This window comes from Armigeres subalbatus, chromosome 3, assembly GCF_024139115.2.
Source record: "Armigeres subalbatus isolate Guangzhou_Male chromosome 3, GZ_Asu_2, whole genome shotgun sequence".
Lineage (NCBI taxonomy): Eukaryota > Metazoa > Arthropoda > Insecta > Diptera > Culicidae > Armigeres > Armigeres subalbatus.
The window spans coordinates 129,747,635-129,988,557 of NC_085141.1; the positions used below are offsets into that span (position 1 = coordinate 129,747,635).

At 39.8% G+C, this 240,923-nt stretch overlaps 1 protein-coding gene and 1 long non-coding RNA gene across 5 annotated transcripts; both read left to right on the top strand.

Moving 5' to 3' along the window:
* The first annotated feature begins 52,705 nt into the window (after window positions 1-52,705).
* On the top strand, window positions 52,706-223,360 carry LOC134220179 (protein obstructor-E-like). 4 transcript variants are annotated; one of them, XM_062699164.1, is made up of 6 exons: window positions 52,706-52,832; window positions 72,118-72,250; window positions 221,077-221,301; window positions 221,936-222,124; window positions 222,211-222,422; window positions 222,786-223,360. In XM_062699164.1, exons 2-6 carry the CDS (start codon window positions 72,205-72,207, stop codon window positions 222,855-222,857), a joined length of 744 nt encoding a protein of 247 aa, XP_062555148.1. In that variant the 5' UTR covers window positions 52,706-52,832; window positions 72,118-72,204; the 3' UTR covers window positions 222,858-223,360. The 4 variants fall into 4 exon arrangements, with proteins under 4 accessions (XP_062555148.1, XP_062555150.1, XP_062555147.1 ...); XM_062699166.1 differs by having other exon boundaries at window positions 52,735-52,786; XM_062699163.1 differs by having other exon boundaries at window positions 52,754-52,931.
* Window positions 218,236-218,762, top strand: LOC134220317 (uncharacterized). The gene is made up of 2 exons (XR_009981858.1): window positions 218,236-218,537; window positions 218,639-218,762. It is a non-coding gene; the product is annotated as an uncharacterized LOC134220317 (long non-coding RNA).
* Window positions 223,361-240,923: the final 17,563 nt, after the last annotated feature.

Below are 240,923 nucleotides of genomic sequence, written 5' to 3' on the forward strand. Positions count from 1 at the left end.
AATCGCTAACGTATTCTTTTCAGAATCCTAAATAAATTCTGTTCAGAAAACCATTCGTTTTTTTTCAGAATCGCAAACAGATTCTGTTAGGAACCTTCAACGAATTCTATTCAGAATCTCAAACGGATTGGGATCCGAATTCCAAACAAATTATGTTCCGAATCTCAAACAGATTCTTTTCTGAATCCTAAACGGACTCTGTTCAGAATTCTGCACAAATTCCGAAAGAATTCGTCTCCAAATCTCAACCGAAATTATGTTCAGAATTACGAACGGATTCTCTTTAGAACTCCAATCCAAACGGATTCTGTTTGAAATTTTGAATCCCGAACAGATTCGTTTCGGAATCTCAAATAGAGTCTGTTTAGAATTCCAGACGGATTTAGTCTAACGAATCCTGAGTGGATGCTTCTTAGAATCTCGAGCCGATGCTGATCAGGATCCCAATAGGGCTTTTCTCAGAACTTCACCCTAATTTTTTACGACACGTTATTGTTCACTAAGCCTCGAGTATAAAAAAACATAAGATCGAAATTACAGAATCGGCCGAAAGGTGCTATGGCGAAAAAACAATTTCTCGTGTCAAGTCCGCTACTGCAAAAAATGTACTATAGACCTGGGTGCTGCTGATAGAGCCGTTTTTTTGCTCTCAAGTGAAGGGGTATTTTGAAAATATTCCCATGAGCCAAAATATTTTGCAGTTACTTAGTTGTCAAAAATTTCCCGCTCTTAAGATTTATCTTTTCATGCTGCATGAGGGCGCACAAATGCGCGATAATTATGTTTTATTTCTGAGACTGCTGTTGGTAGCGAGGACTAAATACGATATATCGTAAACCGTAACACACTACGTCTAAGTGATTACCGTGTTAAGGGAAAAAAATATATGCCATCATTATTTTCCATAAACTTTCACACAGTTCTGTTTTTTCTTGAATATCTGAAACATCATAATTCTGCTCCTCAGATTCCCCAGTATGTCCTGGTTGAAAGTTTACTTTTCCTCCGACTTCAAGACAGTATCACTAGTTCTTTAAACTATTTCTTTGTGTGCACATTTAGATTACTCCGAGGCTACTGCAAGTAGCGAAGGGCAAGTAGGATATCGTAAGAGACAATATACGGAATATAAGGTAGATATGACAGAATGCTTCATTACTTATTCAAAACTCCCATTGCTTGTAAGTATGAAACAATCAGCTTTTGGCTTTGATTTTACTCTAAACATTCTAACGAATACCGTAGTTCTACTTGCTTTCATATATGTTCACGATGTCAAGCGTGAATAATAGCGAAGACTGTTTTTATTTGTTCCTCTTTTGACTGGTGCCGCATCAAAATCAATGACTGGCATCGTCAAAATTCTTGGAATTCTATAATCCCATTGTATTATATTATGCGGGCATCGATGAAACACAAGGTATTCGGCGATACATCATTTACAGCCTTTTGCAATATATTTATGTAATGAGGCAATGTTTTTCTTGAGTGCGATGAACTTATTTGGCTCTGATGGCAACCAAGCCTTGTAATGGCAACCAAGCCTTTTGCAAATAGAAGCCGGTTGCGACAGTATATAGATGCAAAAAGAGCTTGTTTTTATCTGAATTTTAAATCTTACTTTTCTTCGTATCGATAAAATTTTCAAATCCAGTTGTCAAGTCACATTGAGATTGACCTGTTGTGAAAATGGAGAGCTCATCGGAGTCGGATCTAGTCAACGTGAATTCTGATGTCGACGAATTCGTCTGTGATCTGAACAGCGACGAAGAGCTTTTGAAGAGCATCCGTTTGCATACGAAAAGGATGAAACGACATTTTTAACAAATAAGCAGATTTTAAGTGGTCAACAAAACGACCTTTCAAAGTTCGTAAAAACAATGCAAAACTTGAAAATGACAAAAGTTTCAATCTAAGTTAAATTAAAATAAGTTCAACTAAAAAAGCATTTATGGAGTTTTTCGACGAGGAGATGATGGACAGGTTAGTGCTGTACACAAATACGGAAGCTGCTGCAAGGGGTGATACCAATTATCGTCCAATCATGAAAAATTTTGAAGAAAGAGCCGTCGCACGACATATTTCGGGGCAAAATCGAAATTGTCCCCTTAACAGCTTCCCTGGGGGCATTCTGGGCGTCACAAGAGTGGCCAAACTGACCATAGACCACTTTTATAACAATAGCGAGTATATTCATGAAAAATTGTGAAGAAAGAGCCGTCGCCCGACATGTTTCGGAGCAAAAACGAAATTGTCCCCTTTACAGGTTCCCTGGGGGCATTCCGGGCGTCACAAGAGTGGCCAAACTGACCATAGACCACTTTTATAACAATAGCGAGTATATTCATGAAAAATATGAAGAAAGAGCCGTCGCACGACATGTTTCGGAGCAAAATCGAAATTGTCCCCTTTACAGGTTCCCTGGGGCCATTCCGAGTGTCACAAGAGTGGCCAAACTGACCATAGACCACTTTTATAACAATAGCGAGTATATTCATGAAAAATTGTGAAGAAAGAGCCGTCGCACGACATGTTTCGGAGCAAAATCGAAATTGTCCCCTTTACAGGTTCCCTGGGGGCATTCCGGGCGTCACAAGAGTGGCCAAACTGACCATAGACCACTTTTATAACAATAGCGAGTATATTCATGAAAAATTATGAAGAAAGAGCCGTCGCACGACATGTTTCGGAGCAAAAACGAAATTGTCCCCTTTACAGGTTCCCTGGGGGCATTCCGGGCGTCACAAGAGTGGCCAAACTGACCATAGACCACTTTTATAACAATAGCGAGTATATTCATGAAAAATTGTGAAGAAAGAGCCGTCGCACGACATGTTTCAGAGCAAAATCGAAATTGTCCCCTTTACAGGTTCCCTGGGGGCATTCCGGGCGTCACAAGAGTGGCCAAACTGACCATAGACCACTTTTATAACAATAGCGAGTATATTCATGAAAAATTATGAAGGAAGAGCCGTCGCACGACATGTTTCGGAGCAAAATCGAAATTGTCCCCTTTACAGTTTCCCTGGGGGCATTCCGGGTGTCACAAGAGTGACCAAACTGACCATAGACCACTTTTATAACAATAGCGAGTATATTCATGAAAAATTATGAAGGAAGAGCCGTCGCACGACATGTTTCGGAGCAAAATCGAAATTGTCCCCTTTACAGGTTCCCTGGGGGCATTCCGGGTGTCACAAGAGTGGCCAAACTGACAATAGACCACTTTTATAACAATAGCGAGTATATTCATGAAAAATTGTGAAGAAAGAGCCGTCGCCCGACATGTTTCGGAGCAAAAACGAAATTGTCCCCTTTACAGGTTCCCTGGGGGCATTCCGGGCGTCACAAGAGTGACCAAACTGACCATAGACCACTTTTATAACAATAGCGAGTATATTCATGAAAAATTATGAAGGAAGAGCCGTCGGACGACATGTTTCAGACCAAAATCGAAATTGTCCCCTTTACAGGTTCCCTGGGGGCATTCCGGGCGTCACAAGAGTGGCCAAACTGACCATAGACCACTTTTATAACAATAGCGAGTATATTCATGAAAAATTGTGAAGAAAGAGCCGTCGCCCGACATGTTTCGGAGCAAAAACGAAATTGTCCCCTTTACAGGTTCCCTGGGGGCATTCCGGGTGTCACAAGAGTGGCCAAACTGACCATAGACCACTTTTATAACAACAGCGAGTATATTCATTAAAAATTATGAAGAAAGAGCCGTCGCACAACATGTTTCGGAGCAAAATCGAAATTGTCCCCTTTACAGGTTCTCTGGGGGGCATTCCGGGCGTCACAAGAATGGCCAAACTGACCATAGACCACTTTTATAACAATAGCGAGTATATTCATGAAAAATTGTGAAGAAAGAGCCGTCGCACGACATGTTTCGGAGCAAAATCGAAATTGTCCCCTTTACAGGTTCCCTGGGGGTATTCCGGGTGTCACAAGAGTGGCCAAACTGACCATAGACCACTTTTATAACAATAGCGAGTATATTCATGAAAAATTGTGAAGAAAGAGCCGTCGCACGACATGTTTCGGAGCAAAATCGAAATTGTCCCCTTTACAGGTTCCCTGGGGGCATTCCGGGCGTCACAAGAGTGGCCAAACTGACCATAGACCACTTTTATAACAATAGCGAGTATATTCATGAAAAATTGTGAAGAAAGAGCCGTCGCACGACATGTTTCGGAGCAAAATCGAAATTGTCCCTTTACAGGTTCCCTGGGGGCATTCCGGGCGTCACAAGAGTGGCCAAACTGACCATAGACCACTTTTTATAACAACAGCGAGTATATTCATGAAAATTGTGAAGAAAGAGCCGTCGCACGACATGTTTCGGAGCAAAATCGAAATTGTCCCCTTTACAGGTTCCCTGGGGGCATTCCGGGCGTCACAAGAGTGACCAAACTGACCATAGACCACTTTTATAACAATAGCGAGTATATTCATGAAAAATTGTGAAGAAAGAGCCGTCGCACGACATGTTTTGGAGCAAAATCGAAATTGTCCCCTTTACAGGTTCCCTGGGAGCATTCCGGGCGTCACAAGAGTGGCCAAACTGACCATAGACCACTTTTATAACAATAGCAAGTATATTCATGAAAAATTGTGAAGAAAGAGCCGTCGCACGACATGTTTCTGAGCAAAATCGAAATTGTTCCCTCTACAGGTTCCCTGGGGGCATTCCGGGCGTCACAAGAGTAGCCAAACTGACCATAGACCACTTTTATAACAATAGCGAGTATATTCATGAAAAATTATGAAGAAAGAGCCGTCGCACGACATGTTTTGGAGCAAAATCGAAATTGTCCCTTTACAGGTTCCCTGGGGCATTCCGGGAGGCACAAGAGTGGCCAAACTGACCATAGACCACTTTTATAACAATAGCGAGTATATTCATGAAAAATTATGAAGAAAGAGCCGTCGCACGACATGTTTCGGAGCAAAATCGAAATTGTCCCCTTTACAGGTTCCCAGGGGGCATTCCGGGTGTCACAAGAGTGGCCAAACTGACCATAGACCACTTTTATAACAATAGCGAGTATATTCATGAAAAATTATGAAGGAAGAGCCGTCGGACGACATGTTTCAGAGCAAAATCGAAATTGTCCCCTTTACAGGTTCCCTGGGGGCATTCCGGGCGTCACAAGAGTGGCCAAACTGACCATAGACCACTTTTATAACAATAGCGAGTATATTCATGAAAAATTATGAAGAAAGAGCCGTCGCACGACATGTTTCGGAGCAAAATCGAAATTGTCCCCTTTACAGGTTCCCTGGGGGCATTCCGGGTGTCACAAGAGTGGCCAAACTGACCATAGACCACTTTTATAACAATAGCGAGTATATTCATGAAAAATTGTGAAGAAAGAGCCGTCGCACGACATGTTTTGGAGCAAAAACGAAATTGTCCCCTTTACAGGTTCCCTGGGGGCATTCCGGGCGTCACAAGAGTGGTTAAACTGACCATAGACCACTTTTATAACAATAGCGAGTATATTCATGAAAAATTATGAAGAAAGAGCCGTCGCACGACATGTTTCGGAGCAAAATCGAAATTGTCCCCTTTACAGGTTCCCTGGGGGCATTCCGGGCGTCACAAGAGTGACCAAACTGACCATAGACCACTTTTATAACAATAGCGAGTATATTCATGAAAAATTATGAAGGAAGAGCCGTCGCACGACATGTTTCAGAGCAAAATCGAAATTGTCCCCTTTACAGGTTCCCTGGGGGCATTCCGGGCGTCACAAGAGTGGCCAAACTGACCATAGACCACTTTTATAACAATAGCGAGTATATTCATGAAAAATTGTGAAGAAAGAGCCGTCGCACGACATGTTTCGGAGCAAAATCGAAAAGGTTCCCTGGGGACATTTGGAAGCTTCCTGGGAATGTCCGTATGGAAGACTAACTTTCGGAAAAATCGCTATGAGACTCGTTATTTGTGTGGCAATATTGTTTTATACTGTTTGATATAAGTTCCATGGAGAAAAATTGAATAACTGGCGAAATACCCCAAACACCAGTTTGCTGGTACCCCAAAGGAATCTGGAATAATTCCGGAACCATCCAGAATTCCCGAAAAACTCAATGCGCAGCCATAACTAGAATAAAAATTGGACCTTGTGTCAAAATTTCATCAAGATTGGACAAAAAATAAAAAAGTTATGATTTTTTCAAAATCAAAAATCGCTTTCTCAAAGAGCTTGGCCTTTTGGGTGTTAAGTCATTTCAACGACCGGCTTACGCTGAGCCCTTCGGTTTATACAGTCCACTTGACTCTTGGAGCTACAATATACGTTTATTATCTTGAATGAGAGAGATGAATTAACCAACAGCAACAAATGGTAATTTTTTTTTCCAACAGCAACAAATGGTACTATATTCTATGGATTCAACTGTACCATCGTTTTAAGCTAAAGATTTAAACTCTTCTTTCGGACTTAAAAAAAGTACATCAATTATGACGAACCGCTTGACTTGAGATACCCGCGTAAGATTAGGAAAAAATCAGTCTCTGCCGGACCCTCGGCCGCACCATTTCATGTAGTACTCGGGCCGATTAACGAACAAAACTCTATCCGACCATCATATCCTCATCAAAGGTATGTTATTCCTATAGAAATTTAATGCTCTTGTTAATCCCTCCAATAATATGTATCTTGTTTCAGATCCGATGAACGAACCCAGAAAACGACTCATTCTTCTTATGGAAAACTACCTCATGATTGTCTCAAGCCTCGCATTTCTTCCGTAAGATCCCCTACCGCTGGTGATGTCAAATCGTTCCATGTTAAAAACGATCTGACAGGTGATTATGCCGGCAATTATCATCAACGTATGCCCCTGGGCTTTGGATTATAATTCTCCACAAATATTGATATATTCTAGGAGAATTGTAATCTGTGCTGGTAGGAGTCTACGAACTGGGGGTTGGAATCTATTTGAATACACATGAAGAAAGTGGTGTAGATTATGGGAATTGAATTGTAAGTTCGTATACTCCTATTCGGTTTCCTCAATGACCGACAGGGTGCGTGCTACATGTCGCGGATAGAAGCTAAGGGAGGTGTGGTATAATTCGACTGAATTTATTGAATAAAGAGCCTTTTAATAGTCAGTCAATTGTGCTTAGCCTCCTATTGTGTTGTAACTGAATAATGTCAATATAGATAATCGATACAGACACCTCCTTTCACAACAATCTATAATTCATTTGAATGTATTCAACATTGGCTCCGTAGCTTAATGTCCTATGCGACATAGTTTTGAAGATACTATTTAGCTGATCCAAGTCTAGCATCCTGTACTAGAGAGTTACTTTAGAAGAGACTTCACATAATGTTATCGTAGTCAACGTTTATGTTAAAAATAAGTTATAAAATGGAGTGCTCATTATTATCTGCTAGATCAGTTACAAGACAACGTGGACCACATTGAGGAAAAATTATTCAATAAATCGATATTATCGTCGAAAGGCCCAGCTATGCTGTAACCAAATTAATCACTTATTATATAAATCTCTAACTGAAATTAGAAAAAACAAGCTACCTAATTAAATCCGACTGATATTAAATATAACACCACACTAATTTGAGAATCCCATTTAAAAGAACCTCATAAATAATAAAATGATATTTACTAATATCCATTCTTTTCATTATTTTCCTCACTATCTAACCCGATCTCAACTATAATAAATTATGATGGAGCTTCGAAATTAAGAAGACTCCGAGCCAACACCAAATGCAGCATGATCCTACTAATATCGTCAGGAATCGGAAGAATCTGAAATCTGGTAAACACTTATTAAAGCTAATAAGTGGTAAGTAGATAGAAAGAATACATACATGGTAAGTGCAAATAAATTATAAATTTATCATATTTTTATTCCATTGCGTAAATGTATATATCATATGTGTTTAGTTTGTAAATGATAACCGTACTTTGCTTATATATATATATGCACATTTGTGAAAAACGTATATATGTTTCTGTGAGTGTGTGTGTATATTATATCAAAACAATAACCAATTGATTTAGGAAATAGGTGGAAAGTTATGCTGAAGTGTTGTTTAGGATGGTTACTGAGAAGTGCAAAATATAGTTGATGTAAAAATTGATGTAGCGGTGTTGGCAGTCATGGGTGAAGTGAATTAAGTGAATCGGCTCATCATTAAACACACGACTGCAATATATGTTCAACAAAATCGTAAGCAGTGACTTATATACTTATTAATACTATGTTTGCATTACGGCCTGAATAACATGTTATTCAAATTATCGACAAAAGAAAGCTCATCAAGATAGCCGAATAACATGTTACAAGGCCCTAGTGTGAACATAGTATAAGTCGTGACGTGAATTTGGAAAGGTTGAACGGAATTATGAACAAAGATGGTGCCGACGATTTAGTAATTTGGTTTTGACCGTTTGGTGATTTTTCGGTGACTTGTTTCTGAGGCTGGTTTCCTGCTTAAGGGAGTTAAGATAGTGGAGAAGTTGTGAATGTGAAGAAAGAACGATACGGTGATAGTGACCGCAATAATTTTCGGTGATCATGATGACTATGTTAACATTAACGTAATGATAGTAGGTGAATATGATGCGTGATTTCATTGCTTATACTGAGTGAAATGATTCGTAGTGGCAGAAAAACTTATATACTTTTGTAAAGGTAAAGAAGAAGAAAAGAGTGATGTTGATATTAGTGATGGTAGTTTGACAATACTAAGTGCTTATAATGATGGGGGTGGGCTGTTATACAAATCCTTGTTTTCATCAACACGGCCCATAACAGTGACCACATGAGCAACATCGCTTAGGAACGTCTGTGTGATGATGAAAAACGGGAGGCTCATAGAAGCCAATATGGGCGGGGTACAGTGTAGATTAATAGCAAGGGACAGCTGCCATTGTGACCACCACAAAAAAAAAAAAAAAAAAATATCATCAACGTATGTTTTCTTCGTCCGCTTTCGTCGAAGCGAACACCCGTGACAAGTCACTTCGATCGTTGAGTCACAATATCGAAAAATGATAACCACAAACTTTACAGCAGCGCTGAGTACAGTATTCGACCGTACAGTATTAGGAAAGATCGTTTTAACCAGACAGTACGAAACGTCAGCAACAAATCCAAATCGACTGTAGATGAACTATGTACTATTGAACAATTTTCTCAAAACGTGTCTCCCGTACCTAAAACCTCATGTTTACCGAAATATGCTAGCATGACGCGAATAACGAGACCAAATATCTCGATTCGGAAAATGATCGTCGATCTTGCAACGTCGATTTGGCTTGTGACAGACAGGGCTCCGAAGTTCACACCGTTATAAAATGATGAAATCGCAAAGGATTATGATGAATTGAATTTATTCAGTAGTCATCCAGATATAACGGGTGGCAACTAAAAAATTGGAATGTTTTCAATACTATTCTATCAGAATAATAATCCTTCCACAGAAATATGACTTTAATATGTAAATGAATCATTAGAATGAATCATTAGAATTGTCGCACACACACTTCCACTCTAGCTACCCTATAACCAGAGACCGGCGGAGTGAAAAACTGTCGAAGTGGCAACGTATGAAAATGCATGAAATCGTGATAATGATACTGGCAGCACTTGAACTTTTTGCTTGCTTCTTATGGATGCAAAAAGTAAACAAGTCGAAATGGAACCGCTTATGACGGTTTGATTGGAATTAAGATGGCGTCTTCGCCGATCTCTTATTCTAGTATTTCTATTCCACTCAAACATCGCTTTAATCATGCGGTCGAAACAGGAAGTACTGCGGCGCGCATTGTAAATTTTTCAAGCAAATAAAGATCATGGGAAAAGTACACGGTCGAACATTTTAGGCTTGAAAATGTTTCGAAAACTGTCATAGCATTGTTTGGTCTACTGAGCTCCATTGTATACAAAGGTGATTGTAAGGCCAAAGACACGGAGCAACTCATAAGCAGGATCAGAAGCAGCATTCGATATCGCAGCTCCGTACAGCGATCATGTCATACCAGCAAGACTAAGCTGCGCTGCACGGCGAACCACGGACCATATGCTAATATTCATTAGTCTAAATTTGAAAACTAAGGACAAGTCTGTACATAACATATATCAGATTGAACTGCACTTCTTTGTAGTTTGTTACCCGAGCCATTCTTTTCATTCCAATTTTTCAGATGCCACCCGTTACCTTCCAATATTTCCAACTCAACGGACGTGCTGATATCGCGTATCGAGACAAAGTCAGTCCACGTCTTCAGTTTACAGGAGTCAAGAAAAACTCATACGTACTAGCTCTCATGATTTCGTACCACATTAGGCTAATAACAGTGCAAATGGCAAGGCTGAGCATAACAACCCCATTGAAAAATTGGATTCTTAATCTGAGGGCGGAGACATCAACGACGAAGATCAAGAAGTGCGTATTGGAGATTTAACGTTTTTTAACGAGTTCATAGTTGAAGAATATTTCGAGAAGTACCATAACTTAACGCTAATGATTGAAGATACTGAGCAAAATAACATGGAAGAAAATCGTGGTAAGTAATTTAACGATCTTCTCAAACATAAACATAAAACCCATTATATTTTCAGTGACTTATTATTTTTTGGGAGCTAAACTAAATTACTTTATTGTAGGCAGGGTTGTAAATATTCGGCAGCACTGGATGAAGGTGATGTTTTTTTATTTCATTTTTTTATTTTCTTCCTGCTTTGAAATCAACCTCACATTCCCGGAGAGGCAGAAAAGTAAACAACAGAACTCACATCACCCACTGCGCCTCGAAGATGAAATTTACCACAGCAAAATGTACACATTCACCCACCAAATTGAAAAAATTCACCACGCGTTTAAATGGGGCACTCACAGTCATACGGTAAGGCGCGAACTGAGCAGCATGTCAGAGAGATTTGTGAGTGGCTGAATGCGAAATTGAATGGTCGGTGTTGGAAATGATTTTTCGGCTGCACCCAGTCGCACTCACCACGGCGGCGATGAAGGCGACTGCAGATTATACTGAGATCCATGTTTTTCACTGCATTGACTGTGAAATATTTCTACCCTGATTGTAGGTAAACAACAACCTTTAGCTATCGCAAATCGTGGAGATTTGATGATTTGAGAGATTTGAAGGAATTGACACATCTTGCGTACCATCTAAGAAGCCTAAAACCAATCAACAGAAAATCTTGCAAAACGCGTGGATGCGAGGTCTTGAATATAGACAACCAAATGGTGTTATAGTACCTGCTCGCAGTATCAAACAACCATGTACTGGTGCAAAACTCGAGTGCCATAAAGAAATACGAAGATAGCACTCGATAGAAATTATTGGAGAATCTATTGAAACTTTCAATCTCCGGACAAAATCAGTTCTTGAGTAACCATATAGCTATCCGGACGACTGCAAGACCAAAGGTAAATATAACAACATGTTCTAATATGAAAGCCAGACTACGAATATTACTAAGAAGTGTATGTTCCCACCGATAATAACGTGTATGACGTTCCAAAAGGACGACTGTTAGCCTTGCGAGCAAAGGCATAGGGTTGTAAATGCAGAGATGGCGAGTTCAATTCTCAGTCCGGCCTAGGATATTTTCGGGTGGGAAACATTCTAGGCTCCCTGAACACTGTTCTTGCGACACAATATGCATATTCGTGCAATTGGCGGTATAAAAAAGATTTCTATTAATACTTACTATTCATAGTTTTCCGCGAGCGGTAATGGCCGCCAGCTTGCCTGCGGGCTTGTCTCTGATTTGACGTTTATGGAGGTCAACTGCACCCATCAATTATTATATACCACATTGGTCATAATGCTCGGAACGGTGGGTGTAATTGACCTCCCCAAACGTCAAATCAGAGACTAACCCGCAGGCAAGCTGGCCGCCATTACCGCTCGCGGAAAACTGGATAAAATGATAATAGATCACGAAGTCAACATATGTAATAATATGTTGAAACTTACACACACCCACATTCAAGTTCATAAACATTCAAATCAAAGACTAACCTGCAGAAAAGCGTATATCATGAGGCTAACAAGATAATACTGTTGTGCCCTGGGAACTCGTGACAATTTCTTAACTAAAAAATGGCCGTCGGCGAAGAGTGCTATGATAGAGTGCTATGAAGAGTGCCGTGATAGTTGCTGCAGCCATATTTTCTATGTATAATGGTGGTCCTAACAAAGGACTGATTGATTTTAATTGTACCACGACCGTCATCCGATGATTCGTTGCTACGGACGTCGGCTAGTTCACGCTTCGTAAAATCTCTACCGTAAATGACGCGCTGCTGCCACGATTGCCACAGACACCACTGAGCTGTTGTTACTAGACCGCTCTAGCCCAGCGAAGCGGTCCGCTCGCCGTGAAATCTCGAACGAAAATAACGCGCGTGCGCAAGACACGACTTTTTTATGCACAGAGAATATGAAGTGGTGGGCCAAAAGGTGCGTTCTTTACATCAATCTGATGTCCGTGTTGGGGGTGCATGAACAGAATTGATTGGTTCTGAAATTTTTACCAGACGTGAAAGAACTAAAATTTTCAATAGTTTGACGTTGATAATTAATAGTTTTAATACCAGTTTGTGGAAAGTTATATATAAATCTTAAAATCCATCGAAAGATAAAGTCGCTTTTAACGTTTGAAATCTTACATGATTTCGTGACCTGCGCTGAATACTCCCCTGAACTGACACTTATTCGCTGATCTCGTCTCCATCTACGCTGCAGCTCCGACAGTATTTGCGTGACAACTCTGCTTACCGCATTCCACGTGTCTTCCTCGTGACACATTTGCTCTGCGATATCTTCGGCCCTTATGACAGGCATTCCGCTAGGTATTTCCACAAACCGTGGGCAATCGAATACAACGTGCTCCGGCGTCTCTGCAACATTCTTACATTCTGGACATAACGGTGAATTAGTATGCCCGAACCGATGTAAGTATGTACTTTCAAAAGCATCCGTGGCCGGACAGGAACTGCGTCAGGTGAAAGTTTACTTCACCATGCTTTCTGTTCATCCGCACCGACAGGTCCACTTCCCTTTTTCCGTACTGTCCTACTCCTGTTGCCATCTCGCTATCGAACGGATTCTCAGCTCCTTCCGTCCGTATCTGGCGTCTCTTCGCCGATAACACTTGATGTCTTCCTCCAGGGTGATGCAGATGGGTAGCACCAATAACGCATACTGTCTCCGACGATATCGTTCTATATGCACGGGTTGCTCGAATGGCCATTAGCCGTAACACACTTTTCCCGGTTTCGCTTGGTTTGCAGTGCATTGCCCCAAGCAGGAAACTCATACCTCAGTATCGATGACGAGACACTTGGCAGCAGACGCCTCTCTCTCCCGCTCTGTTGCTGATAGGAATATACACCATGCAAGGCTACCAGAACTCAATATCCTTATTCGAAACACGGTCTAAGCTGGGGCTCAGTTTGACAGATCTTACTCCGTAACACACTTCGAAAAAGTGATCTATCCTGTGTTACGGCACCTGGAGACCCATTGTGTTTTATATGTAGCGCGCAATCACATTGCTGAAAGCCGTCTACAGAGTATTCTATTAATGTTTAAGCCATCGACATCAATTGCAAAAGAGTTCATGATATTGTGGAAATGACGTTAGTCCAACGTTCCCAAAGTACTTTGAAACCTCATATGATAATCGTTTGAGATTAGTCTCTACCTTGTGAGGTCAAAATCATGTAATTTTTTGTCGGTTTTATAAAAGGTACGTAGGTAGTTGAGATGAAATGGCGACCCATCGACAGTAAAAGGGAATACGTAGGAGTCACACGGGGGCGCGCAGCAAATTCACCGACACGAAGTTTTTTCAAACAATTTTTTTCGTATTTTTTTCCAGAATACGTATTTTGGACGAGGGTTCTGAATGTATAAAAATCTCATTTTGGCTAAAAATTCTCTAAGAAACGGTTCAATTATGAGGTGGCTGAATGAATAAGTTACAAGTTTTATTGCAAAAGTTTTCGCGTGTGAAGATCTTATTATTTTTTAATTAATATTTTCTCCCATGATCTTCATGACGCCAAGCGCAGAAAACCTCACCATCATGCTGCTGGTAGTTGCAGAAAGAAATAATATAACCAACAATGAAGCGTTGCATTTACCCAGTGCGAACTCGCGCTTCGCGAGGCATACATTCACTACTGCGTTACAGAAGAAATTATCTATTTGACTGACTGTGTGTTCTAGCATAATTTTCCGAAATACCGTTGGTTCAATGATAAAATTCTCTTTCAATGTCATCTTTTTTGTCAAATAGGAACATCATTTTAAATTTTTATAAGGTTTACAGATACAGTACAGAACGAAATCTGATTGTTTTGGTATGGACGTGAAGTTGTGTCCGAACTCTCCCATTGTTGTTTAGGTCCTTTTGAAATGCTACTCATATGTTGCTGTTTCCTCTGGCAAAACTTTTTCAATTAAACATTTCTTCGGCCCCCCTAAATAAACCTGGATGGATGAATGTGGCTTCAAGTTTTTAGATCATGTACTGATTCTTTAGCTATGGCAAATCGTTGTTATCATGGCGAGAATGTGCCTTAATTGAAACAGTTTATACGCATTGTTTTTATTTAGATTGTGTAGCAAATAAAAAAATGTATCTTCTTGGTTTAGTGGTTCCCAATCTTTTTAGACCTATTGTTGCGTTTTAGCATATCATCACACTTAAATCTTTTCACAGATTTCGGTGAATTTTGCTTCAATTCACCGAAATCTCAACAGCAGAACTGTTCGGTAATTATTTCACAAAATTTTCTGCGATTTTTCCTTTGTTCAACTGTCAAAAACACCGAAAATCTTTAAAATTATTCACTGAACAGTTCTGCTGTTGAGATTTCGGTGAAATTTCACAGAAATCTGCGATTTATTTTAAGTGTGATAGCACAGTTTTGATGTATTTCGTAGATTGGACACTAGCGATACTCATGTTTTTAGATTACAATCAGAAATCAAGGTGGGCGTTGTCCTTGATTTCAATCTAGCTTGCGCTTAAGCTTGATTGACTGCTCGTAGTTGCTACTCCATTATGACCAGATCAGCTGTTCTTGCACAGGGAACCAACAGATGTTTGCTTGGGACTAGCACACATTTTCAATGTACAAGTACTAGTGATCTCATTTGTAAGGTCATACTGGCGCCTGCCACGTCAGAATGCAAGTCAATGTAGGGAAGGGGAATGTTGATGCAATCATTCGCCCATTGCAAGCCGAATATACCTCTGCACTTGCCACGAGTTCATGCGGAATCAGTTGGAATTTTTGGGTTAGGTTCGAGAGGCAAAGGTCCGTCTTGGTTAACGAGCTGCCAATGTGATAGATAGGAGAAAGCAATTGATGGATTTTCTTATTGGATGTAGGAAACGAGCTTTTTTTAAAGTTCATTTCCTATTCTAGATTACTGCTAGAATACTCAAGTTGAAGGTTTAGGAATAGCAATGGAAACGGTATGGAAGTCCATTTCCAGTTCTAGCGAGTGCTAGAACATGAGAAATATAGAGAAAGATACAAAGTAGGAGAATGGAACGGACCTGGGATTGAACCCACGACCTCCTGCGTATGAGGCAGAAGCAGTAGCCATATGACTACCAAGCCCGTTTGTTGTCCTTGATTTCAATCTAGAATAAAAATTACAAAAACATGAGGATTACTACACCTGGCCATGCCCATCTTCACCGTAACGTGGGAGTACTTGTACTTGGGAGATGCAGTACTTACTTAATGAGATACCTTCGACTCAGCGACACCCTCATAAGTACCACGGAGTTGGATATTGCGAGCAAAGGCGTAGAATTGCCAATCCGGATGGCCATTTCGATTCTCGGTCCGGTCTACGATGTTTCCGGGTTAAAAACATTCTCAACTCTCTGGGCATAGTGTATCCATTGTACTTGCCACACAAGATACATACTCATGCAATGGCGGGCAATTCCAATTAATAACTGAGAAAGTTGAAAAGCACATGTTGCTAGAATCGGAAATGTCCCCATGATCGTAGTTATTCCGGAGGGACTTTGTTAAATGCCAATCCAATCGGCATTTTTTTTGGGGACCACAATGAGATTTGTCGATTGAACGAAATAAATTTTCCTCAATTTCACACAAAATGATTGTCACTATTTCCAGGCATCTTGTATTAGAGCAGAAGAGTGCTTCGGAAGGTTCGGATTGTGGCCAACTGATTGATTACGGATGAAGCTGCCGAGAGAAGTGGCCAACAATGGAACCATTCTGATTCAGTCAATATCAAACTTCATGTATTTCCTTTCACGTCAACTGGCCACTGAACAGCTACCGGAGGAGTGGAATGAAGGGGTCATATGCCCCATGTACAAGACGAGCTTTCGAGCGAGCACTATCCTTAATGCTGCCTGCAAAGTGATATCCCAGATCATCTTCTGGCGTCTGTCACATTAGTGAATGAGTTCGTGGGAAGCTATCAAGCCGGCTTCGTTGACGGCCGCTCGGCAATGGACCAGATCTTTACTGTAATTCCGTGAATAGCAGGTCCCAACGCACCATCTGTTCATTGATTTCATGGCGGCATACGACAATATAGACCGCGTAAAGCTATGGAAAATTATGGACGAAAACAGCTTCCCTGGGAAGCTTACCAGACTGATCAAAGCAACGCGGTGGATGGTGTGCAAAACTACGTGGAGATTTCGGGAGAACACTCTAGTTCGTTCGAATCGCACTGGGAACTAAGACAAGGTGATGAACTTTCGTGTATGTTGTTCAACATTGAGCTAGAAGGTCTCATGCGGAGAGCCGGGTGTAACTGCCGGGGTACGATTTTCAACAGATCCAGTCAATTTATTTGTTCTCGGATAACGGAGCTATAGCTGAACATTTGCAAAGGTGGCAGAACTGTACACCCGCCTGAAACGTGAAGCAACGAAAGTTGTACTGGTGGAGAATTCATCGAAGACAAAGTACATGCTTGTGGGCGGAACCGAACGCGACCGTGCCTGTCTGGGAAGCAGTGTTACGATAGACGGGGATACCTTCGACGTGGTCGAGGAATTCGTCTACCTTGGATCCTTGCTAACGGCTGATAACAATGTTAGTCGTGAAATACGAAGGCGCATCATCTGTGGAAGTCGGGCCTACTACGGGCTCCAGCAGAAATTGCCGTCAGAAAAGATTCACCACCGCACCAAATGTGTCATGTACATACAGAACGCTGATAAGATCGTAGAGGTCTCTCTACGGACATGAAATATGGACAATGCTCGATGAAGACTTGCAAGCAGGGATGCCAGGGGATATTTTCAAATGTCTTCACAGTCGAGTAAAAATGTCTTCAAATGTCTTCAATATCAAAATTATGATTATCAGTGAAAAAAATTCAAAATCCAATAGGTTTATAATTTCAATCATCTCCTTGTTTATCGTTTATTTTTTAACACTCAAATTGTTAGAATTCAAAAGAATATTTTTTATTCTTCATGAGTAAGGGCAATCACTTTCCCTTGGATTTTTTCTAATGAGTCTTTAAATATAATTCCAACGGATTTTTCTAACTGAATTTCTTTGAGGAATTCTTCTGAATTTATTTTTAAAGAATTGGCTGTAGGGATTCGGAATATACATATATACCTAAAGAAGCTTCCACAAGATTTTCTGAAGAAATTTTTGGAGAAACTTCAGGATAAATTCCTGATGAATTTTTCGGAGGAATTGCTGTTGGAATGGAACATCCAGAAGATTTTCTGAAGGAACTGTCAGATAAATTTCTGGAGGAACTTCCAGGTGAAATGCTTATGGAACTTCCGGAGGAATTACAGGAGGAATTCCTGAGGGACGTTCTGAAGGATTTTCCTGAAGAATTCCTGGAGGGTTTCCTGAGCAATTACTGAAAGAGTTTGCAGTGAAGTTCCTGAAGAAATTTCTAAAGGAACTTCCGAAGGAACTTCTGGATAACTTTTTGGAGGAACTTCCTGAGGTATTGCTGCAGGAATTTCCGAAAGAATTCCTGGAGGAAATATCAGAGAAATTCCAGAGTATAATTCCAGTATAATTGGAGAATCTTTCGGCAACATTCTTGGAGCATCATCAAGAGGAATTCCTTCTCGGAGACGAGCCAGCCTCGGGCTGAAAGTCTCTTTAATAACGACACAAAAAAAAGAGGAATTCCTGGAGAAACTTCCGAAGGGATTCTTGGAGGAAATTCCGAACGAATGCCTGCAGGAGCTTCGAGAGGAATTTCTGGAAGAACTACTGGAGAAAGTCGTGTAAGAAACAAACTTAGGAATTTCTGGAGGAATGACTGGAGGACTTTCCGACGGAAATCTTGAAGGATCCTACGGAGAAATTTCTGGACGAACTTATGGAGGAGCTCCTTGATGTACTTCTAAAGGAAATTCTGGAGAAATTTTTTGAAAAATCTCTGAGGGAATTGCTGGACGAATTCCTGGAGGAACTTCAAGAGGAATTTCAAAAAGAATTCCAGAATAGATTTACTGGAGAAATTCATAAAAGAATTTCCAGTTAAAAAATTGGAAGAGTGCCCAAAGATATTTCTTGAAAAAATACCAAAGAAATTCAAGGAAGAATTCAACAAGAACGTGTAACGAATTTCTACTGAGTCTTAAATAAAAACTCTGGCGGATTTGTTTATGAAACTCTTCTATTTTTTTTCAAAAGATTTTCCTGTACAAATTAAAAATAATTTACCGTGGCTATTATAGAAAATATCCATTTAAAACAATTTCAATTTCTTGTCGACATTCGTAAGAATTTTCTATGGAAACTTAAGAAAATTTTCTGAGAAAATTGAAAATAATTTCCTGTGGAAATTTAGAACTTTCCGTAAAAATGTAGTAGGGTAGAATACGGCTTTGGCAGGGTGCGACATTTGTTGGCACTCTCAATAATATTTGCGTTTTCCAGCAAACATACACTATTTATGAACATAAATTTGATTCAATCACACAATTTCAAGTCTAGGCTTTCATTTGAATAAGTTGTTTGTGTAAAAGTAGCAAGATTTGACGAATTAATCACCGAAACAAATTTGCACCTACGAAATCCTTGCCATTATTGCATCGCCCAAGAAAGCAGCAGACGAAAAGCAAACTGTTACTTACTTTTTTGGATCGCCTGTTTCTTCTCTTTATCGCGTATGATACGACAAATTAGGTACGTAAACTACTTTTTACACTTTATTACCACTTGATTATCACCACAAATAGCAAATTTATCCAATATTTACTCTATGTTTCACTAAATAAAATTGGGACTGTTTGTTTTCTTTGGCAGCAGCACTTCGGAATAGAGCGAGAGAATGTGTTTGTGAGCATATCAAACACACGCTAAAATACCACGCACAATTCCATGTGATTTGATTTCAGCAAAACTACGAACAAAATATCCGGCGTTGGCATTTATCTTAAAAAAGTGTTAGAATACAAATGCTTCCATTCAGATTTTTACTCAGACCATGAATTATATCAAAAGTGATAGCCACACCGTAGTATTTTAAGCCTTATGTGGCTGACAGAACCGTTTTCCTTTTGCAACTTTAATACTTTCCAAGCTCATAAAAAAAATTAAAACCATTCCCGTTCCTACATAGCGCATTTCAACCATAAATAATTGCCTACTTTTAGGGTATTATCAATTATTCAACTGTGAAACGTAGTGTACGAATGAGGTGGCTCCAGCTCAATCTTATGTGTTTAGATTTAGTTTTACATATAGTTTACATCGTTGTACACGACCCCCATGATTATTTTGATGAAACAAACATATCATGTAAGGACCTTCAAATCTGAGGACCGTAAAGAGCAAGTTGTATATTTGAAACTGATTGATAGACTTTTGCTTACGCGTGAAGACTCTAAGGCATTACAAAAGACAAAAGATGTAAATCTTGGCAGTGGACGAAAAGTATGTAAGTTCCCTTCTCCAAAATGGCCAACATTATTCAAATAGGTTAAAAATGGTAAAAGTTAAGAAATTGCCAATATCTGGGTACACGGGTACCCTATCTGCCATTCACGTCTGTTTTTTATTGGCCGCATAAGGGGTAAAATTTGTTTTACAATGTGTTTAAATGTTTTTGCCTATCTTCCACGTGACATAAAATTGATGCCAAAACTAAAATTCATTTTTTGTTTTAAGCCAGTTTTGATAATTAATAAAATTTCTTCCAAAATTGAGTGAAGCGAGATGAGCGTGCGGCCGATTATTATGAATGAATTTTACTACTAGAGGATATAAACAACCAGCATCTGGCACCAATACATTACTAGTTTTCTACTTCATGTCTAGTTGCTGAAAGGAGCAAAATCATTGCTGATAATAGAAATTGCTATGCCAATAGAAGAAACGTTGACCTGTTACTTTATATTAAATTTACTAAGTTTGTGGTAAAAGATATTATATTAAGTGAACACCAATCATCAAAGGAAGAGCATACGAATGTATACCAGTTGAACTATACCTGTGTTTTAGTGTCATTATTCATTATTTTTATCATTCAATTTGGCGAATGTCTTAGACTGCCAAGAATAGGTATTTTCCCCTACATGGAAATTCCGAAGAGACTTCCCTAAAATTTCAAATACAAATCCGGAGTACATCGCACGAAAATTCAAGACAAATTTCTTGTGGAAATGAAAATGAATTCTTTGTGGGAGTTCAGATGATTTTCCCGCAAGAACTTAGAAATTTGTTTGTGGAAATAAAGATGAATTTCCCGTTTCAATTTTGGGGGAACCCCTTTATTTGCCCATACTGAAATTGTTATAAATTGCCAAGACAATTTTAGAAGAATTTTCAATTTCAATTATCTTGAATTTTCATGAAAAATTCCTCAGAATTTTCATGGTTAATTCTCCTTTTTTTACATGAAACGAATTTTCACTGAAAATTATTTCTAATATCCACGGAAAATTTGTCGAGTTCTTCAGAATTGATTCTCATTCTCGACGGATATTCTGGAAATACCGAAAAGATCAGATGAATTATAAAGAAATTTAAAAAAATTGGTTCTAGCCAAAAAAGTCATAATAGAATTCTGTTTTTTTTTTGCCGTTTGAAATAAATTAGATCGGTCATTGCGTTCTGATACAATGATCGAAATACCTTTTAACCAGACACTTCGAAAACACCATGCTACCAAGGAAAATTTAAACGAATGCTGCCATCGGGAATTTTTTAAGCAGCACATAACTAAAAATGTACGTTTGACGTCTAAAATGTGTTGCAATTAATAACCTTATCAACCGGCTAGTGTAAATGTGATTTTACGTTAGAAATTTTAAGCCCGAAACATTAGTCTATTATGTATAACTTTTGTAATATTTATATTATCTGCATTTAGAAGTCGCAACATTTATAAGTTAGTAATCAAATTATATTTTCTATTCGCTGGCTTATTGATTGTCTTCAAGTATCTTTAAATAAGAAGGTAAGTCTTCAAATATTTTGAAAAGTCTTCAAAATGTCTTCATGAAATAAATGTCTTCACAGAGATTCAAATGTCTTCAAATTGAAGACATGTCTTCAAATCTGGCATCCCTGCTTGCAAGCACTCGGAGTATTCGAGAGACGGGTGCTTAGGACCATCTTTGGCGGTGTACAAGAAAATGGAGTGGGGCGGCGAAGAATAAACCACGAGATCGCCCAGCTCTACGCCGAACCCAGTATCCAGAAGGTAGCTAAAGTCGGAAGGGTACGATGGGCAGGGCATGTTGCAAGAGTACTGGATAGCAACCCGGCAAAGATGGTGTTCGCTTCCGTTCCGGCAGGTACGACACGGCGTGGAGACCAGCGAGCGAGGTGGGCTAACCAGGTACAGAATGACTAGGCGTGCGTGGGGCGCATTCTAAGATGGAGAGATGCGGCCTCGAACCGTGTATTGTGGCGTCAAATTGTTGATTCAGTGTTATATGTTTAAATGTAAGCTAAATAAATTGAATAAACATTAACTCTAAGCACCGCTTAACCCATGTATTTAAACTTGGTTTAAGCACTAAGCGGGGGTGAAGAAATTGGCCCTTAGTGTTCTGCTTAAATTATAATATTGGTATTTAGTATCATTCATGTTTGCTAATCGTTATTCAATTGGACTTAAGCTATCTAATGTGATTGCGCGCCTTAACGGTTCCCAAGCAAATCCTCTATGACACATAACTGTTCAATTGACGACGCTAACTGTGTGTATTAACTCTAGTTAAGCTGTGACCATTGGCTCCGGTGTGGACTATAGCTTAGTTAGTAACCTGCGATGGACCAACCAACTAAGACCAATTGGGTTGGCGAAGATCACCCTGAAAGGTATCACAGTAAACGAACGGTCGGCAGAGAAGGCAAATGCCGTATACATCCACTCACTTTCGTTTGATTTTCCCATCCATACTGATCGCTGCTGGTGGCATATCGGCTTGTTGGCTCCGTACGTAACACGCACGCGGGCGGCCGGTGCGGTGTAGATCATTATTTAATAATTTATTTAACGGTAGATTACTCTGGCGGTTGTATAATAATCACCTCAATGAGGAAGCCTGATTATCATTTTCTATTACATATCGCGTTCAGATTAACTTTGGGTCTCTTCTATTGTGTGTGGCGAAAATTATTACTCTCAGGTGATGTCGCTTCGGGAGTCAAGGGTTTTATAAATGCCAACTAATGTTTATGGCAATTCAAGTGGCTGACCGTTACAAAAGTTTCTTTTAGAACTTACAGTTCTTCTAAATACTTTAAAGCCTTGGCGCTCCATAGGTTGTTCTGGAGACGACGTGGGCTGTCATGACTGCAAGGATGTTCTCGATCATTTAGTAGTTTGTCAGTAACCCATTCCAAAAGCTGAATTTCAAAATGTGTTGTATGGTGGACTTCTAGGGCTAAGGTTTTTCTACAACTCTGCCTAATGGCTCGTTGTTAGATTTCAACTAAGAACGGAGTGTTAGCGCTAGTTGCAGTAACTTATCATTTATTTTAAGTTACTGAAACTATAGCTTTAACTCCGTTCTTAGTTGAAATCTAACAACGAACCATTAGGCAGAGTTGTAGAAAAACCTTAGCACTAGAAGTCCACCATACAACACATTTGGAAATTCAGCTTTTGGAATGAGTTACTGACAAACTACTAAATGATCGAACGCAAATTACTAAATGATCGAAAATATCCTTGCATGAGCATGACTGACTTCGACGGTGGTATCCTGGTGGCGTCGTGTTACCGTAGGGTTGACAGTGAGCGATTGTTGGCCTACGACGTGGAACATAGAATAGATAGAAGTATCTTTACTGAAAGTTCTCCAGCAATAGAAGATGATGACAAGCCACCTCCCCTTCCCAGTCAGTGTACGACCATAATTCCCACCGGGTTCCCGATCTTTCCTAAGGTTACTTGTATTCTGGTCGACTATACGAGGAGGTAGGGATAGGAGTTGCTGGGTAAGAGACTAAGAACCGCGAGATGGGGTCTATTTTATTCCACGCATTACCCAGCATCTGCCATGCCGTGTTTTTTATATACTTAGGACAATTATAAGTCCACAAGCAGTATATTTATCTTTTTCTTCTTCTATCTATCTATCTTTATCTTCTTCTTCTTCTCTATATAATAAAAATGAAATGGTCTGTGTTCGTATCCGCATAACTCGAAAACGGCTGGATGGGATTCCTTCATTCCTACAGCAGTTATGTTCGTTATAGTTTCCGACGGGTTTATATGATATTTTCTCATGCGAAAATCACGAGGGGGTTGAGTAAATCGTGAAAAACTAAAATAAAGATTCGTATGGAAATTTCGCAGTCCACAACGCGCATTTTCGCCTACGAGAACGTCTGCCGGGTCGACTAGTCTTTATATATAAACATGAGTTTGCATCCCCTTTGAGGCAAGAAAAGTCGGACAGGGATACTTTTGAGGTGGTCAATAAACCCGTCTACCTTTGATCCGTACTAACTGCTGATAAATAATGTTAGTCGTGGAATATGAAGGCGCATCATTTGTGGAAGTTGTGCCCATTACGGGCTCCAGAAGAAACTACGATCAAAAAATGTACAAAACGCTCATAAAACTGGTAGAGTGGTGGTCCTCTACGGACATGAAACTTGGACCATGGGCGAGGAGGACTTGCAAGCATTCGGTGTATTCGAGATACGGGTGTTTAGGACCATCTTTAGCAGTGTGCAAAAAGATGGTCTGTGGCGGCGAACGATGAACCATGACCTCGCCTAGCTCTACGGCAAACCCTGTATCCAGAAGGTAGTTTGAGCCGGAAGGGTTCGATGGGCAGAGAATGTTGCAAGAATGCCAGACAGCAACCCTGGTGTTCGCTTCCGACCCGGAAGGTACGGTTCAGAACGACTTGGCGGGCGTATTCAATACGATCAATCTTCTGGTCAAGTTTGAGCGAATTACCGTTTAGATTTATATTACGAGCACTCAAACAAATTTTCGGCCTCGAAGGTTGAACAGATAAACATATTTCGATAAATAAATTGTTCCATCTTAAACCGCAAACGAAGATTTTTTAGAAGAGCGCTCGATGGTTGTATATACTCCAATGATCGTATCTATAAATTGAATTACTTTTTCGGCCAAATTTTGTCACATTTTCAGAACAGCACCAAAATACATCAAATTGCATAAGGTCTTTAATGTGAGTTCATTACGCTGCAATTATTGTAATGACCTAACATTTAAGACCTAAAATTTGTTTACTTCTAGACACTAGTTTGTCTTGAATTGAATACTAATCCAACATGGAATCAAAGTAGAATGTCTAAAAAAACATTCTGACAAATATAGGACATGCCTACCAAAGCCGTCGCTGCCCTTACTTAAATATTTGCGATCTATCAAAAATGTAGCTCTATATAAACAAGTAACTGTGTTCTTACAAATAATGAAGACGCTAGTTTTTAATTCGATTATGCAATGTGTGCTGGTGCGAAGAGAGAAGTAGAACGAATAAGTTTCTTTTTTAATTGTTCGTTCTTTTAATAGGTTCAAATTAAAAGAACGAACAATTAAAAAAGAAACTTATTCGTTCCACTTCTCTCTAACAGGCAATGTATTGCATCGTACAATTCTGTATTTTCTTCAGATATCATTTCATTTCTCAATAATATGGGGTGTAATCTATCTCTAAAGCGAATTATGCTCTTGAAAAAAAGTTTTTAAGGGACCGATGAGAAGATGTTATTAAAAAAATATTATTGATTCGCCACCATAAGTTCAGTTCAGTCATCATAATATTTGAAGAAATAAAAAAAGGCAAAATAATTTAGTTTGCTAATTTTCCGAGAAAATCGGGAAACTTATGTATATTTCCCGGGAATCAGGAAATTTTATTTCCCGGGAAATCATTTCCCGGAATGGAAGCCATATTTGGAATCTTTTCTAGAATTTTGGATTATTCTACAGAAATGCTCCAGGTGCGAGAATCTGTCATTTAAGCCTTGAGCACCATGACTTCTGTCATGGTGTATAAAAACATAGTGTTTTTTTGGGATACCCTAATACTCATGCCCTCCTTAGCCGTGCGGTAAGACGTGCGACTACAAAGCAAGACCATGCTGCGGGTTCGATTCCCGGTCCCGGTCTAGGCAATTTTTGGATTGGAAATTGCCTCGACTTCCCTGGGCATAAAAGTATCAACGTGTTAGCCTCATGATATACGAATGCTAAAATGGTAACTTGGCTTAGGAGCCTTGCAGTTAATAACTGTGGAAGTGCTTAATGAACACTAAGCTGCGAAGCGGCTCTGTGCCAGTTTGGGGATGTGATGCCAATAAAAAAAAGAAGAAGAATACTCATGCAATGGCGGGCATAGAAAGCTATCAATTATTAACCCGTTAATGCCCAGGACGAACTTTCAATTTTAAAAACCGTATATCTCTGAGGTCACTAAAATCAAGGGGAATAGTTGTACTTTTAGGCACTTGCTAACCCTCCCCTCCGGACCCTCTCCCCCTTTTATGGTTGAGGAAACTAGGTGGCCCAAAGGCGTAATTTTAGGCAGTGATATATGAAACTGGTCATATCTGAAGATTTAATAGTTTGTTTAACAGCCCGTATGCACAGAGCTATTCAATATGATTCAATTGTATGAGATTTGTGAAAATAATGTAACAAAAACTTTTTTAAGGCTTCCAATACATCTGGTAGATTGTGGTGAAGTTGGTCTGAATGAATGAAAATTTTATGTGCCTGAAGCATGAACTTATAGTGATCCAACAAGTCCATATAAGTCCTAAGAGCCTATGTGAATCCTTCATCATTCAAATACGTACAACACAGATTTTCTAGGTTCTCCAAATTGTCCGGGAATTGAGTTTAATTGGTGTACCAGGTCAATTACAACTGGTATCAAACCGATATCAACCCAGCGTGCCCATATAGGTCATTAGAGGTCAGGCAAATGCATCACCAGTTAAATGAGTCCAACGCAGATGTTCTAGGTTCTCCAAATTATCCAGGAGTTGAGTTCATTTGGTCTACCAGGTCAACTACGCCTGATCTCAAACCGACAGAAACCCAGCGTGTCCATATCAGTCATAAGAGCCCACGCAAATGCTTCATCATTTTAAAAAGTACAACGCAGATGTTCTAGGTACTCCAAATTGTCCGGGAGTTGAGTTCAATTTGTCTACCAGGTCAACTGCGCCTGGTATCAAACCAACAACAACCCATCGTGTCCACGTAAGTCCTAAGAGCCCATACGAACGCTTCATCATTCAAATAAGTACAACGCAGATGTTCTAGATTCTCCAAATTGTCCGGTAGTTGAGTTCAATTGGTCTACCAGGTCAATTACGCCCAGTGTGTCCATATAAGTCCTAAGAGCCCATGCGAACACTTTATCATTCAAATAAGTCCAATTCAGATGTTCTAGGTTCTCCAAATTGTTCTGGAGTTGAGGTCAATTGGTCTACCAGATCAACTACACCTGATACCAAACCGACAGCGTGTCCATATCAGTCCTATGAGCTCGTGCGAATACTTCACCACCCAAGTAACAATTCAAGTTTTTTTCCGCTCTAGGAATGGTTTTCAAGATCGAATTACAAGAACTGACAATAAAACCCATTTCTACAGGATTACCTTCTGATGACCACTATAAGAGTAGGATATGTCTAAATGGCCCTCTCTAGATTACCGCTATAAACCTCTTAAAAGAGTATATAAAAATCCGTTTCGAGCCGGCCGCAAAAAAGGGAATTTGGCTGCGGCAGCTGTCAAAAATTTGCTTTGAAAAAAAAAAAACAAAATCTTGGAAACAAATAATAACAAACTAGTGTTGATGAAAATCATGATGAGACTGACTACAAAATAATACTTTTTCAAGTTTTTTTTCCAATGTACTTCCATGGAAATGAGGTGCGCGCTCGATTTCATGGTGAAAGCTAGTGCAAAAATGAAATTAAGCACTACGCGCCCGCAAAATAATATATTTTTGGGCAATGAATTTAAAATTATTATAACATCAATAACGTAAATTTTCACTAAGTTAATTGATATTACACCCAAATATGTTTGTTTTTTTGTATCTTTTACCAAAAACAAGCCTTTTGCGGCGAAACCACCATCTAATCATAAATTTCAGTGATGAATTTCACTGACTTGAAGATGGTTCTCCATTTCCAATATGGCCATCATAGATTTCGATCAGAAAAATGTTGCTCTTTTTAAACACCGTTATAAACCCTTTGCAATGTAAATATTCTTATTGGGGTTATTCATTTGACCACATTACGACCAAAAATTATGGCTTTGATCAAGCTTTGAAAATTTGACTTATGCTCTTCATTACAACCGTAGAGCTGCTAATAAGACCAGTCGGCATTTGACGTTTGAAGCTTTTCTAGCAGATTTATTAGAGGTTTATTGATAGCAATAAGATCGCCCATAAATCTGAGCAACTAGTCATGGTGACTGCTGTCATAAATCCGCTATAAGAATTAAATAAAGCTAACAACCATGAAAATTGTTACTTGGGCATTGACATATGTTCAACTCAGATGTTCTAGGTTCTCCATGTTATCCGGGAGTTCAGTTCAATTGGTGTACAATGTCAACTACGCCTGATATCAAACCGACACCAACCCAACGTGTCCTAAGAGCCCATGCGAATGGTTCATCATTCAAATAAGGCCAACGCAGATGTTCTAAATTCTCCAAATTGTCCGGGAGTTGAATTCAATTAGTCTACCAAGTCAACTACGCCTTGTATCGAACCTATAGCAACCCAGCGAGTCCATATAAATTCAAGAATCCCAGCACGTCTTAGTCTGGTACCAGGCGTGAATCATTCGCCAAGGCTCTGAGATGTAGACATGATGGGTTGTTTTCGAATTAGAACCAGTCTTGATTGAGCAGGTAGACCAGATGATCTAAACTCCAGAATCTGCAATTGACTATAATGTAACCTACTATAATAAAATTAAAGGTGGTGTCGACGTAGGCGACCAACAAACCAGGTCAACCACAGTGTTCCGAAGATCGAGAGTCTGGTTGAAAAATATTTTTCTGGAACAATTGACGTATCTGCATGGGATGACTACATGGTTTTCGTATCGAAATTCCCCGAATGGAACGCAAAAAAGCAGTCACGCCGATCTGAATTTTTACGAATTCTTGCTGAACAGCTATCGGTAGATCACATGAAAGATCGTATAGCATCTGGTCATCTTCCGAAGGATCTATCCACAGGAATCCAAACATTTTTGAAAAACTTCTATGATCAAAAAAAAAAAAACTGCACCAGATGCGCAGGAAGTACTAACATTGATTGTATGGTTCGCAGTAAATGTTATTGCAAAAATCACAGTTTCTCGCAAACATTTATCGTTTGTAAGAAATGTGATATGCTTAAAGCTTGTAATGTGCAAAAACTTACAATATTAAACCCGTATCGAAGATGTGAAAGAGCATGAAAGCGAAAAGTGTCGAAAACAAACACTAGATGTGCTAGTTGCAACTGCTTTGTATGTCTGGAATGCTCCACGGAGGAACAATTTCATGTTCGTCAATCATGTCACTGAATACACATTATAAATTTGTTATGATGGAATGAAAAATAAAGCAATAAAGTTCTGAATACTTAATGTGTGTTTTGTAAAAATCTTGAAAATCCTCCTTGTAAGCCTGATATTCGGCATATTACGCTACCTTACGTGTATTTTGGCCTTATTTGACTAATAAGGCTCTAGGAACATGCTGGATTCCTATAAATTTGGCACCAGGCCTAATTGACCTAGTGGATCAAATGATCTGAGCTTCAGGACATCTTGAGGAACTTAGAACATCTACTTGGTCGCTAAGAGCTTCAGAGACTTTTATGGACATGTTGGGCTGCTTTCGAATTGGTACCAGGTGTGGTTGACGTGGTAGACCAATTGACCTTAATTCCAGAACAATTTGGAGGATATATATACACGTTACAAGTTCCATCGTTCACCTTTTTAACAGTGCGGTGGATTCATTTTTTTGTAGGTGGTCATAAAATTGATAATAAATACCTCTAAGTTGATGTACCAAATGCGTACCTCCGGGGATTTTGAACGTACCTCAGAATTTCCTAGAAAAACGGTGGCCTGCTGAATAGACTGCTTCCCAATTTTGTCGCTAATGTACCAAGTACGTACCTTCCGGAACTATATTTGTTTTTCAACGTACCTCAAAATTTCCCATACTTTCTTATACTAAACTTTTCAAAACGCTTTATATGTTAGTTAACTCTACGGAATAGGATTTTTTGATTTTTTTTAAAGACGGAAACATATATAAAACCTTATACTCAAGTTGAATAATGGCAGTTTTATACTAAAAAGTGAGCTTTCGGGCTAAAAAATATATAAATACATTAGAAAACTTCTGAATACACACCCAAAGATAAACAAGAGCTTACGCCTAAAAGTAGGTAATATAAAAAACGCGCAGATATTGTATAAAATGCATCTGCAACAGTTTTTAAATCAAAACGAAATAAAAAACCAATAAGATATGCAAATGATCCCGTGACTTATCGCGGATTCATAAAAAAAACTTTATTCACTTATTAAACACTTTTAATTTCTTCAACCTTCAACGTTACCACAAAGACTAACTTAAAATTCCTATCGCTATCCAATTCAATTGCTAAAACTATCTATTAAGCAAAAACCAATATCGTGCGATCTGTCGTACACGATGCTCTACCGGGCTGTTGCTACGTCAGGTTCTTCCTGTCTCATCAATTTTGTGTTGCATCGGTTGATGCAGTGCGTTGCCCTTGGTATAATTGAATTTTACCACACCTGAGTTTCGACCATATTGATTCATAGGGTAAAAAATTATCGCGGTAATACCAAAACGTTTTTTTTGGCAGAAAATTGATTTTATAATATCTTGAAACTACAACTCTTAGTGTACAAGTATATTCCTCAAACTTTTTTGAATTGTCAAAATACGCGTTTTTGCTGAATAAGTCATCAGTTTACAACCTATAGAATTCAAGATATTTAAAAAATAAATTTTTGCCAAAAAAAAATCATTTTGGTATTACCGCAATAATTTTTTACCCTATGAATCAATATCGAAACTCAGGTGTGGTAAAATTCATGTTATATCCGAGCTCTGGTCAAATTTCAGCAAAATTGGTTTACACGTAATCGAGATCTAGTTGAAGATCTAGTTGACAATTTTGTATGAAAAACGGCGAATGGGCTTTTTATTATGCCGGTCACTGTACGTACTTGGTACATTACATTAGCGATAGAATTGGGAAGTTTTACGGAGATTTTCGAAACATCGACCGTCTATTCAGCAGGCTACCAATTTTCTAGGAAATATTGAGGTACGTTCAGAATCCCCGGAGGTACGCATAGGTACGCATTTGGTACACCAACTATTTTTTTTTCAATTTTATGGCCACCTACAAAAAAATGAATCCACCGGTGCGGTTAAAAAGGTGAACGATGAAAAATACATTAAGTGTGACGTCTGTTTCTCTGTGGCCAGAGATTTCCAAAAAAATAAAACACGTAAAAAGCAATCTCCATGTACTAGTACCAAGTAAATCTTTCTGTTCAGCGATATTCTTTCCTTGTGTTTTACTTTTCATTCAAATCGCAAAAAAATTAACTACATACCCACCCTCCCCCTGGTAACACTTTTTGTATGGAAGATTTAATTTTTTGGTATAGATCGTAACGCTCGGCTTGATCCCCTACCTCCCCCTTCAGCGTTACGTAATTTGTGAAAGGCCCCTTAGGTAAAAATGGTTATCAATAGCGATCCGACAAGCACAAAAAGGCGAGGTGTGCAGCGAGCATGATTGGCGGAGCCTCTTTAGGCTGCCACTAAGGATCAAGCGGAATTGGGCATTCAACCACCCATCAGTTATTAAGAGTTACGAATTTAATTCGGCTCAACAAATCTGAAGGATATTCGACTGGAGTTGCTCTTCTTGATATAGAGAAAGCATTCGACAGTGTTTGGCATGAAGCTTTGATTGTAAAATTCATGAATTTTAATTTTCCTCTTCACATTATTAAACTGTTCCAAAATTATTTATCAGATCACTCACTGCAGGTAAACTATCAGAATTCTAAATCTGATAGATGACGTGTAAGAGCTGGTGTTCCCCAAGGCAGCATACTGGGGCCCATATTGTATAACATTTTTACTTCTGACTTACCTGATTTACCATCAGGGTGTCAAAAATCTTTGTTTGCAGATGACACGGGCCTCTCAGCCAAAGGGCGAAGCCTTCGTGTCATTTGTAGTAGATTGCAAAAAAAAATATTTGCAAAATGGAAAATTTCCCCGAATGCTTCCAAAACTCAGCTTATAATTTTCCCACATAAGCCGAGAGCTTCTTATTTGAAACCTTCTAGCAGACATATTGTCACTATGAATGAGGTTCCAATTAATTGGTCTAGCGAAGCCAAATATTTAGGACTTCTGCTAGACCAAAAATTATCTTTTAAAAATCACATTGAACGCCTTCAAGCCAAATGTAACAAATATATTAAGTGTTTATATCCACTTATAAATAGAAAATCAAAACTTTGTCTTAAGAACAAACTTTTGATTTACAAACAAATTTTCAGACCAGCCATGTTGTATGCTGTGCCAATATGGACTAGTTGCTGCAATACCAGAAAGAAGGCACTTCAGAGGATTGAAAATAAAATTTTGAAAATGATTCTGAAGTTGCCTCCGTGGTATAGTACCAATGAACTTCATAGAATTTTTAATATTGAAACATTGCAACAAATGTCCAACAAAATAATTAAGGTACCCCGGGGCAAGTGGGACCTAAAAAAACGCTAGTTCAGCAAAATTGTTAACGCATACTTATAAAACACGATATTTCAGAACATTAACCACGCATACATCATTATATGCTTCCGTTGTTGAAGTGTAGACGTGTTGTAAGCCATTTATTCAATTACAAAAAATATTGGTAGTGAAAGAAATAAGTTCACCTGTATGACCCACTTACCCCTTCAAACGGGGCAAGTGGGACCTATTCTGTTTTATACTGTCGAACTAAACTAATTAAAGGAATCTACAATGTTAATGTTACTTCTGAGTCGTAGTATTTTCAGATCATGGATGGAGGTTTGTTGCTTGTCGGATTTTTGTTTTTGCTACAAGGAAGGGATTATAATTTTAGCAAATATGAACACCAGACAACAGCTGATTTACTGTTTAATTGGCTCTTGTTTTGCTCTTCACTGGGTTACTTTTGTACCAAATGTTTCAGATGGAAAGGATAAGCAATTCTTTATTCACCATTCGAGTGAATGATTCTGTGTTTAAAGCACAGATTATTACATAAATCAGTACTTCAAAAGAAACGTTTTTATTTAGGCAATGCGCACTGCCATAAATTTGTAATAGAACGAAATTGCCAATTTATGTGTTGAGCACTTTATTTATCTGAAAATCTGTAAATTTGATGCGCAATTTGAAAATAACAAAACACAAGACAAATTTTGTTGACCTATCGTTGAACAAATAGATTATTTGCACTGTAAATGGAAAAATATCGCATTGTTATAACTATTGCGGGAGATAATTTTTAGAATGAATTTTGTATTATTGTTAATCAACTGTACAATACTATTTAACAGCGAAACCAACAATAAGCAAACTACATCTGATTCAGATCCATATGATATATGAGTGTCGAAGTTATTTTTCACTAGACAACGATTTAAAAACAATTAAAAGGGCTCTATCGAAATTGTTGTTCAAATATGTCCCACTTGCCCCATGTATGTTAAAACTAAAGGGTAAGTGAAAATTGCAAATTTTGGCTTAAATTAAAACTTATAAATCATTTTCGATAACACACAATTATTTGATTGCTCAAATTATTCACCTTCCACATCAATGATAAATTTAAAAACGACTATTATGGTGGAAATCCATTGAATTAAAATATAAGTAATAGATTTTCCCGGTAGTCTAAAGTCATGATCGAGCAATAGCATTAGCATGGTGCCACAAATGGTTTTGATTCCAACTATTTTTGTGTGGGCTGTATTCGTTGACAGTCCTGCTTCATCTTTCTAGAAGATTGTTACCACTAAAAACGTTTATCGATTGATCAGCAGCCATAGTACCCACTTACCCCGTATTTTCACTTGCCCCGGAGTACCTTAACAATTTTAGACAAAAATCGTTGCAATCTTCTATTGTAACGATTAGCTCCTTGTACCTTTAGTATAAATTAGGTTAAGTTTAGTTTAAGTTGAAAGCATTGTGATTCCTACATGGTTCAATTCTACCAGAGGAAAAATCCTAACTGCCAGAGGCAATTGAAATATATTAATAATAACTAAAAATATAACATAGCAAATAAGGATGATAGTGTGAAACAAACACCTATTCTAAGAGATGAATGCAAGTATTAGATAATTATCAATTAAAATTGGTTAAAAAAAAGGATCAAGCGGAATGACAACTGCAATGTACTGCACAGCCTACTCTTGCTTTAGTTTATAAATAAAAAAACAATTCTTTAAAATTGCAACTTAACGATGAACAAATATTTCCCCCATTTCTCTGCATGTTAAGAAATAGCGACTGCTCATTAGCGATGGCATTGCAATGGTAGAATAATCGATACGACCCGATCAAAGGTAACGCATTTTGCACTTCATTGTAGCAGCGTATAAACGGAACAATGTTGAAATACTCATTGGAAGTAATAACTGTAATTGATTTTTAACAGGCCTTCGAGGAAAGTGGAATTGCATTGAAGAGGCATTTTTTGCTTTACGCAATGGAATTGGCTGTTATACATACGTTTTGGAAATTAACGCATCATCGTTTTATCTTACATGACGTGAAGGTGCCCCTGAATGTTTTATAAGGACGATAGCATATGAAACCAGCAACACATTGTTAAAACGAGATATCTTTTTTTTTATCACTGCTGATACGTACATATATTGAGATTTGTACAAGAAATTATGTTCAGTGTTTGATTGTGAGAACCAATGCATATTATTCAGATTCGTCGCCCGTCTAGTTCCAACAATATGTTTTTACTCTGTTATGGCGAAGCTTGGCAGTCTGGTAGCAAATCCAGATATGTACTAACCGGTTGAACCAGTAAAATATACTAAATATCAAGGACAACCTTTCGGTTCACTCTGCGTATGTCCCTATATTGTGCGCATTCTGGTCACATGCATCTTCAAGTGTAACCGGTATAACTATAACACTTGCATGGACAATGACGTAATCAGTGAGTTGGCCCAGCACTTAGAATTCAGCCAAATATCCAAACTTTGAAATTTATAAATTGTCGAAATTAGCCATGTATCAAATATCATTAAAAACTTCATAAGAGAATTTATCGATTTTTTGGTGAAAAGTGAAATAAACAAAACCAAACCATTTGTATCAATACATGGAATTCAGAATAATAATGAAATTATGTCAAAATTTTAACGTCATGGTGAAGCATGAACATTCATCAAATCATCATAATTTCTATCACGGTGTGAATCTTTTCTCCTATAACAGATATGAATCGTCCATCAATAATCAATCATCATTTCTCATAAGCCATAACCATGCTGTTTTATATAATATTCTCATTAAAATTTTCAAATGACATTAACGATCATGATCGAATTGATTAAATATATATAATATCCATCGAATAAAACTTGTTGCGCTAAAAACTGTAGTTAACACAAGGCAAGAAAGACAATTGGATTATTTGACGAGATGATTCGAAAGGTACAAATTACTTCATGATACGAGCTTTCGGTACAACATAGTTACAGCTGGAAAGGCAAAAATTCCCAACTACGCCAACGTGAATGACGGCCGAACGCTGCACCGGCTTGGACGTCGAGTGCATATTACGGGCGACCTTGAGAATAAAAGAGGCTCGCTCGAGATCGAACGAATTGGATCTGATGGCTACTACTATATAGGTGCATACGATCATCCATCACCGACAGAGGAAGGTGATCTGATGGAACATGATGAAGACTATAATCGTTGTTGTTGGGGTTGGTGGCTTGCTCCGTCCCCGTCGTCGTCTTTCATGTACAAAATAAGGTGGCGAGAAAATGCGGCTTGGCTTGGACGATGTGTATGATCTTGATTTATGGGGTCGTTGTTTTTCGTTCGCACAGCAAACATCTTCCCACAATGTGCCGGTGTGAAATGTTCACTATTCATATTTCAGCATTTATGAGATGAAATCTGATTTGTACGCAATATTGTTATTAAATGCGAGAGCGGATTGAGCGGCAAAGATACAGCGGATGCTGCGGTAACCAGCGTTTTTTCTTTGTATAAAAACATAATTAAAGTTCACATGGTCTTTCAAAAAAAATGGAATTTGATTTGACATGATATGCAGTACACTTGAAGGTAGACGGGGAGTTAACACGATCACTGACTCCCTTCTCCTCACAACAGATCATTCGTTTGATTTTATTTTTTCATGGGGGAAGTTTGAATTTCAAAATCGTGTGCTCTATCAGTTAATTGCAACGTTGTAATCTGCAGACAGACAGGGCAATATCCTTCCTTGACGTATAATGAAAGAAATTTTGAAAGCAGTTTAAATCAGATGTACCTATATAGCCAACTTTGTTTCGACTAAAATTGATTTGTTCTTTTATTAGTTCTCGAGTTATGTCGAAATTTCTGTTTCATTTGTATGAAAGCCCCCCTTTCCAGAAGGTGGAGAAGTTTTGATCCACCACAGAAACATATCTTCCCTTCCAAAACCTCCACATCCCAGATTCGGTTCCATTTGTTTGATTAATTTTCGAGTTATGAAGAAATTGGTGTTCTATTTTTATGGGAGCCCCCGTTTTCAAATGGGGGAGGGGTCTCGAACCATCTTAAGAACGTTCCCCGGACCCAAAAACCTCTGCATACACATTTTCACGTCGATCGGCTCAGTAGTTTCCGAGTCTATAAGGGTTAGACACACAGAAATTCATTTTTATGTATATAGAAGAAGAAGATAAACGAAAAAAGAAAGAACGTTTCACTGGAAAAGCTAAACAAATGTAAAAGTACTACGTTTTTATGAGTTCCTAATGGGGGTAGTAGGGATCATGTCCAAGGGCTTGACGATCTCTCCCTAGGCCACTGCATCATGGGGGTAGTAGGGATCATGTCCAAGGGCTTGACGATCCCTCCCTAGGCCACTGCAAGTTAAAGAGCTTACCTTACCTAGGAGATAGTGGAGTTTAACAGTGGGCTCTGTTGAACTTCTATAAAAAGCTGCGTGTATTTGCAAGCAGGCTTTGCCAAAGCGATCGTGTGGCGCTCAAAGCGCACTAGCCCTGGTGTTTGGTAGGACACTTAACAGACCTGATACTACGGCTCTCCGGAGAGTTAGGAGGTTTGCGCAGTCCCATTAACCCGCCTATAAAACCAAAAATTACGAGAGACAAAAGAGATAATACGGCTGGATAAAATCGGCAAAGACCTAGGCGACTTATAAAGAATTACAATTGGAAGCTTGGAACATGGAACTGCTAGTCGCTAGATTTTGCAGGTTGCGACAGGATAATCTACGAGGAATTATATCCCCGTAACTTCGACTAAATGTCCTATTTGACCTATTCGGTCAAATGACGTATTCGTACAAATGACCTATTCGGCCAAATTTCACTTTCGGGCAAATGACCTTTTCAGCCAAATGACCTATTCGGCCGGATGACCCGTTCGGGCAAATTAATTTAGGCCTAATGGTTTGTTCGGCCTAGTGACATTCGGCCAAATGGATTTCGACCCTTCTCCGCCAGAGCCACAGGAGCGAAAATACACTGGAGTGTATTTTCAGTGCCCGCGCACGCGGCTCCGGCTTGCATTTTTTTTACAGCTGGACATGACATTTTGGAAATTTAACTATCCCTCCTAGTTGCACTTACTCGGTTAATATTATATAATCGATCAGATGGTGTAAAATCAAAGAGCAGCATTTTTTGCACAAAGTGCTGTTTAAATACGATGATGACGCACTGGAAAGAGTGCTGCACTGGGTAATTACCAAGATTTGGGAGGATGAGGTTCTGCCGTAGGGATGTATGTAAGGTGTCGTGCCTACAAAGTACTCTCCCAGTAAGTCTCCCAAAGAGAGTCCCATCTATTGATCGATTTCCAAGCCACACATGATACAATCAATCGAGATTAGCTATGGCAGGTAATGCACGAACACGGATTTCCGGAGAAACTGATAAGGTTGATCATGGCGACGATGGATCGGGGATGTGGGCATTCTCGAGTTTTTCGGAAACGCGCAGAGGGTTCCGGCAAGGTGATGGTCTTCCGTGCCTGGTACTCAATAGCGCTTTGGAAGGAGCGTTGCATTGCGTTGCGTTGCGTTGTAACAGAGTATTTCGTAGATTGCATACTGATAGCTGTCATGTATTTTCTTTAACTTTCTTACCTCAACTGCTTATGGATTACTATTTGGGATTTAATAGCAACCCAATTGGGGGTCAAAAATGATAAAGCATGAAAGCTACCATTGCCGGCCACGCCCATCTTCTCTGTTACTAAGGAAGGGAAGGAAATGATGATATGACATCTACTTAACGAGAGGCCAGCGACTCACCGACGCCCTCATAGATGTCAAGGAGTTGGATGGTTGGTAGGTATAGTTAGGAATATCATCATAAGAAAATGCTATAATGCGTTTAAACAGACGTTGGGAGTGACCATGCTAAGAAATTTTGTCACTCCATTGTTAATTGTCCTGGGATGGGGCGAAGCTATTAAACTTGCCCTGGCTACCCAAGTAGCACACATGTCCCACATAGATTACTGCAACGGATATGCGACTAGATTTGGTCACTATCAAGTTGCTGCAACCATTTTAGTCTGACTTGTGCTGCTCGGGTAATTAGCCTAGGTTTAAGCGCCATTGTTCGCTCTCTGAAACGAGAAAGAATATAAAATATATTAATTTTCCCTTCCCCTTATGCGATCCCAATTGAAATTATGTACTCATATTAATATATTCCCTTAGTGATAAGCGATACATATACACACATTAACATATACCCATATACCTACATAAACTCATGTTCAGCCCTGGAATTTAGATACTATTGTAAGTCGTTGTTCTGTGTTGGAAACATAATCACTATTGATTTGCATTTGCTCTATAACCGAGAGGACAGTGGCGATAAACCGATGCACTCCGTATGTACTTGTTGTCTTCACTGTTCTAATAATAATTAAAAATACACAATTTAATAGTGTAAATGAAAAGAACATAACAGCCAAAATTGAATAAATAAAGCTATGTATGCGGAAGGATTACTAAAAGTTTGTTTCTGACAGTAAAATGAAGAAAAACTTATTGCAGACATCTGTGTTCAGTAAGCAAATCAAAAACCAACATACCTGGACCGCAGAATACCTCTGATAACATCTCCGTTCGTAAAAAATACCACAAAAAATACCTCGTCCTCTCTGGAATTCGATGGCAACACTTTCCTGTAGAATTCCTTACTTTAGCCGGTTAACGTTTTGGATGCAGATTGTCCACCCGATTCTTGAACTGCTGGCCATGTATCCTCTTGGTATTGATGATCTGCTTTCTTAGGGAACCTGTTTTGATGGTCGCACTAGCCATAGTTTCAGCCAAATTTTAATCTTCGGTGCAAACAAAAGAATTCCACACGAGTAATTGGGCAGAAAAATGCAACAATCCTTCAGGCGTCAACTTGAAAATCTTCTACAGCTCCCAGGAAAAATTGAAAAATTTTCCTCAATAGCGCTTTGGAAGGAGTAACACGAAGTGCAGGTTTTTGACACGAGTGGTAGGATTTTCACGAGGTCCTTTCAGCTATTTGGTTTCGTTGACAACAATGGCATTATGACACGTAATTTTAAGAAAAGAGGAAGTCTACATCAGACTGAAAAAGGAAGCTAAGCGGATCGAACTAGTCATCAATACGTCGAAGACGAAGTACATACATGGTAGGTAGAGGCTTAAGAGAGGAATCGTTAGCCACTCACCACGAGTTTTGTCGAAAGTACTGCCATGATACATCTCCGAATTTCTCTGCTGGAATCGTCACCAGTGAGCCCAAGTACACGAATTCTTCAACCACCTCAATTTTGTCACCACCGATACAAACTTTTGGTTGAAGATCGAAGTAAGCCCTGCGCGCAATCAGCTGTGTTTGTTTTTCTGACAGCGACTTTTTGTCTTCGATATCGTAAAGTTTTTATTTCGGCGGGTACAACTCCTAGGATTTTTTCCGGTTTTAGGTTTCCTAAACTTCAGGATAGGTACACCGTAGAGTGCGCGAGTGTTCTGATGAAAAAAGTGCGGTTTTGTGGTTTATTCTAAGAAATATACGTAAAAAATGTATATAATGTGGAAGCTTCATGGGAGCTAAAAGTCTCTCCCATTTTTTGGAAATGGATTAATTTGCTGAGATTGTTTTATTATGTTCTTGCTATATGTTTCCTATCCAGCTTTTTACTCTAGTTATAATCTTGATTTGAGGCTGTACAGCTTTCATCAGCAACATCAAAGTTGCCTTGAATCTAAATTTGTTTTTTTGTCTGTCATAAATTGTTATTCAATTGTTGATAAATGCTTTCATATCTTGGTAAATTATTATCTAACTTTTTTTTCTAGATTATTTAGATGCACTTAAAATTGGATAAATATCAACCGCTGCTGATCTACTACCATCATAGCTGATCTACTACCAAACCGGCCATCAACTACTATTACTTATTACTTGGATTTCCCCTGAATTTAAATTTCGGGGATGGCTACCTTAACCAAAATCCTTACACCAGAATGAGTAGATCTGTCAAAACCTCATGCATAAATTGCCTGACGACAGTCAAACAGAAGGACTTCTAAGGTGTTCTAGGGAGGTGAAAAGTTTGCGAATCTTAGTCGCTGTTTAAGAATTACTTATAATTACTTGAAAGATGGAATACCAAATATTCTACCATTTGTTTCGATGGTAATCGAGTTGCAACAGCTGTTGGGAGAACCATCCATCGTTCACACCGCGAAAATTGGAAGACTGCGGGTAGATTGTGGGCCGGGCACGTAGCCAGAATGCCGGACAGTTACCTGGTGAAAATGATTCTCGACAACGATCCGATGGGCACAGGAAGGCGATGTGCGCAGCGAGCAAGTGGATCGATCAGGTTGAAGGCGATTTGCGGAGCATTCGTCTACTGCGTGGTTGGCGACTGCGCAGTCATGGATGAGCTGAGTGGAGGCGACTTTTATGTACAGCACAGGCCACTTCGTCCTCAGTCTGACAATAAATAGGGGAACTGCTCCTGGAATTCCCATGACAACGATATTCATCCCATCAAAAACAAAGCAATGGAAAGCAATTTGATTTGTTTCTTATTTTTGTGATTTTGTTTCCAAAAGAAGCATGAAATTGGTGCTGTATTGCTTTGTTTCACTATAAGCCGTGCGGTAAAACGCGCGGCTACAAAGCAAGACCATGCTGAGGGTGGCTGGGTTCGATTCCCGGTGCCGCTTTAGGTAATTTTCGGATTGGAAATTGTCTCGACTTCCCTGGGCATAAAAGTATCATCGTATTAGCCTCATGATATACGAATGGAAAAATGGTAACTTGGCTTAGAAACCTCGCAGGTCATAACTGTGGAAGTGCTTAATGAACACTAAGCTGCGCGGCGGCTCTGTCCCAGTGTGGGGATGTAATGCCAATAAGAGAAAAAAAGAAGAAGAAAAGATAGAGATCGGAACAGTTCCCCTAAATAAATACACGAGAAAGGCATCAACACTGCTAGGTGGATGATTCTGCGTTTTAATCACTTTTTACACTAGTGATAAGACGAGGTTGTACTATCCCATTAGATTACCATAACTACCTGCTATATGCAGACCAATGACTATTTTAGGAAGGTTGCCTATAGTTTGTCCATGGTATCAAGTAAGGATTCGTTATATCGATTTTGCGGAATACCAATCAACAAGAGATCAAATTGTGAAAGATATGGTTGATTACGACATCGGTAAATTTGCTAATATCTCGCAACAAATTGAAGGACCAGTCCAACGACGAACTGGTACATAGTTGAAATATTTCTCACATGATCAACACGTCTCTTCACGATCGACCTAACCATCAGCATCATGCTAGCAGTTCAGTTAGCAGCCACTTCTGCGACTAACCAGCTGGCGTGATGGCTCGGAGGTGCACTATATTCTCGCACACCATAGTACTTACTGGGGGATTAACTTCGCAGACCATTACCATCAGGTTCGCAAGTAGGAGCACTCACTTTGGCGTGATCTTTTTAGCCATTATTCAAACAGCGAACGCTGGCTCTGTCAGTGAGAGTGTTTACTGATCAACAGTTTTTTTTGTTCTCCCGCGGTGATGTGAAGTGTGTGTTTTTGCTCTTCTTGTAGAGGTTCATAATCGTCGACGTTCTGTCGAATAGATTTATTTTATAACTTTCTTGATAATAAACTGAAAGATTTCTATGATTTTTCTTGATTCTAAAACAAAGTACATGATCAGGAAGCACAACCATGCTGGACCCGTGTTACAATAAACAAAAGAAAAAAAATGCGTGTTTTCACAATTGATAATTGACCCGATCGGTTATTACCTTTCGGTGTTATGGACAACACGTTGTTTATACCAAGAGTTTCCTCTTGAAATCATTACAGAAATTATTGCAGCAAATAAGTGTAAATTAATGGAAATAATGAAATCTATCTCCCAAAGTATTATTCTGACCTGCGTTAAAAAAAACATATAGAAAACATAAAGGAAGGAACCATCGCCACTAGCTAGGTGGATTAATATGGGTTTTTATGAATATCTTTACCCACTAGAAATGTTTGGGAAACTGTTTCATCTTAAAAGCTCAAGTATTTGATCACCGCTTGTCTGGGATGGTGACTAAACTACCAGCAGCTATGATAGATCGCAAATGCAATAGCATGAATAGTATGTTATAAAATGCACAACCAAAATGGAATACAAACACTCTTAGCATTAAACAATAGCATAAAAAATCAGATCGCTGTGAGAAGCTTGGCTGGCAGGCGCGTGACGGCAGAAGCACAGAAGTAGCGAAAAGTAGATTCGCAAGGCTCGTTTGCCATTCAGAGACAGGTATATCTCGATGTTGCATACGCGCCAATCTTTATTGTAAACTTATTTACATTTCGAGGTGAAATTGTACTTACAGAATTTGGAAATCCTTTTTTTGTGTGCTCATCTTATTTTACAGTAAATTGTTCAAAATAATAAAAGTTCCAGTTAAAAAACGTAGACGCTCCTTTTTCTCAAAAGAACAAATCTGGTTCAATAGGCAAATAAAGAAGGCAGCCCTTACTTTGCACCGTTCAATGTGGAAAAACGATCCATTAAAAAATGAAAAACGATCCATAAATAACATCTGAATGTTCCATAAAACGCTACCATAAATCCATAAAATAGTTCGAGAGATTCCACAAAGAATATTTTTATGATCCATAAAACTTTGAAAAATGGTCCATAAAAACTATATATTGATCCATGAAATATCAAATTTGCGCAATTAATATCCTAATGATGATCCATAATTTCAGCCATATGATCCATAATTTTGGTCATATGATCCATAATATTGATAATGTGATCCATAATGCTTGGAAAGAAGGCCAATGAAACTATATTAATTGATCCACACATTTTATAAAATCTATGGATCATTTATCAAAATTTATGGATCATATCACCAAAACTATGAATCATTTGAACAAAGTTATGGACCAAATGGCCAGAATTATGGATCATATGACTAAAATTATGGATCATATTACTGAAATTATGGATCATCATCACGATAAAAAAATGCGCAAATTTGAAGTTTTATGGATCAAAATATAGTTTTTTATGGATCATTTGTCATATTTTCATGGGAAAATAGCAAGAATTGTAATGTTTTTCTTGACCATGTTTATGGAACATATTTCCTAATTAATTGCTAAATTTTAGCTTAGTTATGGATCGAAAAATTATTCTTTATGGAATCTCATTAACTGTTTTATGGATTTATGGTAGCATTTTAAGGAACATTCAGATTCTCTCTCTCTCTCTCTCTCTCTCTCTTCTTTTGACCCACTGACACACCCCCCCCCCTTCACAAACCCGAACTGTTATAGACTTCTTGTACATATATAGGCTACTTACAGGCTAATTACTCAAGCGTGGTATATTTTGTTAGTAAAATACCAGACACATAACAATTTTATTCCGGTGCGTTATGCTCATTCAATCTCAGGAGCACAGGATGCAGGTGTGATCGCTTTTCGGGAAAGAAAACCAACCTGGAGAGTGACAACCATTGTTCGCTCACTTCGACTGCCGCCAAACGTTGGTTTGCTCTTTTTCTTTCATATTCGAGTCTTATCGTGGCGCCAAGAATGTAAATGGTAGTAGCTTATGTGGACCAAATATGTTGCTTGAGGCTTTCGTACAGATAGCGTGGTGGTGAGTGAGAGGTAAAAGTGATGAAACGAAAAAGGATTTTCATCTAATAGGCAAGATTTTCGTTTATCTTCCCAGGCTATTTCTGGAGAAAGATTGATGGGTGAAAGATGATCCTCAACATAAACAACGAAAAAAAGTTCTCCCTTGGTCCGAAAAACGCTTGCTTTGGTCTCATTGAAACGAAAAGTCGAAACCCTGAATTATTCGTTTAACATTGAAATATCTGAACATACACCCCCGGAAATAATTATAAGGGATTCGATGATTTTCATATAAAATGGTCATGTTTGAGAACTAAAATCTCGATTTCTAGTTATTAGATTGAGGACATATCTGGGATCCCAGAAAATGACCTAAATTTTCAATTAATGATGGTTTTTTATATGCATGTTTACCCAAAAGGCACGTTTCATTTAGAAATAAATATAAAACCACCACTTTTATATGGAGGTCTATACAAGTGGATTGGATTTATAATTATTTCCAGCTCAAACGTGCCTTTTGAGAAATCATGCATACAAAAAACCATCATTAATTGAATATTTAAGTCATTTAGGCTGCCAAATATGTCCTCAATCTAGATGGAAATGTTAGAAATCGAGATTTTTGCCTCAAACATGATTTATTTGAATGAAAATCACCGAATATTTAATAATTTTCGGGGACATATTATCCGTGAAGTATTTTGCATATACATTTTTGAAATTAGTTTTTTTCATATTAACTTTTTACCTTTACGTTTATTTTTATCCAATTCGAACCATACCATTTTCCATGTCACGAAGAAGCCACGGAAAAAGCTTAACACATAAAAATAGCAAAAATTGGTTGAAAATGTAAAAAAAATAATAATTTTCTAATGCATTAGTATGAAGTTAATTTGAACTTTCCCCTTGGTTCATATAAACGAAAACAAAGTATGAAAGTAGTAGAAAAAGTCCGGGGAAACAGATTAAAAATGTTTGCGCCAATCATAGATACAGCCATTTGGAAAAAAACGTTTTTTTTTCCGAAAAAAACCCTCAATAACTTTTGTTCCACAGGAGATATCGAGAAGATATGGTCACGGAAAGTTGCACCTTGCAAAGTTATAAAAGTGGACTGAACACCACATTGCTGAGAAATTTTAAACGAAAAAGCAAAAAAAAAAAAAACTGTTTTTAGGGTCACCCTAAGTATATTAAAAAAAATGCTCTAATTCGGTCAATTTAGGACCTAGAGAAACATTTTTTAAGCAAAAATTTTGGAAACTAGCTGATCTACAACAATGAATTCTTGTATCTCTGTACATTATTATTTATTTATTCAGACTAAGGCCGAAGTGGCCTGTGCGGTATATAAGAGTCTTCTCCTTTCGGCTCGGTCCATGGCTACACGTCGCCAACCACGCAGTCTACGGAGGGTCCGCAAGTCATCTTCCGCCTGATCAATCCACCTTGCCCGCTGCGCCTGTCGGATCGTTGTCGAGAACCATTTTCACCGGGTTATTGTCAGGGATTGAACTTATCATTTCATTATCATTTAGTATTCAGCAAATAACTCACTCCAGAGATGGAACTCCGGCGGACTTCTAGCTCTTTTTCCCCTCTACAACTTTGTCTAAGGGTACATTGCTCTATGTCTAATACTTACAGCGTGAAACGCTAATGGCACTTATTATACTAAATGATAATAAGTGTTATTATTATTTAGTATGTTAAATGATACTAGCGTTTCACGCTGTAAGTATTAGACATAGAGCAATGTACCCTTAGACAAAGTTGTAAAGGGGAAATAGCGCCAGAAGTCCGCCATTCAACACTTTTCGGAATTCCGCCTCTGAAATAAGTTATTAGCTGAATACTAAATGATAATGAAATGATAAGTTCAATCCCTGGTTATTGTCCGACATTCTGGCTACGTGCCCGGCCCACCGCAGTCTTCAGATTTTCGCGGTGTGAACGATGGATGGTTCTCCCTACAACTGATGCAACTCGTGGTTCATTCGCCTCCTCCACATACCGTCCGCCATCTGCATAGATGGTACGCAGCACTTTCCTTTCGAAAACTCCGAGTGCGCGTTGGTCCTCCACGAGCATCGTCCAGGTCTCGTGTCCGTAGAGGACTACCGGTCTAATGAGCGTTTTGTAGATGGTCAGTTTGGTACGGCGGTGAACTCTATTCGATCGGAGCGTCTTGCGGAGTCCAAAGTATGTACGATTTCCAGCCATTATGCGTCTCCGAATTTCTCTGCTGGTATCATTTTCGGCAGTCACCAGTGAGCCCAAGTACACAAATTCTTCTACCACCTAAATTTCGTCACCACCGATGCCAACTCGCGGTGGGTGGCTCACATTGTCTCACAACCTCTTCCTATCATGTACTTCGTCTTCGACGTGTTGATGACTAGTCCGATCCCCTTGGCTTCCCTCTTCAGTCTGATGTAGGCTTCCTCCATCTTCTCAAAGTTACGTGCCATAATATCTATGTCGTCGGCGAAGCCAAATAGCTGGACGGACTTATTGAAAATTGTACCACTCGTGTTAATCCTTGCTCTTCGTATTACCCCTTCCAAAGCAATGTTGAATAGCAGACACGAAAGACCATCACCTTGCCGTAACCCTCTGCGGGTTTCGAAGGGACTCGAGAATGCCCCTGAAACTCGAACTACGCACATCACCCGATCCATCGTCGCTTTGATCAACCGTGTCAGTTTATCCGGAAATCCGTTTTCGTACGTTAGCTGCCATAGCTGGTCCCGATCGATTGTATCATACGCGGCTTTGAAGTCGATGAATAGATGATGTGTGGGCACGTTGTATTCGCGGCATTTCTGCAGTACTTGACGAATGGCGAATACCTGGTCCGTGGTGGAGCGTTCGCCCATAAAACCCACCTGGTACTGCCCCACGAACTCCCTTGCAATTGGTGCTAGTCTACGGCATAACATTTGGGAGAGTACTTTGTAGGCGGCGTTCAGCAATGTGATTGCGCGGTAGTTGCTACAGTCCAGCTTATCGCCCTTTTTGTAGATGGGACACACGACACCTTCCATCCACTCCTGCGGCAAAACTTCCTCCTCCCAAATCTTGGTAATGGCCCAGTGCAGCGCTCTAGCCAGTGCCTCACCACCGTGTTTAAATAGCTCTCCTGGTAGTTGGTCAACCCCAGGGGCTTTGTTGTTCTTCGGCCGGCCAATCTCCTCCTGGATTTCCTGGAGATCAGGAGCCGGTAGAATTATGTCCTGCGCATGTTCCCCCAGGTCCATCACCATACCGCCATCTTCGTCTGCCACATCGCCATTCAGGTGCTCTTCGTAGTGCTGCCACCACCTTTGGATCACCTCACGCTCGTTCGTAAGAAGGTTCCCGTTTATGTCCTTACACATATCAGGCTGTGGCACGTGGCCCTTACGTGAACGGTTCAACTTCTCATAGAACTTCCGTGTGCTATTAGCGCGGTATAGTTGCTCCGTCTCTTCACGGTATCGATCTTCCTGCTGACGCTTTTTCCTCCGGAAAATCGAGTTTTGTGCGTGCGGTGTTGCAGCAATCTCGCCCATGCTGCATTCTTCTCTTCTACTCCGTACATAAAAAACAATATTTTATTTTTTTTAATGTGGTCCATTCACAATAAAGCCCCAGCTATTGGGATCAACTTTTTAGAACATCTAACAATCCAGCTTGTCCTTTACTTGGAAATTTTCACCACCTCACTTATGATCGTCATCACCCGTTTTAAAACCCAAAAGAATGCGTATTGTCCTCGTCTTTCGGGAAAGTCTCCGGCCGGAATGTTGCATGAACATAAAGAAACACTCCTCGGCTATGTGATCTTTTCGGGATCGGTGAGCTTACGCCTTCAGGCAGGCCTCTTTGTGATAATAATGCGAGATACTTTGTTTCTGCAATACTTTTCTGATACATTCCCTGGTGACAATAAGTCGCATTAATCTAGCTAGATAGTTATATATCGGAAACAAATGTTATCAAGTTTATTGACAATAACAGGGAATTGACTGTGGAATTTACTGAGTAGAAGTTTTATCAAAACTGGGTATCGAAAAGTGATTCCTACTGCTGACTATGACTTATACAATTATAGTTATGCTATGCTTGCTTGTAAGGATTTAATACTTTTAGACAACTTAGGGACTTTTTTAAACCGGTGCTTGATACTTATATGCTTGAACTACTCTCAAAAAACAAATCCTACAGTTCAATCAAAGTTAATTGCCTATTTCCGGCGATTAAACCACCCGACTTGGACGGTCATTTACAATGTTATGAAAACTCATATGTGAATATGTACGTGGACATCCACATAACGTACATATTCACATATGAGTTTTCATAACATTGTAAACAAATCCTACAATTATTGTATAAAATCATGGCATATACAATTCTGCATGAAAATTTAAAATAATACAAAAACGTAACTTTTCAATACTTCAATACATAAGGTTTTTTTACAGAATTGAGATGGTGTCTGTATGTGTGTATGTGTTTTTTTCTTCCTAAGCAATGTCAATGTCAATGAGGGGAAATCAACAGTTTTTTTTTATTTCTTTATTATCGTGATTTTTTATATTATTTATAAGTTCATCACGTACTCTGCTCAACAGACATCATGGGTTGTCCAGGAAGTGCGAGGTTAGGGACCACCTCCAACAGCAAACGAGGGAGGCAGGACTACATCCCCGACCCGCTAAACCGTTTCCATTGCCGTCAAGTCCATCGTCCCTTCGGTACAACCAGAAAGTAATGCTTCAAAGGGGGGCCAGCGCACAACGCACCCTCGAGGTTAGCTGCGTGTCCTTGCAGCATCGAACACCGTGACTCGCTTTTTAGAAGAACACCATGGTATCGTGCCAGCGCATTGCCGGCTTTCCAGGTAGCCTTACCACGCCCTATGTCCTCGGAAGGTGGGAAGGGTCGACTTCGCGCCTGCTTCCCTCTGCACGACTGATATCAAGAATGATGATGCCGCGTGCACCCCAAATTAACCTCTCTGCGATAGGGCCTATTCGCCAACGCACAGAGGGACTTGACGACGCGGTGCCTACGCCTGCCCCAGCCTTGACGAGGACCCCTTTCCGTCCTCGGGTTCGGAACCCACCCGGTTGACCGACGCCGCGAAAGCGACGATACCATGTTGTTCTTCGCGCGGCCACTTGTTCGATAAAAGGGTCGAGTTCGACCACAGGGCACCAGTATGACCCATGAAGCCGACTCCGATCCCTTGGACCACCTCTTATTTGCGCCTGAACTAGCCATTCCTCGAGTCCACCACCTGCCACCTTCTGTGTAGCTTCGAGACGATTTGGACGATAGCCGATAAAACGGCTTTCCAGCCAACTTTATCTTTACACATCCTCTGGACTAGGTTGTGCGGGGTAGTGCCCAGACCACATGTGGTCACGCATTGTGCGAAAACGCGGGCACACGAACAACACTCGTTCCGCCATTTCCTCTAAACCATCGCACACCGGACACTCGGGCGAGGCCGAGTGTCCGAACCGGTGTAGATACTGTCTGAAACAACCATGGCCTGTAAAGACCTGGGTCAGGTGGAAAGTGATTTCTATATGGCGCCTCTTGACCCACGTATCTATCTCCGGTATCAACCTATGTGTTCATCTACCCTTAGTGGAACTGTCCCACGCCCGCCGCCATTTGACCATTGAGGCCAACCTGACATTCCTACGGATGCCTCTTGTGCCGCACATTTAGAATCACTTTATGTCTTCACCGAGAACGATGTCAATAGGCATCATACCGGTGATGACGCAAAGTACGGTTCGCGCTCGCAACTCTTAGGCATATGAGCCTATACGTACTTTCTAACTTCGTTCTGTAGCACTTGTGGGCCGTGCCCCAAACTGGCCCCCCATACCTCAGTATAGACAGAGTGACACTTGCCAGAAGCTTGCGCTTGCTGGCATAAACCGCAGAGCTATCGGACATCATCCGGGACAATGTCACTATAGCTGTGGAGGCACGCTTGCAGGCGTAATTGACGTGGCTACCAAAGGTGAGCTTATCGTCGATCATTACCCTCAAGAGTTTGATGGAGCGTTCAGAGGTGACCGCGCAGTTGCCTGTCCTTATCACCGCTTGTTGCTCCGACTTTCGGTTGTTAACAACAACGACCTCAGTCTTGTGGTGAGCCAGTTCTAACTTCCTGGAACTCATCCACTCCTCGACAATTGCGATCGAGTAGGCTGCAGTCAACTCCACCTCTTCGATCGATTCGCCGTAGACCTCCAGCGTAATATCGTCAGCGAAGCCGACGATTACCACGCCCACCGGGAACTTCAACCTCAAGACACCGTCGTACATGACCTTCCATAACATCGGACCCAGTATAGAAACTTGCGGAACCCCTGAGGCTATGTCAACGCACTTCCGCCCCTCCTCCGTGTCGTATACCAGTACTCGATTCTGGAAGTAGCTTCCGAGAATCTTAAACAGGTACTCGGGAATTCCAAGACGCAGAAGCGCATCTGCAATAGCTGCCCAACTGGTACTATTTAATGCATTCATCACGTCGAGAGTCACTACTGCACAATAGCGAACTCTCCTCCTCTTACGCTGGATAGCTATCTCCGCGGATTTGGTAACCGACAAGATAGCGTCTACGGTCGATTTACCCTTTCGGAAGCCAAACTGGTTACTCGATAGACCATCCGCACCATCCGTGCGCATCAACAACTTGCTGAGTATGATCTTCTCGAGCACCTTCCCCGCAGTATCAAGCAGGTATATTGGTCTATATGCCGACGGATCCCCCGGTGGTTTTCCCGCCTTTGGCAATAAGACCAAGCTCTGCCTTTTCCATGCTGCAGGGAAGATTCCCTCGTCCAGGCATCTCTGCATGACAGATCTGAACATCTCGGGAGCCTCAGCAATGGCTGCTTTGATGGCTAGGTTCGGAATACCATCCGGTCCTGGCGCCTTACCTACACTAAGGGACTGTGCAATCCCCGCAAGTTCCGCCACAGTTACTCTTCCCTCGTCGGCCAACCTGGTCCCTGGCTGCTCCACAAAGTGAGACCAGGGACTTGTGTCAGGACGTGGGAAGAGCCCCGCGATGATCCTCTCCAGCATCTCTGGAGACCGCTCTGTAGGGGCCATCGCACTTCGTGCCTCGGCCATTACGACCCTATAGGCGTCACCCCATGGATTCGCGTTGGCACTTTGACACAGGCCCTCGAAGCTGGCTTGTTTGCTTGATCTAATCTCAGTCTTCAGAGCGGCTTGTTGTTTCCTATTGAAAATTGACCCGATGAAAATACATTGTTTTTTGCCAAAGGCTCCTCTTTCACCCCCTCCCCCACCCTAAAGGAAAAAAATTCTTCTACTGCACTGCCGTAATCTGAAAAAGTGACGTATACGCCATTTTCCAAAAATTGGGTTAACGAATACTACTCATCGAGCTCTTTAACGCAAAATTGGGAAACAAGCATGTTGTAAAATGGCTGTTACGTCACTTTCCAGATTACGGCAGCTGCAGCAATGCATTCAAATGACTGCATATAGAGATAAAATGATGGAAAAAGTAAAATCTATGTGCTAATTTGATCTGTCTTACATGTTTTTCTCAATTTCATAATGCGCGAGAAAGGCACAACCAACGCTAGGTGGATTAATCTGGGTTTTTATTAGAGTTTTCTTCTTCATCATAAACATAATTGTATAAAGAATTAAGTATTCTTGCGAATCAACTACTAAACGACCTGTTGCGAGCAAATCGGATAATGCTAAGTACCAAAAAGTGTGGCTCACAGTTTTGTACACATACAGACATCACATCAATTCGTCGAGATGAGTCGATTGGTATATAGCACTATGGGACCCCGAGCCTTCTATTTAAAGTTCGGTTTTGGTGTGATCCTATGCCTTTACGTATACTTTGTAACGAGAAAGACAAAACGGCGTTGGTAATAAAACGAGTTTAGTACTATTCCATTAAATTTCATCACGTTTTGTAATCTTTACAGATACGTATTTCGACCTCAACTGTGAGGCCGTCTTCAGTGTGTCATTCATGACTTGATTTTCTCAATTAAAAACGGTGTATGAAGTGTGATGCCACAAAATAATATTTAAAATTGAGATGATATGTTTATTTTACTGTAAGTAATAGAAAGTCCAACTCCGTACTGCAATAATTATTTTTAACTAAATGTTTTTTTGATTTTTTGAGTATGCTTTCTGCCTGAGGTATTCTTTTTGATATCATCTTTTCTGTTTCTTCTTCTTTGTGTGACATTTAATCACCTATAGCCTTTAAGCATATATACTGGTACATATGCAAGCACGCAAACGGTTATTATCAAAGAAAGTGGAAAAGTGAACGGAACTAGATAGTCAGCTTTCCACCAGCTGCTCCATTCAGGGTATGTAAAATAGAACTTTACCTGTACCTACCAATCCGACACGCGGATCGTCTCGACGGTAACAAACGACGCTGAACGTACGGTTGCCTGCGCCGCGCCGTCATCGTTGCACTTCATGGGTAGGTACCAGATGACCCCCCCGCTGTTACTGCAGCCAGCACCGTCGCCGCATTCGCATCAATTGACTAGCAGGCAGGCGGCGGGATTTGTATGATCGTCTTTCGTGGTGGATTTTCTCGCGCAGAGCGTTTAGCAACGGAGCCAACTAACATGATCGCAAGGCAAAAACTTGTTTCTCTTTCACTTGAAGCAGTCAGTTTGCGCCAGCGCTTTGCCAGACTAACATCTTCGCGGTTTTACTTGGGTCGGTCTATGTTGCGGCTGTTCATTAAGAAGATATTGGAGTTTCGGTTTGTTCGGGGTTCTGTGATTGTTGCAAAGTGTTGGATTTTGTACAACCGTCAATTTAGTGCAACCACTAAGTGGGGTTCGTCTAGATTCTGTGAAAGGTCGTTAAAAGTTGCGTGACCCAGGGTCAAAGAATAGTCCTGTCACCTGATAAAGACATGTCGAGGATTAAATGAGAGCTCCTTTTTGATGAGGGGTTCGTCGCCTTTTGTCAAGGAGGGTGCCCACCTCATTAAAAGACATGCAGCTATCTTGAATGTCGATGCTAGTAAAACCAACGATGGTGACGATGCCGATGATGAGGACAGTGGAAGTTGGTCCCGTAGTAATTGGGTCCAGTAGTCGTTGCGGTTAAGCTGTAAAGTTCAACGCTTGGACATCACGAACGCGGCAGAGTGGGAGGAAAACTGTCTGTGTCGAGTGATAGAGGAAAAAGCTTTTCAAACGAAGACGGTTGAGCTGGTAGTGTTGTATGGAGTGGTGTCCCGAGGATTTTTTTTTCTGTTTCGTTTTTGCTAGCTGATGGAAAAGTGTTTTGCTACCTCTTATGGACTTAAACTGATTCTTTGTTGCCGCCGTAGAAGTTGACGACGATGATGATGCCGTTGGTGGGGTTGGCTTTGGGTTGATTTGCTCGTTTGTGAAACTTTCTAATGATCATGGAAGTTGGAAGCTGAAAATGCTGTTGTTGCTGGTTTGGTTGCCTTAAGTAACCGGAGAAAAGTGTGGAAACTCAAACAATGCTGCTATCTTGGATGGACGGTAGTATGACGAAATGCAGTAAATGATGATTATGGATGGGATGTGTGGGAAAGTTTATATTACGTGCATATTTTTGAACATTCGAATCTAATTATGTATTTGCAACTTCGTAATGGGATTGTAATCATTAAAGCATCGACTTGTATCAAATAAATGGTTGAAATTGATAAACGCACCTATCCTTCATTGCTCCGGACAGCAAATCTAGTATTGACATTCAAAAGCGGAAAGCAATTTGTAATTTAAAAAATTGCAATTAGATTTTTTGACTCTTGCAAATGAAGATGAAAAGCAAATTTATGTGACTTATTCGTGTGGAATGTGAAAATTATGAGCTCTTCGTAATAACGGCTAGTTAACCGTTAGTTACTGGATTGTTGTGTAATTTTTTTTCTAATGAAGATTGTTCATTCAAGATATTCTGAAAAAATGAACGAATTTTTTGGGTGGGGAAAGTGTCGATTGAAACCATGGGAAAATGTCAAGTTTGGAAGATTGAAAAGCTGAAGTAATTTAAAATTTTAAAAAATAATGTAGAGAGCTTACAGAAGATAATTAAGAGGGAATAACTAGTGGAGTTAAAGTGATAACCCGTGGAATGAATAAATGTTAAAAGTATGAGGAATGCGGAAAATTTAAAATTCGGGTTGTTGTTTATAGTGCAAGTCGTGGAGCAATTTCTGGTTAATCATGTGAAACAATTTTCATAGAAAATACATAATATATGCTCCAAATACAGCATGCATAAAATAGCAAACAACCATATTTCTAGTAATAATGTTGTTTATTTTCTAATCATTACAAGGTATAGAGAATAAAAACCACAATTGTTAAGAAAACTTTGACGGCAGTGTTCTCGTAAAAGCGCAAACATGCGCAAGCAAATCACTCAGTAAATGATGGTACAGGCATACCTCGATGGTACGTACCCTCGATAGTGAGTACCCTCGATAGTACGTACCCTCGATTGTACGTACATTTTACCTCGATAGTACGTACACAAAAAAAAATATTTTTTTTCGTTTTATTTTCTGCACGATTTTAGTTAAAATTTTAAAATGTTTTGATCATGGCACATGCGTAGTGTCCTTCATATGCTACGTAATAATTTTACAACTGATTTAAACACCATCGTGAGCTTATAACGAATTTAGTTGCAGAACTTTAGAAAAGCAGCGTTCCATAAATGCTTGTCAGTCTTACGGTGTGCTATTATTCTATGATTTTAAACCATTGAAGGAACATCTGAAACAGTTGATTACAATCTCTAAAAATATTATCAGTAATTATTGAAATTGTATGAGTATGGATGCATAGATGATTTTCTAGAATAGCTATCCACTTAATTGACTGATTATTATGTTTATGAATAATTTTATCTATCAAGCAAGTTAATTCCAGTTCTAGAACCCGTCCCCATGTCCCCATTCTTAAAATTGAATTTGCGACAAGATTTTTAATTGTTTAATTCAGTTTACAGTAAGTTTAGTTCCAATCTATCCATTTGACGTTGACAAAATTTTTCTTGAGTAACAAATTAGCAGCGTTACTAAAATGAGGACAATTTTTTTATTAGTTATTTTAATTTTATTTATTTTGTTATGTTTTTCAGTTATTTATTTTATATAATAATTAGGGTCAATTCCAAAAGTTCCTAAAAAATCATCCTTGGATTTCACTAGATCAGAAGTTCCTTTTGAAATTCCTCTAAGACGTATTACTGCACGGGTAAAATTCCATTCTCGAAAATCATAAATATGACTCATGATTTCATGAATATAGTGCGTTTTCATGTTATGAAAATACACCATGATTATGACTCATGAATTCATGATTTGTTTTTTGATGTTTTCCCGTAACGCATTGATGCGTTACAGTTTTTCTACCGATGGCCAATCATAATTTGGTTCATGAAATCATGAGTCATATTATCTGAAATCATGAGTCATTCGACCGGAATCATGAGTTCAATTCATGAAAATGAGAGCTTCTCTTATGAATGCGGGTTCCATCCCTCATCGAGTCGTGAGTCGATTCATGATTTAGTTCATGAAACCATGAGTCATCTTACCTGAAACCATGAGTCATTGGACCTGAAATCATGATTCAAGCTCATGAAAATGGGAGGATAGTTTATAAATGTGGACTCAGCCGATCATCGAATCGTAAGTCGGGTCATTAGCATCATGAATCGTTTAACCTGAAATTATGAATTGAATTTACGAAAATGGGACAATTTACCTGAATAAGAGCTCGACCCATATTTAGGATTAATGAAATACGTTCATAAATTGAAATCAGCAGTTATAAATCCACCAGATGTGCATTGCTGTTACATGTCATACATAGGATATTGTTATGTTTTGCATGCTCTGCATCTCAGTATTAACCTACACAGGGACATAAGGTATATTTTAATACTGAACTCGCGTTCTTTTGAATTTAAAACAAAACCTAATTCACAATAAAAAGATTTTTCAAATTTGTCAACACCATCTCTTCAACTTAAAAAAACGCCACCGCCGATCGATAGAAGCAAATATTAATGATCACAATTCAACGCAAACTTAGCCAGAGTCTTGCAGCGAAGCCGCCAGGGTGCTGTAAATTTACAAGTAATAGATTATTATTGAAATACAGTTGTTGATGAAACCCCATTACTTACAGAATATGTTTTAAATTAGAAAAACGTCGCCACCGAAGATTATGGACGCCGCAAATTTATGTCCCCAGTTTGACAGATAAAGGTAACGCTTGTCCAAGCGCTTGTCCCATTGATTTCATATTTTCATGATTCACATTCATGGCACCGGTAGCTTTGATTCATGATTTCGGTGAATTGAATCATGAAATCATGAGTCAAATTTATGATTTCATGAAATAAGATAGATCATGAATTCATGATTTTAAAATCATGAAATCAGTAACCGATTTGTTTCCGTGTGGAATTCCAGAATAAGTTTATCCTGGAACAGCAGTTTCTCCCAAAGGTTCTTCCATACAGGATTTCACTCGATATTCAATCAAGACCTGTGCGCCGATTGACATTATTTCGGCAGAGACGTGCCAGATCATTTTCAGCCAGCGACGATAGCGTGGCGGCGTCATGCCGCTGGTGATTTGCGGCGGCATGAATCAATTCCGTGCATTAGAAATTTTCCGGAATTTATCCGAATGTTTCTCCAGGAATTCCTTCGAAAGTTCCTCTAAAAATTCCTCTGGAAGTTTCTCCAAGAATTTCTCCTCAAGTTCCTCCAGGAATTCCTCTGCAAGTTCCTCCAAGAATCTCTCTGGAAGTTCCTCCAGGAATTCCTTCGGAAGTACCTCCGGAAGTTCCTCCAAGAATTCCTCCAGAAGTTCCTTCAAGAATTCCACCAGCCGTTTTTCCGCAAGTTTCTCCGCAAGTTCCTCCAGGCATTCCTCCACAAGTTTCATCTGGAATTCCTTCGGAAGTTCCTTCAGAAGTTCCTCTGGAAGTTCCTTTGGAAGTTCTTCCAGAAGTTCATCCGGAAATTCCTCCAGGAATTTCTCCGGAAGTTTTTCCAAGAATTCGACTAGGACTCATAGAAATTACTTCAGAAATTTATCCGTGAATCCTATCAAAAATCTTTCAAAATTTAAATTTAAATTGATGCCTTAGAAATTTGCACGATTCCTTTCCCAGAACTTCCACCCGAAAATTATTCAGAAATTCCCACTTAAACTCCTCCTGGTATTCTCTCTGAAGTTACTTCAGAAATTCCACCAAGATCTATTCATCAATTACCCTATGAAGTTCTTCATAAACTCGCCCGGGACTTTTTCCAAAAAATGCTTCAAGAACTGTCCAAAAAATTGTTCATATTTTTTTTCTTTCCGAACTCTTCAGGAAATTCCTTGAGAAATTCGTCAAAAATTTTGTTAAATTTAGGGATGATTCCCCAAAAATTCCCCATGAAATTCCTCTGGAAGTTATTAAAGGATTTCTCCCGGAGGTACCAGCCGGAATTCTCAAAATTTCTGCGGGTACTTCCTCCAAAATGTCTACAAACAATCATCCCTAAATTCTTTAATGATTTTCCGAGATTTTTATTTTCCAGGAATTAGCAGCAATATCTTAAAACCATAACAACGGACATTCTTCTAGAAACTCTCCCCAATTTTCTTTCAGAAATTCCTCCATGAATTCTTCCAAAAATTCCGTTAAGATTTTCCCCGGAAATTACTTCAAGAATTTCTCCAAAGATCCCTTTACAAGTTCCCAAGAAAATTTCTTCATGAATTCTCAGGTAATTCGTTTCGGAATCCCCACAGAAATTCATCAAGCTATTCTGCATAGAATTTCTTTAAGAATTGCTCCTGGAGTTTCTTTTTTAGAAAGAATTTTTGAAGGAATTCTTGTGGGAGTATTCGAAGGAGTTCCCAAAGCATTTCCTAGTGAATTTCCTATAGTATGTTCGGGAGGAGGAGATAACAAATGGATTTTTTGATGAATGAATTCTAAATTCTTCGGTGGATTTCCTGGAGAAATTTTCATAGAATTCCCAGAAGAGTATCGGAAACAAATCCAGGAGAAATTCCAAAATAAGAAGTTTCATTTAAATTAAGTTCATAAGGAATTTTCATAGGTAAATATTTTTAAATTTCCAAACAATTTTAAATAAAGTTAAAAAATAATTTCAGACTGAAATTCGAAAGAAATTCTGGTAAGAATTTCAGGGGGCGTTTTAAGAGCAATTCTTTAGTTTCCTGAAGAACAATTGCCACATTTTCAGAAAAAGTATCTCTATGTTTGGCCAAGAATATGTTGAATAACAAGGGATCTTAGTGGTCAGGTTGCCAAAAATAGTTTCCAGCGTCTCACTTTTTGGTCAGATATCAGCTCCACGCTAGCTGCAGTTGTGAGTAGATCGCCATCCAATGATTTATATTTAAAAACTTTATCGACAGTCATCATCTCAATTCGTCGAGCTGAGTTGTTCGATATATGGAAGTGAACACTTCGTTCTTTGGAGTAAACATATAGCATTTTCGTTACACCTTGGTGTACGAGAAACGTAAACACGATTCTAAAGTTGAGAATATTAAAATAACTTAGAATGTTATCCTTTCTTCACATCTCCGAAATTGTTCTTATTGGTTTTATACTCGCCTCAGTGTTAAGTACTCATATCATTATGAATCATAATAAACGTTCCTCCAAACCAACGTGATTCGATTGTTGCTATAGTTGGTAGTTTGTCGCTTTGGTAAGGAAGCGTCGATGGAGTCAATATAGTCACAACGACAGTGATAGTTCAGGGCAACCTCAAAGCATTTCATTCCTATAAAACTCTAGAGGAAATACATAAAATACGTTACGTAAAAACGTAGCGATCTATTAACCAGCCCTAATCGTCGCTTTTTGAAGTGACATGCATAATCATTTACGATGTGTAACATATCTTTGAAACATTACTATTTACTACTGCAAATGTCACGTAACTTATGGATGTTCTGAAGCAATAAAATACAGTATTTCGTGAAAAAAGCCTTACATGTACAAAGGCGATGATTTTGCTCAATGCTACATACCTACATGCATTTCAAGAAAAATCTGGATCCTGTTGGTACCTGTTGAATGCAGAGATATTCGGAACTGTATAATAAGATACACTTATTCAATCGACACTTCTTTTATTGACACTTGCCGGTAGTCACGCCTCAAACTAACTGACTCCTTTCCCAACGCCTACTATCTTTCTTTCTTCCAATTTATCCCTGTGCTCAACTCACGTGTTCGACCCTACAATCCCCCCCAGCTTTTATTACATTAGTGAGGTATATAATCTTTGTACTTGGCAGGTTCATTTCTTACACGCTTTTCTCGACGGTCTACATCCTCTGCACTCTTAGTCGCCATTGAAGCATCAGCTGTTTCAATTTTCTTCAAATGGGTCACGTTTCTTCGATATTCTTTTCCGGATTCGTATGACCGGATCGTAGTATCGCCTCCCACTTTTCGAACTACTTCAAACTCTTCTAGTCCAACATCTGCGTCTAGCTTGTTACTTGTTACTAGCTAAAACTCGATCGCCCACATCAACGTCACTCTCCTTTGCATTTTTTTTTCTTGTCCACATAGATCTTACCTTTTTCTTTAACAACTTTATCGCGGTCGCGTACTTCCCCATCATCTAGTATCATTGGTGGTACCACTGGTAGCTTACTCCGAATTCTTCTTCCAAACATAAGTTCTGCTGGTGATTTCCCGGTAGTGCTGTGGCTTGTTGCATGATACGTCAGGAGGTATTTCCGCAATTCCATCTTCCAGTCCTTTCCAAGTTCTTGGGCGATCCTTAATCTTTTTAATAAAGATCGGTTTTGCCTTTCGACTTCTCCATTCATTGCAGGCCAAAAAGGTATAGTGTTGATAAGTTTGATACCACTATTCTCACAGAAGTCTCGAAATTCGTCACATTTTTTACTGAATTGGGGTCCATTGTCCGTCCTCAAGGTTGTTGGAAGGCCATAACGACTAAATATTGTTGCCAACTGTCTTATAGTTTCTAGTGCCGTTATGTCACTCATTTCACATACTTCCATAAATCTACTGTAGTAGTCAACCACCACTAACAAGTATTGTCCCTCCGGAAGCGGGCCAAGAAAATCAGCTGCTAAATCTTCCCATGGTTGAGTTGGCAATTCCCGTCTGATCATCGGTTCCGGTGCATTAGGTGCCGATACTAGCGTACATCCCTTGCATTGTTTGACGAACTTCTCAATTTCTTGGTCCATTTTGGGCCACCAAACATTCGTTCTCAGATGACTTTTCATCATCCTCATTCCCGGATGCCCTTCATGTCCAATCTGTAGTACGCGCTCACGTAAACTGCGTGGTACTACGATCCTATCAACCCTCAAAAGAACAGTGTCAATTATAGATAATTCATTCACGATTACTTTGTAAACCAATGGTAAACCATCTTCGTCGCCGCTTTTAAGGATTTGTATTACATTCGAAATTTCTTCATCATTTTCACTTTCTTCTTCAATTTCACTCCATTTCAAAGCCACTGCAGTACTTGCCAATGCTGCTATTTCTCTTATTACCAACTCTTCCTCTGGATCAAATGGGTGTGACGGTATAGTTGCCAAACGAGATAGACAGTCTGCGATGTTCTGAGGTCCTGGAATATGCACCACTTGATACTCAAAGGATTGAAGGCGTAATACCCATCGTTCAATTCGTGCACATGGTCGTGATCGCGGGGTGAACAAATACTGTAAAACTTTGCAGTCGGTCATCAAATCAAAATATCTTCCGTATAAGTACATACTAAAACGTTCCACACTCCAAACTAATGCGAGGGCTTCCCTCTCAGTCTGGCAATATCGACGTTCTGTATCTGTTAACGATTTGGAGGCGAAACAGATTACGCGAGGCTCGCCTATGCTATTCGATTGAAGTAGCACCGCTCCCAAACCAGACGGACTAGCATCTGCCATTACCATTGTTTTGTCTGATACGCTGAAAAATCCGAGTTCAGCAGCTGAAGCCAACTTATTCTTAATTTCTTCAAACGCTTCATTGTGCCTAATACTCCATTCGAATTTTACATCCTTCTTCGTGAGTTCTCGCAACGGTTCCGCAAGAGTAGCCAGATCTGGTATAAACTTATTCATATAGTTTGCCAAACCGAGAAAACTGCGTACTTCAGATTCCGTAGAGGGAGAACGAAAAGATAATACTGCCTTAACCTTTGATTCCGATGGACTTATCCCTTTCTCAGAAATTCGGTGCCCTAGAAAATCTAGTCTGCTGACTCCGAACTCACATTTATCCCAATTCAGCTCAACACCTCTTTCTTTAAGTTTTTTCAAGAACCTAAAATTTTAGTCTCTAGTTCATTTACGATATATTTTCGGTTTATTACTACGTTTTAATCTAAAACAATAGAAACTAAAATACCTTTTTCAAATTCCTGTCATGAATCTCCTTCGTTTCTCCCTCAATTATAACATCATCCAGGTACCAATATGTCCCCTCACATCCGGAAAATATTTCCTCCATTATACGCTGGAAAATTTCTGGTGCCGTTACTAATCCGAATGGAAGCCGCTTAAACCTGAACAAACCACGATTGGTAATAAACGTCGTGAAGTCCCTAGAATCTTCCGCAAGCTCTACTTGGTGAAATGCTTCTCGAATGTCAAGCTTACTCCACATATTTCCTACTCCCAGTCGTGCCAAGTATTCGTCCACAACTGGCATAGGGAAATGCTCCCTCACTACCAGTGATGGGAAATGTCGAAAAAATGTCATGGCAATACTATTACTAATTTTCTAATAACTTTTTCCAAAAGTAATTTACAGTTCGGATTTTTGATTGACATGAAGTATTTAAAGAGTCCTAGAACTTTGTCAAACAGATCATTGTTCTAAATACAAAGTGTGAGCCATGAGTGCGAGATTAAAAAAATGTCACGCAATGTCATGACATTAATGTCATTTGACACTAATTTGGCTCTCACATCGCCAATATCATATTTAGAGAAATTACCTGTTAGAAAAAGTTTTCGGGTACTTTGAGGGCTACATGTTTACATGTAAAACATAATTGTAAATGACCTGTGAAAAAAGTTATTAGCAAATTAGTCTCATGACATCGAAATGACATTTCCCGTCACTGCTCACTACAGCCTCATTCACACGACGCAAATCCAAACATATTCTCGGCTCACCAGAAGCTTTTCCTACAATAACTAACGGCGATACCCATGTGGCTGGTCCTTGCTTTACCTCTATAATATCACGCCACAACAGTTGATCCGGCTTCCTGTTCACAGCTTCCTCCATAGGTATGGGTACTCGGCGGAGAGGTTGAAATACTGGCCGAGCGTCTGGAGTAATCCTGATATGAGCCTGAACACCCTTTATTTTACTAAAAGGTTTCGTTTCAGAGTCAACCTCATTGACTTCAATACCCACTTTCAACACTCCCAGCATTTTGGCCGTCAAATCTCCTAGGAGATCCTTTTGTCCACCTTTGACGACAAAGAACTCGGCAACAGTAGACTTCCGCCCGATTGAAACTTCCGCTTCGAACGTGCCAATAACGGAAAGTGGTACATTGCTGCCATAACCTCTTAAAACTCGTGTACATCCTTTCGTCGACTTCAGCACGCGAATCTTCGCATTTTCATCATTTCCCATGTCTCGTGCCGAATCAGGTTAGCGTCTGCTCCGGAGTCAATCAACACATTCAGAGAGAATCCTCTATTGTGCAATCCAGAGTGTTACTTTCATTACCCCCGTAGAACGCATAGTACACCTTTTCTGGCATTTCCAAGCCATCGTTTTGCTCCTCTTCGACATGGCGCTTAGATTCCTGCAAGTTATCTACGTTGAACACTCTCTTCGACTTGAGCGCTGCATCCGGAACATGTTGGCGTTTTCTGCACATTGCTTCAAAGTGATCTAGACCCCGACAACGCCGACAAGTACGTCCTTTTGCTGGGCAACTCAATGATCTTGAACTGTGCCCTTGTTTACCACATGAATAGCAAGTCAACTGCTCATTCCGTTTACCGTGTGTACCTTGTGATGACCCATGGAACACCGTCCGTTGCGTCATAGATTTCTGGGGTCGATCATTTCCTAAAGTGCGATAAATCAACTAATTATAATATCCAAAATTATATTTATATATAATACAAAAATCCTTGTAAGGAATTTAAACATACATTACCAAATAAATATTTCAAGATTTAATTTTATTTTAACTGTTAGTCTTTTTTTTTTTTACCCCTGTTCTGGTAGGCATGCTTAGCACCAACTGTGAATCCACGGGCACTTCCGATTCCATATATTGGTGTATCGCATGAAACACTTCCATTCTCCTTTAAATCCTTCAACTGCTGATCTGTATCCTCTATTGTAGCCGCAATCTCTTCGATTTCTCTCAACGAACGATCACGTTTTAGGATACTCTTCCGGAGCTCGTCACTTCGACAATTTTCGACCACGATATCAATCAAATAAATTTCCTTCAAAATTTCTCCAACCTCTGCTGAGTATTTATCAAAACCACAGTTTAACGCTTGCTGACGGAGACGGATTACATAATGACCGAATTTTTCGTTTTGCCCTTGTTTCATTTTGCGCAGCTTGCGTCTCTCGATAACATCCTGGCGACCAGTTTGAAAATATGAATCGAGGAGTTCGATAGCCAAATCGTAAACTTTTGGATCCAAAGTTACCAACGGGATTTTGTTGTGATCTGGCAAACTGCGAAAAATCCTTTGTAGTTCCGCTCCTCCCAAATGAAGTAGCTTAGCGCGTTTAATTTTTTGGTCGGAAATACCATATGCGTCAAAATAACATTCCAATGACCATTTCCAAGTCTCCCACTCACGAGAAATCTTGCCTTTTTCAATAATTTCGCAACGGAATGGTGGAATCTGGCGAATTTCCTCCATCTGTAATATTTTTTTTATGAGCATTTATTAATGAATTTTGAAAACTATGTCAACACAAAATGAGAAATATCGGATGAAGGCAATTCGAATTCTTAAAAATAATGTAAATGTAATAAGTTAACCAAACACTGTTTTTTTTTCTTTACGCATCAAAAATATATTTATTGTGTAGGATATAGATATTCAGTAAATGTGATAATGATAACTACTGCTTTATTAAAATTCATGGACGCAACTAGTTCAACACATTCTAATAACGCATGAACGCTACTGGTTTAATGCAATTCTTGAACGCTACTGGTTCATTGCAAAAAATGAACCCCATTGGTTCATCACAACCCATGAACCCCTATTAGTTCTTGGTAATCCTTGAACGCTACTGGTTCATTACAGTCCAAGAACGCTACTGGTTCATTGTAATCCATGAACGCTACTGGTTCATTGTAATCCATGAACGCTACTGGTTCATTACAGTCCAAGAACGCTACTGATTCATTGTAATCCATGAACGCTACTGGTTTAATGCAATTCTTGAACGCTACTGGTTCATTGCAATCCATGAACCCCATTGGTTCATCACAACCCATGAACCGCTATTGGTTCTTGGTAATCCTTGAACGCTACTGGTTCATTGCAGTCCAAGAACGCTACTGGTTCATTGTAATCCATGAACGCTACTGGTTCATTGTAATCCATGAACGCTACTGGTTCATTACAGTCCAAGAACGCTACTGATTCATTGTAATCCATGAACGCTACTGGTTTAATGCAATTCTTGAACGCTACTGGTTCATTGCAATCCATGAACTCCATTGGTTCATCACAATCCATGAACCGCTATTGGATCTTGGTAATCCTTGAACGCTACTGGTTCATTGCAGTCCAAGAACGCTACTGGTTCATTGTAATCCATGAACGCTACTGGTTCATTGTAATCCATGAACGCTACTGGTTCATTACAGTCCAAGAACGCTACTGATTCATTGTAATCCATGAACGCTACTGGTTTAATGCAATTCTTGAACGCTACTGGTTCATTGCAATCCATGAACCCCATTGGTTCATCACAACCCATGAACCGCTATTGGTTCTTGGTAATCCTTGAACGCTACTGGTTCATTGCAGTCCAAGAACGCTACTGGTTCATTGTAATCCATGAACGCTACTGGTTCATTGTAATCCATGAACGCTACTGGTTCATTGCAGTCCAAGAACGCTACTGGTTCATTGTAATCCATGAACGCTACTGGTTCATTGTAATCCATGAACGCTACTGGTTCATCACATCCCGTGAACGCAACTAGTTCACTGTAATCCTTGAACACTACTTGAACTCTACTACACTACGAACGATGACACGAAAAAAAATCGAAAATTGGCAATCTTCCCATTTTTTAACCAGATAACAAATAGTTTGGACATCACTGAAATAATAAATGTTCTGTTTTTTTTCATTCCCCTATCGATGTTTGTTTTATACAATATCGATTCAAATGTCGGTGCTATGTGTTCCATTATTCCCAGTTTAACTTAAATAATATTTATTCATTACCTATTTTTTTTATAATGCTCAATAACATAGGTATACGATGATTGAGATGTAATAATCATATGAGAAAATGCATTCTGGTTGTTTCACAAAAAAAAACTGTCTTCTTTTTGTTTTGTGTGTTTTGTACGCAGCCATTCAAAATTCAAGGTAGGCGTAATTGAACGAATGACTTTAAGCCTCTCCTCCGTAGTAAATAAACAAGAAAGAAGATACAATGCATCATTCATAAAATATCCATTCAGTTTGTATTTCTTTTTGTGATCTAGTTAGATTTTTTTTTTTGTTTTACATATTAATATTTTGAAAATAACTATACGTATACGTGTAGTGAAAATTGCTACTTCGTCAATGATGTTGCGGTAAGTGGAATTAATGCTCGTTCTTATATGGCAAAAGCAAGAATGTTACCTGGCGGAACGGCTAGACAGTTTGCACACGCACACACAAAACCTACGCAGCACACAGGTAAGAGGCAACCATCGGTTAAGACATGTACTGTTATGTGTTAGGTGGTATGACTGTGGAGCCGTACCGAGTACCGTTACCAAGGCAACAGCTGTTTTTTTCACTGGAGCGGCCTGGATTCAACCAAAAGTTACTTACGGAACAAAATCAAATTTCGGTTTTTCGACGCAAACTAAAACGAAGACACGTTTTTTATTTTATTATTATTATTATTTTTAAACTTTACAAGAAAGACAAGATCAATCTAAAGCAAATTCCGATTCAACACTTCATCCGATATCTCATGTTTAAACATCACATAACATTCATTAATTGACATTTCAATTTTGTCAAACTCTTTAACATTTCTTTTAAATAATTTTATTCGCTCTTACCTTTTAATCCTCGTCGCCAATTGTTGAATGCAGAGATATTCGGAACTGTATAATAAGATACACTTATTCAATCGACACTTCTTTTATTGACACTTGCCGGTAGTCACGCCTCAAACTAACTGACTCCTTTCCCAACGCCTACTATCTTTCTTTCTTCCAATTTATCCCTGTGCTCAACTCACGTGTTCGACCCTACAGTACCGTGTGTACTATCTTCTTCTTCTATCTTCTATATAATAAAAATGAGTTGAGATTTCCTTCCTGACGATTTAACTCGCGAACGGGTTGACCGATTTGCAAGATCATTTCCCTAATCGATTCGTTTTGAGATCCGCATGGTTTGTATATATAACAAGTTGGTGAATTAAACGGGGAAATGTAGAAAAATCATTAGAATATAATTTTGGGTCAGCTGTTAAGGAAAACAAAACAAATGCACGGAAATTGATCTAGAGTGCGGTGCCGCAAATAGTTCATTGTGACATTTGCAACACCCGGGCAAAGCTGGGTTTGTTTCGCTAGTATCAAATAAAAAGTATGCTTAGAGTACAGAGCCTTCTATCGAAATTTCGACTTTCGGATGGTTTCATGAATATTATGATATTCCCAAATAAACAAAAAGACAATTTTTTTTTGTTCGGATTCTTTTTTGCTTTGATAGTACGTACACTAAAATTACGAAGGTGTACGTACTATCGAGGTATGCCTGTAGTTTTGTTTTCATGGCTTGTTATGATTCTAAGAGGTTTTTGCCTCTCTTTTATCGTTGTTCGTTTTCTATTGAGAGCGATTTCTGCAAACCCTGTCAAAATGTCGAATAGACAAAACGTCGAAAGGGACAAAAGGTCGAAACGACAAAAAGTCGAAAGAACAAAAGGTCAAAAGGGAAAAATGGTCGAAAGGGACAATAGTCGAAAATCACAAAAGGTAGATCAAGAACAAATTGATAACAAGTTGGATGTATTCCAAAGGAATTTGTGAAATTCATTTAACTTCAAGCAGAAGTAATACACTTATATCAATAATCAAAGTTAGAGAGAGTAAATTTTCAAAGAAAGAGAAATTACTATGAAACAATCTTATGAAAAACTAAATAGTTCTTTTAGAGATAAAAAGATTCTTGATTTAAGAAATAAATTAAACTTGTATTGTGCGAGATTGATTCTCTCCGTTTCAGCTTCTTGTCTATTTCGACCTTTTGTCACGTTCGACGTTCTGTCCTTCGACCTTTTGTCCCGTTCGACGTTTTGTTCTTTCGACCTTTTGTCCTTTTCGACCATTTGTCTTTCGACCTTTTGTCTTTCGACCTTTTGTCCTTTCGACCCTTTGTCACTGACCCGTGCCAAGAAAGTTTCCAATCCGAAAACATCCTAGACCTGACTGAGAATCGAACTCGCCATTTCCGGATTGTCAATCCTACGCCTTTGCTAGCAAGGCCACTTGTGACCCCAGCATCATGATATACGAATGCAAAAACGGTAACTTGGTTTAGAAACCTCACAATTTATAACTGTGGAAGTGGTGAAGAAACACTAAGCTGCGAGGCGGCAATGTTCCTGTGGAAAATGTAATGCCAATAAGAAGAAGAAAGTTACAATCAAGTGGTGGAGTTAAATGGGATAGTACTAACTCATCTAATGACAAGTGCAATAATTTTCGTTAAGATAGATACAGACTTTTGGAAAAAAATCGATCGATTGTAATATGTTTTGTTATAAAATGACTATATACTTTTATTATCATTTCCATCAAATCAAATGACTATATACTTTTATTATCAAAGCTCTCATAGATGTGCAAAATGTATCCAAATATGTAGCACGCGTGCTACCAAAGAATTCATCGTCTTACTTCACCAAGTGGTAGTTGAAAAATATCCAAAGCGGTACTAGTTATCGGTTTAACTTAAGCGACTTTCTGATGCTGATTTTTGGGTAAAACTTTTCGATTGTTCTTGTATGTACTCATCTCTAGTGTTAATTTCTGATATGCTACACTATTTTGAGTTCTGTGAAGAACAGCTCCTGTCAAATTATAGCTTCCACCCTAATTTATGTATTGCCATATTTTCAATTTCCCATGGAGAGTTTATTTTGCTTTCTCGGGCTTGTTACTTGATAGCTTCTACACTTTATTCCATGTGCTCTGCCTTTTCACACATGACATATTTTTTACAACTTAATTGCATGATTGTCGGGAATTGTGCAATAAAAATTCTCGGGTACTTATTCAAAAGGACGTGTGTGATTTTGTAAACAAAGATCCAAACATCGATTTGTCCAATCTGGTGGCACTCCCACGCAAACCATCACCACAGACAGGTAGGGGAAGCCTGCGGCTATATATTGGTGGTGTTGGTTTGCGTGGGAGTGCCACCAGATTGGACAAATCGACGTTTGGATCTTTGTTTACAAAATCGCATACGTCCTTTTGAATAAGTACCCGAGAATTGCATTTGATTTTGACTCTATGCAATTAAACATTTATACTGCTTTTCATACGAACGTCATTTTGAGTCAGTTGGTTTTTTTTTTACGATGACGCGCTTCATTATGTACACATTATACTTCGATGCCGTCATATGAGTATAGTAAAAATCGATTAAATTCGTATGCATTCAGTTTGTCATCTCTTTTCGCAAGCATCGTTTGCTGCATTTCGTTGGGTTAGCTTTCCTGTCTCACTAACAAGCAATTTCCTGCAGAAAACCAAAATCTGCACCAAAAAAGCGACATTACATTTTTTTTTCGTTTTCTATTTTTTACCAAAGTTGTGCGGACATACTGACCTCGGTGTGCTTGCTTTTTCTACAGAATTAAATTTGCGTTCTCTTCCACAAGTTAATCTGCTTAGCAGCTAAATAGCGTTTCTGTGTACATTGTACGGGTCATTGAAGTGAATGAAGTAGACATTTAGGTGTTTGGCTACACGAGATACAAATCAAAGGGACATTTTTAAAACGCTGATCTGTTTTCATGACCGATGATTCAATCGTTCATTTGTCGAATATGATAGCACACATACGGTCTACGATTGTGGTATTATTTAAGCATTAAAAATTCTGTTTTTTACCCAAGTAAGTACGGCACAGTAGCGCCTGGTTTTGATGTGACGAGTGCAAATTGAGTTACAATTGATCCGCTATTTTCCCAAAATCATATTTTTGACAACTGGGGATCGAATCGGATACTATTCAATGCTTCAGTAAACTCACTGTTTTGAAGTTCGCTTAAATCACCGGCTCTTGACGAGCTTTGTTTCCTCAAACGTTTTTGATTTCACAGAGCCGTTAATTATTCACGCTGTCATTCATACGTTGTCAAGAACATTCTGACCACCATTATGGTTCGTGTAGGAACGAATGGTGCAATACGCATTTGTTGTTAAAAGTACTAAACCAGTAAAAAGACACGCTTGTGCATTGTAACGTTTGCTGTGTTATAGTCAAAAACAAAAACTCATATGAGTTCGAATTGGATCCTTATTAAATGTCATGATGTTCCGATTATTGTTTGAATACTATCATAGTTTTAAAACTTCAAATATCAGTATTTTGACCGTTCCAGGACTCTGTTTAAAAAAAATAAATCATGAACTGAACAATTTATTGAAATGATTGAATTTCAGGGGAAATCAAGACCTTTTCTCAATCAGTCTATTACAACTTGATAATGAATAACTGGTACTGAATTGTAGTTACTGAAATAAGGTACACCGGGGCAAGTTGAAACGGTTTTTTCAAAGTTGAACTTTGAAGGGCTGTAAAAAAATCACCCTTTGATAAATTTTGAATCCGTTTGCGGTGTTTGCTAGTTCGGCCCAAAGATTATGCATAAAAAATAAGATACCTTACCAAAGTTTTTTATAAATATTTTGTATACTGAAATTATTTTTTATATGCATTGTTTCAACTTGCCCCACACATCGGGGCAAGTTGAAACACACCTCTATATACAGATATTAGCTGATTTTGCCGTATTAACAACGAAATATATGTACTCAGTGAGACTCAAGATGCACGAGGTTGTAAAGGTGACTATATTGCCAAGATTCGCAAGAGTCCTATGGGAATTTTTGATGGTTTTGATTTTCTTTCAGAAATTATCTCAAAACTGTCTCCCAACACTAAAAATTTATCAGACTGGTTTCCTCCTACCAGTGACCACTAGGATTACTTTTCAGGATGGTTCATTATTTGGTTCAATTGAATTGTACGTTTGATAATTCGGTTGGAGCTCTTCATAAATTCACATTAATCAACCAGTGTATCTATCATGAACTCTTCGATTCGAGAAAGAGGGTGCTAAAAGTGAAAGGTGTAGGTAACGAAATGTTTATAATCGTCATGTTTTATTTTTTGAAACAAGGTGCACATGTCGAGAAAAAGTAGAATAAGAATCTCAATACTAGACCGTGTAGTTTAACCATGACCCCTTTACATTATATTCTTTAGTAAAGATTGTAGGAGGGTTGTTTTCATGACGGAATGGGCGGAAATTTATTGAATTTATTTTCAGAAGTTTGGACCATTTTATTAATTTATGTTCTCCGAATGTATTTACGGATCATGTTGAATTCTTTTAAAAATATTAGTTTTTACTTCGAGGTTACGTTTTAACTCATTGTTTCAACTTGCCCCGCAGCATGCATTTCTATTTGCCCCGATGGGTTAAATATGCGGAGCAATTCCAAACGACCACATTCCAAAAATTAAAACCGTTCTTCCATTGGATTTCCATAATCATTATGCTTATTCGCTATTGAATGATTACCTGCCATGCAAATTTGATGAAAAAACTCTTCCCATCATCATCTCGAGGCCTGTTTCATTGGCACGTCAAAAAGTTGGTTTGGATTTTGCAAAGTGCTAAAAATGAACAATGACATGGATTGCTTTTAGTAGCTGCAATCTTCCGAGAATGGCAGTCGGAAGGTCCGTCAAGGGGAGTAGTTTGTTGAAAAAAATAATCAGGGCATTTGGTCATTTCCGATATAAATTACAGCTTCCGTTTCAACTTACCCCGCATTTCAACTTGCCCCGGTGTACCTTATTCGCTAAGAAATGTATCTACTATGAACGATCTCAGCAGTGACTTTTATTTTGCACATTTTGCACTATTGGTGCGCATTTTACACCATTCTTTCCTATATAACATAGAACGTAAATTACGCGCCCCCAAAATTGCGCTGAAGCTCTCTGAATGGGCCGGTAACCATGGCGGGAAGTACAAAGAACTGGTAATTGAATGCGATCGTTTCCGAAATCGGTTGAATTGGGCGGGCATCGTTTGCGACGACCCGTTCATGGTGATGACGTACCTACCGGAATTCGAAGAAGTCGCACCTCAAACTCTGAACGGAAACGCAAAAGAGAGAAGTCCAACAAATTTATACAGTTCGGAAATAAAATAATATAATAAAGAAATAAATTCCATTTTTTCTGCAAACGAGCGCTATGGAGGCGAAGAACGGAAAATCAACCCAAGTCAACCAACCTCGAATCGTCACGGTTAGAGAGAGGGTGGTGACGAAAAACGTCTGAAAAGGAAAAACAGACACCTTTGAATGCTTTACCGGACGATCGAACGGCGTAGAGAGTGAAAGGGGGCAGACGGTGTCGACTTCGATAGCATAAACATAAAAATAAAGCACCCGGACAAAAGCGACAAACATCTTTTCTATGCGGTTTTGCAGGGAAGACCAACAGCAACGACGACAGCAGCAACAGCAACAGCAGTTCTGATATCAAAGCTACGATAAGTGACAAACAGCTGCGGGAAAATGGCAACGAAAACAACAGTAATCGTTTTAGTGTCGCTATTGATTGGTAAGTAAAAGAAACATTTTTTTAATAGCTGTAATGCTTCACCTGGTGTGTTGAGAGTTCCTTGGAAATCTGTTTGGAAAACAGCATAGTTTTTGCGGATTTTTTTCCTTACATTAGATCGATTATTTTGTTTGTAAGGGACTGTATTTCTTCACGTGTTTATTTAGTTGTAAAGTTGTAAAAACTACATTCCGAAGAAAGGATAATAATAATCATTAAATTTTGACTAAACTGTTTTCATTCATATTTTCAAACATGCTTTTTATGAAAACTCAGGATTGATGAAATAGAAATGCAACCCTTAGATCAATTAGTGCGGTCATCTGCACGAGGTGTCTATTATGCCCCCGATATATATTTCACATATGATTCATATCATAAAAAATGTCTTCTTAGTACGACGAAGGTCAAGTCTGCACCAGGACTTCAATTTGTTTAAACCGTCTGAATAGTTCAGTGTTTCGAGTGAGTTATAAATGATTGCATCACATCGACAAATCTGGGTCAGCTGTGATTTCATGTAGCTTGTTTCTATTGGATCACTCTGGGGGCTTACCTTTCGCCGTGAAACAACCACTACCTAAATATAACAGAGAAACATCGGTCAGGATACCCTCTGGCTATTATAGCTGGAATCAGCTAACCAACCAACCAGCCAACCAACAAACCGACCGGGATCCCCCGACGTTCGTTCATTCACGTAACCATTTCCATCGGTCCGTGATATGGTTGGTATCGTGTTAGAATGGCACAACTCGTTTTTCGGTGTGGATGGCAAAAATAGCCTCATTCTACTACCTAATCAAAATGAATGACCATTTCAAACCATTTTTAATTTATTGATCAGTAAAATAAAAATAATATAAACTTTTAGACGTATGCTAATTGACATTTGAAATCGCCGTTTCTAGAATCTTACAAAATTCGGGTTGTGCCAGTATTGCACAAAACGACGGTATTCGCCCTTTGGGGGCCAACCGAAGTAAATCTCATCAAGTGCTTCGATTTACCCGTCTCGGTGGCCAATCGTCTTCTGTTGACGGCCTTTTCCAAACCGATGTGCAGGTTTACTGAAAACGTTTCCTTCACCTGTGCGCGATTGGGCTGCGGTCAAACGGCGGTGTACACTTCTTGCCTCGTTTGTTTGATTGCAGCCGAAGGTGTTCAAATCGTCGACACAACCTGCGCTAACAATAGAATTAAGTTGGGGGAGCAGGGATTTTGAAGCATAAGGATGTAATGCTTAACGTGGAAATCAAATGTAAAGACAATTATATAGCAAGGATCCTTAATCTTCTAATAATAAATTCAGACAGATTTCAAAATATATTCTATTCAAATATTTATTACTTGATACTACGTGAAGTCTGTTCAATACAAAATTCCATGCATAAAAGATGCAAGAAATTCTTGCCCAGAATAAAACAAAATGCTGCTAATCACCATTCTCTCTTATATTAACGAAGAGAAATTCTAAAACATATTATTAATCTTTGTTATTGTTTCATTCGAACTTGTTTACTATTTTGGAATATTTACTATTTCAATGGTGACGGCATTTACATCTTAATCAAACACTTAAACAATTTAAGAAGGATCACTTTTCTGATTGTGTAAGAACTGGTGGGAAACGCTTGGTTTCTCGTTTAAATAATTTATGTTTCAACAAGCAGTACCAACTTCGGGTGCAAAAGCATGCGTTAAATAGCAACAAACATTAATTAGTGAACAAGAAAACAAGGGAAGTAACAGCCAATTGAACGCCTCATGGCTATTGGTTGACATTGTAAGCATAAACAGAATACGAATCTTGAAGAAGTATAGCATTATCTGATTAATATATTTTTCTATAAGCATGCTGAAGCCCAGGCCTTTCGTAGCTAATGGAAATTTTCAAGAAAATTTCTCTGGGTGTGTTTGATCGTGGCTTATCGCTAGACTACACTATGGCCACCGGAATTATGGATGTTGAATAATTTGTACTTGTTTCCGTTGACTTGGCAGACCTTGACACTTGTCCGGCGTGTTTAGCACGTCATAAGTTCTAGGGCTGCGTGGAGATGATTCGATCGTTGATTTTTTTCTGGCCAACCGGTATAGGTCGACTCTAAATCATCGACGATCGATTGCCAATGGCTTTTGACAGGGTGATCAGTGTATCTTTCGTCCCGGCAAACTTGTGTTGTTGTGAAAACTCATGTGAATATGTACATTATGTGGAAGATATTGATTTGAAAAATGTATTGGAGGTAACCACTTTCCCTTCGATGGGACTCGAAACTACGACCCTCAGTACGCTAGACTGGTGCTTTAACCAACTAAGCTACGAAGGACCTCCGTCGGCCTTCGGAACTTAGTGGCTACTGAATAAGCTCGAGATTTCCAAATTGGACGCATAGTCAAATCACTCGCAATCCATTTTCACATGTGTGGTTACCTCCAATACATTTTTCAAATAAATATCTTCCACATAATGTACATATTCACATATGAGTTTTCACAACATTGTAAATTAATGTCCTAGTCGGGTGGTTTAATTCCCGGTAATAAGTAATTAACTTTGGGGCCCTCCTTAGCCGTGCGGTAAGACGCGTGGTTACAAAGCAAGACCATGCTGAGGGTGGCTGGGTTCGGTTCCCGGTGCCGGTCTAGACAATTTTCGGATTGAAAATTTCCTGACTTCCCTGGGCATAAAAGTATCATCGTGTTAGCCTCATGATGTACGAATGCAAAAATGGTAACTTGGCTTAGAAACCTCGCAGTTAATTGTGGAAGTACTTAATGAACACTTAGCTGCGAGACGGCTCTGTCAGAGTGTGGGGATGCAATGCCAATAAGAAGAAGAAGAAGAAGAAGAAGAAGACAAAGAAGAAGAAGAAGAAGAAGAAGAAGAAGAAGAAGAAGAAGAAGAAGGCAATTAACTTTGATTGAACCAAAATTGTGTTGACGAAATGTCCTAAGGTCAAATCTTGCGTAATAATAGTTGTACAGTGCTAAAATTACAGTGGATTGTTCCACATAAGTAAGCAAATGATATTCCATTGCTTCAGTATTATGCAGCTCTTTCAGCTACTGCTCTTGAAAAGCTACTGGAAATGCACGTGGCATCCAAGATGGCCGATTTGTGACCGTATCACCTTAAACGAAATATTTCGCTATCGTGATCCGGATTTGGCTGTTGTCAATCTTGCCTGGAGGCAAGAACGCGTTCGTAGAGAAAACGATACTATTGTTCGCAAAACCAGACCAGGAAAAAAGCTACGTGGTGTGACTGAGCCACACAAAGATCCGAAAACCTGACTCACTACGGTAGAGCTTTCCTCTCAAACTTGCGATGCATCAAACTTATTTATTTTGAAAGTCATGTTCAAATGATGAATTTTTGAGAGTTTTTGAAAACAGTGACAAGGTCCGGAAGTTCTCCTGGGAAAGTGATAACATCGGGGAGTCGCCAGGTTTCGATTTGGTCTGAAACCCACCTTGCAACATCTTAAACTCCATGTTTTCACAAATGATGATGATGATGATGATGATGATTATGATCATGATCGCCAGTTTCAGATTAGCTCTGAAACTCATTCTGCGTAGTACTTATCCTCATGATTCTACAAATTGAACTCAACAGAGGACTTTTTATTAGAATTTTCGATTATCTCCGAAACCGATTTCACAACATTTTGAGCGCTTTTGGTGGCCTCCTCTGGAGATCCTCCCTGAGTCAAGTTTTTCTGGAAGATTACTTCTAAAATTCACCTCGCGACCACTTCCTGATTTTTTTTAATACTTTAGTTTCGTGAATTCGGATACAGGGATCAGTTTTTCACTCTAGTGGAATCAAGTCGTAGTGGGCACTTGGCGAAAAGGAGGGGGCTTAAAAAGGAGCCACTCTCAAGCCTGCTCTAAGGACTTTCCCAATGCAAGGTTTATTATTATGAATTAAATTGAATAAACACAAGTCGCTGGACAAAACGTGATAGGGTTACCATCTATCCGAAAACCAGTCCTCTTCTTCCGATTGTCCTACCTACAGTATGTGTAACACACTATCTGCCGATGAAGGTGTGGTAAGTGGCGTTTTAAGCTCTTATTAATCGGGTTTCAATGACCGGAAAGTAAACTAAGTGCGCGACTGATTGTGTGCTGAGTTCTGGAGGTGAAGAAACGCCAATTTAGGTGAGACCTATCGTTAGACTATAGTGCTCGAAGCTCTATGTTGGTTGACCATCAAATTTTATTAGAAAAACGCAGAACATTCTGGATTAAGCTTCGGACCATAGGACAGATTAAATCACCTTTGAAAATTCGAGTACATGTTTGCGAAAGCGTGAATCAAATGAAACAATTAATGTGGACGGGGAATACCTACGAGCAAATAGAAGGAGATTGTAGCTGGAGACGAATACCCCTTGCTGCTGGCCCTGAAGGGCTTTGAAAGCGTTTCGATTAAGTTGACTTTCCGGTATATCAGATGACTTTACGGAACGGAAATGGAGACGCGGAATACTTTAACATTTTTGTGATTGGAGATGGTGCGTTCCCTCAACTTGATGCACGGTTCTGAAAGTTGATGCATCCATAGACAGACGAGGCATTGTACGCATTTGCTGGCGGTCAAGCTAACTTCTACCGAGGCTGCCCAACGAAGGACGGAAATTGTGGCGGATTGTGCTTTAATACACATGCGTCCGAGTGTGTGGTGTCTCCGACGACGACCAATAGGATCTCGAGGAGCACACTTGTCATACACAAGTTTCTTTGTCTCATATGTGACCAAATCGAGTCACATTGGAGTTGCGGCAACCAAATTAGTCAGAACTGTGCTAACTGTGTAAACGTTGGGTGGTAGGAAGCGAAAGACCCCGTTCATGGTGACCACAAATAAGGTGACCGCCTAGACCCTTGGGGGCTCGCCAGTTTCCTCCTAGTAGATTCCGGAAGACCTTTTTCCGATGAAAATTTGAAATGATCGCTCCATAAGAATTTCCAAGAAATAAATCGCTTGTTTCACGATAATGCCTTTTCGCTGCAATACTGGTGGTGTCCAGGTACTATTGAACGTCTTCGAGCTGTCAGGGGATACCAAATCAACGTGTTTACCTTTCCCGAAGGTGTTCCGAAGGACGTTTAACAAATCCTGGGAAGGGGCTTATGCGGGAAGGAGAACCTTTTTGATCATCTCAATTCCATTTGGGCTTCCCGGTTCTCCTGGCGAGAGCAAATGACAACTCGGCGGAAGAGAAAGGTTGTTGAACGGGAAGTTCGACCATTCCAGCTGGATTTGGAAGTTCTCGAGTGAAAAGATCTGGTGGGAATGAACCTCTGGAATAGCCACTTACCGTGATAAGCAAGGCATTCAGGGAGTACTTTGGAAACATCCGGAGGGTGGGATATGGTGCGGCCTTCAATGTCAACGTGTGAGAAAACATGGGCGTAGCCAGGATTTCGAGAAGGGGAGGGGGCAACTTTTTTGGTCTTCTAAATCGTAGATTTATAGTAGTTTTATAAAAACACATGAATATTAATACATGAAACCAAATCCAAACCAAATCGAAACAATAATGATTAAAACAATAATGGATTTAAAAATGCGTGATTTATTGCTCATCAGATATTTTTAAATAAAGTGAGAAAAATATTAACGAACTTAGTATTCAGAAAGAATATTAAATCGGCTTTAACAATTATTATAAAAATCCTGCATTCTTTCATAAGTTTAAGAAAACTAGAACCATACATCTGAATTTCTAAACAAGTCCTCTCTGGAATAATATTTATTATAAAATAGGCAGAAAAATCAATATGCAAGCTTTCTCCAGGAATTCCTTCGACAATTGCTCCTGGCATTCTATCCGAAATTCTATCAGGGATTCTTTAGGAATGCCTCCAGCAACTTCTTCAACAGTGTCTGCAGGAATTCCACCATAAATTTTGCCGGTAATTGATCCGAAAATTCCACCATTATTTACTCCAAGGAAATCTTCACGAACTTCTTTATAAGTTCTGCAGAATTCCCTGTAATAATTCAAATAATTTCGTGCTGTTTCCCATAATTTTTAGGAATAAGAATATTCCGTGGAAATTCCGCAGAATTGCCAGTAAACATTCCTGAGAATTTCACGAAAACTTTTCGAATTTCTTGTGTAAATTCCATAAAATTTTCCGTGAATTGTTTCGAATAATTTCTTGTGAAAATTTCAAAGAATTTCTTCAGGAATACCACCGGGAATTTATACAGAAATTATACCGAAAATGAAATCAACAATGGAATTTTCGGAGGAATTTCTAGATTAATTCGCAATGAAATCCTGAAAGAATTCCGGTGGAAACTTCAAGATTTCCACTGGAAGATCCTCCAGGAGTTTCTCCGAAAATTCCTCCTGGAATTCTTACAGGATTTTCACCGGCATTTCCACCAAGAATTTCTCTAGGATTTCCTTCGAGAATTATTCCGGTAGTTCTATCGGCAGTTTCGGAATTTCGGCAGAATTGGGGAATTTCGGCAGCATTGGAATTTATTTAGGCTTCTTTAGGAATTTCTATAGATTTTCCACCAGAAGCTCCTCCGAGAATTTCTCTGCGAGCTCCTCAGGGAATTCTCCGGGAGGTTCTCTGGTGATGATGATGGTCCAGCTACAAACCCCAACAAAGGTTTCAGCTAGACGAGATTTGTCTATAAGATGAATTCTCTTGTTTCCGAGAATGCTTCTGGTAGTTTCCCCGGGGTTCCTTTGATAATTCTCCCGGGAGTTTCTTCAGAAATTCTTCCAGAAAATTCCTTCGAGAGTTCCTCCGGGAATTCCACCAGCAATTCATCCGGGAGTTTCTCCGGAAATTCCTTCCAGAAGCTATTCCAGGAAATTATTCAGGATTTTTTCAGGAAATCATTTAGGTTTTCTTTAGAAATTAAGCTGGAAATTCCTCCCGAAGTTCTTCCGATAGTTTCTCTGGGAGCTCATCCGGGAGGTCCTCTAGGAATTCTTCTAGGAGTTCCTTCTGAAATTCCTCCTGGAGTTCTTATGGGAGATCTTACAGGAGCTCCTCCGGCAGTTCCTTTGGGAATTCTTCCGGGAGATCCACCAGCAGTTTCTACGAGAATCTCTCCTGGAGTTTCACCTACAGTTCCTCCGGGTGTTTTTCTGAAAAGGAACTCCCGGAGGAACTCCCAGAGTAATTTCCGGAGGAACTCCCGGGGGATTTTCTATAGGAATTTCCGGAGAAATTATCAGAGGAATTATCGGAGGAACTGCCGGTGGAACTTGTGGAGGAATTTATTGAAAAACTACAGGAAGAATTTCCGGAAGAAATCCTGGAGGAACTATCGTAAGAATTCTAGGATGAACTTCCAAAGGAACTTCCGTAAGAATTCCAGGAGGAACTCCTGGAAGAATTCTTAAAAGAACCTCCTGGAGGAATTCCCGTAAGAACTCCCAGAGAAATTCTCCGAGGAACTTCTGGAGGAATTTGTAGATAAATGCCTAAAAAAAATTCTAAATGAATTCCTGGAAGAAAGCCTGATTGAATTCCCGAAGAAACTACTGGAACTTCAGATGAACATCCGGTGGAATACCCTAGAGGAAGAGAAAAAATATTTCTGAAGGAACTTACAAAATCCTATTTCCCGCGAAATTTCTGCCAAATATCGTCCAGGAATTCCCTGTAAAGTTCCTGGAGGTATTACCGGAGAATTTCTTGGAAAACTCCTGGAAGAACTCCCGGAGAAATTTCTGGAAGAACTCTTGGCAGATGTCCGAGTAAATTCCGAGTGAAGTCCGGAAGGAATTCTAGTACACCTCCGCGGAAAATCTCCCGAAGAAATTCCTGAAGGAATTCCTGGAGAAGTACCTGAAGAAACTCCCGAAAAAATACCTGTAAGAATTTCTGGGGAAATTCATGAAGATATTTCTAGAGGATTTCTTGAAGGATATTCTGAAGTAATTGCGAAAAGAATTCCAGATTGGAACGCTAGATATGATTTCGCTATTGAATGTTTGGAGGTAATCCCGGAAAATTTCCTGGAAGTAATCCCGTAGGAATTAAAGGAAGAGTTCCGAGAGGAATGCTCGGAGAAGTTCCTAGAAGAATTTCCGAAGGAATTTCTTATAGATTTACAAGTGAAATTATGGAGCTAAGTCGGAGGATTTCCGTCATAAATTTTTGATGAAACTTCTGGTAGAATTTTGGGAAGAAATTCCGTATGTATTCTTGACGGAACTCTCGAATGCATGCCTGAAGGAAATGCCGGATTCTTCCTGAAGAGAGAATAGCCGAAGAAATATCTAGAAGTAAATCTTGGAGAGAAGAAAAGATATTTTCAAGGAATTTCCTCGTGAATTTCCTAAAAAAAATTAGTGGGGGGTTTCTAGATAAGGAGGAATTAAAATTACATGAGAAGGATTTTCGAACGACTTTCAGAGGAATTTAGAAGTTCCCAGGGGAGCTTCTAGAAGGATTTCAAGGAGAATTTTTGAGCCCGAAATGTTTCGAGTTGTTTTGAACTTTCATATATTATGGATCCTGGATGCCCTAATAAGTTTTGGGAATTTTTTGAATTTCAACCACCTATTTCTGTATATGATTGGTTCGTAAATTTACAATTTAGGGGGGGGGGGGCGACGGCCACCCCCCTGCCCCCCCTTGGCTACGCCTTTGAGCGAAAAACTACGATTGCCATTGAGTATTTACTTTCCCCCACAGTTTGGCGGTGGGTTGGATCGAGTTGACGGAGTTGAGAAAGTCCTCCAATTGCTTTCTCTTGGATTTTTGGATGACGGCACGGCAAACATAATGTTTTTCCTCTATATGTTTGCAATCCATTTACGTCTCTTTCACTGCCGGAGATCTAGTTCCGTAACAAAAGTGTTTAGTTTTTATTTTATTTTGAATTTTATCCAGAAACGCTTCTAAAGCTAGTACTGCTCAAGATGGGTTCCGAAGTTAATCAAGAAATGGTCACTTTTCTGTGAAACTCTTTGGTTACAGGAAGGCTTCTGTACGCAACTAATATTACCAAAAGCACTAAAAAATCCCTTCGATGTGATTGATTACTGGAGTCATGAAATTTGATTTGCTACAGAATAGGTTTAAAAACTCTTTGAAAATTGATACGTCGTGAAACCCCCGCCATCGTCAAAAGCCCTGTTTTAGGGTTTTGTCAACTGATCCTGAAATAACCCAACTTTTTCTCATAGGGAACCACGCATATCGTTCCTACCAAACGGGTGTACTTTCCTAAACGGGAAACGATTGCACTTCAAGGGTAGGTCCTGGCGGTCACGCTTCTTCTAATCAACATGAACCGGCCTTTTCATTTTCTGCCGCTAGAATTGGTTAAGTTGTGTAGAGCTCAGCTGGTGATTGATTCACAGTCGAGACTTTATACGTGCGTATGAATCGAACTGGGAAAAGCTTGATCGGTAAGGATAGACATTTTTTCCGGTCGCGTTTGCTTTGGATTTGTTTATTATGAAGGTGTATGTCAGTCCTAAGTTGGGTAACTTTGGTGGGCTTCTCCATTATAACCAGCAAATGCGTTTGCGACCATGCCTGTCTCCACCAATTATCAGGACCGAACATCAAGTTAGATGAGCACTCTATCGCAAAACAGGAAGATCATTAAAGTTTTTAGGGCGTCGATCGATCGGGGATTAACTTTCCTAACAAAGATCAGCGGTCGAACAAGGGTAAACTTGTCCAAACTCCACAGCACCAAAATCGAGCGTTCCGTTTACGGATTGGCATTTCTATAATGATAGCAGACTTCCTTACAGCTTGGAGCTGCCTTGCCAACTGGAGCCTGAGCGACATCCTATCGCCAAACTTTAGCCAGTACGTGAAAGTTGCATCTAATCTACTAAACTCTGCCTGTGCAGTGGTAGGCATCTTGCCTGGCTATGACAAAACCGCCTCCTTCATAGGGAAAACAAATAGACTTCATCCAATTCTGCACAACTACGCAAGGTCAAAGAAACCATCGATCTATGAATTAATATGGTCGAATCTTCGGTATGGTAAAAATTTAAAAACCGCTAGTCAGTTCGGGGTTTGGACTTGTGCTACTTTAAACTAACAATGCTACGGTAACAGCTCAGTTCGAGAAGTAGATGGATTGGTCTAGAGTCTCCAGCAAAGAAAAAGGAAAGTTGAGTGGATTAACCTCCGGTTGAGTAAATTGGACTTGACAGTAGATACCGTTTGGTATGGGAGTAGAGCGCAGCAAATGGCATTCAACCCATACATTGCATTGTCTGTCAAATTCTACCGCTTCCAGTCGCCACCGTTCCGTTGCATTGCATTCTTGGCTCAAGGACAAGCTATTTCGCCTCCATTTATTTAAAATTAATTGCACCAAGCAATCTATTTTCTGGGATTTTTTGGTAGCACTGTGTGAGAGCATAAACTTAAAACAATCAAAAACGATGAAGACATAACAAGGACAATAAGATTAATCATTTGAAACATGGTTAAGATATTTGTTTCCAACAAAAAGTCAAAAGTGTATTTTGAGAAACATTTATGTGGTATGTATGTATATTGGTTATGTATTTTTACTGACACCGAATCCCTCAGCTGGAACATTGCTGCCTCAGCACTCAGCATCAAGCACTTCTTTTTACATCTACGAAATGTCATATCCAGTTTGCCAATTGAGATAGTTTCTCTATGTCCCTGGAAAGTGGTCTGTTTTATTGCCATAGTCTGTTTTATTGCCATGCGTTTGTCTCACCTAAAAAAATCATAGCAAGTAATTTCAGTATTCAAGATTTTTTGTAAATTTTTATTATTAACCGGATATTTTATCTACACATGTGGTGTAGAAAAAGTAGTGCGGTGTCATATATTAATCTACATTAAATATTGAAATTTGACCATTTTGAAAATATTCTACGCATTACTTGAACATCCTTCATATTTTCTAAGTTGGGTCATATGAGGTCTAACAGAGCCCTCACTTACATCAATGGTTTTTCTACGTACGACGTGTTATTAAGAGACCTGGTTTTCTATAATGGGCTTCAGGTCTGCTACATGTATAATATGCCACACCAGAGGGTTCTCCGCCAGCAGGAGCATGCTTTTCAAGTGAACAACACACTGGCTGAGAAAACTACTCGAGCGTGAAAAGGTTCGGCCGAGGGGGCTCGCACGAGTATCGTAATTCATTTTAACGATCCTTGTGTGTTAAGACACATGTCGGTCAGCGGGAAAAGAAATTGAAGTTGGAGCGATTATAAAGAGCGATCTTCCACAAAGAGCCGTACCTCATCTGTAATAAGTTAGTTATTATTTAAAAGAACCATATAAACATGATGGTACAAAGTAGATTTTATCGTGGTTATACCATCACTTTTTATGCAATTTCATGGTAACCAAAAATTGTTGCCGGAATGAATTGTGTATGCGGGTCACAGATTTACCTTTTACACAACAGAATTATGGCTGGATAAAAATAGAACTGAGGAAACCAATCAGAAACCGTCAGATAATAAATGGAATTTGGGGCATGTTTTTTTTATATTCTTAATTTTTTATACCTATCCGTTTGGGTGACCCGTTTTTCCATTCAGCATTCCATTTGAGTGCTGGTCATAAATTTGTTTAAAGGTACGAAGTTGTTATCTTTGAATCTTGAATTTAGATAGAGTCTGGGTATCTCGTATCGGTATCCAAATGTGCATAATGCTAGAGATAGGATTGGTTTGTGTAGTATAGAAATTCTTGTTTCTAACCTTTACTACTCAGCCCCATTTCAATTAAATCACTTCTCTCTGTTTATATGCAGTAGCGTGAGACGAATTGAATTCGATGCGGTGGTCACAAAATCTCGCGGATATATGTAACTCAGAGACGTCGATTACCTCTTTCAAGTGTCTGAGCTGAGTTCTTATTTTTGGTTTTAAATTTATTTTTTAAATTCATGAATATTGCAAAATATTCGACCCACTCGACTGGATCGGGAATCTAACCGGAAGACTTGGTGGCCATCGCAAAGAAATTCTTGTTTCTAACGCTACTGCAAGCATCCACCAATTTTTTTTTATCTAAAACAGCTATCCAATCCACAACCCTTGCATCTAATAGGAAGAAAATTTAAAAACTAATTTAACATTCTGGTCTCACTGTAGTATACTTATTTCGTATTTCATTATCAGAAGATATAATTACACATATTTGAAATTCTTACGAATTGTGATTAACACAATTCACCTAAATTATTATTAACTGACATGTTTCAATGAATTATCCTCAGATATAGAACACCAACCCTTATTTGTGTATAAACCCTCGAAAGAACATTGCGCCAATCCGTATAATAAGCCCTCCAACGCCAACGGAGGGATTTATTGTCCTTGTTAATCGGTTTTTCTACTTAACACGCCAAGAACCTTGAGACGTTTCCGCTCCAGCCATCTCGCTGTGAATAACACTCTTAAATGCTTATTCCTGAGACGTCCCCCAACTCACAACAACGCCCCTCGCTCGCAGCCAGCCGTAATGAGCCGGTCTGTTTCCCTAGAGCAAATTAAATTCATAATCCTTTTCCCGGGTAGGGCTTATAATTTTAATGAAAATTTAATATGACTTCCTAGCTGGTGGTATTCCGATTGCGTGGTGAGTGTGATGGAAAGAAACTGTGGGGCTGTCGCAATGCAAAACCGGAATTGTCGTCAACATACCTGACCTAGACGAGCATAAAGCGGAGAGTGGTTCAGGTCTGGAGACGAGAAATAGATTGTCGCTTCCCGGAGCGGAACAAAGTGTCTAGTTGTGAATGTTGGCTAGGTTTTGAATGCATTTGCATCAGTTACCACGCAACAATTTGGGGTGGTAATAGAAACCTGCTAAAATTTAAATGAATTCTAATAAGAGCTCTCCTGTCCTGTTGGGAATAGTTTACTTGGAGCAGGTGTCAGCTGTAATTCCTGCATTGCATAATATGCATACATACATGGCCCCTTCGTCGAGCTGTAAAATAGGAGCGCTGCTGGGTTTGTTTCTTTGTCATTTCGATGAAATTATCTTTATTTATATGAATGAAAAATAGCAAGTCGGCTGCCTTAAAATATAATTTTTCTCAATAAGTTCTATGTATGAAATTATTAAATTTTCTTATTGTCGCAAGGTGGATAACTTTTGTTAATATCTATATGCCTGTGTTTCTCGTACACTGAGTGTATGCATAGGCCCAACTCCAAAACTTAACTTTTAACAGAACTTCCGAATGCCCATGATGTTATACACACTGACTCCACTATCATAAGTCACACACTGATAAGGCTTGTTTGCGACAAAATTTAGACATCGATTAGCAACCATTCTGAATGACACCGTGAGAGGCTTTAATGAGGGTAGCATTAAGTTTATCGTAGCATAGTGGTAGATCTAGACGGGTAGCGTACTGAGAGGTGTGGATTCGATGCCACCTGAAGGCAGTGTATATTTTTGCTTATTTCATAGATATTCACCCACCCCCTTAAAACACAACAACAACATTATCCAGAAAATATAAGAGGATGAAGAACTGCCTGTCGGCTGATTGGATGGCCTCATATGCCCAATCTTTAAGAAATAACATATACTAGAGTGTGCCAATTACAGAGGTATCACCATTCTGAACTCGGCGTACAAAATTCTGTCGCTTATCCTATTTAACAAACTGAAACCGCATTAGGAGTCCGTCGTCGGCGAATATCAGGCAGGCTTTCGTGAGGGCTAATCAACGACGGATCAAATGTTTAGCCTGCGGATGATCCTTCAAAAACTTGCAGACTCACCATCTGTTCATTGATTTCAAAGCAGCATACGATTCAGTGAAAAGAAATTAACTTTGATAGATTATGTTCGAAAATGGTTTTCCGGCGAAACTGGATAGACTAATACGTGCAACGCTGGATGACTCGGAATCAAGTATTCGGATTGCAGACGAAGTGTCAACCTCGTTTGTGATCTTAGACGGACTGAAGCAGGGTGATGCACTTTCAAGTTTATTGTTCAACATTGCACTCGAGGGCGCTATTAAGAGATCTGGCGTGCAGAGGAACGGCAATATCATCACATGGTGGCATATGCTCATGAGCTTTGCGGACGACGTCATTAGAATCGATCGCAGAGCAGTAGGGGAGGCTTTTGTCTCACTGAAGAGGGAGACAACGAGGATACGCTTAACCATTAACTCTACCAAGAAAACTTCTTGGTGGCAGGTAGAGATAGAGGAATACCGGTGTTGGTGCAGAGGTAGTGCTTGATAGGGATGTCTTTTAAGTTGTTGAAGAATTGGTTTACCATAGAACGCTTGTGACATGTGACAATGATGTTTCCCGTGAAGTGAAAAGACGTATTGCTGCTGCAAATAGGGCCTTCTACGGATTACGTAACCAGATTAGATCTCGCAACATGCAGATGGAAACGAAATTTGCTCTATATAAAACTCTGATTCTATCAGTGGACATGAAGCATGGAATTAAAAGAGGCGGACCGGAGAGCTTTCCTGATTTTCGAGCGAAAAGTGTTGCGTACAATACTCGGAGCGAAGCCAGAAAATGGTATGTGGCGCAGACGCATGAATCATGAGCTGTATCAAGTATACAAAGAAGAAAATATTGCGAACGTATAAAATATTGCAGACTTCAGTGGGCTGGTCACTTAGTGCGAATGTCAGAAGAAAGAATAGTGAAAACAATATTCAACAGAGAACCAGATAGAGGCCGGTGACTTCGTGGAAGGCCACGAACACGCTGGCTGCACGCGGTTGAATCGGGCCTGGGGACCCTAAACGATCGGGGAAACTGGAGGAACATCGTCCCAGACCGACGATTATGGGGCTTTACAATACGCCAGGCATATGTGTATCGACGCTGTAGCCAACCATGTAGGCAGGTATGGCAAGGTTCGTTTGGAAAACGGTATACCGGATGTAACGTATAGTTTGAGCGCACATCGCAGCGTGGACGTCGAGATCGTTCTATCTCAAAAACACGTTCACATGTGAGCACATGTCTGTCGGTCTTTTTTTTTTCCTAAGCAATGGAGGGGGAATCTGCTCAACAGACATCCTGGGTTGTCCAGGAAGTGCGGGGTTAGGGGCCACCTCCAACAGCAAACGAGGGAGGCAGGACTGCATCCCCGACCCGCTAAACCGTTTCCATTGCCGCCAAGCCCATCGCCCCTTGGGTACAACCAGAAAGTAATGCTTCAAAGGGGGGCCAGTGCATAACGCACCCTCAAGGTTAGCTGCGTGTCCTTGCAGCATCGAACATCGTGACTCACTTTTTTAGAAGAACACCATGGTATCGTGCCAGCGCATTGCCGGCTTTCCAGGTGGGCTTACCACGCCCTATGTCCTCGGAAGGTGGGAAGGGTCGACTTCGCGCCTGCTTCCCTCTGCACGACTGGTATCAAGAATGATGATGCCGCGTGCACCCCAAATTGACCTCTCTGCGATAGGGCCTATTCGCCAGCACACAGAGGGACTTGCCGACGCGGTGCCTACGCCTGCCCCAGCCTTGACGAGGACCCCTTTCCGTCCTCGGGCTCGGAACCCGCCCGGTTGACCGATGCCGCGAAAGCGACGATACCATGTTGCTCTTCACGCGGCCACTTGTTCAATAAAAGGATCGAGTTCGACCACAGGGCACCAGTATGACCCATGAAGCCGACTCCGAACCCTTGGACCACCTCTTATTTGCGCCTGAACTAGCCATTCCTCGAGTCCACGCGCCACCTTCTGTGTAGCTCCGAGACGATTTGGATGGTAGCCGATAAAACGGCGTTCCACCCAACTTCATCTTTACACATCCTCCGGACTAGGTTGTCCGGAGTAGTGTCCAGACCACATGTGGCAAGCATGTGGTCACGCATTGTGCGAAAACGCGGGCACACGAACAACACGTGTTCCGCCGTTTCCTCAAAACCTGCGCACACCGGACACTCGGGTGAGGCCGAGTGTCCGAACCGGTGTAGGTACTGTCTGAAGCAACCATGGCCTGTAAGGACCTGGGTCAGGTGGAAAGTGATTTCCCCATGGCGCCTCTTGACCCACGTACCTATCTCCAGTATCAACCTACAGGGGTTAGACAAAAAGATTAAAATTTTGTCGAAGTTCAAATCAGCATTACTTTGCGTAGAATGATCCGCTTTCGATGAAACCGGGACCTTCGGACGCGGAAACCTTGGCCCTTGGCCACCGGAGATGTTCCGGGTTTTCCGAGGATATGTTAAAAATGCATTTTTTCTTCTGCTTGTCGTTTTATCTGACGTTTACTTTCATCATGTTTTATACTCTCCCTGGAAACTAGAACTAATAAGCTGACCAATGCTGGCTGCAGATCGAAAATTCGTTTGGTATACGCAAAGATATGGCCATTTTCGTAAAATCGGTACGGGATTGGCCATACACCCTGAACAAATGTCACTTTCGCAGAACACCCGGAACCTGTTACAAATTGGCCAGAGAGTCTTACAGTCACCATAATGTATCTTTAATGAAGATCCTATATTCATCGTCTTGGGAAAACATGAATTCTGACACCCATATATGCGTAGTTCCAGACGGTGCAAAAACCGGCCCCTCCTGGAAGGCCCTTGGAACCTGCTATAAGGGTGGCAGTGGAAACTATCATTCTGGAAATGTTTCTGTAAACATTGTCTCGCAAAGCCATGAAGTTAGATACTCATATTTGCATTATTCCGATCTGTTATCATTTCATCATGTTCCCGGAACCGTTTTTACGGAAATAGCCATATCTCTGCGTAGTTTTGATAGATTCTCGATCTACAGCCACCATTGGCCGGCATATTAGTTCTAGTTTTTGGAGAAAGCTTAAAACAGGATGAAAGTAAACGTCACATAAAATGACAAGCAGCGGAAAAAATGCATTTTGAACATACCTTCGGAAAACCCGGAACATCTACGGTGGCCAAGGACCAATCTTAAGTTTTGCAAGGGGGCGGTATACTAGAAAAGCGTCCGGTTCTAATGGTCCTGATTTTATCAAAATCGGATTATTGTACGCAAAGTTATGATGATTTGAATTTCGACATAATTTTACCTATCTCAACCTTTTTGTCTAACCCCTGTATGTGTCCATCTACTCTTAGTGGAACTGTCCCACGCACGCTGCCATTTGACCATTGAGGCCAACCTGACAGTCCTACGGATGCCTCTCGTGCCGTGGATTTCGAAGCACTCTATGTCTTCACCGATAACGATGTCAATAGGCATCATACCAGTGATGACGCAAAGTGCATCGTGCGACACGGTACGGTACGCGCTCGCAACTCAACGTATAGGCACATGAGCCTATACGTACTTTCTAACTTCGTTCTGTAGCAGTTAATACGCAGGGCCGTGCCCCAAGCTGGCTCCCCATACCTCAGTATGGACAGAGCAACGTTAGCCAGAAGCTTGCGCTTGCTGGCATAAACCGCAGAGCTATTGGACATCATCCGGGACAATGCCACTATAGCTGTGGAGGCACGCTTGCAGGCGTAATTGACGTGGCTACCAAAAGTGAGCTTATCGTCGATCATTACTCCCAAGAGTTTGATGGAGCGTTCAGAGGTAACCGTGCAGTTGCCTGCCCTTATCACCGCTTGTTGCTTCGACTTTCGGTTGTTAACAACAACGACCTCAGTCTTGTGGTGAGCCAGTTCTAACTTCCTGGAACTCATCCACTCCTCCACAATTGCGATCGAGTGGGCTGCAATCAACTCCACCTCTTCGATCGATTCGCCGTAGACCTCCAGCGTAATATCGTCAGCGAAGCCGACGATTACCACGCCCACCGGGAACTTCAACCTCAAGACACCGTCGTACATAACGTTCCATAACACCGGACCCAGTATGGAACCTTGCGGAACCCCTGAGGTTATGTCAACGCACTTCCGACCAGCCTCCGTGTCGTATACCAGTACTCGATTCTGGAAGTAGCTTCCAAGAATCTTGTACAGGTACTCGGGAATTCCAAGACGCAGGAGCGCATCTGCAATAGCTGCCCAACTGGCACTATTGAAAGCATTTCTCACGTCGAGAGTCACTACTGCACAATAGCGAACTTCCCTCCTCTTACGCTGGAAAGCTATCTCCGCGGATTTAGTAATCGAGATAGATATATAGCGTCTACGGTCGATTAACCCTTTCGGGAGCCAAACTGGTTACTCGATAGACTATCCGCACCCTCCGTGCGTATCAACAACCTGTTGGGGATGATCTTCTCGAGCATCTTCCCCGCCGTATCAAGCAGGCATATTGGTCTATATGCCGACGGATCCCCCGGTGGTTTTCCCGCCTCTGGCAATAGGACCAAGCTCTGCATTTTCCATGCTTCAGGAAAGACTCCCTCGTCCAGGCATCTCTGCATGACAGATCTGAACATCTCGGGAGCCTCAGAAATGGCCGCTTTGATGGCCAGGTTCGGAATACCATACGGTCCTGGCGCCTTACCTACACTAAGGGACTGTGCAATCCCCGCAAGTTCCGCCACAGTTACTCTTCCCTAGTCGGCCACCCTGGCCCCTGGCAGCTCCACAAAGGGAGGCCAGGGACTTGGATCGTGTCCTGGGAAGAGCCCCGCGATGATCCTCTCCAGCATCTCTGCAGACCGCTCTGTAGGGGCCATCGCCCCACGTGTCTTGGCCATTACGACCTTATAGGTGTCACCCCATGGATTCGCGTTGGCACTTTGACACAGGCCCTCGAAGCAGGCTTTTTTGCTTGATCTAATCTCAGTCTTCAGAGCGGCTCTAGCAGCCACGAACGCCACCCGTCGTTCAACATGCGCGGCGCAGGTTCGCAGTTGCTTGAGTCCACCAGTAAGCCTAGGACTTTCCTAGGCATGGTCGCATCGCATGCACGCGAGAGTACTGTTGCCAGCTGCTCGCCGCTCAGACCGAGAGTATTGTGCTCGCGGCGGAGCGCTTTCTTAAACACCTCGTCATCGAAGTATGATGTCTTCCACATACGAGGGCTAGGCCTCGCCCCTTCTTCCGTCCAGTGGATGCTGGTCGTATAGTCGATACTGTAGCGAACCGCCAGGTGGTCGCTGTGAGTGTAGCCATCATCTACCCTCCAGTTCGAACTACTCGTTTGGCCAGGGCTCCAGAACGTAACGTCGATAATCGACTCGGCCCCGTTCCAGCTGTAGGTGCTTTTGGTACCGACATTAGCCAAGTCCACATCCAACATGGCCAGTGATTCCAGCAGGATCTGCCCCCGTTGATTCGTGGATCGGCTTCCCCATTCCACGGACCCAGCGTTGAAGTCCCTCGCTATCACCACCGGCCTACGCCCCATCAAGTTAGCCGTCAAACAATCTAGCATTCGACCGAACTGCTCGATCGACCATCGAGGAGGCGCATAGCAGCTGCAGAAGAAGACCCCGTTGATTTTGGCAATGACGAAGCCCCCGTGTGTCAAAGACACCAACTCTTGGACTGGGTATTTCCCCGTTGTCCATATCGCCGCCATTTTAGACCCATCTGTGACCCAATTACCGTTCATGGCGGGTACCCGGTAAGGATCTGCTATGATGGCGATATCCGTCCCCCATTCAGCAACTGTCTGACAGTTGCTGGGCTGCATCACAGTGGTTCAGGTTTAGCTGCGTTACCGGCACTGTGATTTTGCAGCACGCTTAAACGCCGGGCACTTCGAACCCCCCATGGGGTGCTAGCTGTTCGCAGCTTTGCTGGAACAGATCAAACAGCTGGGAGGGTTCGTGCAGCATTGTGCCTTATGTCCCTCCAATCCGCAGCGTCGACTGAGCTTGCTTCTGTCAGGGTCTTTGCAGTCCCATTGCTTGTGCCCCGGTTCCAGGCACTTGAAGCAAATTTCGGGTTGCTCATATATGCCCACAGGGCATACCGACCACCCCACCTTGACGCTCCCTAACTTGAATACCTTGGAGGCGTCCGCTGCAGATAGCCGAACCAATGCTACCTGTGTCCCTGCCGGACCTTTCTGTAGCCGAACGGCTGCGGTGGACGCCTCCACTTCACACTGTCGCCGCAGTGCCGTGACGAGCTCTTCGACTTCGGTGATCTCCTCCAGGTCTTTAACCCTTAGATTCACCTCCGTCGTGAGTGCCCTCACCTTGACCGTCTCGCCTAGGACTTCTTCCGTCAACTTCTTGTAGGCGGCGCCCTTTTGCGAGACGCCCCGCTTTAGCTCGAGGATCATCTCGCCCATCCGGGTACGTCTTATTCGACGTACGTCGGCGCCGAATTCACCGAGCTTGTCGTCACTCCTCATCGCCTGCAAGACCCCAAGCAGCACAAGACAGGCAAAATTGGTTGCAGCAACTTGTTTGTGACTAAATCTGGTCACATACGAGTTACAGTAACCTAAGTGGAACAAGTGTGCTGCTAGGGACGTCCGAGTACTTAGCCTCGACCGTTTTGATGACTAGGGCATCGCCCCTGGAGCGATTGGCGCCTACCCTAGACTTCTTGCTCCCCTTTTTCGCCTGGGCATTCTTTTCGGCCCTTGACGTCTTCGGTTTCCTCTTGTTCTTGACCAGGGTCCAGGAGGCGTCACCCCCCCCCCTCTATTTCCCTGGTCTGGGGCGGCTGAGAGCTCTCAGCCTGCCGTAACCCCTTACCACCGGCTTTCCTGGGTGGACGGACCTTTCCAGGTCCTTCCTCCCCCGGTGCCCGCGCCCGTGCCCGCGAATACTTGATCCTCAGTCTGGGTAGACTTTGTCACCACCGTCTTCGCTGGCACGCCTTCGGTCGATTCGACCTTGCCCAAATCCGCGAATTCTTGGGCCTCAGTCTATGTAGACCTCGACTCCACCAATTTCACGGGTTCGCACTTGGCCGTCCCGACCGCCGTTTCCAGCTTGGCGTCCAACATCGACTTTCGAAGTTTCAGTAAGCTCCTCTTGAGTTCCTTACTGATATTATGCTTCGATGACGCAAAGTCGATGATGGCGTCCAGCTGTTCCGTCGCCACCTCGAAGGCCGAAAGCCCATCGCGTTTGCGGTTCATCGCCATGGGCCGTCTATAACCTCTACCGGCGGAGCCTGGGAGATGGTTAAGTGACCCACGCTGGCGCTGTGCACTGAGCTGCCGACTATTGCCTCTAGCCTCCTAGGCGGAGACCTGAACAACCCACCTCTTGCGAAGGGGTTGTCGCCTACACTACCACCACTAGTTGAAGAATTGACTTGGTTTTCCATTTTGGTCCCACGAGTTGCTCGGGAAAAGAGGTCCACCATGCCAGAGCTCAGCATGACGCGGTAAGGGACAATTACTGTGGAGGGTGCCCATGTACGCCACAGGCTCCGTTGAAGGCCTAGCTTATTATTTCACCCCCTGGCCATGTATCCCCTCGGCACGAGTCGCTTAACGCCTTGGGATTAGGGGTTAGGGACGATGGTCCCGTTGGTCGCACCCACTCACTCTAGCTGATGTCAGAAGGACAACAGTGCCCAGGCTGCACTACCAGCTAAGTACTACTATTGAATTTGATAACGATCGGTCATTGCGTTTCAAAATTATGAAGAAAATGGTACATCGGACCATATAAACCCCATATAAGGTTGGTGTCTTAACTAAATGCGAGAAAGGCACCACCAACGCTAGTTGGATTAATCTGGGTTTTGTTACCTTAACGGACACATTCGAAGAGAAAAAGTTGGAACCCGTTTCATCCGTGATATCTTACAGGCATGATCCTGTTGCCCTTGTAATTTCTTTAAAATCCTTCCGGCTTTGTTCCATCTCATCACATGTAGTGGCATGTTTTTACTTTACGTAGTTTCTTAAGCAAACGTAATTTTTTTCATACATCCCTGACATTTTTTTTTGCCAGATTATGTATTTTGGACGACGATTCAGAATATATAAAAATCTCATTTTGGCCAAAAATGTGACATATGGGTCATTCCATACCAAGTGACCGAACCACTTGTAATCGACATACACCGATTTTTATCAAATTTCGTGGATTTGTTTAACTACCGATTAAATGTAAAAATCCAAATTTATTTGATGATTGGACAACCCCTCGGCAAATGCGAGCACCCCTCGTTTTTGACGATTTGTAAAAACCATATTTTTGAACGACTCATATCTCGGACAGTTTTAAAGCTACAAATAACTTTTTTTATGCATTTTGAAGAGAATTCTTCAAACTTTTTGAGGAAAATATCGATTTTTAGTAGAAGTGTTGTCATCTGTATTGTTTTTGCGTTTTAAGTTTAAAATTGTGTTTTTCTGCCAATGAGTATATTTTTATTTGGAAAATAACATCAGCATCGTGTTCTCCAGAGAATTTTGCATAAGAAACACTCGAAACCCCAAGGTACTATGAGCCGTTCTCGAGTTATGGAGTTCTGAATGTTATATGATTCATATGGAACTTATCAATCAGATAAGATTTTGTCATGCATACCTATCCTTTACCCTTTTTGCTAGAGTGTTTTCATGGAATTGCCAAGAATTCAAAGATATTGTGTTCTTAAAAGAAATTTGAAAACATGTAACTCTGAATAGAAAATAATGTACTTGGCAACGTCACTTTGGAAGGAATAGCTTGTCTGTATTGTTGTAAAGCGTACTATTAAACTATTACTCACATAGGTACTATAGTATTTCACCTGCTATGGAATTTTTTTTTTAAATTTTATAAATCATTAATTAATTTCAAAAGCTTTCGGCTCATATGCTGTTAAGCGTTACGGAGCCGAAATCTTTTTTATACTATTTTATTCTTACAAAATAACGTTAGATTTAGTGAACCAAAAGACTCGTGTTTTAATCTGGATTGAGGAATACAGTATCACAGTAGGAAGGAAGGGAACGAAGAATACTAAATTTATGACGATGATGAAAACATTGATGAAGTTCTTGTTTCATTTGTGTAACGGGACATAGAAATGAAACAAGAACTTCATCAACGTTAAACAAACATTTTCTTAAAAACAGCAAAAGAAAGACATACGAGAGGCAATTAAAACAGAAGAAACGATATGATTATCTAGAAACCCTGATTAATTTACCTTGCGGGAATGGTGCATTTCTCGTGCATTTTGAAAATAGTATTTTGACCATATGTTTCGAGCCCATAGTCCGAACCAGTCAAATTTAAATATGAAACAATGGGACAGGATTTCCCGTAAAATGCAACATGTTGTGAGGGCAAGTGCCTAAAAAGTGGATGTAACTTTTTTGCGCATACACACACACACAGACAGTACCTCAATTTGTCGAACTGAGTCGATTGGTATACAACACTATGGGTCCCCAGGCCTTCTATAAAAAGTTTGTTTTCGGAGCGAACATATCTCGGGTACTTATTCAAAAGGACGTATGTGATTTTGTAAACAAAGATTCAAACGTCGATTCGTCCAATCTGATGGCACTCCCACGCAAACCAACACCACCAACAGGTAGCCGAAGGCTTCCCCTACCTGTCTGTGGTGATGGTTTGCGTGGGAGTGCCATCAGATTGGACGAATCGACGTTTGAATCTTTGTTTACAAAATCACATACGTCCTTTTGAATAAGTATCCGAGATATAGCCTTTCGGTACGCTTAGTGTATGAGAAAGGGAAAAATAAAGTAGCTTATAAGGAAGTAGACTTTCACTATGTTATTGTGGAAAAATAGTGTATGAAAAAAGGCAAATCATTATGTAAATGATACTTGCACTCACAGAAGGAGAGGGTAAGTGATTTGTGACTATAGAGCTTGCTGACTTTCCAAGTAACATTTTAAGTTTTATTCTTCTCTTCGAATGGTTTTCAAGATCAAATTATAAGAACTCACAATAAAACCCACGACCACACGACAACTTTCTGATGACTACTATAAGAGTAAGATATGACCAAGTGGCCCACCCTTGATAACCACTATAAACGTATTATAAGAGTATTTGGAAACCCTTTTCAAGCCACCCGCAAAAAAGGGAATTTGGCTGCGGCAGCTGTCAAAAAAGTTGCTTTGAAAAAGAGAAAAAAAAACATCACCGAATAATAATAACAAAATGGATTGTAGGTAGATGAAAATGACAACAACAAAATATATTTTCCAAGGTTTTTTCTTCGGTACATATTTATTGAAATGAGCTGCGCGTTCAGTTTTATTGTGAAACCTAGTAAAAAAATGAGATTGAGGACTAGGCGCCGACAAAATTATGTAGTTCTGGGCAATACACTGGACAGAATTATAACATCCATATCCCAAGTATTCACTTATTCTGTTGATTTTCCTCACCAATATATTTGCAATTCTTACCAATTGCTTAAAAAGTTCTTCATGCGGCGAAAATATTGTCTAGAAGTGATTTTCAGTGATGAATTTCACTGACTTGATAATGCTTTTCTATTTTCAATATGGCCATGCATATCGAACAAAAACGTTGCTCTCATCGAACTCCGTAATAAACTCTTTGCAATGCGAATATTCTTATTGAGGTTATTCATTTGACCACATTACGGCCAAAAATTGTGGCTTTGATCGAGCTTTGTAAACATCTCCGTAACAACCGTAGAGCTGCCCATATGATCAATCACCATTTTTGATGTTTGAAGCTTTTTCGGCAGATTTATGAGAGGTTTATTGATAGCAATAAGAACGCCAATAGAACATAACAGCTGGTCATGGTAACTGCTGTCATAAATCCGCTATAAGAATTAAATAAATCTAACAAGCATTGAAATTGTTACTTGGGTTTTGATCATCTTTCTCTTGTACGCGCACAAAATGGATAAGATTTGTTTTCACCGGGAAACGCTTCGGAAGCGTTTCCTGATGAAAACAAATCCTATCCCCTCCGTGCGCGTTCAAGAGAAAGATGATTAACGTCAGCAAGCCTTATTTGTGACAAGTGAGAGGCAAAAGGATTGAGAATGGCAAAAAACATTGGATGGAATTTTCAAACGAATTTTGTAATTATACACAAGGCAGAAGAAAACCTTAATGTCAATACTAGTCGACCAGAGGAGAAATATCCACGAAAAGTGTTTATCTTACTACCACGAGAATTAAACCCACACTTCACAGTACGCAAATGTGATTTGATAACAGCCATGAGCTCTCAGTCACTCATCAAGGAATCGAAAATTGTCAACTGTGTATGAATATTATCAAAATATGAAAATAGTAGACCAAAATCAAGCATCATAAAAATGGTCTTCTTTGAGACATTGAAAAACCGAAAAACTTTGCAGAAGAAGGATCCTTGCTGGAACGACGACCAAAATTGTTTATTCTGCCAGCACTGCCAAACTACGTGTACCAATCATTCAACTGAGCATTATTTCAAAATTATTAATCTTTTAGGGCTGAGGAACAAATTGTAGTTATTCGGATTATTTTTTAAGGAAAATTCCGAAAAGAGAAATGGTTTTGCCGTCTAACAACAGGTCGCCAGACAGTGCTGGCAGAAACATTGATTTCTTGCATATGATTTCAACAATCAATCTTCAAAGCGTTGTAATATTTCCAGCAATGCTTATTTTTCAGCAAACTCTTTCGGTATCTTTCAGACTATATGCTAACGTATTGAGTCAGATGATTGAACTAACAATAAAATGAAGCCGCTAGGAGCAAAAAAAAAAAAACAAAAAAAAATCCATAATAATCTTCATATAAATTTCATACGCGATGCGGAAAGTGGGGAAGCAACCAATCGAACTGTGTATGTGTATATGTGTCAATGCAAATGTGTGTGTATGTTCGGAAATTAGTAAAAATATTCAATGTTCACAGTGAAAAAAAGGACTTTTCATTTTTAAAATCCAGTATCTCAAGATCGGAACATAGTACCTCGGGGTTTCAAGCGTTCCCAATGTAAAAATGGCCAAAGAACACGTTGGTGAGGTTATTTTTTAAATAAAGATATACTCATTGGGTAAAAAATGCATTTGTCGAACAAAAACTTGAAAATTGTTCATTTGGCAACACTGCACATAAAAATTTTTTTTAAAATAAATTTCTTGAAAAATCTTCTTTTGAATGGTTACCTTAGATTCATTATAGACCTCACAGTTCCAGAGATATTAACAAATCAAAATGATAGGTTTCATACATTTGTCAGAAAAGGGGGATGGTCGTATTAATCGTGGGGAGGTCCAATCACTACGAAATTTTGGATTTATGGGTATAACCCATACATAAACAATTGGTCAAAATTTCATTTAATTCTAAGAAAGTCGATTGCACGTTTGCATTTTGTCTCGGTCACTTCATATGGAATGACCCATATGCAATTTCTCAAACAAACAATTCATTTATCATTACAATTTCTCTTCACCTATGGTTGATGGGGAAACGTTTTTAACCAAGATGATCAATGCAGTTTGCCAGAATAGACAATATCCCAGCAATTTTTACTCTCCAACGATTAAAAAAAGAACCAAGGGTCGGCCATTTAGCATAAAGCTTTATCTAACATTGGGCAATCATTTAAATGTGACAACAATGAAAGTAGAGCGATGGTATAATATATTAAGCATTTATTTTGTTCTGATGTTCGACCAAATGTAAATTATACCAAATAGCCTTTACATCAGATGAATATACAAACCGGGTGTATGCCAATTGACTTTATTGCAAATTACCCATTTCCAAGAAATATCGGGTTTACCGGACAAATGCATATTTCAAAAGAAGGAACCATATACGTGCTTCAACCCGGACAAACACAGATGCAAAACGACATTATGCCAAATGACTGAAGGCCAAATTCTGGAAAAATCTACAAGATGGCCAGTTTTGAGGAATACAGCCTTGAATACAACCGACTCTCCCCTTTCGTCCTGCTTAGTCACACTTAGTGGATGACTAAAAAGCTTTGACCGATTGCAAAAAAAATATTTTAGTCTATTTAAGCAATATGTGTGTGTATGTGTGTATAAAAATAGTGCCGAATACCTTCACAGTATACAGTTACTATCTACTCCCTCAACGCCCAGATGAATCTCAGTTCCGCATTGAATGTACCTATCTAATTGTTCTCCTAAAATCTCATTTTAAGATAACCTAAAAACATATTTTATTCTAGGATACTTGGGACGTTCAACCATTTAAGTTTAACAACACCGTTTCTGGAATTCAACAGAAAGTGAATTATGCCAGTATTGCAACCGTTAATTTCTCATTTTTATCAATTGTGTGCAAGAAATCAGTTGAGATTTGTGAACACAGAATAGAAGAAGTAAAGTTCATATTATTTGAAGACAAAATAAAATAAAATAAAATGTTACATAGTTTTGATTTCCAAATTTGAATTGAATTTTTTTTATGGTTTCAGGAAATTTTGTGCTTTATTATGGGTAGAGCATATTTCACACTGGTGGACATGATTTGTTCTTGAGGATAAGTGAATCCATATTGCTGAATAGCTTTTCAATTCCCGCCTGACGAAGTTGTCGCCAATGCATAAAATGAATACAATTATAAAATTTGGCTTTCAGTACCTCTAGGTTCCCTGCCAAAATAGTTCGCAAATTCAATTAAAAATTGAGTCTGTTCCTTTTGCGCTGGTGACGGTACGCTACGGGGCACCCTCCCATTATTCCGAACGGGGGCGATGTGTGTAACCATTTCCCCAGAATGCTGCCTTTGCCGTACCGAAAAATGCTACAAATTAATATTCACAGTAGCACAAATTTTACCACTAAACAAATACGCCATAAATTTGTGCAACTTCTGTGCTGTGCGGCAGCTCACTTGAGTGCAGTGCGCAGTTTAGTATGCTACGAGAAAGAAAGAAGAGGTTGGGATGAGATGGCCAAGAGACCTTTTTGGTGCGAGGAATAAGCACCAGCCAGCACCAGTAGCGACAGTCAGCAGCACCGCACAGAAAAGTCATCCCCTCGAGAGCCCTCAAAACGTCGTACCCAAAAGTTGTTGTTTCTATATTTAGAGCTTGATGCATGCATTCATACCGTAATACTTATTTTGCAATGTTATAATTTTCGATGCGCTTCTCTGGCTTGTTGGTGGAGTTGGAATCGTCTGTGGAACAGTGGGGTAGGATGAATGATCTACATCGCTGGGGATGCTCAAAGATAAGCAGTAATGGTGCTCAACTTTCAGAGTCTCTACTCACCACAGAACTACAAGTGATAATATCTCATATCAGGTGCTGAGAAAAGCAAATGTTGGACATTTAGTTGAAAAAATACGATTTATTTTCTATGTTTGCTCATTAAACACACGTATAGCTTTATTAGGAGCATGCTTCAATTGTGTATGGCAAGTTCCATAGGTGATTGGTTAGTTAGACAGTGCCTTGATTGGTTAGTTGGAATGATCTTCAGTCATATAAGCTGAGTTACGTTCCGCAAAAGATTCCACATCAATCTGGCTTCATTGGCTTCCACAACATCCCTAATCCCGAAACAGTGGTGGTTGTTCCCTTGGCGCTTTCCATCAGTTTTTCCTGTTACGGAGGAGTCTACGCTAAAACAAACCAAATTCACGACGAGATCTTGGCTTCGAATGGTTGGCTGGTTAGCTAGTTCTCCGTACCTAACTAAATACAGAACTGTGTGGAAGCATCCATCCATGATGGTGGTAAAAGGCTACGGGGTCATAACCACCGTCGCCACCGGCAAGAGCGTTCCCACAATCGCTTGTTGGCTTGCGTTTTGGGCCTGGACCTATAGCAAGCTCGCGCTCGTTTGTCGTGCGGCAACTGTACGGGTATGGTCTCTTGCCGCCGCCGGTTTCTGACTTGAAGGAAAGTCGACTCCCTCCCGTTCCGTCGTGCCGGTCGTATACAGTCGTATTCATGTGGCATACGAAATGCATTTCATTTATAAAATTGCAAATATGCAATGCCAGGCAAGTATGAACAGAACCGAAACAACGTTGGTGACCGAAAAAAATCCCTCCTCTTTGCACCTCATGGATTCAGCCCAAAACCCGGCGGCGAGAACGAACGGTTGTTCAATGTTCAGGTCTCTAGCAAATCTACGCGTTTCCGAATGTGAATGTGTTCTGTGCAGGGTGGTGGATGAGGTGCAAGCAGTCAAAGGTTTTGGTTTTTGTGAGTTGTTTTTATGGAAATCCGACTACCGCAACGCCAAACGAGCGTGGATGAATATAAACGCAAATAAAATACAACGTGATAGTTTTATGAATTAACATAAAACATATTTCTTCTTCACGGCGCCCATAGAGTGCACGGTGAATAGTGGAATTGAATTGAGTGGAAGATATAGAGCGTTTTGAAATTGTGGCAATATGTAATGGAAATAAACGGGGCATACTTTACATTTTACCTTCATAGCATTTTCTGTCAGCAGACGGCATAAAAAGTGGAAATTGAAGTAACATAATGCACTTGTACTGGTATACCAGGATCATCGATATGTGATACAGGAGTGTTCCCATAGTGTCTAAGATATTGTCCCTTAAACATCTTGGTCAACTTAGATTTCAAGCGATGTGATGGTACCTACCCATCGTTTGCTATGTATTTTAACAAAAATAAAAATGGTGGGGACAAATGGAATACATTCGTTTTTTCTTCTATTTTTAAAGAATGTGAATTGATAGATAAAAATATTTCAATAGCACTCAACATATAAAAATGCAGATATTTGGAAATTTCGGTAATTTTGATCAAAATTTGGATTGTTTTTATAGACTGAAAGATCTGATTTTTTTTTACAAAATGTCAATGAAATCGTGCTCTATAATTTTAATGTTGTTACAATGGCGAAAAATCGGCCATCAGGAAACACCTCTGCATACAGTGCGTAAAATTTAGACACATTCCATGCACTTCTACGCCATGGCAATATTCAGAAATTTGCCTTATATCGGGCAAACACGTACAGAAAAGGAGGTAGTCCGTCATGTAATACGGATACGGACTGAGGAGGTGGTTTTGGGCAAAATAGGGCTTTCGTATATTTCAACGAAAGAAACAGAATTTAGATCGCGATGGCAATTCTTGCACCAATAAGGAAGAGCTCATGTTCAAGCACAGTTTTTAAAAATACTATGACAACTAAAGTGCACCATAAATGTAGGATTTTTGTAATGTACTTACAGTGTTGATTGGCATTCATTAAGGGTGAAGAATTATTGAAATACATATTTCAAAGTATAATCTTCATTCTTTTAATCATTGGATGTTTTTCAATCTTTTTTTGACTTAACATCAAGTGATAACATATTAACAACAAAACATTGTTTACTTAGATTTTACAGTTTTACAATTTCTCTTTCAGCAACCGCGAAATCTTATCGGCATTTCTAGATAATACATACATGTAATGAGGAATGCTATCAAATAGATTTACTCTTGGATTCACTCTTCCATTTCTCCATATCACAGATCTCATATTCATGTTAGACCAATGTTAGACCAGAATTCTAGCATGATTTGGAGAACTTAGAATATTCATATAGTCATATTCAAATCGTAAATCATGTGCATGGCTTCAAGGCAGCTATATGAGCATAAATGATTGCTATTGGCTATGCGTCGAGCCCAGTTGCCTTGGTAGACCAGTTGGTCTGAACTCAAGAATGATTTGGAGAATTTAGAATATCCGGTCTGGACATATCTAGATAGTAAATCATGCAAATGGCCTCTAAGGGCCTGTATGGACACCATACACACTTAAAATAAATCACCGAATTCGGTAAAATTTTACCGAAATCTCAACAGCAGAACTGTTCGGTAAATAATTTTACTGATTTTCGGTGATTTTGACAGTTGAACAATGGAAAAAATTGCAAAAAATCTGTAAAATAATTACCGAACAGTTCTGCTGTTGGGATTTCGGTAAAATTTACCGAATACTGTGAAATGAGTTAAGTGTGTAGGTTGCTATTGGTTTCGTACCAAGCGTAATCGACCTGGCAGGCCAAGGCTCTGAAAACCAGAATAGTTTGGAGAGCCTAGAACATCTGTAGAAAAATTGTTTGCATTCATTTTTCGTCATCTCTGAAATAGTATTGAGTACATTGTTGAGAAAAAAAAACAGCAATAAAATCGTTCATGCGCGATATTCATGTGCAATTTCCGTCCATATAGCAGAAGCCTACTGACTGTGGAAATTCCTTCGAATTTCCCGTGGAAATTCCTTCGAATTTCCCGTGGAAATTCCTTCGAATTTCCCGTGGAAATTCCTTCGAATTTCCCGTGGAAATTCCTTCGAATTTCCCGTGGAAATTCCTTCGAATTTCCCGTGGAAATTCCTTCGAATTTCCCGTGGAAATTCCTTCGAATTTCCGTGGAAATTCCTTCGAATTTCCGTGGAAATTCCTTCGAATTTCCGTGGAAATTCCTTCAATTTCCGTGGAAATTCCTTCGAATTTCCCGTGGAAATTCCTTCGAATTTCCGTGGAAATTCCTTCGAATTTCCGTGGAAATTCCTTCGAATTTCCCGTGGAAATTCCTTCGAATTTCCGTGGAAATTCCTTCGAATTTCCGTGGAAATTCCTTCGAATTTCCGTGGAAATTCCTTCGAATTTCCGTGGAAATTCCTTCGAATTTCCGTGGAAATTCCTTCGAATTTCCCGTGGAAATTCCTTCGAATTCCGTGGAAATTCCTTCGAATTTCCGTGGAATTCCTTCGAATTTCCGTGGAAATTCCTTCGAATTTCCGTGAAATTCCTTCGAATTTCCGTGGAAATTCTTCGAATTTCCGTGGAAATTCCTTCGAATTTCCTGTGGAAATTCCTTCGAATTTCCTGTGGAAATTCTTCGAATTTCCGTGGAAATTCTTCGAATTTCCGTGGAAATTCCTTCGAATTTCCGTGGAATTCTTCGAATTTCCGTGGAAATTCCTTCGAATTTCCGTGGAAATTCCTTCGAATTTCCGTGGAAATTCCTTCGAATTTCCGTGGAAATTCCTTCGAATTTCCGTGGAAATTCCTTCGAATTTCCGTGGAAATTCCTTCGAATTTCCGTGGAAATTCCTTTTAATTTCCGTGGAAATTCCTTCGAATTTCCGTGGAATTCCTTCGAATTTCCGTGGAAATTCCTTCGAATTTCCTGTGGAAATTCCTTCGAATTTCCGTGGAAATTCTTTCGAATCTTCAGTGAAAATTCCTTCGAATTTTCCGTGGAAATTCCTTCGAATTTCCCGTGGAAATTCTTCGAATTTCCGTGGAAATTCCTTCGAATTTCCGTGGAAATTCCTTCGAATTTCCGTGGAAATTCTTTCGAATTTCCGAAGGGAAATTCTTTCGAATTTCCGAATGGAAATTCTTTTGAATTTCCGAATGGAAATTCTTTCGAATTTCCGAATGGAAATTCTTTCGAATTTCCGAATGGAAATTCCTTCAAATTTCCGAATGGAAATTCCTTCGAATTTCCGGAGGGAAATTCCTTCGAATTTCCGGTGGGAAATTCCTTCGAATTTCCGGTGGGAAATTCCTTCGAATTTCCGGTGGGAAATTCCTTCGAATTTCCGGTGGGAAATTCCTTCGAATTTCCTGTGGAAATTCCTTCGAATTTCCCGTGGAAATTCCTTCGTACTTCCCGTAGAAATTCCTTCGAATTTCCCGTGGAAATTCCTTCGGAATTCTCGTGGAAATTCTTTCGAATTTTCCGTGGAAATTTCTTCGAATTTCCCGTGGAAATTCCTTCGAATTTCCCGTGGAAATTCCTCCAAATTTCCCATGGAAATTCCTCCAAATTTCCCGTGAAAATTCCTTCGAACTTCCCGTGGAAAATCCTTCGAACTTCCCGTGGAAAATCCTTCGAATTTTCCGTGGAAATTCCTTCGATTTTCCCGTGGAAATTCCTTCGAAATTCTCGTGGAAATTCCTTCGAATTTTCCGTGGAAATTCCTTCGAATTTCCCGTGGAAATTCCTTCGAATTTCCCGTGGAAATTCCTTCGAATTTCCCGTGGAAATTCCTTCGAATTTCCCGTGGAAATTCCTTCGAATTTCCCGTGGAAATTCCTTCGAATTTCCCGTGGAAATTCCTTCGAATTTCCCAAGGAAATTCCTTCCAGTTTTTTCGTGGAAATTTATCCAAATTTCCCATGGAAATTCCTTTGGATTTCCTGTGGAAATGCCTTCGAATTTCCCGTGGAAAATTATTCGAGTTTCCCGTGGAAATTTATTCGAATTTCCCGTGGAAATTTATTCGAATTTCCGTTGGAAATTCCTTCAAATTTAACGTGAAAATTCCTTCGAATTTCCCGTAGAAATTCCTTCGAATTTCCCGTGGAAATTCCTTCGAATTTCCCGAGGAAATTCCTTCGAATTTCCCGAGGAAATTCCTTCGAATTTCTCGAGGAAATTCCTTCGAATTTCCCGAGGAAATTCCTTCGAATTTCCCGAGGAAATTGCTTCGAATTTCCCGAGGAAATTCCTTCGAGTTTCCCGTGGAAATTTCTTCGAATTTACCGGAAATTCCTTTGAATTTCCCGTGGAAGTTACTTCATAAATTTCTTCGAATTTCCCATGGAATTGTTTTCGAGATTCCCATGGAATGGGGCCTCTTTTTCAATAAGCGCAATTCTTCGAATTTCCCGCGGAAATTTTTATCCTGGGAGAATTATATTGAATTTCTTGTGGAAATTCTGATGTATTTTCTATTAAATTGTAAAGATTTTGCCTTGGAAGTTACGGGGAATTTTCGGTGGAAATTCCGACGCATTTTTCTTGGTATTTTTTTGCAATTCTCAACCCAATTTTATGTTCTATCGAATTCCTTCCGGAAAATGCTTCAGAACATCTATGATTTTTTTTTGGTATTTCCTTAAAAAAGTTTCAGAATTTCAATGGAAAGCTCTTCAGTATTTCCACTTGAAATTCTTTGGGATTGTGACGGGAAACTCTGAAATTTACGCGAGAAATTCGTTGGAATTTTCACGAGAAATTACATGCGTATTTTTTGGTATAGAATTCCATAAGCACAACAGGTTTTTATTCCAAGTGGTTCCATTTCTATTAATTCGTATTATCGTCACTTTGTCAAGAAACAATTGACATTGGAATAAAGATCAGTTCAGTTTAATTTATTCAGCTAGCGTGGAATAAAAACCATACATCAAACCTGATAACTTTTGTTCCTGCATTGAAATTGCCCAAAATAAAAGTATTTTTTCAATAACAACCAGCAACTTTTTTCAACTCTACTTAAATACTTAAGAATAATGCTTATTCAACAACCTCGTAAATAATTCGGATATAATGATTGTTCAACTTGCTTTTAACTTTGTGATTAAGCTTGTTTGATTATTGGGTTTTTGTTTGCATACTTTTATTTTATTACAATGCAACACTTATTAAGGCGTTGTTCAACCGGAGAAAGGATGGAAAATAAATTGCAACCATGATGCCAGTATCGATCTCACGATCTTTAAATTTCCAGCCTCTTTCATTACTATCGGCTATATTTGTCACTTTGGATGGTACCAAGTTGAATTAGAAATACAAACCATACTGGTTCAATAGCTGTAATGAATTTGTTTTTCATTTATCAACACGACTGACAACAACAGAACAAAAACCTCATAAGAGTTCAATGATGCAAACCGAAAAGCAAACTATCAGTCTTGCTTGATATTATAGTTTGCTCTACTGCATTTGTGATTATTTTTTTTTCCATCAGATACAAGCAGTTTATTTTTAATAATCCCATTGAACATTAACTGCATATAACTTCTAATGATAAACTAAATAAATCAGTGAACACGGCAAAAAAAAATCGGTGATGTCTATAATCGACGCTGCTCTTTTTTAGCTGCCATTATGGAAGAACACATTTATTTTTATTTTTCTTACAATTATTGCTCAAGTAAGTAAAATAATAGATTATCAGTGAAAAAAAGTGTTGTAATAAGAACAAGGCCGTTGAAAATTCATTTGTCGAATGGAAGAAACGTTCATACAACAACGTTTAATCAAAGCTTCTGTTCTTAGGGTTTTTTTTTTCAATAAGCGAATTACCAAACATTTATTTAGCTTTAAAGATGATGCAAATAAAATTTCATTGGAATCAGATATATAGAAGCAATGGTGTTTACTAATTACGTTAATTATTAGACTTCTTAATAAGCTCTTATTCGTACTAAAATTGTAGTAGAGCTTTCAAATATTTGTTCGATGGTTCAAAAGCAAATTATTTCATCATATGCATCATGCTGAATAGGAGAAACTTTGCAAGTTTTAGATTTTTGTATTAAGTTACAGTTCACTATATATTTCGAAATGGAAAGCAATATTCTGGCAACATTTATAAAAATATTGTTCAGATATATTGCTGAGCTACGAGTAGTTTTATTTAACCTTAGTTCGACAATGATGTCTATTGGTAGCTAATGATTGTTTCTTGGGATTGTTCATTATTCAAGCATTACTATTTTTGTGGAGCTTATCGTGGGAATAGGCAACATTTTTCATGTATAAATTGTAGTCATGGATCGAGAGTCTATCGGATCGGAGATAATTTTAATACAATGTATTACATACATAAATACATTTTTCACTTCCATTGCAGTTGTATTCAATTGAACAGTATACAATAAAATTAAACATGAGTGAAATGCTCTATATATGTATTAAGCTTCTACTTACAATATCATATTACAGTTCCCCAGCGTGAAACGATGCATGCTTAATCGAGTTCATCCTACCAACAGCTTAAAATTGAGCTAACTTCCTTCCACCAGGAAGTTATTCCAAGTTTTCTCATTTCCGCATTGCATTAGAAAGTGTACGTATACAATCGTATCCCACCAGTTGTACGCCAAGTGGCAAAGACCAAAGTTTACAACTAAGGTTCATGAAAGCCGCACCATAATTCACTGGCGTGTGCACAAAGCTTTTGTGTACAAGCCGAGCGTGTTGAAAAGTCGGGCAAACTTAATGTTTTCAACACCAAAGGAGTGGTTTCCCTCAGATGTTTCTACCATCTCGTGTAAGAGGAACGAAAGGCCCCAAAGTTTCGAATTCTGCATGCATGTGCCACTAAGAAGCTGCCAGACTGTCGAGATGGTTGGTAATTGAAGGAACCACCTAAAGGTCTTTCGTTCTACGAATGAGTAATGGAACGTGGTGCTCACATCGCATCTTGTGGTTCCAAGGGAGACAACAACCGCACAAGAGCGGTTATAATGCAATGAATAAGTTATTCTAAGCTGCATGCCATCTTCGGGTTCAGTTAGAAATACAACGTGTGGCTTCGTTGGAGTGGTTTAATTTTCAATGGAAAGTGAAGCCATGGACAGCATTCGAATGGAAACAGAGAATTTTCTATCAATGGATTAAAGGGCAGATACAGTGTAGACCTATTTGATTGATGTGGACTCCACACATGTTTCGATACTCAATCTATATTTGTTTTCACAATCTGAAACTTCTAAGAAAATTGTTTAAGAAAACATAAGAATAAAAAATATTAAATCTAATCGGTCAATCAATAAATAAATGTATCCACCTCAATATAAACGGATAAAATTGTGATGCATTTTAATTTAAAAGTTATCGTTCGTTGAATTTTGGCTCTCTTTCCCTATATGCATGTAAAGTTCGTTCAGAGGTTGTTGTTTGGTGTTAGCACAGCAACTTCGTCTTGCAGCATCGTCGATTCGTGGGGAGCCTGCCATAGCGCAACGCAGAGGCACCAGCCCAAAAGACGATGATGTGTTAATTTTTGTTTGACTTTTGGCCTGACTTATATTTGTGTACTCTATCGGTGAGCGATTACGTACGAGATGTGCCTTCACTCTGTTAGCGAGCACAAGCTCCCACCTAACGAGCGGTAAGACATTTTATTGCACTAGTTCGCACTTTTTGTAGGTTTTACGGATTTTGCCTTGCCTTGCTATGCTAACTGATGATATAACTGGAGAAATATTGTGCTACATTACTAGTTAGTAGAAGGTTTTTATCGATAGAAATTTCATGTGACAGGGTAAGAAAGACGCTTCATAATGAAAACTAGGGGAGAAACGCTGCTTCGTTAGTCCCTCATATTTCACGTATTGGTGATAGATTTTACAAATCAAGATCTACATGTACGTAAATATAAATGGACATATAACAAATACCCAAGAGCTGCATTCATGAGCTATATCTGAACTAGATTTTAGGATACATAATCAGTTTTGGTGGATTCCGATTACAAAGAGATGTGGAGAAAATTCGTACTCATGCAGAAAATTGATACGTCATTCATACTCATGTGGTGCTTATTTCGGGTGCACAGTCATTTCCATCATAGGACTCTAAGCGAAAAATATATTATGTTCTGTGCTGTAAAGGGCTCTGCTCATTATTCCTCATTCTCACCATTACAGGAAGCTTCCTCCAACTGGAGACTGAATGGTGTAAAGGAGTATAAACAAAGTGAAGTACGATCGGAAAAACTATTCTACAATATATAAACCACATATATGCACCTACATGAGAACGCATCGTATCGAAGACTTTTAGTATTTTAGTATATTTAAAAATTGCATCTCCCGAACGGCTTATCCGACCCACCACTGCTTTACTTTCTTGTAAAATTAGGATATCGTTCAATTAAAAATGTACCAAAAGAGTTGTCGAAATTGCTTGAATTTGTTTCTTATTCCATTAAATGGAATCGAAAACATGTAACTAGGCACCTAGGTGGGCAACCCTGGTAGTCACACAACCAGAATGCATGCACAATGATTTGATTTTCTGTTATGCGATGCCTATGCGCTTTCATCGATTCTCAGTCGCGAAAACGCTTTTTACGTGAAAAATTCAAGACGATACATTGCTCTTTTCACATTTGTTTAGGTTTCTGTGAAAATCTTACTCACCCAGTTTTCGAACTTCGCATTGCCAAACGCTTTGAGACGATGATAAAAACAAACTATTTTTATTGTTGATTATCGAATTTGCCAACTGTTAGATGCAATGCCAATCAAAATTAAGTATTTCAAAATAAATATTGTATGTCAAAATTAGATAATCTTTATGTGCAGTAACCTTGACCCACTGAGAAATCGTGTGAGAGATTCGACTGTGATGATCATTTTTTCAGGGTTTTAATAGGAGTTTAAATAGGAGTAAATGTCACAATATGTGTATTTCCTATTGGACGATGCACGGTAGTGTATGCGATGCTCACGATTTTCAAGCGGTTTTTTTTTTTGCGATGTAGTTTGACAGATAATCCGATTTCATTTGAGCATGTTTGTAGGAATATGCGATGTCAACAAACGAAGCTGGAATGAACTCGTAATAAAGCCAATTGTGCGTAAAAGTTTATGAATAAACTGATAAGCTTTGCACCACAATGCTATTTTGATGAAATTTATATCGGTGAACGATATTAATCGTACATTCTTATGCGATGTGTGGTTGTCTGGGTATCCATATCGAGATGTGATTGTCCACTGTAGTAATAAGATGATATCTATAATAAATACCATTATCCTAAGCTGCGGCTCCGTCAAGTTTCATAAATGCCTGAGCCTACAAATTAAATGCTTTTGGCAAATAGCCTCGGCAAATGTTTCAGTGTTAAGATTTGAGATCCTCCACTCCGTAGTGACGGAAATACCTTTCTCTCATTAATGCTATACAAGTACACTCCATTGACTTTTGCAATGACAAAACTATCTTCTCCAGTAAAATTAGTATCTTTGCAAGACCATTTCCAGGTATTCGGTACGGGTCCTGATTATAGGGCAATGTTGATCCCCAATTCAGTGACTTACTACCCGAGAAAAGTCATAATTAGAGCAAATATAAAACATATTTTGATAGTCACATCAAGCATGATTTGATTTAAAATTTTAATCTGTTTAATCAGAACAGCTGTTGATTTGATGTCACAGTAAGATTTTTCTGCTATGCGTTTTGTTATTTTAACCGTTAAAACGACCACAAAGGTCTTAAAAATCAATCAAATCAATCGAAGTATCGAAAACGACCATTTTACGACATTTTTCTCCTCGTTTGTCGGGTGAAGATCACTGCGTCCAGATTTTAGGACTATTGTGATATACCCTTTTGCTGTGAAATACGCAAGTTATCTCAGTAACATGTTTGTCACTGAGATACCTTGGTATCGACTGAACTCAAGACCATCTATTATTGATGAATAGAGATCCTGAGTTACAGTATGTGACTCCCCATTCTGGCGAGACTAGCTTTATGAAGCCAACCACGTCCTTGGGGATAAGATCCATATGTCAGCAGGCCCTAAAAGGGCTTGCTGAGAACTTTGAACCTACGTTGGGTGAGTGCACTGCAATAGCAGAGGATGTGTTCTGATGTTTCTCTCTACTCGTCACAGAAGCGGCAATTTGATGTTTGGATTGCTCCGATCTTTTGTAGATGGTATCTGCAGGGCAGTGTCCAGTTATTAGACCGGTGTAGATGTTGAGATCCCTTTTGTTGAGACCTAATAGTTGTTGGGTTTTCTTGGGGTTAATCGTTACGAGCCTTTTGGATTGGCTCGTATGGGGAAGTGCATTCCAGTTTGATGTGATTTGACTGACCATATATTTGTTCAGTTCCATTTTTACAGAGCAGTCTGAGATCCCGCAGAAGGGCTCAGGGCCAATGAACCTTTCATTAGATCCATTCCTGGCTAGCTCATCAGCAATCTCGTTTCCCTCTAGACCCGTATGTCCTGGGATCCAATATAGGTAGACTCGATTGCGTATGGATAAGTTTTTCAAAGCCAGAATGCATTCCCACACTAGCTTTGAGTTACAAGTGTAGTTATTAAGCGACTTAAGTACCGCTTGGTTGTCAGAGAAAATACATATTTTTGCAAATCTATACTTTCTCCTCAGGCATAATAACACGCATTCTAATATTGCATATATTTCCGCCTGAAATACTGTGGGCCACTGTCCTAAGTGGACAGAAATTTTTGTTGTAGGGCCATAGATTCCGGATCCTGTCAGATTATTCATTTTCGAACCATCTGTGAAGAAATTTATAGAGCCTGTTGGAACGCTGGGTCCACCTCCTTCCCACTCCTGGCGGGAAGGAATGAACACATCGTAAGGTAAGTCATAATTGACTACCGTTTCCATCCAGTCACTACAAATTCCTATTGCGGGATTTATGGCAAATTCATTTAATATGCTGAGGTGACCCGTAAGGTCTCCCGACAGCAGTGTTTTTGTTCTCTTTAACCTTAGAGCACTTTTTTCCGCTTCCAGCTTTATGAATTGATCTAACCGGGGCAGGTGAAGCATTGCGTCTAGGGCCAAAGTGGATGTACTACGAACTGCACCAGTGATGGCTATGCAAGCGGTGCATTGGATTTTGTTGAGCTTAGCCCTTGCAGCAGCCTCATTAGTTTTAGGCCACCAGACAAGGGAAGCGTAAGTTGTCCTGGGACGGACAATGGTTTTATATATCCACATGATCATACTTGGTTTTAGGCCCCATCTTTTACCAAGGGTTTTTGAACAAACCCAAAGTGTATTGAGACCTTTCTGCACAACTGATTGGAGATGAGAATTCCAATTAAGCTTTGCGTCGAGTATGACACCTAGATATTTTACTTCACTTGAATAAACTAATTGTGTTTGATTCAAGAAAAGGGGTTTCAGTTGTACCTTTCTCCGTTTGGTGAAAGGGATAATGGAAGTTTTTGTAGGATTTATGCCTAGTTGATTCTTTTGACACCAGGAAAAAGTGTGATTTAGGGCAGATTGCATTCTTTCCACGATAACACTTTCGAATTTGCCTCGTACAATAATGACGTCATCAGCATATCCAACCACTTCGAAGCCTCTTCTCTCTAAGCTGTCTAGAAGCTCATCCACCACCAGTGACCACACCAAAGGAGAAAGCACTCCGCCTTGCGGACACCCCCTTGTTGCTTTAACAGTGATGTATGAACCGCTAAGCTCAGAGGAGATTTTCCGATTAGCTAGCATAGCATGTACCCAGGTAACAATGCATGGGTCGAATTTTCTCCTCAACATTGCTGACCCTATAGACGAATAAGAAGCGTTATCGAATGCGCCATCAATATCAAGAAATGCTACAAGAGCAATTTCTTTTGCATTAAGTGTTTTTTCGATTTTTTGAACTACCGTATGTAGTGCCGAGATCGTAGATTTTCCACTTTGATAAGCGAATTGGTTTTTTGACAAAGGCATTGCTTTCATAAATTTGTGATTTATGTACTCGCATAGTACCTTTTCCATAATTTTGAGCATTACAGAGGATAAACTTATCGGCCTGAATGCTTTGGGGTTGGTTTTATCTCTCTTGCCTGCCTTCGGAATGAAGACAGCCCGGATTTGACGCCAATCGTTAGGTATGTGCCCCAAAATCAGACTCGCCTTAAAAATCTCAACCAAGGGTGGAACCAGTGTTTTCTCCTCTTTTGGATCAACGCTGGGAATATTCCATCCATGCCAGGAGACTTAAATGGCTCGAAAGATCTCACAGCCCTCTCAACCCTGGCCCGAGTGAAAGCTTCCTTTGCAACCTTTATTGCGTCTTTTTAGATCCAGAAACCCATGATTGGATCTCTTGTGTATCTGAGACCGCCATTCCAGTCCCTCGGTCGCCGATGCTCGACTCCGGCATTGATTCAGGGAAGTGCACCTTGAACAATTCGCCCAGTGCAGCGCTAGGCTACACAGTGAGCGAACCATCCGTCATTCGGAGGCTACCCACACCATTGGAGTGGTCTTTTGAAAGAGTTTTTGAGTCTGGCCACTACGGGTGTATTCTCTAGGCTTTCACACATTAGAATCCACGATTTCCGTTTGGCTGACCTTATTTCTTTGTTGTAGTTCGTCAGGGCCTTTCTGTATAGGCTCCAATCACCAGTTCGCTTAGCACGGTTGAACTCCCTACGCGCAGTTTTCCTAAGCTTCTCAAGAGTTTTATTCCACCATGGAACGTCTCTACTCGAACTAGTTGATTTAGTTGGACAGCTCTCTTGGTAGGCGTTAAGGATTTTGTTTTTAATGGATTTGGACGCATCTTCCAATTGTGTTATGGACTTGATGTGACTTTCTATGATGTACTCTTCGGATCGTAGGATAGCTGAGTAGGATTCCCAATCAGTTTTCTTAGGATCTTTAAACGTTTTTTCCATCGTTAGACCCCTTCCCATTCGAAGATGATGTGTTTATGGTCTGACATTGATATTTCTTCAGAAACATGCCAGTTTTTTATTTTATCAGAGATAGACCGACTACATAGAGTCAAGTCCAAAACTTCCTGACGAATGGAGTTTTCAAACGTGGGCTTGTCACCAACATTACAAATGTCAATGTTCTTGGAAGAGAGAAACTGTAACAGGTACTCACCTGTGTCGGTGGCTGTAGGCTACGAGCGCAGCTATTTCTGGAGGAGCGATTTCGTCCACGTCACCTGGGAAGTATGCCGAGACCACCAAGATCTCTCTACTCCCTCTGGCGGAAGGTACCTCCATCCTGACCGCTACGATGTCCCTTTTTATGAATTCTGAAATTGGAAAGTACTTACAGTTGTTATGTAATAAAATAGCCGCTCTAGGAGAAAGCTGGCTGTCATCATATACCAACTTACATGAGTGTTGTGGAATACTTTGTATTCTGGATTTATTGACCCATGGCTCTTGAATGAGGGCCACGGTTAAATTCTCTTTGGTGAACCTCCGACAGAGCACACCCGTGGCGCTCTCAGCATGGTGGAGGTTCACTTGCAGAACTTTAGTCGCCATTTCCGGGGTTCCCGCTTTTTTCCGGACGACGACTGTCCGGCTTTGGATGTTGCGGATCATCAGGATGTCGTTTGATATTACAGTTTGGGTTTTCTCTCTTCCCTGTAGCAACCTGGCCCGCCAGTTTCGCCTCTGTGGTCAAACTGTCGCTTTTTGCACCCCCTTTGCCCTGTTTAGATACCTTTGGTTTGGTACCACTAGAGCAGGGGGTCGCCTGTAAGCTTCGAGCTTTTCCTTTAGAGGCGGACAGACTGGCCTTTATGATGCTTTTGGGGTGAGATTTACTAACCTCGCCCGAACCGGAGGCTTCCTCAGATTTCTCTTGGGTCGGCCTTCCAGTTAGCCGAACCTCGCCCGAACAGGAGGCCTCCTCAGATTGCTCTTGGGTCGGCCTTCCAGTCGGATTGGCGGTAGCGGCAGTCGGTTGATCTGTAATCTTCCTTAGTTGGATTTCACCAAATCGGTAGTTGAGGGTGTATTTGGACTTCTTCAACTTTTCCATCGACGCACCCTCTACTGTGAAGATCCATTCAACATGAATATCTTTCAGAATGGATCGTTTCACAATACGCCAATTAGTTGTTGTGATGTCATTTTGGCTTTCTATGAGAGCCTTTATTCGGTCGTCATCATAGCTGGAGCTTTGTGGGAAGAATGCTCGGACCATCTCTGGAGGTGGAATCGCCACTTCGTCCATTGCCATCAGCTCTGCACCTTCCCAGGGTTTCATGGATGGGGATATTCTCTTTAACCACTCAGCAGTCTCTTGATCCTTACAGATTAGAACCATGTAACCGGACTTGTAGATGAGGTTGTTGAATTTGGGTTTTATTGGCTCGTTTCGCTGTTGAACTACTCTGAGCAGGAGTGTTTCTTGTAGAAGGTCTAGCTGGGCTGTAGTGAGTTGGACGGTGGGAAAGTCTTTGGGTATTATCCCGACCTTCACGCTTTTGGCCATATCACTGTAGCTGATACCAGCTGTTTTCCTCATGGGTGGGTTTTGTTGTCCAGACACGTTTTTCTGAGGCGCGCGGTTTGAGGACTGTTGGGCGCGCTCTCTCGGATCCAGATGGTGCTTCACCCTTTTTTGTTTGGGGTCCTCTGTGGCGGATTTGTCTAGGTCGTTTCTCGAGCGTTTTGAGGAAGTGGGCTCGCTCTCCTTATTCAGGATTATGGACAAGGCCTCATTCCGGTCTTTTCCCTTCTCCCGGAGAGTTCTAAGCTGCTTCTTCTGCGAGCGTGTGAGTGTGGGGATTTTCTTTCTCGGAGCACCCTTGGCTTCCGTAGAACCCTTGTTATCTTCGGATCCTTTGCTAAGATTTTTGGGGGTTGATGACGATCCTTATACCATCATCTTCGTTATCTTCCATGGCCAGCAGGTTGGAGTCGGTCGATGAGGGGGGTTGTAGATCTGGATCAGCTTTGTCGAAACATGTGCTGCTCCGGGAGATAGGCGTTGAGGGGCAGGATATTTCCATCTTCTCCTGCGAACTACTGAGTAGCTGGTCTTCGGTAAGGCCAAGCTGACTCAGAGTATTCTCCACTTCGCTCTCACACGACTGAGAGAGGCAGTCGTCACCTTGAGGGTTGTTTGTAGAATTTGTACTCATTTTTGGTCCCACGAGTAGCTAGGGAAATAAATGTCCGCTGCACCAGTGCCCCGCTGTAGTGCAGTAAGGGCTGCTTACTGGGGTGTTCGCCCTGGTGCACCCCAGGCTCCGTTCGCGGTTGAGCATGTTTAGAACCCCCTCAACCATTCAGCCCTCGGCACGGGTCGCATGACACCTTGGCATTGGGGTTTATCCATTTTTGCTTTACACGATGGCCATGAATAACAGCCATCGCAACCTTCCTCCTTTACCAGGGCTTAGGACCTGTAGCTCAAGTTCTCAATAGTTTCACAATCTTTCGGACATGCAACTACGGAGAACCATCATTGCTAGCGGAGCTACGACATTAAAATAGTTATTGATTTAAGCTTTGCTTGGGTAATTAAGTAGCTACGGGGCAAGCTGTACTCCCTCTAGGTCGTTCCGTATTCATGTGCTAACGTATTTTCTCGTTAGTCAGAGGCCGTACCTTCGATCAATGCTAGCTTCTACTGCTAGTGTATGGAGTGCCATAAAAAGCAATCGCATTATAATTATTTCCCCATAAAATGGGATAAGAAATCAAACACAACTTTTCTTGATTTAAAATTCAGATCAGCCGGAAGCCAATTTTCAACGATGCTCATATTGCTGCTGCAACTTCTTTACCTCGACAGCTTCATTACTTTCAGCTAGAAAGGATAACCGATTCCAAACCTTCTTGATTACGTCAATTAGTTCCATAATAACTTCAATATTAGAAAGACACTAATAACTTTGTCTAATAACTCAAATCTTCTCGCGACTTTCAGCATAACATTCTGTATTTAATTCTGCAAGACTTGAATAAGTATCACAGTTCTTGATCGTAGATGGTGCCATCTAGCTTCAAATTACTGAATTTTGATATTCCTTTATGTATTTTCCATATAAACTTCCATTGAGCTTAGCACTGCCCAAAAGTTGACCAATTTGGATGAATTTGTTTCCGTAGTATGAGGTATCTCAAATAGTACGGAATAAAAAAGGGGCCAATAAAAAATAAAATAAGTTTTTTACATACTTATTTGAGCCACTCTTATGGGTATAGTCAACCAAGCTAAACTAAAATGCTAAAATTGTTCTGAATAATAAATCGCTTAACCGCCTAATTTGACAAATCCAGGCGAAACTTCCGAAGGAATTCCTGAAGAAATCTAGGAGGAGATTCAATTCCTTCGGAAATTCCTTTAAAAATTCCTTCGAGAATTTCTTAAGGAGTTGTTTTGAAAATCACTTCGGGCTCGGAAACTCTTTCAAGAAATAATTCAGGAATTTCTCATGAAATGCCTTTGAAATTCCTCCATAGACTCCTCCAGGAATGATTTACAAAATTGCGCCAGTTATTCCTTTGGACATTCCTCCAGAGATTCCTTCGGAATTCTCCAGAAATCCCAGAAGTTTCTGAAGAATTTTCGAACAAAATTTGGAAGGAATTCCTTAAATAAATTTTGAAGCATTTCAAGGAGGATATTATGAAAAAATTCTCAACATAATATTCAAAGGATCATCTGTATTTCCAAAGGAATTTTAAAGATTTTTTTTAACAGAACTTTCCAAAGGAATTTTCGAAGAATTCTTAAAGAAAACTCCAAAGAAATATCCGAAGAATTCCCTAAAGGAATTTGTAAAGGAATTTAAGGAATAATTTCCGGAGGATTCAGCGATGGCATCTCTGGAGGTACTTCTGAAGGCATTCCCGAAGGAATGTTCGAAGAACTGTGGGAGAAATTTAGAATGTTGTAAAATCCTTCGGGAATTACGGAAATTACATTAGGAATTCGTTCAGAAAATCCTAAGAAAGTTCGGAAGCAATTGCTAGAGGAATTTTCGGAGAATTCGTGATTTTCTGGTGAAAGTTTCTCAAGATATTTTAGAAGAAAATCGTGAAGGTATTTCCGAAGTAAAACCTACATGGTGGATGTTTAGATGATATAATTGAAGGAATTTATGATGGAACTACTGAATGTGTTTCCGAAAAAAATGCTGGAGGTATTTCCTAAGTAACTTCTGGATGAACTTTTGAAATAACAACTGGATGAATATTACAAAAAATGTCTGCAGAAATTTCCGAAGGAAGTCATGGAGTGAATTCCCAAAAGATTCGTGGATTTGGTGTTTTGTGTAGGACGCGGAACATTTGTGAAATTTGAGTATTTTTGTTCGGTGTTGTACCGCCGGTTAGCCAAATAATTAATGCGTGATTGAACGTGTTTTGTATAGGACGCGGAACATTTGCAAGATCCGGATTACTTTGTACTGCTTCGGACGGTTCGTAAGTAAATTCATGAATATCTTTTAGTAGCTTTCCAAAATATATTTTAATTGACAAATTCCATATTTTATCAAATAAAGCTGATCCAAGTCAGTGGCTGCAACATATATGTGACTAGATTCGCTCACAATCAAATTGCTACAACCAAGTTTGCCTGAAAGGTGCTACTTTGAATTGATTGTTCTGAATTGTTGAACAAAACAGGTCTCTATGCTCCAACTAGAATTTTCTGCGATAACAGAGAAAAAAAAAAGAAATTGACCATGATTTGTTGATTTGACAGTGTCTGATTTTTTTGGCACATTTCTAATAGAAAATAATTTGTTGGAACTTGCCGACGAATACAACATGTTGCTATGAAAACCATCGAACTGTTAAATTTTATCTTAAAGTTAAACGAATCGGTGAAATGGTTGGCAGCCTAAATGCGCGAGACAAACTACCACACGGCAGTGTCCCATAGTGTGGGACTCCTCCCGGTCATGATTGGAGTCACTACCCACCAAATTCTCCTTGGGCTCCCACGTTAAGTTGGTGTCCGAGAAAAGAATATATTTGACATATCTAGACCAACATTTGAAAAGGGCGTAACAGCTAAAATTTATTCCTTCTTATTCTTCGTCTACATATATAGCTTTACATGTAGACCTGGAATCAGTAGGAATAAATTTTGGCTGTTACGCCCTTTTCAAATGTTGGTCTAGATATATTTGTCGGACAAACCGTTGCGAAGATAAATTTTTTATACATAAAAAGCAACCACGCGTTTCCATGCAGGTGTCATGTACTGTGTATGCATGTGCGAAAAAACTCACTCATTTTTCATGCACTTATCCTTAACCGACTTACTCGTAACAAGTTGCATTCGACGGGGAGCCCGTTTCCCCATTGTTTTCTATTGAAAATTGACCAGATCGGACTACGGGATCAAAAGTTATAGCCAAAACACTATTTTTCATAATGCATGAGAAAGGCACTATTACCGCTAAGTGTATTAATCAAGGTTTTAATACTGTAAGGGCACTGCACGCGAGGGTTGCTAGGGAAAATTCTTTTAAGTCTTGACGTTTACTGGCCTTGTTGTTTACGATTTGGCAGACGATTCTCAGCACTGCCGGCTCCAAAGTTCTAGTACAGAACAGTTGGGCACTGTTATTTTGGTGTAATCGCCAGATTGATAATTTGGCGTCAGTAGTCAAAACTATTATTTGAGGTAGAATTGATCAATCCATTTGAACGATTTCTCGACAATTAGTCTGAAACAATGAATAATGTGATTAAGTAATTCCTCCAGCAACTCCATGAAATATTCATTCAGTTTTTTTAAGTTCCTTTAGGTATTCCAATTGGAACTTGATTTTGACATCCTTGAAAAATTGTAAATTATTTACTCCCGATGTTGCCTATGAACATCACTCAGGAATTGCCGCGAAAATTTGAGAATTCCTCCAGCAATTTCAACGGAAATATCTCCTACATATATTTCAAAAACAAATCTCACAATTATTGTATAAATTCTTGGCATACCAAATTCTGCAAAATTTTAATACAAAAAATGTAAGCTTTTTATGCAGATTCTATATTGAAATAATATGAAATTGTTAAATTTGATTGTAATCAACTGTGACTATGCTAAAATTTTCCGAAATTTTTGTATGCCCAAACTTTATACAGTTTCCGTAAGGTTCTTATGCAGAACTGTATTAAAAACTGCCATCCGCTGGTTGGGTTTCGAAACTTCCTTTCGAAATTCAAGCAAAAATTCCATCAGATGTTATTTATGAAATTCGTCATGGCTTCAGAAACTCCTCCAGGAATCCTTTCGGAAGCTTCTCACAGAGTTACGTAGGAAAGTCCTCATGGAACTCTTTCGGAAATTCCTCTCGAAATTCTTCCGAAAGTTCCTTCAGGAATTCCATCTGGAATTCCTCTCGAAAATCCTCCAGGAGTTCTATCGGAAATTCCCTCAGGAATTCTTTTGAAAATTGTTAGAGAAATTCCTTTTTCCAAGTATTCCATCAAAAATTCTTATAAGAATCCCTTCAGGAATTCCTTACGAAACTCTTAAAAGAATTCCTAGCGAAAATCCTCCACGGAGTTTTTCCTAAATTCTTTTTGAGATTTCTTTGGAAATTTCATCAAAAATTTTATCACAACTTCCTCCAGATAATGCTCATTTACTTTCCTTCTGAATTGGATTTTTTTTTGGGTTTTCAGAAATCCAGAAATTCCAGAAATTCTTCTGGGAATTTCTACAGAAATTCCTTCGAAAATTCGTCCATCGACTTTTTCCTCCAAAATTATTATATGAAAAAGAATTCCACAGAAAACTGTTTTTGGGAATTTTTCAAAAAATTCGTTAAGAATTTCTCGAATAAATTCCCCTAGGACTTCTTTTAATAATTCCTCCGGAGGAATTTTCATACCAATTCCCGGAATTTAATTAGGAAATTCCTTCACATATTCCTTCGGAAATTTCTTCTAGGATTTTTGACACTCACAGACAGAGCATAGCTGTGTGGTCATAACACAACGGAATTCTTCCGTACTCTTTGTATGGTAGTTTTCAACGAGAATCTTGTATATTCATTTTTTTTCACCAAGCTTCAAGTCGTACTATGTTAGACTTTTATCTTGTATTTTGAGTTAATTCAGAACAATCCTGAAACCTTCAGAAAATATGGACATTTTTTTACGATTGCTGAGAATTGCTTCAGAAATGCTGAGAACGTCTCCAGAAGGTTTCATGAAGGAATCCGTAGGTGAATTTCCCGTAGAACTGATCAAAGCCAACAAGAGTTTGTAAAAAAATGTTGGAGACATTTCGATAGAAATATTTTAAGAAAAATTCCTTCGGAGATAGTTTCAGGAGATCCTTCGGAAATTCTCTAATCAGTTCCTTGCAAAATTTCATTTCCATAGGAATGTTTTCCAGGCGTTGCTTTTGAACTTCCTTCAGGAATAATTCCAATGTAGCACTTCAATGGCCGGACCCTGTTAAGGGTTTCAATTTGAGGATATTTCGACTAGAGTACAAAATCTCAGCAAAAACAGCTTGGGGGTACCTAGTTGTTTTCGCTGGGGTAATGCCAAAGCCTAAAGTGGTACCACACAACAAAAAGGTTAAGAACTAATCTAGAGAATTTGCTTTAAAACTCATGGAGGATTTCCCCGTGGAAAAGCTGGAAGAATTTCCTAAATCATTCATAGTTTCAGTGTAATTGTGAAGTCAGGACATCGTTCAATTGGATTGAATTCCTTGAAAGATTTTTTTGGGGGAATTTCGAAAGGAATCCCAGTAGAAATTTGCAAACTAATATCCAGATGAATTTCTTAGATAAACTTAGGGAATTTCTTCAAAAATTTCTTTGAAAGAAATTTTTAAAGAATTCTTGGAAGCATTTCTGAAGGAGAAATTTATTCGAGAAATATCCTAACGAATTATTTGGAAAATTCCCAAAAGAATTTCTGGAACAATTTTCGAAAAAAAAACTCGGAAAGAATATTCAAAGGAATTCATCGAAGAATTCAGGAAAATCTATGGAGAATTTGAAGGAATTTAGGAATTTAACTCCTTGAGAAACTTTATGGTGGAACTTTCGGGGCAATTGATGAGAAAAATAAATAATCAACAACTGGAACAATGTTTGATGAAAACGTTGAAGAAATCTCCGAAGAATAGAATACATAGAGGAAAATTTAAAGGATTTTCATACGAATTCCTAGACGAATTTAGGAAGGATTCCATGAAAGGATTTCTCGTGGAATTCTATTAAAAAAAATCTAAGGAATCCTGAAGAGATTCCTTTAAGAATTTTGAAAGAAATTTTCGACGGGATACCTGGAAGAATTTCGATAGGAATATTTGGAGAAATTTCCGAAGTAGCTCCTTAACGAACTTCCCAAAGAATATCTGGAGCAATTCCCAAATTTCGGGAGGAATGGATTTTCTGGTAAAACTTTCGAAGGAATTTTGGGAGGAATTTCAATTGGAATTTCTGGAAGGATTTTCGAAGAAGTATCGAGAGGAATTTTCCGAACTCCTGGGGAAATACGAATTTCAGGAACTATTTTCTTTGGAATTTCTGAAGGAATCTTCAAAGAAATAAATGTAGTTCCAGGAGGCAATTCCGGAGGGAAGTTCATAAGCAACAACTGGAGAAATTATCGAATGAATTTTTCGAAGAAATCTCGCTTAATTAAGGACCTAAGTAACATTTTTTTCATGAATTAATTTGAGTACTGCAATCAAAAGCTTTCATGTTGTTCTGTTGATTGCGCTATTCAAATGAATTCATGAAAAAACGTTACTTAGGTCCTTTTGAAAAGTTAAGCGAGAAATGTTCGAATGAATTTTAGGTTTAGCTCTTGGAGGATTTTTAGAAGGAATTTCCGACGAAATTCCTGGATTTTTTTTTCGAATTTTCTTGGAGCTTCCAGAGTGAAGTTCATAATCAACATCTGGAGCAAGTTCCTTAGGAATTTTTTGAGGAGGTCTGGGTTGATATTGAAAAGGGAGTTCAGTGCGTGTTGGCTTTTGTTTCGGACGGCAGATCGATCGCAAACGCTCTATATTGTCGAATAGAGCTCCCTATTATTCACCTTACCCACTAACACAAATTTTCCTTCCCGAGAATTTTATGAAGATAGTATGGGTTCCCTGCATCTTCACTAGTAGATGTTGAATCAAGATTCCTTCCCTTCCTTCCGTGATTGTAAGGACGTGGTCAGGTATACAACTGCTACTGTATAGGAAAAGGTACTAATCCCAAGTACCAATTTGCGACAATATACAGTAGATTGCTCAATTGAGCATTGTATAGCCACCCACGATTTGTACAATCACATATGCTTTGCTATGCTAGGTCTGGGTTATGATATTGAAAAGGAAGTTCCAAACGGAATATCTAGAGGAATTTCCCAAAAAACTTCTGGAGGTATATTCCATGAAGTTGCTGAAGGAATTTCCGAATCAAATCTTTCATGAGTCAAGATATCGTTCAAATGGATTAATCGAGCCTCCCTTAAATTATCGTTTTAACTACTGACGCCAAATTATCAATGTATCTATTACGCCTAAATAGCTAGTGCCCAACTGTTTGTACTTTGTCCAACTGTTTGAACTTTGAAGCAGTCCACTTGATTAAAGAACTTCATAGATACTAAGAGCACAGACAAACAGACATAACACATTGATTATTTACTCATCAAATTCAAATTACGACATCTGTTGTTTTCACCAACTTAGGCAAATCGCGAACCAGATGTCGATAGTGAGTAAATGTCTAACTCGAGCAAAACCGATTCGCGCGCCACGAGTGATTGATTGGCAAACTAACGATTATTCAAATTGGCCAGTAAATCAGTGTAGGTTGAAAAGTTCTCGAGTGTTATGTCTGTTTCCAAAAGTTCTCCGTGGTCATTACAATATTATAATTTGTTGAAAAGGATCTTATTCAATTAAAAAACTCCAATCACCCCTGAATCTAAATTCAGATCCTCTGGGCTATAAATAGTATGCTTCTCTTGAACTGGTAGGCAATTTTTTTTCTCGACATAGACCATTGGACATAAACCTACATGTTGTTATTCTGCAAGCCACGGAAGACATCGTGATGAAAGTGAAAGGAGCCGTGATTTGTGTGTTGAAGAACGACGTCGTCGGCTTGACTCGGCTTGACAGGGAGTCGAGCGAACTACATCGGCAAGCGGTCGCTGATCTTGTTGTCGTCATTTCACGTAATTTTACGCATGAACGACATGTTTGTGTTTCGGAGGCAACCATGGGGACTTTTTTTTTCTCGTAACGAACGTTGACACCTTTGCGACCCTTTTTTGTTTGGTTCGGCTAGCTGGTCGGCACTCTCAAATGGGTTGCGTAATGGTGCGAAATGGCCCGGCGCGGTTTGAGTCATTAGTGTAGCAGCTTGTCCAATATCCATGTTTTCGGCAGTGTACCTGTGATGAATTTATTATGAAGGGTAAACATTTTTACATCAGCTTTGCCTGAAATAGCAAATTGGGATGGCAGCAGTCATATCCAAGACCCATCTCACATCCTAAACGAAGTATCACGAAAATAACAAAAATATTAAAATGAAATGCAAAAAAATATCACCACAGGGAAGAAATTGCCCGCTCGTGTTTACTGTTGCTCACCCTCTCCACGTTTTTGGATAGCACAGTTAGAGATGCAACTTCCGTAGGGATGCAGACGAGTTGAATGGTATTAGCAATATTGTATGCATCGCGAGTAACATATTAGAGCAAACATTACAAGCACGTTCTGTCGGATCGTACTTACGGTGGATGCTGGGTACATGATTTCCATCGGGTGATGTTTTTTAGAGGTGCTCGTTTTTTTACAATTCGATTCTTTTCTTTTTTGTTCTTGTGCTAGATTATGGTCATAATACTAATCTATAGCAGAAACCTCGCAGTTAATAACTGTGGAAGTGCTTAATGAACACTAAGCTGCGAGGCGGCTCTGTCCCAGTGTGGGGATGTAATGCCAATAAGAAGAAGAGGACTAATCTATAGCCTACAGTCTTTGGGTTGATAGAAAAAGCTGCATTTGTGATTTTTTAAATTTATTGTGCGAGATTGGCATCGTATGTTTACCATTCGATACTATGTCATCAGAATTATAAAAAGTTTTGTTAAAAATGAAAAAAATAAATCAAATCTGAATATGAATTTGTTTCATTTTATCTAGTTTATTTTTATCCAATATCATCCCTACACACCAAGCAAACAGCAGTCTATTGTTTCCCCCAAGATATGCAGCTGGGCAAAAAACTTTCCATTATGAATATTACCATAAAATGTAACATCATTGTACTGATGGCAAACGTCATGCTGGCGGAACACCGGAGCTGGCACCGTCAGGGATTCCCACAGAGCCTGGAACGAGAAAACAACGAACACCAATTTTTGCACCCTCCACGTAGAGCACTAAGCGCATAAGTGCTTCGTCAGGTGCATCATATTTCCCACTGATGTTGCTGTTTTCCGAAAATAAGTTAGGATGGAGTTAATATACGAGTAAAGCAATAGCCAAACAGAAAAAAAAAATAAATAAATAAAAAGCACCCAAAAATAGTTAATCTTGTGATATCTAGTTGTAACTATCCGAGAGAATATTTACCTTCAAGAAAGAATGCAATCAAAAGTTAACGAGCTACTTATCCGCTTCTTGCAGAGTGGGAATCCAAAGGTAAGGGCGGTTATCTTACTTGGTGGAAAATGCGAGAGATAACATAAACTTGGCATGTACGATTCGCCAAAGTCACTTTGAGCTGCTCGTCTATACACTGAAGTAGCGTCATCATTTGACGAGCTGCATAATTTAAAATCCACCAGAAAAATACCCCGAACAATTTGAGTCCATGGACTCTGGCACCGTTGGTTTGTGTCGTCGGCAGCCAAAAGCGTCGGTATGCTCTGAAAAAGGAGGTGCTGTGCCCTTAAATGATGACACATTTTGATTTTTATGCCATGAAGTCCAGAAAGGTCAATCAGAATAAATTCAGGCGAAATATATCAAATCATGTTATGTGACTAAATTGGTAACTTTTTTTATATGTTATAAAAATTCTGCATTTTATATGAACATGTAACGTTTTAATGACCCAAACATTGTCTAACAGGTCATTGCTCTTAATTCTAAACCGGCGGCATTAGAGCAAAATTAGGGTCAAATGACATTAATGTTATGACATTCCGTGACTTTTTTTTTGTAATTTCGGTCTCTTGTCCCTGACCTTAAAACAAAACAATGATCTGTTGGACAAAGTTATATTATCCTCTAAGTCTTTACATGTTTTATAAAAAAAATCGATCTATAAATAACGTTTGCAAAAAAGTTATAGGTATAAGTTTTAATAAAGTTTAGCAGAAGTCAATCACATGTCATTTTTGTGACCCTAACTCGCCTAACTTTTCAAAAGGACCTAAGTAACATTTTTTTCATGAATTCATTTGAGCTCTGCAATCAAAAGCTTTCATATTGGTCTGCTGATTTCAATATTCAAATTAATTCATGAAAAAATCATAAGGGTTGTGTACAAGACACGACCGCCCGACGTAAACTACGTAAAACAGTTTGGTGAAATGAAGAATCTAGTCTAGTCTAGAAAACCAGTGCAAGAATACATGTTTGCAGCATTATTATTTATTTAATCAGACTAAGGCCGAAGTGGCCTGTGCGGTATATAAGAGTCTTCTCCATTCGGCTCGGTCCATGGCTACACGTCGCCAACCACGCAGTCTACGGAGGGTCCGCAAGTCATCTTCCACCTGATCGATCCACCTTGCCCGCTGTGCACCTCGCCTTCTTGTTCCCGTCGGATCGTTGTCGAGAACCATTTTCACCGGATTACTGTCCGACATTCTGGCTACGTGCCCGGCCCACCGCAGTCTTCCGATTTTCGCGGTGTGAACGATGGATGGTTCTCCCAACAGCTGATGCAATTCGTGGTTCATTCGCCTCCTCCACGTACCGTCCGCCATCTGCACCCCACCATAGATGGTACGCAGCACTTTCCTTTCGAAAACTCCAAGTGCGCGTTGGTCCTCCACGAGCATCGTCCAGGTCTCGTGTCCGTAGAGGACTACCGGTCTAATTAGCGTTTTGTAGATTGTCAGTTTGGTACGGCGGCGAACTCTATTCGATCGGAGCGTCTTGCGGAGTCCAAAGTACGTACGATTTCCAGCCACTATGCGTCTCCGAATTTCTCTGCTGGTGTCATTTTCGGCAGTCACCAGTGAGCCCAAGTACACAAATTCTTCTACCACCTCGATTTCGTCACCACCGATGCAAACTCGCGGTGGGTGGCTCACATTGTCTTCTCTTGAACCTCTTCCTATCATGTACTTCGTCTTCGACGTGTTGATGACTAGTCCGATCCGCTTAGCTTCCCTCTTCAGTCTGATGTAGGCTTCCTCCATCTTCTCAAAGTTACGTGCCATAATATCTATGTCGTCAGCGAAACCAAATAGCTGGACGGACTTATTGAAAATTGTACCACTCGTGTTAATCCCTGCTCTTCGTATTACCCTTCCAAAGCGATGTTGAATAGCAAACACGAAAGACCATCACCTTGCCGTAACCCTCTGCGGGTTTCGAAGGGACTCGAGAATGCCCCTGAAACTCGAACTACGCACATCACCCGATCCATCGTCGCTTTGATCAACCGTGTCAGTTTATCCGGAAAACCGTGTTCGTGCATTAGCTGCCATAGCTGGTCCCGATCGATTGTATCATATGCGGCTTTGAAGTCGATGAATAGATGATGTGGGCACGTTGTATTCGCGGCATTTCTGCAGTACTTGGCGAATGGCGAACACCTGGTCCGTGGTGGAGCGTTCGCCCATAAAACCCGCCTGGTACTGCCCCACGAACTCCCTTGCAGTTGGTGCTAGTCGACGGCATAAAATTTGGGAGAGTACCTTGTAGGCGGCGTTCAGCAATGTGATTGCGCGGTAGTTGCTACAATCCAGCTTATCGCCCTTTTTGTAGATGGGACACACGACACCTTCCATCCACTCCTGCGGCAAAACTTCCTCCTCCCAAATCTTGGTAATGACCCAGTGCAGCGCTCTAGCCAGTGCCTCACCACCGTGTTTAAACAGCTCTCCTGGTAGTTGGTCAACCCCAGGGGCTTTGTTGTTCTTCAGCCGGCCAATCTCCTCCTGGATTTCCTGGACATCCGGAGCCGGTAGAATTAGGTCCTGCGCGCGTTCTCCCAGGTCCATCGCCATACCGCCATCTTCGTCTGCCACATCGCCATTCAGGTGTTCTTCGTAGTGCTGCCGCCACCTTTGGATCACCTCACGCTCGTTCGTAAGAAGGTTCCCGTTTATGTCCTTACACATATCAGGCTGTGGCACGTGGCCCTTACGTGAACGGTTTAACTTCTCATAGAACTTTCGTGTGTTATTAGCGCGGTACAGTTGCTCCGTTTCTTTACGGTCTCGATCTTCCTGCTGGCGCTTTTTCCTCCGGAAAATCGAGTTTTGTCTGTTCCGCGCCTGTTTATATCGTGCCTCGTTCGCCCTCGTACGGTGTTGCAGCAATCTCGCCCATGCTGCATTCTTCTCTTCCACTAACTGCTCACATTCGCCGTCATACCAGTCGTTTCTCTGATCCGGGGCAGCGTGCCAAGTGCAGCGGTTGCGGTGCTACCAATGGTGGATCGAATATCTCTCCAGCCATCTTCAAGAGACGCTGCGCCTAGCTGCTCTTCCGTTGGAAGTGCCACTTCCAGCTGCTGCGCGTATTCTTGGGCTAGTCTACCATCTTGTAGCCGCCCAATGTTAAGCCGCGGCGTCCGACTTCGACGCGTGTTGTACACCGTCGAGAGTTTTGAGCGCAGGCATACTGCAACGAGGTAGTGGTCGGATTCAATATTCGCACTGCGGTAAGTGCGGACGTTCGTGATGTCGGAGAAGAATTTACCGTCGATTAGAACGTGGTCGATTTGGTTTTCCGTTTCTTGGTTAGGTGATCTCCATGTGGCCTTGTGGATATTTTTGCGGGGAAAGAAGGTGCTTCGGACTACCATTCCGGGGAAGGCTGCGAAGTTTATGCATCGTTGGCCGTTGTCATTCGATACGGTGTGCAGACTATCCGGTCCGATGACCGGTCTATACATTTCCTCTCTTCCTACCTGTGCGTTCATGTCACCGATGACGATTTTGACGTCCCGCAGTGGGCATCCATCGTATGTCTGCTCCAGCTGTGCGTAGAACGCTTCTTCCCTTCGTGTGGGCAGTGCACGTTGATGATGCTATAGTTGAAGAAACGGCCTTTAATCCTCAGCTTGCACATCCTTGCGTTGATTGGCTGCCACCCAATCACGCGTTGGCGCATCTTACCCAGCACTATGAAGCCGGTTCCCAGCTCGTTGATGGTGCCACAGCTTTGGTAGAAGGTAGCCGCTCGATGCCCGCTTTTCCACACTTTCTGTCCTGTCCAGCAAATCTCCTGCAGCGCCACGACGTCGAAGTTGCGGGGATGTAATTCATCGTAGATCATCCTGTCGCAACCTGCGAAACCTAGCGACTTGCAATTCCATGTTCCATGCTTCCAATCGTGATCCTGTATTCGTCGCCTAGGTCTTTGCCGATTATATCGAGTCGCATTATCTCTTATATTGTTCGTAATGATTGGTTTTCTAGGCGGCTTATTGGGCCTGCGCAAACCTCCTGTCTCGTCGGAGGGCCGTCGTGTCAGGGCTGTTTAGCGTCCCACCTAACACCAGGACTTGGGCTTGTGCGCTTTGAGCGGCACACGGTCGCTTTGGTGGGGCCTACTTGCGGATACATGCAGCTTTTTATAGAGGTTTAACAGGGCCCACTGTCAAACCCCACCACATCCTAGGCAAGCCCCACAACTCGCAGATGGCCTGGGGAGGGATCGTCAAGCCCTTGGACATAGTCCCTGCTGCCCGCACATGTTTGCAGCAGCTCTCTACAATACGCGCTCGTTATTCTGCTACGAACGGCAACGTAATTCTGCTATGACGTCGTACTTTGAACAAATTCTTCTCGCCTCAATCTTCCTATGTATAAAATGGTGTCCATGAGAAGAATCGATTAATTCCCAATAATGCATATTTTGAATCACTAACGACCACACGACCCACGCCATAGGCTGGAATAACAAAACCAAATAAGAATCTTGAAAGAATTAAACTTGACTGCCACTGAAGCCATCCATGCGAATACATATTTGTAGCATCTCCCTCCGACGCGCGCTCGTGATTCTGCTACGGACGCCAGGCAACTTTATGGCGTCTCCAAGCGGTTGATTTGCACTTTGAAAAAAGTTCGCCTCGCCTCAATCTTCCTTTGTATAGAATGGAAGCCCTAAGAAGAACTGATTTTTCCAATATCCCATATGTATTTGGCATAAAATTTGCTCAGCAACTCCGCCGATGCTTAGAGATGTCGTAAAATCTCGATTAATCGATTAGTAACTAATCGATTACTTTTTTGATTCTTGACGATTATTGAATCGATTCAACGTTGAGTAGTAATCGAATCAAAATTAATCGATTATCATAACGATGAATCGATTAATTGAAGTAATCAAAATCTAATAGTTGTCGTAAAATCCCGATTAATCGATTACTCTCGATTCTTGTCGATTATTGAATCGATTAATCGTTGAAAGTAATCGATTTAAAAATTTATCGATTATCACAACAAATAATCGATTAATCGAAGTAATAGATTAATTTGCGACATCTCTACCGATGCTGGGACCGCTCTCCGCGATATTTCAAATGAAATGCCACGCGCGCGGGGGAAAGCAGTTTTCTTATAATCAATAAAGATGGCCCATTAGTCCCGCCTCTTTGTGTCCGGTATGACTGCAAATATTGTGTAACCGTCACACACCCCTCAAAGAGGCGTGGCTTCAGGTTCAACTTTATTGATTACAAGAAAGCAGTTCTTCCGCGCGCGCGAGCCATTTCGTTCGAGATGTCGCGGAGAGCAGACCATGGTACCACCTTCGGCTTCGGCGGAGCGCGGTCGTCGTCATTAACATTAGCAGCGCTCAGTTTAAATTTTCTTGTATGATGTAGGAGGAATGACGGCTTTGGCAGGTTTTGTTCTATTATTGTCAGGGGGGTTTTTGTTGACCAAATTTTATGAAATTTGGCCACAATATTCTTTGATATGCTATGATATTTGATATGAAGTACTAACGATCGGCTACCATCAATGAAAGTGGGAGCGTCCACAAATTACGTAACGCTTAGAGGGGTGTTGGGCGAAGTGTGACGACCCATACATAATTTTTAGATGCTTCATACAAAAAGTGTGACATAGGGGGGAGGGAGGGTTGAAAATGCCTAATTATTGCGTTCCGTAATTAAAGGATCTTCCCTTAAGGTGACTCGGGGAGGCACTACACACCGTGTTATTTTTCCTATCTTTTGTCTTTTTTCTAAAATTGTCACCTCGTAATTTTGGAGTGGCGTATTTTGGTTTTCAGTTGTTTGATGTAACTGTAAATGTATCAGCATGTAGATTTCGAGTAAGCACGCGCCGGTGATACTACAAAATCATATTTGTTGAAAGAAAAAAAAATTAAGCATTAATAATAATCTATAGTATCAATAGAATTGGCAAATTGCAGTCGAATTTGTAAATTTCCGTTTTAAACACTGTATCTGAGTCTTCCCCTTAGACGAAGTTTACGTAAAAAAATCTGTAGCAAACATCAATACTGACGCCATACAATTTTCTTCAGTCATAATGCGAATCAATTGTTTGCATGGTCTCCTTCCGATACTTACTTGGGATTCAACCACCGACGTTAGCGTTGCGCTTTGAATAAAGTTCATCTCGGAACCGATTTCTTTTTCATTCATCAATAGGAAAAATAAAAAATTAGAGTCGCGCGGGAAAATTTCATGTTGTGCCGACAACATCCAAATCGTCGCAAACGCCACATTAGTGAATAAATTGCTGTAGCCATCTTCCGATGACAGCCTATGCTCGGACCGGCACTAATGCCATGATTCCGCTACCGATGCCAAACAATTATGCTTTGTTCTATGAAGAACGATCGTCTAATATCAACATTCTCAATCACTAAAATCATATAACTCCGAATTACGCTAGAAAATTTCACCGAAGAATTGCACTTGCACTTTAGGAAAATTATTTCAACAACCTTCCTCCCAAATATAATGATGGTCCTGAAAAGAACCGATTAATTGCCACTTATGTGCCTTATCAGCAGCCACTGGGCTGCGCGACCACCATCCGATGATTCGGCTCAACGAACGCCGTCGGTTGCCAGATCCGCCGAAGATGGGACATGGATGAAAATGATGTGCTGCTGCTTCCACGACCGCCACCACCACCGACCGAAAAAAAATTATCCGCTGAGACAGCCGTTGTCACTGGGACCGCTTCTGGACGCCCTGGTCCGCTCGCCGTGACATCCAGAATGAAAATGACGCGCGCACGCGAAACACGGGGCTTTTTATACACAGGGAAAACGAAGCAGTGGATCAAAAGACCCGTACCTTACTGCAATCTGATGTCCGTGTTAGGGATTTATGAACGGAATTGAATTTTTCACCCGGTTTAGAAAGAAACAACATTTTCAATAGTTTAACGTTGATAATCAATAGTATCAATTTAATGTGCAAATTGCTGGAGAGTTTCTGAATCGATTGATAAGCAAATGTCGAAAATCCATCGAAAGATAAAGACGCTATTAGCGTTTGAAATCTATCCAAATTTCGTGACGGTCTCGAATTTGGAAATTTTGGATTTACACCCTGTATCTGTATTATCCGCTGAGACAGCCGTTGTCACTGGGACCGCTTCTGGACGCCCTGGTCCGCTCGCCGTGATATCCAGAATGAAAATGACGCGCGCACGCAAAACACGGGGCTTTTTATACACAGGGAAAACGAAGCAGTGGATCAAAAGACCCGTACCTTACTGCAATCTGATGTCCGTGTTAGGGATTTATGAACGGAATTGAATTTTTCACCCGGTTTAGAAAGAAACAACATTTTCAATAGTTTAACGTTGATAATCAATAGTATCAATGTAATGTGCAAATTGCTGGGGAGTTTCTGAATCGATTGATAAGCAAATGTCGAAAATCCATCGAAAGATAAAGACGCTATTAGCGTTTGAAATCTATCCAAATTTCGTGACGGTCTCGAATTTGGAAATTTTGGTTTTACACCCTGTATCTGAGTCTTCCCCTTAGACGTAGTTTACGTCAAAAATGCCACTTAGGACCTTTAGTTATCCTAGCAGCACACATGTTCCACATAGGTTACTGTAACTCATGTGTGACCGGATTCAGTTATAATAAACTTGCTACAATCGTTTTTGTCTGATTTATGTTGCTCGGGTACGCGAGATTTCTTAACACTGCTTCAGTGTCTCGTATTGTACTGGAGTCATGAACGAGGCACTGAATACGGCCTGAAAAAATCATAGATGATGTTTATAGTTTGTGGTAAATTTCAGCAATTTTATTGCTGTGAAAATTTTCTTATTTTTTTCTTGCTCTTCATTGAATATTTTGTGAAGGGTTTTGAATTTTTTATGGAAAAAAAATATTTTGTAAACAAATTTGTTATTGTTATTGCTTATAACGGGCTTGGTGGTCATATGGCTACCGCTTCTGCCTCATACGCAGGAGGTCGTGGGTTCAATCCCAGGCCCGTTCAATTCCTCCTACTTTGTATCTTTTCATATATTTCTCATGTTCTAGCAATCGCTAGAACTGGAAATGGGCTTTCATACCGTTTCCATCTTCTATCCATATACCTACAACTTGATTAGTTCCTAGCAGGTAACTGTTAGAATTCGAAATAAGCAAAAAATCTCGTTTCGGCATCCAATTAGAATATACCACAACCCTTTCATTACTATCACATTGGCAAACCGTTAACCAAGACGAACATCTGCCATAAAAACCTAACCCCCAGAATCCAATAAAACTCCGCAGGAACTCGTGGCGAGTGCAGAGGTGTTTCTCGGCTTGCAGTGGGCGAGTGACTGCATCATCAATTCCTTCCCATCCCCGATGACCGTGACCTCACTGATTTTACGTACGAATGGTAGTGCAGTTAGGCAGAGACCTTTTTCATCAGTGATAATGATGAGTACGGCAGTACTTTTCTGATGCGTTCCCTGTGACGATGAGTCGTAGCCACGTTTACATTTAGCTAGCTGGGCATTTATTGATAAACAATGTCTTACTTCGAAGAGCCATAATAAAAAATACCACACATTATAATGATGGTATATGAACAATCTTATAACGGCTTCATTCTGGATAATTTTTATTAATAGATAGGGATTAGGTGTGATGAAGCTTTACTTTGCCATCCGAAAAGTAAATCCTATGCTGACCTATATTTAATAACTTAATAGATAATCACCGTAGTTAAAAACGATAAAGCTACTTGTTAGAACTTGTCAAAGTTATGGGCAACTTTGACAAAGAATTGATAACAGAATTAAACAATTCTTTCAACACTTTTACTAATATATCTTACAATGAGCTTAAGAACATAAACGAAACAATTACTTAGGCAAACAAAGTGATTTGACGAACGCATACCCTACACACAGAACAAACACAATTTATTAATTTCCATTCTGCATAAATAAAAGTTATAAAATAGAACACTAATATGCGATAAGCTTTTATATCTTCAATGTGGTCACATAAAGTTATTCACGGAATAGCAACCATTGATATGTACAGTCAGGCTAAGCTAAGCTAAGCTCAATGTGGTCACATAAAGTTGACAAACTAAATAACTTAATAATTAGACTATATGACTTTTCAAACCACATTAAAATTGCTTTTGAAATCTGGAAAAACGTTGTACTAGTACTTTTTAAATTATCATTTTAACCATTGATCATTGACTAGTTTGCATCCATTTACATTTTGCATTAGTGTCGAGTCGATTCTAAATCCGAGCCTCACTTCAACCCATCCTTATCCTACCCCATGACGTTCAACTGGTCTGCAAAGACTCTTCTGCAATTATCTTATCTATTATCGGCCTTGGATTCTTTATTGAAATTTCTTCTCTTTATAATTGCAATTTCCACGTTGGATATGTTTTAATATATAATTGTATATATATATATGTATTATGAATAGTTTTAAGAGACTTCCTAAATTTATTTATCTACTAACTGTATGTAGCCAGCCTTGCTCGAAGTTGCCAGTTTGATTGGCAGGTTTTTCACAATCGGAAAACAAGGGTCAACAGGGTAATTGATAAGAAAATTATTTTGAGCTTTTTAGTGGAATGTTTTCACCTGTCATAAGACGAGTTGTGGTGGAATTCAATGGGATTGTATAAACTCGTCTTATGACAGGTGAACAGGGTAATTGTTTTTTTGTTTTTGAAACTTCATCATTTGACTTGACACCCAGATTTCACTTTTGAAAACATTGACTGATTTTTAAAGAAGGGATCAAACCCACCATCGCCTTATTCCGGAAAAATCCTATTTCTAAAGAAGAGATCGAATCCACCAATGTTTATTCCGGGAAAACGCCTACTTTTAAAGAAGGAACCACATCCACCATTGCCTTATCCCGGCCTATTCCTTAAAAAGGGATTAATCCCACCATAACTTTACTCCGGGCAATGGCTTTATTTTAATGGCCCGATCGCTTCAGGGGTTTGTCATTTTTATGGAAATGACATATTCGGCGAAATGTGATTTTCGGCAAAAAATCATAGTCGTTAAAAGTCATTTTTGGGGAAATGTTATTTTCTGGAAAATATTATTGTCGAAGATTTACCGTTTTAGAGGAATTCGGGCAATTAGTTTTCGGAGAATTGTACAATCTTTAAGAAAGTCGGGTGGGGATTTTAAATTATGCCTGATATACGTTATATCTAACGTTATAACGTCTCGCACTCTTCGTCACCGACATACCTTCCCCTTTTCCCAATGACTGTTCCACTCCATCTATAATCGTCTTCTAAAGTTAGAGAATTTGTGTCCTAATATTTGTTGAACAATACCCAACCCCAATGACCTCCCGATTTCTTTTGGTTGGAAAATACTTGTTCCAAATTTGATTGAAATTGACCCATGCATTGAAATAATATACAAATCTGTTCATTTTAGAAATATGCCCTCCCTCTCATTCCTCTGTGACACTCACACCCAGTCTAATATAGTCTTCCTTGGGCAAATAATATTTGTTCAAAATTTGGTTGAGTTCGGTCAAGGGGCTTAGGAGTTACACTGAGTTTATTTATTTATTTATTTATTTTATTGTTACCTCAATCTAACTTATAGTTTTATTGAAATTTGATAGGGGAAAAGCCACTTTGAGTTGGTTATAAAACGCCTCCCTCAAACTGGCATAAAACCTCATATTTTTTTAAGTTTATTTATGTTGATCAATTGCCCTCCCCGCACTCCCTCCCACTTTTCCAAAGATCATCCCACTTCTTGTATAGTCGTCTCCTTAAGATCGGCCAAGGGGTTTTGAAGTTTCACTGAGTTGATCGATAATTAAACAATACCCCTCCCCCACACCCCCCCCCCTTTTCCAAAGATCATACCACCCACCTCCCTATCTTCTTCTTCTTCTTGTTGTTGGCATTACATCCCCACACTGGGGACAGAGCCGCCTCGCAGCTTAGTGTTCATTAAGCACTTCCACAGTTATTAACACTTACGTACCTGACCCCCAATTTCATGGAAAACTATTTTTTCAAAATGATGGTTCTCAGCAGTCTTGCATCGCAATTTGGTTCTGTTTTCTGCAATCGATCACAAAATTCCTATAGTTTTTGGAACATTGGTCATCGTTTGGAAAATGGCCATGGTTCCGGAGATATTGATGGGAGTACTGGGGTAACCTCCCATCCCGGAAAAATGGCCACTTCCTGATCAAGCCGGAAACATGACTTGCGACGTGTCAAACTTCATGGTTTTTCAAAAGAAGTTTATAGGAATGTGTTCTGAGGACATTCGGTCCATCTGACCTCATTCCGACACACCCTGGGTTGCTGGTTCCCTGGGGAAGTGGCTACTTTTGATCAGTTCTGAAACCTGGGTTGCGACGTATCAAACTTCATGATTTTGCTAAAGAAGTTCATTGTAATGTGTTCTGAGGGCATTCGGTCCATATGACCACATTCCGCGACACCCTGGGTTGCTGGTTCCCTGGGGAAGTGGCCACTTTTGATCAGTTCCGAAACCTGGCTTTCGACGTATCAAACTTCATGATTTTGCAAAAGAAATTCATAGGAATGTGTTCCGAGGGCATTTGGGCCATCTGGCCACATTCCGGCATACCCTGGGTTGCTGGTTCCCTGAGGGAAGTGGCCACTTTTTAACAGTTCTGAAACCTGGCTTGCGACGTATCAAACTCCATGATTTTACAAAAGAAGTTCATAGGAATGTGTTCTAAGGACATTCGGACCATCTGGCCACATTCCGGAACACCCTGGGTAGCTGGTTCCCTAGGGAAGTGGCCACATTTTGAACAATTCTGAAACCTGGCTTGCGGCGTATCAAACTTTGTGATTTTGCAAAAGAAGTTCATTGTAATGTGTTCTGAGGGCGTTTGGTCCGTCTGGCCACATTCCGGCACACCCTGGGTTGCTGGTTCCCTGAGAGAAGTGGCCACTTTTTTAACAGTTCTGAAACCTGGCTTGCGACATATCAAACTTCATGATTTTGCTAAAGAAGTTCATTGAAATGTGAAGTTCATGTGACGTTTGGTCCATCTGGCCACATTCCGGCACACCCTGGGTTGCTGGTTCCCTGGGGGAAGTGGCCACTTTTGATCAGTTCTGAAACCTGGCTTGCGACGTGTCAAACTTCATGATTTCCTAAGAAACGTTCATAGGAATGTGTTCTGAGGGCATTCTGTCCATCCGGCCACATTCCGAGACACCCTGGGTTGCTGGTTCCCTGGGGGGAGTGGCCACTTTTGATCAGTTCTGAAACCTGGCTTGCGACGTGTCAAACTTCATGATTTCCTAAGAAAAGTTCATAGGAATGTGTTCTGAGGACATTGGGTCCATGCGGCCACATTCCGAGACACCCTGAGTTGCTGGTTCCCTGGGGGAAGTGGCCACTTCTGGTCAGTTCTGAAACCTGGCTTGCGACGTGTCAAACTTCATGATTTCCTAAGAAAAGTTCATAGGAGTGTGTTCTGCGGACATTGGGTCCATCCGGCCACATTCCAAGACACACTGGGTTGCTGGTTCCCTGGGGGAAGTGGCCACTTTTTAAATGGCCCTGAAATCCGTCTTGCGACATCTCAAAGTTCACGATTTTGCAAAACGAGTTCAAAGGAATATGTGTTAAGGGTATTTGGTCCATCTGGCCACATTTCGGAACATCCTGGAATACTGGTTCCCCGGAGAAAGTGGCCACTTTTCAAGTGGTTCTGAAATCCGACTTGCGACGTCTCAAACTCCATGATTTTGCAAAACAAGTTCAAAGGCATGTATTTTGAGGGTACTTGGTCCACTTGGCCACACTCCGGAACATTCTGTGATGTTGGTTCCCTGGGAAAAGTGGCCACGTTTTGAATGGTTCTGAAATCCGTCTTGCGACATCTTGAAGTTTATGATTTTGCAAAACAAGTTCAAAGGAATGTGTTTTGAAGGTATTTGGTTCTCCTGGCTACATTCTTGAACATCCTGGGATACCGGTTCCCCGGAGAAAGTGGCCACTTTTCGAATGACTCTGAATTCCGACTTGCGACATCTCAAAGTTCATGATTTTGCAAAACAAGTTCAAAGGAATGTGTCTAGAGGGTATGGTTCTGAAATGTAGTTTGCGACATCTCAAATTTCATGATTTTTCAAAACAAGTTCAAAAGTATGTTTTTCAAGTGTATTCGACCTTATAATGCTTGTTTTCCGGAGCAAGTGAACACTTTTCGATAAGTATGTGAATGTGTTCCTAAAGAATGTGGTCATCTCCGGATCCGGATTCTTGGCTGTATACTATAAAGGTATTATCGATACTAGGTGATATTTTGGGTTTTTTGTTTTGTATTTGATTTTTATGAGTAGTTTATTTCTGATCATTTCAACATTTCAACAACTTATACCATACAGGTCCGGCATATGTCAAAATATTTTGATTCTCGTTTTACATGTCTTTCGCAAATCGCACTGTTGCACGATACACAACTTATCATCGTTTTTTCATCTTTGTTTCGAGGGCAGAAACTACACCTTTTAGACTTACGGGTAATATGTTGCAACTCCGGAAACTCGTTTTGGGACTCAAAGCAGTTTGGGCATGCAAAACACTGAACTTTCCGGCAATGTGAGCTGCATGCTGTTTTACCACATGATTCACAAACCTTTAAATCATCCGTTGAAGTGCATGATAGACAAATAGATGTCGGTGAATTCGACTCTCCATACATGTCCTCGAAATTTCGAATGAATAGCTCGATTTTGCTTTTGACCTCATGGTGCAGACCTGTTTCATTTTTCCTCGATTTGACGTGTTTCAAAGCTAATTCCTTTGACAACCAGTCTAAGTATTTGCGCTTTTTACTGCGGTCATTCGGAAGATATGTTGGATGAGCTGCTAAAAACGTGTGGAAAGAATTATGGCCGCAAATGTCTAAAAAGTTTAGAAAAATTGCGAGAGGATATCTGTCCGTGCGCCTTTTGCATGAGTAGCTTCCTGTCGCACGATCTAGAGTGTCCACACCAGCCTTTAGAGAGTTATATAGCTCCACCACTTTCGGCTTTTCCTATAAAAAAAAATTATGTTTGTCAAAAATATGCTCAATTGCTGTTGTATATCGAGTAATTTGTTTATCTCACATCAATAAAATAAACAAATGGATTATCTATGTTGCTTCAATCATTCTACTCACCACCACCGTTCTTGTGTCAGTTTTCGAAGAACTGGGAGGACACTCAGCATTCAGCTGATTTTTCTCAATCGTTTCCACATCCGGTATGGCTTCAGGATCGGTCGATAATAGAAGAACGGTTTTGTTCTTTTCGCTGTCCATGACACTAACATTAATGGATCATGAAATCCATATCTAACCGTTCCTGGGGGGTTTTGAGTTACCGAGAAACTCTACGGGAATTTCCTTTTTATTTGATCTGAGTGTTCCAATTGACACCATGTCTTTCTCCAAGAGTTCATATGCCAACGGAACGCTGGTGAAGAAGTTATCGAAAGTTATTCTTCGATGTGTGCTGCAAAACGGTTCACAAAGTTGTAAAACAACACGCATAGCTTGGTTTTTCTCCGGTTTGTTTCCAATTTTTCCTAGAATTAGGTAAAGTACTCAATTTTTGTAATTTTTTCCAAGTTCGTTTATTTGGTAGGCTCAGGCGTGTATAACACTTTACGGAGCCATGATTCTTTGTGATATATACAATCAATATCATTTTATTATACAGTTAATAAGAGAGGGGAAGGAGCCAGCGTACTCGTGGTGACTCGAGGTTAGTTTACAATGTTTAAGGATGGACGGGGCTTAGGATTTGGGATAAGGAAATTTCAGCTTCTCATCCGGGCATTTGGCGTCAATGACGATGTGGCGTGTCGTCATGCTCGAGGAATGGTTCGACTGGGAGCATCTTCCGGATGGCAAGAGCTTTGGAGCTCTATGGGACATAACAGCAGAGATTAAACAAAAAAAACATTTCAAGAAAGAAGAAAAAAAAAAACAAAACATTAGATTTTGATGTCAGAAGCACAAAGAAAACTATAAATGGCCTGCATGTAGACAACATCACGATTTCCCAAAACACCTCGAACTTCCCTGAAGGGTTGTTTACCTCAGGCCACAAGGGTATCCAATAATTGCTCTCTGGAGGCGTCATTTTCCGAGCAGGACCAAACTACGTGATCGATGTCATCATAACCGGCTCCGCACCTACATAAGTTGCTATCGACAAGGTTTATTCTGTACAGATGTGCGTTTAGTGAATAGTGATTAGACATAAGTCTCGACATCACGCGAATGAAGCCTCGACTTAAGTCCTCACCTCTGAACCACGCTCGCCCAGAAACTTTTGGAACTATAGAAAATAGCCACCGTCCAAGTTCGTTGTGTGTCCAATTTCTTTGCCAACTTTGAAGAGTACTCTGACGGACTAATGGGAAAAACTCGTTACTCGAGAATTGTCTATCATAAACCTCACCTTCCTGTGCGCCCACCTTTGCCAGCGAGTCTGCCTTCTCATTGCCGTAGATTGAGCAGTGAGAAGGGACCCAAGCAAAGGTAATCTTGAATGATCTTTCGACCAAAACACGCATCTGCTCTCTTATGTTTGTAAGAAAGTAAGATGCGTGCTTAACATGTTTCATCGACCGGAGTGCCTCGATAGAACTAAGACTATCCGAGAAGATGAAATAATGGTCTACGGGCTGATTGGAAATTATCCCCAAAGCGAAGTTAATTGCTGCCAGCTCAGCAACATAAACCGAACACGGTTCCTGAAGTTTTTGGAAGGTGGTTGAAGTTACATTGAAAACACCGAAGCCAGTGGATCCGTTGATGCGAGAACCATCAGTGAAATATCTGTTGTTGCAATTGACATGTTCATATTTTTCAGAAAAAAGTGTGGGAATAGATATTTGTCGAAGATGATCTGGTATTCCTTGAATAGCATGTTTCATGGACAGATCGTATACAATTGAGGAACTGTCGTTGGTGAAGTGAACTCGGGGGATTATAACACGGAAGACAAAGATCTGACGATATGTAGTTGAGATAAACTCTCAGGAATCTTGAACGACAAGTTAGTTCAAGCATATTATCGAAGTTATCTAGAACAAGTGTGTTACTTGTTCCACATTTGATGAGTATTCTAAGTGAGAGCTCCCAGTAACGGTGCTTTAAAGGAGTGACTCCAGCAAGCACCTCCAGGCTCATGTTATGCGTTGAATGCATGCAACCAAGGGCAATACGCAAACAACGATACTGAATTCGTTCCAATTTGATCAGGTGGCAATCAGCTGCTGAGAGGAAGCAGAAGGAGCCATACTCTAAAACAGAGAGAATAGTCGTTCTATAGAGTTTGATGAGGTCTTCCGGGTGAGCACCCCACCATGTTCCGGAGATAGAACGTAGAAAATGGATCCTTTTCCGGCATTTTTGTATCAAATACTCAATGTGGAGTTTCCAGGTACATTTGGAATCAAACACGACCCCAAGGTATTTAGAAGATAAAGATTGGTTGATGTCATCATTCAACAGCTTGAGTTTCAGTTGAGCAGGATACCGCTTCTTAGTAAACACAACCAATTGAGTTTTTTGCGGTGAAAACTCGATCCCTAAATGTCTGGCCCAAACAGTCAGATTATCTAAGGTACTTTGCAATGGTCCTTGCAAGACAGCTGCACATGGACCTCTTAGAGACCACGGCATCATCTGCAAGTTGTCTGAGCGTGCATTGTCCTTCCAAACAATTGTCAATATCTTTAACATAGAAATTATAAAGCAAGGGACTTAAACACGAACCTTGGGGAAGGCCCATGTAGCTATTTCTGGAAGTTGTCAGAGTGCCGAGTGTGAAGTTCATTTGTTTTTCTGACAACAAATTGTACAAGAAATTATTCAAAATAACGGGTAATCCACTACTGTGCAGATTGCCTGACAGTACTTCTATGGAAACTGAATCAAAAGCGCCCTTAATGTCCAAGAATACTGAAGCCAATTGCTCCTTGTGCGCAAAGGCCAGTTGTATATCTGAAGAAAGCAACGCTAGACAATCGTTTGTTCCTTTCCTTTTCTAAATCCAAACTGAGTATTTGAAAGCAATGCATTTTCTTCGACCCAATGGTCGACTCTTGAAAGGATCATTTTCTCCAATAATTTTCTCATGCATGATAGCATGGCAATCGGTCGGTATGAATTGTGATTAGACGCTGGTTTCCCAGGCTTTTGAATAGCTATTACTTTGACCTGTCGCCATTCAGGTGGCACAATGTTGTACTCCATGAAACAGTTGTACAGGTCAAGTAATCGTCTTTTTGCGATATCTGGGAGGTTTTTCAGAAGATTGAATTTGATGTTATCGCATCCCGGAGCAGAGTTGTTCGATGAAAGAAGAGACATAGAAAGTTCCAGCATTGTGAATGGTCCACCCAAAGAACCGGGATCAGTGACTGATTCTCGAAATAGCGGTTCTGCTGGTACGGAATCTGGACAGACCTCTTTGCGAAGTTGAATATCCATCGATTGGAGTATTCTTCACTCTCGTTGGTGGAAATGCGGTTCCGCATGTTGCGGGCCGTTTTCCAAAGTGTTGTCATTGAGGTTTCTCGCGATAGTCCCTCGACAAAACGTCGCCAGTAGCTACGTTTTTTTGCCTTGAGAAGATTTTTGAGCTTTCTTTCGAGCCTCAAATACTCTTCAAAAAGCTCGGACCTTCCGTGTTTACGGAAGGCCTTAAAGGCATCAGATTTCTCAGAATACAACTTAGTACATTCATCATCCCATCCAGGAGTGGCTGGTCTTCTTATGACAGATGTACTTGGAACGCGTCGTTTCTGAGCTTCTAGTGCGCTTTTTTGAATCAACTCAGTAAGGAATCGATATTCATCCAAAGGTGGAAGAGTATCAGTTGATTCAATACCAATTTTTACCGCCGATGCAAATTTTGGCCAGTCAATGTTTTTCGTGAGGTCGAAAGGAACATTAACTGGCTCAGATTGTTGATAGCTACTTTTAATTGTGGTAACTATCGGCATATGATCACTACCATGGGGATCTTGAATTACCTTCCACGTGCAATCTAATGATAGTGAATTTGAACATAAAGACAGATCAATACGGCTTTGTTGACCATTTGGTCCTATTCGAGTTACTTCACCAGTGTTCAAAATATTCAAATTGAAATCGTCACACAAATCATAGAAAATAGGCGCTCTATAATCGTCATACGTTTCGCCCCATCCAATACCATGTGCGTTCATATCACCCAATATCAATACTGGAGATGATAGGAGAGAGACTGCGCTCCAAAAATGTCGACGATTAATAGAGGCATTTGGAGGAATGTACACTGAAGCTATGCAAAGATCTTTATTCTTCACATTTACTTGGCATGCGACGATTTCTAAGCCGGGAACAGTCGGAATGGGAATTCTGTAGAAGGAGTAGCATTTTTTGATCCCCAAAAGAACGCCACCATAATGATCATCCCGATCTTGGCGAATAATGTTAAAATCGTGGAAGTTGATTTCATCTTCAGAAGAAAGCCATGTTTCACAGAGTGCAAATATATCGCAATCGGAATTGCGAATCAAAAACTTGAACACGTCTAATTTATTTTTCAGACTGTGACAGTTCCACTGCAGCACAGTGATTGTATCTTCGGTGTTGGCCGTATTATCCATCGAAAGATACAATTTCTGCAAGAAGGGGCCATGAAACAGTCAATTGCTTCAGATAACTTTCAACTGTTGGAATAAAGAGGTCAATGATTGGCCTCAATGAATTCGGAATATTGAACAAGTTCAAAAAACGGTCCACAAGGTCCTTAAAGGAGATCAATCCTCGCTTGGACGGAATACTTTTTCTAGAAGTGCGAATTTTTTTTTTCTTTCGTTGATTCTCCTAGCCGGATGTTTCTTCGAAACATCGGATTTAGGCAATGGCAGGAATGCCTTACTGCAACTAGGATCAAAAGAAGCAGTAGGGACAGATTGCTTCAGGATTTTAAATAAACCCCATTACCTTCAGATTTTGCCAAGCTTTTATGGATGATTTTTGTTCTCTTGCGGCGCGATCCCAGGGAAGACGGTTGCTTCCTCTTTCGGGCACGTGTACCTCCGCAGGATCATCCATATCGGCTGCGTCAGAGTCCAATTCATCAATGGATATGGAATCATAATAATCACTCACACGAACGGTGGCTGAAAAAGCAGTCGATGCAGTGGCTGTGGCGGATGTGTCTTGCGACTTAACCATTTCCGCATACGACTGCTTGGAGCGCTGTACCAACGAGCGCTTCACTTTTTGGGTGCGCTTTTTGTACACCGGGCATTCCTGCAAACCATGGGGAGGATTCAAACCACAATAAGCACATTTTGTTGCTTGTTGCTGGCAGAACTCCTCCCTATGTCTTTCTGAGCATTTGCCACAACGTGGTTTGTTGTCACAAAACTCGGCAGTGTGACCAAGTTGTTTGCAGTTGGTACAATTAAATACCCTTGGCACAAAAAGACGCACCGGAAACAACATATTTTCTATATCTACATACTTTGGAAGCATCGAACCGGCGAATGTCACCCGAAGCGAGCCCGACTTGGAATAAACCTTTTTGCCATCTACCGTGGCTGCTGAATGCAATTCCTTGCAGTCCAGAATATCCACGGTAGATTGCAGGGCGTTCTTTAGGCGACCTTTCCTGCAAGCACATCCTTGCAAGTCAAGCTCGCTGCGTTGATTACGCCTTCTATCTCGACCTCCCGCGAGGGCACATAAACTAAATATTCAACATTGTACGCCCTGTCGCCAGCAATTTCATTCGCCACCTGGTATGTAGGTGCGGTGATGCGTAGTTTGTTCCTGTTGATTTGGCTGAATTCAAGCTTCGTAAAACGACGCGTCAAATCTCTTTTATGCCCAGAAAATCTAGGCTCTTCACTTTCTGCCGAAAGTAAACAACCCAAGGCCCAGGCGAAGCCGCATGGTACAATCGTGTGCGCCCTGCATCTTTTGGAGGCCCATTGCCTTCCACAGTCTCTGTCTCCATTCTCACCCCGCAAGGTGGAAGGATGATTTTGCTTATGTTAACTTAAGACTAATAGCTAATCAGAAAAAAAAAACTTAAAAAAAAAACTAATTTTATTTATTCTATCAGTCCCACTCCGAATCAAGCAGATGGGAGAACAATAAAAACGTTTCTACTTATCTGCCCCTGCTGCTGTAGGTAGCAGCAGTAACAATAGCCTGCTTCACTGGCGTCGCCAGAAGCAGCTACTTCACTCGCCGACAGCGATCGCCTTGGATCCGTAGGTAGGCACCACACAATAGACTCGCACTACCGAACACAATCCGCGATGAGACACAGCACACACGTCTGGCTCGTTCGAACTATCGGCACGGAATGAATTTTTGTAATTGATGAATATTTTTAATGGAATTTTTCAAACATTTTTAGTGAACTATCATTCGAGTGGTATATATATATAAAGTATATAAAAAGTTAAATGCTTACCGGCGTATATATCGAAATTAGCAAGCATTGAGTTGTGAACGTCAACTGCGCACCACATCTTTATACCATAACGGCAAGGTTTTCCTTTCATATATACCCGAAAAGCACATTTTCCGCGAAACGGAATCATTCGCTCATCTACAGTAACATCTTTCGAAGGTTCATATATGGTCAAAATATTTGTTTGAATACGGTCAGAAACTTCTCTAATTAGTCGTAAGCGATCATGGCTATTCTGATCTTTGGATGGTTGTTTGCTTGTATTTGATCCACGAGCTGGGCGTCTACTCAGCGAATCATCAAACCGAATATATTTATATATTTGCTCATATCTTAAAATGCATAGAAAACATATCAAATGAATTTGATTTCTAGAAAATTTATCAATCATCAAACCTATCTCTTGGCATTATTGCTGAGTAGAATACACGACTCGTGACTTCGTCTGTAGACCACAACTCTCGTATATGAGTCTTCGAATCGTGATTCTTGCCAGCTCCATATAACACTCCAATCCAAGCGAGAAACTCGTCATATTCCAATGGTTTGAATTTTGAATCGTGGGCACCTTCGGCGTTGGTGTAGCGGCAAATCAAATCAATTAACGATGAATCAAAAATAATAAGAATGCATCCATTGGAGTTTTTATTTTACTAAGATCCACATTGAACTTGGGGCCAAAACCCTCACTACCAGATTTATTCTTATTTGGCCAAGGGATACTGCTCCATTTTATATTTCCGCACTTTGAAACATATTCACTACTCTCTGCTTCGTCATCGGAATAAAATGGATCATCCTCAACTTGCTCATTCAGTATATCATTTTCGACACCAATTGCATCCGGATCGGCAATACTTGAGCTTTCCGACTCCGAATCACTTAACATTTTGAACACGAGATCGAACAGCGACTTAAACGTACGGATAATTTGTTTACATTGAATTCCCGGAAACAGTCATCGTAAGTGTGGTGGCTCATCTGATGCAGCAAAATAGGCGTTTTAGAGGAAAAATGTTAACAATTGACTGATGAGCAATGCTCAGACACGTGATTCCTGTAACCTGGTGGAATACGTTCAAACTTGTTATCTAAATGATGATTTCATGTCTGAGGCTTACATATAAATATGTAACACTGAATCAACAATTTGACGCCACAATACATGATGCGAGACCACATCTCTCCATATTTGGTTGCGGCTCACGCTCGCTAAATAGTTATGTATTTGGTCCGTCAACCGTCAGCCCGTCGCTGCGCTCTACGCCTGTCGGTGCGGAAGTGGGTTTGCTGTTCAGCATTCTTGTACCATGTACTGCCCATCGTACCCTTCCAGCTTTAGCAACCTGAAGCATACTGGGTTTTTCTAAATGTTGAACGATTTTGAATAAAACAAATCAAGTTTGATGCGATTTATGTTATAATTGCATGTTGATACAACAATTAAAGGGATGAATTCAGGGACAGAAACAGTCACTTCAACTACTCCCAAACAGTTGACATTCAACACACAATCAAATCACCAGTCATTTACAAATTTGAATGTGCGAATGAATAGGACGGCATGTGCACGAACAGCAGCAAGCGTCTACTCTCGGTGTCAGCATTGTTGTGTGCGGTGTCAAAAGGGATCTTCAACTTGGCACATTGATATTCAATTTTCAATCTCAAAATATGAATATCGTTTCATACTGCAGTGCATGGATTTAACATTTTGAAGTCAGATTTCTAAAATAAATGCATCTGTTTAGTATATAAAGTAAAATAATCAACATTTTTCGGTGCAAATCAACCACAATTCCAAATATTCAATTCAGCCCCGGTAGATATTCATTTTTTACACTCGGTTATCAATCGGCTTTTGAAGATCGGATTTGGTATGGAAGTTTGACAGCATGCTGCGAGATATTCGTGCCTGCATTGCCGATCTTCTGATCAAAACAAACACGAGTCAATGACGAAGCTGCCTACCGAGCGTGGATGCAAGTGATGGTAAAACGAAGTTTTCCTTCCTTGCTTAAATGTACAAAAATAAACAAACAATGAGTGGACCACCTTCAAAATGAATAATACTAATAAATTTTAAACTTATGATAATCACACAATACTTAATTACAATTAGCATTAGCTGATTTATTCCATACACCAATGGTTTGTATGTAATGTGTCTGATTGACAGAATGGTGAAAGTATTTCGGAATGATATTTCTAAATTTTATAAATTCCTAGGAAACCAGCATTCCAAGATTTTAAGGAATGCACTTGGTCACTTGGTCACTTTTTCCCGGGGAACATCCCAGGATGTTCCGGAATGTGGCATGATGGACCAAATACCCTCAAAACACATTCCTTTAAACTTGTTTTGCGAAATCATGAAATTTGAGACTTCGCAAGCTAGATTTAAAACCTTTTAAATATTTGCCACTTTCTACAGGATACCGGCATTCCAGGATATTCCGAAATGTGGCCAATTGGAACCAAATAACCTCAAAACACTTTCCTTTGGACTTGATTTGCGAAATAATGAACTTTTAGATGTCGCGAGACGAATTTCAGAGCCAATCAAAAAGTGGCCACTTTCTCCAGGGAACCAGTATTCCAGGATGTTCCGGAGTGTGGCCAGTTGGACCAAATATCGTCAAAACACATTCCTTTGAACTTGTTTTGCAAAATCATGAACTTTGAGATGTCGCAAGTCGGATTTCAGAGCCATTCAAAAAGTGGCCACTTCCCCCGGGGAACCAGCATCCCAGGATGTTCCGGAGTGTGGCCAAGTGGACCAAATACCCTCAAAATACATTCCTTTGAACTTGTTTTGCAAAATCATAAACTTTGAGATGTCGCAAGACGGATTTCAGAGCCATTTAAAAAGTGGCCACTTTCCCCGGGGAACCAGCGCCCTCTGGGTGTCTCGAAATGTGGCCGGATGGACGAAATGCCATCAGAACACATTCCTATAAACTTCTCTACGGAAATCATGAAGTTTGACACGTCGCAAGCCAGGTTTCGGAACTGATAAAAAAGTGGCCACTTCCCCCAGGGAACCAGCAACCCAGGGTGTCGCGGAATGTGGTCATATGGACCGAATGCCCTCAGAACACATTACAATGAACTTCTTTAGCAAAATCATGAAGTTTGATACGTCGCAACCCAGGTTTCAGAACTGAATAAAAATAGCCACTTCCCCCAGGGAACCAGCAACCCAGGGTGTGCCGGAATGTGGCCAGATGGATCAAATGGCCTCAGAACACACTCCTATGAACTTTTTTTGCAAAAGCATAAAGTTTGATACGTCGCAAGCCAGGTTTCAGAACTGTTAAAAAGTGGCCACTTCCCTCTGGGAACCAGCAACCCAGGGTGTTCCGGAATGTGGCCAGATGGTCCTAATGCCCTCAGAACGCATTCCTATGAACTTTTTTGCAAAATCATGAAGTTTGATACGTCGCAAGCCAGGTTTCAGAACTGTTAAAAAGCGGCCACTTCCATCAGGGAACCAGCAACCCAGGATGTGCCGGAATGTGGCCAGATGGCCCAAATGCCCTCAGAACACATTCCTATGAATTTCTTTTGCAAAATCATGAAGTTTGATACGTCGAAAGCCAGGTTTCGGAACTGATCAAAAAGTGGCCACTTCCCCCAGGGAACCAGCGACCCAGGGTGTGGCGGAATGTGGCCAGACGGACCAAACGCCCTCAGAACACATTACAATGAACTTCTTTTGCAAAATCATGAAGTTTAATACGTCGCAAGCCAGGTTTCAGAACTGGTAAAAAAAAGGCCACTTCCCCCAGGGAACCAGCAACCCAGGGTGTGCCGGAATGGGGTCAGATGGACCGAATGCCCTCAGAACACATTCCTATGAACTTTTTTTACAAAATCATGAAGTTTGATACGTCGCAAGCCAGGTTTCAGAATTGTTAAAAAAGTGGCCACTTCCCTCAGGGAACCAGCAACCCAGGGTGTGCCGGAATGTGGCCAGATGGACCCAATGTCTTCAGAACACATTCCTATGAACTTTTCTTAGGAAATCATGAAGTTTGACACGTCGCAAGCCAGGTTTCAGAACCGGTCAAAAAGTGGCCACTTCCCCCAGGGAACCAGCAACCCAGGGTGTGCCGGAATGGGGTCAGATGGACCGAATGTCCTCAGAACACATTCTTATGAACTTCTTTTGAAAACCCATGAAGTTTGACACGTCGCAAGTCATGTTTCCGGCTTGATCAGGAAGTGGCCATTTTTCCGGGATGGGAGGTTACCCCAGTACTCCCATCAATATCTCCGGAACCATGGCCATTTTCCAAACGATGACCAATGTCCCAAAAACTATAGGAATTTTGTGATCGATTGCAGAAAACAGAACCAAATTGCGATGCAAGACTGCTGAGAACCATCATTTTGAAAAAATAGTTTTCCATGAAATTGGGGGTCAGGTACGTAAGTGTTAAAGAAAACATAATTGGTTTTGATTATGTTGACTTTTGGCACTAATATTGTCCCACAGTTCAACGTTGTGGTCAGATCTATGTGAGTAATTGTTGAAATCATCATTTAAGTGTTTAGTTTTACAGTAATTTATTAGCTAACGAAATCTTAATAAATACTCACTGACTGATATTTGATCGGAATTTGTCAATATTCAGTCGAATATGAATATGTACGAAATGAGGGTGACAAAGAAGGCCGATGGGCTTCACCAAAAATATTCGATTATTTCAAGCTCTGGTGACAATGTGACTGTGACATCTCATTATTTAATTAGTTAATATTCTTAGTTGTGTCTCATGTGAGGTGAGGCGTTTCGAATGAAAAAATAATTATCGATACCCCCATTTAAATTACATGATCTTCTCATGTGATACGTGTCAAAATCTACAATTCTCGAGTTACTTGAGACACAGAAAAAGAACGAGTATCACAAATCTCAATTATTCTGTTTTATAATTTTAAACATTTTTTCCATTTCGATAGTGTTCCAACTAAATTTGCCCCTCAGTTTGTAATATCTTGACAACGCCCATGTTCGTCGGTGATGTATGGAGAACGCAAACACAAAGATGATTTAGGGCGTCGAATCATAGAAAATTTGGTGCACTGTACATCCTTTATGGGCAACGTTAAATATAATGATAATGTTATGAGATTATCACGATGACTGCTCTTCATGTGACAACTTTCAACAGGTCGAAAAGATGTCTTAAATATGAACGTTACTCCACCATGTCTTCTCTGAATGCAGAGAGATTTTCAAGGTAGGATAAATCGTTATTTTTGACCTGCCTTTGTTCATTTTAATTTAGGGTGTCTTAGCGTTATAAGCAAGGAAATGCACGCAAATATTGGAAGCATCTTCCCTTTAAGGTAATCTTTCCACGAACCATCCACCGCTCATTCGCATCATTTCTCACCCGTCGAAATCGTCGAGCGCTGATTCTTAGAATTCCGTGCTGTTTGCACGCACCAGTCAACCGGGGCAACATTTAAAGTCAACCCGATTACCCTGTGGCAAGGAAGCGGTTAACGTCGAAGGCAATCTCGGGATTTGATAATGAATTTTCGCATTTTAAGTTAGAATTTTATGCCCTTGTCTCCAACCCAATTCGTGGTCGGTTATCTTAGGAATCGGCGGCAGACACTTGCAAGGAGGGGCGCTGCTTGATGCGAGAAAACTGTATGAATTTCCCATCGAGAAAAATCCCACAGCTTAACAGCAGCTGTCAACTTTGCGCTTTCATGCTCGTACCATTCGCTTGCATATTATTCCGCTCGTTTTTGTTTCTCGCATCACATCTCGCATTCATTGCTTGCAATCCGGAAAAATCCTGCTGCTGGCAGCTTCAGTGCCATGGTGGGATTCCGTTGTGTGCTATCTGGAGGGAATACTTGAAGAAATGCGATTATCTTCGCTAATCTGGTCTTATTCTAAGATATCCATACTTTCGCAAAAAAAGCGGGTAAGCAACATTTTGTGCCGGCTGACGGTTACGCTTGTAATTGGTACATGGAGAAAGCACTAATTTTCTCCACAATTTGGATTTATTTTTTAAACAATTGTTGTTGAATGATTGTAACTAGAATACTGTGGGGTTCAATGATTTGGGTTTTGCCGCGAGCTCAGTAAAAGTTTTTTTTTTCTTTTTTATTTATTGAACGGCTAGGGTAAAACGTCCTATCGTTGTGGTATGCCCTAATGTTGCGGTAGTGTTAAAGTAGTCCATTCTGGATATAATACCATTGAAAACAATTGTGGGTACGCTAAAACTCTTCGGATTAACGACTAGAACAGCTTTTGTTTGACAAAATTCCGTTCGAAATGATGAAAAATCAACATTTTTCATTAAAAATTTGAATCCCTTGAGCCTATTATTGCGGTTGCGCTAAGGTCCTATTGTTGTTGTATCGATCTCCATAAGAATTACATGCAATACCGCAACAATAGGACTGACCTTCAAAAAATATCGCAACTGCGTCCTATTATTGCGGTAGTTTTTTTTTCTATTGTGATAAAAACAAAACAACATAAGTTCAGCACAATTGACGTAATATTTACGAAACTATAGTTAACGAGCATCCTATTCAACTACTACAATGTGGAAATCGACCAACAGGTAATTTTTGAAGAATTTTTGTAATCAATTTTGTTTTGACACGGTGCTTAACCCTTCCTTAATAGGTCGTTTTACCCTACTCGCTCTTGCAATTATTACAACGAGTTTTTTTTATTTACCCGACGTTCCGACACGGGGATTTTTTTTTTCGTTTAACTATGGTTTAGCTAACAGACGTCTTTTTTCTCGAAGCTCAGTTTTGAAATTCACTGAGCTACGCTGATTCCAAATTTGTCCGACCTTCGAAAGCTCAAATGTTCAATTCTTCATATGGTAATAAAATGTTCAATTCATCTTTAGTGATCATCTTCGTAGCCCTGCGGTATGGATAGGAATACGTATCAAACATTAAAATTAGTACTATTCTGCCGTAATCTGGAAAAGTGACGTAACAGCCATTTCACAACATGCATGTTTTCCATTTTTCTGTTAAAGAGCTCGATGAGTAGTACTCGTTAATACCATTTTTGGAAAATGGCGTATACGTCACTTTTTCAGATTACGGCAGTATTGGATCGGTGTCTAATCTACGAAGTATAACAAAATAATACTTATATTAAAAATTATGATCAACGTACTTACATTGTTTCCTTTTTGTCTCATTGCAGGTAAGCATCTTAAAGAAATTTCTTCGTTCCAGAGATTAAGTAGGGATAGTAAGTATTTGTAGCATTTCGGACTCCCAACATATGTCACCTGTTTTTGATACATAATTTGAAGATTATTAAATTTCGTTATACTTGTGACGGATTATTTCCATTTTGTAGCGTATGGTGGGACAAGTCAATCTGAGGCCGATGATAGAGAGTGAAGTCCGTGTAGACCACTTAAACGCTTTGAGTTCTTTGGGCTTTTGAATCGACTCGACAGTAATGCAAAATGAAGGACTAGTGAATGGAATGTCTCCTTCTTTTTCTCTTCCTCTACTTCATATCCTTAATCTGAGTAGGAAGAAGCTACTTTTGAATGCGTTTTAGAGTTCATATCGTCTATGAATAAGGCCTTTTACTCGATCAGTGTCATTTTATCAAGTTTGAGAAATGTACAAACTAATTGCATGTGTGTGCTCAATTAGTAGTGTAATTTTGTATCTTTTAATAGTAAAGAATGAGTGATTTTTACTGTTTACTGATCATATGCGCAGCACATGTTTTCGATATAGATAAATTAGTTTTAATTTTGCGGAAAAGAATCCACGTGTCTTAGTTATACGGCCGTAAATGTCATTCGCTGAACGAGTAATATGGCTAAAAATTGTAAACCGTTCAGCCAAATTACATTGTTGGCCAAATGGCGTTTTCTGCCAAACGACCATTCTGGCCAAATGACCTATTCGGCCAAACGACTTTTTCGGCTAAAAGAACAGGTCGACCAGACACATTCCGGCCTACAGGTTTGTTTGGCCAAATTACTTTCAGCTTTGTGGCCTTCCGCTTTCCGGGTGTCCAAGTAGCCTTGCGAGTAAAGGCGTATGGTGCCAATCCGCAGATGGCGATTTCGATCCTCGGTCTGGTAAAGGATGTTTTTGGGTGGGAAATATTCTCGCCTCCCTGAGCATAGAAAAGCTTTTAAATAATATCCGAGGAAATGCCAATAGAACATTAAGTTGAACAACTGGCCAAGTTCCAGTTGGAATGTAGAGGCATAGAAGAAGGAGAGAGAAGGACTTCCGCCAAATGGTTTTCGGTCGAATGGCCGAAAATTGAAAATGACGTTTGGCCGAAGAAGTCGTTTGGCAGAAATGGCATAGGGCATTCTTTAGAGCTTCCACAAGAAGTTAGAAATTTGCACGGATATTCTCTGGAGGTTTTTGGGAAGTTTTCCAGAATGTGCACTTAAATTGACCTCTGAACTTTCAGACTTATTTATGGTAAAAAGACGCCTCACGTCTCACCCCTCATTTCTCACTTCTCACTGTGAAAAGTGAGTAGAGCGAAATGAGAAGTGAGACGTCTCGCTTCTCACTTCGCACTACTCACTTTTCACAGTGAGAAGTGACAAAAGAGTAATGAGTAGTAAGACGCCTCACTTCTCACTCCTCATTTTTCACTTCTCGATGTGAAAAGTTAGAAGCGCGAAGAGAGTAGTGTGACGTCTCACTAGCCACTTCGCACTACTTACTTTTCACAGTGAGAAGTGAGAAAATTTCGCTTCATCTATTCGGCATATTGACCCTTTCGGTCAAATGACCATTTCGGCCAAATGATCTATTCGGCCAAATGTCCTATTCGGCCGAATGACCTATTCGGCCAATGTCCTATTCGACCAAATGTACTTTTCGGCCAAATGACACTTACGGACAAATGACTTTCGGCCTAATGGTCTGTTCGGCCAAATGGTATATTCGGCCAAACAACTTTCGGCCTAGTGCAGGCCAAACGGCATTCGGACAAACGGCTTCTCCCCTTCATAGTATCGATTTCAAATGTACTGGGTATTGAATTGCCACGTACATGGCATAGATATTCCTTGCTGTTGTTTCTGCTTAGTGTTAATAAAGTTTTAAAAAAATGTTTCTGCTCGCTTTGTTAAGGTTTGAATTTTGATTAGGATGCCAATTTTACATAATGCTTCTACATCTCGCGAATCTGTTGGGGAAATTGATCTCTTTTTCATGAAAACGTTGACAGCTCTTGATGTTAGTCTGCAAGGTTTTGTTTTACAGATTAAAAACGAATTCGCTCTCTCGCCGTCATGCTTAACATTATAGCATTGGATTATTTTCTATGGGTACCAATTATCACTGCTCGAGGAAAATTCTTCTTTCCACCTTTCCATTTGTTGATACAATTTTGGAAAAAGAAGCCTTCAACCGTTTTGAAAGAAAAAAAGTGAGTAGTCTTTGCTCTGAACGGAAGCATTTTTTCGCGTTTGACAGATTTTTTCCGGAAAAAAAAAGTTATTTTTCAATTAGTGCTAATAAGTGTAAATCTAGAATAAAACCTAACTGAAATAGGTACATGGAAACATACCGATGATATAGTGACACTGATGCTGTACAGGAAAGCCGTTATTTGGAGTATCCTGGCATTTTGTGGGAGCCAAAATTCCGGAGAGAAAATGAATGAAGCATATTTACCCCGTTATGATCGCCCACTGCTGATTAGGACCTGCTGATAATCGCTGGAAGTGTGATACCTTTATCTGTACAACGAATCCAACTGAAGCCCATAGCAGTATGGCTGGTCAGTGACAAACGAAAGTGCCAAACGAGAGTGCGTTTCAGGTTTCTTCTTTAGATGACGCTGCTGTGTATCACTCGGACTAAACTAAGTACCAGTTTTTATTTATATATTTATTCACATATTCAAACTCTTCGTTACCTACAGCTGTTTTTTGTATGTTAACTGAACATAAGATTTTTTCAAAGAATCGCAAACCCTTAAATTATATCTTGAATCTCATACGCAGTGTGGTGGGTATTGGTATTATTGGTAGTATCGGTTTACGCAAAATTTCAAAATTTTAAAACTATAGAAATTTTGAATAAGTCGAAAATTACGAAAGAACAACAAATCGCTTTAATTTTGTCATTCAATAAATCTATATTTTTTTTGGGAAGGGAAGAAACTTACTCCCCCTGTTTTTCCGCAATCGGAAGAAATTTTGTTCTAGCATAATTCAGTAAAGTCTCTCCAGACAAGTGATCACTATGTAGTGCCTTTTTTTTTGGATTGCCAACTGTACTAGCTTTACTGGCCGGTATGGGTCAAGAGATCATTTTAGTAGCCACGCAAAATTTGAATAACTTTTACTTCAGCCAATTCTACTATTTTGTTTACAGCTCAAAGACAAAAATATGCAACATGAGATATTTTGATAAAAAATGCCCAATAATAAATTCACAATTTCAGGATATTCTGATTTTAAGTTCTCAATTCAGTATTGAGACACGCATTAGTCACCAATATAAAAACTAGGCTCTTGTTCTTGTTCTTAGATGTGTAATTTTAAGTAGATTGGAAAAATTTAATGAAGTGTTGGCTCGAACAATATGCATTGAGTAGATGTCATAGGAAGGAGGAAAAGTTTCCCTAAACTCATAGATTGCATGTTCTACCGAATTTCATAACACACTTCTTTCATAAATATGAACAGCAAGTCGAAAAATATACATATCTCTGTGTGGCTTTGGACAGGCCTATAAACATGAACAAGTCTAATATACTGTTCTTCAGTCACATGACAGATCGTAGCAGCCATCACATGCAAGAGACACATTCGCGGTCAGTCAATTCTTCCTTCATCACGAGGTCAGTCGCGAGTGCAAGCAATGTAAACATGATGGGTGATTCGTATGTGCGATGTTGAATTGCACATTTGGCGATCCTGCCAGGAGTGTGTGCTGGCGTTGCTTGTGGAATCACCCATCATGTTGTGTAAAGGTGTGTACTTAGCAGTTTTGAAACGAACTTCACGGGAAGCCGAAAAGAGGTTGGAGCGGCGAAGCTTTTTTTGCATAGGTAAGGAGTAATGGTTTCGTTATATTTGTGTGGATGCCGCTCTCGGGCTGGGAGCCGCGGACTCGAGAGATTCTAATTTTCAAAATGTTTTGCTACAGACTCTCCTCTCAATGCACACATTGCGATTTTTTCACGTGGAATTGTCATTGTGTTGTTTTTTTTTAATTAGTTACAACTATTTCTTCGATTTTCCGCATTGCATAAGTGATTGCGCCTAATGTAAAATTAATTCATACCGTTCACTTATTGAGTTTTGTTGGTAGTTAGCTATAAGATATTTTATGAGACGTATAGCGGCAGCCCGATTATTTACATTTAAGGTTTTGTTTTGATATGATTCTGCTCGAACATTCCAGTAGATCCGAACACAAAATGATGTTTGTAACGTTTTACTTTTTATTAATGTTTTCTTCAGCATTTTATGCCTAGAATGTAATGACATGAATAATCTAGCAGCAAACAGGCAAGACTGATATTCTAGCAGAAAACAAAGAAATGCTTTGTAAACAATGATAATGATAAAAACCTCAATAGTATGAGTTTGTTTTCAGGTGTACTCTCTCAACTGCGCCCAGAATGCACATATCTATGCGAAGAATACTTTTTTACAGCTTATTATGGAGATTTTCTGACAATGATTTTTTATGCCGTTGGGTGCTGTTCTTGGACATTTGAAAAACATCGGATGTTTGGGAGGTTTATGTGCTGGCATTTTATGGTTCATACTCTTTGATTGGTATGTAAAACAGAGTAACTTTCGTAAGGCTTTTCTTTAGATTAGTTAAATAGAGTAGTAGACTTGGTAGTAGAAGAGTAGAGTAGGATTTGTTTGTTGATTTCAGTAAAGCTTTTTAAATTAAAGTATGATTATCAATACACACACAATAAAATTATTGATAAAATTGAAAGTACGGTTGAAAAAGTATAGGAATGATTCTCAGTAAGACGAATGTAAATTTGAAATTTACTTATGAGAAAGAGTTGATCCATAAATTACTATTTACAAGTTCCATTTTCAAAACTATGTGTTATGTTCAGTGTAGTTTTCAGAATTTTTTTCTTGATTGCAATAGTTGAATTTACTGAAAATATGCAATCGCAATGCTTCTTGTATCGGAGTGTAGTGAAATCGAATGATACTGTGACCTAAAATATCTGCAATGCCGCGTGGATTTGATGTATTGTGCTTAGAAAGTAATATTTCGATTAGGTGAATTTTGTTGGTGGCCTGTGTTGCCAAAAATTCGTAAAAGTACTTTTTGAATGTTGTTGATCTTCCTGTTGAAAAATTTAAGGATGTAAGTTCAACGAGGAGTTCAATAAAGAGAGTTTTATTGTTTTAGTTAAGCGTGAAAAGACACCCGTGTTCAAGTGTTTTTTACTCTGCGTTAGTGGGACGCCCGCAAGAAAAATGGTGTTATTGTGGATCTGAATGATCACAATTCAGCGTGGTGGGACGCCCGCATTCAGTAGATTCTTCCTCTGCGTTGGTGGGACGCCCGCAAGAAGAATGGTGTTATTGTGGATCGGAATGATCACAATTCAGCATGGTGGGACGCCCGCATTCAGTAGATTCTTCCTCTGCGTTGGTGGGACGCCCGCAAGAAGAATGGTGTTATTGTGGATCGGAATGATCACAATTTAGCGCGGTGGGACGCCCGCATTCAGTAGATTCTTCCTCTGCGTTGGTGGGACGCCCGCAAGAAGAATGGTGTTATTGTGGATCGGAATGATCACAATTCAGCGTGATGGGACGCCCGCATTCAGTAGATTCTTCCTCTGCGTTGGTGGGACGCCCGCAAGAAGAATGGTGTAATTGTGGATCGGAATGATCACAATTCAGCGTGGTGGGACGCCCGCATTCAGTAGATTCTTCCTCTGCGTTGGTGGGACGCCCGCAAGAAGAATGGTGTTATTGTGGATCGGAATGATCACAATTCAGTGTGGTGGGAAGCCCGCATTCAGTAGATTCTTCCTCTGCGTTGGTGGGACGCCCGCAAGAAGAATAGTACAGACCGAAATGGTGAGAACTCTGTAGTAGAACGTCCGCAGGCAAGATTTTAATTTCCCCACAATGGTAGAACGCCCATAAGAATTAAGATTTTATCGTGGATTCGTAAGGTGCTTGTGGAGATTGATTGCATTGAGAAAAGATATCTGCCTATAGTTAATAACAGTTTATCGATACTATTCCGGATCGGTTTCTAGTTTTTGTTGCTGGTTGTTTGACATTTATAGTTTCATATTGAAATAGACGTGTGCTCAAAGGAAGTAAAGGTAGTATTAGTACTGATGATTTTTACTAGAAGCAAAAAAGGGTTATTAAAAATGGTGTTTCCATTGCAAGTTACCACTGCACGGGAATGTCTTGAGAATGATTTTCCATATTTAGTTGGGCAACCATAATGATGGTTTATTCATAGTGTTTTTCGATTACGAAATTAGACGCTCGCTGTACAATAATGCGCCGGAAGTGAACGTTTGGTTCAAGATGCCTTTTTATCATTGTGAGAGAGTATTCCCATCATTAATAATATGTCGGTAAGGTTATTTTTTTCTTTAAACATAGATGCCAGTCGTTATTTTTTTTTTTAGAGAAGAGGGGAGATGTGTGGCTTTGGACAGGCCTATAAACATGAACAAGTCTAATATACTGTTCTTCAGTCACATGACAGATCGTAGCAGCCATCACATGCAAGAGACACATTCGCGGTCAGTCAATTCTTCCTTCATCACGAGGTCAGTCGCGAGTGCAAGCAATGTAAACATGATGGGTGATTCGTATGTGCGATGTTGAATTGCACAATCTCAAAGGAGAAATATTCCAAAAATAGAGTGCTTCTAAATATTAATTACAAACCAAATATCTAGGAATACTCCTAAAAATAGAGTGTATGTCAAGAACAATAACATTTTCCAGATATACATATTGTCTGCACGAGAGTAAATGCGATACCCGCGTGATTTATCAATTTTTAACTGTGAAACACCGGAATGAGAAGGTTTTACGATTCAGTTAGTATTATTGTTTGAAATTTGAACTTCTTGAAAAAAGAATGCATCAGAACCCATATAGCCTTTTTTCCACCAAAACAAAAGTCTTCATCTAGATGTGAAGGCAATACTTGTTCCCAATTAAAATTATACACTACTGTTCCTACACTGAATTGATTTCATAATGTAAAAGGCATTCTGGCGTACTTTTAGCATCTAAACAGCACGACAAAGCTGTCGTTCAGAAAATATCTTACAATGACTGATAATCTTGAATCTTCATTTACTTGTAGAGCATATTATTCAGGATGGCCCATTTCCACCAAAGATTTACTCGATAAAAATGCATTGGGATTTTTGCTAAGAAGGATCCATTTGCATGCGGCAGTAACAGTAGCAGCAATGGCACTAACATCTATTGGAACTTCTACAGCCACGAACCCCACTGCTGTCTTTTTGGATATTACTAGTACTTCCTGTTCGAAACTGAAGCTCTTGTGATGGCGGATAAACTTAATTGGTGAGCACGTTCCTGTTCTTTGTCACTATTTTTTCCTATGCTTCATCGATTTAAAATTTCATAAAATTAAACACTAAATACGTACAGGGCATCGTTTGCTGCTATTGCCGCGGATATTGTGGGAGTCCCAGATATCCGGTTCAAGCTTTAGTTAGTAGCGGTGGCTCTTCTCGACCTTCTACTCCCTGAGTAGTTAGTACGAATAAGGGCGTCCTCGTGAAGTTTTGCTGTACCTGTTATGAACCACTAGTACATCCTCCTCCCTGCACTACCTGAAGAACCCTTCTTGCTTCAGATGTTAATCCTTTTTGTGGTACTAGTCTTCGTAACAATAAGGGCACCATTACAGAGCATGAGATCTGATCAAATTATTCGTAGTGCTACTTGACCAACACCCCCAGTTGGGTGAGGGATAGAGGATGACACACACACACACACAGAAGCCTTCAACCGTTTTAAAATCTATATATGGTAACTGTACCAGTTTTGGCCATGTTCCTAATTCAACCAGTTTCTCGCGTAGCTCCGAAAATAAAGCAAATTCCGTGGGTTTCATTAACTGTAACAGGACATATATCCCTTATGCTTCGTCACTGTGAGTACTGATCGATAATTTTGAAAAATATGCATTTTTCAAGGTTGGCCAAATTAGGCACTAAGATGGCGAAAACCGGTACACTTCCTAACTTCCTAACACTTTCAAAACGTTATTACACTCTCTTTATTTTTTTTGTGTCTCAACAAGTGAGCACTCATTGCGAGTTTTCATTTAGTGTTCATATAGGGGAACGGTTCGGCTCTTCATCCCATAGCTCCTATTTCCATCCCATTAAAAACAAAGCAATGAAACGGAATTTGGTTTAGTTTCTTATTTTTGTGATTTTTTCACCAGTGAGCACGCGTGTTAGTAAAAAGAAGCGACGAGATTGGTGTTGTATTTCTTTGTTTTGCGATGAGATGAATATATGCTCAGTGAGATGGAAATCGAAACAGTTCCCTATAAGGATCCTCAAAAGGCAATAACCAGCACTAAATGAAAATGTTAAAGGTGAGAGGTCTAAGATCTTTGTGTACGTTATGGTAAAAATTACAAGCAATAAAAAAAGTATTGCATTATTATTTCTGAAATAATAAAAACAATCGAAATCTTAAAAAACTAACAGTGCTCAAACCCTTGTTACTATGAACATCTCGGTTAATTAAATAACATGGTTGAGTCGGAAACGAGGTCATGGTTCAATGTAATGTGGTTAGTAGATACAATACGACTGTCAGTATTGTTTGCGTTTTTTATTTTTTGGACTTAAATCCAAGTGTAGGGCACGGATCGCACATTCTGTGTAATTTTATTGTATTTAGCCTGAAGAGGGGATTCCAGCATCTTAGCGGATAAAGAACCACGAATGTCACATACAATTACGTTTTGGTTTTGCTCATTCCGCGTTGCGGTTACTTACGGAGCCGGGGAGATGGAAAATCCGTGACGGAGTAAATTTAAATGTGCCAAAACGAATTTTACTATCTAATAAGTATGGTTCCATAACGTTCTTGAAGACAGCGATTTTCTTTTCAATTATGGTATAAAACCATAATAAATTTTCAAATTAACATCAATTTGAATTTTTTTTAAGTTTTAATAATTCCTACTCATATCAAACTGTAATTTTTTCCCAAGATATTACTTTTTCTCTAGATGACAGCGTTCAAGCTTTCCCATATAGTCGTATAGCTTTGGAACATGTTAATATGGGGGTTACGTTCAATGGAATTTTCCAGAATCCCAGTGAAGCATGGCATCGCATAACAAAGACATGGAACTCATACCTGTTATGATACTATTGGCCACCATCCCTAGAATGATTCCTTTCTAAAAAGTGTAAACTATTCAATTAAGAACACAGGAAGCCGTCCACTCAGCTAATTTCCCTGCAGTTTCCTGCTCTAATAAATTACTACATTTATTAGCAAGCCGGGTAAATATCTCCTCGGTTGAAGTGAAAACTTATTTATTACGGAATTAATTAAAAGAAAACTTTCCCTTCAAAGAACAACACTTGACTCTCGTCAACCGCAGAGGCTACTGACACTGACTGGCGCTTAACTACTACTACCCACTATTTGCTTTCCTACTGGTGGCTCTGAAGCAGGAGGTAAGCGTTTGCGTTTGAGGTTCGAGCCACCATTTCTGCTCACTCATCAAGGATATTGCGAAAAGTCCTTCTCTTCATGGTAGTATGTTGTTGGTATATAGTGACCGGTTTGGTGCATTCAAGCGGCTGCCTGCCGAGCAAAAGAAGGAAGAAGCTAAGTCGAGTGTTTGTGTCTTAAGTGGCATCCCGGAGCGTTTTGCCTTGGGTGCACCACCACGATTGGCCCATAAATTTTGTTCCGCTGGAACCACACTACCGGGAAATGGATGCAGCATTACTAGCTGCTGCTGCTTGCTACGGGTTGATTCTGTTCTTTTCCTAGCTGCTGGAGCTTACTTTGCGAAAAGGAAATGGATGGCGGTTTCTCTCGTTTCTTCATATTTTTTGTGATGGAAGTGGATATGGCAATGGTTTTAAGAGTGAGATCTTTAATTTTTCAATTGATTTTCCCTTATAAAATCCAATTTGATTGATAGGTGAGAATCACTGCAGTTGCAGCAGTCAGCATTCCGATTTTTACGGCGTATCAGAATCAGAGTTAATATATGATACTGAGATACTAATATGAATTGCTCTCCACAATACCAACTGTTTCGCACATAATCCACGATCTTGAGAACTTTTGAAATGACAAGCAACAGAGAGACCGATTTTACTTTAATTTAGTCTCGTGGAAATTAAAAGACCATGTTTTCGCTTTCACGTGACAATCATGAAAATTACCAGTAATGGTTGTAACTTACATAGTTTAATATTTTATGAAAATACTGGTTATGAGCAATAAGTAAGTCAAACCCTTAGAAAAATGTGCCTTGAAACTTTCATTAAAACATAAAGTTCACATTGAATTCTTTCGTTTGGTCGTTATATAATAGGCGAATTCTAGGTATTTTTTCCAAGATGGGTCTGCGATAAGTTTTGAGAATTGTCAATAGAAGCAATTATTCACATCGAAAATTTATTTTTCTTCATGAGTAGATTTCTTAGTGATGAACTAATACTCAAATACTTTAACAAAGATTTAAGAGTAGGTTTCATATCACGTAATTATTTATGTGTCCTGAGCATGCCAAAGGAACATAGGGCCAACGTAAAAGATCATCATTCTGGGTGGTTGCTTATTTACGTCTTGACCTACAGACTTTTTCTATTTCCTCGATAAAGCGTATGCAAAAATTCGAATAATTCATGAGTTGTTTAGTTGATTTAAAAAAGACAATTCTAAAGCGATATATTTGAAAAGATATCACGGATTAGGGTTGCCGTTTGGCCTGATGCCATTTGCCCGAAATGCTCATTTGGCCGGATGTTCTTTGGTAGAATAGTTTAAATTTGTAGATGTAAGCAGTAACAAGTAAGAATATAAAAGTGAATAGTGAGAAGAGAGAATAGAAATGTTTAACGTAAGCAGTAGTTGCAAAAAAGAAGCAAGGGGTGAGAAATGAGAGATAATTGGGAAGTGGGATACGACACGTTGAGAAAAAAGAATTCAGTCGTGAGATATGGGACAGAAAGAAGAATGAAAAAAGAATAAGGAAGCAGGGATAAGAAAACAGGAAGAAGGACGAGAGTTGACGGAACAAAGAAGAAGGAACAAGGACGGAGGACTAAAGACGGAGGAAGCCGGAAGAATGAGGAAAGAAGAGAATGTATGATGGATGAAGAAGAAATAATGGAGAAGGAAGAAGAGAAAAAAGAAGAAGAAGAAGAAATGAAAAGGATGAAGGAAGATGGAATATTGAAGAAGGAAGAATGGAGAAGATAGAAGAAAGAAGGACGAAGGACAAAAGAATAAGAGAATGCAGGAGGAAGAAGAAGGAGGAAGAAAAAAAAACGGAAGAATGAATAGTGAAAGGAAGAAGAATTCAAGAAAATGGGGGAAAGAGAATAAAGAAGAAAGATGAAAGAAGAAGGAAGAAGGAGGGAATAAAAATTAATTTTTCAGCTCTCACATGTCTCGGGCAACGGGCACTATGTCAAAGGGCTTGACGACCCTTCACCAGGTCACCGCGAGTTGCGAGCTGTGGGGCTTCCTCACGATATGATGGAGTTTGACATCTCCATCTCAATATCCCTATATATAAAAAAAAATGCATTTCCTTTGAGGCATTATAACTCACGCACGGATGGACCGATTTGCAAGATGTTTTCACTAATCGATTCGCCTTGACCTCACTTTTGTTCATATACATAGGTACACCTGTGTTCAGAATAATAGCAGCGGAAGCCGTTTTTCATACAAAATGGTAAACTTTGTCAAGCTGGAACTTTGTATCCCGATGACCGATTGAGCTGAAATTTTGGCAGTGAGCTACAAATATGTTGAAATTTGCAGATACTATGTATCATTTTTTTTTCGAGAGGCGCGTTTAAAAATTACGCACTAGGTCAATTTTTTTAAAATAATAGCAGTTTTTGTTTTGGAAATATCAGGAAAACTATTGATTGGAATGTTAAAAATTTGAATTCAAATGCAGCGAGACACTAAGTTTATAATTTATAAAATACAAATTGTGGAATTTGACATTTGAATTGGCGAATATATCAAAAATAAAAACTGCTATTTTTTTGAACAATTTCACCTAGTGCGTAATTTTTGAACGAGTCATTCGAAAAAATTTCTACTTAGTAGTATGTGTAGATTTCAACATATTTGTAGTTCACTGCCAAAATTTCAGTTCAATCGGTTATCGGGGTACAAAGTTACAGCTTGGAAAAGTTGACCATTTTGTATGAAAAACGGCTTCCGCTGCTATTATTCTGAACACAGGTGTATGTATATGAACAAAAGTGAGGTCAAGGCGAATCGATTAGTGAAAACATCTTGCAAATTGGCTTTCACTGCTATTATTCTGAACACAGGTGTATACAGAAAGTTGGTACATTTGACGAGAAAAGTTGAAAATACTCAAAATACAACGATTTCATAAGTTCCGAAGGAAGCCATCAGCGCGAATGGAAATCGATCTAGAGTGCGACGCTGCAAAAAAGCAAACTATTTCTATATAAAAAATAAGTTTGAGGCCTTGAGGTCAGATCAGAAGACTTTTTTTTAACCGGAAAGTAGATAAATTGTCAAACGCAACGTTTCCATAATTTCTGAAGAAAACCATCAAACTTGAACTTAAATCGATCTATAGAGTGCGACGCCGGAATCAAATAAAGTAGGTATTAACATTTAGGTCGAAAATAAACAACGAAAATAACCTGTCATAAGACGAGTTTATACAATCCCATTGAATTCCACCACTTAATTGTATCTTGACAGATACGTATTTCGACCTCAAAGGCAAGGCCGTCTTCAGTGTCTCGTACTTGACTCGAGTCAAGTACGAGACACTGAAGACGGCCTTACCTTTGAGGTCGAAATACGTATCTGTCAAGATACAATTAAGTGGTGGAATTCAATGGGATTGTATAAACTCGTCTTATGACAGGTGAAAACATTCCACTAAAAAGCTCAAAATAATTTTCTTAACGAAAATAAACTTCTATGAAAAGCTACATGTGTTCGCAAAGCAACCCTCACCAGAGTGACCGTGTAATGCTGAAGCCCAAATTAACCTAACCCACCGAGCAACCCACTGAACAAAAAGGTACGATTCACAACAGCGTCTGTTTTCCATGTTAGGGGCGGCTGATCATCGGTTCAAGGGCCAGTGAGGGAATCTAAGCAAATATGTGCACCATGGTCCACGGGGAGCTTAGGGGGTTGGTGTCAGGCCCTGCAAGCCAGTCTTAAAAAACAGAACCAGAACAATCGGCGAAGACCAGAGCGACGAAAGGGACTAGCGACCGGAAGCTCGGTTCGAAAAACAGCAAATCTCTCAATTTCATCTGGAGTACGCATACTCGCTGAAGTGTTCATGGAATGCGAATTCGGCATACTAGCGCTGCAGGAGGAAACGAAAACAGCAGACCTGCCTCATTCAGGAGAAGAAACAACGCCTGGAAGACACGGAGTGCGAGGAGATGGAACAGGTTTGCCGTTATCAAGAAACACGCAAGTTCTATCAGAAGCTCAACGCATACCGCAAAGGCCTCGTACTGCGATCCGAGATGGGAGGATCTTGACAGACGAACGTGTGATGATCGAAAGATGAAAGCAGCACTTTGAGAAACGCCTAAATGAGAGTGACACGCTGAGATTACAGGCAGTGAAGGTCTAGGCAGAGGAGACCACTACATCAGTTCAGCGGACGATCGGAATCAGCAAGCCCACACCTTGAGAGAAGTTACGGATGTCATCCAACAGTTCAAGAACAACAAAGTAGCTGGTAAGGATGGTGTCGGAGCTGAACTCATCACGATGGGCCCGGAAAAGCTGGTCAATTGTCTGCAAAGGCTTGAAAACAACTACCGGAAGGCAGAGGTCATGTAGCCGATCTACAAGCGAGGCAACAAGCTGGAGCATGAGCATGAGCATGAGCATGATTGACCGCTCACGGTTGCTACTCCGTTATTGCCAGGCCAGCTGTTATTACACAGAGAACCAATAGATGAAGTTTGGGACTAACATCATCTTCAATGTGTAAGAACTGGTGACCCAAAAATAAGCAATACCAGCGCCGGCCGTGTCCGAATGCAGGTCAATTAAGGAATGGGTAGGAAAATGTTAACATGATACTCGCTTTGATAGAAGCCGACGAGTCATCTGCACTTCCACGAGAAATCACTGGGATGTTGGATATATGGGGTAGGTATTGTGGCAGGGTTCGTTTTGGTAAACGGTATGCCGTGTATAGCGTGTAGTTTGATCAATTCAAAACATAATCGAACGAACACTAATTATTTTAATTACCGACCGCACTAAGCAGAACAAAATTGTCGATGACCAGCCGATCTCTCTGCTAACCGCACAAAGCAGAACAACTTTTTCGATGACCGGCCGATCGTGCTGCTTACTGACGCGAACTGAATCTTCACTTTCTAATTAATTTACTCACCCGCACAAAGCAGAACAACATTTCGATGATCGGGCGATCGTTCTGCTAACCGCACAAAGCAGAACAAATTATGTAATGACCGGCCGACCGTTCTGCCTGTTCTCGCGAACAATCTGCATATCTAATAAAAACGCACTCTGATCTATTTTCTTACCAACCTAATAGGTATTTTCTACTAACAAAATGGAAAGCGAGGTAGATAGTTGACAAAAGAGATATATTTGAAATATGCATTGAGAAGAAAGATTTGAATATAGGGGAATGAAAATGTTAGTGTGTGGTTATTGTTGCTACTAGAGACCGAGAATGCCTCTGCATCTCCACAATAACCATGGGAAGGAGGTTGTGTTAGTTGGGTGGGATAAACAGAAACTAGTAGGAACGGATTTCTCAAAATACAACATACAACATTATTGGCATTCTGACTTATCGACCGCACAAAGCAGAACAGAACATTTTGGTGATCACGTGATCGTTCTGCGTACTAAATAAAACACGATAAGACGCGCACTAGTTTTAGATATTTTATTGTTTATCCATCGTAAGGGTAAACAATCAATCGCACAAAATGGGTGATTGCTTCTTTGAATGCGAGGGAAGTAGAAAAAGGGTAAGGCTTCAATAGTAAAGTTGATTTAAGTGTTGTTATAATATCCTCTTGAACTGATTAACTTGACCGATTACTTGTGCTGCTCAGTAATCAAAACGATTTCTCCAGGATCATCGAGTACATAAAACGAAATGCACAATGGTTATTTGACTTGTACATAAATTACCACTATTCTGTTTTTGTTTAACAGCAATTTTAAAGACATAAGTGCTTTTAACGCGGCGAACTATTGTTTTAGGGTACATACTACTAGTTTTACATTGACACTGACACTTTACACTGACAAATTTTTTGCAAGTAAGTTATTAGACGATAAAACTATAAACAGAAGTTAGTGTATAATCTTACTAAAATATGTTTTGCTAAAAAGGAAGTTCGACTTGAATGGATTTGGTTGATTGGAAGATGCTCTCGTAAAACAGTGAAAAATTTAGAAGTAACTAGACGAGATTTATAAGAACGAGGAGATTGAAGTATTGAGAATGAGTCGTTAAATACGAAAAACGAAAGTGAAATCATTAGAATAAAAGGGAAGAAATGAAGCAAAATTAAGCTTTTTTTAGGATGTTATGTATTTATCGGTGTTAACAACAAAATCATCATCAAAGAGTAAATGGAAATAAGATTTGAAAATCATTTCAGCAAAGTAATATAAAAAAAATAGAGATGGTTGTTAGGTGCTTGGTAGATTCGTAATAAAGATGTGTTAATATGAAGAGCGGTATTATTTTCAATTAAGGTACACCGGGGCAAGTTGAAACGGTTTTTTTCAAAGTTGAACTTTGAAGTGCTGTAAAAAAATTACCCTTTGATAAATTTTGAATCCGTTTGCGGTGTTTGCTAGTTCGGGCCAAAGATTTTACATAATAAATAAGTAACCTTACCAAACTTTTTTATAAATATTTTGCACACTAAAATTATTTTTTTATATGCTCCGTTTCAACTTGCCCCGCATATCGGGGTAAGTTGAAACACTGCGCTGTATACAGACATAAGCTAACTGTACCGTATCAAAAACAAAATATATGTACGCAGTGTGACTCAAGATGCACGAGGTTGTAAAGGTGACTATAATGCCGAAATTCGCATAATAATCCCATGTATATTTTTGACGATTTTGATTATTTTTCAGAAATTAGCTTAAAATTGTCTCCTAAAACCCTGATAAAATAGTAGGCTTTGTTCTAGAAATTTGAAATTCAAATTCCACTTGTCCCATCTTGATATTTACTCGGATAAAAGTCACTTTCCAGATTTGGATACTCTATACTCTTCTTACAGCTGTGGCTTCTTCATAAATTCACATTAATTAACCAGCGTATCTTTCATAGACCCTCGATTGGAGAAAGGGGGGCTGGGGAAGTGAAAGGTAAAGTTAACGAAATGTTTACATGCTCTATGATTTATTTTTTGAGAGCCAGTGCTCACAGTGAGGCAAAGTAGATTAAGAATCTCAAAACTAGACCGTGCAGCTTAAACATGAGCCCTTTTTATTCTATTCTTCAGTTGAGATTGTAGGAGGGTTGCATTCACGACGGAATGGGCATAAATTTATTAAATTAATTTTGAGTTTTGGACCTTTCTATCAATTTTTGTTTTCCGAATGTATTTACTTACCATGTTGAATTCTTGAAATTTTAATTGCGAGGGTGACGTTTTGAATCATTGTTTCAACTTGCTCCGCACCACGCGTTTCTATTTGTCCCGATGGGTTGAATATTCGGAGCAATATCAAACTATTAAAATACAAAAATTAAAACGTATCATCCATCGAATTTTCATAATCATTATGTTTATTCAACATTGAATGGTTACCTACCATGAAAATTTGATGAAAAAACACTTTCAAGCATCATTTTGGGACCTGTTTCATTGGCACGTCAAAAAGTTGGTTCGAATTTTGCAAAGGACGAAAAATAGAGAATGGCAGGGATTGCTTTTTGTAGCTGTAATCTTCCGGGAATGGCAGTCAGAAGGTGCGTTTAGGGGAGTAATTTTTTGAAAAAAAATAATCAAGGCATTCGGTCATTGCAGCTTCCGTTTCAACTTACCCCGCATTTCAACTTGCCCCGGTGTACCTTACAGATAAAACCATAATTTTTATCTTTACTGAAAGTTTGATACATTTTAATATTTATTAATTTGAATATGTTTCGGGATAATATTCAGGCAATTTGTTAAAGTCAAGAAGATTGGGAGAGTGGAATAGGAAGCTCCCTTAAATAATTTACTGCTGATTTAGATCTGCGAATGGCTTTTTACGGGCCAGTGAAGCGACGAAAGAGAAAATCACACAATATTGTTTATAATCAATGCAGAAAGCATGAGAATTGAAATCAAAATCACAATGAGAGGGCAGTTATAGTGGATGGTCTTTTTCTCGGCCTCGTTTCCAAAATTCGATTCGAAATACTGACCACAGAAAACACCGTTAGGTTGTGTATATATCGTGTCGTTTAAAAGCTCTAAGGTAAAAGAGGAAAATAAAAACTATCGGTAACTTCTCGGGAGAAATCTATGAATGGGTATACAAAAATATAATGTTGCCAAATATCACATAATTTCAGCACAATTGCAACAGCAAAATCATAGTGCGAACGTTTTCTGTTTTTGGACGTTTTGGATACGTCCATTCAGTCAGCGTTAATGCCATAACAGGAGCAGTAGCAGTAGCTGAAACCGGAACTTCTTCAAGAAAAAAAAGCGTTACACTTAACACGCACGCGATGCACACTAAAGAGCTGAGCAGAATTTGTTATTAGGCTTTTGTTATTGACCTTTTCAATTTTCAAATAGAAGAATCCGCATAATAAAAAGGGAACGAGCAATTTGCACGTTCATCTTCTTACAAAGCACACCAATAATGAATCAATAACAGCTTCATTGATGCAAAAATCAGCATAATGCAAAAAAAAAACTTGGGTTTTTTTGGAGGTTTCGAAGGTACTTAAGAAGTAGAGTATAAAGCAAAGCGATCAGATCAGTCACCTTTTATTTCTCGCTTCCAATTATAGTTTTGCGCTATTGACACCCAACAACGGATAATATTTGACAGAAATACGCTGGCTATCGGTTTTAGCGTATTGCCATCGATGTATGCACATCGACATAAGAACTGTATGTATGATACAATGCATACAAAAATGGATTTTTCGAAAGTGATGAACGTCAGACTAAAATTTAGCAATTCGAAAATAGCAAAAATTGCTTTTTTTCTTATATCTTATAATAATGCTTCAATGCTAGCAAACGCAACATGTTCCATAGTACCTACATCAAATCAATAAATTTTCGTCAAAAGCGGGACAACTCAAATATTGTGTATGATTGTGACGAGCAGCGGAAAAACGCCTGAAATGCTTTTGAAATAAATAGTGTCCAATCACTCCGGGAGATTTGAAACTCAATTATAGCATCTGGTACTCACCCTTGTTGTGTTGTCCACTTCTTTCTCAATCATTTCCATAGCTCGTGCCCACGTTCTTACCTTATTTTGATGCCCTAGCATTACTCCGCTCCTATTCGTCTCGATCATAGCAGAGGCTCTACGAACAAGGATCACCAACACGATAGGGGTCATCAAAACGTCGAAATGGAAATCGGCGATAGAAAAATTGTACTCCAAAAACTTCTCTATATTGGATCGCTGGAAAATTTGACGCAGGAAAAAAAGTTACGTCCGATTTAACGCGTGGCACTCTTCGATCCTGAGAAGTGAGGAGTGAGAAATGATTAGTGAAAAGTCAGAAGTGAGACAATGCGCTTCACACTGCTTATTTCTTACTTCTTACTTTTCACAGTGAGAAGTTTGTGAGAAGTTAAACGTCTCTCTTCTCACTCATAATTTCTCACTTCTAACTTCCCACTGTTAAAAATGAGTATTGCGGATGAGAAGTGGGATATCTCACTTCTCACGAATCATTTATCAATTCTTATTTCTCATTTCTCACTTCATATTTACCACTGTGAAAAGGAAATAGTGCAAAGTGAGAACTAAGACGTCTCATTTCTCACTAATCTTTTCTCAATTCGCACGTCTCAATTTTCACAGTAAGAAGTGGGAAATTACAAAAGAGGTGTTAGAAGTGAGACGACTCACTTCTCACTCCTCCCTCTCACTTATCACTTCTCACTATGAAAAGTGAGAGGGCCGAAGTAAGAAGGAAAACGACTCACTCATCATTTCCAATTTTTCATTTTTCGCAGTGAGAAGCGAGAAATGATGATTTAGAACTGAGAAGTAAGACGCCAAATGACCTATTTGGCTAAATGACATGTTCGGCCGAATTACTCGATCGGTCATTCTACTTCTTCACTGGCATGGCATCCTCCACTGGCACATTGCCGCCTCGTAGCTAAGTGTTCATAAGGCTCTTCCGCAGTTGTTAATTTCGTGGTTTCTAAGCGAGTTATAATTTTTAGCGTTATTTTTGAAAATATCGCATGTTAAAATGAGAGACTCTCTTTCACCACGCTCTCTTTGGCTAATATCTAGGATAGTTTTAATTTTGTTGCAATTCTACAAGCGAGGCAACAAGCTGGAGCGTAAGAAGTAATATCCCGGATTATTTTCCGCCGTCTGTCACCAATAGTGAATAGGTTCGTGAGAAGTCATCAAGCCGGCTTTGTTGACGTCCATTTGACGACGAATCTGATCTTTACTGTATGACAAATCCTTCAGAAATGTCGTGATTATCAGGTCCCAACGCACCATCTGTTTATCGATTTCAAGGTGGTATATGATAGTATAGACCGCGTAAAGCTATGCAAAATCATGGACGAGAACAGCTTTCACCAGGGGGTCCCGTATCGTAGTTGGCTACACATTTGCCTTACAATCGAATGGTCATGGGTTCGATTCCCAGCCCCTCCACCAAACCTTAGTCAGTCGGAGGATGCGCAGCCTATACGGGGGTGTATTGGGGAACGCCCTTATCGTTAAGACTGCCTGATGATGACTGACAAATTGTTCTTCTCGGCGGCATTCCCCCAACGTACCAGGATAAATGGCAACCGAACAATGCATCGATCTCGGATTCACGACACGGACAAATGGACACAATGGACTCGCGGTGAGATGGACCAGGAACGACAACAACAATGAATAATGTAAAATCTAAAAATAGATTCTGTGTGGATTCTGGGAGCAGAATACTGCAGTAGATCTTGGTAGCCGATAAGTAACACAGAGTGCATTCCAAATAAAGAGAAATTGCAGCTTTCACGGGAATGTTACGAGACCAATAAAAGCAACGATGGTGTGTAAAATTGTGTGAAGATTTCGGGCGAACACTCCAATGTGTCAAAGGGAAAGTACACGCTTGTGGGCGGAATCGAGTGTGACAAGGCCCGCCTGGGAAGCAGTGCTACGATAGAAGGGGATACCTTCAAAGTGGTCGAGGAATTTGTCTATCTGCTGACGGCTGATAATAATGTTAGTCATGGAAACGAAAACGCATCATATGTGGAAGTGGGGCCTCAGAAGAAACTGCGGTCAAAAAAGATTCACACCCGCACCAATTATGTATTATGTACAGAACACTCATAAGGTCGGTATTCCTTCACGGAAATTAGACTTGGGCCATGCTCGAGGAGGACTTGCAAGCACTCAGGGTATTCGAGCGGTGAAGGATGAACCACGAGCTTGCCCAACACCCAGCGAACCTAGTATCTAGAGGGTAGCTATGAAAGGCTGGAAGTGTTCGATGGGCAGGTTATATTGCAAGAATGCCACACAGCAACCCTGGTGTTCATTTCTGACCCGACAGGTACATTACATGCCGTGTAATTCATTGGGTTTTTGCCACTCTGACGAGTGTTGAAAAATTTATCTCACTTTAATTTAAAAATTTGATTGCTTAAACTTATTATAATTGAAAACGATATTTACACACAGGATAAAATATTATTTAAACAAATTTGAATACGGTTTGCTTTCATATCTACATTATTGAATAATGTATCGATATGGCCAAATTTGTCCGAAATTTAAATACATTTGTTTTAATGTCCACGTATTCTCAATTTATTAGCCCAAACAATGCAACTTTGAGAGTATTAGATACGATGCTGATTCAGAGCCGGTCGCTAGCCCTCCTTTGTCTGCTATTAAATTAATATTACATTGCTTCAATGCATCAACTTGCACCAACTATGCATTCCTAGAAATATTTATTCTCTAGCGCTAAATGATGAACTATTCGACGAAATTTAAAATTGGAAATCCCGACAATTGGCGTCTCACTCACAATTTTCCGTATCGTCTCCCGGTGCTATAGCATTCTTGTCCCTATAGTTTTCGCACATAATTATCAGACCTCCAGCTTTGCAGTTGCAACGCTTCTTCTTCACGCTTCAACCAACAACGAACAAAAAATCCATAATCCTATTTTCCGCGCTCTATCTTCCCAAAACTTGCCAATGAGTGATGGCATTCCGACGAGGCCAATAACGTACAGAAACACCCCAAGAAAAAAAAAACTTTTGTTTTCGCGAGAGACTCACTACCGACCGCCCACATCCGGCGACGTTGCCGGAGCTTCTTTATTGCTCTATCCATCATAATTTTCAATGAGGAAGCAATTATAAAACTTTTGGTTAATGGCACTTGCCGCGCTGAGGCTGCTGGTCCTGAAGCTGGGAACAACCACGCTGCCACGTGGAGGAGTTGCAAAATTATTGTTTACTATGGGGTGTGGGGGACACAGAGTCGGTATACACATTGCCGGGCTTCCTAGCTTGGCCCGGTGTAAAATTTGTTGTCCTCGACGTTTCAAGTTTTTCGGTGCCGACACTTACCTGCACCAACAGCTGAAGGAAGTCATACCCCGAAGGATGTTTTATTGCTGCCGCTCTAATTTCTCCAAGGTGAACTTTTTCAACTTGGTTGGCCAACGCATCTTTTTTAAGCACAAGAACAACGACATTGGGTGAACAGTGATTTATGGCTGGAAAATTTGTACCTTGTTGGAATGGGTTTTCTCGGAGAAGATGAAATTAATTTGAATCGGAAATATGATACAGATTTTTTTTTCTTTTTTACTTTCAGGTGAGTGTACAAATATTGTATCCCAAGACACGGTGATGGCAAATAGCTTCGATGGTTGAGGTGAGTTAGAAACCATTTTGGAAATAACTGCATCAGATTGTAAGAATAATCAGAGTCTCGTTCCACGCTTGGATATGTGGGTGTGGAACAAAAACAATACATATATGTATTATCTTATCAAAGACAAAAATGTTTCTTTTGGAACGCTGATTGAATTGAACAATAAAAATGAATTAAATGTGTTTAACCCTTTTGTTACCGACAAAAAACACCCTTACGTTACCGACAGGGTACCCGGGTACCCACGGACTTAAAATGATCATAAAATTGTCAGTTTTTCACCGATTTTGACGATTTTGGTTGCTACGGATGCAGAAACTTACCCGCTATTCGATACATGTTACAGAGAACCGATTCGGATTACCTGGTAACCGGAGTTTCGGATTAACTGGGCCAAGTCTCAAAGTATGTGAAAATTGAAGATATATATTCAACCAAATGAAGATTTTTTGCATCATGACTAATAAACTTCGTTGGAAATTTAAAGAATATAACTTTACTATGTTACAGGACCATCTTATGAATTAATCCCGGAACGGTTATTCCGGAAACAGGTTCCCGTCGGGCCCAAAGTGGCCAATAACTTATTCTGAAGAAACCCTAGCAATATGGGTATAAAAATTCATGAAATTGTATCGGAAGCATGATCTGATAAGTAATTGGACCATAGGATGGTTTGAAAACGGACCGGTCATCCTGGAACAGGTTCCCGTGGGGCCTAAAGTGGCCACAAACTTATTCCTAAGAAACCCTGGCAATGTGGGTATCAAAATTCATGATTTTTTTTCGGAAGCATGATCTGATAAGTAATTGGACCATAGGATGGTTTGACAACGGACCGGTCATCCTGGAACAGGTTCCCATGGGGCCTAAAGTGGCCACAAACTTATTCCTAAGAAACCCTGGCAATGTGGGTATCAAAATTCATGAAATTTTTTCGGAAGCATGATCTGATAAAAAATTGGACCATTGGATGGTTTGACAACGGACCGGTCATCCTGGAATAGGTTCCCGTGGGGCCTAAAGTGGGCACAAACTTATTCCTAAGAAACCCTGGCAATGTGGGTATCAAAATTCATGATTTTTTTTCGGAAGCATGATCTGATAAGTAATTGGACCATAGGATGGTTTGACAACGGACCGGTCATCCTGGAACAGGTTCCCGTGGGGCCTAAAGTGGCCACATTCTTATTCTGAAGAAACCCTAGCAATATGGGTATCAAAATTCATGAAATTGTATCGGAAGCATGATCTGATAAGTAATTGGACCATAGGATGGTTTGAAAACGGACCGGTCATCCTGGAACAGGTTCCCGTGGGGCCTAAAGTGGCCACAAACTCATTCTGAAGAAACCCTAGCAATATGGGTATAAAAATTCATGAAATTGTATCGGAAGCATGATCTGATAAGTAATTGGACCATAGGATGGTTTGACAATGGATGGGTATCAAAAGTCATGAAATTGTCTAGGATGCATGATTTTTTGGGTTATTATGCCATAAGATAGTTTGACAATTGACCGGTCATTCTCAAACAGGTTTCCGAGGGGACCCTCAGTCAGAAGAAACACTTGCTATCTTCTTTTTCCGTTATTTCTTGTCAAAAAGACTTATTCTTAACAGGTACTCAGAAATGATTTATAATGATTTATGCAATCATTGGTGTTGGCTAAATAATTTACAAAAAAAAAAGAATGACTAAAATTTTCAAAATTTTATGTTGTGACAAAATGGGTAAAAAACGTGACAAAAGCGGGACGTGATAAAATCGGGTCGAAAATGTGATAAAGTCGGAGGTAGATAAAATCGGGGAGAGACAAAATCGGGTCAACACTGTGTAACTTTTCACTTCTCTCTTCTCTCTTCTCATTTCTCTCATTTCACTTTTCACTTTACTTTCCACTTCTCACTGCTCACTTCTCACTATTCACTCCTCACTTCTCATTCGACCTAATGACCATTCGGACTAACAGCCATTCAGCCTGTCGACCAAACATCAGTCCCATCTTCTTGGTAAAACATGTTTCCAAAAATATTCCAAGAATTTTGATGCCAGGGTGTCTTCTAAATGAGTTTGTGGCCACTAAAGGCCTTTCGGGAACTTGTTCCAGAATGACCGTTCTGGTTGATATCCATCCTATGGTCTGAACTACATGAAAAACATTTTTCCGGAACAATTCCAAGAATTTTGATACCCATATTGCTAGGGTTTATTCTAAATGAGTTTTTGGCCCCTACGGGCCCTCCGGGAACCTGTTCCAGAATGACCGTTCCGGTTCATATCCATCCTATGGTCTCAACTACATGAATAACATGTTTCCGGAACAATTCCAAGAATTTTGATACCCATATTGCTAGGGTTTAGTCTAAATGAGTTTTTGGCCCCTACGGGCCCTCCGGGAACCTGTTCCAGAATGACCGTTCCGGTTCATATCCATCCTATGGTCTCAACTACATGGAAAACATGTTACCGGAACAATTCCAAGAATTTTGATACCCATATTGCTAGGGTTTATTCTAAATGAATTTTTGGCCACTACGGGCCCTCCGGGAACCTGTTCCAGAATGACCGTTCCGGTTCATATCCATCCTATGGTCTCAACTACATGAAGTACATGTTTCCGGAACAATTCCAAGAATTTTGATACCCATATGGCTAGGGTTTAATCTAAATGAGTTTTTGGCCCCTACGGGCCCTCCGGGAACCTGTTCCAGAATGACCGTTCCGGTTTATATCCATCCTATGGTCTCAACTACATGAATAACATGTTTCCGGAACAATTCCAAGAATTTTGATACCCATATTGCTAGGGTTTAGTCTAAATGAGTTTTTGGCCCCTACGGGCCCTCCGGGAACCTGTTCCAGAATGACCGTTCCGGGTCATATCCATCCTATGGTCTCAACTACATGAATAACATGTTTCCGGAACAATTCCAAGAATTTTGATACCCATATTGCTAGGGTTTAGTCTAAATGAGTGTTTGGCCCCTACGGGCCCTCCGGGAACCTGTTCCAGAATGACCGTTCCGATTCATATCCATCCTATGGTCTCAACTACATGGAAAACATGTTACCGGAACAAGAATGTTCCAGAATGACCGTTCCGGTTCATATCCATCCTATGGTCTCAACTACATGGAAAACATGTTACCGGAACAATTCCAAGAATTTTGATACCTATATTTCTAGGGTTTATTCTAAATGAGTTTTTGGCCACTACGGGCCCTCCGGAAACCTGTTCCAGAATAACCGTTCCGTTTCATATCCATCATATGGTCTCAACTATATTAATAACATGTTCCCGACACAATTTCAAGAATTTTGATACCCATATTGCCAGGAATGAATTTGCGGCCACTATAGGGCCCACGGGAACCTATTCCGGGATGTCCGTTCCGAGGCCATATGATCATGTGGTCCTAATACGTTGGGAAGTCATAATCCTCGACTTTTCTGCGAAACTGGTAACTCAGGATACAAGAAATCATCATTTGGATTCTATAAGATCAACTTCTCCATTTTTGAGACATGGTCTAGCAAATCCGGAACTCCGGTAACCAGGTAATCCGGATCGGTCCTATGTGACATGGCTGGGATAGAGGATGAATTTCTTAATCCATAGCAAACGGAATCGTCCAAATCGGTTGAAAACTGACGAAGTTATGGTCATACCAAAACGTGGGTACCCGGGTACCCTGTCGGTACGTTACGGGGTAAAAATATTCATAAGCCCCTCCCCAAGCCCCCCCTTACTGGATTTTCATTTTCGTACCACCCAAACCTTAATTTTGCCGAGTTTGAAGATGTCACGGATTTTCAATTTCCTGCGATGTTTAGAACCCTAAAAAAAATTCACTTGAAAACGAAAAAGGTACCCGGGTACCCTGTCGGTAACAAAAGGGTTAACTTCAAGTGTAGATTTAAAATATAATTTCAATTTTTTTTATGCAATGTCATCTAATTATGTTTTTCCGACTGCTATAACTGCCCATGATCGCATATTTGTATAACACTCGCATTTTTGTTCATTTTGTAAAAAGCCTGTGAATCGTTCTGAAAGCTCAATTTATGGCATCCAAACCCATAACAGTAAAATAGGCTTTAATATCTTACCTATCTGTGGTAAGTTGGAAATGGTTGAGTTTGTGTGGATGATTGACAAACGATTTACAAAATCAACCAAAATGCACATGTTACAAATATGCGATCATGGGCAGATACTGATGCTACATAGTGGAGCTATATTGCATTTTAAATTTCACATTAATAATTTTGCCTTTTTTAGCGTAAGTTTTGTCAATTTTATATTTACGTTCTATTTGGCACTGCCAAGAATAACCACAGACAAACAGACATAACACTTATGAAATTCTTGTGTATGTACGACGATGAATTTGATGAGGGAATGTTCAATGTGTTATGTCTGTTTGTTTGTGGAACAACCCTGGTCACCGACATCGCCGTGGGCCGTGAAAATACCAATCACGCCACTTATTATTATTATTTATTCAGACTAAGGCCGAAGTGGCCTGTGCGGTATATAAGAGTATTCTCCATTCGGCTCGGCCCATGGCTACACGTCGCCAACCACGCAGTCTACGGAGGGTCCGCAAGTCATCTTCCACCTGATCGATCCACCTTGCCCGCTGCGCACCTCGCCTTCTTGTGCCCGTCGGATCGTTGTCGAGAACCATTTTCACCGGGTTATTGTCCGACATTCTGGCTACGTGCCCGGTTCACCGCAGTCGTCCGATTTTCGCGGTGTGAACGATGGATGGTTCTCCCAACAGCTGATGCAACTTGTGGTTCATTCGCCTCCTCCACATACCGTCCGCCATCTGCACCCCACTATAGATGGTACGCAGCACTTTCCTTTCGAAAACTCCGAGTGCGCGTTGGTCCTCCACGAGCATCGTCCAGGTCTCGTGTTCGTAGAGGACTACCGGTCTAATGAGCGTTTTGTACACACCAAAAAATTATGAATATTACAGGTGACGTATTCCAATAAAATGACACAAAACCACATGACATAAACTGAATCGTATATGTTTCATTGTCAGCTGATTTAAAATTACATGTCACGGAACCTACACACAGCACCCGATACGATGCACCTAACGCACAAGCAGTCGATGACTTGGTGCAGTGAAATACTTGTTCAGTGCAAATCGTGGAACATGTTTTACTACGATCACACCTCTTTCAAGAAACGAAAATAGCTGAGTGGTAACGTGTTGGGCTCTCACTCAGCGGGCTTCGATTCTCGTTCCCATCCTTTAATATTTTTGTCAATAAAGTTGAGATGTAAAATTAAAGTATCACCTAATTTTAAGTCAAAAGTGACGATCGTATATGCCAGCATCACAGCACCTAAAATTACATGAATATTTTTAGGTGTGTAGATTGTCAGTTTGGTACGGCGGCAAACTCTATTCGATCGGAGCGTCTTGCGGAGTCCAAAGTATGTACGATTTCCAGCCACTATGCGTCTCCGAATTTCTCTGCTGGTATCATTTTCGGCAGTCACCAGTGAGCCCAAGTAGGGGAAGGGGGGGGGCAATATGCCCTAGCTAAGCAAACACTGCTCTATTGTCTTATTTGTAATGCTATTCATGGGTATTTTTACATTATGCATCAGTTAAATTGTCAAAAATCTCAATCATATTGATGTTATTCACATTTCAAAAAAGTGGTGATATTCTGTTGCCGGAAAACTCATGAGGCAAAACGCCTTTTAGCTGGCAGCTCCTAGGGAACAAAGTACCACGCGTCGGCGAATCAGCATTCTAGCATGGATAGTGCGTGGAGACGCAAGTACTTTGTAGGTTATTGCCACTAGGACGTTTTGCCTCGCCAAAATTTTAGATGTTTCTTCAAAATGTGGAAATTTTCGGTTTTTCCGACCTTCCCATGCACTATTTTGAAACTTTCTTCGCCTATCCTACATAATAATTAGTTTGTTCTTATCAAAAGCATAACTTGATGTTTGAATGATATTACGGTGTAGATTTATGATATTGAATAATTCCATCAGTTGAATTTGCTTTGCTTTGTATAACATGACTCGGTTTTAATTTGTTGAAGGTGATTCGTAAAGGTATGTTAAAAGCTACAACGGTTGCCTCTCAACATTATAAAAATAACTTCATCGAATTATGTAACATTGATTATTACAGATTCTCGTCTTAGTTTAATATATGACATGATAGAGAGACATATTATCTCTATATCTATGATCATAATCTTTTCAACCCTTTACGTTCAAGCTTATTCGATTGAATAAAAAAAAATCTTTTATTTTATTTTCCAGTACATGGTCCTCTTTGCTTTTAAGTGTATTATCATAAAGACTCCTTTTTTTATTCATCTACGTAACACACGTTGTTGTCATAACTAAATAAAGAATTCACTATATGTCGGGGGAAAATCCACACATAAAGGGTGCAGTATGACATTATACGAGCTGATATCAAACGTGGAACACTCTAAACATATAAACCAGCAATGTTATGACAATGTAAAATACATCATGATAAAGTAATGTTCGAGAAGCAGTGTGTATTTTGATGAGGTCCATTCAAACTAGAAATATCTACTAAAATAAGAATTCGGTATATCTGATCGAACTGTTCGTTTTCAGTCTTACAAAGACTACAAAGGAAGCATGTATTGGTATTTTGGGAGTTACTGGGGCTAGTAGTAATATGATTATACCGGGGTCGCATTTTACGCGAACAGATTTGATAAAATTCTCTGTCCACTTCAATTTCCACAGCTTCTTAAATATCACCTTATTTTTCTTCGTTTTCGGTGGATTTTTTCGTTGGATCATCTTAATATTTTATTAATTCCAAAGTAGTGTGGTCGGTATTGGCAATTTTTGACAAATACCGGTATTCGGTATTTGATAGAGTCAATACCGGTATTATCGATAAAATACCGATATTTGTAAAAAATTCAGATATTGTTTTGCATTGAATAAGTTGGCGGCAATTTCTGTGGCTTGATTTGACAATTGCTCCAACATAAATTGCAGTGCCACAACGGTTTCATATAGAGTGCTGAACTTACGGCAAATTAGCTCCACAGCAGGTTGAATAGGTTCGATATGGCTTGAATTATTTCACCTACCGCCAACAAATCATCATCACGGAAGTTACATTTGAATGTCAGCGTCGAATCGATTAGATTTTTTTTTAAACGGGCCCCTTCAAGTCGTAGAACTGTTTGAGCATGCTATTCTAGCGTGTCTCGGTATCAGCCACCAATACAAGTTCTTTTCTAAATTCAAAACGGACATATTTTTACAGTAAATCATTTTTCACGTGTGATCTTCGGAAGCGAACTACTACGGCACGTACCTTTTGCACAATATCATATATTGTTGGAAAATTCTCGACAATGTAAACAATATTCATTGGAGAAAATGTCATTGGCAATCTAACAAATGTCTAAGAGAATGAAAAAACTCATATGACTAATGACGATGATAATCGGTTTTTGCTGTAGCGTAAACATTGTCAATGATGCTTACTTGTGCAAAGGTTCATTCATGCACGCATTCAATTGTTGTAAGTGTTTGTTGCACGATAAGTCTTTAGCTGATATAACTATTCGAAATTTTTATACTGACAGCAAACTATTCGAAGAACTGAAAACTATTCGAGATTTTATATACTGACAGCAAAATTTGTAATACCGAACATACCGGTATTTATCCGTCTCTAATACCGGTATTTTCGGTACTCTACATTAGCTGGTAATACCGGTATTACCGGTTTCGGTACTACTTGTTAAACCACCTTATTCCAAAGACCAGAATCAACCACAAATAATCTGCATAAAAAGCAAAGATAGGGTCGATATTATCGTGTTGGATGTGAGGATGTGAGCCTCGTGACATGCAAAAACGTTCCCGTGGCTTAGAAACCTCGTTGATAGGTACCCGGGCAGAAGCCATGAACAGCATAACAAAACATGATATGGACTTGATTGATATAAGAGATAAAAGAACAGGCAACAATATTAAAATTTTGCACCGAGATATCATTTAAATATCAAGATATGCTATGGATAAGAACAAACTAATGGCACATGATATTCATCACTTATTACAAATAACATAACTTGATCTCCTCATGATATTTTAGGTTACAGGATACATGTTGGAATTAAACGAAATTTAATACCTAATCACAACCGCATAACAAGAGGCATAGACTAGCCATTTACCTTTTTCTAAAGTTTGACAGTAAAAAGTAAGTCGATGGAAAGTGCTGATAAATCAGTAAAGTATGCTGTTTTTCAGTAAACTTCATAATTGCTGATTTTTTCTAGCAAAGCATTTCGCTGAAATATTTTTTAGAAATTTGGTTTGTAGGTAGAATACATTTGTATAGTGTTTGTCGTTTTTAGCAATCACTTTCATTCTATGGATTACAGATTATTTTTGTAAATTAAACATTCAATTAAAGAAGTTTTAAAATGCTTGAAATGATCATAATTCACCACAAATGAGAAAAAATCCGCATATGAGAAGGCACACAACTTTTGCATCCTCCGAGGAGTGTATAATGTCCTTAACTTTATAGGCGTTTCGTAAGAGTCACACTCGTATCGAGGCTGCCGCCATAGCGGAGAAAAGTGCAAGTAAACTTTTATTAAGAAATGCCATACACTTGCTCGGTACAAACGATGAAGTTCCATCGTTATGTGCAGGACCAACGCAACAACGATGACGACAGAGACGGCATAGCTGGAAGTGCCTACATGTAGTGCAGCACTGCTTGCTTGGCTGTCAGTTTTGGGTGAGCTGTGTTGAGCAACATCGAGTAGAAAATTATGTTGATCGTCTTGGTTGATGGTCGACTGCCACATTTGGGAGGTATCCACCAACCGGCACCGTCAGCCGTGTGTTTGGATTGAGCGTCAAAACTTGAGGTACGCCACAAATTGTGGCCCACAATGTATGCGAGGTAGTCACGAATGGCTGTCTGGCAAGTTTAGCTGTCAGTAAGCATGTGCTTTTATAGTAAAACATGTGTGTACAAGTTATTCGCACAACTTCTTCAAGTGATTATTTTCTTCTATCGCTTAAATGTTATCTGTTTTCAATTAACTGATTATGAGAGCGATTCTGTTAGTACTCTATACGAATTGGTACAAATTGGGATGCAAACAACAAACGCGAGAGAACTCGATTGCATTTCAAAAACAAATTTGTCAATGAGGCAATACAAATCCACCTTGAAAGAGATTGAATATCACCTAATAGTTCCAAAGTTATGTAGAATTACTTTCCGAACAGAACTTTTTTCGTATGAAGTGTTAAGAGTAAAAAACTAGGCAAGGTAAAGCAACCCCGGTAACATTTCGGTTTTATAGTGGTTTTATGGAAGTCTTGAAGAGCACAAAATGGTTTTTAAGACCGTTAAAAAAACTGAAAATGTTTCTTGGGAAGACCTTCTTAATTTTCAGGGGGGATTTTCAAAGTCATAGTACAGCAAAAGCTTTAGCTGTCGTGGTTGATATGTGTTCACTAAAACGAAGTTTACTGTCCAGTGAAACACCTAGATCTTTGGTTCAAGGTTAGGTCGTGCATAGTGTATTCGAAAATTATTCGAGAGCGCAAACGTGTGAACGCAAGCTACTGACATCCTATTATTTAGCCCATCGCCAGATCGTAGCCAGGATGTCCTGGGCTATATTTTTTTCATACTGCGTTTCAATGATGACAGCGGTCTATGTCTATTGATGATGATGACACCGCGCTTGTCATCGGCTCGCGTGAACGTGATAATGCTACATTTGCTTACATTCGCTACCATTCCATTCCTGTCACATCAATTCAAAAGCCTGTAATGTTACGACTCGAAACATAAGTCGTCGGCATACATTAATTTTGAAGATTTCAATTCGCTGCATCAATCGTTCACAAAAAATCACAAAAAGTAGGGGCCCAAGCTGACTTCCTTGTAGCATCCTAGACGTAATACGGCCAAGGAACCTACTTAACTGTGCCGAGTTTCACAGATGCCCAGCGGTTGTCGAGGTATGAAGCGTTCCAAGTGGCTACCAGTCAGGGAAGCCGTTTCTTCGGAGTTTCTCCACCGCAAGTTGATAAGGAACATGATGGAAACCCTTCGAAAAGTCCACAAACACAGAATCGATTTGTTGTCGCCTTTCTTTACTTGTAGATTAGCATAGACACATAACTCATAAGATTTGTGGTAGTCGAACGTTTCTTAATAAATCCCTGTTGATCGGTAACTATGATGTGTTGAACTGCTGGGTAAATAAAATCCAGCATCATAGTTTCAAAAACTTTGGCGATGCAGCTGAGAATAGAGATTCCCCCATAGTTCTGAACGTCGTGAACATTTCCGGATTTATGAATAGGAGTTATTGAGGAAGGCTTTCTCGACGAGTGAGCGATTGAAAAGTAGTGCAGCTGGCAGAGCAAGCGAATCTTAGCACTCCTTGATGAATAATGGTGAGAGTCCATCTTCACCAGGTCCTTTGGAGCTGTCGACATCTTGAAGTTCCCTCCGGACATCCAATTCCGTGAAAGTTGTAGCAGTTAGGTTGAGATCGTAGGTCGGTTGGTTCAATTAAATGGTGTGTCAGTTGAGAACAGGCTGTAGAGTTTGTCGGAAAGATTAGTGTGCGTAGGGGCGCATCATTATTGGAACGATTGAAATTGAAAAATTGGTAGTGGATGAAATTCGAACTCCCGGATTGTGATTCCTTTCTGCTATGTGGATGGTAACAGGGCTTAGTTTTTTCAGAAAACCAACTCCAACTTTAAACGGTATAAAAGATAGCTTTTCAGGATTTTTGCCTTTTGGAACCAACTTTTGAACGTCTATAGTTTCAGGGGTATTCAAGTTCGTTCTCTTAAAAAAAAGGTGAAAAAGTTCTAAATCCAATTTCCACAGGAATTCTCAAAGCAGTTTCCAAAGGAATTTATTAAGTTATTCACAAAAGGAGTATTCCTAAAGAAATTTAGGAAGGCTTTCCTGACACAATTTCCGTAGGCATTCTTAAAGAAGTTTCAAAGGGTTTTCTGTAGGAATCCCAAATAAATTGCCGAAGAAGCTTGCAAAGGAATTCCAAAAGGAATTTCTTCAGGCATTTCTAAAAGAATTTTCCAAGAATTAAAAAAAAATCGTTTGAAAGTTCTCGAAGGAACTTTTGAAGGAATTTTTTTTTGAAAATTTATTCGGAAATTTCTTTATGAATTTTTCAAGGAATTTCTTCAGATTTTTTTTCAGAAAACCTTCGGAAATCGCTTCAGGACTACCAATGGAAATTGATTTAGGAATACCTTCGGAGATTTCTTTAGAAGAAATCCTTCTGGAATTTCTTAAAAAATGCCTTTGGAGATGTCTTTAGGAATTTCTACAGAAATGGATTTGAGATTTTCTTCGGAATATATTCCAGGTATTGATCCAGAAATTTTTCAAGGAATTCCATCGGACTTTGAATTCATTCGAAATATCACTTAGGATCACAGAACATCATCCAATTCTCTTATTTTTTAGCAACTCCTCTGAAATTTCTTTAGACCTTCGGAGACTCTTTTGAAACTCCTGTGGAATTTCTTTTAAGCATTCGTTCGAGAACGTTTTCAAAGAATCATTTAGAAACTCTTTTAGGAATCCTTTTTGGATATTACTGTTGGATATCCCCAGCCTGTCTACTGTTGTATATCCACAATTAGGCTAGCCCTGGGGGCCATAGTGTGTGAGATTCTCGATAACAAACAATGTGGGCTCGCGTGACTGTGGATAATGGTGGTTCTAAAAATCACAATGCTCATCTGATTCTGTCTCATGTTCTGAGTGTCCTCCGAAAATTTGAGGAAAATTTGAAATCAGTTTTTATCCATATACACTGACCCCACAATCATGGGTCACACACCAATATGGGTCATTGCAGTTTTGATCAACATGCAAAATTGAGTGACTAATAATTGTTACAAAGTGACCCATATATGTGGGATCAGTGTAAGCTCTAATTTTCGGAGGATACTCAGAACTAGAGATGTGGGCCGGTCTGATATTCGTCGGCGGCGGCGTTTCTCAAAATTTTGGTTGCCGGCGGCGGCGGCGTGAATCAACATGGCGATTTTTTTTATTACGTCTCTTAGGGATTTTTTTTTGCTTTTTTTCGGGATATACCATTTTCGAAGAAAGAATCTTTTTGATTTCACATGAAAAATCTAATGAACTTCTTCACAAAATTCTATAAGTTTTTCCTAAATTTGGAAATTATTTTCGGATTTTCCACGAGAACTACTTTGAAGTTTCGAGAAATCTTTGGAATTACCAAGAGAAGCTTTTAGGAATACCCAAATAAAATTGTTTGGAATTTCAGCATAAAATTCGTCGCAATTTACATGAGAAACTGAAGAGTTTCCACGAGAAATTCTTTTTAACTTCTACCGGAAAATCATCGGAAATTCACGGAAAGTTCCGGTTGAGTTTCTGTTGAGCATTCTTCGAAATTTAAACAAATAATTCTTGATAATTATAGAAGAGTGCGGCTGGTACAATGGGTGTTTTAACGTCGGCTTTCTCAGTCTAGAATAATTAAGACGGCAAGTTTGGCATGGGCAACGATAAAACAATAAATTATTGAGAATTTCCACGAGAGACTTTACGAAGTTTTCAAGGAAAATAATCGATGATTTCACAACATTAAAACAAGTTATCGATTTGCTCTTAAGCTTTGCTTGGGTAGGCTCATGCACATCTTCTAAAATTCCGGCCTCTAGCTTAGGCCAGTTCGCCGACTGGCTTGCTGAGTTCAACTGCTACGTTGTCTCGATCCCTCAGCGATCGTGCCGAAAACTTCCTCACTCGAATCCTCCTGACTTCCCCCGACGTCGAGGGTAGTCCACCAGTTCCGGTGAAGGAAACTTCCGCACTGATGGTGATGGTGCACTAATGGTGCGGCTATCTCAGGGGAAGCTTTCGCGCATTGCGCCGAATTCGTATTCGGGTTGCAGAGGTGGTCCGACAGTTCCGGTGGTGGATGAAGTCCGCCCGCACTGGCGGTGCCCTAGATACCCGAAGCACTTCCTTCTTCTTCCTTCATCAGGTTGCCGGTTCGAGTTCCGAGGTCGGTCCGATGATTCTGGTTGGCAGAAGACTTCCGGTTCGCTTGCACCCCGACGACTCGAGACAAAAACACTGCCCACTGTGCTGGATTTTCCTCCGAGCCGACGCTTACTTGCTGCTCCCTTCTCCATCGACGCTGCAGCTCTGACAGTATTTGCGTCACGACTCTTCTTATCGCATTCCACGTACCTTCATCGCGACACATTAGCTCTGCGATGTTGTCCGCCCTTATGGCAGGCATTCTTCTACGTGCCTCCGCAAACCTCGTGCAGTCGAATATCACGTGCTCTGGAGTCTTCTCTACGTTTATACACACCGGGCAGAATGGCGATGACGCATGGCCGCACCGGTGCAAATATTGGCAGAAACAACCGTGTCCGGACAGGAACTGTGTAAGGTAAAAGTTCACCTCACCATGCTCCCTGTTCATCCACGTCGACACATTGGGGATGAGCCGATGGGTCCTCCTTCCATTATCCACATTGACCCACTCCTGCTGCCACTTCACCATAGAGTCCAGTCCCACCACCTTCCTCACATTTCTGGTATTCCTCCGTTGGTAGCACTCGATATCCTTTGCTAGGGTTATGCAGATTGGAATCATACCTACGATAACGCAAACTGCCTCCGACGGAATAGTTCGGTACGCACTCGCGACTCGAATGGCCATTAGACGAAACACGCTATTCAGCTTCCTCCGGTTACGTTTCGTCTTGAGCGCAGCTCCCCAGGCTGGAACTCCGTACCTTAGTATCGTGGATGATACTGTCGCCAGAAGACGCCTACTGCTGCCTTTCGGACCGCCGACGTTCGGCATGATCCTTGCTAACGCACTGAACATTTTAGCCGCCTATTCACAGGAATAGTCACCCACGTGGGTGTTGAAGTTCAACCGGTCATCAATCATCACACCTAAATAGATATCTCAGAGTCCGCACCGACGGGATCTCGAGCCTTCCGATGATAATCTGCATCCGCTGGATTACTTTGCAGTTGCTAACCAGCATCACTTCCGTTTTGTGATGAGCCAGCTGCAGCTTGACTCCATGCATCCAGGTTTCTACTGCGTTGGTCGCTTCAGCCACCAGCACTTCCACCTCCTCCAGTGACTCACTGGTTATCGTTAGGACGACATCATCCGCGAATCCGTAACTCTTTACACCTTTGGGCAACTTCAGGTGGATCAGCACCCCGTTGTACATCACATTCCATAGCGTCGGGCCTAGTATGGGCCCTTGTGGAGCGCCCGCCGTAACCCTGATCGATTTCTGCCCCGAGTTCGTATCGTAAACCAGAATCCGGTTCAGGAAGTAGCTCCTAAGGATCTTACACAGGAAGTCGGGGATTCGCATTCCATGCAGCGCTGCGGCGATGGCCTCTCAGCTGGCACTATTGAACGCGTTTTTGACGTCAATCGTCACTACCGCGCAGAACCGAATGCCGCTCCTCTTCTTCTTGGACGCCCTCTCTGCATCTTCAATGACTGTCCTGATTGCATCCACAGTCGATCTGCCTTTACGGAACCCGAACTGTTTTTCCGATAAGCCAGTCTCACCCTCCGTGAACTGTGTAAGCCTATTAAGGATAAACGTTTCCCCAGTGTATCCAGCAGACATATGGGCCTATATGATGCTGGATTCCCCGTATGTATGTGTGTATGTGTGTGTATGTGTGTGCACAAAAGCTAAGAAAAACATTAGGCAAATTTTCTTATAGTAACTCTTAACCGATTTTCTCGCAACAAGTTTTACTCGACAGAGGGCAAAGCCTAGTTGATCACTGTTGAATTTGATAACGATCGGCCGTTGGGTTTAAAAGTTGTAAACAAAATGGTACATCGAACCATATTAGCACCATATGAGATTGGTGTCTTGGCTAAATACGAGAAAGGCAGTATCACTACTCGGTGAATTAAGTTGGGGTTTTCGTAAAACATACCCCTAGGAATTAATCTGGTCAAGGAATTTCTTCAAACATCCACTGCAAATGAATTTAGATAAAAATAATAAATAAATCCTAAAGGAATCCTTTCAAAGATTCCTTCAAATTTTTTTATACGAGTTCTTTTAGAAAATCTTCATTTCAAAAATTCCTCCAGATATTCCATCGGAAATTCCATTTCCTTCAGGAGTTTCCGAAAGTGTTCCCAAATGAACTTTCAAAAGAACTCCTGAAGAAAATAAAGAAATTCTTGAATTTTTCTGTGCATTCCTCCAAAAATTCATTATAAATTTCCTTCAGCGATTTTTCCAGAAAATTATCAAGAAATTTGGAGATAAATCCAGAAATTCTTTTGGAAACGCATCAAGATATTCCTTCTAAAATTCAAAGAAGGAATTTAAAAAATTCTTTCAGAATTTTCTCAATGAATTCCTTCAAAATTTCTTCAAAAATTCCTTTAGAAATTCCTTCAATATTTCCTCCAGAAATTCGTTCAAAAATTCCTAAGCGAATAATCTCAATAATTTCTTCTGATTTTTTTTAGAAATTCTCTAGGCAATTCCTTTGAAAATTCGGTCGGAATTCCTTCGGAAAACTCTTCAGAAATAGCTACGGAAATTAATTCAGAAAAACCTTCCGTAATTCCTGGAGGAAGTTTCTAAGGAGAATTTTCTGAAAGAATACGCGAACGAATGTCAAAAGAAATTCCTATTATTCAAAATTATTTGGGTGAATTTCTGAAGGAGTTGTCAGAAGAATTTCTGAAGGATTTCCTAAACCATTTCTGTATGTATTCTTGAAGGAAGTTCCGAATGATTTTCCTTTAGCATTTCTGAAGAAATTTTCAAAGGAATTTCAAAGAAATTCCCAAGGAAACATCTCAACGATTTTCTAAAAGAAATTCTGAAGAAAATGCCAAAAAATTACGTGAAGGTATTTCTGGAGAAATTTTCAATTTTTTTTAGAATAGATCTTTTAATTTTCAAAGCACTGTTTTGAGGTATTTCCAAAAAAGCCTCTAGAGACATTGCTTTTAAAATTAAAGGGATTTTCGGAGAATTTCTTGAAGCAATCCTTGGAAGAAATTCCGATACTATTCTTGGAGGAATGTCAAAATATCTTTTTGGAGCAGATTAAGAATGCCGGAAATTCCTTCAGGAGTTCCTTTGGAAATTCCGTTGGGAATTCGTTCGGAAAATTCTAAGGAAGTTCTTGAAATTTGGTTCTAGAATGTTGAAAAGAATTCTTGTAGGACTTTTCGGAGGAATTACTGGCTTAATTTATGTGGGAATGCAGTTTTCTATGGTATCCGATGGAACCTGTGAAATAATTTTCGAGAGTGTTCTGTAGGAATCTCTGGAATTATTCATGAAATTTTCTAGAAAACTCCTGGAGGTAAAACGATTTTAAATATTTACGAAAAATGTCAGAAGAATTCTGGACAGCAGTAAAACTCGGTTTTGATTCTAGTATTGCTGGCTAGAAAAACTCCCAAAATATCGCCATTACTATCCATTATTATACCTCTTCAAATATCCTCCTGTTTTTGTAAAAACAATCCAAAGAAATCCTAGAGATTTATTGAATACATTACTAAGCAATTTATGAACGATAAAATGCAATTAAAATTGCGTAATATTTGAAACAGCTTGACATCGCTTAGCCCTCCAATTTTAGTTCTTACTACTGACGCCAAATGAACCAATTACGCTAAAAATGCTAGTGGTCCACCACTACCAGAACTCAGGTGCAACCAGTGCTCACCCATTGATATTTTCTCTAAGGCCTTGATTGAGATGCCTTAACGAAAATAGTGCCAAATGAAAAATAAGTGATGAAATTCTTTTTTCGTTTTATCACCCATATTTCGCAAGAATTATCGTCGACGAGTTTCGAACCTAAAACATTAACAATAATAGTGTACTGATGTGCGAACTCTAACCAATCTATTACCGCTATTTGCTTGCAGTCACTAGGTTGCTTGTTTCACAAATTTCTCCTTAAAATTAATTGGAATTTCACGTCATTTTTTTTTTAAGTTTTTTAAAAGCAAAAATTAATTGGAATTTTTCAAAGAAATTCATTTCAATTTCCCTAAGATATTTTCTTGAATTTCCATTAGATATTTTGACGGTTTTATACTTGGATTTCTCAAAAATTGGACTTAAATGTGCGAAAATTCTTTTCCATTTTCAATTGGATCTTTATTGATTGACATTAACCAAGAATCATGTATTATGTAGTTAGCCACCATCCTGGCTAGATTCTTGCACTGCATGCGGCTCCACCTGAGAGTAAGGTCAACCAAGAATCATGCCCATGAAAAATCACCAGTCTTGTAGCATTAATTCTTTTGGAATTTAACCCATGTGCTCATATTAAAAAGAATCGAAAACAAATAACTGTGGCGTAAATTTTTTTGCTGCTCATTTGTCTGATTTTTTCAGCAGTGAATGAGTATGAAAGATTGCAAATACAAAGGACACAAATTAAGCCAAAATTGCCTTGTCACGAGAATTTTTATTTGGAGCACTGTAATAATAATGGAACTTATAATGAACATTGGAACATGTTACATTTGGTGCGTTTTTATAAGATTTTTTTTTAACTGCACTTACTTTTGTATTCCGTAGTTATGACCCTTGATAAACCCAGAACATTATTAAAACAGCATGTCAAGACTTCCAAAAAACTTCTAGCATCAGTTGTGAACGTGAGAAATAATCCAATCTATGTTTTATAAAGTTTCCATCAGGTGGTCTTTATTACCTCCAACGAACCCATAACATCGGCCATTCAACGCCGCACTTTACATCTCATAATATTTTCCACATTTTCCATATATTGCAGTTTGTACCCATTTCGTATATTGAGCACCAAAAAAGACAAAGGCATCATTACCTAATACAACATAAGTAGCTGATACTACTTTGGAAAATTACTGTAAGCTAAATTAAATGGAAACACTGTCAGCCGTTGTTCATTGTTTGCCGGTTTCTTCACCATTCGGCAAGATCTGCCACGGGCTTACCTTCCCAAGGGCTCATCATCAAAGAACACTCGCACTGTCGTCATGGGGGCTGATGGTGGTGATGGTGGTTGCTTGCAAGAGGGTGGCACTGATTTGGAAATTTTGATTATACACACTGTTGAACTCGCAGTGCGCCGGTTTTCGGTTCTGGCACATTTGCCGTAAAATGCTAACCACATGCCGTTTATTGTTACGTCGTTGGGAGGACGATAAAGGCAACATTCGACGACAATGATGATGACTACGACATCGCTCGCTGTTGCGGACGGGAGCGCGCTGCGTTTGATGAGGAGAAAGACTAATAAAATCTCTTACTTTACAACTTTCGTGCAATAATAATATTATGTGTTTTACTTAATATTACGTTAAACAGCTACCCACTTTGCATCAGTTCCTCAGGGTGGGTTGACAGTTTTCTTGATGATTATCTTTCAGTTCCCGAACGCTTCCTCGAGAGGAAGGGACCAAGTTTCACAAACACGCATACCCACCCGCATTCATTGTGGGGATGCATTCTAAGTATCGTGGGGGCTTTTGATGGAAAGGAAATCCTCTTTAAACTATAAGTGCAAACGAAAATCTTTGCTTTGATGGTTGGTAAACATTTGCATGGAATTTGCAATTTGGGGAAGTTATTTGTGTTGACTTTGGTGCAAGTTGATGCGGAGATGCTTCTAGAGTTGCAACGACTTGCGGTGTAGTAATCAAATGGCTCTCCACAACTCATAATCAAAAGCTGTGGTTCCCAAGTAGATATGACAAGATTGATGGCAATATTTTGGTCGTCTAGAACTTGAAGATGTTTATTCAATTAAGTTGATGGCCAGAATGAGTTAAAATTTTCTTACAATATGTGTGTAGAACCTAACTTCGTTAATGGTACGCTGTATAACGCTTTGCCAAATTAGATTAGCGCACCACTTGAATAATGCGAAGATTGGATCCGACAACTTTAACTATCAAAGCATTACATGACCTTGAAGAAATGAGATTAGCGATGATCTTCTTTATAGCTACAAATGAATATTATCTAGCTGGATCACCAATAAAACCTGGAAAATAGAGGGGTGCAGAGATGTCAAACAATAGGAAATCAGAGGAAACAGAGTTTTATTTCGTCCGTCAACGATACTCGGTTCTGGAAAAGGACTAAATGCGTTGACGGGACAAGTAAACGTGGGCGGACAGAGAAGAAGATTGAGCCGCATAAACCGGGGACATTCGCCTTCTTTACGATATCTCACGAAGTCTAAACGGGGTGAATGTGAAGCGAGAATAATTGACCAAACCCAACCAGTCGTCCAGTTGATTTGTTATTGATACCATTTATAGATATGAGTTAGTCCTGTGATCTATTGCGATTGTTTTTTGTTCAAAACGAGTTATGTATCGACACTAATTTTACGACAACCCAGGTCCTGGCCACTCCCAAAATTTCGATCGGATTTATCGCTGTAAAAGAAGAATAAATTACATGCTTTGCGTTTCACTTTTCATGGCACGCGCCAGCCATATTTCAAGTTCCCATCTAGTACTGCCTCGAGACTCATTACACATCTATATCAAATGGTTGCAGAAAAAGCAGTTTGAGTCCCTTAACCACGACGCTCCATCCAACCATCCAGTCAATGTGCCTCGTTGGCCATTTGTACAATTCCGCTATAAAATTTAATTTTCTTAATTTTTATTGATGCCCCGGGTATTAGATTTAATTATAAGCGACGGTGCCCCTAAATGGTGGTCTTTCTGTTGCGCTTTCCTTGCGACCGACTGAATGGCAGCCGTGCTCGCTGCTCGGCGTTCGTTCGTCCCTTCTACTGTATACATAGCCTAGGTGAGGCGCCTTCCTCTACAAGTACCAGCCTCATTACGACTAAATTGATGATGATATCCCTCTGTGACTTTCATCTGAAGACCCTATTCCAAGTCCACCGTCAACTGTGTGCTTTCGATGTTTTCTGTTTCAACCTGTGGCCAGTGGGAAGCTAAGTGTCGGAGAAATGCAACTGCTTGTGGCATGCACCTTCACGATTAGGTTTTACAGGTTGGGGAGCAAGGTTATAGAATCATTTAGATATGAAACCCCAAGCTATTTAAAACGATACCTATATGTAATTTGTAGAAACATGAGAATGCTTTTGTTCTTTTCAAGTTTTGTTAGATTGAGTTTGTTTCCACATTTATTTTATCTTTTTACTTTATTATTAATTAATTATAAGCATTATAGGTTTGTACGCATTTTTCACTGATTTACTTTGTTTTATCTGACAACAATTTCCTAAGGAAAAATGGAAACAATAAGTAGCTTCTTTGAGACAGCGGGAAACTAGACTAAAAGAAGCATAACAATCCCATATTTGTAATGATGGAGTGGTCAATAGCACCACAATTCACGCTAATGGAGAAAAAAAAATCCATATATTTTAACAAATATTACGTAAAGTGATTCAATATTTATCAGCTGTTTTGCAAAGCCCTTATCTCTATATATAAAAATGATTTTGCAATATAAATCACGAACGGTTGCACGGAAACGAACGCAAACATCAACTATTTACCTTACCATGGTTTTCAAAGGCCATAAAAATGTAAATAGTATTGATACAGGGGGAAAATCACTCTGAAAAATCTTCAGAAATTTCTTCGATAATTTCTTTTGAAAATCCTTCAGAAATTATTTCCACTCCAGGAAGTCCATCCAGGAAAAATTTAGAAAATTACGCCATTAACTCCTTTTGTCATTCCTCCGGAAAATCCTCTGAAGAGAGCTTTGTAAATTCATCTGGATATTCCTTCGGATCTTCCTCTTGCATTTAGTAAAACCATACAAAATTTCATTTTTATTCCAATTTTGAAATCCTAGAGTTTCGGAAGGGGTTTTTTAAGGAATTACTAGAAGAATTTGTTTGAGAAAATCTTGGAATAATTGCTCATGAAAACAATTTTCAAAAAAATAAAGGAATTCCTTTTTTAATTCCGGCAGGAATCCCTAAAGCAATTTCCAAAAGAATTCATTAAGAAATAAATAAAAATCTACTTAAGAAATTTTGGAAGGTTTTCTTGAAACAATTTCCATATGATTTCTTAAATGAATTTCTAAAGAGGTTCCGTAAGAAATCCAAACTAATTTCCAATAGAATTTACATTTTTCTAAAAGAATTACTGAAGGAATTTCTAAAAGAATTTAGGAAAAAAATCTTAAAAGAATTTACAGAGGAATACTTGTAGGAATCAGCAGCATTTCCGAGGGAATTTCTAAATACATTTTCGAAAAAAAAAATCGCAAATTGTTTCCGAACTTTCCAAGGATTTTCTGAAGAAATTTCTGAAGTATTTCTCCTAAAACAATTTCCGAAAGTAAGGGAATAAATTTTAAGAAATCTGTCAGTAATTTCTCAAAAAATCCCTTTGGAAACTCTAATAATAAATTCTTGAAATTCCTTCGGAATTTTTCAAGGAGTTTCTTCAGAATTTTCACCAGGATTTCTTTCGAGATTTTTTTCAGGTAATCCTTCGGTTATTCCTTCTGATTTATTTATCAATTCTTACAGAAACTCTTTTAGACCTTTGAAGTTTCCATTTGAAATTCTTATGTAATTTACTTTACGCATTCTTTCGTGAATCTCTTCAGAAAATACTTTAGATTTTTTAAAGAATCCTTCGTTAATTTCATTTGAAAAGTATTTTGGGAATTTCTTTGAGAATTCTTATAAATTTTCGGAATATTTCATGCATAAATTTTGGAATAAATCCTACATTGGAATTTTTGGAGAAATTTACAAAGGCCTTTCGGGTGGTTTTACGGAAGAATCCCTAGAGGAATATCAAAGTGAACTACAGAGGGGATTATATAAATTATTCCTGGAGGAGTTCCCGAAATAATTGTTGGAGATTTGCTGAAAAATGTTTAGAAGAAATTCCTGGAGGCATTTCCAAATGTATTTCAGGAAGAATTTCCGAAGAACAACTTGAATAGATTTGGGACCAGAATTTCTAAACAAATTTCCGAAGTAATTATTGAAGGAATTATTTTAAAAAAATCCTTGGAAGGATTTCCAATGAAATTTCGAACAAATTTATATTGGAATTTTCATATAAATTTTAAGATTTCTTCCAGAATTCCTTCTGGAACATCTGCAGGAATTTTTCGAGAATTCTGCCAGGAATTTCTCCGGGAAGTCCATCGAAAATTCGGACAACAGTCAAACAAAACTTTGTTTTGAATCTAGAATTATTGGATTTCATCTATTTAGCTTACATCTAAACAGATAACACTAAATCAACAATTTGACGCCACAATACACGGCTCAAGGCCACATCTCTCCATCTTCGAATGCGCCCCACGCTCGCCAAGTCGTTCTGTATCTGGTCAGCCCACACCGTCTCGTACCTGCCGAATCGGAAGCAAACACCATCTTTACAGGGTTGCTGTCAAGCATTCTTGCAACATGTCCTGCCCATCGTACCCTTCCGGCATTAGCTATCTGGGATCTGGAATTAAGACTTGCCAAAAGAAAACCAAAAATATCGGGATTTCAGTCGATCCATCGTCATACTTCTTCGGATATTCTCGAGAATTTCTAAGGTACTATCTTCAGGATTTGCTTCAAAAATTTCTTCAGTGATCATTCAGGTGATATATCACGAATTTATTCAAAAGTTAGTTCTGAAAATCCTCCCTCGGCCACATAGCTCGGCCACATAGAAATTCTTTCAGATATAACTTCGAAAATTCCTTTAGGAATTCCATCGTGAATTTCTTCTTTCTCCTACAGGAATTTCTTCAAAAATTCTTCGCAAATAAATCTAGAAATACCTTCAAATATTACTGAGGGATTCTTTCGGAAATTCCTTCCTCTAAGAATTATTTTAGAAACTCCTTCAGGAATTCCTTTAGCAATACTCTCAGAAATTCTTCCATGTATTCCATTGGTTATTCCATACCATCGGCTCCCATAGTTTTGCTGAAATTTCTTACAGGAATTTCTGAACGAATTGCTAAACGAATTTCCTAATGAACTCCTGAAGGAATTTTCGTAATTCTTGAATATCTCTGTCGAGCAATTCTCTGTGAAATCGAAGGTCGATTATTTTTGTATTTTTTTATTTCTCCGAAATTTTGCATATACATTCTTTGCGGTCAAAAAAACATAATTTGCATCATTGGTTTGCCATTTTGACTCTGGCCTAACTTTTGATAAGGCCCTAAGCTAAAACACCTTGAACACTTTAAAAAAAATAATAACTTGAAAACGGCTAGTCCGATCGTTTTGATGTCTTCGGCAAGTTTTATAGCATCAATGAGGCTATGAGAAAAAAATACACTGCCAAAAAACATTGTTCAAACATTGAAAATAAAACTTAAAAACGATTTTTTTAATATTTTTGCCTTTGGCGTGTATTTAGTAAACGTAAAGGCTATAGGATCACTCCAAAACCGAACTTTTGATAGAAGGCTCGGAGACCCATAGTGTTATATACCAATCAACTCAGATCGACGACATGAGGTGATGTCTGTATGTGTGTATGCATGTATGTATGGTGTGTATGTAAAAAAAAATGTTAGACACACTTTTTTGTACTTAGCCTTATCCGGTTTGTTTGTTGGTAACCATCGAGCAAGCGTTGTGCAGTGCATATTTTAGTCGTCGCGAAGTAGTTATCGAATCAGTCTTCGAGCAAATACGTAACACACGCGTTGCTTTTCCGTTTTTTGTCATCGGATGTCGTTCAAAAGAAATAATTAATCCAAGGCGATTTCCAATATATTTCCTTCCCAACTAACATACTTTTATTTATTTATTTATTTACACCGCCCTCAGACAAGCTGTACAGACTGTATGATTGTATTCTAATGTTTAACCTAGAGACGAAAATAGCTGAACAGATTAATTTAATGATTCGCCTTCGACTGGGTCGCACAGACTACTACTTAAAAACTTATTTCGAACTGAATAAACAATTAAGTGACAGCAATACTCAACACAACAAAATGGAAATTATTAAATAGACAATGAAAATACATTTATATTGAAGATCAGCGTATAAAGTTATCACAAGGGTTGAATTATCCGGTTGATAGGTCTCCATAAGGGATTCGAGCAATTTATGAATTCTCGACATCGCACACCTGGTGGCCATCTAGCTGCATCCAGCGCGGAATCACAATGACGGGCGTCGACAACGACTTTGAAAGACACGTAATCGAGAGAAGTAAGATCTTCATTCTTCATCATAATTCAATCCCACACATTTTGCGTGAAACTGGTGACGATCCTCACAGAAACCATCGCTTAATCCAACGATATCTTCTGAACAAAACTCCTTATTACATTTGCCGTAATGGTCCATCATTAATTAATGCGTTTAGTTCAAACAGTGGAGATAAAATGCAGAATATCATATACCACAACAGAACGGCTACAGCTTTCTGATGTAGAGTACTGATATTATTTGAAACGTAGGTTGTGTCGTTCAATTTTCCGGATGACTGGTGTAGGTGCTGCTGATGAAAGCCGACGATCGTTGCAGATCGAAAAATAGTTCGTCAGCTGCTTCGTGGAAGGCGAACGTCAAGCGAGTGATGTGATTGTGAGAATGGCGGCGACAATCAGTTCTCAATCACGGTGGAATCAGAACTTCAAGCGCCGTTTTTCTGCTTGCAATAGATCCACGGAATTTGTTATTTACACGGACAGTTCACGAAGCACAATTGAAACGCGTAAGTTAGATTTTACGTAAGATAATATATCAACACATCACAAATAACTGAAGTACAAAAATAGCATGGACCGATCAAAGCGAGAGTCGTGACTGTTTTCCTTTCCAGTGCGCTCATGGAGGTGCAGAGGATTCCTCGGTCTCTTGTAGCAATGAGTATCGAACTAATTTTCCTCCCCTTATCCCAATTGACTGTGAGGACGTGGTCGGCATCGTTATTGGTCTTGAATTAAAGAAACTCCAAAGCATGTACAGCGAGAATAGCTTTCTAGTCCAGAGAAAACTATTCAATTGGTGAGCTGTGCATTATTTGTTGTTTCTCGGCCAATCGCGACTAGCAATTACGATGGGTACAGTGAATCAAGCTAAGCTAAGCTAAGCCTTATCCGATTTGCTTGCAACAGGACGCGGAATCCTTCCTAATTTTTTGCTATTGAAAATTGGCCCAATCGACCACTGCGTTCTGGAGTTATTAAAAAACTTTGTTTTTCCCTATTTTTCCCCTTTTTCAAAATCGTATTTTTTTCGAAAACTGCTGCAATGAACGCAAATAAATGTTAATTGGCGGAAATAACTGAATCTATCTCCTCAAAGTGCAATTTTGACCTCTTTTATGTGATTTTCTTGTTACTTTTCAAGAAAGGCACCATCACCGCTAGGTGGATTATTCTGGATTTTTATTTTTTGATATGTTGTAGCAGATAATATATGTATTTTTTTTTGCACTGTGAATCATAATGGTGAAATAATTCACAAAAAAGCTATATTTTTTTGAAAATTAGTTGTTTTTTTTTAAAGTGGTCGATTTTTTTACGTTTTTATCGTTTTTATTTATTTTATTAAAGTGCGTAGAATTTCCAATGGAAAAGGTGCACGGTAGTTTTTTTCAAAGTTCTACCGTTTCTGAGATGCAGCGGTTATAAGATAAAATACACCGATTTTTTAAATTTTCAGTCATTTTCGATTCTTTTCAACCTAGAATCAAATTTAGTAATGGTGGTTGGCATTTTTCATGGTATGAGATGGTTGAGGAAAAATTCTTTACTTAGTAAAAATCAAATCGAAATCTTTCAACCTTACTAATTTTTAATAGGTATATCATTTAGCGGAAGACTTATATTCAGTATTGAAGGGGGATCGAGATGGACAAGTGATTGATAAATACAAGAAATGAATTGAAAATTACAAAATTAGGGTAAAAAGTAAGCCTAGTAGAGGCAACGCCGGGTGCATGTTTTAACCCTTTGGCATCCGTTGCAGTATATGAAATTCCATCGGAAATTGTTTTAAATATTTGGTTCTTATAAAAAATCTTTGTAGATACCTACGGAAATTCATTAGGAAAACCTTCAAAAACTCCCACAGGAGATTTCTTTATTATTTCTTTTGAAAATGCTTTTAGGAATATCTGCAGAAATTGGTTTCGGAATTCTTTCGAATTTTTTTTAGAAATTGCTTCAGCAATTACTTCAGGAATTTCTTAAATAAATTCTTCCAGTATTCTTCTTATTATTATTGGAGTTTTTATGAAATTTCTTCAGAACTTCATCCCGGAATCCTTTAAATTTTGTTTTTAATTCCTTCGGATATTCCTTTAATATTTTTTTCTGGAGTCACTTTTGAAATTCATTCAGAAATTCCTTTAGGATCATAAGGAAATTACTTTAACAAGTTCTTTCGTAAATTTCATCTAGTCATTCCTTTGAAAATACCTTTAAAAACTCATCCGAAAATTCCTAGTATTTCTTATTTCATACTTTAATAAGTTATCGGAAAAATTCTTCCATCAAAATTTCCGTAATAGTTCTGCAGGAATTTTGGAAGTAATTTCATATGGTTTTACTAAAAGAATTTTTGAAGGATTTCCTAACGGAGTTTCCAAAGAAATTTCTAACAGAATTTCTGAAGAAATTTCTAAAGGAATTCGTAAAGGAATTTCCGAAGAAATTTTCCTAGATCTGCTTCTTTATATTTTCAAAAAAAGGCTTGGGAAATCTCCAAAAGAATTTCTGGATTTATCTCCGAAATAACTTCCAGGGGATTATCTGGAAAAATCCCTAGACTAAATTACGAAAAAAAAATGTCGTAGATGCCTTCAGTGGTTTTGTTGTCACCTGAACCGTTTGTTTGAGAAACTACATAGGGTAGAAAACTAGTTGGGCGGCACCCCCTATTCTCGTCAGGAACGTTCATTACTCTAGCGCATTTCAACCGAATTACTTGTGTTTTAGTACATGTTTAGTTTCTGTCGATATCTAGTGATGTACAAACAATCAAGTCATTTGGTTGGAACTCAGACGAGTTATTAACGTTGCTCCCTATATACATTTTTGGCCAAAATGAGATTTTTATATATTCTGAATCCTCGTACAAAAATACGTATTCTGGCAGAAAACAAAAAAAAAATATTTTTTTTTCGGGAATGTATGAAATTTTTCTTCGTTTGTTTAAGAAACTACATAGGGTAAATCACTACTTGGGTCTATGGACCCGATTTCCGGCTCACTGCACAGCAAACTAATGATTTATATTATTTGGAAGCCGTATGCTTATGATTGATAATTTTAAAAAAGTCTCCTATTTATCTCTCACAATACTCAATATTCTTCAACTATTTATTTTACTCCTAATCGATCCAATTGCAAATAAAAATGTAGATTTCAAACTTTTGCCCTTTGTTTCAACACCGCTGAGCCAGAGAGTTCAGTACGCATGTAGATCGCATGTTCTGAGCTCCAGGACGTTATGGAGATCCTGTAATAGTTAACGTTTATTTAATACTCGATCAAAATATGTATAAAATATAAATATTTTTGGGCACATATCTCAGCTTAGGACATATTTCCGTGAGAAAAAAAAGACGGCAATACAATTTCACTCAGTCTCTGAGTAGTTTGAAACGGGCGTGTAGGACATCCGGAAAAAATATTCCAACGCTTTTTCAGTTATATCTATACTAGTTTTGACAGGATCCATTGGAAAAACCCACATTTTTAAGTAAAATATTCGTAAAAATGTCGTACTGGAAGGGTTAAGCTATCAATACATTCTTTGTCATATCTGCCTGATATCCATGTCTATATATAATCGTAAAAAAATCGCATGATATAATCTTTTGATGAAAAATCACGTAAAAAGCGGCCCTAGTGTATAATAATTGAAGTATATGTGGAGTATCATGGATAAACATAAATCATTGGATTTTGGCTACATAAACGTTTACAACGCGTTATCAAAATTAAATAGGACTTGTACTTCATTAAAATGATGATTACACTAAAACTAGGGATTTGTTTGCTGTAAAAAACACTCAGATAAATAAGTGAATTTGCTTTACACCAATCCTATAAAAAAAAGTAATGTGAGAACATTCTCGACTTTCTCAAAATTATTATTTTAATTAAGAAAAACCTTTTACTCAATTTTTGGGTTTTCCGAAATTAAAGATTGTTACTGCAGGTCAAATTGAAGAGCTTTAGCAGATGCACATTAGATTTCAATTATCGCATCCCATAATATCATACGTTTTAGTGATTAAATTGTTGAAAAGTTAATGTTCAAATTAGGTGGAATTTCATTTCGAATCATAAGAAATCATATTTTTTGAAAACCACATATCCTTAATTAATGATACTCCTTTTAACGGCAACGGTTTTAACGGTACTCGGATTTACGCACTCTGCAGCACTTGCTGGTCTGCCATTTATGATCCGATTTCCATTAAAAAAATGTCACATTCAGCACATCATGACAAGCCATATAACTTACCTAATTAACTTAACTTATGATTCAGCTTTCAACAATTAGCACCAGCCGACTGATTGCATCAGAAAGCCTTTCACTCGTCACTCTCATTATCGCATGTTTCAAGTTCATGGCTGGAATAATGACTGCCTTCATATCGAGAGTGAATTGCATGCATACACATATATAATTCACCGCATAAAGCTGCCACCCACATTCCGTCAACGGCATCAACGCTTGGTTTGATTTGATTGCAGATCTGCCGCTGTGTGCCGGGCGCATGCTGACGGAGGCGGTGGAACGTTTTTATGATTATGCTTCACCACCACCCGCGTCTTCACACTCCCTGTTTCTGTCCCGAGACGGGTCTAACGCCCCCTCTGATTCATTACCATGTGTGTTATTACCATTTCAACCACGGTGTGGTCCTTTCTGTGTTCATAAACGTAAACGTGTGCAATCATAATCAAATTCATGCTAATTTTCTTGAACGAATGAATGAACGAGAAAACCGCGTCAATCGTAAAATCACCAAAACGAAATGAATTGCTGCTTTTGTTGGAAATTATATGCGGCGTTCCGCAGTGATTTGCGTACGTGATGAATCGGTGGTTGTTGGAGACATGCGATTGCGTCCAAATCATAATGTTGTTTGTGGACAATTGTTTTTCGTTATTCGATTCATAAATCGTTAATCTGCATATTAGGACATTATGATTTTTGAAAATGTTCTTGAACTGCAGTTCTCGTATCTCAATTTGAATTATTCTGATAGTTTATGAGTAAGAGACAGAATTTCGGGCAATTTGGGTACGATTCCAATGCGGTTTTAAGACGATTTTCATTTAATTTCAAATTATTCTGATCTGCTGAAGTGACGAACAGAATGAATAGACTCTGTACCATCTGTTATGCGCTTAAGCGGAATCAATTCAATCAAAGTTAATTATTTAATTTCCAGATATTAGCCACCCAGCGTGGACATTAACAATGTTTTTGGCAACAATAGTCTCGTTACCGTTACCTTGGGTGATGCACATATCAGCCGCTTCCGCATGTAGCCTAGAGGATCCATCGTAAATTCGTCCAAGTGAATGAACTTATCCTGGAGAGTGATGACATTGAATCCGTTTCCCGGCCCAACGCACTCATCCAGCACTCGACTGCTGTCCGAAACAAATTTATCAGCAAGTTTTCATCTGAGTTTGAAATCAATATTTCCTTTGCAAATTTCTTCAAGAAATACTTCATGCAATGATTATCCAAATCTTTTACGAACTCCATCGGATATTCCCACAAGATTTCTTAGTGAATTGTTCATAAAAGACGAATTTCCCGGAGGAGTTCCTTGAGGAATTTTCAAGAGAAATTCCCAGGAGATCATTTTGAGCTGTTTCTGGAAGAGTTCATGAAGGAATTCTTGTGGATATTATTGTAGGTATTTTTGAGAGAATTGTTGGAGAATTTCTAAAGATGTCTCTGAAGAAAAAGCGGAGAGTTTTATTTCGGAGGATTTTTCAAGGGAATATCCCGGAAAAATTCTGAATAGTTTTCTGAGAAGAGAAATTCTGGAGAAGTTTCCGTAAAAATTTCCGGGGGGATTTTTGGAGGAATTTGTGAAGGAGTTCCTAAGAATTCCTAAGAAAATATTAGGAGGTAAAATTTCCAGAATAATTTATTTGTAATCGATTTTCCGGGTGAATCCTTGGAGATATTTAGGTCTAGGAAATTCTGAAAGAATTCCAAAAGAAATGCGCGTAAGATTTTCTTGATCTAGATTTCGCAATTTCCATAAGGAGTTCTTCAAGAATTCCTGGACAATTTTCTGGAAAAATTCAAGGGAGGAAGATTTAGTGAAATTTCATGTGCATTTCGGAAGGAACTCAGAAGAAATATCTGAAGAGTCCTCGTGGTAATATCTGTAGAGTTTGCGAAGTAATTTATTAAGTGTTCTTAGAGTGTTGTTTGAAGGAACTCCAGAAAGAATTTCAGGAGAAATTCTATGAGTAATTATTTAAGAAATTACAGGACATCCTGAATTATTCATATAGGAACTTCCGGAGGAGTTCCCGAAGAATTTTTGAAAGAACTTCTTAACGAATTCCTGGAGAAACTTCCCAAGAAGTTCCTGGAGGGACTTCCCGAGGAATTTCTAGAGGAACTTCCAGATGAATTCCTGGAGGAACTTTCAGAGGAATTCCAGGAGGAACTTCTGGAGGAACTCTTGCAGGAACTTCCTCATGAATTCCTGAATAAACTTCCGCAGAAATACCTGGAGTAACTTTCGGAAGAATTCCTGGAGGAGCTTCCGGAGGAAATCCTAGACAAATTTTCACAAAAATTCCTGGAGGAACTTCCGGAGAGGCTCCTGGAGAAACTTCCGGAGAAGTTTCTGGAGAAACTTCCGGAGAAATTTCTGGAGGAACTTCTGGAGAAATTCCTGGAGGAACTTCTGGAGAAGTTCCTGGAGGAACTTCTGGAGAAGTTCCTGGAGGAACTTCTGAAGAAGTTCCTGGAGGAACTTCTGGAGAAGTTCCTGGAGGAACTTCTGGAGAAGTTCCTGGAGGAACTTCCGGAGAAGTTCCTGGAGGAACTTCCGGAGAAGTTCCTGGAGGAATTGCTGGAGAAACTTCCGGAGGAATTTTTGGAGGAACTTCCGGAAGAATTTCTTGAGGAACTTCCAGAGGAAATTCTGGAGGAACTTCCAGAGGAACTTCTGGAGGAACCTCCAGAGGAATTTCTGGAGAAACCTCCAGAGGAATTTCTGGAGAAACCTCCGGAGTAATTTCCGGAAGTACTCATGGACGATCTTCCGAAGGAACTTTCGAAAGAACTTTCGAAGGAACTTTCGAAAGAACTTTCGAAGGATCTGCCGGAGGAGCTTTCAGTGCACTTCCTGTTAGATTTTACGGAGGAATTCGTGGAAGAATTTCGGAAAATTTCTATTGCTTAAAATAAGCTCACGCCTATCCACGCCGCCGCCGCCGATTACCAACGTCGTGACGCCGCCACGCCGCCGGTTGAAAATGATCTATCTGGCCGCCGCCGATAAATTTTCAGTCGACGCACAGGTCTATTTTTTTTAGTTACTTCAATGGTTTGGATGAAAGATATATAAAGTATATAAATGTTAGTAACAAATTTACTAACTAATGTAAATATTGATCTACATCTCAATTTGTATTATTTTAAAAAGTTTTTTACAACAGCGATTTAAAATTAAATGCGTACACGCAAAAAAATATTGCAGTCGAAACTACCATTCCGAGGGTTATTTTTAGAATATGCACCGACGATTTTCAGCAGATAACAAACCCGTTTGATTTTACCATGCGCACAGTAAAAATCAACTGTGGCCTATGCGGACTATTGTAAAATTTACTGAAATTTCATGGTAGTTTTAAAAACAGAGTGTAGTCTACAAAATAGTAGTTTTTAACACGGAATTTTTCTCTGTGTATGGTGCAGTAATGACAAGAAATGAAGCTGGTCAGTTTCGTAGGTGACCAGCTTCATGTTAAAAGGGGTACAAATGGGTCACGAAAGTACAATACTAGAAAACGAATTAAGCGAAAAACCTTAAAAATACGGTTATTTTTTTAGCGCTTTTATTTTACGGATATGCGGTATTTCGAAAAATTTCGTTTTTTTTTTGTGATTCTAAAGAGAATGCCGCGGAGTTTCGCGCAATTTGAGCATGGCGGTATCAGATTTTTAGATTTCGTTTCGTTTCGTTTCGAAGTTAAAATCCAAAAGTTTCGCCAGCAAAAACTAGCTTGATCGTCTTAAATGGTTTGACTTTTTTCACTAGTTAGCGCTACTAGTTAGGAAAAGATCATCAATGACTCGTATGGGATTTTCAATAGTCGACTATCTTGTACATTACTATCTTTGGCTATAGGCACATGCTTTGCTACAATAAATGGTAGCGTCATCATCATCACTAGCATCATTATTATCATCATCACCATTATCACCATCATGGTCAAGATGAATACAGTAGTAGGTGCTCCAACCTGCCAAGTTTGCAGAAGAGAAGAAAGCGGGGGTGAAAAATCCATTCTCAGTGCAAAACGAAAATAAACTGACTGGCTCTCCCATACTAAAATCTAAGATGGCTGAATCGTGAATTTGGCAGATTGGAACACCTAGTGGTGTATTCATCTTGATCATGGTCATCATCATAAATAGTCCTAACATAAAAATGTTTTCGGGTCGCTTATAAATTGCTAAAAATTTTACACAATTTCAAAATTGATAAAATGAATCTTATAGGGATTTTAAAGTTTCCATACAGAAAATGAATGAATTTGTTTCTCGGTCCAGCTTAGAAAATTGAGGAGGTGTAATACGACGAATAAATGTAAACGAATACACCCGACTTTGTTTTTACACGGATTTTTTCAACCGGCCATGTACAAAAATTCCATGCAAAGTTTTTGCAAAGTTGCTCCATTTCGCATGATTCGGCGAGAAATCATAAACTTTTCATATGGATTTTCAACGCAACACAACCCCGTGTAAAAAAAGATTCAAGTGTATGTGACCCTAACTTGGAAATCTCTTATTTCAACGATTATTTTTGCTTAAGTTTATTTGAAATAGAAGTGCAGTTACATTGCATGAATGCCTTCTACAATCGAAAAGCCAGAGAATTAAAACTTTGCTTCGGTATTAGGCGTGTTTAAAGATAGTACCTTCGACTATACTTTGTGCGACTTTCTTAGATATACTTTTTGGAATTCAAATTAACTCTACTTTGGACTCAGTTTTATCATCTGAGCTCTCAATGTATTCTCCAATTACTATAGCTCTAATGAAGTACATCATAAATTAACTCCCAGACTAACTAAGAGCTGTAGAAAAAGTCTTTCCAAGGCAGCTTCAAATTCTCAAACACAGCATCACTTCAGTTGGAGTGCCCTATGGAGCAACTTTTCCTATGCAAATTATGTTTGATAAAAATCAACACTTTACAGGACAAAAACGCTCTGCTGGAAACTATTTCACTTCTCGCTCGTTTCGCACAAGTACCGGAGAAACAAGCGAGCCCCTCCCGGTGAAAGGGCCCGGAGTATCCAGACTACCGACGTTGTCCATCTCCCAGGTAAAAAGGTCCTTATTGGTCCGTTTTTACCTTGTGCTCGTTTGTCACTCGAGAGCAATTTGTTATAATCGAGCAATGCAAACTGGGAGCCTTCGAGTCATCTTTGTTCGGACGGTGCACCCCGACCTGGAGATAATTATAAATAAGAGTCACAGAAGGGTACTATCGCAACAGATGGAAAGGGACCCCATCTCTCGTTTGGTCGTTCTGGCTTGTCAGTGGATTCATCGAGGTAAATTGAAATCATGGCGATTATCTATGTAGAGGACATGGTGTGCTGCCAAGCAAGTGCTACTGATGAATTATTTTATCTAAAGGTGCTTCTAGTCTTTTTTTTATCACTCGTTACTTCGAAAGTGGTACTTTGTTATGGTGTAAAGCGGTGGTGTTTTCCTCCAACGACCAGCTAGTATTAAGTGTGGTTCTTCATCTACGCTTTACAAGAAAAGTCTTTTCAGATTTTCATAATTGCAATGGATTTGCGATTTTTGTTTTCCATATTATTTAACGGTGAGATAATGCTTAGCCTTGCTAGATTCTCGGTTTGGTCCAGAATATTTTAGGATAACAAGGATTCCTGATTTATAGGTCACTACACGGACGATCTTTACATCTTTATCACTGCATAGACCTTCGAAAACAACAAGGCCACTAACTGTCAAAATTGTTAAGAAAATTATTCTGAGCTTTTTAGTGGAATGTCTTCACTTGTCATAAGACGAGTTTGTACCATCGCATTTAATTCCACCAGTTGATTGTACCTTGACACATACGTATTTCGGCCTCAACAGTAAGGTCGTCTTCAGTGTCTCGTACTTGACTGACTTTTATTGGCCTTGATGTTTTCTATCTTTATCAAGTACGAAAGAGAAAGAGATTTATTTGCTCAGGCACAAGTGACCAATACTATGCGACGCATTAACAGTCAACATTGGAAACGTGGAAAACGCTTGAAATTAAATCTATTGATAATTAAATTTATCAAACTGTAACAAAACCAGAGGGCTACAATGATTCAAACTCATTCCTCTCCGCTATGTTCCGTAGCGCGGCGGCATCTATTACTACCGGTCGATGGTAACAACTGCTGTCCAGCAGTAATTAAATTGCTGATTTGGATTGTAGATCAATGGTAAACTTCTAAACGACGTTAAGTGTATTCAATTACATGAAATATAATTAAAAGTTGGCGTTCGCTGTTTTCGCGCGCTGCTGCGTTGAACCCTCGTCTCTAGCTGGTAGGCGATGCCAGCCAGGTAGGTACGCTCCTTTCTTGACGATTCCTGATACTCGTTACCTAGGGGGAAATGTTAAGAGCACACAAAAATCATCACGCAATATGATGTATCTGGGAGTGGGAATTTACAAATAAATAATGATTGATTTCTCAAATAGGATCTTGAGCTTTATTGACAGACCGGTAATACGGCTTATTAATATCTCATAAATATTTTTTATCTCAATAATATTTTGTTATATATGTACTATCATATAGTTAGTCGACATCTATACGCTTAGAAAGTGATATGGTAAGTTCATCGCACCTGGAAATAAATTGTATTTCCCAGAAAATTGTATCATAACGTTTACGTAAGATTTTATTTCGGGATTACAAAATATAGATGTATATCTAACGGCTATGTACTGAAATATTACCAAATATCGCCGAATGACGAAATGCCAGACCAATGAAATTGTGAGTTTTTCAACCTTTTTTTTATTTAAAAGTAACAACTATTGATTCCTCCATATATCTAAAAAAATCGTTTTTTTTATGAATTAAATATGTATGAACTACTATATTACCATCATCATCATCCGTGGTAATAATGTGAATTATTTAAGGTTATACAGAATGAACACCAAAATAATTAATTTCATGCTATGAAAAAGCAAGCCGCAAAAATAAAAATGTTAGTTAAACACCTCAAAGTTTCAAAGAGCGTATGTAGCTGTCAAAATATCATGTTCGATCACGAACTGTGTAGCTGCTGTTGAAGCCTAACAGTACAGCGTGTGTGCGCCTTTTATTTTGTGTCACTTTTGTTATTCACTGTTCTCGCGCCAACTGTTTGCGTTATGTGCATAGCAGTTGGCGCGCTGTGTAAGTCCAATTAGAATTTAAATTTGAATGTTTGTGCACACGTTCCCAATAGTTATAATATTATGTAATTGCCTTTGCCGTACTAATAGTCGCCTATAAAAGGCGACTCCAATATCAATGTTTTGTACAGTATCGTTATCGTAACCTCCGAGCTGGCACGCTGCCTCTCGGAGGTAATAAATCATCAGTTGAAGTCATCAAGCAGTTGTTATTTATTCGTCGTCTGGATCCTGGAGAAATTCAACACAACGTAGGGTCGTCCCACCCTGGACGAAACATTGGTGCCGTGACCAGGATGGTACTTGGAGGATTCCTGGACGACTAAAGAAGCAACCGCTGGTGGACTGCACTCCAACCCGTCGGACAGAAAGGATTAACCGATTAGTTCAACCATAGCTTCGCAGTTTGGACTCGCAGCGATCGAATCGGACTGTTGCCTTCCCGCCAGTGCGCACATCAATTCGATGGAGGAATATCATCACGATACTGTCGCCATAGCCACAGGGCTGTTTTCGGACCGCAGCGTCAACCCATTCACATTTCGGACCGTCAGCGTCAATCTACCCGGCCGCAGCGCCATTTTGGACCACCAGCGTCAACCCATCCGGCCGTAGCGCCATTTTGGACCATCTGCGTCATCCCACCCGGCCGTAGCGCCATTTTGGACCATCCGCGTCACCTTCCGGCCGTAGCGCCCTTTGGACCGTCAGCGTCAACCTTCCGGCCGTAGTGCCATTTTGGACCATCCGCGTCACCTTCCGGCCGTAGCGCCATTTTGGACCATCTGCGTCATCCTTCCCGGCCGTTGCGCCATTCCGGACCACTGCGTCAAGTTTTACCATCAGACCGTCAGCGTCGACCCATCCGGCCGCAGAGCCCTTTCGGACCCTTGCGTCACTGTCGTGGACCACAGCGTCAAATTCCGGTGGCCGTAGCGCCGCATCTGCAAATAATAATTATTGTCAAAGTCATCATCGGACCGTCTGCGTTACCGATCACCCAAATCCATCAACATTCCGGTAACCGCCCTGCATCAGCCAAAGCAAGCGTGTGCACATATTAAGGTGATTATAGAATGAAGCCCGTGGTGAATTTCAAATTCACCACACGTTTATATACATACATTTACAAAACCCAAATCTGGCGTAACAGTTTTCGTACAGTGCCGAAACTCAAATTATGATTGTGCAGCATAACTAAGCAAACGATCTACCATTATTTCAGCCCCATACGCGTTATGGTTCTTTCATCTCGTGCTCTTGAAAAATATATTGGAAAAGCACGTGGTTTACAAAATGGCCGATTTCTGGCTTCATTCTATAATCACCTTAATTGCACTATCAGAAACTACATTAGCAATAGAACGATCAACAACAGCAGCCCGAGCCGACCGCAAAAAGGAATCAGAAAAATCATAAATCCATTTAAAATAAACCCTGGCAATACGGGTATCAAAACTCTTGGAGTTGTTCCAAAAACATGTTTTCTAGATAGTTGAGACCATAGGATGAATATCAACCGGAACGGTCATCTTGAAACAGGTTCCCGGAGTGCCTAAAGTGGCCACAAACTCATTTAGAAGAAACCCTGGAAATATGGGTATCAAAATTCATGGAATTGTTTCGCAAATATATTATCCATAAAGTTGAAACCATAGGATGGATATCAACCGGAACAGACTTCCTGGAACAAGTTCCCGAAAGGCCTTTAGTGACCACAAACCCATTTAGAAGGCACCCTGGCATCAAAATTCTTGGAATATTTTCGGAAACATGTTTTCCAACAAGATGGGACTGATGCTGGGTCATTAGGCCGAATGGATATTACGTCGAATGACAAGTGAGGAGTGAATAGTGAGAAGTGAGCAGTGAGAATGAACAGACCTCTACCGACAGGGCGACGATCCCCGCCGGTGGGCCGTGGGGCGGCACTGGCTTTTCGAATTATAATTGAAACACCACTCCGGTTCGGTGGTACAACTAAGACTATTTATTAACTTACATTTAACTTACAGCTAACCTACTTTATGTTGACAATTTTCTCTCTCTCTTTACATCATGACTCTCTTACGCATAACGGTTCATTAAGAACCTTGCCAAGTGCTGTATTTTGCTTAAAAAGCAAAAGTAAGCAGACTTAAACAACAAAACCCTGTTGCTGGGCGCAAAACTCTTTTCTAGCGCGGGTCGGTGCCAAGGTAAACTGACTCCGCATAAAAGATTGTGACGAATCCCCCTGAAGGAATTTAAGTAGTTCTCGCTTAACTTTTCAAAAGGACCTAAGTAACATTTTTTTCGTGAATTAATTTGAATAGCGCAATCAATAGCTTTCATGTTGTTCTGTTGATTGCGCTATTCAAATTAATTCATGAAAAAAATGTTACTTAGGTCCTTTTGAAAAGTTAAGCGAGAGTTGGGGTCGTCACAAGAAGTGAAAAGTAAAAAGTGGAAAAAGAAAAGTTAAAAGTGAAATGAAAGAAATTTTAATCGTTCTTTTTTATGTTTGTAAATTATTCAGCAAACAACAATGATCTTCATGAAATAACTTACAGCGCCTGTTTATTTATTTATTATCAGACTAAGGCCGGAGTGGCATGTGCTGCACATAAAAGTCTTCTCCATTTAGCTCGGTCCAGTGGCGTAGCCAGGGGGGTGGTTTTGGGCATAACACCTCCCCCCCACCCCAAAGACAAAATTTTCAGAAGAAATTTTTTTTTGAAAAAAAAAATGTTCAGAAAAGCTCCCCCCCCCACCCCCCCCCCAGATTAATTTTCTGGCTACGCCACTGGCTCGGTCCAAGGCTGCACTTCGCCAACCACGCAGTCTGCGGAGGGTCCGCAAATCATCCTCCACCTGATCGATCCACCTTGCCCGATGTGCACCTCGCCTTCTTGTTCCCGTCGGATCGTTGTCGAGAACCATTTTCACCGGATTACTGTCCGACATTCTGGCTACGTGCCCGGCCCACCGCAGTCTTCCGATTTTCGCGGTGTGAACGATGGATGGTTCTCCCAACAGCTGATGCAAGTCGTGGTTTATTCGCCTCCTCCACGTACCGTCCGCCATCTGCACCCCATCATAGATGGTATGCAACACTTTCCTTTCAAAACTTTCACTTTCCTCTTCCTATCATGTACTTCGTCTTCGACGTGTTGATGACTAGTCCAATCCGTTTAGCTTCGCTTTTCAGTCTGATGTTGGCTTCTTCCATCCTCTCAAAGCTACGTGCCATGATATCAATGTCGTCGGCGAAACCAAATAACAGAACGGACTTCGTGAAAATCGTACCACTCGTGTCAATCCCTGCCCTTCGTATTACTTCCTCCAAAGCGATGTTGAATAGCAGACACGAAAGACCATCACCTTGCCGTAACCCTCTACGCGTTTCGAAGGGACTCGAGAATGCCCCTGAAGCTTGAACTACGCACATCACCCGATCAATCGTCGCCTTGATCAACCGTATCAGTTTATCCGGAAATCCGTTTTCGTGCATTAGCTGCCATAGCTGGTCCCGATCGGTTGTATCATATGCGGCTTTGGCGAACACCTGGTCTGTGGTAGAGCGTTCACCCATAAATCCCGCCTGGTTCTGCCCCACGAACTCTCTTGCAATTCGTGTTAGTCGGCGGCATAAAATTTGGGAGAGTACCTTGTAGGCGGCGTTCAGCAATGTGATTGTGCGGTAGTTGCTACAATCCAGCTTATCGCCCTTTTTGTAGATGGGACACACGACACCTTCCATCCACTCCTGCGGCAGAACCTCATCCTCCCAAACCTCGGTAATCACCCAGTGCAGCGCTCTAGCCAGTGCCTCACCACCGTGTTTAAACAGATTTCCTGGTAGTTGGTCAACTCCAGGGGCTTTGTTGTTTTTCAGCCGGCTGATCTCCTCCTGGATTTCCTGGAGATCCGGGGCCGGTAGAATTATGTCCTGCGCGCGTTCCCCTAGGTCCATCACCATACCGCCATCTTCGTCTGCCACATCGCCATTCAGGTGCTCTTCGTAGTGCTGCTGCCACCTTTGGATCACCTCACGCTAGTTCGTAAGAAGGTTCCCGTTTATGTCCTTGCACATATCAGGCTGTGGCACGTGGCCCTTACGTGAACGGTTCAACTTCTCATAGAACTTTCGTGTGTTATTAGTGCGGTACAGTTGCTCCGTCTCTTCACGGTCTCGATCTTCCTGCTGACGCTTTTTCCTCCGGAAAATCGAGTTTTGTCTGTTCCGCGCCTGTTTATATCGTGCCTCGTTCGCCCTCGTGCGGTGTTGCAGCAATCTCGCCCATGCTGCATTCTTCTCTTCTACTAACTGCTCACATTCGCCGTCATACCAGTCGTTTCTCCGAAAATATTCCACCATATTAATGCGGCATATGAAATTCTGGGTGCCGTATAAATCCATTGAATCATTTTTGGCTTCTGTCCCCACTTTTTACCGAATGTCGCCTTACTTATCCATAAAGCATTTGTAGTCTTTCTCAATGCTTTCTCAAGATGTAAGTTCCAATTCAGCGGTAAGTGTTATGGTAATACATAAAATTTTGACCCATACCGATTAAAAAAAGAAACGGTACTAGTGCGCCTTTTACATTGATTACAATAAAGCTGCTTTGGGGCCGTACACTAATTACGTAAGCAATTTTTCTGGGATTTTCAACCCTCACACCCTCCATGTAAGATTTTCCCATATAAATATTTTTTTATTTATGTAAAGCGTAAGAAAAAGGCAGACCCCCCTTCCCCCATAAATGCTTACGTAATTAGTGTACGACCCCTTTCCTGCGCGCTAGTCCCGGGAGCCTGTAGGAATGATTAACCTACTGGGGTTAATATCCCTCAAAAAACAAACCAGCAGCAGCGTGCGAGCCATTTCGTTCGCAATATTCACCGCAGTGCGCGGTGGAGTACATTTCTGCATGCGAATAAATATTTGCAGCCTTTCGCTCTGACGCGCGCTCGTGTTTCTGCTTCTGATGGAAACTTTCAGCCGTCACCAAGTGATTATGATGCACTGATTATGCACTTTTAAGAAAATTTGCCTCGATTTTATTAACTCTTTTATAAAATTGTGGTTCTGGAGAGCCGAATTATTTTCCATAAAACGTCAAAACCAAACATTACTGATGTTATCCATGCGAATAAATTTTTGCAACATCTCCCTCCAACACGCGTTTTTGATTCTGCTACGGACGGCAACCTTCTGCGGTCGCTAAGCGATTAATTTTCACTTTGAATCAAATTCGTCTCTGCTCAACCTTATCTTGTACAAAAAGTAAAACCTTCCCTTGCTTGTACAAAAAAAATGTAAAGTTTTTGGTACTTTAGATGCCATCGTTGAAAAAATGTACTCCACCTGCTGTTAGGACCGCCAAAGACGCCATCTTAGCAAAACAAGCAACCGATAGTCCGAATGTTGCAAGAAAGTTCCACTTGAGAGCTTCTGATGTTGACGAAGACGACCACACGATCCTCGCCGTTGACGGGAATAAAATGTCCCACCTTTCCTATGCTGGTAACGCTCTTCGCTTTCCGCGACATCTCGACCGAAATGGCTTGCGTGTGCGTTAGAGATGGTCAGGTTTAAAATTTTCTTAACCCGAACCCGACCCGAACCCTATTCAGAAATTCCTTTCAAACCTTGACCCGACCAGAACCCGGAATAAAAAATCTTATCAAACCCGAACCCAACCCGTACCCGACAACTTTTACATTCGTAAACTCGTACCCGACCCGAACCCGAATCAATTCAATTATTTGAACCCGAGCTGGACTCGAACTATTTTTTTGCCGAAAAACTCAAACTAGGCCTAGGCCCAAACAACGAACAAGCCTTAAAACTACCAGAACCGAATAAAAAAAAAATTCGGTATTTTGTTTCTCAAATCCGTACCCGCCCCAAATCCGACATTTTTTCTTCTCACAAACCCGTATCCAACCCGAACCCGGCATTGTTCTAATTTTCCTAGCCCGAACCTGACCCGAACCCGTCGGGTTCGGGTTCAGGTCGGGTTTCGGGTTTGAAAACCCGAACGAAATCTCATTTGGTTTTGCTGCTGTATGTGATTAGGAAGACGTACTATTGAAAATAAATCGGTTCTGTATGGCTTCGTGCCACCCCGGAAAAGGTCCAGCCGAATACGTTAGGCAGTTGTCGAGGACAAAATAGTACTTACGTGTCGTCCATAACTAATCAGGGGAAAACTGGTTGCTTGCAAAAGTGTTGTAAGTCATGGCCTACTGAGTCAGTTCAAATTATGCCGCGTTGGAGGGGTTGCGTATGGCGAGCCACGTGAGACGTAAGATCAGTAAGATGGATATCGGCAATGGATATTATGCATATTACACATTGCCAAACGAGAATTCAATTAACTATAAATTCATTGCACACAAGTTCCTTTCAAAACCAACTTTTTATACAAAAGAAACACGCAGCTAAATTTCTTACGGTTAAACTAAAAAAGAATATTGTTGATTCCAACAATCGATTTATTATTGAACCAAAAAGATTTGATTGGTTATTTAACAATATTGTATGTTGAGAACAACAATATTATTTTAATTTCAACAGTATTTATTTTTGATCCTTATCCTTATGCGTTTTTGGGAATAGGCGTGTATTTTTGAATGTCAACATTCTATATTTTTTCGCTTAAGTCTTGCCCTAATATAAAGTTCTTAAATGATCCTAATTAAATAAAAAAAAAACGATTTATAGAAAACTCGCTGTGCGGAGAACTCAGCAACGTCGTGGTGCATATATATGCTTAGGTAAGTTCAAAACATACAAATAATTACCGAATTACTGTACAGATTTTTGTCATATTTTCAGAATGAAACCAGAAAAGGGACTACCGTGTCCGTCTCCATGTATTCCCGGCCAAACAGATCTTGAAAAGACCAGGTAGGTATAAAGTGATATGTTTTTACTTTCGTTTGCAACCTAAATTTAAATATGATCATAAAATCTGAACTAAAAGTAAAAAAAATGTAATTTATTTTCAGAATTTTCTGTAGACAACTGCAGCCTCATATGCACCATCATAAACAACAGCAGATTGACCAACATAGATGATAATATACATATATTCTAATAAAATGATAAAAATAAACATTTCCTGAGCATAAATTTGTTTTTGTTTACCTTCGAGAAAAAAAAGAAACAATATAAATAAATACATACATTTATAATGATTTCAATAATATTATATTGTTGAACTAACCGTATTCACGCATTAAATCAACAATATAATCACAATTACTTCAACAATAATATTGTTGTTTTAACAATCAAGCAACTGAGATCTTGATTGTGAAAGCAACAATATAATGGATTGATTCAAACGGAGAATATTATCAGCCCTGAGCTAACAATATTTATTGTTGAAATCAACCCAGAATATTGTTGTTTCTACAATCCATTTTTTTGCGTGAAGCTGATCCCAGAAGAAATCTTCAATGAACAAAATACAGTCGCTTAGTTACGGCAGAAACATCACAACGATGTCCTTAAGTTGTCCAACGTCTACCTTGCGGTCGTGTCTTGCCCGGATAAAAAATACAATAGAGTTGCAATAAAATATCATAAAAATACAATAAATTTTATTGATGAGCATTAAATTCTATTGTTTTTATATCATACCAATTAAAGTGCCATTTTGTTATTCAAATAGACGTACAATAAATGCTATTGCCAGTGCAATTTCGGCAATAGAATTACAATAAATTCAATTGTAATGGTAAAAATTTGTTCGAGAAAAAATCGATTTTTTTATTGTAAAGATACATAACAACCCCTATTTTTTATTGTAAAACTGCCATTTACAATAGACTTCATGGTGGAAAACAATAGGCTTCAATGTAATTTTATTGTGAGTCACAATAGAGTTTAATGTAATTACTATTAATTTCAGCGTACTGTCATAATAATTTCTATTGTAATTCTTTTGGGAATTTTTATTAGGGTGTACACAACCCTTCTGATTTTTAACTTTCATACCAGTGGCATCTAAATAAGTTCCTTTACAGACCCGTTTATTCCCCCAGTGCATCAGCGGAAATATTCGACTTTACATTGAAAACCTATCGAACCACCTATCCGGTAGGATGATTTCCTCAATTCCCTTTCATCGGTACTATGTCAGAAACCGCCGCCCACGCGCTCACCGATCAGATACGGCGACAGCAGCAGCGGGAACGCTGTTCATTTGCATTTACAGTCAAGTGGTTTTGTTCAAAGAGCTCTCAACTTTGTCATTTGATATTTTGCTCCCGGTGAGCAGTTTTGAAACAGTTTAGCATATCAGGGAACATCATCGCTGTCAGGGGCTCTCGCGATGTGAAGAGATTGTCATATTTTATCGCACTTTGGATTCTTGCTACCACATTTTGATGCTGCAACTAGCGTGTCATGGCTGTGGGTGTTCTCAGTGTCTTCATAATAAACCAGTTGAAAGTAGCTATTCTTGATACTCCATCCCATCGACGAGATGGTTCAAGAGGGCTTGTCATTTGGTTGTTCAGATTATTATTGAATCATAACACTTTGATCTGCGATTTTGCTCCATGATATTCTTTTTATAAGTTGTAAGTAACTGGGAACACAATCGTTAAAAAATGATGCCTTGCCTCTTGATATTGGTCTTTCATCAGAGTTATTATCTTGTTTTAAAAAATATCAGTAACTCAAGTTTGTTTAATATGGTTGGGCTATCTAACAAGCTTAAAAAATCTAACAAGGGATATGAGTGCCGAAATTCATCGCAACAACCTGTAAACGAAAGTTTTTGGTAAACTCTACAAGTCTTGTGAACATGGTTATTCATTTCGTTTAGGTTTTGACCATTTAAAGGTGAATTAAAATTCAAATAAATCAGATACTATTATGTTAGAACGATTTATTTTCAAAATTGTGTTCATATTCATGACAATGTTCACTGAACATTGTTCAGTTTTGTAAATTTTACTTTGAATCGTCTTCTTCTTCTTCTTATTATTGGCATTACATCCCCACACTGGGACAGGGCTGCCTCGCAGCTTAGTGTTCATTAAGCACTTCCACAGTTATTAACTGCGAAGTTTCTAAGCCAGGCTACCATTTTTGCATTCGTATATCATGAGGCTAGCACGATGATACTTGTATGCCCAGAGAAGTCATGAAAATTTCCAATCCGAAAATTGCCTAGACCGGCACCGGGAATCGAACCCAACCACCCTCATCATGGTCTTGCTTTGTAGTCGCGCGTCTTATCGCACGGCTAAGTATCGAATCGTACTTCAATTATATCACTGTTCAAGGAAGAACAAGAAATAATATTATAATTAATTTGCTATGATTTATTATAACATCTTTTGAAAACAAAATTAGTAAATTTTTGTCCATCTCCACAGAATACATTTTAACAATATGTATTGATAACACTATTCTCCCTATCTCTATCCAGGACTCTGCGCCGCCCAGCGAAAGGATCAGGACGACCCGTGCAAAACCAAATCGAAGGTGGTGGGTGATGTGACATATTGTGACCGATACTGGGAGTGTATCAACAATCAACCGGAGCTGTACGACTGCCCCAACGGACTGGTGTTTGCCGGGAAGCATCGGGGCGTGACGGAAGGATGCGACTATCCATGGCGATCGGACTATTGCGAGGGCAAGCAGTTGGCAAGTAAGTGAGATGTGTAGACAGCTACGGCTGAGATTGTTAGTGTCCACAGGTTTCTGCTAATGAGGTGATTCTAGGATATGGGAAAAGGTATGTGTGTTCGCTACTGTCAGTAATTAGATGAATAAACGTCGAGAATGTGTCCATTTCAACGATGCGCTAATTAGCTATAAATACCGTATATCAGAAGCAAACATATTTGTCCAATTCTGACCCTTCTAGGTATAGGTATACTTTGACAGTTATTGGTTAATTATTTCAGGCTAGTTTCAAGAAAGATGATGAGGATTTAACTTTGAAGTCAATTTAGTAGAATGTTTTGGGTATTTCATTTTATATTTTTTTTATTTCTTTGTTATTTATGAATTTTAATTCGAAACTAGCTCTTCGAAACTAGCTGTTATTGGATTTAATTTGCATCTCATACTTAATCTCCAGAATCGAGAATTTTGATATGCTTTTAATTAATCCATAGAAAGACATAAATGAAAAGAAATTTGTTTCAAAATAAATGATATCCGTTGCATGATTTTTGGAATCTATGTGACAAAGATCTCTAAGCACACTAAACAATTAAATTGCAATAGATATCCATAATCACATTTCCATCAAATTTCACCATCTTGTCCAACTACAGATGGACCCATATCTACGGAACACTGTGACTGGCTGTATGGCATCTTTGGCCACGAGACATCCTGCACGCGTTACTGGACCTGCTGGAACGGAACCGCCACCGAGCAGCTCTGCATCGGCGGTCTGCTCTACAACGAAAATGCCCACAGCTGTGACTGGCCCGAGAACGTTGACGGATGTCAGAAGCATCGTAAGAGTTGAATGAAGATTTATTTTCGTCCGGCATGAACAACACAAAGAAATGTATTTTTTACGCTGCCCTTGTTTTCATTGTAGCCCTTTGCAACGATGACGCTAATGGAAACGTACCGCTTGGAAAATCCTGCAACCGTTACTGGCAGTGCCAGGGTGGGTACCCACGACTCCAGCGGTGTCCAGCTATGCTTGTATTCGACCGACGAAGCCTGCGTTGCGTTGTGCCTCCGACCGAGGATTGTGACGTCCCAACCACACCGCTGCCATTCGAGGGTGATCTGGAGCAGGGCAAGGTATGTCTCACGTAACCAACGCGTAGTGGACGGATTCGGATCAAAAGTTGCACTTACGTAAATGAAAACGGCCAAATGTTACCCGCGAAACTGATGGAAAATTTACGATTTTTGTTGCAAATACATAACAGCCAACTTTTTTTTTTGCAAACTCTATATTGCCTCTAAACCTGAATCCATTTTTGTTCACCACACCTTGTTCTTGCAACCAAGCAACACGTGCCACGCTATGTCTGTGCGGTATAATGGAAACTTATTTTCGACCATTAATGTTGATTATCATTCCTATTTTCATTTTCACCAACCCGGGTCAAATTACACCATCATCGGACAACGTTTTGGCGACGCGGCGATATCCAACAGGGTAATGCCATCTCGAATCTGCCACCGGGCGCCATCCAGGGCAAACCCAGCGGAGGACGGAACAAAAACTAAACTCTCGTGATAATGACTGCACCGAGGAAATGTTCGTTAGTTAAGGATTTCCTCGTCGACATCGGTCCCTCCGGAGCAACACAAACGGCACGGCACTAGGATGTAACCTACAGCAGCAGCAACATCAACGACAACAATAATAGCGCTGGAAGAAAATTGGACTGTCCCAGTGCGGTTGCCTGGAAAAGTTCAGAACATCGCTTTAATATGACGATTTATTTTCCAAAAGTGGCCGACTTCCATCCAGATCAACAGCAACGTAGCCGGCATCTTAAACTCGGGTTACAAGCTCCACCCGACGGCGAAGATTCTCCTCAAAGCAGAAATCCTAAAGCACGTGCAAATGAAAACTTCATAAGTTTTGTATATAAATAATATTTTTAATTGAAAATAATGTTTATACTATTATTTCTCACTCGTTTTTATTGTGCTTTATTATTTAAAACCAGAAAATGAGAAAATGAGTAAGCAGCGTAAGATAAATAAACCGGTAGAACACAGAACTCCACTTTTGTCTTTGAAAGATGTTTCTCCTTTTTCGCACGATGCCGACTGTAGCGGTTATGAGGCTGAATGGAAAACGACAGTGTTTTCCCGCCAACAAGCGAAGCTCTATACCAGGCCTGCCAACTCTCTTCAAGCCACGGGCCAATTTTTAGAATTCACTATAACTATAGATAAATTCTCGAATATTTTTAAAATAATCAGTGTTTTGTTTCATTTTCTAGGACAAATAAATACGATTTTATTGCGTTCCGCACAATCTGTTTTGTTTATTTTGTTCTCATGGTTGCATTAGAGATCATTTGATATAGTCCAGTTTTCAGTTTTTGAGGGAACCCGATAAAGTTGATTGTCTTAATAACGAGCGTCAATACTAGAGGAATATTCGTCGTTTCCGTATATCGATTCTTTTGATCAAAGGTGACCCAGTCAAGGGCTGCAAGCCTTTTTGATAAAAAAATGAAATTTGAAAATAAAATCTTTTGGTGAATATACAATTGCAGGGAAATGTCGCTATATCTATGTGATTGCTTTTTATTCATTAGAATTGTCATAACGCCATTGTTCTTTCCTGTCATTATTGCTGGTGCTCTATCAATCGTAAGGCCACTAAAGTTTCCGAAGGAGAAAAAAGTTCCTTTACACAGGTCTTAAAAGCCCTTAGGTTTTTCCTGTTAGTTGTTCAATACATTTAGATCAAAGCTGCCAATTTCTCTGTCATTCCAATATGACCTTCAATTCCTCTTATGAAGACAGCCACCTTTGCCATGATTTTCATGTCAGTATTTTCATCGTTTGCGAGAGAGTAGAATATAAAGCAGACGGCTTTTTCTCGTAATGTAGCACTCAAATCTTCTACGAAAACTTTTACTCTTTACTCTTTTACTCTGTTACATCGTTTACCGTGTTCCGCGCAAACTAATGCTACTGAAGGAGGCCATTTCCTTAGAACACAATGTCATGATGTTAACAACAACCGAAATGCATTAACAAGTTCTCCGTCCTGGAATGGATTTATCCGTTTTACCAAAATCTTACTAACAGCAAAACTGGCCCGAACTGCATTTTCTGACTTTATATTTGCCCGAGTGAAGAGAGTTTGTTGCATTTATAATCCACTGTACCAGTACCAATAATTTGAAGCCATTAATGGAAATTTGAATTGATCGAGCGCCCTACCTTTGAAGCTCTATCAATTTTTGTTTCCATCCTGGGCCAAATAAAATATCATATTTCATAGAATGCTTGGATGCAGATATTATTCCTTCAACAAAGCAAAACTTCCCGAACAAATTAGCAAACCGACCATAATTTTTTTTCAAACTGAAAATAGACTGCACTGGCTATTTTTTTTTATTGAAAACGCGATATTCTACATTAATCTTTTGTGTATTTTGCAATCATTTTAAATAAAATAAAATATAAATTTTTGTTTCAAATTAAAATAAATGGTTTTGCAGCGCAAGATTTGACATAAAACTTACGTATTTAATAATAAATTGTAAAAAAGAGCTCGAGCCAGATAGAAAAGCTGGCGGGTCGATTATAAAGTTATTACACTCCGCGGGCCACAAGAAATGGAGCCGAGAGTCGCATCTGGCCCGCGGGCCGTATGTTGCGCAGCCCTGGTCTATACATACCAATGTGAAGATATCGCAGACCAGGATGGAAAGTTTTTCAGCTTGCTGTGACAAGTTGAACGATTTATTATCTTCACTAATATGACAGTTTTATGACTTTTCAGCGAATGAACACTGAGAGAGACTTTAAGTATAAAATGCAACGCAACAACCAACAAAAAAATCCAATCCTTTTCTTTGCTTCTCAGAAAATATCAATTCCCGAAATAGATTTGACGAAACTGAACTTTCTGTTTTGACTCATCCCGGACATGACTCATAGGTATTCCGAACACTTGCTTTGAAATGGCTATTTCAACTTATTTCTCCTAAATCTTTCCATAGAGTATAGAGTTCCATAGTGTTTGTAATCTTTATCCTCTGTTTGGAAACCGAAAAAAGTTTCATTTTCCTCACATTCTCATAAAACGGGGTCCCTTCTGTATATAGACTCATATGGACTAATAGTTGGTTGACTGCGTGAATTCCCAGGGAATATATTGTAGGGGAACTGTTCCGATCTTCATCTCACTGTACATATATCCATCTCATCGCTAAACAAAGAAATATGGCACCAAATTAGTCGCTTCTTTTTTCATGGAAATAGGAGCTATGCGATGAAGTGGCGAACCGTTCCCCTATATAATGTACTTATATTAAATGGAAAATTATGGTGTGAAATTTCCCGAAGGCATTTCATAGAGGCAGAACTGAGGCTTGATTTTTTTTTAAATAAAATATGCTCACCTACAGGTTCCCCACAGGTCGCCGGTAGTTGCTAATCCGTAAGCAAATAGCCATTTATTCGATGGGAATTAGTGAAGAAAGAATTGTACTGTCCATGATCGCTTATCATTCATTTATTTAGTTCACATCTTAAAAGATAACACTGAATCAACAATTTGACGCCACAATATACGGTTCAAGGCCGCATCTCTCTATCCTCGAATGCGCCCCACGCTCGCCAAGTCGTTTTGCACATGGTCTGCCCACCTCGCTTACTGCGCTCCACGCCGTCTCGTACCTGCCGAATCGAAAGCGAACACCATCTTTGTCCGGTATTCTTGCAACATGCCCTGATCAACGTACTCTTCCGTCTTTAGCTACCTTCTGGATACTGGATTCACTGTAGAGCTGGGCGAACTCGTGGTTCATGCGAACTCGTGGTGCAGCACACACGCACACTCGTTGCCGATGATGGTAACCACCGATGCGAATCATTGACGATGATGATATTTTGTTGATCGTTCTACTCCGCATGCACTTCAATCCTTCTCGTTGCCGATGCAGTTCACACGCGCACTCTTTGTTGATGATGTTGTACACCGATGCGACTCACTGACGATGATGATTCTCACTGGTCTCTTCTCAATCGGCGATGCACGTACACACAATCCTTGATGAAGGGTTGCGGCTCGTTTTCAATGACTGGCCCTGCTCAACGTAATTTTTGTGGGTGTGAGATGTACAATACGCCGACCTACTGCCTACTGCCTCAGCCAGACGTACTGTTGCTTTAGCACTGCCGATGATGTGACAAAGTTCTTACTACCGTCGGGAAGCGCTAGATTGAGCGATCTCAATAAAGGGCCCTGTAGGGTGAATGGAATTAGGTGGCTTCCAATCATAAAAAATGAGCTTTGTTACCTTCTCGGAGAGCCTTTCGTGATCTTCGCGGATCGCTTAGTCGCTTGTGCGAGGACTCGGATGTTACCGTTGTTGCTGCTGCCTATGGGAAAATGAGCTACAACTAATCTCACGACATGAATGCATGCTTTACCTCCGTTGTAACCGCCTTTTCCCACGAAAAATGGTGATCTCTGGGAGAGCAAATGGCGTTGCTGTCCCTGGCCTTACAGGTTGCTGGATCCGTGAATGTCGTGATTTTCTTGACTATGTTTCTCCTTTACATTGTTGAAATTTACCTTCTGGGTGTTCCACCGATAGTGCGCCGCCGTTGGGGCGTCTATTCGCCTGGCCACAGATTGTCCCGCTTGTCACCTTGCTGGTTTTAACATTCGCTTTTCACACGTTTTAAGTTAACCGAGATTTCGTGATGGCGACTACGCAGGCGGACAGCAGCAAACGTCTGGTAAGGAATATATGTCTCCCTGGTTCTGATTGTGCGATCGTGAGAGATTGCTCATTGAGAGGATTGGGGTTGCCTTGCGTGATTGATTTGCAGGGCTGTACATATTCTATAGCAAATGTAGAGTGCGGCACAAAAATATCTTAATAGTAGAAATACTAGAATAAGAGATCGGCGAAGACGCCATCTTGTTTCCAATCGAACCATCAAAAGCGGTTCCATTTCGACTTGTTTACTTTTTGCATCCATAAGAAGCAAGCAAAAAGTTCAAGTGCTGCCAGTATCATTTTCACGATTTCATGCATTTTCATACGTTGCCATTTCGACAGATTTTCACTCCGCCGGTCTCTGGTTATAGTGTTGCTACTTAATAGTGGTTATACAACAAAGCCACAAATCGGCCATCTTGGAAACCACATGCTTTTTCTAGTTTTCTAGTGTAAAAAAACATCACCTTCATCCAGTGCTGCCGAATATTTACAACCCTGCTTCGAATGCTTACAAGTCCTCCTCGAGCATTGTCCATGTTTCATGTCTGTAGAGTACTATCGGTCTTATCAGCGTCTTGTACATGACACATTTAGTGCGGTGGTGAATCTTTTTTGACCGCAGTTTCTTCTGGAGCCCGGAGTAGGCCCGACTTCCACAGATGATGCGCCTTCGTATTTCACGACTAACATTGTTATCAGCCGTTAGCAAGGATCCAAGGAGGACGAATTCATTGACCACCTCGACCACCCCGTCTATCGTTGTTCAACATTGCGCTAGAAGGTGTCAAGCGGAGAGCCGGGTGTAACAGCCAGGGTACGATTTTCAACAAAAACATCTGCAAAGGTGGGAAAACTGTACACCCGCATGAAACATAAAGCAATAAAAGTTGGACTGATGGTGAATGAATCGAAGACAATTCTTGTGGGCGGAACCGAGCGCGACAGGGCCCGCCTGGGAAGCAGTGTTACGATTAGAGTTTCCTTGAAATCAATGAACAGATAGTGCTTTGGGACCTGGTATTCGCGGCATTTTTGAAGGATTTGCCGTACAGTAAAGATCTGGTCCATTGTCGAGCGGCCGTCAACGAAGCCGGCTTGATAACTTCCCAAGAACTCATTCACTAATGGTGACAGACGACGGAAGATGATCTGGGATTTCACTTTGTAGGCGGCATTAAGGATGTTGATCGCTCGAAAGTTCTCACACTCCAGCTTGTCGCCTTTCTTGTAGATGGGGCATATAACCCCTTCCTTCCACTCCTCCGGTAGCTGTTTAGTTTCCCAGATTCTGACTATGAGTTTGTGCAGGCAAGTGGCCAGCTTTTCCGGGCCCATCTTGATGAGCTCAGCTCCGATACCATCGTTACCAGCTGCTTTATTGGTCTTTAGCTGTTGAATGGTATCCTTAATATCCCTCAAGTGGCGGTTGGTTGGCTTCCATCGTCCGCTGAACTGACGTAGTCATCCCTTCCGATGCCTTGACATTAACTTTCTGTACTCTCAGCGCCATTTAAATGTTCCTCGTAGTGCTACTTCCACCTTTCGATCACCACACGTTCGTTTGTTAAGATGCTCCCATCCTTATCCCTGCATATTTCGGCTCGCGGCACGAAGTCTTTGCGGGATGCGATGAGCTTCTGATATAGCTTGCGTGTTTCTTGAGAACGGCACAGCTGTTCCATCTCATTGTACTCCGCTTCTTCCAGGCGGCGTTTCTTCTCCGGAAAAGGCAGGTCTGCTATCTCCGCTTCCGTCTATAACGTTCCACGTTCTGCCGGGTACCTTGCTGCAGTACAACCGCCCACGCTGCATCCTTCTCCTCTAGAATATGTCTGCAGTCTTCGCCGAACCAATCGTTCCGTCGACTTCGTCCCACATACCCAATGTTGTTCTCCGCTGCTTCGTTAATGACTACTTTAACTGTATTCCAGCAGTCCTCAAAAGGGGGCCCATCGAGCTCACCCACCTCCGGCAACATTGCCTCGAGATGCTGCGCGTATGCAGTGGCGACATCAGGTTGCTTCAGTCGCTCTAGGTCGTACCGCGGCGGTCGTCGGTACCGAACATTGTTGATGACGGATAGTTTTGGGCGCAGTTTAACCATCACCAGATAGTGGCCAGAGTCGATGTTAGTGCCACGATAGGTCCTGACGTCGATAATGTCGGAGAAGTGCCGTCCATCAATCAGAACGTGGTCAATTTGTGATTCTGTCTGCAGTGGTGATCTCCAGGTGTACCGATACGGAAGGCTGTGTTGGAAGTATGTGCTGCGAATGGTTATATTCTTGGAGGCGGCGAAATCAATTAGTCGTAGGCCGTTTTCGTTCGTCAGCCGGTGAGCGCTGAACTTCCCAATAGTTGGTCTAAACCCAAGTAATATTTCAAGTTTTATTCCGCTCTAGGAATGGTTTTCAAGATCAATTTATAAGATCTAACAATAAAACCGAATAATACACGGCAACCTTCTGATGACCTCTATAAGAGTAAGATATTACCAAGTGGCCCTCTCCAGATAACCACTATAAACCTATTATAAGAGCATTAAGAAACCCTTTTTAAACCACCCGCAAAAAAGGGAATTTGGCTGCGGCAGCTGTCAAAATGTTGATTTGAAAAAAGAGAAACAAAACTTTGCAGAAAAATAATAACAAAATGGGTTGTTGATGGAAGTTATGATGATGACAACAAAATAATATTTTTTTTAAGTTTGTTTTTTTTATTTATTACCATTGAAAGTAAGTGCGCTTTTAATTTTATGGTCAAAGCTGGCGAAAAAATAAGGTTGAACACCACGCGCCGGCAGTATAACGTAGTTCTGAGAAATAAATCGAAAATATTCATTACCACAACATCTAGGATGTCCACTAAATCGATTATTACTTTTGCCCAAACTATTAATAAATAAAATTATTTATCAGAAAACGTATGATACGCGGTGAAAATGTCGTTAAATCATGAATTTCAGTGATATATTTCACTGATTGCGAAATGCTACTTCATTTTCAATATGGCCATCGTGGAATTTGATGAGAAAATTTTCGCTTTTATTAAACACCGTCATAAACTCTTCGCAATGCAAACATTCTTATGGGTGTAATTCATTTGACCACATTATGACCAAAAATTGGAGCTTTATCCGAGCGTTGAGAATTAGATTTATTACGCTCTTTATCACAACCATAGATCTGCTCATATGGTCAATAGGCATTTGACGTTTGAAGCTTTTTTCGGCAGATTTATGAGAGGTTTATTGATAGCAATAAGAGCGCCAACAAAACTGAGCAAATAGCTTGGTGGTTGCTGTCATAAGTCTGCAATAAGAATGAGATAAATCCAAGAAGCATGGAAATTTTTTTTTTTTTTTTTTAATCTTGCGTTTATTTAGAAGGCTCATTTGCCATTTGGCGTTACGGAGCCGGATATGCGTTTTTTTGTACAATTCATTTTACAATTCTTGTGATTCTTACAACTAGAGTTAGTTTGGGTAGCCGACGTACACGCGACTGACTCGAGGTTAGGGATCACAAATACACAATAGGAATAGGAGGGGGTAGGGTTTTAAAATTATTGATTGCGATGTTGTTGCTTTGATTTGATGGTGGTTTTTGCATTGATCTGTAATGGAAGAGAAACAAAAAAAAAAGGAAAAAAGAGACAACGAAAAGAAGAGGACACTTTTAAGGGTAAATGCTACATACAGGGGACTCACAAAGATTCAAATTCTAACATCAATCTTTTTCAAAAACAGATAGATAAGGTTCATATACTCTAAATCAAGGCCCGCCAACACTTCCCTAACGGGTTTTATTTGTTTTCCTCGGACCCGGACAGTTTCAGTCAGCTCAGATCTGGTTTCACGATGCTCGACCCCCACACGACGTGCTCGATATCCTGATAGTTGCCACAGACACAGAGATTGCTTCCAGAAAGCCCAATTCGAAACGTATGTGCATTTAGCGAGTAGTGATTGGACATTAGTCTACACATGGTTCGAATAAAATCACGTCCCACATTCAACCCTTTGAACCATGGTCTCTTCGATACCTGAGGGAGAATAGAATGCAGCCATCTACCCATGTCTCCACTTTTCCATTTCCGCTGCCAACTGATCAAGGTCTCCTGATGAGCTATTGCAAAAATTCATCAAAGGCGATTTGCCGCTCGTAAATATCGCCTTCCATAGCGCCCACCTTAGCCAGGGAGTCCGCTTTCTCATTGCCCGGAATCGAGCAATGAGAAGGGATCCATGCCATGGTGATGGTATAGGAGCGTTTCGATAAAGCACTCAATGCTTTTCGTATCCCTCTTAAGAGATACGCTGAGTGCTTAACCGGCTTCATCGAACGAACAGCCTCCAGAGAACTTAGACTGTCGGTGAAGATGAAGAAGTGCTCAGCAGGAAGTAGCATGGAAATTGTTGCTTGGGAACTCTTCCTCTTGGCCAACCTGAGCGTTCAAATCTCCTATGATGATTTTGACGTCGTGGCTTGGGCAACTGTCGTACGCATGTTCCAGCTGCGCGTAGAATGCGTCCATATCATCATCAGTGCTACCGGTGTGTGGGCTATGGACGTTAATTATGCTGAAGTTGAAGAATCGGCCTTTGATCCTTAACCTACACATTCTTTTATTTATCGGCCACCACCCGATCACGCGCCTTTGCATATCGCCCATCACTATGAAAGCTGTTCCCAGCTCGTGTATGTTGCCGCAGCTCTGGTAGATGGTAGGAATACCTCTAAACGTTCGCACCATTGATCCCTTCCAACAAACCTCCTGCAGCGCTACGATGCCGAAACTACGGTCCTTGAACACATCGGCGAGTATGCGTGTGCTCATGATGAAGTTGAGAAATTTGCAGTTCCAGGAACCTCCCTGTCAGTATACGACCATATTTCCTACCGGAGTTGGTTACCCGATCTTCCGTAAGGTTGCTCGTCTCTCGGCCAGCGCCACGAGAAGGTAGGGATAGGAGTTGGTGGGTAAGAGGCTAAGGACCGCAAGAGTATCCATTGTTTTATGCGTTTAAGGTCCAATTTACTGTTTTTAACGTAGAAGGACAAAAGAAAGCCTACGATTATTCAATTCAGCCATGAGTTTTAGTTACTGATTTGGGAGCGTTTCAACTCACGCTTGATTTCAATCGTCCATGAGTTTTGAGATTTTCAGTTTTTCCCAACACTGCTTTTTCCATTCACCTGGTGAATGCATTTTCTCCTCCGTCGGCGTATTTTTTTCCGGGGGTGGTACGATCTCGTGCCTGGTTGTCTTGTCCATGACTGGATGATGGTTATTTGATCGTTAATGTCTTAGTTGTAAAGATTTTTACAAGGCCATACAACAGTTAAAAAGAACATAGGGTTTCTTACCCCATTCCCGGCCTAACATGCGTACGACTGCATTATTTAATTGATATTTATGACAGGAAACAACTTTTCCTTAATTTTGTGGGCCGTGTAATACTGTAATGGGATTTATTTCTGCTTAAAAAATAGCTATTCTTGCTAAATATCGTTTGAAAAAGTTTTTATTTGATTTGAATTAACTAGGTGTATCACGTATTTTAGTCACAGCGTTTGGTTTTCCGGCATTCTTCAATTCAATTCTCGGATGATTCAAAATCATCTAAATCTCTCATTCTCTCTTGATATGGTTGAAAATGGGACGTAAACAAAAATATGCACGTTCCACGACAACGTGATGCCAGATGGTATTATTCATAATAATTTTTATTTGGTTGAGAAGATATATTCACTCATCCAAATTTCTTCCACTTCTATCGAGCACTGTGACGGTTTTCAGGTAGGTGCTTATTTGATGATACCGTTTTGTAAAAGAGGAAAGATTCACTCCGGCTCAGTGGTGTTGCAGCGAAGAGCGAATGTTCGATATCTACATTTTTATTTTCTATAGTTGACTCAATTAGGAGTAAAATATATAGTTAAAAATATTAAACATAGTGCAAATAAATGGGAGACTTTTATAAAATTATCAATCATAGACCTACGGCTTCCTATCAGTATAAATCATTAGTTTTTTTGTGCAGTGAGCCTGGCATGGAGTCCATAGGCCCAAGTAGTGATTTACCCTACATATATGGCATCTTAAAATAGTAGAAAACTCAATCATATTGATAATATTCACATTTGTGGTGCTATTCTGTTGCTGAAAAACTCATGAGGCAAAACGCCTTTAAGATGGCAGCTCTTGAAGAACGAGCCATCACACGCGTCGGTGAACCAGCATTTCTGGTATGTCCAGTGCGTAGAGCGCGCCATTCAGGCCATTCCGAGAAACGTTTTCCCGGGAAATTAAATTTCCCTGGATTCTCGATTCCCGTCGGTACCCCAGATTCCGAGTCAATTGATCGGTGGAGAAAACACATCACTCTGGTTTTGCTATCAAGTGATATGCACTTTCGGAGACACTTATTTATTCGCTACATGAATTACATTGAGCATAAATATCAGCTACCTACAGAATATAACTCTTAATGGAATGTAAAACTTTTTCCACTTTTCCCACCCAACATCCCAACTTTTGCAGACGGATCCAAAAACAAACCGGTAGGACCAACCTATCACGATTTGCCCCGGTGCCCATTGCTTGTGGCTTGGTGGGGGAGAGGTTCAGTCTCCCTGCGGTTCGCGAAAAATGGGACAGAAAAGTTTGCTAATAAATTTCTCTTTTAATTAATTTTAAATTCAGTGGTAATTTTTGTGGCATTAGTTTAGCAGATTTTCACAGATGTAGTCCGTCTATGGTGTGGGTTCGAGCGTTAAACGAGGTGCGTCGACTTGAGGCGCGAATGGCGGTCGGCCCAGTCGGCTGGCTGCTTGGTCAAACAATTCTATGAAGGACGATGTTGAGTTGATGGATCAGAGCAAAGTTGCCGTTGGGTTTGAATATTTTGAGGTGGAAGCGCCCGATAACGGATGTAACTAAAAGTTTAATAGCTTTCCTAGCGGAAGCTGACATTTTGAGTGATGCCACAAAGGGAGATTCTTTCGCCGCCGTACCAATGAACTAATTGTTGAAGGTTGGAAAGTTTGGCGAAATCCTAATGAGATGGCGATGGATAAGACAATTAAAATGATTTCTGATTAAATGTTATTTTGTAACTAAGGAAGTCTTAGTGACTTGTTAGTTGAATGGATAATAAAGACTGACGGCAAGATGAAAACATTCTTCCCGAGTAGATCTTTTCTTAATTGTCATTCTCGTACAATAAATAATCGCCCTCAAAAAGATTGTTTTAAGACAAAAAGCTGATGTCACTGTGTGTATGCGCACAAAAAAAGCTCGCTATTTTTTGGCAATTCTCCCTAAATTGGCAACAGATTACATTCGACAAGAAATTTGTCTTCTACATAACATTCAACGGGGAATCCTATCGTATTGTTGGAAAATTTCCTGGTTTGGGCTATGGGCTTAGAAACCGGCCAAACGCGTGAACAAATCTCGGTCTATTTTTTAGCACTCCTAATAAGGCGTACGAGGGCCCTCCTTAGCCGTGCGGTAAGACGCGCGACTACAAAGCAAGACCATGCTGACGGTGGCAGGGTTCGATTCCCGGTGCCGGTCTAGAAAATGTTCGGATTGGAAATTGTCTCGACTTCCATGGGCATAAAAGTATCATCGTGTTAGCCTCATGATATACGAATGCAAAAATGAAACCTCGCAGTTAATAACTGTTTTTTTTTTTTATATAGAGGGATGAAGGCAAATCTGCATACAGACACCTGAAATTATCACTCAGGGAGTGGGGTTGGCGCGGTTGGCAGAAGGTCAGACCGCCGGACCCACTAAACCCACCCAAGCAACAGAAGGTTACTTGAGTTACCCTCTCTTCTAATGCACAATTCCCCCCGGGACTACCTTTCAGTATTACTTCTGTGGGGTTAATAACTGTGGAAGTGCTTAATGAACACTAAGCTGCGAGGCGGCTCTGTCTCATTTAAAAATCCGGTTTCACGAGTGTTTAATACTTCACGAATATAAATCAAGTCTATCCTTCGTTGAGTGATGCGTGGTCGTCCGAAAGCCAATTTTGTTTTGTGTATATAGAACATGGTCAAAAAATTTCAATCCCGTGCAAAATGTACGAAAAACCATTTCATCGGAAAGATTATACTAAGTTTTTCAGTTTCATTATACATTTTTTCACAAAAATTAAGAGAGAATTGAAAAGAGGACGTCATACTATCATACTTGTAGACTAGTAAAGACTAACTCCAAACGAGTGTTATCAAGTTGTACGTTGTTTCTATTTTAAACAGAAAGAAAACGAGACCTTACTACTATAGCTGCGTACAAAATTAAAACCATAGCCATTAACTGAAGAACTCTCATAGATCTTCCAGGGATGATTATATTGTTTAAACCCATTTCTCATAAACCACAGCGATGCAACCGGGAAAACTAGCGCAAAAAAGGGAAAACGCTTAACATTTACCAGAAGATGCAGCTTTTCTTATTTATTTAATTAGTTTAATGGTCACCTGCAAAGTGCATCTACCGTTTTCAGGAAAATAAATTGCCTGCTAGAGAAGAACCTACTACGGAGAAATAGCACCCGGAGCAGCCGGTTGGGCTATTTCTTACCGACTGGAAAGGAGATGATAATTGGACTGTGCGGAAAATGTTTTTTTTTTCTGCTACGCGTTCGGTCAGCAGTTGGTCCTCACTCTACGGAATGAATTGCGAGAACGGCGTTGGTTGCTAGATAGTGGCGTGTAATTTTCCAAATGAACAAGCTTCTGCCGTAGTTGGGAAACCGCATCCTTTTACATTATGCAATTGCTCTCCTGCCAGCAAGATTACGTGGGAAACCATCACCTAACGTGACTCCTTTGTTTGCAAGATTATCCACCTTTTAAGGGAATTATTCGTGTTCCGTGGAGTGTCTCGGAAAATTTACGTACGTTTGGCCAACGCCAAGAGAGCACCCTTTCCGGAATTGTTGTGTCCCAGAAATCACGATACCTACAAATCTTCTTTGTGGATGAAAAAAAATCTTCTAATGACATCCTGCTGAGCTCGCTTGTCCGTTGGTGAAGATTTTATCGCATTTGTTCGTTTCGGTCTGTTCTGTTTTTCGTTTTCATGCCATTTCGTTGGATGGCTCTGCAGAAAAGTAATTGCAGCATATGTAATAAATAATTTAACTATATTTTGAGGTATGATTTTTCACATTACACTACTCATCGACGATGTGTATGGAAGTTCTTTTAGGTAAGCTAGTCTGCTAAAATGAAGCTGAAAATGTTGATAAGAACATCCAACCAACGGAGATAGATTGAACGGAACAAAATCAACCGTCTTGAAATGATCTGACATAAGAAGTTTGACCTTCTCGGATCTGTTTGCATACGAGATATTATGCAAAATGCTTATTGCAAAGAATGTCTCAAAAAATTGTCCTGCGTGTTGTTGACTTTGTAGACCAACTCATCTAAACTCAAGCGTGATTTGAAAAATTCAGAACATTTGACTTTGACCGTACCCAGTTGTGAACGCACCAAAATACGAATTTTCAACTCTAACGTGAAATCTGTGCTGTTATACGCCAGCGAAACATGGTGTGTATCAGTGGAGAACACTCAACGGCTGCAGGTGTTCATTAACAGATGCTTGCGGTATATAATTCGGGCCTGGTGGCCTCACAACTGGATCTCAAACATCGAGCTCCATCGTCGTTGTCACCAGAGGCCGATAGCAACACAAATTCGGGATCGGAAGTGGGGCTGGGTCGGCCACACTCTACGTAGGGGCGGAAACGAAATCTGTAAACAAGCATTAGACTGGAACCCAGCGGGACATCGCAGCAGAGGCAGACCCAGAGGCTCATGGCGGCGAAGCCTCTATAAAGAAATTAAAGAAGTCGACCGAAATCTAACCTGGCAACAGGTTAAAGCGATAGCCGGGCAGCGCTCAGGATGGAGATCTTTCAAGTCGGCCCTTTGCACCACCGGAGGTGTACAGGATCCATAACTAACTAACTAACGTACCCAGTTGATATTGTAGACCAAGTGGTCCAAACTTCAGATTATTTGGAGAACTTCAAATATCCGATTTGGACATATCTAAACCGTAAATCATGCGTATGAGCTTCACAGGGTCTGTATAGACTCAATGGATTGCTATTGGTTTTGTTCAGTCCAGTTGACATGCCAGTATAATTGGCATGAACTCCAGAGTGATTTGGAGAACATAGAACAACAAGCATGGCTTCTAAGGACATGTATGGATAGTAGGGTGGTTCAAAAAATCGATTTTGCTCCACAATGCTCATCTGATTCTTTACCATGTTCTGAGTGTCCTCTGAAAATTTGAGCTTATTTGGATTGAAACTGATTTAGCACAAGTCGTTTCAAGTTTGCATGCAAATTAGTATGGGGAAATTTATTTTTTCATTATACTGTTAATGACGTTTCCCCTTTAGGCGCAGGTTAAAAGAAAACCTACATAGCTAAAAGGAAATCTCAACAGCTTTCACCCAACGAAAACCGCATGTTGATTAATCGTCCCAATAATTAGTAATCGATTTTAAGACAGGTTGCGAATCTTTAGTCATGATCGTTAATCTTCTTTGAGGGCATCACTGAAATGTGCAGTGCAACATAGTAGCCTGAATTTGTGTGTGCAATCTTTCGCGCCACGAGCAGCAATGTTGCCTGTTGATGAGTTATGCAATTAGCTCCAGAAAACCACAGTATAGATTAAATTCGATTACTAATTATTGAAACGATTAATTGAGATGCGGTTTTCACTCAGTGAAAGCTGTTGAGTATTCCTTTTAGCTATGTAGGTTTTCTTTTAACATGCGCTTGATGGGGAAGCGTCATTAACAGTATAATGAAAAAATAAATTTCCCCATACTAATTTGCATGCAAACTTGAAACGGCTTGTGCTAAATCAGTTTTAATCCAAATGAGCTCAAATTTTCAGAGCACATCCAAAACATGGTAATGAATCAGATGAGCACTGTGGAGCAAAATCGATTTTTTGAACCACCCTAATGGATAGTATGGACACCATTGGACCCTATTGGCTTTGAATGGCCGATCAGGAGAACTAAATAATTCCTTATTCTGGTATTTATACCTTACTCTGTTATGAACTAGCCTTGCATAAGAGGTAAAAAACCAAAAAATCATACCAAAATAAATATTTACAATACTTCGGGCATAACGTACTCTGTCACATCACAAATTATTATTCGTTTGGTATTGAAATACCTAAGCATGTTCTACCTAAAGTATTTTTCTTATTAATTATTAGTACTATTTTAAATTTATTCGGTATTTTACCTCTTAGGCTGGTTCATACCAATTTCTGTTTTCGAAAAACTTTCCGAAACTGACCTCATATTGTCGGAGGAAGGATCATCGGTTGGCCACATTTATATGGACGAAAATTTATCAATAATACCGCGCGTGAACGCTTTTGATTTTTTTCACAAAAACGTGCCCAAAAGTATTTCAGAAACGACAAATTACGAATGCAGTCAATATTTCCATAGATGTTCTTGTTCAGAGGTTCTTAACCTGAAGTACCGTGGGGCATCAAAATCTACTCTTAAGAACCTTATTATATGAAAAGTCACTAGAAAATAGGATCATGGGAGCTTCTACTTTTTAAGTTTTTCACATTTACATATTAAAAACTACGAAAACATGATTAAATAATGCATCAAATCAACTACTCCTGAATCGAAATCCATCCACCGTGGACAGATTTTGAATCAAAGGATCAAAATCCGTACAACTAGGGTTTCTTACCAATTTCCCGGCCTAACATGCGTACGACTGCATTATTTAATTGATAATTATGACAGGAAGCAACTTTTCCTAAATTTTTGGGCCGTGGCGTTCATTTCTGCTTAAAATTAGCTATTCTTGCTAAACATCGTTTGAAAAAGTTTTTATTTGATTTAAACTCATGAGGTGTATCACGTATTTCAGTCACAGCGATTGCTTTTCCGGCATACTCCAATTCAATTCCCGGTATAAGCGATTTTTACTCAATCTCTCAACATCTGAATCTCTCATTCTCTCTCGGGACGGTAGAAAATTCGACGATAACAAAAATATGCACGTTCCACGACTACGTAATTCCAGATGGTATTATTCATAATAATTTTTATGTGGTTCACGCAGAAAAAATTCTTGAAAATACACCCAGGTTTTTTTTTACACGGTTGGAATTCTTTAATTTCTCGGTTAACCCAATTTTCACAGCTTTTTAAATACCACCTGAATTTTCTTTGATTTTTTGTGAATTTTTTCGTGGGGTTAACTCATTGTTTCATTGACGTTGAAGGTCTTAAACGACTAAAACCAAACCGTGTAAAAAAAAACCTGGGTGAAGAACAATATTTGACGTTATCTCAGAATTTCATTTTGTATTGGCGGTAATAAGAACAATTATTTTTTTTAAATTTCATATTATTGAAACAAAAAGAAAATATGTTTGAATTTGAAGGTCTGAATTTATGCTAAAATGGTAACGCCGTAACGTCGCACCCATATAATAAATAATATTGTTATTTTTAAAAGATAACTCTCATTGTTTCTACCAAAGCTTTGATTAGAAATAAAAAAAAATATTGTTGTTTTAATGAAAAACTTTTATTATTTTCATGGTATTTTCTGTTCAAATTTGAATTCTTAAAACAAGTGAGTGAGCCGGGAATCGGGTCCATAGGCCCAAGTATTTATTTACCCTATTTCAGCTCAATGTTTGAATTGAAGTAGACTGATTGACTAAACTACCTCTGTTAATAATTTAATACGCACCTTGAGAAGCGATGCCTTCGATTTGTATTCCGCTCTTAAATAATGATTCACAATTAGCAAATAAAACACAGTTACTTTCAGTGCAATTATGCTCTAGGTACCCGCCAAAAAATGGCAACAGAAACCCCGCGTTTGGTGGGTGGTAATTTGTTTTTGATTTTTGTTGTTTTAATTTCAAAGCCTACTTTACATTTCAATGCCCTGAAAGTTTACTGTTAAGTATCTGAACAGGATAAGATAAATTATTTCTAAACCTTTTACCTTTTTTTACCTTAAACCCCCTTCTATTTATTGATATCTCATTAGGTATACGGTTTTCGGTGCTGTACGGATTTCTGTTCCACACGGTACAGGTACTCCTCGGAGGCCCCAGGGATTACCTCGGACAAATATACGTAATGGCGGACATCGTTTTTTATAGTAATCGTTCGCTAATTAGGGCATGACGTCGTTGGGCAACTAGCCAATGCCGTTCGTTAACAATTGCGTTTTGACATGCGTCATTGGTGTTTATTTTTTGTATTGAACAAAGAAAAATTTTACGCGCCAACGAGTATAGATCCTGTCAAACCCAGACACAAAACGTCAACGTGGTTTTGATATCAGTTTTGACGTTTGGCTGCTTTTAATTAAAAAGCGCCTCAACTAGAAAAAAAAAACGCAATTAGCGAACATTCACTGTAATTAAAAAAACATTATAAAGTAAAAACTAATTTTGAAGCTGTACAGTTATTACATATAGTCGTTTTAACGCAGTTTTTGGAATTACGTCGTGTTCAATTTACGCGTTACGTGTTCTGTTACGTGTTCTGTTAGTTCCAACAGTTCCATTTGCGTTTTCGTCACTTTTGAGTTAACTCCATGAATAGCATTCACCTTACCGTACTTTCAAAAAGCATGGCAAAACTGAGCCTTTGTGGCCATGTCATGTCATGTGGCCATGTCTTTGAAATAATAATAATAAAATAATGAGAATAAAAAACCGTGATTATATGTATTTCAAAATGTGGTCACTAACAAAAATCGCCAAACGCTGAATACGGATATCGTCAAGTCCGATTGAA

Bases quoted from the DNA above. Each gene is read 5' to 3' on its own strand.
- LOC134220179 (XM_062699164.1), top strand. From the start codon at position 72,205: ATGGCAACGAAAACAACAGTAATCGTTTTAGTGTCGCTATTGATTG. The intron at 221,302-221,935 runs GTAAGTGAGATG...GTCCAACTACAG, and splicing joins CGAGGGCAAGCAGTTGGCAA to ATGGACCCATATCTACGGAA. The intron at 222,423-222,785 runs GTATGTCTCACG...GATATCCAACAG, and splicing joins GTGATCTGGAGCAGGGCAAG to GGTAATGCCATCTCGAATCT.